Genomic DNA, 288,358 nt, shown 5'->3' on the forward strand with positions numbered 1-288,358 from the left:
ATTCTACCACCATTCTGCACTTGCTCAGTCTGTAGTTGAACAGCTCCTGACTACTGTCCAGGCTGCCTGTGTACGGCTTCATGAGCCATGGCATTAAGGGGTAGGCTGGGTCCCCAAGGATACATATAGGCATTTCAACATCCCCAACAGTTATTTTCTGGTCTGGGAATAAAGTCCCTTCCTGCAGCTTTTGAAACAGACCAGAGTTCCTGAAGATGCGAGCGTCATGTACCTTTCCCGGCCATCCCACGTTGATGTTGGTGAAACGTCCCTTGTGATCCACCAGAGCTTGCAGCACTATCGAAAAGTACCCCTTGCGGTTTATGTACTCGGCGGCTTGGTGCTCCGGTGCCAAGATAGGGATATGGGTTCCATCTATGGCCCCACCACAGTTAGGGAATCCCATTGCAGCAAAGCCATCCACTATGACCTACACATTTCCCAGGGTCACTACCCTTGATATCAGCAGATCTTTGATTGCGTGGGCTACTTGCATCACAGCAGCCCCCACAGTAGATTTGCCCACTCCAAATTGATTCCCAACTGACCGGTCGCTGTCTGGCGTTGCAAGCTTCCACAGGGCTATCGCCACTCGCTTCTCAACTGTGAGGGCTGCTCTCATCTTGGTATTCATGTGCCTCAGGGCAGGGGAAAGCAAGTCACAAAGTTCCATGAAAGTGCCCTTACACATGCGAAAGTTTCGCAGCCACTGGGAATCGTCGCAGACCTGCAACACTATGCGGTCCCACCAGTCTGTGCTTGTTTCCCGAGCCCAGAATTGGCATTCCACAGCATGAACCTGCCCCATTAGCACCATGATTCATGCATTGGCAGGGCCCATGCTTTCAGAGAAATCTGTGTCCATGCCCTGATCACTCACGTGACCGCGCTGACGTCGCCTCCTCGCCCGGTATCGCTTTGCCAGGTTCTGGTGCTGCATATACTGCTGGATAATGCGTGTGGTGTTTAATGTGCTCCTAATTGCCCAAGTGAGCTGAGCGGCCTCCATGCTTGCCTTGGTATGGCGTCCGCACAGATAAAAGGTGCGGAATGATTGTCTGCCGTTGCTCTGATGGAGGGAGGGGCGACTGACGACACGGCTTACAGGGTTGGCTTCAGGGAGCTAAAATCAACAAAGGGGGTGTCTTTACATCAAGGAGTATTTCAGGCAGGACTTCACGGAGGGTTCCAATAAGAAATGGTGCACCTAAGTTATTGTTCTTATTGGAACAAGGAGGTTAGCCTGGCCTCTGATTGATACATGGCTCGATTTACCTTGCTGCACCTTCTCTGTGAGTGACTGCAGTGTGACCTAGAGGAATGAGTCCCCTAGACAGGGGATGAATACAAAACAAATGAATACAAAACAAATCTGGTCTATTTCTTGTTTTGATCCACTCCATCTATCTTTTACATCTTTGGCTGGCAGCAGACGGTGCAGAAGGACTGCATGCCATCCACATCTCATGGCTGCTCGGCTGAAGATGGTACAGTACGACTGGTAGCCATCCTCATCTCTTGCCTGCCCGGCAGAAGATGGTACAGTACGACTGCTAGCAATCCGTATCGCCTGCCTGCTCACCATAAGACGGTTCAATAGGACTGACTGCAGGACTAAGGAGAATGACCTGGTCAAGTCACTCCAAATTTAGTCCCTGCGCCCATGTCTGCCCAGGTGCTCCCAGCCGACGTGGCCAGGAGCACCTCGGACACGACGAGGACGGCTACCAGTCATACTGCACCATCTGTTGCCAGAAGGCAATGGGTTGCTGCTACTGTGTAGCAAAGCCGTACCACGTCTGCCAGCACCCAGGAGACATACGGTGACGGTTACCTGAGCAGGCTCCATGCTTGCCGTGGTATGGCGTCTGCACAGGTAACTCAGGAAAAAAGGCGCGAAACGATTGTCTGCCCTTGCTTTCACGGAGGGAGGGAGGGAACGGGGGCCTGACGATATGTTACTCAGAACCACCTGCGACAATGTTTTAGCCCCATCAGGCATTGGGATCTCAACCCAGAATTCCAATGGGCAGCGGAGACTGCGGGAACTGTGGGATAGCTATCCACAGTGCAATGCTCCGGAAGTCGACTCTAGCCTCGGTACTGTGGAAGCACTCCGCCGAGTTAATGCACTTAATGCACTTAGAGCATTTTCTGTGGGGACACACACACTCGAATATATAAAACCGATTTCTAAAAAACCGACTTCTATAAATTCGACCTTATTCCGTAGTGTAGACATACCCTAAGGCAGGGGCAGAGGCTAAATTCTGCTTAAGGGAGATGAAAGCAGCATTTGCTTCAAGTGGCCATGGCATGGGGTTAGGTACAGAGGATCGAGTGAGTTCTTGGAGTGGTTTAGCCAGAGAAGCATATTGGGGAATCCATTGCCTACAGAACCCTGTCATGCCTAAGAATTTTCTGACCTGGCGTGGAGAGCAAGGCTGGGGAAAGCTAAGGATGGCTTGTACCCGGGCTGGAGAGAGTGTACGGGAGCCCTGGGAGGGAAGGAAGCCTAGGTATGTGACAGAGGTTTGGCAGAGCTGCAATTTTGTGCGAGAAGCCTTATGACCCTTGTTCGCTAAAGCTGTGAGAAGTGTTAGTGAATCAGTTTCTGAGGCAGACAGAGAGGGGGAGCACAGGAGTAAGTTGTCCACATATTGGATCAGTGTGGATCCTGATGGGAAAACCAGATCAGCGAGATCCCTGGCTAGGGCTTGAGAAAAATAGGATGGACTCTCTGTATACCCCTGGGGAAGGGTAGTCCATGTATATTGCTGACCCTTGTAGGAGAAGGCAAAGAGATACTGGGATTCAGAGTGAACTGGGACAGAGAAGAAAGCGGAGCACAAATCTACAACAGTAAAGTGGGTTGCATTTGGAGGAATAGACGCTAGTATTGTAGCAGGGTTAGGAACCACTGGAAAAGAAGGTATGACAATACGGTTAATAGCTCGAAGGTCTTGAACAAATCGCCACGATTTGCCATCAGCCTTTTGAACTGGGAGGATAGGGGTGTTACAGGGGCTGGAACAAGGGACAATAATTCCTTGTTCTTTTAATGCAGATATAACTGGAGCAATCCCAGCCTCTGCCTCAGGATTCAAAGGATACTGAGACAGGCGAGGCAGAAGTTTGGAATTGTCTACAGTAATCCAAACTGGGTCAGTATTTAATCGGCCCACTTCAGATGGGTGCGATGGCCATAGGGAGGAAGGAACCTGAGAGATTAGGTGCTCTCGGGACGGAGTTAAGGGACAGCAAGGGACCGGAGTGGAGAGGGAAGTTTCAGACAGCAGGGAGGCTACAGAATCACATAAGGAAGACTGAGGGATTTGCAGATAGACACCATCTGGGGAGCAGTAAATAGAACAGCCAAGTTTGCATAGCAAGTCCCGTCCCAGAAGGTTTGCAGGGGTGGAATCAGAGAGGAGGAATGCATGCTCCTCAGAGAGGGGACCGACCTGAACAGACAAAGGTTTTGAGAGGGGAAAAGAGGTAGGGATCCCTGTAATGCCAACAGCAGACACAGATTTTCCAGATCAGGGAACCCCAGGCAAGTCAGTGGTGCGGATTGTAGAAAGAGAAGCTCCAGTATCAACAAGGAAAGGGAGAGAGAGATCATTTACAGTCAGGACACATTCTCCAGTAGGGGACAGAGGTAACAAGGGAGCTAAAACTTTGTGAGGTTCCCCAGCATCCCGTCATTGTTGGGGTGAAAAATAGGGTTGGGGATCAGCTGGAGGAACCAGCGGGGGGTTCACTTGATTTCCCATACAATTATTAGGTCGTCTTGGACACTCTTTTTTCCAGTGTCCAGGCTGTTTACAGTAGTTACAAACCCCAGTTAATCCAGCCCCCCGCCCCCTTCTGCAACCCTGTCCTTGTCCCCGGTGTGGTCTGCTTAGTCCAGAATAATGCTGTATCTGCAGAGCCATTAACTTTTGGGAGGACTGTTCCTCCTTTCCTTTTAAAGTGCGATGGCAATGCTCTGCTACTGCCAGCAATTTGTCCATGGTTTCAGTCTCCCATCCCACACTTATTCATTTTAACATGCTGCCTGTGGCAGGGAGAAGACCATCAACAAATGCATGTGCCAAGGCCCCCTGCCCATTTACATCAGGCTCTTGTATTCCTGAATGTTGTAGGAAAATATCAGTTAGCCAGGACCTATAGTCGCCTGGGCTTTCTCCTTGCCCTTGCTTACAGCAACGTATTGCTGTCCAGTTTGTTTTAGGAGACCACACTTTGGGAATGGCTTGATGCAGGCGCTTCCAAAGAGCCATACACCGGTCTCTGTATGCCGAATCTGGGCCAGTACTTTTTATGGTTGAGTGGCGTGCCTCAGCTGGCCAGTCTGCGGCAGCCAACCATTTTTCATTATAACTGGCAGGAGCTAACAATTTACACAGTTGGAGGAGATCTGTCTCAGAGGGTTCATAGGTTTCACAGATTAACAGAAACTCCTCAGCAAATTTGACAGAGTTTTCCTGTGGTTTGGGAAAACTTTTAACTATAGATAAAAGTTCCGTACGAGCCCAGGGCTTATAATCCCATATGGACTCACTTTCTCCCATCTTAAGGACTCGTAAGGGTGCCACAACAGTTTGATCAGAGTCTCTCATTAACCTCCCATCAGGTTCTCTTTTCCAAGAGATGTCAAGAGAATCTTTGCAGACTGCTTTAGATTTCTTCTTCATAATATTTTGCAGAGCTGCGAGGCCAATGAGGGTATCTTCTTCACTTTCATTATCTGTAGTCACTGAAGATTTTTTCTTTTCTGATTTCTTACTTGCGCAGGAGTATGGTGGGGGTCGGGTTTGATCCGGATCATTGCACAGGACTGGGCAAAGGGGAGCGCTCGGACTAGTGGCGGGAGAGACTGCATCCAATTGAACTGTTAGTTTTTTGATAGAATTTTTAAGAGAGGTGAGTTTTGACTCAGTCCATCTACGATTTGCCTCTTCCCACCACTGCATGAAGCAGTCTACTTCTCCTCTCTCCAATTTGGTTTTTGGGAGGACGAGTTTGCTTTTCAAAGCGTCCACTCGATCCTTGTCCCAAGAACCTAACAGTGGCCACTGTAATTTGGGATTCTCTCGAGCTAATTTGGAGCATTTTTCAAGAAACCTACAAGAGTCCGGACCCCTCCTAAAATACATAAAATAAGCTGGAGTTCCCTTAGGGAACTGTTCTACCTTAGACTTCTGATTACCCATCCAGGAGGACTTCACACAGCACTCACACAAGAAGGAAATTCGGGCTCAGCAGAGCGGTACCCGGTGCAACACACAGAAAGGAGCCCACAGGCTACTGCCTCAACTGCCCTTGCTTTCACACCAGGGGTTATACCCAAGGCGTGGTGCAGCTGCAGCTGTGCAGATTCCACTTATTCAGACCGTGGGGACTGGGACCCCTTGGTCAGCCAGTCTCCGGACAGAGATGGCTCCCAGATTCACACACACACCACGGGGAAGACAGATAGACACAAAGACAAGACAGTCCTCAAACCGGTTAAAGCACAAAAATAATAATTACCTGAGACGTCTGATTCCAGAAGCTGGATCCAAAGACCCCTACCCGAACAGAGTGGGAACCAACAAGTTCAATGGCATAGACTGCGCTGCTGCTGTGTACCTTTCCGTCTTGTGGAGGATCGCTTGGACTAAGTGTCCAGGCGCCGGTGCCACGATCGTCCTGCAAGGCAGTCAGGGATCACACAGCCTCAGTGAAGCCGCTTGCCATCTCAGTGGAACCTCCAAATTGTCAAAGTTTGACTCAGACTCACAATTTATCAGACCACTCTGTTTTATTAGCAAAGCTGCTCTGCTAATACATTTAGAAGTGAGCCCCCCGAGTGGGGCTTGTGTCTCTTAATTTATACCGTTTTTTGGAGAACAAGTTACAGGGAAGTTACAGACAAAAGAAGAAAAAGATTTTAGTCACCACCCTTCGAGATCCCTGAGACCAGTCACGTATCTTCAATTACCTGCCACCCTTAACAATCTCCTTTAACAGCTTCCAGTTAACTTAACTAATTGCCCTTCACACCTTCCATTCTGATGCCTGCTTCTTAGACGTGCTGGCTCTATCTTAATTGCTTCTCCATTCAAAAGCTAACTATCCCTACGTGTGCTCCCTCAGATACTTTGTAACATGTTTTGGCATGCCCTCTCATATACAATGTATCCAGCATGTCCCCTTATACAACATTATACTTATAAAATGTTATACTTCCACAATGCTTTGGTCACCATTCCAGAGGACATGCTTCCATGCTGATGATGCTCATTAAAAAAATTATGCATTAATTAAATTTGTGACTGAACTCCTTGGGGGAGAATTGTATGTCTCCTGGTCTAAAATATATTCTGCCATATATTTCATGTTATAGCAGTCTTGGATGATGACCCAGCACATGTTCATTTTAAGAACACTGTCACAGCAGATTTGACAAAATGCAAAGAAGGTACCAATGTGAGATTTCTAAGGATAGATACAGCACTTGACACAAGGTTAAGAATCTGAAGTGCCTTCCAAAATCTGAGGGACGAGGTGTGGAGAATGCTTTCAGATGTCTTAAAAGAGCAACTCTCTGATGCGGAAACTACAGAACCCGAACCATTAAAAAAGAAAATCAACCTTCTGCTGGTGGCATCTGACTCAGATGATGAAAATGAACATGCATCGGTCTGCTCTGCTTTGGATTGTTATTGAGCAGAACCCATCATCAGCATGGATGCATGTCCTCTGGAATGGTGGTTGAAGCATGAAGGGACATATGAACCTTTAGCACATCTGGCATGTAAATATCTTGCGATGCTGGCTACAACAGTGCCATGCGAATGCCTGTTCTCACTTTCAGGTGACACTGTAAACAAGAAGCAGGCAGCATTATCTCCCGCAAATTGTAACCAAACTTGTTTGTCTGAGTGATTGGCTGAAGTAGAACTGAATGGACTTGTAGGTTCTAAAGTTTTACATTGTTTTATTTTTGAATGCAGTTATTTTTTGTACATAATTCTACATTTGTAAGTTCAACTTTCATTATAAAGAGATTGCACTACAATACTTGTATTAGGTGAATTGAAATATTCTATTTCTTTTGTTTTTTACAGTGCAAATATTTGTAATAAAAATAAATACAAAGTGAGCACTGTACACTTTGTATATTGTGTGGTAATTGAAATCAATATATTTGAAAATGTAGAAAACATCCAAAAATATTTAAATAAATGGTGTTCTATTATTAAGAGTGCAATTAATCATGATTAATTTTTTTAATCGCGTGATTAATTGCGATTAATTTTTTTAAATCATTTGACAGCCCTAGCTTTCTCACATCCAAAGTTTGGCTTTGTCTGGGCCAAAGCATCAGGAGTCACCACCTTCTTAAGGCTTTGTTGGAGGGGATGTCAGAGAACTCAGATTAGTCATTGATGCTAAGTCCAAATTGTTACCCATTTGGATCAGCTGGATCAATTCAGAGGAGTTTCTTCAGAGCCCCCTTTTTCTCCCCATCCTCCAACCACAGTTAGATGAGCTCTTCGTGCTGTGAAAAATCACTGTTCTGGATTAAGTTGGTGCTGTCATTGGAGCCATGGGGTCCACATTTCCTGCCAGAATTGAGTAAAGCAGGTTTCTTGCCATTCTTCTGCAACTTCATCTCAAAAGGATCCTTGTTTGGGCACAGGGACTCCTTTGGAGTTTTAAATGTGAGCCCGGGGAGCTCTAGAGTTTAACTTTTTCCCCAGATACAGGTATTGTGCACCTTGGAGCTTTTGGCCCTGTGGTTCTTTGTCTCCTGCATCACTAGTCTTTTTGAAGAATAGGGACACGTCCAAGGTCTTCTACTCCAAAAAAAGAGGGTTTGTGAGAGGAAGAAGGTGCTGAGCAGCCGTTGGTGAGGGCAAAGTCCCAAGCAGGTGTTGTGGGAGGAGCTGTGTAGCCCCCAAAGGTGGCCTGCTGGGCAAGGACATGTGAGGAGGGACAGGGCTTTTCCAAGGGCTGTTGCTGGAGCCAAAGGCTTTAGGAAAGAGAAGAGAACAAGGGGTGTTGTTGCCCGATGGGGCCCCTGGTGTGGTATAAGCTGACCATAGCTGGTCTCTTGGAGCTCATTGCAGTGCAAGGCTCTGCCCTGTTCCTTGTTAGTATAGTGGCGAGCAATGTTCCCTCTAATTTTTTCCATCCATGTGTAGCACCAATATTCAGGTATGTGCGGATGTGTGCCACCAGGACAAACAAAAAACCTAGATATAATATATATTTTTAAACAGCTCATAGGTATGGAAGAAGAAGAAAGAATATTAAAACAAGGGATAATTAACAAGGTGCCTGGCTTAAGATGTTTATTTAATATCAAATCAAATAAAAAGAAAATTAACACTGCCCTTGGAGTACATGTATTTTATCATCCTTTCTAACAACTCAAGCTAGTAAACACACCAAAATGTGGCCTACTGAAAACAACTATATAAATAAAACAAAAGTTCATTAAGCATTAAGCAAAAGTATAAAAAATATGCATCGGAGGCCCAATTTAATAACCTACTCCTAGGCCACTAACTCTTCTGGGAAAGCTGCTCTCACAAAATGAAACAACTGCCAAAGACTAGCATGCTGTGGACTTTTGCAGTTCCCAGAACTATCCCTCTTGCATGCATGTTATCTGCACACATAGCTCAGCTTTAAGATGCTAAACAAATCTATGAGTCAACTAGCAATAGTCATGCTCTCACCACAAATATTATCACAATCTTTTCTGATCCTGGAAAGGAGAATAAAAGGCATTCACTCAGGCTTATACAATTTCTCTGGGACATCAACTCTTAATTTGATTAATACTGGACACACATAGAACAGTAAAAATAAGTAAAAGTGACACAGACAGCAAAGTTTCAGAGTAACAGCCGTGTTAGTCTGTATTCGCAAAAAGAAAAGGAGTACTTGTGGCACCTTAGAGACTAACCAATTTATTTGAACAGAAGCTTTCATGAGCTACAGCTCACTTCATCGGATGCATCTGATGCCACAAGTGCCACGAGTACTCCTTTTCTTTTTACAGACAGCAAACAAAACCACAAACAAACAGATGACAACACTGAAAATATGAAGGGAAGTAAAACATCAAATGGTTGGTTATGGGTATTTTAAATGAGTGTTTAGGAGGACCCACACTGTGCAAGTGCAACAGAGCCTTTTAGAAATAGGCAAAGTTTTTCTGGTTTCACATTGTGTGTGTCACCAACTCAAAAACTCAGAGTTGAAGCCCTGGAGCACATTAGCACATGGCTTCGGAGTTTGCAGACAAATCCCTGCTTCAAAGAGCTTGCAAATAAGGTCTTCATTCTACAAAACACCTAGCACCACACTTAGTGCCTGCTACTTATGAGTCATGAGGAGTATTTTGAAGAGCCAGAACTAAACGATGAAGTGAGCTGTAGCTCACGAAAGCTTATGCTCAAATAAATTGGTTAGTCTCTAAGGTGCCATAAGTACTCCTTTTCTTTTAACAGACCTATACTAGATAGCAAAGATCTGGCCGTAATGGTTTCCAATACCTCTCCCCAAACAAATTCTAAAACTTAATGGAAATTACTTGTCTGGAATCCAACTCTAACTGAAAGGGCAAACAAATAAACAACATCCATGGTAAAGTTCTCCCAGTTTTAACAATTTACTATGTATTAATTAGTAACACAGGATATTTTTAAAAAAATCATTAAGATCACAGTTTTCAGATATCTACAACACCACAAAAGAATTATGCTGTTAAAAGAATCCTTTTCTTTCTTACCATAAGCCATTAACACCTATGTAAACTTTGTTTGAAATGTAACCATGCAAATGTCATGAGCTAGGCCTATCCACATGCTTTTGCTCCAGTATTCATTCACTAAAGCCCCAATCCTGCAAACACCTATGCATGGGAGTCCTCCCCATGCATAACTGTTTGCAGGATCAGTGTCTAAAGGCTATGTCTACACTGGCAATTGAAGGACAAAACTTGTGTGTCTCAGACAAGTGCCAGTCCGAACAGTGCGTTGTTGGCAGAAGCACTCTCCTGCCAACAACATGAATGCCACTCATTTTGGGGGGTAGAAGTATTTTGTTGGCAGGAGAGCCAACAAACAGCAAAAACAGTGAGGAATCCGGCGGCACTTTAAAGACTAACAGATTTATTTGGGCATAAGCTTTCATTGTTTTTTTACCCATGAAAGTTTATCCCCAAATAAAGCTGTTAGTCTTTAAAGTGCCACCGGACTCCGCATTGTTTTTGTGGATACAGACTAACACGGCTACCCCTTTAATACTTGGCAAACAGCAGCTACACTGCACAACTTTTAGTGGAAGGGCTATGGCAACACAGTCATGTCGCTAAAAGCTGTGTAGTGTAGCCATAGAGAGTAGTAAATAGCATAGGGGGAGTAAATAGCATGAAAGCAGCTTCTTAAAGCCACACCAATCAAAATAAAATCACAGATCTATTTCTTTTAACCAGGGATTGCTGTACTTTACCCATAAGATCACTACAACAGAAAGATCAAAGTGTTTTTTTCAGTTTGTTCACTGTGTGGACTTGACAGCAGTTTAGAGCCTGATCCTGCACTTATTAAGACCTCACTGCAACCTAATCTGCACTCTTTAAAAATACTCATATAACCTCCTCAGAACTCTAGGAAGAGTACAGATTATTAACACTTATCTACAAAAGCAGTCAAAATGCTTTAAAATAAAAAAAACACCAAGTCAGATCCTGCATTAAGATCTGCTAATACAGAATCCCTCCGCCCTCTTTCTCTCTTGCTCTGGATCTGTCTCCCTCCAATCAAACTAAATCTTAACCCAGTCTTTCTAACATCTCCTGGAAGATGTCCGCCAGCTGTCAACTGAAACTCAACATGGCCAAAAGGAAGCTCTCCAACTTTCCCTGCTGATACTCGATGAAAAATATTTTGGTCTAGAACTGCAGATGATTCAGTTTTGTGTTTGCTCTTTAATTCTAACAGTGGAAAATAGCAGGGGTGCCATATTATTCCTTCCCCATCGTATTATTCCTGGCATATTTCAGATCTTGTAATAATATCAACAGTCAGTTGGTAATTAATACCAGCTTTGTCCTCACCCCAGCCTCATAGTTACCTCAACAACAACAAAAGGGAAGATGTTTTGGACTGCCCTTGCTATCCTGCATTAATCAGACAAGCACCCCACCTTCCATGTAGCCACATCCCCTCATACCCCAAAATGCCTGAAATCTTGGCACCCCACCCCCTGTGCAGCCTGCTCCCTCCCCCCTGCCCCTACACCTCCCCATGTAGCCTGCTCCTCCCAGCCCAGCCTGGGAGAGAGTCCCGTCTCTCCACAGCAGTGCAGCCCAGCTGGGAGTCAGGATGCCCCAAACTCCACACCCACCTCACCCCACTGACCCTCACCCACCCCCTATTCCCCCCACATTCCCCTATTTCCCCCATCACCTCACCTTCCTCCATGTTCTCTCCAGGGTCCAGGAGGCACCTAATCAGTGGATTAATCACCAATTAGGTGCGCAGCCCTTCATTCCTTCCTGCATGGCCACTGTGCTAAAGAGGAACAAGGCAGAGCCTCGCACTGCGCATGTAGCTCCAAGAGACCAGCTACAGTCAGCTTACACCATACCATGGGCCCCACCGTACAGGTCTTGAAGCTGGGCCACGTGGCGGAAGGCAATGTAGAGGTTTTCGCTAGGGCAAGTAGGCAGGGGTGGCCTTGCAGGCTAATTGTCTCTCTGGAGGTGAAAATCAGCACTGCAGGGCGTGAATGGAAGTCGCGGGGACAGTGACTGCTTCTGGACCTTGGTGCCCAGGGAGAATTCCTGTTACTCTTCCCCGTTACTCTTTTCCTGATGGATTTACCTGATTGACTTTCCTTTACCAAGCGGAAACTAGGCACCAGCTGCTGGCTCTCTTTGCAAGTGGATGCAATCAAGTTGAGCCATTAGGCACGTGTCAGGCAATCCCCCACAAAAAAGCAATGCCGTGACTTGGAGTCGAGCCCAGGTTGCTGCAGCCACGGGTCAGAGTATTAACCACTATACGATCACGGCCAGCAGTAGGGTGACCCAACAGCAGGGTGGAAAATGCTCAGCTCTGTGCTCTTGGGGCAGCCACAGGTATTTCTCTAGTCTCTCCATTACTGTCACAGTTAAAATCGTCACAAAAGGAAAAAAAGACAGGAGGCCAGCCTGCTGCCTGGCCGCTTTTCTCTCTTCCTCACCCCTTGATCAGCTGCCACCCCGTTTCGCTGGACGATTGTCCTCATGCCCTTGGCCAGAGTATTTCCCTTTGTGACTCTGAAACGTATCCCCACGTGCAGGTCTTGAAGCTGGGCCCAGTGGCAGAAGGCAACATAAAGGCTTTTGCTAGGGTAAGCAGGCAGAGGTGGCCTTGCGGCTAATTGTCTCTCTAGAGGTGGAAATCAGCACTGCAGGGTGTGAACAGAAGTCGCCATAGATGGAGGGGGTGAGGAACAGGCTGCCCAGGCCAGGCATTTCTTTCTCCCACAGTCAAAAGGCACCACCCTCCCTGTCGGGGAATCGAACCCTGGTTTCCCACTCAACTGGTGGGGATACTGCAGCTCTCAAGTGATTTCAGCTCTCAGTGGGGGAACCTTGCTACTAGTACAGGGAGGTCTCTCTTCCACAGACACACTGGCCCCCAGCAGATCTAAGTACTTAGACCTGATTATCAGTAATTTCAGCTCTAGTGATCACTTAACCAACCAAAAGGCTCTCTATGGAACCTAATCATCTCTATCTCTAAACAGGAGAGAGGGGCAGGTCAAATAAGTGCCTGTGATTCTTATGCACAGCCAAGAAGGGAAACACCTGTACCCCACCCACTCTCTTCTCTCTCTTCAAGCATATGGCATCCAAACCTCCTGCTTAGGGAGTGCACTTGAGGATGACCAGTGCTTTATTTGTAACGACAAAGAGGTGCCAGGGCTCAAGAAAGTGTGTTTCTTTTGTAACTAAATGTTATAAGCCCAGAGGTCCCAGAGCTATGAACTGCCAAGCCTAGAGGTGCCAAGCCTCAGCCCCGGCAAGCCCTAGCACAAATTAAGCACTGAGCGAGACCCCCCCCTCCTTCAGGCAGGCTCAGTACAGTTCTGCTGCCCTTTATTCATACAAAGGGATGGTAACATTTCATGACCCCCACATTTAATTAAGATGTTTAACAAAAAAAGTGAACGGTACAGAGTTTAAGCGTAGACGTTTCTGGTTATCAGGGAACAACATACAGATTACCAAGGGGTGCGAAGTTCGGTTTAAGACTGGATGGCGTATACTAACATGATTTGTAACCCAATACCAGCCAAAATTGTTCACTTGGGCAGCATAGCTCTGTCTGCTGGATACCTAGGGAGAGTAGGTATGTTCATGTAAATAGTCTGGTCCTGAGCCCTTCCACCCACTTCTGGGTCACAGGGGAGAGCTCATCCAGACCTTGCTTACAAAGAATAATTTGAAATTATTAGGTAGGTAAATACAGCCAAAACGAATGCCCTGATCTAGTGATAAACAACAGCTGTATGAGGAAGCTAGTCTTTGCTCATACTTTTCAAACCCATTATGCTTTCTCAGGTACAAGTATTTTCTCATATACTTAGGGCCCTACCAAATTCACAGCCATGAAATCTGGTCTCCGCCTGTGAAATCTAGTGTTTGGTGTGCTTTTACCTTATACTATACAGATTTCATGGGGGAGACCAGCGTTTCTCAAATTGTGGGTCCTGACTCAAAAGGGTGTTGTGGGTGTGGGTGTGCGCGCACAAGGTTATTTTAGGAGGTCACGGTATTGCCATCTTTACTTCTGTGCTGCTTTCAGGGCTGGGCAAGGGCAGAGTGGCTGCTGTTGCCCAGGCTCACAGCTCTGAAGGCAGCCCCCCGGTCAGCAGCAGTGTGGAAGTAAAGGTGGCAATACCCTACTATACCACCCTTACTTCTGCACTGCTGCTGGCGGTGGCTCTGCCTTCAGAGCTGGGCTCCCTGCCCGCAGCCGCCGCTCTCCAGCAGCCCAGCTCCAAGGCAGCACCGCCGCCATCAGCACCGCAGAAGCAAGGGTAGCAGTACCACAACTCCAGTACAACAGCCTTGTGAGCGCCCCCACCCCCACCAACTCCTTGCTGGGTCAGGACCTACAATTATAACACTGTGACATTTCAGATTTAAATAGCTGAAGTCATGAAATTTACAATTTTTAAAATCCTGTGACCATGAAATAGACCAAAATGGACTGTGAATTTGGTAGGGCCCTTCATATACTTTTAAAGTGTGTATTAATGTTTTAATTTCAATTCAAATTTCCAACCAACTAATTTGGCAACAGGTAACTAGGGGGTGTTGGGGAAGTTTGGGGGGGTATACACCTCCCCAGTGGGGGGAAATCCCTGTCTGTATGGGAAGTGTTTCCAGTTCACCTACATGAGAAATGCCATGTAGTCTTGACAATTCTGTAGTAGCAGGTAAATTGTCATTCAGTTCACCCAACATTTATCAGCTTCAGGCAGTCATCTAATTCATTTCAGTTGAGGATCACATACAAAGCCCTCAAAGTATTAGTGGTGACAGCCAGGATAAAAGTTAAGAGGGCTACAGCTCATGCTCCCAGAAAGACGAGCAGCTGGGGTCAGGGAGATATGCCTGCTGCCTGGTAATCAGGTACAGCATGAAGCTAGATTTATTCTTTCTTCTACCACAGCAGAAGACTTAGCCCAAAGCCCCACATAAACTACAGTAATCTGGACCTACGTGCAGTGGACAAGTTTTGTGGAATCTGTAGCACCTAAGAAAGTCTGCAGCAGCTCAATTTAAAATACTGAGGTTTATAATTAAACATGAAATTGAATATACTCAGAAAAGACGCCCATGTTTTACACTGTCCCATTTTCCAATATGGGGCATATTTTTGTACTGACAATTGCTAACTGCAGTGCAAAAGCCAGCAAGAGGGAGGTAGCTGAAGCTACTGACACCTAGGAGGCAGTTTGGGATTGTTGGATAAGCACATTTACTGAACGTTTCTAAAATGATGAACAGTGAAGCAGAAAGCTATGCTGATATTTAAATTGTCACCTTTTGGTTTCAGCATTAGTGCCCCATTGAGATGAATGAGGCAGTTCACACCTCTTAGCACTATTGTTTCAGGCTGCTGGCAGACTCAGGAACACTACCAACTCAGTTTACAATCAGGTTGTGTTTTTATATTTATCTGTAGAAACATTAAGTCAAGATTCAAAAAAAAACAAACAAACAAAAAAACTAGATTCTGTAGTAAAATTCTACAATGATTTTCATGAAATACACACAATCCTGCCTACAGTCTAATTTTAATTGACCTAAGGGGCAAGAGTGTTACTACTTCCCCCAGGAGACTGTTCTACTTTCTAATCCTATGGGGAAAGAGAAAATCTCTAATTTCTATGATTCTGGTGATGGAACCCTCCCTTTCTCACCACACTAGAGTTGAGATATTACCAAATAATGGACAGAGACAGTTTTCAGAAATAACGTTTTTGGCTTAGTGTTACAATCAGTTTACAGCTCATAATGAAATAATGTTAGAAATATTCTATATTCATATATTTCTAGCAAAATATACTTTTAAAAACCGTAAGGCACCTTTAAGACTTTGTAAATCAACACAATGCTCATGATAAAATTCCACAAGAGGGCTGGATTAAAACCCCTTAATCCTTTAGTGTTCAGTACAAGATCACCAATGCTCTCGTCAGAAAAACAAAGAAATCAAGACGTTTCCAAGATGGAGTTATTCCTGTATTAGAGTGCACCCTGAAGAAGTCTATTTGAAGTATCTTGGAACTATTCAAGCAGAAGAAAAAAAAAATCTCCCTGGTGTGTATAAAATGCATTAAAAACAGTTCTTTGAACTGGGTAACAAAGATGCATTGTGGGGATTAAGTTTCATTACTCAGTGGATTAAATCCCTTCCATTCATTACTGCCAACAGGAGAAAGGAACAAAAACAGGCCAATTCCTCCCCATACAATTCAATCAAAGATTTTAAAAGCAGACAGTGAGCAGGACAGAAGTCCATGAGAAATTGCACTTGGCCACTGCAGAACTCATTAAGATATTTGTTACTGACTTCTGAAAGTCTAGCCTCTTACTGAACAGAGATACACATAAAAGAATTGGCCACTGTATAAACTGCTTCACATCAAGTAGATTTTTTTTTTTTTTTTTTTTTAAAAACGTGATCCCACTGTTCACATTAACCACCTGCACTCAAACTCACCATCAGCTCTCTTTGGCAAAGAGATGGAAAAACCTATCAATTTCATTAACTCTTTAAAAGATATATGTATTTCTCAATTAAATATTTAGCTACAGAATTATATCTAATCTCTGCAGTTTTCCTTTAAATACAGTTTAAGGTAACTGAATACACTATCTGAACAATGTAAAGGATTGCATGAACAAGACTGAATGCAAAACTAATAAATATACAACCACCTTCAATACCAACTTGTCTCCCACACAACATGCTCAAAGTGGCTTGCCTTCCACTTCCTCCTACCAGCTTCTCTTTTCATACTGGGATGGAGGGAAAGAATAGTGCTCTGCAATGTTCCTTACTCTGTATTTCAGCTGAAGGAAAGTAGTAAGTTTTTTCAAGGCACAAGTTGCCGAAACCATGTAATAAACTTCTCACACAGAGATTTTGCTTAACGCCTAATGTAGGCAATGACAGCCTTAGTGCGTGGCCTCCAATATGTGAAGTTATATTGTAAAAAGTGAAAAGAAGCTATCCTCAATAAGAGGACACAACAGAAAGATCAAGTGAGAGGCACTATGGAATTTACACAAGTTTAGGAGCACATTTGCTCCACTGGGGCCAGATGAGTTTAAAGTACAGGGGAGGGCAATGATTTGGTTCTTTAGACAGGGGCATATGGCTGTAGATCTGTATAGGTGGCAAGGCTCAGTGAGATGCTTTGCATGTATTCCCAATCAACATGGTGACACCGAAGCACCAGTTGCAAAGAGGCGATAAAGATGAGTCAGAAGGAGAGACTAACAGCAGCCTTGTATAAAAAGGGAGATAAACACCAAACTGGCTCAGTACTGGGGCTGTAATAAACTAACATCTACAATAGATGTAGACCTTAAGTCTGGAGCAGAGGAAGACAGTAGCCAGATCTTCGAAAAATCCATCCCCAACAAAAAGAAATTTCATTTTTTTTTTGGGGGGGGGGGGGGGGAGTATCTAAATATGTAAGCGAAAATCAAGGGAGAGCGCAGAGTGTTGAAGCATGATACGAGAAAGATTTGCTGATAAATTCAGCATTGGAGTCCATACACCCAGAATAGCACAGTTACACTCTTGCTGATTTACCATAATGTAATACCCCAGAACAAGAACAGTCTTCTTTGCTTCATACAGCGCTAAAGCCAATCATAGTAGTGAAGTGTCATGCTATCAAAAACCCCTTTAGACAGGCTTCCCAGACATGGCAGGTCTGCTCTCCCTGACCCCCTTTACACAGATCTCCATGGTAGTTTAGTGATAACTCTAGCCCCACAACATCCCCATGTAGGCAAGGCATTGAGTTAAATCTTCTAAGCAGCATCACACCAAGCAATTCTAGATTTGCTCAGATGTGCTGCCACTTACATGACTTGAGGACTGTTTCTAATGAGCCCCTCAGGAAAGAGCCTCTGGCTCTGCATTTCCACTATTGCTTTAGTGACATGTTTCTCTTCTAGTCCACCACTCCCTTTTATCCAAGAAGAACTTTCTGCATCCTGTGTGCAGCAACAATGGCTTCATCCTCTGAGTCAGACTCGCTTTGGGAAGTGGAGCTCTGAGAGGCGGAGCTGCAGGGGGAAGAGCATTCTGGGGAGCACAGATAGTGCATCAGCGGCAGGCGGTACTTCCCACAGAAGTCAACAAATTTGATTTGTCGGACACAGCTGTCGAAGTAGACACCTGGAAGGGGAAGGAAAGCAAGGCAGTTTTTAAAACGACTCCTCAATGGTTTGTTGTGAAACCTGCATGCTCCACAGAAATGAACAAGCCAGCCATGATTTCTAATGCACCTGCCTCATCTTAGGGATTAATTCAAACAGCAAAGGTTATGGAAATAAGAATTTTTAGTGGGGAGGAACATATCTATGTGCTGAAGTGGAAACTGAAAGCATCAGTTTATGTGCGGTTTCTGGCAACACATTTATCAGATTTTTTCAGAGAAAGTAGCAGTTTGCCAGGTATCTGCATCTCATGCATTTTATACCGTGGCCCCACTGCCTAATTTTGCCAACTATTTTCTCACCCTAGGATAGTGTTTGCAAAGTAGCTGCTAAAGTGGCTGGAAGCGGAGCACCAAAAGTCAGGACATCTGTGTTCTATTCCCAGCTCTGCCACTGATTCCCTTGAGTTGCAAGGCCACACAGTGACTTAAATTCTTAGTTTTCCCACCTGTAAAATGGAGATAATACTTCGCAGTTACCTCCCAGGGGTTTGAGAGAATTCATGTTTCTAAAGCACTTGAGATACCCAGGTGAAGAACAAGGAGTATCTGTGGCACCTTAGAGACTAACCAATGTATTTGAGCAGAAGCTTTTGTGGGCTAGGCCCAAGCTTTAGCCCACAAAAGCTTATGCTCAAATACATTGGTTAGTTTCTAAGGTGCCACAAGTACTCCTTGTACTTTTTGCTGATACAAACTAACACGGCTACCACTCTGAAACCAGGTGAAAGAGTTACAGAAGGGCAAAGTACTATTTGAAGAGAGAAACAATGGCTAATTCATTCCACAGAAAAGGAATTTTCTCTAAGAATTCAGAGGTAACGTCATGCTGGGGACTGTCAAACATGTCTTTAAATGTTAAATCCATTTACCCGCTCTATTTTCCAGTCTACCAGGCCCCTTCTAACAGTTATCAAAGGTGTGTGTATATATAAATAAAAGCTCTCTCCCTCATAACCCCATTTCTCTTCTGCTTGAGTGAAGTTACCATGCTGAATTTGGATGCTATTTTCCATGAGAACAGAACAGAATGATGCCACAGTTGTGTTCTCCTCCTACTGCAGGGAGATTGTTCTTATTCTGACGCAGTCCTATTCAGAAATGTTTCTAGAGGTGTGTGTGGGGTTTTTTGTTTTTTTTTTAAATTGTAGTTGCCTTTGAGTTAACTATGCCTCTGCAGCATTTCTAGTAGCAAACTGCAGATCACGATAAAGTGAAACCACTCAATCTATTTTCATTCTCTAAGCTGTGTGAAATGCAAGGAAAAAGTCCTCTCCCACTCAACGCAACCCAATCTCTGGCCTCTCCATCCACTCCCTGTTTTGAAGCTGTCATATTAAGTAGTACGAAGTGGACAGAATCAGGACCGAAGAAGTGGTAGTTAAGGAACAGACTAAGAAATAGACTATTTGCATTAGAATAAATCCATTGCAAAAAAAAGCACTGCTTGGAACTCCCCAGTCTTGTACAATGCCTGTAAAATCCCTTGCATACAGGTTACATGTGACAGTTGTGCTCAACACTATGGGATAGGTGCTTCACGAATCCCAGAACACGTTGGTACAGCTGCATCGTTCTAAAAGTGCATTTTGCGTACCAGCTGAAACAGTTCTATCAAAAACTGTGCTCCTGTGCAGAGGCTGCAAACCAGTACTAAGATTTTAAGCAATCAATGACCCTGCAGGGACTTTCTTGCTTAGGGTAGAGACAGCCCAAGTTAAGATGCAGTGACACAGTCCCTTGAGGAAGAGGATAAGACAAAACCTGGGGCTACTGAAATGCTCACAGGAGGAACTGACTGGTATGACAACACATGCAATTAAGCTACTAAAAGGAGAGCTAGGTTAGAAAGAAATAGAAGAGCTGGCAGGTGAGAACAGGGAGCAGAGAGCAGCTAACTTACCTCCGCACTTAGGATTGGGGCAGTTGCTGGCCAGGCTCAAATATCTGACAAGGTTCCCTGGGAGATCACTGGGAGCATAGGGAATGTTGCGGGTTTTCATGGTGCGTCCAGCTAGTTCCAGGAGACTTGGGGGATTATAAGTCAGATCACGGACAAAGCGAACAACCAGTGGGTTCCCTCGCAAACTCAGCTCTTCCAGGTGAACCAGGTTGAGGATCTCCCGGGGGAGGTACGTCAGCAGGTTGTTGTGAAGGCTAAGGGAACGTAGGGAATGCAACCTGAAAAAATCAAGAGGAAGACAGTCAAGAGGAACAAGCATTACAAAGCACCACCCATTTACTGCCTTTCTCACTAGCTTGTTTCCTTTGGCTTTTTCCTTTAAGCACAAAGCCATGCTAACAGAGTTGCTTGTCTAGCACACAGACTAGCCTATGCAGAACTTGGCTCAGCTCCTCAATGCAGGTTAAAGAAATAAGCAGGGTCTTAAATGTGTCTGCCAACCCACCCTAAAAAAACTGTATGGAACTAAATAGTGCTACACAAAAAGAATGCTTTTTAGAGGGATGTTTCCTTGCACCAAGGGTATGTATCCAAAAGGCTCTGAATAGGTCACCTGTTCTCACTCACGTATTAAAGATGAGCACACTAGCAGTCAGCCAACTCTGACAAACCCCATGCTCGCATTGTCTGCACCTGCATCACCGCATGCTTAGATCCTGTCAGAGCTCAAGAGCTAAGCAAGGTCAGACCAGGTGAGTGTGACTGGGAGACCCAACATATTGATTTGTTTTGTATGTAGAGCTCTCCCTTCCCTCAGCACCAAACCAATATTTCTCATACTACATAAGGACACCATGCTGCTGGAAGAGTCATCTTTCAAATTAAACAAAACTAAGGTTCTGAACACTTGATGTCAGAGATCCCATGTCAAGAGTAGTAATGCTAAACCCTGCTATCCTGATCAAATTCCAACTTGGAAAACCCCATGCTTCTATCACCTTAGCTTGGAGTTTCAATTGCACAGGGTATTCTTTACTTTCTGTCTTGAACTATTGTGTAGATTTTTTCTGTTTTGTAGTAGATAAAACAATCTTACATTCAGAAGTGTGTAGTAAACCTTAGTGAATGTTTAAAACATTCTGATATCCTTGAATGAGATGCTCTAGAAGAGTATCATGCAAATAAGATTGGGAAAAGATTTTGGGTACAAGGCAAAGGAGACTGAGCACAATAGGATGAAAAATGTATAGCGTGGCATTTATTTTTACTATTGGCATTTCAGCTTTCACATTTCCTATGTCTGTGCTTAGATGCTATGGTGATGGCTCCCATAACAAATCCTAAAATGGACATTCACTTTCACAATATTTAGAATTTACAAGTCCTCCTTGCATTGCCTAGTGCTGAGAATCTCCCCCTGCAGACTTAACCTGTGATTAAGAACTAAAGAGCAACCAGATCTTCCCAGGTACTCTCATCCACGCTTGCAGAATAAAGAGGTTTGAGCATTGGCTGGTGGCTGAAGACAGCAAATTAGTTGGATATACTCACTGTGCCAGCTGAGGAGGAATACTCTGGATCTTGTTGTCAGACAGCACTAGGTAACTTAGAGAAGGCAGGTTTGCTAATTCAGGTGGGATTGCAGTAATGAAATTCCCTCCAAGGTACAAAAACTCTAAACTGAAAGAGAAGACTGCATTACTTCATTAATCTTATTTCTGCAGTTTCACTTTGTGCTGGATCTAATTCAATTTATGAGAGATTTACAGCTTGCATTGCATATAAAACAATTTTCGTAAGACATACCATATGAAGAGAAAGTTGACATATTATCAACGACCATAATAAAATGATAGTGGACCAGCTCTGCTATAGTTAATGTTGAGTGTCACTTTCAGCTTAGTAGTTGACTCTCTAAGTGCTCCAAAATCCACATGGCAGCTTAGATGGTATTGAAATCTGCTGTGTGGGTAGCTACATCTCAAATATAATCCGCTATTTACAAAAAATCACATGGATCTTCTAATTTTTTTCCATGTACACCTTGGGCTCAAATTATTGCTCTAACTCTCCCTATACTGATCTCAGCTACAGCATGGGATTCACCACTCTTTTAGGGATACACTACTGAAAAAGTTATTAAGAACGTAAGAATGGCCATACTGGGTCAGACCAAAGATCCATCTAGCCCAGTATCCTTTCTTCCGACAGTGGCCAATGCCAGGTGCTGCAGAGGGAATGAACAGAACAGGTAATCATCAACTGATCCATCCCGTTGTCCATTCCCAGTTTCTGGCAAACAGAGGCTAGGGACACCATCCCTGCCCATCCTGGCTAATAGCCATTGATGGACCTATCCTCCATGAATTTATCTAATTAATTTTTTAACCCTGTTATAGTATTGGCCTTCACAACATCCTCTGGCAAAGAGTTCCACAGGTTAACTGTGTGTTGTGTGAAGAACTATTTTCCTTTGTTCGTTTTAAACTTGCTGCCTATTAATTTCATTTGGTAACCCCTAGTTCTTGTTATGAGAACTAGAGGTCTTAAGGGTTTATTAAGAGTAAAGTTTGTAACAACAGGTCAGCACAAGCTGAACTGATGAATCTAATGGAATGAAATCAAATGAGCATATGCAGCAAGACTATGGCTCTGTTGAAGCCAGAGGGTTTCCAGTCTGTTGTCACAGTAACTGGATAGCTCAAGGTGATATGCTGTGGTCACCGAACCTGATCTGAGCTTAAATAAGTAACTACATTTATGTGTATGGTGCGATATTCGGTTATAGCTGTGTTAGACTCTTCTTGGGGCATCAGAGTATGTACTTTATTTTACCACGGCAGGGCTTTTGCATTTAGAAAGGGAATAGAGAGATGCTCAGCTGAGCTCAATAATGATATATTTACTCAGAGAAATAAGGACTACTTCTGAGATACCACTTTCACAGCTAGATCTAAAGTGCTTTACAAAGGAAGTTAGTCTAATTATCCCCCTTTTAATGATGGGTTAACTAAAGCACAGAGAGGTGAAGTGATTTGCCTAAGGTCGTCCTAGACGCCAGTGGCTGAGCCAGGAACAGAATTTAGAGCTTCGAGACCCTAGCCAATGTTCTATCCACTAAGCCACACTGCTTCTCCACCTCAATGAACCAATATTCTAAGGGTTTGTCCACATGTGTTAGAATATGACCTGGAGAAATCATGATAACTGATGCCACATAAAATATTCAATGGAGACAGACCGATTTATGTTAAACGCAACAGTTCCTTTCTCCACTGAGTACTAATTCAAGTTTAACATCCTGTTACCACAATACCTCAGGGCCGTACTCTAATGTTTAGTTTCCCAGCGTAGAAGCGCTCCAACATTTGGATCTATCCTTTCTTTACAACTAATGATGTCTGTCCCCACTGCCCAAGTTTTATGCTAGCCAGCATCTTAACAGCTGGCAGTAGAGAGATCCGCCCAGAACTCTAAATTCAGATGAGATATCAAAATTTCCCTAAAACAAACTTTAACAAGAAGTTTGGTCTACAAGTGGAGTGAGGAAGTAAGAGTTTAATCAGACAATACACTTATGCTCACCACTTTCTAGGATTTGGCAATTCTACAAAGAACAACACAGCTGCTGCTGAGACGCAACAAATTTAAGATCAGTCTCCTGAAATTATTGGTAAAATGTTTGAAGAAAGGAATTCTAGTGGGTTGCCTCAACATCATATCTTTACCATGGCTCCAGTTGCAAGTCTACCCACACACTTAGCACCTGGCTTTTTTTTTTTTAAGTGGATATTGGGTATTAAATATGTTAAAGAGCACATACTTTGGCGCTCATTGCATCAAAGGGTACGCACACAGCTCTCTAACATCACAGAAGACTCTACAGCAGAGCTAAATGAATAACTGATTTTTCGGTTTGGCAGCCAAACTGAAAAATCCAAACGTTTTGCTTCATTTCAAACCAAACACTGAATTATTTTGCTTTTTTCCTTGCTAAAATGAGAAGCAAAACAAAAACCCTCTTTGGGTCAAACAAAGTGACATTTCATTTCTAAACACAATGTCAAAACAAAGTATTTCAGCATTTTTTCAAAAAAAAGTTTTTTTCAGCTGAAACCACTCTGATGTGAATTGGTGAATAATTTTGGTGATGCGTTACTATTTGCTGAAAAAAATTCACCCAGCTCTACTCAGCAGCCTGCTCTGTTGGACCCAACTACGTTCATTTGAGCCTTTCACACTCTCTCACTGCTTCAACAGTTGGAGGTTAATCAGGCATATGAAAGGCAACAATAACTGCTGCATGAAAACAGTGAAGTTAAGAAAATGGATGAAAACCAGTTTAGTTGAAGTGTTCTTGGTGTCCAATTGGTCAGAAACATAATGATTCCCCTTTCATTTGCACTGATGTAGATATGGAGTAACCCCACTGAAGAGGAATTAAACTACCTAAAGACGGATGCAACTGCAAGGATAGAACACTCAGGTTCCCAGCAGTAAAAATGAAGAGGCCAACTGTTATGTTTACTTAAGCAGTTAATTTCCACTGAGATCCTGTCATGTAATGACTTTGAGGCAAGTCTGAGTAGCATTACAAAGACTGAGCCCCACTCTTCTGACACCCATCTGTGAAGAAGCAGGTGCATATATCAGAACCACAGTAGCACTGCCTCACACTAAGTGTTACTATTCCAGGGCAGTTAGTCAGGAATAGCTATTCTGGAGTAACTGCGTATGTGGGTGCTCTTATTCCAGAACAACACTGCCTTATTTTGAATTAGCTTAAACCACTTCCAAAGCGGTTTAAGATAATTTGGCATAAGGCACGCTTATTGTGGAATAAGAGCAGCCACATATGTAGTTTTTTCAGAAATATTTAAAACACTCTAATTTCTTATCCTACCTTATTCCAAATGAATTTTCACGTGTATACAAGCCCAAAATATTACCTCTGCCTCCACTAGAATAGCAGCAAAGAGTCCTGTGGCACCTTATAGACTAACAGACGTATTGGAGCATAACGTTTGATAGTCTATAAGGTGCCACCGGACTCTTTCCCGCTTTTGCAGATCCAGACTAACATGGCTACCCCTCTGATACTCCACTAGAATAGAGGCACTGCTAAGTTATATTATACATGCAGGTTTGCAAATAATGGCTCCTCCAGGGCTCATCAAATGAGAAATATAAAGACCCATGAATCAGTAGCAGCAAAAGTGCGGGTTTCTTTTATTTTACTCCCATATAATGGGTTGTGGAAAGAAGTTAAACAGCAAAATTGGGCAATACATATCAGAAACAGCTGACACATTTTAAAGTGACCGGTGAGGAAAAGAATAGTGAAAAGAGGGCATAAACCCAAAGAAGCAGAAGGTCTGTAAAGCTAGTTTGTCTGTTTATTTCTCTTTCTCAGCACTACTTGCTTTTGTTGTTTTTGACAGAGGACTTAAAGTGGATTGGGAACGTTTTCATAACATAACTGAAGAAGTCAAGGTGCAGAAACTTAAAACTTAACTCTTTGGGCAAGCTGCCCACACTGTACCTTAGTGTACATGAGTGTGGGGTAAATACTAATCCATACCTGCGTGTCACACACTAACTGGCCAGTATTGACCTTGCTGGCACTAAATAGCTGTTTACCTTCTTGGTATCTGTGTTATGACCTTATTAGTTCTTCAAAGACTCTGTGAGAACATACTTTATTTCTAATGTAAATAGTCAGAAATGCTTTGGGGGGGGTGCATACTATCATTCAGGTTCTCTTTACACACTGAAGTAGCAAGAGAGGGCACATGCCTGATTATTTTTCATTTACAGGTAACTTAACTTTACAGATAGCTTGGGAAGCTGAGGGTATATTTATTAGGCTTGGTCTACACTAGAAAAAGTGACCTTTTGCTGTATTGTGACCAATAGGCAGTTTTTCTAAGGCAAAAAAACACTCAGGTATCTGTTAATAGTGAAACTCTACAGCTACAGAACAGTATTTTCCCTTATTGGTATACAAACCAGCACTGGCATTTTGAACTGGAGCCTGATATTCTAGGCTTCTAGTGAGCTTCTGTGCTGGGCCCCACTGCATCACCACTAACAAAGCGTAAGCTACTCTTGACTGTTAACTAAAATCTGCAGCAACCCAAGCTCCATTGCACAGCCTAGGCACAACTGAGATCGTAGTCTGAAACTAGCGCAGGAGTCTGAATAGGTTGGGAACATGCACCTAGTCCCCTCAATGGCCAAATTATACAGCAGCTCACCAAATGAGAATTAGGGGTGAGTATACAGACGGCGAGAGACATGGGGGAGAATTTAGGCCTTGTCAACATAAGGAAGTTGTACCAATTTAACCTAAGGGCACGTCTTCACTAGCAACATTAAAGTGCTGCCCCGTGGCTGTATAGTCACAGCTCTCCCAGCGCTATAAAAAAAACCCCACCTCCTCAAGGGGAGTAGCTCCCAGCACTGGTGCACTGTCTACACTGGCCCTTTCAGCACCGAACCTTGCAGCACTCAGGAGGTGTGTTTTTTCACACCCCTGAGCGAGAAATTTGCAGCGTTGTAAAGTGCCAGTGTAGACAAGCCCTAGGTTAGTACAGAAATCAATTTAATTAAATCAGGGCAACTCCCTTGTGTGGTATTTTGGTTTTAAGAGTGCCTTACACTGATTTTGTATAAATAAATTCTTTAAGGCACTCTTAAAACCAAAATACCACACAAAAGAGTTGCACTGATTCAACTAAATCAGTTTCTGTACCAATTTAGACAGACAAGACCTACAGATGATCTGACAGTTCTCTCCCCACTCTCTCACACATACACTTTTCTCAGACATCCGGGTTCTTGTTTTTGCGTAAGAGGTCATTGCTCAGATGTACATAGGTTCAAAATCTGAAGCACATTGGAGACTCCAGTAAGAGGACACAGGGTTTCCACATGATTCACTATATTTACATCACATCTTCCTGAACCTTGCCCATGGACATCAGCAGCCTACCCAGCATAAGGTAAACAGCTCAAGCTTCTGGCAGAAGATCTAGATCCCTCAGAAAACCTTAGCCAAGAGCAGAGCTCAGAAATTCTTTCCCTTATACCAAGCTATGCTTAATGTCTGCTTCTCTTCTTTGAAGATTAGTGGATGTTGCAAAAAATAAACACTCACTTCCCTAATGCAGATGGATCACTTGAGGATTGCCTGTTCTGTTCATTTCCTCTGAAGCACCTGGCATTGGCCACTGTCGGAAGACAGGATACTGGGCTAGAGAGACCACTGACCTGACCCAGTATGGCCGTTCTTATGTTCTTTGGCTGCACATATGAAACTATTATTATAGCCTAAAGTCAGACAAGACGGGAGGAAAAGAGAAGAAAAAATATGCTACTTAAAGTTCTATATTAAAGTGAAAATGTGATTAGTGAGGGAGACATTGCATGTCAGATGGATATTCCCCCACCATTCTCCAACTCTATTTTCAATGAGATAACCTCTCTTCCCCAAATAAAAAACGTTATCATTACACAATCACTCACTACTTTCTCAGTCCGGGAAACAGCACAAGACTGGTTAAATCATCAGAGGTTGGATTAAAACTGGAAAAATAACCAACCTGAAGCATTAAGTGGAAACCCATAATGTTTAACATCCAAGACTAGACAACTGTAGCATGTAACCTTATACAGCACCAAAAAACACTCATGTGATTTTGTCTACCTAGTTAGAATATGCTATAGGAGAGAAAGAAGTGCATTTTTAAATTGAGTTAGCTACCTCAAGTTGTCTCCTAGATTCAGCATTTACCAGATAACAGAGATGTACAAATGTTAAATTGTTTGATGCAATTAGATTACATTAACAGTGTTTCAAATGGGGTGGGCTAGCTCAAGCGAGCCAATCATTTAAAACCACATATTTTCCCATAGCCTAGACATACTCTCAGGACACAACTTCACCAGAAAAAATAGGTGTTCTCTCAAGTTACCTAACAGGAGGTAAAATCCAAGTGAAGGCAGTAAGGGAATTTGTCGCTATCACATAAGGCAGAGACTCTGGGGGCACACGGGGTTTACCCTGACCCTGCTAACTCACGTGAAAACCACAAACGGCCTTGTCTTCACGATAGGTTTCAGAGGAGTAGACAGGTTAGTCTGTATCAGCGAAAACAACGAGGCGTCCTTGTGGCACCTCAGAGACTAGCAAATTTATTTGGGCATAAGCTTTCATGGACTATAATGCACTTCATCAGATGCATGGAGTGCAAATACAGTAGGCAGGTATAAACATACAGCACATGAAAAGATGGGAGTTGCCTTACCAAGTGGGGTGGGGGGAGGGGGTGTCAGTGCCAAGGAGGCCAATTCAATCAAGGTGAATGTGGCCTATTCCCAACGGTTGACAGGGCGGTATGGGACACCTTGCCCAGGCTGACCCGTTAAAGGGCAGCAGGGGAGTCTGAAGAAGGCGCTAAGGCAGGGCAGCTCACGCTTTTTAGAGGCAGCTTCTGGCCTAGCCGCGCCACGCCCGCAGGGGCAGCCGCTGGCAGGGGCAACGCACCGAGGGCGGCCCAGGGACAGGGACCGGGACCGGGACCGGGACCGGAGCCGGGCGGGCGGGAACCAGCGCTCCTGGGGTCTCCTCCCTGCGCTTGAGACTCCCGAGCCGAACCGGGGCCGGGGATCCTCGCTGCCCCTCGGGGGGCCTGTCTGGCGCCGACACCGCGGCCGGGGGCTCTCAGGGGGCCCCTCCTCGCCGGCGGCGCCCCCCAGCCCGGCTCTCACCTGCTGAGGGCCTGGATCTCGGGCGGGATGCTGTGCAGCCGGTTGCCGCCCAGGCTGAGGCTCTGCAGCCCCCGCAGCCCCAGCAGCGCGGCGGGCAGCTCGGCGAAGCGGTTGCCGCTGAGGTTGAGGACGCGCAGGGAGCGGGCGAGCGGGGCCTGCCCCAGCCCCTTGGGCAGCGCGCCGGGCCCGCCCAGCCGGTTGTTCTTGGCCAGCAGGGTGCGGAGCCGCGACAGCCCCAGCAGCTCGGCCCCCAGCGCCGCCAGCCCCGTGCCGCTCACGTCCAGCACCTCCAGCGCCGGGAACCAGCGCGCCAGCCCCGCGGGCAGCGGGCCCGTCAGCCGCCGCGCCAGCACCAGCCGCCGCGCCTCGCCGCTGCGCCGCGCCTCCAGCTCGGCCGCCACCGCGCCCGCCTCGCCCGCCCCGCGCCGCGGCAGCTCCAGCTCCAGCTCCAGCAGCCCCGCGCCGCCGCCCGCCGCAGCCCCGGCCGCCTCCTGCGGCTCCATCCCGCTAGGCCCGAGCCGCGCTGCCGGGCCCCGCAACCTGGATCGCCCCGCCCCCGCCTGTCGCTGGGCTCGCGGCACGTGGTGCGCCGTGCAGCGCGCGGGGCGGCCCTGCCCGGGGCGACGCGCCCCGCCCCCCCCCCCCTCGGGTGCAGCCGCGCTGCGGCCTCGTTCTGCGGGTCCCGGGGCGTCGCCTCCTGCGTCACCCCGCCCTTGGCCTGCTCGCCCCTTAGTGCGTCTGCAGGTGCCCGGGCTGTGAGACCCCCCCCCCCCCGCCGCCCCTCTGGAGGAGCCTCAGGCCCTGAGGGGGATGAAGAGGCTCCTGGGGGGGAGGGGCGGCAGGTTTGTAGAAATTTTGGTGGTGCCCAGAGCCCGCCCCTGCCCAAACGCCGCCCCCCACCTGCCCAAGGCTCTGGGAGGGAGTTTGGGGATGGGAGGGGGTGCAGGGGTGTGGGCTGTGGCTGCAGATGAGGGGTTTGGGGTATGGGAGGGGCTCAGGGCAAGAGTAGGGGTGTAGGGGGTGAGGGCTCTGTCTGGGGCTGGGGAGCTTGGGGGTTAGAGAGGCTCAGGGCTGGGGCAGAGGTTTGGGGTGCGGGGGGATGAGGGCTCGGGCTGGGACTGGGGATAAGGTGCTTGGGGTGTTGGAGGAGCTCAGGGCTAGGGTTGAGGGTGCGGTGGGGGGGCGAAAGCTCTAGCTGGGGGTGTGGGCTCTGGGGTGAGGCAGGACTGGGGATGAGTTTGGGGTGCAGGCAGGCTGCTCCGGGACAGAGGCCAGAGAGGAGGACTCCCCCCCATCCCTTTCCCTGCTGGCAGCAGCGAGCTCTCAGGGAGGAGCCCCCATTTCCTGCCCCCCCCCAGCAGCACACACACCCCCACCACTGTCACTGCATGTGGTCCTGGGGCCCCCTCTCAGGTCCAGGAATCTCCCTCACCTGCCCCGTGGTGGGTGCCGGGGGGTGCTGCGTGCGCCTCCTCCCCTGCTGTTGCCCCTGACTGTGGCTTCACTGAGGGTGAGGAATGGGGCTGCCTCCTTGCCCAGCATGGGGCAGGAGCAGTGACTACGGGCGGAGGGGCACCTTGTGCTGATGGAAGGTCCTGCCGGAAAAGGGAAGGGTGTGAGGTGGAAGGGCAGGCTCAAGTCAGTGTGCCCTGGCAGAGGAGATGGGGGGCACTAGGACCCTGCGGCAGCAGTTGCTGCAGGGAGGCAGCATGGAAGAGGCAGAGGCAGGGATGCTCTGCTTGCGCGGGTGGCCGGGGGCAGCAAGGGGGGGCCGGGGGAGCCGCGGGGGGGAGGTGGCAGGTGGGGTCGGGGGGACACCCAGCCCCAAGTGTTGGTGGAGCTGGGCCCCTGGGCTCTGAATATAGCTGGTGCTAAAGCACCACGTGGAGATAAAACTCGCTGCCCCTTGCATAAGGCCCTACTAAATTCATGGCCATGAAGAATGCGGACCATGTATAGGGTGCTACTTCTGGCTGGACAACGTGACATAATCTTTAATTGAATTGCTTTAATTCCTGGAGACTCGGCAACCCAAACTGCAATCTGATCTCCCTGTGAAATCTGGTTTTTGTGTATTTTTATCCTATGCTGTAAGATTTCATGGGGAGACCAGCATTTCTCAAACTGGGGGTCCTAAAGCAAAAGTGGGTTGTGTGTGCACATGGGGGGGGGGGGGGCACTGTATTGACACCTTTACTTCTGTGCTGCCTTTAAAGCTGGGCAGCTGAAGAGCACCGGATGCTGGCTGGGAGCCCAGCTCTGAAGGCAGCACTCCAGCCAGCAGTAGCAGCAGCAGCACAGACATCAAGGTGGCAATGCCATACCGTGACACCCTTATTTCTGCAGCGCTGCTCGCGGGAGCACTACCTTCAGAGCTGGGCTCTCAGCCAGCAGCTGCAGAGCTTCCTGCATCCAGGAGAGGTTCTTGGAGGTGGGTCTGACTTGGCCCTGAGAGTTGTCCCTGCAGGGGAAGAGGAAGTCCCAAGCTTCACCAGTCCAGCCAGGACCAGCAGCTGGAGCCTGGCATATGGTAGGAGCCCTTTGCCAGGGCACCCCTAGCCCTGCCCCTCCCCGGCTTCAGACGCTCAGGAGTTAAAGGGGCCTTGGGCTGGCTGTGTGTGTGTATGGGGTGGGGGCAACCATGGAACACACATCCCCAACCATGGTGTCCTGCGCAGTTGCACACCCATAAAGCCAGCCCTGCCCTCCCCAAAAAGTGAGGACCCATGCCACCCTGCTCTCCTCCTGCCCAGTTCTGAAGGCAGCATCTGCAACAGTGCAGAAGTACAGGTGGCAATACTGTGACCTCCCTACAATAGCCTTGCAACCCCCCACCCCAAGACCCCCTTTTGGGTTGCGACCTCCAGTGTTACAACACTGTGACATTTCAGATTTAAGTATCTGAAACCATGAAATTTATTATTTTTAAAATCCTATGACTGTGAAACTGGCAAAAATTGACCATGAATTTGGTAGGGCCTTAGTTATACATTATTAAAGCTAAGATTTTGTCATGGTTACTTTTAGTAAAAGTCATGGCCAGGTCATGGGGAATAAACAAAAATTCACAGAATCCATGACTTGTCTGTGACTTTTGCTGCTGTGGCTCCATGGTTTCCCCTGCCACTGTGGTGGCTGAGAGCCATGGGGTTCCCCCTCCATCCACGGCAGCTGGGAGCTGCAGGGTGACCAGATTTCCCAAAGAGAAAACAGGACAACCCAGCCGTTTGCCCGAGGTGTCCCCTTCCCCGGTGCGAGGCTGTTGCCAGTTGCTCGAACCCTGTGGAGGGCCCCCTCAGGAGTCTGTTACCTGTCACTGGAAACTTACAGGGGGCCCCCTGTTGCTGGAACCCTCCCAGGGCCCGGCTGGCTGCCAGCTCCAAAGTCCTGCAGACCCTGGGGTTGAAGCAGAGAATGTCACAGTGGTCTCTGGAAGTCACGGATTTGGATTCCATGACTTCCATGACCTCGGTGACATAAACATAGCCTTATGTATTATGCCTTGTGCAGGGTTCCCTGGGGCTGGGGGTGCAGCTGGGCTGGGCTGTCTGTAGCTGGCAATAGGGGGCCCCTGCCAAGCTGTGAGTCTTGCACCGCTTTTTATTTTTCCACTAATTTTTAGACCCTTTCTGTGGGTGATTCTCTGCCCCCCTCCCCCTGCAGTTTTTGTCACTAGCACCTTGCATGTGCATCACCACCCCACACTTTTTGTTGGGAAGACCCAGATTTACGGGACTGTAGATAAGCTCAGACTCCGGCCTGAGGCTTTACCTGGCTTTCTAGACCCATGGTGGCATGAGTCTGCTCCTGAGTCAGTCCGTGCACAGCAGTGCGTGTGGAGTTTATTGAAAGGGATTGCACGTGTCACGGAGAGGGGGGCTGTGCTGGCACCACTGATTGCACTCTGACTTCAGGCATCTTCATCTCGGATGACCATTTATGGCAACTGAGTTACTCCAGGGAGGAATTTAGCCCATAAAAGACTGTTATGTTAGGCAGAGCCCCATTGAAGCTGATGGGCATAGCCACTGCCCATCATTCTTGAAAAATGTAAGAAATAATCAAGCTCCTTTTTGTAGCCAGTAGTAGCTGTAAGAGTCGGAGCCACCACCCAAAACACAGGCACATGGCAAGCCTTGAGTAGAAACTGAACCATGCAGCCCATGTGGTTTCCCTGGAGACCGATGTAGAAAATGGGGCATTGGGTGGTGGAGCTGTGTATGCGTGGAAGAAGCTGCAGAAACCAGAGAGAAGGAATAAAGAAGGCTCAGACACAACCAAAGAAACCTTGATAGCATGGCTCTGAAAAAAAAAGCTAAAAGAGAGAACTTTTGGGTAGAGCTTTTGGTTAGAGTGCTGAGTGGAAAGGAGCTTGGGACTGTGAGCAAAGAAACTGTCTCCTGTTGTTTAATTCCTTCTGTGTTCAGGGAAAAAAGATTTTGTACATTCTTTTAAAGTAAATAGGATTGTATAACCACCACCCCTCCCCCGCGGACTATCATCAGTTTCGCCTCCTAACGGAAGGACTCCTTTGGACTCTGAAAATTGGCTAATCGCTGATGTAAAAATGTGATAATATCTTACCCATGTTAATTAATAACAGAACTGGAGGGAATTTTTGGAACTACAGTTCTTTTTATAGACAATGGTGGTTTTTTAAACCAATTTTTTGTTCAGAATTGTTGATATCAATATTTTGCATTACGTTTCATTTTTTCATTTACATTTTTTGTAAAATTATTTTAAAATTGTTTTAACCATTAAAAACATAATGAAAAAAGTCCATTTTGAATTCTTAAAAAAAAAGAACTTCAAAGTTTTTCTTGCAATCTTTTTCATTTTTCAGCTAGCTCTAGTTATTAATATCACTTTAGATTACTGAAGCTGGAATAACAGTAAAAGTCTAATTTACTTTTCCCCATGTAGTCAGGATTCCCCCCCCCCCCCCGTTTTATTATGCTTTTGATTGTGAACTAGGACGCTGATCCTGCAGTTTACTCCATTAGCACATTGGGGCCAAATTCAGTGCTGAGGCTAAATGAGTAAGTGAGTCTAAACTGATGAAGTGCACACCTTCTGGGTCCTTCAGCATGTGTGTTATACTGATGTAGGCTTCCTTAAGCTCATTAACTGACGTGTAATTTACACTCTTCCCCTTTTAAATCACCTCTGATTTAGACCCACTGACTGAGGGAAACACAAAGCTGGTGTAAAGGAACTGTAAGGCCTGCACTGGAGAATGCACTGAATGTAGAGAGCCTCCTTGGCAGGTGCCAGTGGTCCTTCAAGAGGTATAAGTAGTGAGTCAGAGGCAGGAGGAAGTATGGCCAAGGTTTTCCTACATGCCAATTGTTCCCCAGTGCCACAAAGATCATAAAGGTCGTTGCAGCCAGGGTGCAAGTCCAATCTCTGGGGTTGAATCATTTCCTGGTAACCCCAAGATTGGGGTCCCCAACTCTCGGTCTTTGCATCGGTGTCTGCATAGGCACAGGGATGAATTCCCCCTAATTTAGGTGAGGTCTACACTAAAAAGTACAGTAACTCCTCGCTTAACATTGTCATTATGTTCCTGAAAAATGCAACTTTAAGTGAAACAATGTTAAGCGAATCCAATTTCCCCATAAGAATTACTGTAAATGGGGGGAGGGGTTAGGTTCCAGGGAAATATTTGTCACGAGACAAAAGACTACACACACACACACACAATATAAGTTTTAAACAATTTAATACTGGTACACAGTGATGATGATTGTGAAGCTTGGTTGAGGTGGTGAAGTCAGAGGGTGGGATATTTCCCAGGGGATGCCTTACTGCTAAATGATGAACTAGCACTCAGCTGAGCCCTCAAGAGTTAACATGTTGTTAATGTAGCCTCACACTCTACAAGGCAGCATGAATGGAGGGAGGGGAGACAGCATGGCAGACAGAGACATACACCATGTGTGAGAGCGAGAGATGCACATTGCCCCTTTAACTACGCTGCCCCAGTCTAAGTACACTGCCTTTTTAAGTAGATCAGCAAATTGAGACAGAAGCTGCTGTCAAGAAGCTCCCTCCATCCTGAGCCCTGTTGTGTTCACCCCCACCCCCACTCTGTGGAAATGGTGTAAGCAGGCTGCAGAAGCAGGATGAAGGGGGACACCCTGACATTAGCCCCCCTCTTTCCCCTCCCCCCCCAGCAAGCAGGAGGCTCGGGGAAGAGCTCCAAGCAGTGATTTCTCCGGGAATTGAAATTGGGGGGGGGGGTATCAGGGCCAATGAGGGGTGAGACTGTGAGGGTGAAGGTGGGCTGTATGGCACCATAGTAAAAACTGAAAAATGTTTCATGACCATTTTATTAGATTTAACTCATGTTTTAAAATCATCACACAAATTAAAGATAGCTACTCAAGTCTTTTATGAAGCACTACATCTACATCCTTCTTTATTTCTTGTTATAATTTTGCACAACTCTGTTAATGAACTTCTTGAATGCAATGCGTTCATCTTTGGTGGCTTCTTATGTGTCCAGTACTTCCATTCCTTCAATTGATATGCTCATTAGTTCATTCACATGATCAAGCAGAAGGCGATTTCTTTCAGAACACGAAATTCTATTCAATGAAGCAAAAGAATGCTCAACTGTAGCTGTTGTGACGGAGTAGCAAGAGATGAATTCCTCCTTCTTTCAGCCCAGGAAACATAGCATAAAGATCGAGTCGAGCCACTAGTGATGATAAAAAAGAAGTTGAAGTCAAATCTTCATTCATTCATCATATGATATTCCACTCTGTGTTCAAATTCTCTATTCTGTCCTGAGCACATGGTAGCCCCATTGCTGGTAGTGCCTCACTCCACTCAGCTGTTGGTGTTTTATAGGACAGGCATCTGTAAAAGCTATATAGAGATTGAGTAGAATCTAGAAGTCTCTGTTGTAGATTTTTAAGAATTAAGTCTGTGTACTTTTTCAGTTGTCTTAAACACTTCTTGTCTTCTTCACTTAAGGATTCAATATAAATGCCTTCATTAGTCAACTTCTGGACTGAAGTCTTTGCTTCTTCCAGTACTTTTTCAATGGATAGCTCTCTGATTGATCCAAATGTAGCTTCTATTGCTGGACAAAGATCTACTACTGTTGTAGCAGATGCCTGGATGCAATTGTTTAATGACCCAAGTGGTTTCAACAGTAGACTTAGAGAGAGAGAGAATGGCAATAGTCTTCTCTGAACGTAGTAGCAAAAGTAATCCACCAGCCTCACTACTTAGATCCATCCCATCTTGGTACATACTTTCCAAATCCAGTAATAATGGCTGGCGTAATTTTAAGACAACAGCCAAGGATTGCTCATGAGAAAGCCAGAGCGTTTTCCCAAGTTGGACTAATTTGAACTTCAGTCCCAGTGTATCTTCTATATTTTCCAAGATATTCAGTCTTTTTGGACTCTTGCTGAAAAAAGACATTAAATTTATAGCTTTTTTAATGTCTTTTGAAGATTCTGCAGCTCGTATTAGCCCTAGTTGGAGTAGATGGCCTCTGCAGTGTGTATAGGAGAGATTAGGGTTACACTTTTCTCTGAGCAAAGCTTGTACTCCACCATGTCTTCCAGAGAAGTTTGCAGCTCCATCAAATGCACAAGCAGCCATCTGTTTGGGGTCCAATTGACAAGCATTTAACTCTAAGATATGGGTTGTCACAGATACAGCCGATGCGTCTTCTATAACTTGAATATCTAGAAATGCATCTACTGGCCTACCACTGACATCAAAATAACGTACACAGTGACTTAATACTTGATGCCCATTTGCATCAGTGCATTCATCAGCCATGTATGCAAATTTTTTGAATGTGGTGAGAGAGTTCTTCACTTTTTCAACTGTTGAGTCTTTCACTGTTGCACCGCATGCTTCTAGCCAGTCAGTTGACTTCCTTGCAGAAAGATAGTGAGCCTTTGCTGGTCTTGTTCAGAACCAGTGTTCAACTTCAGGATGAACAAGTGACAATGCACTTAACATTGGCCTCCAGTTTGTAGTGTGTGGTATCTCTTGTTTAAATAGAAAGTAGGATGCCACAGCCATGTTTGTTCGCATGAACTGTGTTGTGTCTCCAGCATTCTTAACGGCCTCATTAAGTACTTCTAAAATGGGCTTTGAAAGTGGGCTTATAAGGCTTTCTGCACATTGATGCACTCCAGAGGCCTGGTGTTTTGCAGCCTTTTCATGTAGTTTGTCAGCATTGGCTTTTCTGATTGGTTTGACAAACCAAGCTCCTCCACTTTTACCAATTATAGCATTGGGAAGCTTTCCTTCTTCGCAAGCTTTCTTGCAAGAGGTGCACCAATAGCCATCTTTTGTAACTTCAGTAAATGGGAACACTTTAACCGACAGACATTGGGAACTGCCTTTAGGTTTTGGAGACACTGTTTCTTCAGCAGGTAGCTGTATTTGTGCTTCGGGCTGGTCAGATGTAGCTACACCACTTGACCCTTCAGATGACATGTTGATATATTCTTGATTCTTGATGTGTTCTCCGCCTTGGTTAGTTTTTGAGGCCTTTGAGTGGAAAAATTGTTCTATTGTTTTTTGTCTTTTCATTTTCACTTTGACCTGCAACATATAAAAGAGATATAAATAAAGTAAATGTTCTGGTAGGATAATGCAAATTTAAAATAAGGATAATGCAAGTTACACCAAAACACATAACAGGTCTAGATTTCTAAAAAAATATAATTTAAAAAAAATGTATTTAATTTAAATTACTTTTGAAAAGTAAGCCATCATGGGATAAGAGGGAAGTCCTCTCATGGATCAGTAACTGGTTAAAAGATGGGAAACAAAGGGTAGGAATAAATCATCAGTTTTCAGAATGGAGAGAGATAAATAGTGGTATCCCTGAGGGGTCGGTACTGGGACCATTACTGTTCAACATATTCATAAATGATCTGGAAAAATGGGTAAACAGTGAGGTGGCAAAATTTGCAGATGGTACAAAACTGTTCAAGATAGTTAAGTCCCAGGCAGACTGCGAAAAGTTACAAAGGGATCTCACAAAACTGGGTGACTAGGCAACAAAATGGCAGATGAAATTCAATGTTGATAAATGCAAAGTAATGCACATTGGAAAACATAATCCCAGCTATACATATACAATGATGGGGTCTAATTTAGCTGTTACCACTCAAGAAAGAGATCTTGGAGTCATTGTGGATAGTTTCCTGAAAACATCCACTCAGTGTGCAGCGGCAGTCAAAAAAGAGAACAGAATGTTGGGAATCATTAAGAAAGGGATAGAATAATAAGACAGAAAATATCATATTGCCTCTATATAAATCCATGGTACGTGCACACCTTGAATACTGTGTGCAGATCTGGTCACCCCATCCCAAAAAAGCTATATTGGAATTGGAAAAGGTACAGAGATGGGCAACTAAAATGATTAGGGGTATGAAACAGGAGGAGAGATTAAAATGACTGGGAATTTTCAGCTTAAAAAAGAGACAACTAAGGGGGGATATGATAGAGGTCTATAAAATCTTGACTGGTGTGAAGAAAGTGAATAAGGAAATGTTATTTAATCCTTCACATAACACAAGAATGAGCAGTCACCCAATGAAATTAATAGGCAGCAGGTTTAAGAAAACTAGATACATTCTTGGAGAATAGGTCCCTCAGTGGCTATTAGCCAGGATGGGGAGGGATGCAACACCATGCTCTGAGTGTCCCTAGCCTGTTTGCCAGAAGCTGGAAATGGGCAACAGGGGATGGATCACTTGATGAATACCTGTTCAGATCATTCCCTCTGAAGCACCTGGCCTTGACCACTGTCAGAAGACAGGATACTGGGCTATATGGACCATTGGTCTGACCCAGTATGACCATTCTTATGTAAAAATTAATTATAATAATAAAAATGTTTAGTACAGAAACTCCCCAACATAATGACCTCTCAAGATAGCATGATATGAGATGATAACCTTGGCAAATAACGCATTTTAAAAATCTTGGCCTACTAGGAAACATATTTATATAAGTTTCCATTCCCAGTCACAAATCTAGCATTCTGGAGCAAAGTCACTAAAATATAGTCCAACAAACAAATGTTTATTTAATGTGCCCCTCACTTTTCCCTCCACCACACCCCACTCACCGATGTTGTCCTTGGTCAATTGAGACTCGGAGTTCAGAGGTGCTTTCACATGAGTTCAGCTCCCAGGTGGGGGGCAAGAAGGCACCTCGCTCGTACCTCCAGCTGCTCACTGTTCGCTCTGTCCACTGTTGTTCGTTGTGCCACCCTTCACTCCATCACTCTGTTGCCAATGGCCCTGCTCCATCACCTTCTGCTGCCATGTGCCACTGTGACCTCTGCGAGTTGGTCTCTTGAGCTCTCAGTGATTTCAGCTGAGATCTCAGTGGGGGAACCTTGCTGCTAGTGCAGGCTGGGCCATCTCTTCCACAGAAACACTGTCCCCACACCAGGACTAAGCACTTAGACCTGATTATCAGTGATTTCAGCTGTAGTTGTCACTTAACAAAAGAAAAGACTATCTATGGACTCTAATCAGCTCTGTCTTTAAACAGTGGAGAGAGACAGGTCCCCATCCTCTCTCTTGATGCCCTCAATCAGCACAGGATAAGTACAGTTCTACTGCCCTTTACTCATACAATAAGAATAACAACATTTCATTCCCCCCTGCATTCAAGTGATTTGTAACCCAACCCCAGCCAAAATCTATCACTTGGGCAACACAGCTCTATTTGCTGGATACCTAGGTAGACTAGGTGTGAATGTAAATACAATCTGGTCCTGAAGCCTTTCCCCCCAGCCCCAGCTCATCACTAGCTGTCAGGGAGAGCTCATTTAGACTTTGCTTACAAATCATCATTTGAAATTATTAGGTTGGCCAACATCACCGAAATGAATGCACTGACACTGTCATAAAAAACAACAGCTCTATAAGGAAGCTAGTCTATGTTCATACTTTTCAAATCTATTATACTTTTTCAGATACACGTATTTTATCAGACACTGTATATACTTTTAAAGTTTGTATTAATGTTTCAATTTCAATTCAAATTTCCAAACAGTCACTAAATTGGCATGTAACTAGTTCACAAAACTTGCGGGGGGGCGGGTGTTGGGGAAATTCAGAGGAGGTGTAGGGAAATCACTGGCTCCAAGGCAGAGGGCAGGAGCAGCACATGGCAGTGGGGGGAGGGACTGCGGAACTGCGGGCAATTGATAGCCTGCTGGGTGGCTGCCGCACAGGGAACTTAGGGGAGCGGAGAGCTGATGGGGGGGCTGCCCGTCCACTCTGGTTCCAAGCCCCCACCAGCTCGCTGCAACGGGCTGCTCTTCCTGCAAGCAGTGGACAAAGCAGGCGGCGGCTGCCAAACGACGTTATAAAGGAGCATTGCGCAACTTTAAATGAGCCTAGAATCATAGACTATCAGGGTTGGAAGGGACCTCAGGAGGTCATCTAGTCCAAGCCCCTGCTCAAAGCAGGACCAATCCCCAACTAAATCAAAAAGCATGTTCTCTAATTGATCAGCAATGAAATAAGTTAACTGGGATGACTTTAAGTGAGGAGTTACTGTAGTGTGAAAAATTCACACCCCTGTGCGACATAGTTAAGCCGACCTACCCCTGATGTAGATGGTGCTATGTTGATAGAAGAATTCTAGCTAGCTACTGCTAGTGCAGAGGTGGGCAAACTACAGCCTGCGGGCCACTTCCAGCCCATAAGACTGTCCTGCCCAGCCTTTGAGCTCCTGGCCGAGGAAGCTAGCCCCTGTTCCCTCCCTTGCTGGCCCCCCTCCCCTGCAGCTACGCCACCGTGCAGGCAGTGCAGCTGGCTTTGTCCAGGTGGCGGGGCTGTGAGCTCTTGTTGCTCTGAGTGGCATGGTAAGGGCGGGCGTTGGATAAGGGGCAGGGGGTCCCGGGGTACAGTCAGGGGACAGGGAACAGGAGGAGGTTGGATGGGGTGGAGGTTCTGGGGGGGGTCAAGGAACGGGGAACAGGGGGGGTTGGATAGGGCATGGGAGTCCCAGGGGGCCTGTCAGGGGGAAGGGGTGTGGCTAGGGGTCGGGGGGACAGTCAGGGGACAGGGAGCAGGAGGGGTGGATAGGTGTGGGAGTCCCGGGGGGCTTGTCAAGGGGCGGGGGTGTGGATAGGTGTCTGGGGACAGGGAGCAGGGAGGTTGGATAGAGGGTGGGGTCCCAGGAGGGGGTGGTCAGGTGACAAGAAGCAGTGGGGGTTGGATGGGTCAGGAGTTCTGAGGGGGCAGGGGCCAGGCTGTTTGGGGAGGCACAGCCTTCCCTACTCAGCCCTCCATACAGTTTTGCACGCCGATGTGGCCCTTGGGCCAAAAAGTTTGCCCACCCCTGTGCTAGCACCTCTCAGGGAAGTGGAGTAACTATAGGGATGGGAGAACCCTCCCACTGCTATAGCACGTGTCTACCCAGAAGTGCTCCAGCGGTGTAGCTGCAGCTGTGCTGATGTAGTGGTTTAAGTGTAAACATAGACACAGCCTTAGTGCAACATTGAGGAGCCTAGAAAAAAGTACAAGATGCTGAGAGTCCCTTAGATGAGTGGCTCTCAATCTTTCCAGACTAATGTACCTTTTTCAGGCGTCTGATTTGTTGTGCAAACCCCCAAGTTACACCCCACTTAAAAACTACTTGCTTATAAAATCAGACATAAAAATACCAAAGTGTCACAGCACACTATTACTGAAAATTTTCTCACTTTCTCATTTTTACCATATAACTATAAAAATAAATAAATTGTCATATAAATATTGTGCAGTAAAAGCTGTGTTATCCGGTCCTGTACCAACTGGAAAGCTCTATAAACCGGCATTTCTAATCTTCATAGAAAGTCTGGTTGGTGCGGGGCTGGCAGGCTCCCTACTTGACTCCGTGTGGCTCCCCAGAAGCAGCGACCTGTCCTGGCTGCTCCTAGGCCCCGTCCCGAACACTGGCTTCCCAGCTCCCATTGGTCAGGAACCGCAGCCAGTGGGAGCTACAGGGGAGGTGCCTGTGGTTGGAGGCAGCGCGCAGAGTCGCCTAGCTGCGCCTCCACCTAGGAGCAGGCAGGACAGGACAGAGCTGCCCCCCAGATCTGGCACCCTGCACCCTCTCCTGTGCCCCAACCCCTAGCCCTGCACCCCCTGCCACACCCAAACTCCCTTCCAGAGCCCACACCCGCATCCCATCCTGTGCCTCAGCGCTGTGCCCCCTCCTGCACCAAACTCCCTCCCTCTTAGTTAAGTGGCATTTTTCATTTACCAGCACCTTCCATTCCACCAACATGCTGGATAAAAAAGCTTTTACTGTACTTACTTTTCAGTGTATAGTATATAGAGCAGTGTAAACAAGTCATTGTTTGAAATTTTAGTTTGTACTGGCTTCACTAGTGTTTTTTATGTAACTTGTTGTAAAACTAGGCAAATATCTAGATGAACTGATATACCCCCTGGAAGACCTCTGTGTACAGCTCCCATTGGAACTTCCCTAATCTGATGCTTGCTTGAGGAAGAGCAGCCAGCCTTAGACTGAAATGTTCCAAAGGAACATTGTTGTTTGGCAGGTAAGCGCTTGATGCAGTCTGAGCCCACAATGACTGGGCATTACTTTAGCAGGGCATTTGAGCTCCTTGATTTCAATTTGTGGCCCGTTGGACACAGGTTAAAAGATGTGTAATCAGTTATCACTTATCTGCATAAGCAGCAAAGTGTTTTCACAATGGGTAAATTGACATTCTTGAGCACTTTTCCTGAGAAATCAACCTTTAGCCCTAACAGAGACTGAGCTTAGTAACAAATTAGATGGGACTGTGCTCTTTTATGCATCTTTACGATGCATAGAGCCACAATGAAAGGGTTTTTCATACAGTTTTTTCTAAGTGTTTTTTACCAGAGAAATCTCAGAAATATCAAATTTAATTGCACTGCAGGTCTCACTGGTGGTCTCCCAATATTTAGCACAAGCTTTTAAAAGGCCCTTCCCCAATCAATTGGTAAACTTTCACTCTCTTGATTCTTGTGATGTCATAACAGCTAGCCAAAGACTCAAAAATAATAGCAAAAAAAATTTTAAGTACATCAGAAGCAGGAAGCCTGTGAAACAACTAGTGGGGCTACTGGACAATCGAGATGCTAAAGGAGCACTCAAGGATAATAAGGCCATTGCGGAGAAACTAAATGAATTCTTTGCATTGGTCTTCATGGCTGAGGATGTGAGGGAGATTCCCAAACCTGAGCCATTCTTTTTAGGTGACAAATCTGAGGAACTGTCCCAGATTGAGGTGTCAATAGAGGAGATTTTGGAACGAATTGATAAACTAAACAGTAATAAGTCACCAGGACCAGATGGTATTCACCCAAGAGTTCTGAAGGAACTCAAATGTGAAATTGCAGAACTACTAACTGTCATCTGTAACCTATCATTTAGATCGGCTTCTGTACCAGATGACTGGAGGTTAGCTAATGTGGCGCCAATTTTTTAAAAAGGGCACCAGAGGTGATCCTGGCAATTACAAGCCGGTAAGCCTGACTTCAGTACCCAGCAAACTGGTTTAAACTATAGTAAAGAAAAAAATTGTCAGACACATAGATGACCATAAATTGTTGGGGAAGAGTCAACATGGCTTTTGTAAAGGGAAATTATGCCTCACCAATCTACTAGAATTCTTTGAGGGGGTCAACAAGCATGTGGACAAGGTGACCCAGTGGATACAGTGTACTTAGATTTTCAGAAAGTCTTTGACAAGATCCCTCATCAAAGGCTCTTAAGCAAAGTAAGCAGTCACGGGATAAGATGGAAGGTCCCCATATGGATTGGTAACTGGTTAAAAGATAGGAAACAAAGGGTAAGAATAAATGGTCAGTTTTCAGAATGGAGAGAGGTAAATAGTGGTGTCCCCCATGGGTCTACTGGGACCAGTCCTAGTGAACGTATTCATAAATGATCTGGAAAAAGGGATAAAGAGTGAGGTGGCAAAATTTGCAAATGATACAAAACTACTCAAGATAGTTAAGTCCCAGGCAGACTGCGAAGAGTTACAAAGGGATCTCTCAAAACTGTGTGACTCGGCAACAAAATGGCAGATGAAATTCAATGTTGATAAATGCAAAGTAATGCACATTGGAAAACATAATCCCAGCTATACACATAAAATGATGGGATCTAATTTAGCTGTTACCTCTCAAGAAAGAGATCTTGGTGTCATTGTGGATAGTTTCCTGAAAACATCCACTCAATGTGCAGCGGCAGTCAAAAAAGCGAACAGAATGTTGAGAATCATTAAGAAAGGGATAGATAATAAGACAGAAAATATCATATTGCTGCTATATAAATCCATGGTACGCCCACATCTTAAATACTGCATACAGATGTAATCGCCCCACCTCAAAAAAGATACATTGGAATTGGAAAAGATTCAGAAAAGGGCAACAAAAATTATTAGGGGTATGGAACAGCTGCCATATGAGGAGAGATTAATAAGACTGGGACTTTTCAGCTGGAAAAGAGACGACTAAGGGGGGATAACTTAGAGGTCTATAAAATCATGACTGACGTGGAGAAAGTAAATAAAAGATGGTTACTTACCTCTCGTAACTGTTGTTCTTCGAGATGTGTTGTTCATGTCCATTACAATTAGGTGTGTGCATGCTGCGTGCACGAGCGTCGGAAACTTTTTCCCTTAGCAGCTCCTGTCGGGATGGCGGGGAGCCCCCTAGAGTGGCGCCCTTATGGCGGTGTATATAGTACCCTGCCGGCCCAACCCCCCCTTTGGTTCCTTCTTGCCGTTGACTCCAACAGAGGGGAAGGGGGTGAGTATTGTAATGGACGTGAACAACACATCTCAAAGAACAACAGTTACGAGAGGTAAGTAACCGTCTTTTCTTCTTCGAGTGATTGTTCATGTCCATTCTAATTAGGTGACTTCCAAGCTTACCATCAGAGGTAGATAGGAGTCATGGAACAATTGATTGGAGGACAGCTCTGCCAACCGCCATATCTTCTCTGGCCTGTTGGTTGACAGCAACGTGTGCACTGATGACCAAGTATCTGCCTTACAGATCTCCTGGATGGGGACTTGTACCAGAAAGGTAGTCAAAGACGCTTGTGCTCTGGTCGAATGGGCCGTGATGGCTGGCACCTTGGCCAGCTCATAGCACGTGCAAATGCAGTCCGTGATCCAGGACAAAATGCGTTGCCTGGAAACTGGAAGGCCCCTCATTCTATTGGCTATGGCCACGAACAATTGGGTCCATTTGCAGAAAGGCCTTGTGCGCTCTATGTAGAATGCTAAGGCTCTTCGAACATCCAGCGTGTGAAGGCCACAGTGATGCGGGCTCATTTGGGGCTTTGGAAAGAACTCCGTCAGGCAAATGTCCTGTCCCATGTGGAATTGGGAGACCACCTTGGGGAGGAATTTAGGGTGCGGTCGGAGCTGTACCTTGTCCTTATGAAACACCATGTAAGGGGGTTCAGAGGTGAGAGCCCTCAGCTCAGACACCCTCCTTGCCAATGTAATGGCCACCAGGAACGTGACCTTCCATGAAAGGTAGAGGAGGGAACAAGTGGCCAGGGGCTCGAATGGTGGGCTCATGAGTTTGGAGAGGACCAGGTTCAGATTCCAAGTTGGGACTGGTGGACAAGAATACCGATACACCCTCTCTAGTCCTTTAAGGAAGCGCAACACCATGGGATTTGAGAACACCGAGAGCCCAGATTCCCCCAGATGGAAAGCTGAGATAGCCGCCAGGTGCACTCTGATGGACGAAAGAGACGGCCTTGTTGCTTGAGGTATAGGAGGTAGTCCAGAATAATCGGGATAGAAGTCTGAAGCGGTTGAAGATATTTGGGTTCACACCAGCAGGAAAACTTTGCCAGGTAAGTTGCCCTGGTGGAAGGTTTCCTACTACCAAGGAGAATCTGTCTCACTGGCTGAGAGCACTAGCTCTCCATGGAATTTAGCCATGGAGCTTCCAAGCCATGAGGTGCAGAGACTGTAGGTTCAGGTGGAGAAGGTGCCTGTGGTCCTGTGTGATCAGATCTGGGTAGAGGGGTAGGGCTATCGGGGCATCTATGGACAGCCCTAGGAGGGTCATGTACCAATGCTGCCACGGCCAAGACTGGTCCCTGAAAAGGGATGGGGAAGGGGAGTGGGAGGGAGGGAAGGAGGAGAACTGGAGGGAGTATTCCACCTGTACTGTGCGTAGGACCCAGCAGTCCGATGTTATACGGGACCACGCATGGTAGAAGTGGGATAGCTGGTTTAAAAACTGGGGGGATGGATCCTGGAACTGAGTTGGTAGGCTGTCCTTGAGCGTGCCTTCAAAAGCCTTGCTTGTTCCCTGGCTGGGGTTTATTCCGGCCTTGGTTAGGCGTGTTATTTGGCGGTCTATGCCTATTATTCCTGCCCCGTCTGTGATATGGGTCGTGCCTTGGGCAAGGTTGGTACTGCCTCTGCTGCAGAGGCTGGGGCTTGAAGGGCTTCCTCTGGGTTGCTGGTGTATGCATCCCGAGCGCCTTCACCATGGCCCTAGAGTGCTTAAGGCTGTGTAGCCTGGAGTTTGTTTGCTTGGAAAAAAGGCCCGAGCCCTCGAAGGGGAGGTCTTGGAGGGTGTTTTGGACCTCGGGAGGGAGGCCTGACACCTGCAGTCACACTGAGCGTCGCATGACCACTCCTGAGGCTATGGTTCTGGCCACAGAGTTGGCCAAATTGAGGGAGGCTTGCAGCGATGTTTTGGCTACCGCCTTCCCTTCCTTGATTAACATGGCAAACTCCAAGTGGGAGTCCTGCGGCAGGCGATCCTTAAACTTGGACATAGCGGTCCAAGAGTTGAAATTGTGTCTTTTAAGGATCGCCTGCTGGTTGGCTATGCATAGTTGAAGGCCCCCCGATGAGTAAACCTTTCAGCTGAAGAGGTCTAGGCATTTGGCCTCCTTGACCTTGAAGCCGAGGCTTGCTGACCCTGGTGTTCCTTCTCATTAACTGCTGAAACAACCAGGAAGCAGGGCGTTGGGTGGCAGAACAAGAACTCGTAGCCCTTGGATGGGGCGAAGTATTTTCTTTCCACCCCCCTGGCCATTGGTGTGATGGAAGCCAGGGTTTGCCAGATAGTATTGTAATTGCTCTGAATGGTCTTTATCAGAGGGAGTGCGACTCTGGAGGGACCTTCAGGAGCTAGGATGTCCACCATCAGGTCCTCCTGTTCGACAGTTTCCTGTTGAGGGCGATCTTGCGGAGAAGCACCTGGTGAGCCCTATGGTCAATCGGTGGTGGTCCTGAAACTGATGTACCATCCACTGCTTCATCTGGGAAAGAGGAGGACGTGAGCTGCTGTCGGTTGCTCTCATCCTGACCATCCTGTAAATCCCCATAGGCCTGGGCTCGCGTCGGGGCCCGACGAGGCTGCCACCTCCTGAGATGTTGTCTGTCTCGGTAACGGCACGGGCACTGGACCTGCCACCGTCGGCCACTCTTGGGCATCCGAGGGCGGGCTAGAGAGCGTTGCCTCTCTCGCCATCGAGGAATGCCTATGTGGCGACCTGGAGTGGTGTCGCGTGGAGTGTCCAGATCTAGACGCTCTGGAAAGAGTGCCCTGTTTTGATAGTAGGCCCATGGGGTCCAAAAAGGCCACTGTCCCAGAGGTGGCCACTGTGTCTGCCAAGCTGTGTGGGACTCTCTGCTAGCTATGTTGTGGTGTCTACTGTAGCTGGAGCTACCAGAGTCGGCTTCGGAGCCGGAGGACGCCGATGGAGAGGACCAAGGTGGTGCCGATCCTTGAGCGGCCGTAGGGTGCGGGTTGGGGACTGGTGCAGAGATGATAAGGACTGCGAATGGTACTGGGTGTCCTGAGTCCGGGACTGGTGCCTTTCGTGCGGTGCCGGGGAGGTGGTTGGTGCCGCGCTCCAATGCTGGGTGACCGATGGCATCGTGGAACGGTGTCTAGACGCCAGCGAGCGCGCCGTGAGTATGTCTGCCTCTGGCACCGTAACCTCGTGTTAGGTCGCAGGTGCTGGGGAGTGGCGCTGTGCCGAGCTTGAATGGGAAGGGGAATGGTGCCGTGAGCAGTGCCGGATCAGTGACCTCGAGCGGCGCACCATTGCTGGTTTTTTTTTGGACGGCACCCGCCAGGGCGGTGCCAGAGGCTTCTCCCTGCATGGGAGGGGATTTGGCGCCGACAGCTTGATGAGGTCCTTGGCTGCCTCAAATGTGTCGGGCGTGGAGGGGGGGGTTCCAGGACCACCTCCAGACACTCATTGGCACTGAAGTCGCTGGGTACCGGACTCAACAGGGCTTGTGGCGCCTGAGTTGATGGTGCCGGCTCCTGGCGGGGGCCTGAATCTTGTCTTTGCGTGCCAGGAGCTTCTCTATGCCTCTTGGTTGCTCTTTGGGGAGAGCGCCCTCTTTCCCCCTTCTTATGATACTTAGCCGGTGCCGGAGTGGTCGAGTGGTGCCGAGGTTGGTTGGCCTGCCTCAGTGCTGGTGGTTTACGGTGCCTGGGCAGTGCCGGATCGTGCACCGATGCCAGGACACTTCTCACCGAGGAACCCGGGCCCGCTGCCGGGTGGTCTGGGGCCGCCGGTTGCAGCGCGGCCTCCATGAGCAGCTGCTTAAGACGAAAGTCTCTTTCTTTCTTAGTGCATGGTTTAAAGGCCTTGCAGATCTTGCAGTGCTCAGCCTGATGTGCCTCTTCCAGACACCGGAGACAGGAGTCGTGAGGGTCGCTGTTAGGCATAGACTTGCGGCAAGTGGTGCAAACTTTGAAACCCTGGGCTTGCAGCATACCCTGCAGCCCAAGGCTGGTGCTGGAACTAGTTCCCAGACACCTGAAACTACAAACTGTATTTAACTACTTGATAACTATCGAAGAACTACTCTAACTAGAAAACTGAATAGGCTAAGGGATTGCTTGTGAGCGAGAGAGCACGTTCTAATGCTGTCATGGACTGTAAGAAGGAACTGAAGGGGAGTTGGGCTGGCAGGGTACTATATACACCACCATAAAGGCGCCACTCTCGGGGGCTCCCCTGCCATCCTGACGGGAGCTGCTAAGGCGAAAAGTTTCCGACGTCCGTGCAAGCGACGCACGCACACCTAATTGGAATGGACGTGAACAATCACTCGAAGAAGAAGGAAGTGTTATTTACTCCTTCTCATAACACAAGAACTAGGGGCCACCAAATGAAATTAATAGGTAGCAGGTTTAAAACAAACAAAAGGAAGTATTTTTTCACACAACGCACAGTCAACCCATGGAACTCCTTGCCAGAGGATGTTGTGAAGGCCAAGACTATAACAGGGTTCAAAAAAGAACTTATCTAGGTTCATGGAGGATAGGTCCATAAATGCCTATTGGCCAAGATACAAGATCCTCTGCTTGGGATAACCCTAAACCTCTGAGTGCTCTGACTACAAGAAGACGGGTGGATCACTCCATAATTGCCCTGTTCTGTTCATTCTCCTGCAGCTCTGGCAGAGGCCATTATCAGGGACAGGAGGCTGGGCAAGATGGACCATGGTCTGACCCAGTATGATCTGATTTCTGTTCCTGGCTCTGACACTGACTTAGGCCTTGTCTACACTACACAGGTTCTGTTAAAACATCTGTTCGGGCAGAACCCCCTAGTATAGATGAAGGCTTGGTCTACGCTTAAAATTTATCCCAGCATAGCTCTGTTGGTAAGGGGTGTGAAAAAAATCACACACACATCCAGGTGACATGCCTATGCCCACAAAACCCCAGTGTAGATGCGTACACTCATTCAGGGAGGTGGTATTTCTGTGTCAGCAGAAAAACCCCTTCTGTCTGTGTACACTGCGTCTACACTAGGGGGCTCTGCTGGCTTACGTGCTGTAGGGTAGACATAGAAGTGGCATACGCTGAAAGAAGGAGGAGTTCTGTCAGTAGCATAGCACCACTTCCCTGAATGGCATTAGCTATGTTGCCAGAAGCCATCTTCTCTTGGGCATAGCTACGTGTACGCCAAGGATTTTGTCAGCATAGCTATGTTGGCTTGTGGTTGTTTTTTTCACACCCCTGACTAGCTTTGCTATACTGACAAAAAATTGTATATAGACTTGGCGTGAGGCTCCAATCCTGCAAATGCTTAGCCATGGTCTGCACTTAAAATTTAGCTTGACCAAGCTATGTCTCAAGTAATGGTCTCAAGTTGCAGCGGGGAAGGTTTAGGTTGGATATTAGGAAAAACTTTTTCACTGGAGGGTGGTGAAGCACTGGAATGGGTTACCTAGGGAGGTGGTGGAATCTCCTTCCTTTGAGGTTTTTTTAAGGTCAGGCTTGACAGAGCCCTGGCTGGGATGATTTAGTTGGTGTTGGTCCTGCTTTGAGCAGGGGGTTGGGACTAGATGACCTCCTGAGGTCCCTTCCAACCCTGATATTCTATGATTCTATGTCACTCAGGTGTGAAAACTTCACACCCCCTGAGCACCACAACGAAGCTGACCTAACCCCTGGTGTAGATGCAGCTAGGTCAACAGAAGAATCGGTCCATCAACCTAGCTACTGGGGAAGTAGATTAACTACAGTGACCAAAACCCCACTTCCATCTCTGTAGGAAGCATCTATACCAGGGTGCTACAGTGGCACAGTTGCAGCGCCGTAGCTGTGTCCCTGTAGCACCTGTAGGGTAGAAATGGGCTTAATTAAATGGGCCTATCAGTAAAGTAGGGTGACCAGATGTCTGGATTTTGGACAGTCCCAATATTCGGGGCTTTATCTTATATAGGCGCCTATTACCCCCCCCATCCCAGTTTTTCACATTTGCTGTCTGGTCACACTACAGTAAAGTTATGTCTGTTTATGAGTGTTTGCAGACTCGTGGCTCTGAACAAGTCACTTCACTTCTTTGTGTTTTTGTTTTCCCCACCCATAAATGAAAAAAACAAATAATTAATTACCTACCTCACTCTGCAGTTGGGAGGCTTAATAAATGAATGTATGCAGGGTGCTTTGAAGTCCTCAGCTGAAATATGCTATAGAAGTATGAAGGATTGTAGCTGTAGTGTGTTGTGAGGGTTGTTGCATTCTAATATCCTATATTTGGTTGTGCAGAACTTCCCAAAGGTCTGAGGTAGCAGGTTGAAATTTTCTAAGCCTGCTCAAAGGGAACTTTTTTTCCCCCTGTCAAATTTGAGGTAAAATGGTTCAACCATTTAAGACAAGAAAGAGTGGAGGAAAAAAATATTAGGAGCAGAACAGTGACATTTGGCTGGGATAAGAGCCCTCATTAAGGGGAAACCCCCTTTGAGCATCTGGTGAAAAAAATCACACTTTCTACATGCAGCTTCCATATAGATCCATTTTTAGCACTTCTACCAGTGTGTGGAGAGAAGACAGCTGCACTACACTATGCCCATGTGCACTGGCTCTTTCACTGGCAGAAGGTGCCCAGGAACTTTGTGGGGGATCAGGTACAAAGTATTTCCTCTTCTGCAGAGCTCAGGAATTTTGCAGAAAAGTAACAAAGAATCCCTTTTCCTGTGGACCTCAGAAAACACACAGGACGGAGTATTCTCTGTAGCTGCGGAACTCCATACAAAAGGGGAATCTCAATGGGAACTGGAGGTTGGGAGGTGAAAGAAGGAGCCAATGATTGGGAGAAAGGCTGAGGGAAGGAGGAGGAACCAGTGGTGGAGGTATAAAAGGCGTAAAGGACACAGGGGTACTTGTGTCGCTGAGTGCACACCTTGTGCAGGGCAGAGTATTCTAATGCCATCTAGCCAAATTGTTTCAGGTAATGGAATTTATTTTTTCCTTAAAATCCCAGGAAATTCCACTGGGGAAAAAAATGGTTACCTTCTGGTAACTTGACAGGTTTCAGAGGAACAGCCGTGTTAGTCTGTATTCTGTATTCTGATGAAGTGAGCTGTGGCTCACGAAAGCTCATGCTCAAATAAATTGGTTAGTCTCTAAGGTGCCACAAGTACTCCTTTTCTTCTGGTAACTGTTGTTCTTTGAGACGTGTTTTCAATGTCCATTCCAATCAGGTGTGTGCTCGCCACTTGCATACCAGCTGGAAGATTTTCCCCTTAGCAACGTCCATAGGGTCGGCCTGGGCACCTCCTGGAGTCGTGCCTTCATGGAACCAATATAGGACCCTGTCGACCTGCCATCCCGGCAGTTCTTTCTTGCCAGCTGCTCTGACAGAGGGGTCAGAGGGTGGGTATTGGAATGGACATGAACAACACATCTTGAAGAACAACAGTTACGAGAAGGTGAGAAACTGTTTTTTCTTCTTCGAGTGCTTGTTCATGTTCATTGCAATCAGGTGACTCCCAAGCCTAAATTCAGGAGGTGGGGTCGGAGTCATCCACTGATTGGAGCACGGCTCGTCCGAAGGCTGCGTCGTCTCTGGCCTGCTGAGTGATCGCATAGTGCTTGATGAAAGTGTGTATAGAGGACCACGTTGCTGCCCTGCAGATTTCCTGTGTGGGGACCTGCGCCAGGAATGCTGCTGAGGAGGCCTGAGCCCTGGTGGAGTGCTCAGTGATTGGCGGAGCCGGCACATTTGCCAAGTTGTACCACTCCCGAATGCATGATGTGATCCATGATGAGATACGTTGTGATGAGACAGGGAGGCCTTTTATTGTGTCGGCCACGGCCACGAATAACTGGACAGACTTTCGGAACGGCTTCGTTCTCTTGGTATAGAAGGCTAGCGCCCCACGGAATCCAATGAGTGAAGCCTCTGCTCCCTGCCGCTGGAGTGCGGCTTAGGGTAGAATACTGGGAGGAAGATGTCCTGGTTGATGTGAAACTGGCAGACAACCTTTGGGAGAAAGGTCGGGTGAGGTCTGAGCTGAACCTTGTCCTTATGGAATACCGTGTAAGGGGGCTCTGATATAAGGGTCCTGAGCTCCGACTCTCTCCTAGCTGAGGTTATCACCACCAGAAATGCCACCTTGTATGAGAGATAAAGCAGGGAGCACGTCGATGGTGGTTCAAATGGTGGTCCCGTAAGTCTGGAAAGGACTAGATTGAGGTCCCAAGCTGGGATAGGCTTTCGTACTTGCACGGATAGTCTGTTGAGACCTTTAAGGAAATCGCTGACCACTGGATTTGCGAAGACTGAGTAGCCCTCTGTGCCCAGATGGAAGGTGGAGATGGCAGCCAAGTGAACCCTTATTGACGACATGGACAGTGCTTGTTGCTTAAGATGGAGGAGGTAGTCCAGTATAAATGGCACCAAGGCGCGCGTCAGAGACTGACGGTGCTGCTCCAACCAGAAGGAGAACCTCTTCCACTTGGCAAGGTCCGTCGCCCTTGTGGAGGGCTTTCTATTGCTCAGGAGAACTTGTCTGACTTGATCAGAGCAGGACAGCTTGGTGTTCAGCCATGGAGCTTCCATGCTGTAAGGTGGAACAACTCTAGGTTCAGGTGCCGGAGGCAGCCGTGATCTTGCGTGATTAGGTCTGGGACGAGTGGTAGGGTGACCGGAGTTGCCATGGACATTTCCAGGAGCGATGTGAACCAGTGCTGGTGTGGCCAGGCTGAAGCTATCAATACACCCCCCCACCCTCCCCAATTCCCTGGTGGTTGATGCAGCCAAATCAGCGAGAGCGCCAGGGCTACCAGGACCCCTCCCCTAAGAATAGGAAGGCAAAAAAACTTGACCTTTTTGGCAGGAAGGTTTATTCCACTGGGGGACTACAGCTCTGTATTGCAAACCAACAGGCCATCGTGAACAGATACACACACAACACCTGCGCTGCAGTGGCCAAGTTTGCGGAGCTCCTGCTGCAGGACTCTCGCGCAGAGTTCTCGGCATTGGTGGTGGAGGAGGGAAAGCTGGTTTCCCGAGTGTCCCTACAGGCAGCACTGGATGCAGCAGATGCAGCCTCACATTCCTGGTTGCAGGTCTCTGATCTGCCCCACAAGGTCCAGCAAACAATCCCGGACTTCCCCATTGAGGTCTTGGCCCTCTTTTCCAATAAGACGGATAAGAGACTCCATAGTCTGAAAAACTCAAGGGTCACCCTCAGATCTTTGGGGCTCCATTTGCCACCCGCTCAACGTAGGCATTTCTGGCCACAGCCTCTCTCCAGGTTCTACCAACCTCAGAACCGCCAGGACGCTCCTCCTAGGAGGAATAGGTGCGGTAGAAGGAGGAGGCAGCACCCCTCCTCAGGCCAGGGCTTGGGCCAGCCCAAGCCACCGCCCAGCCCCAGACCAGCCTTTTGAGGGTGTGGTCGAGGACGGTGCATCAGTACTGAAACTGGATCCAACCTCTCTTACTTTTTCGTCCCAACTGTCCTCCTTTTACTGTGCATGGTCCCATATCACCTTGGACTGCTGGGTGCTCCACATGGTAGAGAGGGGATATTCCATCCAATTCTGTGCCCTCCCACTCTTCCACCCACCTTCCCCGTCCCTCTTCAGGGACCCCTCTCACAAGCAACTTCTTACATGGGAAGTGCACTAGCTCCTCTCGGTAGGGGCAGTGGGAGAGGTTCCTCAGGAGCAAAGGAGCAAGGGCTTCTACTCCCAGTATTTCCTAATACTGAAAGCCAAGGGTGGCCTCAGGCCCATCCTGGACCTGCAGGAACTCAACAAGTTCGTCAAAAAACTCAGGTTCCGCATTTGGCCTCCATTATCCCCTCATCAGATCCAGGGGACTGGTATGCTGCCCTCGACTTGAAGGACATGTATTTTCACATAGCAATAATTCCTCCTCATAGAAATACTTCAGGTATGTGGTTAACAACAGCCACTATCAGTTTACTGTCCTCCCATTTGGCCTGTTAGCGGCACCTCGGGTGTTTACCAAGTGCATGGCAGTCGTGGCGGCATTCCTGCGCAAGCTGGAATGCTTGCACCTTGACGACTGGCTAATAAAAAAGGCCACTCCAGATCTCAAGTGGAGGCGCAGGTCGCCTTCATAAGAAGGACATTAGACAAACTGGGTCTCCTTATAAATGAGGCCAAATCGACAGTGTCCCCTGTGCAGAGGATTGAGTTTATAGGGGCAGTGCTAGACTCGACTCAAGCCAGGGCATACCTCCCAGAAGCCAGGTTTCGGTCACTGGGCGACATCATACGGGGCCTCGGGCAGTTCCCCACCACTACAGCAAGGAATTGCTTGAAGCTCCTAGGGCACATGGCTGCTTGTACCTACGTAGTACAGCATGCCAGACTCAGGCTTCGCCCACGGCTAGTGTCAGTATATCGACTAGTTCGGGACGCTTTGGACAGGATCATAACCCTGCCTTGCCTGATACTAGACTCCCTCCTGTGGGGGCTTGACCCACAGGTAGTATGTGCAGGGATCCCCTTCACCAGCCCCAAGCCATCCCTCTCATTAGTGACAAATGCGTCAGATCTGGTATGGGGGGTACATTTGGGAACCTCAGGTCACAAGGCCTCTGGCCTTGGCGGACCTCACTCTGAATATCAGTGTCAGAGAGCTGAGAGCGGTGCACCTGGCTGCCAGATTTTCAGAGCCCATTTTTCAGGCAGATGTGTATCAGTCCTCATGGACAACACCACGGCAATGTTTTATATCAACAAATGGGGGGGGTGCACGCGCCTCTCCCTTGTGCCAGGAAGCCCTCATGCTGTGGGACTTCTGTGTAGCGCACTTGATACACCTGCAGGTATCAGACCTCCCTGGGATACAGAATGAGCTGGCGGACTGTTACAGCAGGTCTTTTCACGGCCACGAGTGGTCCCTCTGGCCAGACATAGTGAGCTCAATCTTCCAACACTGGGGCTTTCCCCAAGTAGACCTGTTCGCCATGCACCGCAATAGGAAGTGTCAACTATTCTGTTCCTTCCTGAGTCACAGCCCCACGAGCCCAGGCTCCATCGCGGATGCCTTCCTACTTCCATGGGGAGGCTGTCTCCTATACACGTTCCTGCCAGTTCCTCTCGTTCACAGGGTGCTCCTCAAGATCCACAGGGACCGAGCCCTAGTGATATTGATAGCTTTGGCCTGGCCACACCAGCACTGGTTCACATCGCTCCAGGAATGTCCATGGCAACTCCAGTCACCCTACCAGTCGTCCCGGACCTAATCACGCAGGATCACGGCCACCTCCAGCACCCGAACCTCGAGTTGCTCCACCTCACAGCATGGAACCTGATTGGAATAGACATGAACAAGCACTCGAAGAAGAAACTATGTTAAGAGACTATTAATGTTGCACAGTTAAGCATTCAAATGTCAGGAAATGCCAAAGTTATGATTGCTTATACAACCTTAACTCTGCCCCTTTGCTCAAATTGTAGTCTTTAGATGATTACCTGCTATTTGTCATGTAAGACCATATAATATCATTTAGCTTTTTCTAGCTTGCAAAGTACACAGCAAATGAGACAGGCACTCCAAGCATCTGTTCTTACGAACTGTTGCATACACAGGATAATATACCGTGGCTAAAGATGCTACATGTATGTATTTAAGATTGTGGAAAAAAAGATATGATGTTATATTATCTAAGCACTAGAATGTGAGCATATAATTAAAGGCTATTTTGTAATAGCTTGCACAAAAGCTGGCAGAGTTAAGGTTGTTTGTTCAGCCTTAACGTTGGTATTTTTTAACTTTTGAGTGCTTAACTGTGTATCCTTAATAGTCTATCAAATTTGGGGGGGAAAGCTGAAAGGTTATTAAATGGAATTATTATTAAAAATGATCCAAACAGGATCCCAGGAATTACATACCTCAAGCCTCACCTCCATATGAGGGGAACAGCTGTAAAGAGTAGTTAAACATTTTGGTAAGTATAGTTTGATAGAGGCAAACCAGCCTGGCATCTGTGATTATTGCACCCCTTAAGCCCATTAAAGGGTATTTTTGCTTTTTTAAAATGTTAATAAGATAGATAAAAGTGACCAACTAGACATAATTTACCTGAGGTTTCATGAAGCTTTTGATAAGGTTCCTCAAAAGTGGGTATTAAGGGACCTGCATAACTGCTGGGTAAGGAACAACAACTTCTGTACATGACACTTGGTTAGGTGACAGTAAAGAAAGGCATGTATTGAGTTGCTCCATGGAGTGGAAGGGGGGTGAATATGTTATCTATCGTACATTTTTGAATCATTTGGAGGGGGGGACTGGCCATTGAGCTGGTGATGTTTGTTATTCGCACAATGTAGCTTCACCTGGTAAAAATTACAGTGGATCATGTGAAATTCCAGAGGGACTTAAACACACTGGGAGAGCCGGCAGGATGATGGTAAGTGACACCAATAGGGAAAAGTGACAGTGAAGCACAGTGGCATAAGTCAAGGGATGGGTTCACCTCATTTTCTGACAGGACACATGGGCCCTGGTGATAGATACGCAGCGAGCAGGCACTGGCTGTGGCATAAGGGGCTGCAACTTGCCCTCCACCGGGCGGCAGTACAGACAAAAATCGGCATGGTTGGCCTGGAAGGAGGCGTGGCCATGGCAGCTGGAGGAAATAGAGAGTCCGTGCACATTGAGACTTTTCCCCACTGAGTACACAAATGGCTCCAGCGTGGCTGAGTTTTGGAGCAATAGCTTTGGGATGATGGGCTGGAAAGTGGCTTTGCCACATGATTTTCCCTCTCATGTGCCTGCTGTGGATTCTTTCGAATACTCCCTGCAGCTTACAGCACTACAAGGATGAGGTGCCGACTTCAGAACTGCCTTTGCAAGCAGCAGGCACCAATGATGCCTGTAGTTTCACAATAGTACCTTGGTGCACAAGACACAGAATGGATGCAAACCCCTACAGGTCAGAGCCTGCTTCAGGAGCTATGAAACCTGTGACTACGGGGGCCCCTGCTGTGCGGGACAGCTGCAAGTGTGAGATGGGGTGGTGGGGCTGGTACGTGCACTCTGCTAGCTATATAAAGCTCTGTCTCAGGTCCGGGAGAACTACTCCGACGTGGAGAAGGGGGGAGAGAATAATACGCATTTTACAAACATCAATTCATTGATCCCGCCAACCCGCATGTAGGGTACTTTGATCATCCCCAGCACAGAACGATGCAGTGACTTGCTCAAGGTCACGTAGCCGTGCTGTGTGTGGTACTGAACGCTCGATAGTGGCATGGAGTCTTTTGTACTGTCCTCCAAACACAACAGTGAATCAATGTCAGTGCTAGGAGTAAAAATCCTGCGCCGTTTGGCCATGGGTTTGTTCTGCCCGACCAACCCACCCACAGCGCATGGAGAAGGGAGGCCCTTGGATCCTTACTAAATACGGATCTTGTGGTCACATCCCAGCTGGGCCCCCTCATGCTTGGTACTGTACAGACACATCATGGTGAGAAATTTGCTGGCCTCCTTTTTTGACTCCATTGCATGAGTAACTGAACGAGCAGATTGGGAAGGGGGCATGGAGCAGACTGGGAGGCAGCAGTAGCAACTAATGACTAGAGCAAGTGACTGGGACTCAGGACTTCTAGGTTCTATTCCCTTCTCTACCCCCGACTCTCTGCATGACTGTGGGCAAATCCCTTCCTCAGCTTCCCCATTTATAACATGGGGTAATGATAGTGACTCACCTTGTAAAGTGCTTTGAGCCTTGTTGGAAAGCAGTTACAGTCTGCAAGTGCAAATAATGAACACTCTTATTTTTATTGCTGAGAAAGGAAGAGCGATTGTGAGGACTGTCAAGGGAGCTCAGAAACCCTAAAGCGGATTGTACTGTGGTCTTATTTAAAATAAAAAAAAGGAACAAATGAAACATTATGATTTTGTTTTGTTTATTTGGCAGTTATATCCAACTCCCTCCCCACAAAAAAATACAAAACCAAGTAACATAAGTGCACAAATGAAACCTACAGAATACTGATAAATTTCACACACATACACAAGGGAGAGAGAGAGAAAGAAGGGGTTATTTTGTATTGGCCTTTGTAAAAAATGCCTTTCCCGCCCCTTGCAGACTCTACAGCGAATATCCTAGAGAACTGGCATTTTCCTGACTCACTGGCCAGATCACACCCTAGGAATTCGAGATAGAAAAGTCTGTTGTGTGATACGGTTTTTTACCACTCAGCCTGGGTAGGGCTGTTCCTTTTATAACATACTGGGGCCACACCCTTCGACTTGCGAGATGTTCATGCACCATTTGGGTACAACAGCCCTTGAAACCAGCAATGTTTTCAACACGTTACATCTTAAATGATATTTTTCTTCTTAGGGAACACAAAGGAAATGAAAAGGTTCTGTAGGAGGCAGCCCTGTCTCTACAGAGAGCAATTAACTATGGCCCAGTTGTCCTGCTTTAATCTGTGTGGCAGTGAAATCTCACATGCCCAGACTTTGCCTCACCAAGGGTCACTTTTGTGGCTTGTCAGGGGGTACCACATATTTTGCATAAACTGGAGCAGATTGTGGCTACTGTTTTATTAGGGTCATGCTGTTGAGACTACAGATCACAGCATGCAATGTTCCACGTTGACCTGAGCAGCCTGACTGCATTGCATGCTGGGACCTGTAGTCTCCACAGCCTACACACCTACAGTACATTGGAGGATTCTCACAGGTCATGTTGCGTAAAACTCTGCAAACTGCATAACGCCTTCAGCCACAGTTTGATGCCCCCCCCCACTGCACATACTTGGCTCCTCAGCTGACCCTTCCTCCTTTGGGATCTTACTGGTTGGGAAATAAGCTGTTCTTCCCACTGATGAAAATGTTTGCTTTTTAAGGCATGTTGTTGCATTTTCCCTAAGGCACTTTAATGGGGTAAGTGGTCTCAGCTGGAAGGTGGTAGGAAAGGAGGTGGGAGGTATGAGCTACTTTCACTATTTCAGACTAAGGCAAAGAATTAAAACAGTGTGCCAGTGACTCCAGACCCAATGTGCTCTATACATCCATTTGTAGAGCAGGTGGGAAGAGTAGGGGGCATGTCCATCGGGTACTCCCATCTCACCAACCAATTCCTTTGATACCACTAATGAGGGAGAGGGAACAAAAATAATTTCACTCTGAATTCCCAGAGTAGCATTTCCCCCCCCTCAAACTGGGTGTCATCCCCCCCCTGCGTTCTAGGGACTAATTCACTTCTCACCTACTCCAGTGTAAATCTGATGTAATGCCATTGACATTGCTCCTGATTTACACCAACATGAGTCAGAATCAGCTCACTGTCTTAGTTACTTCAAAGCCTCGAAGCACTGTGGGCAGATTCTGATCTCCTGCTGGTGTAAATCTGGAGTAACTGCACTGAAGTCAATGGAGATACCTTAGAGTTACACAGGTATAACTGAGATCAGCGTCTGGCCCTGTCTCTCTGAAGTCCATGGTATGAAGAGACAGTGGCAATATCAAGACCAAGACAACAGTACAAGAGACTAGCCGATAACTGTACCACAGTTCAAGCTTTCTTCTTTCCCTACACTAACTGACTCTTCCCCTTCTCTGCCTGGAAAGCGCTTTGAATAAAGGGAAGGCTACAGCTCAACTTTGCTCATCTTGCCTCAAGCAGAACTAACTCTAACTGAGGCCAATGGGAGGTTTGCTTGAGTAATCACTAGGGAGTGCCAGGCATGAGGTGATTGTTCAGCTTATTCAAAGGGAGAAGACTGAAGCCAGAATCATCTTGACTCAGCCTAAGTGTAATGACTGGGAATGTGCACCAAAGCATAACTGGAACAGGGAAATGGGTGTGTATGTGTGTGTATATGAAGTAAAGTTGAATATAACAGGAGAACCCATTGGGCTTGAGGGGACGGGGTCACTGACACAATACCATTCCCTCAAAGAGTATCACAGTTGTAACTAGGCCCAATGTTCAGAGAAGAAAAAAAGTGGCCAAAAGAAAATGATCCAGAAAGGGAAGCTACAATGGTCAGAGATGGACTGATCTCAGCACACAGGCCTGGCAGGCTGCCAGAGGGGGATGTGCGCAGGTCCCTGATCTTAACCCAATTCAGGTGGAACCTCAGAATACAGGCCAGAGACAATCTGGCTGATTTACCCTTGAATTTGACAGAGGGAGAGAGATGATCACTCACATTGCAGGCTGCAGCTGATAGATGTATTAAAAGGGCTAGCTAGATAGCAAACTAAATATTGGACAGTCCCTCTGTCCTTTGTTTAGTGTATTAGCCTGTACTCCCTTCCAGGCATTCATGTGATTTAGGGAGACCTCGTGCAGTAAAACCTGGCAGCACAGGATGGGATAGTCTGCAAACTAGAGAGCCAGAGAAAGACCCACAGGGTCTGTCTGCGTCCAGCAGCCTCAATGAAGAAACCCCTTTATATTCACTATACCCTGTCCACTGTGAGGGACACTGCAGCACCAAGCTGAGAAGTGCCCTGAAGCTTTGGGCTTAGAAGCTGTTCTGATTGTACATACTGGATACAGGCAAATGCAAACCGTGCACAGGAATCGCAGCACTTTCAAAAGCAACCAGCAAAACCAATGGTTTTGCTTTCTTGAAAGATCTAAAGCTACTGCCTAAAAATACAAAAGCTCAGTTGCTACCCTAGAAAATAAAGTTGTAAAAAAAAAAAAAAAAGGATGTGTGATAAGAGAAAATACGGTAATGTAGCACCTTTGTGAGAGGACTGGAGAGATAGGGGGCTAGGAGGACAACAAAGGGAATAGTGTGACTTTGGAGCCCACAAGGCGTTGGAGGAGCTGCTAGGGATTGGCTGGCTGCAGGCAGGGAGGAGCATGCTGGGCAGCTCACTAGGAACTCCAGGAGTCAAGTAAAGTCAATTAGCCCAAGGGGAGATGCCTGAGGTGAGGCCCATGGAAGCTGGAAGGGGAAGGATGGTGCCAGGTGGACAGGGAGGATGGGGAAAGGACAGAAAGGAGAACAGGAGAGGAGGAGGTTGGGAGAAGGCAGAAAGGTACACGGAAGACAAGAAGATGGTGGTGACCTGAGGCCACATCCCTGGCTGATTGTTCCCCACAGGATGCATGCTCAGCCACAGAACTTTCCCTTACATGTTCCTGCTGCCAAGGTGGGTGCACACTAAACCCTAGAAATTGGAAGATTCCCAGGAGGTTAACGCCCCCCCCCCCAGCACTTACCTCCCCCTTCCCCAGGTTTTCCTTTTGGCACAGAATTCCCTGCTCATTGCCTAAAGACGTCCTCTGTGAGGGGTATTCTGGAGGCTGCTGTAATTCCCTCCTGTCCTCACCAGCCTCCAGCAGTGACTCCCCCGACCAGGTGGACTGTGCTCCCCTCCCCTGCTTCCTTTTTTAATAACAAAACAAAAACCTCATCGCTAAACAACGTAAATATCCGTGACTGGGCAACTGTAGCAGACACTTGTGCATACTGAGCTCGGCGCTGAAGGACAGGGCAGTGGATCTGGCCTGTCCCTTGGGCTCCTCCAGTGAGGAGGCCCCTTATATCTCTTTGGTGCTCATTCGCTTGGTCTTCTCAGCCGTCTCCTGCAGAGAGAGAGAGCATTAGATTGAGGCCCTGCGGTTCCACATTAATGCTGGTGAGAGGTGCCAGCAGACTGAAGGCTTCTGTTTCTCCATAGGACAGTACAACATGGGCAGCAGCAGGCTCACCCCTCAAACTACCTCCATCAAATGTGCCTCACCCCTGCCGTGGAGGGACCATCCCAAAGGGAGATAGGGAGTTCCCCTTACCATGAGCCAGTGCACTCCCCGTCTTTGCTAGGAAATATCTGAGATCCAGAGGAAGAAGGTCTCTAGCAAGGAGAAATTTCCAACACAGATTCTGGACAAAGAGATTCCATCCTAACCTGATGCTTTTGCAGTTCTTGAACGTATCTGGCCAGCTCCTCCTCAGTCAGCTCCTCCTCAGGTTGCTGCCCCCCTACAGGCACCTTCTGGTTCTTCCCTGCAAACACAAGTGAAGTTTAGAGCCATCCCAGGTGTTAGGACAGCTCTCAGATGGTGATACAGAGGTGGGAGGCCAGGAGAGAGCCAGGGTGGGTTCAGCCTGTGTCATGCTACAACAGATCTCAGGCTCACTGGGGCTTGCTTTGTCTGGAGAAGTGAGAGCTGATGAGCTCTGACCCCTTCTTCTTTGCTGTCAGGAAAGAGGGAGGAGTCTGTCCCATCCTGGGGTACATGAGGTGTGCATCCATACAACTCCCCCAAGAGTAAAAGATAAATACATCAGAAATGAACTAGGCTCTACCCTTCCTGCTTATTATTGAAAAAGAAAGCCAGTGGCTAGTTCTGACGCCTTCTCTGGCTAAACAAATCTTGGGCAGATAGAAATACACACGACACACTCCATGTAATTGGCACATCTGCTTATTCAGGACCTCTCTCAGGGAATGTAGCGAAGCCCAATGATATTTAATTTCACTTAATGGACATGCTTTCTGCTCATTTATTGGTATTCAGATCTGCCTGACTCTCATGCCCCTTTGGTCTGCTTACTCCTCTGACAGCAGCCTTTGGTCCCACCACAGCTATGACACAGGCAGAAAGGGTGAGAATTGTTAGCCCATTGCAAGCTACTTGTTTTCTCCCTCCACTTCAACGACCCATGCTAGGTGGCCATGCTGGGTGTCTTGCAGCCACCTCTGATGCTAGCACTGGGCAGGCAGCAGGTACATAACACAATGGGATCCACAACTCCCTAAGCAACAGCATCAGGACTAAAACAGCATCTTCTCTGAATCAGGAATTCTTGTTACTAGGGGCAAAAGGAAACTGCTCATTGGGGTGAATCAATTCAGAGGCCTCTACTGTGTAGCACTGAATTAATTTTTGAAGTAATTCTGTTAACACTTGTTACTGTTTTACTATCTCCACATCTGTTCATGGTGCTGGCATCTCTCTCAGTGGGAGCTACCATGCTACCGACAGTCTTAAGAGGTAATGTGTTCTTAAGAAACAGAGGTGCTGTTTCCATGCAAAGGCCCTTCAGAAGCAGCAGGGAGGCCAGAAGAATGCAGAGCAGCGCTGTGAGGGAGAGCCCAGCTGTTTATCAAGAGAATAAAGCATTTCCCAAAGTCTTACACAGGGGGACCAACTGGCTTCCAATGTGCAACGAACTCTGTGAGATGAGTTGATCCTCCTGACGTAAGGCGTCCAATTAAGAAACCCACTGGGGCTTCCCCATCTGTAGCTCTGCTCTCAGAGCTTGAAACTGATGTGAGGAGACACCACAAGGGACAAGAGATGGATGATCAGTCAAGTTTCATTATAAAGGATACTTCTCTTCACACAAATAATAATTCTTTTTCCTTCTGTAAGAGCTTTTATTTGAAGGCTCTCAAGGCACTTCTCTAACAGTCATAAATTAAGTCTCCTAACCTCTCTCTGGAGTAGGACAGCATCATAATCCCTATTTTACAGAAGCTGGGGAGACTGAGGCACATAGAGGGCAAGTGACTTGCCCAAGGTCTTACAGTGATTGCGAGGAAGAGCTGGGAATAGAAGTCACAGGCCCAGAAACCCAGTGCCTTGCATAAACCAGAAGACAAAACTTCCTCTGTAACTTCCTACTTGCCCCAGCCCTTTGCAGGTTGTACCTACCCTCACAGGTCATGGCAGTGCACACCCAGTTCCCACAGGCACAGACACAGCGGTTGCACTCCACTTGGGTCTCAGCTCCATCTTCATAGGTTTCATCTTCAAGGGCACATTCTAGAAGGAGCAAGAACAAGGGGAATTGGCTTTGATGTACAGGGCAGATACAGGCAATTGGATTCTGGGAGTTCTTTGTTTCCCCCAAAGCACTTGTGAGTTAGTACAGTGACTGCAGGGGCCGTCACAGCCTCTATTCATCACTCCCACCTGCCCTGGGACATGAAGCCCCATCTTCTGTCGAAGAGCACCATGGACAGCATTTTCAGGGAGTGCTTGTGGGATGTCTGACTTTCCACTGGAAGGGGCAAGAGGGAGTTCAGTTTACTGTTCTACCAGCAGTATCACCATGGCCTGCACTGTATCAGCACCACTGAGAATAAGCCTTGGTGTAGGACTTGAAGTCTTTAAACCACGATTTGAGGACTTCAATAGCTCAGACATAAGTTAGGGGTTTGTTACAGGAGTTGGTGGCAGGGCTGGCTCTAGGCACCAGCAAAACAAACAGGTGCTTGGGGTGGCACATTTCTAGGGGCGGCATTCCGGCGCCGGCCATCCCGCCCCTAGAAATGTGCCCCCGCTCGCTTCCGCTCTGCCTGCTCCCGAGCACGCCGCCGCCGCTCTGCTTCTCCCCCCTCCCTCCCAGGCTTGCCGCGCGTGAAACAGCTCGGGTGGAGCAGAGGCGAGCTGGGGCGGGGAGCAGTTCCTATTCCCCTTCCCCCCGTTACTTCCTGCGCTCCCCCCACCCTCGCTCACCTCCGCTCCCTCTGCTCCCCTGAACGTGCTGCCTCTCCCTCGCCTGAGAGGGAGGGGGGAGAAGCGGAGCGGCGGCGTGTTCAGGGGAGCAGGCAGAGCGGAAGTGACCTAGGGCGGGGGGTTGTGCGTGTGTGTGGGGAGCCGCACGAAGCAATGGGGGGGGAATCCGGCAAGCCTGGGGGAGGAGGCAGGCCCGGGGATTTGGGGAAGTGGTTGGGGGAGAGAGCATGAAAAAAAAGCGGGGGGAGGGCCAAAAATTTTTTTGCTTGGGGTGGCAAAAATCCTAGAGCCTGCCCTGGGTGGTTCCGTGACCTGCATTGTGCAGGAGGTCAGACTAGATGATCATAATGGTCCCTTCTGACCTTAAAGTCTATGATTCTATGAACCCAGACCCTCCTGGCCTACTGGTGAGCATACTCCCTAGTGAGACAATTAGATCAGCTGCTACATTATGTTTAATCCTTAGAACGCTGAGCCGTTTCCATGTAAGTTGCAAATCTACATTGGGTTCAGATGGCTTGTGAGCTACAGGAAGTTGATCAGGGAGGGCATCTGGCAATTGAAAGCCAGAGCAAGGCAAGGCTTCTCTCTGGACTGAGACCTGCCCAGTGCCCTGCCTCCTCAATTGTACAGACACGCACTTCTCCTCACATGACCCATCTCCCCACTGCTGAACCCCTTACTTGATCACCCAAACATACATTCCCCACTGACATGCCTTTCTGAAACCCACGTCCCATACACCCTAATACAAGGGGAAGCTGCAGGGCAGGACTGAGGGGCATTGGCAGAGCTGTGTGGGGAGCCCAGGGCTGGAATAGCAGGAGGGGCTGCAGGGCAGGAGTGAGGTGTATTGGACGTGCTGTAGAGTGCCTGCCTTCTCTGTCTGGCTCTAAGCCCTTCTATTCTTTCCCTGCTTTCTGGAGCCCCAGTTTGTTCCCTGGTGCAGGGGAGAAGATCATACTTTTCTCTGGTGGGTTGAAGGACGGGTTGAGGCACTTGAGGAACTCATTGAAGCTGAGTTTCCAGTCGGCATTCTCATCAGACAGCTCAATGAGGGCGTCCACACAGAGTCCCCTGAAAGGAAACAGATACAATGGGCATGGGGCTCAGGGTACTGCCTCTGCTATGGCCCCTGCTCTTCCCGGTGCAGGGATCTGGACAAGGAAGCGCAGGGCAGTAAGTGCTGGGACTCGGGGCCAGGCCAGCAAAATGACTGTTGTAACAGACTCTACCACATATAGAAAGGAGAAACAGGCTCCGATTGCTACTTTGCTGGGGAAGGCAGGGAATGGGGGATTATTCTGAACAAGTTAGTAGCAGAAGCAAATCTCCAGCTCAGCCTTATCAATGCTATTTTATTGTTAGTTTCACTGCAGAACGAAGGCATTGCTGTGAACTTCTGCCTCCCCTCCTCCCGCCCATCAGCACCCCAGGTAGAGATGGGCCCGGAATGGACTTTTCATTTTGCTGGCAACTCTGAAAAAACAAAAAAATGTTTCCTTTTGAGTCAAACCAAAAACACATGTTTTTCTCAATTTATGGTGAATTGAAAAGTTGAAAAAATTTCAAGTCAGGTTAAATGCTTAATCCTGACATGATTTTTGTTTTATTTCAGGCAGTTTGGAAAGCAAGGAGGACTGGATTTGCAAGACACTGAGGTTGAAGCCAGTAGGAGAACACTTCAATCTCCCTGGACATTCAATAATAGATTTAAAAGTAGCCATCCTTCAACAAAAAAAACTTCAAAAACAGACTTCAAAGAGAAACTGCAGAGTTACAATTCATTTGCGAACTTAACACCATCACCATCAATTTGGGGTTGAATAGGGACTGGGAGTGGCTGGCTCACTACAGAAGCAATTTTCCCTCTCTTGGTATTGACACCTCCTCATCAGTTATTGGGAGTGGACCACATCCACCCTGACTGAATTGGCCTTGTCAACACTGGTTCTCCACTTGTGAGGTAACTCCCTTCTCTTCATGTGCCAGTATATTTATGCCTGTATCTCTAATTTTCACTCCATGCATCTGATGAAGTGGGTTTTTTAGCCACAAAAGCTTATGCACAAATAAATCTGTTAGACTTTAAGGTGCCACCAGACTCGTCGTTGTTTTTGTGGATACAGACTAACATGGCTACCCCTCTGATACTTGAGGTTGGTGTGAATTCTCTTGCCATTTTGAGTGTTACTTCCCAATGGTTGTTTGACTAATGATTGGCAGCTAGCTCTCCCTTCACGTCTGCTGCCCCTCCCGCTTGCCTCCCTGCCCCAGGTTACCTGAGTAGCTTGTTGGTCTCTTGGTCCACATAGGTGGTGATGTTAATAGCAGTTTCATTCTGTTCCACAAACTTCAGGAACTCATTGGAGTCCAGGCGAGAATCCCCACCATCGAAGCTCTATAGGGGTGAGAAGATGGACACAAGAGGGCTGAGGCATTGTCCTATTCCCATTCCTTTCCCTTTTCCACACACACTTGCAAATGGAGCTAGGTGAATGACCGATTCTTTGGCTCAGTGGCAATGCCAATAAATTGGAAAAACAAAGTTTGGTGTGGGCTGAACTGAATCAGAAATGGTTTGGAATTTCCGGTGAATTGACAAAGCCCTTTCGGGTCTGCTCTACAGCCGGGATTCACACCTGGGTCTTCCACATCCCAAGTGAGTGCCCTTCTCACTGGGCTAAAGGTTATAGGGTGGGGGGAAGAAGGGGATGGAAAGGGAGAGAAGGAAAGAAAGCGGAAGTGCCAGCAGCTGCAGCACCATCTCTTCCTCTTCCTCTGGCCATTTTGTCAATGGCTGAAACTATTTGGGTAAAATTTCTGAATAGTTTTGGTCACCCCAAACTACAATTTTCATCAAATAAACTAGAAGTCCAAAAACTTTCACCCAGCTCTATTTGCGAATACTTAGCACTGTGTAGCACTTTGCATCTTCAAATCCCAACTTTTTTGTGGGGCAGATATCATTCCCCCGTATTCTGCAGAAAAGGAAACCGAGGCTTGTAGATAGGAAGTGACTTATCTATACCACCCAGAGAGTTGGTGTTAGAGCTGGGATGAGAATGCAGGAGTCCTGATTCCCACTCCTCTGCACTGGCCGCTGGTCCACACTGATTCTCATTCACCTCTGGCTGCTTGCTTTATAGCCGCAGCATGATCACATCATTTCCTCCCTTTGTTCCAGGTGGCCCTTAGCTTCCATACATTTTCTGGCATGAAATGGACCAATTATGTTTTAGCGGTGCTGGGTTGGTGCAAACTTTCAGACAGGTGTAAAACCAGGGTCTTGACTGTCATGTGCTAATGGCAAAGAATCACAGGAAAAGTCACTTTCTGCTAACTCTGAACAAGAGACTTCATTAGAATAAGGAAACGAGGATTATCCCTCAAGCTGCTCTGTCTCCCTCTGCTTCACTGCAGAGCTTCTGCCTAGAACAATCCTCGGCCCCCATGTGCCTGTCTTCCAGCTATTGATTTAAAGAAAAAGAACCGATATTTTCACAGTAGCCACATTTGGCCATGAAGATCCCATGTCACTTAAGAGTGGAGTGTTTAGCCACAGTGTCCTAGCTAAATTCCAAGGAGAGTACTTACACTCTACCTTCATAAATTCCTTCTGCAGTTTCAGGATTCCTTTTCACTCCCTATCCTAACCTGGTGCATAGTGTTGCAGTGTACTTTTCAGCAGCTGCTGTGTCCCTTCCCAACTCAGGCGGTTGCAATGCAGAGGTGGGAGAAAAGAATCCTGTTTACTGAATGCTATAAGGGGTGCTGGAGAAATTTTGCTGTGTGGCTGGGTCAAGACACTTCCACTCCTTGTGTCTTAGTTCCCTCTGGTGTCCTGAGGCTCCATTCATCAGTGCCTGTAGATTGCTTTGAGACCCCCAGATGAAAAGTGGTAGGGCAGGGAAAATTATTATCCTCTCTGCAGCCAGTGCATAATGGTCCTGCTAATGTGTCTCCAGCTCCATGGGCTCTGAACATCACATGTCCCCCAACATTGTTTACAAGGAGGGCCACAGTTTCCACAGAATCAGGTTCAGTGAAGTCTGCTTTGTCCAGCACTGCATGTCCCCCTGCTGCCCTGAGGTCCCTGTATGGGATCAAGAGGCCTAATAGCACTTGACACAAATCCCTTTGCAGGTCTAGCCCTTGGTGGCTCATGTCCCATACTTGAGTCACACTAATGAATCTCACAAGACAGGGTCTCATAAGGGAAATGGCTGAGCCCCCTAACTGCTGACCACTACTGAAAGAGAAGAGGAAACGAGTTGCCTCCGACACTCCCTGCTACTGAATTCAGCAAAAATGAGTTGCAGTATCCACAGTGGACGAAGAGGTGGTGCTGCAGGGCAGGACTGAGGTGCACTGGCCGAGCAGTGTGGGGAACCTAGGACTGTGATAGCAGGGGGTGGGGAGGAAGAACAACTGCAGAGCAGCAGTAAGGGGCATTGGTAGAGCTGTGTGGGGAGCCCAGGACGGGATAGCAGGGGTTGGGGAGGAAGAACAACTGCAGAGCAGCAGTGAGGGGCATTGGCAGAGTTGTGTGGGGAGCCCAGGACTGGGATATCCTGGGGGGTGGGGGGGCTGCAGGGCAGGAGTGAGGGGCATTGGCAGAGCTGTGTGGGGAGCCCAGGACTGGGATAGCCTGGGGGGTGGGGGGGCTGCAGGGCAGGAGTAAGGGGCATTGGCAGAACTGTGTGGGGACCCAGGACTGGGATAGCCTGGGGGACTGCAGGGCAGGAGTGAGGGCCAATACTGGGTGAGGTTCCATGGCTACAGCAGAATTCCTACAGGTCAGGGCTGAGATGTATTTGTCAAGCTATGTAGGAATATTTGCACAATCTCCGCCACCATTTATTATGCCTCACTCACATCAGCCCTGTTAGTCCCCAGTTCTCACACGGACTAAATTTCATCCCAAAATATTGTAAAGCCCCTGGGGAATGGGTGTTACCTGGTGGATGCCATTAAATGCCCAGGATAAACTGGGGGCAAGGGGTGTTAGCTTTTGCTTTCCTGCTGAGAAAGGCTATGGCTTTGTCACGGGAGCATTCCCCAGCCTGAGGCTGGAATCAGCGGACAAAGGAAAGAGGAAACTGTGAGATGCTCAATCAAGTGAGCAGGAGCTGGTTTGCCTCTGTGCTGCAGACACAGGTTTTCATTGGGCTCATAGCAGGGGGAGTGCTCCTCAGAGTGCTGACATCAGCGGAGTGAGCACATGGCTGGCTCTGGATAATACATCACAGCCTGTGGCACAGGGCGGCCCTTTGAGGAGGGAGCTGGGGGCGGTGTGTTTGTGGGGGGGAGGGATTGCGTAGCTCTACCCTGCAGGTCACCCCATCATTTGGGGCGACGGCAGGTGCCCAAGGGTGAGCCTGAGGCAGTGAATCACTGGAGGGCTTCCATAAAAGGCACCAGTGTTAATGGCTATAAAGGCTGAGAGCTTGGGGCAGGGAGGGAGCAAAGAGGCTGGCTTCTCGGGTCCCACCAGGGGGTCCCATCGCCATGGCAAATTTCAGAGCTAACTCCTGCCAGGTGCCATTAATCTCTCACTGTCAACACCTCCTTATTTAAACCATCTGGTCCCCAGCTCCCCGCAGGCTCTGGGCCACGGCAGGATGGGGAGGGGGGGATGTGCTGAGGGTGGCAGAAGCAAGCAGGGAGTGTGGGATCTGCCAGTTACACAAGGGGAGGGAAGGAGGGAGGGACGGGAGTTTACTGACTCCAAGGAAGGCACTGAATGAAAAGGCTGCGAAGTGTAAGAGGCTATTCTCTCTCTTCCTGGCTGGGGATTTGAGCCGAGTCTCTTGCCGCATCAGGGGCTTTATCCTTTGAGATTGGGCTCCCAAGGAAAAGCCCCCACATGCCTCCCACCCCAATCTGAATTGGGGCAAAGGGCTAGGACCACCCCCAACCTCTTCCCTGTGCCTCACTTCCACTTGCCCCTCCCTGCTGCGTTTCTTGTCTCTGAAGGCTCAGCACTTACATCTTCCTCTCCCTTTTCCTCAGTTTTTCCTCTGCAGTTCCCCACCCCCACCTACCTGAAGAGGGGGGGCAGCTGCCTGTGTGTGGGTGGGCAGGGGGGGAGGGAAAGGGGGAGGCGGGAGGTGCTGCTGCAGGCAGCTCCGGGCCTGTACTTGGTCACTCTTTGTATTACATAAGAACCGCCCCAGACACTCTGGCCTTACTCACACTGCAGGGGCTTCACTTACTATAGCCACCTGGCATGTCACTGAAAAGTGCCAGCAGCACTGCATAACAGCGTAGGGCAGGAAATAAGGGCTCATCTCTAGGGCTGCCCCAGCCCTCTTTACCTTGAAATACTTGTCCAGGACTTCGCTGTAGTTACTGCCCTTGGAGAACCAGCCATCTGGAATGATCTCAGCCTCAAGCCATTGGATAATGCGACGCCGGAGCTCGTCCCTGTCAGACTGGTAGCAGACAACTGCTCAGGAAGAAGTGAAAGAAAGGGTGAGCGAAGAAGAAATGCAACTGAGAGTACATAAAGAAACAATTGAAAAACCAACACCAGGTTACAAGTGACAGAGTTTCCCTTTATCACAGAAGGGGTGTGAACCGAGATCAGCAATCTCCAAACCCAGCTGGAGGTGCTGAGTGGTGAGCAATGTTTGGGATGAGGGTGACACCCAGTGGAAAGGCAGGAGAATGGTAACGACTTAATCCCCTCAATCCCCTTTGCTTTGGTGATTTCCTCTCCCTCTTGTCATGCGGCAGGTGGAAGATGACAAAGATCGATCCAGAGCCGACTCCTCTCTGGTCATACACAATGTTATCCTCCAGGGGGCTGACAGAACACCCAGCCTGAGGAGGGAAGGAGGCTGACCATCCTGGTCCCCCCAATCTCTTGTGCCATGGGGAGAGCAAATGTATTTAGAACTGGCAAAGGGCACCAGATTGGCAGCCATGGAGAGAATAAAGATCTCCATCCACAGTCTTGGGATAGCCTGGGCTGAGCAAACTTCCCTTACTACACCCTCTGCTAGTGTCCCCCAGCACTGAACTTGAGAAGCCCATCTCTCAGGGGGAGGGGATTTCAGTCTCCAAGCCTCTCCACTATGTCTGTCATGGCTATGACACCATTGCATACAAAAAGGAAGAGAGTAAGTGCTCATCAGAGATCGAACTGAGTTTGTTTGCTAAGCCACTACTCTCCCATGGTGGCTGCAGTCGTATGTGCCAGAATCTGATCTTTTATTTAAGAAAACCAAAAATTTAGGGCCAGGCCCTCAACTTGTGTAAATTGTCACATATCCATTAAAGTCAATGGAGCTATGACAGTTTACCCTAGCTGAGGATCTGGCCCTAAGGAGCTAGTCCTTATGGCTGAAAAGAAAACCTCCCATAACCAGACAGACAGGGAAAGAGTAGCTGGGGGTTCTGTAAGGTCAGCTATGAATTCTTTGGTCGTTATGATGTGATTGTCACGGCCCGAGAAGGTCCTTTGCCTTAGGTTTGCATTCAGGAATTGATTTGTCTTATAAGGATTATTATTATTTATTATTTGTATTATGACAGCTCCTAGAGGCCTTCACTGACATCAAGACCCCATTGTACTAAGCACTGTACATACACATAGTAAAAGATAGTCCATGCTTTGAAGAGCTTACAGTATAGACAGACAAAACAAAGAAAGAATGGGAGGGGAAACGGGGGGTGCAGGGAGATTAAGGCCTGCCTAAAATCACACAGCAGGTTGGTGGAAGAGAACCCAGGTCTCCTGACTCAGTCCAGTGCCCTATTCACAAAACAGTGCTGCCCTGTTTCAATGGCATAATAACCTAGCCATCCTTGAAGCATACTTTGGAAAGCGTCTGCATAAAAATGGGACATGGGACTACATGTTTTACTGTGTATCTGACTCTACATCAAATGTGCTCAGGGAACAGGATGGCTGCTTTATCTATCAGCACTACCAACTCAGCCTGGTTTCTGAGAGTCAAGCTGGGTTCTTTTCATCTTGTGCATCATCACCAGTAACCCTGACCATCAAAGTGCAGTTGAGCAGTCTGCCTCCGTACCCCTCACACTAAAGATTCTGCAATGGGAACTTTGTCAACAATTCTGCTGATGCTAACAATTCTGCACAAGCCTCAGGAGCATCTGACTCCCTTTACCAAAGCTGTATGAGCTCTGTATGCAGTGCTGTTGTAGCCGTGTTGGTCTCAGGATATTAAAGTGACAAGGTGGGTGAGGTAATAGCTTTTAATGGACGAACTGCTGTTGGTATGACAAAAGCTTTTGAGCTTACACAAAGCTCTTCTTCACTCAGGCCTGGCCTACACTACAGTTAGGTTGACGTAAGGCAGCTCCCACAATGTACCTCTCCCACTACACAGACTTAATAACTCCACCTCCACCAGAAACGTAGTGCTTAGTTCGATGTAGTTAGGTCGATGCAGTGTCAGTGTAGACACCGCGTTGCTTACATCGATTGTTGCTACCTTTCAGAAGCCATCCCACAATGCCCCACGCTGACAGTTAAATCGGTGCAAGCATTCCTGGTGAGGCCGCGCACTGCTGCCACAAGAAGTGTAGTGTGGACGTGTAAAACCAATTCAGTTACCGCAGTGGCTGTACGTCAACATAATTTAGGTTGACTTAATTTTGTAGTGTAGACTTGCCCTCAGATCTGGGAAATGTACTCAGAGTCATAGATAAATACAAGGTGAAACAGTGTTTAGCACAGTTCTCAAACTGTGGGTCGGGACCCCAAAGTGGGTCGCAACCCAGGCTGGCATTAGACTTGCTGGGGCCCAGGGCCAGGGCCAAAGCCCAAGCCCTACCACTCGGGGCCAAAGTGCGAGTCCCACTGTCTGTGGCTGAAGCCCTTCAGCTTTGCTCCCCAGTCCCGAGGCGGCAGGGCTTGGGTGGGCTCGGACTTCGGTCCCCCGTCCTGGGGTCGTGTAGTAATTTTTGTTATCCGAAGGGGGTTGTGGTGTAATGAAGTTTGAGAACCCCAACTTTAGCATAAGTAGTTAACACATATTTCAAAGGACCATTCAAGGTGAAGTGGCCAGTTAACACCTCTCCAGTTGTAAGGGGGAAAGGCTGGGGGTGGTGGTAAAGCGTCACCATTAGCTTTTTTGAAATGTGTGTTAACTACTTATGCTAAACAATTGGTTCCACCTTGTATGTAGTTGTGACACCGTGGGTATGTCTACACAGCAAAGAAAAACCCGCAGCTGGCCCATGCTAGTGGACTCAGGCTTGCAGGGCTTGGGCTAAGGGACTGTTTCATTTGCTGTGTGGATTTCTGGGCTTGGGCTGGAGTCCAGGCTCTAGGACCAAGTGGGATGGGAGGGTCCCAGAGTTCGGGCTCCAGCCACAGCCCAGAAGTCTACACTGCAATGAAACAGCCCCGCAGCCCGAGCCCAAGCCTGAGTTGGCTGGCATGTACCAGCCATGGGTCTTTCTTTGCTGTGTAGACATACCCTGTGAGTACCTTTCTCAGATCTGAAGGAGAGCTGTGTGTAAGCTCAAAAGCTCGTCTCTCTCACCAGCAGAAGTTATCCCATTAAAAGGTATTATCCTCACCAACACAGAGCTCTGCATGGCTAACAGGAGTAAAAATCAGTCAGATCACATTTCAGTCAGTAGATTCAGCAGCTTGGACTGTGCTACATCCAGGTAGCCCATCTGGGGAGTAAGGAGGGACCAGTTTTACTTAGTCATTTTTCTAACCTATCTTCGATCTGAAAATAAACAGCAATCTATTATTATTATTCACAATTATGTATGTTTATCGATCCTCAAAGTGCTTTACCACCATTAGTATTATCACCCCCATTTTACAAACAGAGAAGCTGAGGCACAGGAAAGTGAAGTGTCTTGATCAAGGCCACATAGGGAATCAGCATTAGAGCTAGGAATAGACATGAAAACTCCTGGTTCCCAGTCCTATGCTCCGCCCACTATGTTGCACCTCTCAATCTCCCTGTCCCTTAGCCAGGCACAGGCTCTGTAATGTGAAAGTCTGCAGGTAAATTCTGTCCCCACTCTGGGAACAGATGTGTTTTTCTATTCATTCCACCTTAAAGCTGTGCAGTTCCCTGTCAAACTGCCCATTCTTCCACCATGCAAATACGCTGGGAGGAATTCAGAGCTCTCAGGTGTGGCGGGGGAGGAGATGGTTTCTTACCTGGGCTTGCGACTGGATTCTCAGACTTCTTCTCTGTCAGTGGAAACATGGGAACGGATGTTAATGAGCAGGAAAAAAAAGGTTTCACTATTTCATTTACGTCCTGACATGGTGTATCAGAGTGACATGAGACTCTCCCTCACGTGAAACAAATGGTGAGCGGGGAGGGATTCAGCTCTGTGAGTTTGCGGCCTCTGAAGGCCCCTGTTACTTCCTAGCAATAGGGCACCTTTGGTGATGGTGGGGCTTATCTCAGCAGGAAGGATATCAGGTAGTTCTGGATTGCGCTCCCTAGCACATTCCCTCATATTCCTCTTTGGAGTTGCTCCTTTAAAAGACCAGTGTTACCATAGAAAGTGTGAGTCCTTTGAAAGGTCAGGACTCCTCTTGTCCCTCGTTGGTGCAGGTGGTGTCAGAACATGGGCACAGATTTCTTGTAGCTCAGGGCACCCACATGGTGTGACACAGAGGACCATGTGGACAACTGGCTAGGAGCCCAAGAGCAACACTCAAGTAAGCAAAATCCTAAGCTATATCTACACTACAGCAGGATCGATGCTCCAGGGATTGATACATTAGGGGTCGATTTAACGGGTCCAGTGAAGACCCACCAAAGCGACTGCAGATGGCTCTCCAGTCGACCCCAGAACTCCACCCTGAACGAGAAGAGTAAGATAAGTCGATGGGAGAGTGTCTCCCATCAACCCAGCACGGTGAAGACACCTCAGTAAGTTGACCTAAGCTACATCGACTCCAGCTATGTTATTCAGGAAGCTGGAGTTGTGTAACTTAGGCTGACTTACTGCGGTAGTGTAGACATAAAGTGAGTTCTGTCTCCTGGAGTCAGTGAGCTTTTGGAACTGTCCAATTCTCCACATCATTTAGTGGACCCGGACGTTCCTTAACAGGTGGATGGAAAGGGCATGTTGATTGTGTTGGTTGTTGGAAGGAAGAGGCAGCTAGAAGCCATGTTATGGGGGCCCCTTAATCTCATTTGTGGTCTCTGTCAGGGAACAGAAGGCACAAGGTTGTTTTCTCCTCCATTGCACCTCCTCCCAGGGTCTTGTTTGAGTGACAGTAGGTCCAAAGCCCTCAGGGCTGGCTTTACCTTTACAGTGGCCATCATAGTCCACCTGGATTTTGGAGCCAGTAAGGCAGGCATCACGATGCAACTCGCAGTGGTTCAGGTACGTCTTGCCATTGCTGCCACACACAGGCCTCTTATGAGGTTTGCATTGCTGAAAAAGAGCCAGAAAGAGAAGAGCTTTACCCACCGCCACGGATCCCAGGATGGCTGGAGGGAGGCAGTGTGTAAGCCCCAGCATCAGCCCAGCTCATGGGCACTGTGCACATCTCCCTCAGCGCAAGTAGGGACTGAGAGATACTAACTACCCAGAACCTATAAGATCTTGTGCAGGAGCCGAGTGGTCTGTAAAATGGGGACCCCCTCACCCGGAAACATCGGTTTCCCCAGCCCCCCGCACTACCACCATTCAGGTGACTTAATGAAAGCAGATTTACTGAAGAACACAGAAGTTAATCACTAGTATCTATACTATGTTTGTCTCTGCTTCTGGGTGTGTGAGTTTGTGTGTGTGCACAAACCTGTGTGTCTCTAAGTGACTTTGTGTGTATGTGTGTGTGTGTGTGTGTGTGTGTATGTGTAAGTCTTTCTTTGGGTGGATCTGTCTGCATGGGCTGCAGACACCATCTCAAGGTTTCTGCTGGGGAACTGAAGGTAGGCTCGCAGCTGAGAACCTGGGGCTTTGTCTGGAAGGGACACAGTAGATTATCCAAAGAGAAGGAATTTGGCGTTGACAACGTTTGGGCTGGGGGTTTCCTTTTTGTGTTTCTTTTAGCTTGGGTAAAGGTAATCAACCCAGTCAGTTTGCTTACAGCTCCTTTCACTTTCCAGTTCCCAGGATGGCAGCATCCGGGTTGCGAACACTGAGGCGGGGGGACAGGAGGGGTTCTTTAAAAAACAGTGTTCCATTGGTGTAAGAACGTATGGCTTTTTGTAAGGGGAAGAGAACAGCAAAATGGGCAGGTTCCGTGTCCCTAAAACTGTCCCTTCTCTCAAGGTCCATCTCAGTATATCTGTAGAGATTTTTTTATTTTAAAAAAGTGCTTAGTGCTGGTTTCTGTAACTCATGCAGACTGGTTATGCTGACAGCTGGCTTGCTGAGAGCATGTGCACCTGCCCACACCAGTCCAACTGTGTGCTGACACCCTGGCACACCTTCCCCACAGGAGGAGTGCTCCAGCCAGCTCTCCCCTGCATAGTTTGACACTCTGGGCTGTGAGGTAAGTGGCGAGGGTATAGGCAGCTCAGCCACACTGGCACTTCCTGGCATGGGTTGGCATCTGTGCTGCAATGCACTAGACGAGAGCACCAGGTTGTGGCAGGGCACTGGGGGCTCATGAGGGGAGAAAAAGGAGCCAGTTCTGGGTGCGCCGGGGGAGTGTATCAGAGAGGATGACAGAGGTAGAGATAGTGTGAGTGACTGGGGAGGAGGAATTGGCAGGGGAGGGCTGGGAAGGAAAGGGGCTGGAGACTGAAGGGCTCCTCTTGGTTTGGGGCTGCTCAAGAGCAACTCCCATTGAAACTCTATTGGCTAAGTGCCCTAGTGTATTTTATCTGGATCCCTTCGACCTCAAGAAGTCCCCTCTCCCCATCTCCTCTCTACCTCCGGTCATCTGGAAGCTGCTCTATGTCCTACCTCGATGCAGAGGCAGGTGGGCTCCCCCTTCTCCGTCACTGCGCACTCCCGCCCGGCTCCACAGAAAACGTTGGCACAGATTTTGGATTTGCTCTTTGGCTCTTCCTTCAGGATACAAAGTGAGAGACAGAGACAGTGTTACTGAAAACAGTCCCACCTTCAGCTCACAGTGGGTCATAGCTTTTTGCAAAGTTCATGCACATTTTAGACTGAACCAAATTGCACAAACTAGCATCTCATAGATGGACGAATGAGAAGGAAATGACCAATCTTTCTGTGCAGCTCAGCCAGCCAGCGACTGAGAGCTTGTGAGAACCTGACACTGCTCCAGAGGGTGCAAATTCCAAGAACGGAGGATCTGCTCAGAGTGATGCAAGGGGATATAATGAGGAATGGGGTGAATCTGAGCAGAAGATCTAGTCTGAATACCAGGAATAAATTCCTGGCAGTGAGACTTATTAGGCTGTGAAATCATCTCCCAAGGGAAGGGGTGGAAGCTTTCTTGTGTGGGAGCCTTAAAAGTAAGTTGGACAACGCCCTGGCGAGAATACACTCTAGAGTTCAATCCTGAACAGTAACAGAGAAATCACCACGGATAAGACCAATGGCTTACTTGTCCCAGTGTCTCTCTGCAACACTACACCAGCACATGTAGCCCAGGATCCTGCCTCCACTAGTAGCTCAGTGTCAGGGTGCGTCACAGGAAGAAATTCCATAATGGATAACTATGCAATAACTTTCCCATGGGGGAAATGTCTTCCTAGCCCCAGACAGTTATTAGTTGTCCTATGACCTGAAGCATGAGGTTTATTTGTCTAATACATTTTTATCTTATCCAATGTCACTGCAAATATTCTTGTTACTATTACAAGTGTCCAGTCCTTTTCTGTATACTATTAAGCTCTTGAACTCAATGACAACTAAAGGCAATGGTTGCCACTGGTTTGTGATGCACTCTATAAAAGTGTATTTGCTTTTATCAGTTTTTAGTTTGCTGCCTTTTAATTTCATTGCAGGACCCCTTGTTCTTGTACTATGAGAGAGGAAGATGGATGGTTCCTTGGTTAGGACACTAGCTTGGAACTTGGGTGTCCCAGGTTCAGCTCCCTTTCTACCAGACTTCCTGAATGACCTTGGGCAAGTCACTGAATTTCTCTGTGCATCAGTTCTCCATTTGTAAAATGGGATCATAGATGCCAAGGCCAGAAGGGACTGCTGTGATCACCTAGACTGACCTCCTGTAGAACACAGGCCATAGAAGTTCCCCAAAATAATTCCTAGAGCAGATGTTTTAGAAAAACATCCAATCCTGACTTAAAAATAGTCAGTGATGGAGAATCCACCACAACACTTGGTAAGTTGTTCCAATGGTTAATTACTGTCACTGTTAAAAGTCTATGCCTTTATCCAGTCTAAATTCATCTAGTTTCAGCTTCTGTGCATTGGATCATGGTATACCTTTGTCTGCTCAACTGAAAAGCCCATTATTAAATATTTGTTCCCTGCGTAGATACCTATAGACTGAGATCAAGTCACCCATTAATCTTCCCTTTGTTAAGCTAAATAGACTGAGCGCTTTGAGTCTGTCACTATAAGTAAGGATATGATTGTGTCACAGAGGTCTCAGATTCTGTGACTTTAACAGACCTCTGTGATTTCTTCAGCTTCAGCGGCATGCCTTGAGCAGCAGTAGGACTGGCTCAGCAATCAGCAGTCAGCCTCCAGTGCAGGAGCAGCAACAGGGCTGGAGCAGTGGCTGGCAGTCAGCCTCGGTGGGGCTCCCACTGTTAGTCCTCTCTGGCCCTTCCAGGCATTTTTAGTAAAAGTCACAGACTGGTCATGGGCTTCCATGAATTTTCCATGAAATTTTGCCCGTGACCTGTCCGTGACTGTCATTAAAAATACTTGTAACAAAATCTTAACCTTAACTATAAGGCATGTTTTCTAATCCTTTACTCATTTTTGTGGCTCTTCTCTGAACTCTCTCCAATCCTTCTTGAATTGTGGGCACCAGAACAGTACACAGTCTTCTAGTGTCAAATACAGAGGTAAAATAATCTTTCTATTCCTACTCTAGATTCCCCTGTTTATGCATTCCAGGATTGCATTAGCTTTTTTGTCCACACTGGGAGCTCATGTTCAGATCCCCTACATCCCCAAATCCTCCCTCCCCATTTTGTCAGGGATGGTTTTAGTAAAAGTCAGGGACAGGTCACGGGCAAGAAACAAAAAATCACGGAAGCCTATGACCTGTCCCTGATTTTTACTAAAAATATCCATGACAAAATCGTAGCCTTAGTTACCAGGCACTGTGATGGGGTGCATGGGCACCAGGTTTGTATAATTTTTCATGGTGCCCAGAACGGGTCCAAGCAGAGCCTTCCCGTCCATAGGATGGACCAGGGCAACCGCCCCGGGCCCTGTGCTTCAGGAGGATGTGGGGTCCAGGGCAGCCTAGGGGATTAGTGGGGGGCCTGGAGCCAGCAGCAGCGAGCGACCCAGCCCCAGCCCGCCCTGTCCTGCCCCACCTCTTCCCACCCCTGCTCCACCCCCATTCCACCCCTTCCCCCAAGCGATGCTGGAAGCTGGAGGGGCGGAGTGGAGTGGGGTGGGCTGGGTCAGTCGCCACTGCCGGCACCAAACCACCCTGCTAACCCCCCAGGCCACCCTGGAACCCGTGTCCCCCTGAAGTGCCGGGCCTGGGGTGGTTGCCCCGGTCCATCCTATGGACGGGACGGCTCTAAAAATATAAACCCAAACATTGGTGGAGCCAGGCCCACGTTCCTGAATACTGGTCCACCTCACACAAGGCCTGAATGGGTTAACATGGGCCAGAAGGGACCAATTCACCCCATATGCTACACCTGGAGGGGAACCAGGGTTGGATAGGGTTTAATGGCAGATAAAGCCCAGCAGGAGGAGGAGCTGGGATAGGATTATAACCCAGGAACTGAAAGCAGGAAAGATGGGCTGCAGGAATGAGGTCTGCAGTCACTTCCTAAAGCAGCGGTCCCCAATCTTTTGAGGGTCACCCCCCCTTACCCCTGTCTGTGCCCCTCCATCCCCCAGGAGTGGGGCCACAGCTGAGGGGGTGGACGCAGACCGGGTAAGGGGTCTGAGGCTGGGACCGCAGCTGAGGGAGGGTCTGGGAGCAGGGCCATAGCCAGGGGCCAAGGCTGAGGTGGAAGCGGAGCCGCAGCCAGGCTGTGGTGAGGGCTGGCAGCCAGGCCCATGGCCAGGTGTGACTCTGCTCCCAGACTTGTCCCCAGCCTCGGTCCCAGGCCGGAATGGAGCCATGGCCAGTGGCTGAGGCTGCTGCAGGGCTGGGAGCAGAGCTGCGCTGAGGCTGGGGATGGAGACGGGAGCTGGGGGTGGGGATGGGCTGGATGGCGCTCCCTCCCCACCCCCGTGGAGGCTGGCCTGCTGGATGGTCCTCCATGCCCTGGGTCCTCCATGCCCTGGGTCCTGCCCTCAAGTAGGTAATTTGACAAGAGGCTGAGTGGGGCGAAGTAGCCGTGGGAAGTGGAGGAAGCCCTGGTGGTGAAGTCTAGACATGGACAAGGAGATAGAGAGGTGAGATAGGAAGGAGCCTAGGGAACCAGCAACAGGATCTGATCGTGAGTAGAGACCTAGGTTGCTAGTCACAGGGTCCCTGGACTGGAGCCCGCAGTGGTGGGTGGGCCTGGGATCCCCAACCTGCCACTGGGAAAGTGACACTGGACCTAGACTTGAACTGGAAGACTGCCTAAAATAGCTTGTCCAGTGTGAGTCTGATACCCCAGAAGGAGAGGACTATATCATGACCTGGCTGGAGAGCTGAGTCATGAAGAGGGAACACCCTGAGACATGGAGAAAGAGAGAGGCCACAGTGCGAGCAACTGACAGCAGGGGGTGCTAGATGAGGTGACAGCTAATTCCTAGACCTAGCCTCAAGGAGGCGCACTTGCAGTGAGTGGACCCCTTCACAGACACTTAGTACTATAGTAATAGGGGCCATTCAAGTACCTTAAAAATAAATCAATTGGACATTCCCATTTACTCTATCTAGTCCATTCTTTATTTTATTTCTCTAAATCACATCCTGTCTGTTATTCTCCTTATTAAACTATGTAGTTCTAATCTTGTTAGCCTCTTATCTGAAAGTCTTTCCATGCCTCTAATTGTTTTGGAGATGAGCTGACCACAACTGAACACACTATTCCAGATGAGACTGTTCTACTGATGTGTATATAGTGGCCTTCTAATATGTTCAGTACTATTTTCTATCCCATTGCTTATACACGCTAACATTTTGTTGTTGTGTTTTTAAACCACAGCTGCACAAATAGCTGATGTTCTTATTGAGCTGACAACAATATTTTTAATAGGACTGTTGATTAATCACAGTTAACTCATGCGATTAACTCAAAAAAAATGAATCGTGATTAATCGCACTATTAAACAATTGAAATTTATTAAATATTTGTGGATGTTTTTCAACATTTTCAAATATATTGATTTAAATTACAACACAGAATACAGAGTGTAAGGTGCTCACTTTATATTATTTTTTTATTACAAATATTTGCACTGTAAAAATGATAAAACAAAAGAAATGGTATTTTTCAATTCACCTAATACAAGTACTGCAGTGCAATCTCTTTATTGTGAAAGTGCAACTTATAAATGTAGATTTTTTTTATTACATAACTGCACTCAAAAAACAAAACAATGTAAAACTTTAGAGCCTACAAGTCCATTCAGTTCTACATCTTGTTCAGCCAATCGCTCAGACAAACGAGTTTGTTTACATATGCAGGAGATAATGCTGCCCTCTCCTTGTTTACAATGTCACCTGAAAATGAGAACAGGCGTTTGCATGGAACTGTTGTAGCCGCTGTTGCAAGATATTTGCATTCCAGATGTGCTAAAGATTCATATGTCCCTTTATGCTTCAACCGCCATTCCAGGGGACATGCGTCCATGCTGCTGATGCTCGTTAAAAATATAATGCGCTAATTAAATTTGTGACTGAACTCCTTGGGGGAGAATTGTATGTCTCCTGCTCTGTTTTACCTGCATTCTGCCATATATTTCATGTGATAGCAGTCTCGGATGATGACCCAGCACACGTCGTTCATTGTAAGAACACTTTCACTGAAGATTTGACAAAATGCAAACAAGATACCAATGTGACATTTCTGAAAATAGCTATAGCACTCGACTCAATATTTAAGAATCTGAAGTGCTGTCCAAAATCTGAGAGGGACAATGTGTGGAGCATGCTTTCAGAAGTCTTAAAAGAGCAACACTCTGATGCGGAAAATGCAGAATCCGAACCATCAAAAAAGAAAATCAACCTTCGGCTGGTGGCCTCTGACTCAGATGATGAAAATGAACACGCGTCAGTCCGCACTGCTTTGGATGGTTATCGAGCAGAATCTGTCATAGCATGGACGCATGTCCTTTGGAATGGTGTTAGGAGAGCAAAATGGAGCTACCCAAGCTGGAATTTAGATAGGGTATCTACTCTTTGAAAATATGCTGTAGGATCCTTAATAATCTATCTTAGGTTTTTATATATAGTGCCAAGCACTGCAGCATACTAAGGAGCACACAAGACCAGATTCCAGAACAAAAAGAAATAGAGTTGTGCTGTATGTTATTTTGAAATTAAATCCACCAGATTTGCAATTCAAGTGTCTAGCAACAGGTGGCAGTATCCTCCCTCTCCCTAGCTGCTTCTCCAGTGTGCTGCGGCGTGTGTGCTCTGTATGTGCCTCCTCTGAAATTCAAACCAGTCTCCTGTTCTCATTAAGCTGCGGTTTAGAACCGGAGATGAAGCTATAGGTGCCTGAAGGGGGCACAGCCAAGCTAGCTGGAATTCTCAGACTTCCTCAAACCACCCCGCTGTGGGCTGGCAATATCCCACCCTTGGCAGCAACACCTTCCTTGTACCCCAGAAGAAGGGCTGCTGCTCGCCAGGCGTGGGACAGAAATGTTGGCAGGATGACACAGCAGGAAATGATCTTTTAAGGCAACTTGTCCAAGGACAACCTGCCTCTCAAATGGAGCTGCCAGAATAGAAAATCCAGTTGCTCTGATTTTAATTTTCAATCAAAGTGAGGTATTTTGTGTATGTTTTGAATTAACCCGTATTGTTCATAGCTAGGGACTAGACTCCATGACCCAAAAGGTCCTTTCCAGTCCTGTGTCCATACACCCCTAGTTCGTGGCAGGCTGAAGAGCAGCATTTAAATCCCTACTGCACTGACTGAGGGGCCCCTCAGGCGTGACACTGAAAATGAAAACAGAATGGTTTCTTTGTAGAAATTACTGAATGACTGAAAAAAATCCGATTTGCCTGCCCAGCTATGACTATGATGTATTCTTCCTCCAGCTTCCACTCAGCCAGTTGCACCCCCGACTACATTTTGGGCTATCATCTGCATGGATCCCCTAAGTGGAGTCTGAGGAGCAACTCAGGGGAACGTAAATAATGGGTTAGTGGTTACAGCTTAGACATGGGAATTAGGACTTCTGGGTTCTACTCTGGCTCTGCCTCAGACTTCCTGATGACACTGGGTAAGTACTTTCCCAGTGATATAAATTCTCATAATTTATCTTGAGTCTGGTGGTATTTGGTGTTTGTCTTAAAGCCCCAACTCCTGGAGTCATGTGAATAAGTGAGAATCCCAGCTTTCATTCAGTAGTACAAAGTTAGCCCTCATGGTTGCAGAGAAAAGCTTGAAAACATGACCAGTCAAGGCACAAACACCAGAAGGCAAATAAAAAGAACGCAGAGTATATTTTTGGAATGTTATGATAGTTAAACTAATCTCATATTTGTAGGCCTGACTGGTGATTTCTGAACACTTGGGATTGGTGAGACTGCATCCTCTCTGTGCATCAGTTTCCTCATCTATCACAGTGGGTTTATGAGGGTTAACTAATTAATGTCTAGAAAGTGCTTGGATAGAGAGAAAGCAAAGGGCAGTGGGTTATTAACTGCTGTGTGGTGACATTTACAAGGAAACCCATAAGAAGCCAGTTTTCCTTTTCAGACTCAGGTCAGACAGGCACCTCAGTCACTGCAGCCAAGACACCTAGTTACAGCTCAGCAGCAGTCAGTAAATTACCACATTTCATCTGCCTGGAGGAAGCAGGGAGGAGCCCAGCATGGGGACTGAAATCCTTCTAGATTCTCATTCTCCATGGAGTACAGACCCCAGTGTTTCTGGGAAGCGGGACCCAGGACTATCTGTCTCTTCCTGTGTGCTGCAGTGGCAATAAACTCACTAGCTATTTTTTCAGAGATCATGGGGAAGGCTGCTTGCTACTACCATCAGTGTATACGGAGTGGAAGGGACAAAACCCAAAGCAGCCATGTCCTGGTCAGCTTCACACACAGCCAAGATTATCCAAGACTATCGACACTGGGCCAGGAAACCTACCTATCTAGCTGGTTTCAAGGAAGGCTGGGCAGTGTGGATGGGAACCAGCTCTATTTAAAGAGCATTTAGCAAGCACTCTTGCAAGGGGGTGGGGTCTAAGAATGGTTCAGTCAGGAGGGCAGTGCTGTGCTGTGCACAGGGCCTGGTACTGCAGAGGAAGGCCTGCAGCGAGACACATAAAATGCCTCCTTCCTCAGCAGCCGCTTCCCAAGCTGCAGAAAGTGAGTGGGCAGGGAAGTGACATCTACCAGGTACCTGTAGGCAAATGGTGCTTAACAGTCACGTGCTGCTACAAGGAATCACCATGGCAACAGACAATGCCGGGCTTCAAGGTGGATTTCTAAACTTAGGCAGCTGGGTTTATATTTTTGGCTTCTCTTCTTCAGCACAAACTAAGCGATGAAAGTGTCTGAAGCGCACAGGATTTCCATGGGAGCATTTCATGGCCTCTCTCCCAAGTACGGAGGGAGGGGCACCATACCTGCATGCGCGCGCTAGCAAAAGCGTGTCTCTCGGTGTAGGAATGGCATGGAAGGGTGCACATGTGTGTGTACATGAGTGTGTCCGTGACTGTAGGTGCATGTGGATGTGAGCCTAAGTCTGCAGGAGGAGCTATAGTTGTATATTAAAGACAGGTTGCAGAGCAGCAGCCGTGTTAGTCTGTATTCGCAAAAAGAAAAGGAGGACTTGTGGCACCTTAGAGACTAACCCATTTATTTGAGCATGAGCTTTCGTGGGCTACAGCTCACTTCATCGGATGCAAGAAAGGTGCCACAAGTACTCCTTTTCTTTTTATATTAAAGACAGGCAACTATCTCAAGATACGGGCAGTATTAGCCTAACATGTTCTTCCGGGAAGCCTGTATGCACTGCACCTTTCCTTGCTTTGCCTGGTGCTCACACCTGTGCTAGGAGCTGGGCCACATTAGCCACTGTCATTTTACAAACTTCCAAATTAGATGTGGGGACTTTCCCACAATGAATGTGACATCTGGGGAAGGCAGAAACGCGAGCAGTTCTACCACAAAAACGGATGTATGGAGGGGAGAATGGTGGGTACAAGCAGTACAGTGCAGGTGACCCTATGTCCACTCTGCCCCCCTGCAAACCTGTCCTGTGGTAAGGCAGGTATTCCCAATGGCACACATGCTATGAGAAATTGGCAAGGAAACCAACACATTACATTGGGGGGCCTTAATAACAAGCTAGAAAACAAACCACTCAGATAATTTGGTGTAGATATATACACTGTAAAATCTTCTCTGTTCTCCTTACCCCCTTACCTACTCCTGGCTACAATGGGAAGGGAATTCACGCTATTCAATTGGGATTCAATCCTGCAGCAATTGACATCAACGGGTAGCTTTGGGCTTTCTTTCTTTTTCTCCTCTCTGCCAAAATTAGTTTCGGAATTTAGTAAAATTCCCAGACCCCCTTATACAAGGCTCTGTACTGCTCACTGTAATAACAAGACTGCATTTCTGTCCTGCTCAAAATCCAAGGAGGTCACTGTGCTTTACAGATGTTAATGAATCAAGCCTTCCTGGGAAGCAGTTCAAGATTATGCCCATTTTATACAGGTGAAAAATGAGGCACAGACGCTCCTGCATACACTAGACCAGGGATCAGCAACCTTTGGCACGTGGCCTGCCAGGGAAATCCACTGGCTGGCTGGGACGGTTTGTTTACCTGCAGCTTCTGCAGGTTTGGCCGATCGCAGCTCCCACTGGCCGCGGTTCGCTGTCCCAGGCCAGTGGGAGCTGTGATCAGCCAAACCTGCAGACAAAAGTAAGTTGCAACAAAATGTTGGTTGGAACACCCTGCATTTACAAAGTTTATGCAGCCCCTTGAGTCCACAGGTGGTTGCATCAGTCGGTTGCAACACCTGGGACAAAGTTGTAGTTTAGGTGTAATCAGTGCAATTTACAACAGTCTCTCTCCAGACAGACAGGAGAAAATAAACATTGCAGCTATGTTGGTTCAGCCAGTCCTCCTCCCACTTCTCACAAAGCAGTGCTCTGCATTTGGAAAGTACTCAAAAGACTCTTCTCCTGCTAGGGGTGATGAGCACCGTGAGCTGCATCAGGAGTCCCAGAATGCACTGGCACATCCACATTTGTAAGCTGTGCTGTGAAGTTGCTCAACCATCTCAAGGACATGTGAGGGAACTAAACATTTCTTCCAAGGGATGCCTCTGTAACAGTTTCCTCTCACTGCAAACAGATCCTTAGAGGTGGAATCACTGGATCAAAGACACACAGATCCAGAAAAAGAATCCAGATCTCCTGACTCTCAGTCATGGGCCTTACCCATTGTGGAGCTTGTGAAGGCCCAGTTGAAAAGAGACCGTGGTGGCTCCGGTCAGCACCTCTGACTGGGTTGTTAAAAGTCCAGTAGGTGGCGCAGCGGGGGGCTAAGGCAGGCTCACAATCTGTGGCTCCCGGAAGCGGTCACCAGGTCCCTGCGGCCCCTCGGCAGCCAGGGAGGCGCCGCGTGTTGCCCCTGCCCCTAGTGCTGCCACTGGCCTAGTGCTGCCCTGGCTCCCATTGGCCAGGAACCACGACAAACGGAAGCTGTGGAGGCGGCGTCTGTGGGTGCGAGGAGAGCACACACGGCACAAAGCCGCCTGGCTGCACCTCTGCCTAGGGGTGGTAGGGACCTGGCTGATGCTTCTTGGGACCTACAGTAAGCGCCGTTGGGACCCAGCACCCCAACTCCCTGCCCCAGCCAGGAGTCCCCTCCCACACCCAAACTCCCTCCCAGAGTCCGCGACCCCACACCAACACCCTGCCCCAGCCCTGATCCCCCTCCTGCAACCCAAACCCTCATCCCCGGTCCCACCCCAGAGCCCACCCCCCCAGCCAGAACCCTCACTCTCTTGCACCACAACCACCTGCCCCAGCCTGGAGCACCCTCCTGTACCCCCCACCCAACAGCCTGCACCCCCAGATGGAGTCCTCACCTCCCCCCACACCCCAACCCCCTGCCCGGAGCCATCTCCCACACCCTGAACCCCTCATTTCTGGTCCCACCCAGAGCCCACACCCCCAGCCCAGAGCCCATACCCTACTGCACCCCAACCCCCTGTCCCAGCCTGGAGCCTGATCCCGCACCCCAAACCCTTCATCCCTGGCCCCACCGCAGAGCCGGCACCCGCAGCCAGAGCCCTCACCCCCTCCTGCACCCAAAACCCCTGCCCCAGCCTGGTGAAAGTGAGTGAGGGTAGGGAGAGTAAAGCGATGTAGGGAGGGGGGATAGCATGAGTGGGAGCGGGGCCTCGGAGAAGGGACAGGGCAGGGATGGGGCCTCGGAGAAGAGGCGGAGTGGGGGGTGTTCGGTTTTGTGCGATTAGAAAGTTGGCAGCCCTACTTAATCTGCCTCTAACACCACCTCCATCGTCAAAACATTTCGTTTCATTCTTCACTGATCAGCAAAGTTCCAACAGAAGTGGATGGGTGCTTGGCAATGCAGAGGGGCTGCTAACAGCCAGTATGCCATGGTGCCAGGAATGGAAGCCCTTCTTTGGGAAAGCCCCAACTGCAGAGAAGCCTGTGCCCCAAATCCATCAATCCAACTGCAACAATGCATGTGAGCCACCTTAATCACTTCCTGCAGCTCCTGTTCTCAGCTAACACCAGGGGATTGTTTCAGTTGTTATAAATGAAACACACAATAAAATGCAGCTCCTGGAAGATTTTTAATGCTTAAAATATGAATATTTAATTGAGGCTAGGTTTTGCTAATGGAAGACAAAGGGAGGCATTTCTAACTATGCTGGAAATCAAGGCATGTTCCCAGCCTAAAAGTAGAGGCAGACGGGCCAGGAAAGAACTGGCCTGAAATTCTTAGGACTCAAAGGAGAATATTTCTTGTTTCTGCCCCTCCATTTTTGGCCTTTAGTTCTTTGTTCCATCAGGGAGTAGAAGTGCTGTAATACTGCAAAAAAGGCTGCCCTGGTAGTACAGGTGAGTCGCATCATATGCGCATTTAACTTATGCGAATTCAACTATATGCGCTCGGCAAGAAAAAAGGAAAAATAACAAGATACCTGTAAATAGTGCAGGCGATTCCGCCCACCATTCCACTCAATGAGCGTATGCCCCGGAGTGAGCGTGAGATGGGAGATGTGAATCTGCTATTCCCTCAGTCGATCTCAGTTCCTGTGCGCCTCTCATAGTGGGAGTGTCTCGCCGCACTGACTGTGATTCTAGTGTTTAAAGATACGTATTTTTCGTACAACATGGCCCCTAAACGCAAGCCAACTACTTCATCTGGTGCTCAACCGAAGAAACAGCAATCTGTTCCACTGCTGGAGGAAAAACTGACTGTGTTGGACTTATTGAGAGATGGTATGTTTGTCTCCAACTTGGCGTGTAAATATGACTGCAACGAATCTAGATTCCGTGCCATCAAGATTCGAGAGAGAGAAATTCGTCAAGCCATGGCATCAAGTGCTCCAATAACTGCTAAGCTGACGAGCCATGTGCGTGATAAGACTTTAAAGAAGACTGAAAAGGCATTAAACTTATGGCTGGAAGACATGAACCGTAAACATGTGCCTATGGATAGCAACACGTTGTGAGAAAAGGCCCTTAGTCTCTACGCGCTGTTCAAACCTCCCGGAGGGACAGCCTTCTGATGAGAAGGAATTCAAAGCCAGCCAAGGTTGGCTTAACAGTTTTAGGAACCACTTCAACCTCAAAAACGTGCAGACTACTGGTGAAGCTGCATCTGCCAATGAAGGGGCAGAAAAATCCTACCCCAAACAATTAAAGAAAATCATAGAAGAAAAGGGCTCTCTTCTGGAACAAGTTTTTAATGCTGGCAAGATTGGGCTCTTGGGGAAAAAAATGCTCAACCGCACTTACATTTCGAAATCAGAAAGACAAGCCCCTGGCTTCAAAGCAGCGAAAGACCGTGTTGCTTTGTGGCTCTGCGGCTGGGTATTTAATAAAGCCGGGCTTACTCTACAGGGCTGCACAGCCCCGTGCCCTAAAAGGCAAGAACAAAAATCTCCTGCCTGTGTTCTGGGAATCAAATAAAAAGGCTTGGGTGACGGCAGCATTATTTCTGGATTGGTTCCACAAGTGTTTCATTCCGGAGGTCAAGCGGTACCTTGAAGAGAAAGGACTTTACTCTAAAGTGTTGTTGATTGTAGACAATGCTCCTGGCCACCCTGCGGCACTCCAGTTTGCGCATATTGACATTGAAGTAGTCTTTCTCCCCACCCAATGCCACCTCCATCCTCCAACCTCTCGACCAAGGCATGATTCGCTGTTTCAAGGCCACGTACACAAGGCTTATGTTCTCATGGATACATAGCGCTATGGATGCTGATCCCAATCTTAATGTGATGGAGCATTGGAAGTCCTTCAACGTTGCTGATTGCATCACTTATATTAAACAGGCAATGGATGCAATCAAGCCTGAAACAGTCAATGCATGTTGCCAAAACCTATGGAAAGAATGTGTGAATGATTTTAAGAGTTTCCTGACCGTTAACAAAGACGTGAAACACATTGTTCAGGTGTCCAGGCAAGTGGGTGGTGATGGCTTTGTCAACATCCTTGAGGAAGAAATTGAAGAATTAATTGAGAGCCACAGAGAAACACTGACTAATGAAGAGTTAGAGGAACTGATAAAATCATCTACAGAAGACGAAGATGATGACGACGAACAGGAAGAGCCAGCAAGTTGGAATCTTCATAAATTTGCTGAAGTGTTCCAAGCAGCGAAACACTTGAATGATTTAATTTCTGAATACGATCCCTCTATGGAATGAAGCCTCAAAATCACATGTAGTATTATGGATGATTTGAGACGATATCAAGAAATGTTTGATCAGCTCAAGAGACAACAGCGACAGTTGCCGATCACCATGTTTTTCAAGGAAAAACAACCAGCAGCAGACGAGCCTACGCAAATCAACTTCTCGAGCTGAACCAGACCAACCACTTTGTCTACGACTCGCTCTCCATCACCTCCGTCTCCTGGATCGACATCAAGCCCTGACGACACCCTGTAATTACCCCCTGTAATTAAAAATAGAGTACTGTAAAATTATATTTTGCATATGTACTCTATTATATACTGTACATTACTGTATACATTATACATATTACTGTACAGGGTTGTATACACAAAACCACGTACAGTATACTGTACTTTATTGGCGATTTAAGGGATTTTCAAGGGTAATTTTGACTATACATGATTTTCGCCTTATGCGCGGACTTTAGAACCTAACCCCCGCATAAGATGCGACTCCACTGTATTTCTAGTAGGAGATAAGACATAGGCCATGTCCACACTGCAGAAATGTATCCTGTTAGAAAACATGTTAACTAACATGTAATGCTCACAGCAATGCAAAGAGGCCACAGTGCTCCCTGGGAGAATTCCCCCAGAGCAGGAGCAGAGTAGGGCTGATCCACATAGCTCTATGTTGCATTCCTGTGCAGCCCCCATTGAACATGTAATCTGGCCCAGTCCGTGTGACTCACTCTGTAACAGCTGCTCTCTTGAAATGAAACTGATCTCCAAAATGGAGGGCCTCACAGCAGAGAGAATCCTTAGACATGTCACAGGTGCATTACAAGACACAGTAATTCTGACAAGCATACACCCACACCTAGTCTTGTTGCATGTGCTCCCAGTGAGGAGTGAGGAGGAGCTGGTCTTGTTACAGCTCCCACTGGCATCCATAAAGATATGGCATCCATTTCCAACTGCAGAGGTGAACGGAGCCCAGGCCCCAACCCTCTAGTGAAGAGGAGAGAATCTTTTGCCAGGCAGACCTTCTCCTTTATAGTGAAATTCTGCTTCTAGAGAATTATTTTTGTAGAGAAGGACATGTCACTATCAGAGGCTCCATGGTAACAAGATTCTGGCTTTTCTTTTAAGCTAGCAGGAATATCTGATCAATGCCTCATGAGCTTTGGGAACTCCTATTTTAAATCTAAAATCCCAAAGGAACATTCTGTGATGCCCTGAAGATGGGACAAGGACACAAGAGATTCTTGAGCAGGAGGCCATTCCTAGGCGAAAAAAAACTGATCTGGAAAGTGACTGATAGGAGGAAGAGAATGATTCTGTCTGCACCACTCTCCCTCCTACCCCTGGCTCTGGTCATCTCTCTCCTGGGAACCTCTTTGAACCATAGTAACTGCAGTTTAATGGCCAAAACCACAGTGCCTTTTTCCTTTCCTCCAGCTGGCACTGCAGCATCTATAGAGCAGGGAGCTGGACTGCACTGTGCCACTCCATGCAACAAAACTGCCAGCCAACTCTCACTGCAAGAACTTCCTTGTCAGTGCTGGTTAGGGACAAGGCATCGGACAGCAAGAGCAAAAACTGATTTGCAGGCACCAAGCTGAGCTTGCAGTCTCAGCTGTTGAGGTAGCAGATTTGATCCCAAAGGAAGGTGTGACGTTGCACCCCATAATGCTTTATGGGAATATGCTTATGAATGTACATATGACATAACTGAAATATGTTTTATGCTACATATGCTATGTAACATATCTCTGTAAAGGTTATGATCTACTGAATATATTCATCCTATTTGTATGCATGTATCATTTTTGCATTCAAAGTTATGAATATTGGCTATGTACTTGTTTAATTTTAAGTAGCCGCAGTGAAGCAGTTGGTCAGCTTCCTGAGAAAAGACTAGTCTCACTAAGTGCCCAGTCAAGAAACACTTAAGCCAACAATGAACTTGGAGATGCCAATCCACATCTGAGCTTTCCCAGGAATGTGGCCTGGCTGGTAAGGAACTCAGTCATGCATGGACATGTGACTTGCCCATGTGACTCCATCTTGGAGCTGAATTCTGGATAGGAGAGAGGAGGGAGACCACCCTCAAAAGAAAGTCTATTTAAGCCCCTGGAAACCCTTCCACTTTGTCTTCAGCTGGCTCAAGAGATAGCCTCTCCACCCCCAAAGGTTACCTGAAAGAGACTGTACAGTAACCACAGGAGTGAGTGAGTGATTGCTGGACCCAGACTACAAGGAGGCTAGTCTTTAAAAGAAGCTTACTGGAACATCTCTGAGGGTGAGATTTCATCTATAATCACTTTCTTACTGTATTAGGCATAGACTTGCCCGTTTTATTTTATTTTGTTGGTAATTCACTTTGTTCTGTCTGTTACTACTTGGAACCACTTAAATCCTACTTTTTGTATTTAATAAAATCACTTTTTACTTATTAATTAACCCAGAGTATGTATTAATAACTTGGGGGGGGGGGAACAGCTGTGCATCTCTCTCTATCAGTGTTATAGAGGGTGAACAATTTATGAGTTTATTCTGTATAAGCTTTATACAGGATAAAACGGATTTATTTGGGTTTGAACCCCATTGGGAGCTGAGCATCTAAGTGTTAGAAACAGAAACACTTCTTAAGCTGGTTTCAGAGTAGCAGCCGTGTTAGTCTGTATTCACAAAAAGAAAAGGAGGACTTGTGGCACCTTAGAGACTAACCAATTTATTTGAGCATAAGCTTTCGTGAGTTTATGCTCAAATATATTGGTTAGTCTCTAAGGTGCCACAAGTACTTCTTGAGCGGTTTTCAGTTAAGCCTGCAGCTGCCGGGGGACATGGTTCAGACCCAGGTCTGTGTTTGTAGCAGACTAGCATGTCTGGCTCAACCAGGCAGGGTTCTGAAGTCCCAAGCTGCCAGAGGGAAAATGGGGCTTAGAGGTAGTCCCAGCACATCAGTTGGCAGTCCCAAGGGGGCTTCTGTGATCCAACCTGTCACAGAAGGGAAGAGCTATGAGACAGCAAGATACCACTGCTGCAGAGTCACTCTGCTGGCCATAATCATGTGCTTGAATACTGTGGGGAGGGACACATAGCATGTTTTATTTTGTATTGCACTTAATCAAAAACATCCGGCACTTCAATCTGAAGATCTGAAAGCACTTTACAGGCATTAATGAATTTAGCCTCACAGTCCCTGTTTTTATTAAGCCATTATACCCCTGTTACAGATAGGGAAACAGAGGCACAGAGGTGACATGACTTGCCCAATGTCACACAGTGACTAGGCAGAGCTGGGAACAGAACAAAAATATTCAGTGCCCTGAACCAGCGACAAGACCAGATGGTGGATGGGCTGTGTAAGCCCCTTTCATATCCAAAGGACAATAATCTGACATGTTTCCCTATTCTTAGTGGGTGGCAATTCTAGTTCCCAGATCAATTGAGGAAGGTCCCATGTTGTCATGCCTGGGGTTATGGAATCTATGATTTTCACGTCCTTTTTGTTTGCTTTTTAAAAAAATACCCATGATTTATGACACTTGGGAATTTTGCACATGGGTGGGTGCCTGAGCTGGCAAGAGCTTAAATGACAATCTTAATTGCTGCCAGACCGAGCCCTTGGCTGTATATAAGAGAGGTAGGAACTCTCCCCTTAGGGCTAGTTCATTCACGGACACGGTAGTCCACAAGGCTGTAATTTCTCTGGGTTTGGTGGGAAAGGACAGGGAGCTGAAGCAGCAGTGGCTCCCTCCTGCCTGCCTTGTCCCCACCCTTCTTTGAAATGTTCCTTCTGCCGGTGGGCCACCAAAAAAACATTCTGGCAACTCTTTGCCACCCAGGCAGTCTCCTTCCACTAGGACTACTTGTGAGAGTCCACTCGTGCCCCCAATTGTCTGGGGCACAGCAGAGGGGTCGGGTCAGGGCAGGACGGAGAATCCAGAACACTATCTCCATCTTACAAGGTGGAAACTAAAGTACAAAGATGTGAAATAACTTGCCTAAGGTCACACAGTGAGTCAATGATAGCCTAAAGAATAGCCCCCAGACTAGCTTTAAGGGACCCAAGGAACTCTCTTAGCTGCTCCCATCTTCCCCCTCTGATATTTCCTTCAGAAGGAAAGAAAACATATGGGAAATAACACCAAGAGTTGGGGGTATTTAGTCTTAACTCTTCTACAACTTCAGTCTCCGATGGGTGGCACTCACTTTAAGGGTTGTGGGTGCCCAGGCTGGAGGCTGGGGTGTGTGAACAGCCAATGGGAAGGTTCTGAAAAGGGATGGAGTAAGAGGAATCTGCTAAAGTGTGGGAGTCTGGGGGAGAGTGTAGCTCTGCTATGGACACACAGCATCTGTTGGGACACTGGTGAGGGGGCTGCCCAAGATCAAGGATCTGGGGAAGGACAGGGCTCTGCTGAGAGGTGGGGCTTGCCAAGAAGGGGAGTGCAGGGGAAAAGGTCTGCAGATATATGGGGTTTCAGGCAGGAATGCCAGTGCTGTAAAGCTTTGCCATATAATCTCCCTCAGCAAGGGGGCCAGCTTTTGAGGGGTGGGCAGTTGTGTAATGACAGGAGCGAAGGAGGCTCTCTTGGCTTTTACAATGTGATATTTTTCTACTGAAGTCCTGATGACTGGGGAGCAAATGAAAGTGTGTGGGTTTGGGAGAGAGAGGGAGGGGAGTTAAAACCTAGCTATAAGAGCTCAGTGAAGTGACGAATCATCACAAGAAGAGCAGAAGGGACTTCCCAAGGATACAATGCTTCAGAGAGGGACACTTTCCTCTTCTCACAAGGGTCTAGAAACAGCGAACTAGTGGCAAGCTGATCCCCCAATTTAAAAGGGCAGTTGATTCCCCTGCATAACCACAGAACAGCATAGTTGGGCCATTTGGGGACCAGCACAAGAGGAACTGTGAACCCTGAGTTACTACTGGCTATTTTCCTTCAGTTAATGCTGCCAAACTGACAGCCTTGGAAACAGACCATTGTTAGCCAGGAGGGGGCCCTTCTAGCAGTGAGTGTCCCATTTGATCCTTGGCCTCTTTGCTGACACTGACAACAGGGGAGCTGTGATAGGGTGAAGATCTGGCAGGGAAGAGGAGCTGAAAATTGGTGACAGTGTAAAGTAGGGCTGTCAATTAATCACAGTTAACTCACGTGATTAACTCAAAAATTAATCATGATTAATTGCAGTTTTAATCGCACTGTTAAATTTCAATTGGTAGTCTGTTGTTTATTAAATATTTTGGATGTTTTTCTATATTTGCAAATATATTGATTTCTATTACAACACAGAATGCTAAGTGTACAGTGCTCACTTTATACTATTTTTTATTATAAATATTTGCACTGTAAAAATGGTAAAAGAAAAAGTATTTTTCAGTTCACCTCATACAAGTACTGCAGTTCAATCTCTTCATGGTGAAAGTGCAACTTACGAATGTAGATTTTTTTTTGTTACATAACTGCACTCAAAAACAAAACAACGTAAAACTTTAGCACCTAAAAGTCCACTCAGTCCTACTTCTTGTTCAGCCAATTGCTATTTACGGGAGATAATGCTGCCCGCTTCTTATTTAAGATGTCACCTGAAAGTAAGAACTGGCTTTCACATGGCACTGCTGTAGCTGGCATTGCAAGGTATTTACGTGCCACATATGCTAAACATTCGTATGCCCCTTCGTGCTTTGGACACCATTCCAGAGGACACGCTTGCATGCTGATGACACTCGTTGAAAAAAATAACGCGTTAATTAAATTTGACTGAACTTCTTGGGGGAGAATTCTATGTCTCCTGCTCTGTGCTTTACCCGCATTCTGCCATATATTTCATGTTATAGCAGTCTCAGTTGATGACACGTCATTCGTTTTAAGAACACTTTTGCTGCAGATTTAACAAAACGCAAAGAAGGTACCAGTGTGAGATTTCTAGAGATAGTTACAGCGCTTGACCCAAGATTTAAGAATCTGAAGTACCTTCCAAAATCTGAGAGGGATGAGGTGTGGAGCATGCTTTCAGAAGTTTTAAAAGGGCAACACTCCGATGCAGAAACTACAGAACCCGACCCACCAAAAAAGAAAATCAACCTTCTGCTGGTGGCATCTGACTCAGATGATGAAAATGAACATGCATCGGTCCACTCTGTTTTAGATTGTTATTGAGCAGAACCTGTCATCAGCATGGACACATGTCCTCTGGAATGGTTGTCGAAGCATGAAGGAACATATAAATCTTTTGAGCATCTGGAACATAAATATCTTGTAATGCTGGCTACAACCATGCCATGCGAACGCCTGTTCTCACTTTCAGGTGACATTGTCAATAAGAAGCTGGCAGCATTATTTCCTGCAAATGTAAACAAACTTGTTTGTCTGAGCGATTGGCTGAACAAGAAGTAGGACTGAGTGGACTTGCAGCCTCTACAATTTTACATTGTTTTATTTTTGAGTGCAGTTATATTTTGTACAAAATTCTACATTTGTAAGTTAAACTTTCATGATAAAGAGATTGCACTACAGTACATGTATGAGGTGAATTGAAAAATACTATTTCTTCTGTTTTTTACAGTGCGAATATTTGTAATAAAAATAAGTATAAATTGAGCACTGTACACTTTGTATTCTGTGTTGTAACTGAAATCAATATATTTGAAAATGTAGAAAACATCCAAAAATATTTAAATAAATGGTATTCTATTATTAACAGCGTGATTAATTGTGATTAATTTGTTTAATCGTGCAATTAATTGTGATTAATTTTTTTAATCGCTTGACAGCTCTAGTATAAAGCACTGTATAGAATTTAGAACTACCGTCAGCCTCAGCTCAGATGAGGCCCAGGTCTGGGATAGTAGGAAGGGGCTGCAGGTCAGGAGCAAGGGGCATTGGCAGAACTGAGTGGGGAGCCCAGGACTGGAAATGGCAGAGCTGAATGAGTTAATACTCATAATCCTCTAGAAATCCTTTCAGTGACTGACTGTAAGCTCTTCTCATTCTTGCAATGCAAAGTGCCCAGACCTCCCAGTGATCTGTACTTCAGAGTTAGTGCACACACAGTGGGCTACAGGGGCCTGCACGGAGTCTGTGGTGACTGCGGGGGAGGGGGATGTCCAATGGAAGAAGGCAGATGGAATGAAATGTGCTCCTGCACTCTGTAACTATGGCAACTGCTGGTCAGAGGAAAAGGTTCTAGTCTTCCCAGGAAATGCCTACGGATATGGGAGTGGGGTGGGGTCACGAACCACACATTGGCACCCAGGATCCCCTTTGCCTTGGACTCTGATCTCTGCAGCCACAGACTGCACCAGATAGGACTCTCTCAAGCTTAACATTGGGCTAAATCCTGAGGGCCTGACTCAGGCAAACTGCTCTGTCTATACAACAGGGGAAATCCGATCTAAGCTATGCAATTTCAGTTATGTGAATAGCGTAACTCAAATCGACGTAGCTTAGACCTACTCACCCCAGGGTCCACACTACGCAACGGGAGACACTCTCCAATCGACCCCCCCTACTCTTCTCGATCCGGGGGAGTACAGAAGTCGACAAAAGAGCCATCTGCGGTCGATTTAGTGGGTATTCATTAGACCCACTAAATTGACCACCAATGCACAAGCACTCCCCAAAGGACACACTTTTGTGTGAGGACTGAGCAGCAACAGAGAAAGGAACAGAGGATTTAGCCTCATGGGAACAGAGCTTGCATGAGAACTTCAGGACCCAGCTCTTAAGACCTGCAGAATGAAGCTAATTTTAAAAAATAAAGCCTATTGGAGGGTAGGGGATTTTAAACAATGAGCTCAAGGGAAACCTGAAGAGCTGGATTCTGCCCTGATTTACCCTGGTGTATCTCTATTGCTTTCCCAGGAGTTACTCCTGATTTATATCAGAAAATGTAAGCGGGAGCAGAAACATGCCCAAAGGATGCCAGCTACATTGTTCTCAGTGTTAATTAGAAAGACGGATTGTTTGGGGGGTTTCTTTTGCAGTAAACCCCAGGATTCCTGATTCCCAGTCGCCTGCTCTCTCCTCTCAGTCACAATCCCTCACAGGACTGGGAATAGCCTCTAGTTCCCTGCTCTAAAGTACGTAGAACCATCCTATGTGGATTATGTGCCACTGAGAACATGAAGCATGGGACTGGGTAGGCCTGGGGGCTCAAGAGCAGGAGTTTTGTGATTGTTTAAGGAATAAACCTAGGGTATACTGACCTCTAATAACTCCCAAAACATCACCACTTTGTGTTTAAAGTGGAGATATTCTTTCCCCATTCCTTCTGCCCCTGCAAGAATCTGGGCCTTTCCACCATAGTGGGTGTGTAACTAATAATAACTCATCTAGGACTCCAGCATCTCCCTCTCTCATCACGGGCTTTGGAATGTCTATTAGCCACTTAAAATAATTTTGATGCACATTTCCATGGTTCTCTTTAAAAAACAAACTCAATTGTGCTGCAGTGGGAGCGGCTCTCCTCTGACTCACTCCAGTTAAGTCAGGAGTTCTCAAACTGGGGGTCACGGGCTGTCAACCTCCACTCCAAACCCCTCTTGCATCCAGCATTTATCATGGTGTTAAATATATTAAAAAGTATGTTTAATCTATTAGGGGGGTTGCACTCAGAGTCTTGCTGTGTGAAAGGGGTCACCAGTAAAAAAGTTTGAGACCCACTGAGTTAAGTGTACAAGCGCTGTTATAACCAGGCAACTCTGTCAAAATTCTGTCTGGGCTGCAAGGCCCCCCATCTTCTGCTCCATCACAACCCCCTCCCAAACATTCATTCCCTCCCCCTCCCCTTCTCCCATGCCCAGTTTCCTTAGAAGTCTGTGCTAGTAGCTTTGAGAAAAAAAGGGAGAAATTGTTTTGTTTGGCATTGTCCTGCAACAATTCACACTCCCATTTATTTCGGATGACATTAAGTTTGTATGTTAAGAGACAGTATGTCTAGAAGTTAGATCAGGAGAAAGAGTCAGGACTCCTGGGTTCTATTCCCAGCTTTTTCATTCTCTGTTGTGCGACCTTCAGTGATCCACTCAGACCAGAATTTTCTATCTTGCCTAAAATTTGACTCTTAAATCCATATATGAGCACCTTTATAGGTGGCTTGAATTGCAAAGATGCAGGGTGGGAAGGGAGCGATAGCTCAGTGGTTTGAGCCTTGGCCTGCTAAACCCAGGGTTGTGAGTTCAATCCTTGAGGGAGCCATTTAGGGATTTGGGGCAAAAATTGGGGATTGAATCTGCTTTGAGCAGGGGGGTAGGCTAGATGACCTCCTGAGGTCCCTTCCAATCCTGATATTGTATGATACCCAGCAGTTCCCACTGAAGTCAGTCAACCAGAGAAATAGGCTCAGCACCTCCATGGCCCATTCAAACCTCGACATCTCTGCTGAGACTGACAAGCCAGGGAACCAGCTAGTGCTAGCTGCAATGTTTATTGTTGCGATGTGGATACTTGCCCAAGAAGAGATCACCAACCTCTCTTTTTTCATACTGGCCACAGAATGGCCATCAGACACTAACGATTTTTACTCTATTAACTGGCACTGGATTTGAGGCAGTGTCCTACAGAAAAAAGGCTTGGAGTCCCATTACCAATGCCCCAAGCCACCTAACTTCTCCTGGAGCTCATGATCCCCTCATTCTATGCAAGGAGATCACCTGACAAATGTTTCAGTAAGGCCCAAACGCACAAAGTATTCACAAATGTTTCTTAAACTTTTCCTGCCCTGTTTTACTTTCTGCCCCAGGGCCTGGCCAGACGCTGTTTCAAAGATAAAAGGCCTCATGCAGATTCCATCCTCCTTACACATTCTTTGCTCACATACTTTCCCTGAAGCAGCTGCAAATGCACAGCTGGAGGAGGAAAAGAAACCAGGCAGCCCAATCAGACTTCAGCATCTCCGAGAGGTTGACCAATCAGAGTATGCCAGAAACTACAAGGCTGGAGTTGAAAGTTCTGCTTTAAAACTGCAGCGACCCCCTGGGACCTGCTGGCTGAACTAATGGAGCAGAAAACATTGCTCTCTACTTTGTCTGAGGACTGGAATGGCCTTAAAGAGACTGTGTACAGAAATGTACAAGGCATGGTGCTCGTTGCAAGCAATCTTACCTAACAGTCAGTTACATTTCTATTTCTTTTGTCCCCAAGGTTCCCAAAGCACTTCACAGACTATGTATGTATGTATCATTTGCCTACTAATGAAATGCAGCCTTTGGGATGAATTGTGGTAGGTGTCTGCCCAACCACCTCCACTAACCCAGCATTGTAAATATTGGCACTCCCAAAAGTCCTTGAAGCTTTTCCTTTTGCATATGAAAATTATGGATGAGCCCCAAACAGAGATTTGAGACCTTGAATTACACTAGAACTTTGAGAATGAACACCCCTGAACACTAGGGAAGCTCAAATTCAATTACTAGTCCATACTTCAAATCCTGGGCCCAGCTTTGTAATAGGCCAAATCAGAACCCTGAATCCGAACACTTCCAGGAAATTCAGATCCAGATCTCATTCTGGTTCCAAATTTTGTAGTTCAAGCCCATCTCTACAGACAAAGGGGAATTTCTGAAGCATTCTGCAGGATTTCACAGCAATGTGCCCACCCTTCCCTGGTTCCCAGTTCACTTCCAAGGGGCTGTCCATAAATTCCATAATGCATTGGGGCAGGGGGGGGGGGGGACGACACGGGACGGGACTTAATTTTGCATGCTTGTTTCATTGTTACAAAGTGTTAGAAGGAGTTAGTGGAGCTTGAAAAAAATCACCAAAAAATGTCTTATGTAATTTATGGACAGTCTCCAATGCCATTTTAAGGTCTTGGTCTTAACTTTCAAAGTCATCAATGGAATGGACCTCCATGACCACCTCTACATCAGAGACCTTCCATGACCTCTGAAACAGCTCTGCTCCTCTGGCAGAATGCAGTTAACACAGTTTAGGATCAAGTTCAGGAGAGTCAGAGATTGTTCTTGAGGAACGCCCCTGTCTGTGGAACAAGTTTCTGGCAGAGATAAAAGTGAACCAAAACCTGGCTGACTTCAGATCATGGTGCCGAACCTATTCGTTTACAACAGCCTTCCCCCCCACAAATGAAGACAGGAGATTACTAACACGCTAGAAAAAACAGCATGCAGAGCAGTCCAGGGGTGAGGACACTCTGCATCAACTGGACCCAGGGGGTGATACCCAGGCCCCACTGAAATGAAAGAGGAAGTCAGACTAAATGACCACAATGTTCCCTTCTGGTCTTAAAGTCTATGAGTCTAAAGGCAAAACTCTCATTTACTTCAGTAGGGACAAGACTTCACCCAGGAACCGCAGGGGCCGGGAATAGCAGGGACATGCCTTCTTATTGCTTCACACCTGTAAGCTTCTCTCACTTGGAGGTATGATTACTTAGGCCATGGCTACATTACCACTTATGTTGGCAAAACTTTATGTCAGTCAAGGGTGTGAAAATACCACCCCCAAACAACATAAGCTTCGCGGGCATAAGTGGTAGTGTGCACAACGCAATGTTGGCAAGAGAGCTTCTCCTGCCGACATAGCTACCGCCACTCGTTAGAGGTGGTTTAATTATGCTGATGGGAGAGCTCTCTCCCGTTACCACAAAGTGGCTACTCAAGAAATCTTACAGCGGTACAGCTGTGCTGCTGTAAGGTCTCTAGTGTAGACATAGCCTTAGAAACTGCCAAGGGAATACAGAGTTTCCTGGCCACTCCATCCCAGCTGCTGATTTCATAGTCTGACCTCCTGCATAACACAGGCCATAGAACATCCCCGAAATAATTCCTCATGCAGATCTTTTAGAAAAACATCCAATCTTGATTTACAAATGGTCAGTGATGGAGAACCCACCACAACCCTTGGTAAACTGTTCCAATGGTTAAATACTCTTGCTGTTAAAAATTTGTGCCTTATTTCCAGCCTGAATTTTTTTCTGTGCAAGGGGTCAGTCTCTCCCGGGAGAAGCACGGTTCCCATTTTGTGTGATGTGCTGTAAAGTAACACTATATTTTGTGTGTAAAACAATAGTGATAAAGCCAAGTTCTCCCTTAAGGTCCACGAGTGGAACTCCACTGAAGTCAGCTGGGCAGAGGGGAGCATTTGGCTCATTGTGTATTCTCTTTGTGAAGCTTCACGCACTAAAATCTGTGTTTCTATACAGGCTGTACACCACACGCTCAGGTCACTATAACAGCCTCCCAGCACAGGGAAGCTTTTTCAGATCCGGTCATGCAGTGGCTCTTTCTGGACCACTCCTTAAGATCAAGATTCCTTCCCCCCGCTTATGCAACTCCACAGTTTCCCTGTGCCAGCTACAGCACTTGGTTAGAGTAATGTTAGGGTGTGTTAAGGAGTCAAAGGGCCAGATTCTGTGGTATACCTATGAGGGGTGCAGTACAAAAATCATAGTGCAGTGGGGAGTGGAGTCATTTTATGCCACCTTTGTACGTCCCAAATTCTGGGCTGGTCCAGTGGCTGTCCCATCCCCTGGCACAAATCAGAACAGCTCTAGACACTGCTGTAACTCAGTGGTTCTCAATCAGGGGTATGTGTACCCCAGGGGGGTACACAGAGGTCTTCCAGGGGGTACATCAACTCATCTAGGTATTTGCCTAGTTTTACAACAGGCTACATAAAAAGCACTAGCGAAGTGAGTACAAACTAAAATTTCATACAGACAAAATGAAAAAGGAAGCAATTTTTCCGTAATAGTGCACTGAGACACAGTTGTATTTTTAGGTCTGATTTTATAAGCAAGTCGTTTTTAAGTGAGGTGAAACTTGGGGTACACAAGACAAATCAGACTCCCAAGAGGGGTAGAGTAGTCTGGAAAGGCTGAGAATCACTTCTGCTTACAGCGGCCTTGTCCAGGCTGCCTGTGAGCTGCTTTACAGCCTGATATTCCTGGAATACAGAGCACTCTGGCCACTCCTTTTCCTGCCTTCAGGACTCTCCTGTGCTGGAGGCTTTGAAGAAGAGCAGAGCTGCATAAAACAGCTTACACTACCCCTGTTGCAGTCCCTTTATGCCACTGGACTAGTATTACGGGGCCCCAGTTGGGCCCCAAATGAAAATAAACTCCTTTTTGTGATGTGTGTTGTGCTGGGTTACATCCAGTTTGGAGAGTTTGGTTTACTCTGATGTTTTTCTTGCCCTGCTGTTTTTGGCATGGCAGTTAGATACATTATTCTGCAATTACTGGCTGTTTTCAAGGTGGAGCATTAAGATTGATTGGGTGATCTGGTCTTTGTATATATTTGAATATTTGGGAGTTTATGGCTTGAATTTTGGTCTTGCTGGTAAAAAATGGAACCTTAACTTTTATTTCCTGCACTTCCTAATGCTTGTGATTTTGAGAAAACTGCAGTGTTCTCTCAAGGGTATTTTGGATTAAGTGACAGGTTCTTTCAACCTGAATTCCAGTTTAATCAACTTTTTTATGCCTAGAAATTTCCCTGTGGGGTTTGCAAACTGACTAATATGTATAGATTATGGCAATATTGATAAATGCAAAGTTCAGTATTGATAAATGCAAACTAATGCACATTTGAAAACATAATCCCAACTATAAATACAAAATAATGGGGTCTTAATTAGTTGCTACCACTCAAGAAAGAGATCTTGAAGTCATTGTGGATAGTTCTTTGAAAATATCCACACAATGTGCAGCGGCAGTCAAAAAAGCGAACAGAATGTTCAGATCTGTTAGGAAAGGGATAGATAGTAAGACACTAAATATCATAATGCCACTATACAAAGCCATAGTACACCTACACCTTGAATACTTCATGCAGTTCTGTTCACCCCAGCTCAAAAAAGATATATTAGAAATGGAAAAGGTACAGAGAAGGGCAATAAAAGTGATTAAGGGTATGGAATTGCTTCCATACAAGGAGAAATTAAGAAGACTGGGACAATTCAGCTTGGAAAGGAGATGACTAAGAAGGGATATGATAGATGTCTATAAAATCATGAATGATGTAGAGAAAGCAAATAAGGAAGTGTTATTTATCCCTTTACATAATGCAAGAACCAGGGGTCACCTAATGAAATTAATAGGCAGCAGGTTTAAAACAAACATAAGGAAGTAATTCTTCACACAACACACAGTCAATCTGTGGAACTCATTGCCAGAGGATGTTGTGAAGGCCAAACCTATAACTGGATTAAAAAAAGAATTAGATAAGATTGTCAGGGATGCAACACCATGCTCTGGGTATCCCTAGGCCTTTGGCTACCAGATGCTGAGACTGGACAACAGGAGATGGATCACTCGATAATTACCCTGTTCTGTGCATTCCCTCTGAAGCATCTGGCATTGGTCAGAGTTGGAGAACAGGATACTGGGTTAGATTGACCATTGATCTGACCCAATATGGCTGTTCTTATGTTTCAGGATCATCTTTGTTTTGCTTTTTACCTGGTAACACCTTTAAATATAGAAATAATTGTTATCCAAAACCCCTCCATATCAGTCAAAGGCATGGCTATTGGTAAGGGACCATAATATAAATCAGGTTTGAAGTTTTCAGATTAAGCCATTTTAGACCTACAACAAGCAACATCAACAAAAAAAGTTTAACCAAAATTTCAAAAGTGAAGAATAAATCAACCATATCCCCCAAATTTCTGATTTGGCCCAAATTTTCCAAGAGAAAACCTCTACCCTGAAACAAGAAGCAGCATGTAAAATTTCAGGGGGATTGGTTTGGTTTTGAGGACATTATTATGGGAGTGATTAGAAACAGGGCTTATATTGGGAAGCAAGCTTCAGCCATAAACTGTGAAGGTCTAGCAGTCCACCACAATACATTACCCTTCTTTTTGCAAGTGGGTATGCACTGTTAGTCACCCCACGATCTCAGCCAGTACCCAAAGAAGAAAAGCAGCATTTACCAACATTGTTCCCCCCTCCCTAATGACCAGAGCTACACAGCCTGCAATTAAAATCACCATTCTGCATGCGGTAATTGCTGTTGCGGCCTGGGATTTCTTCACATATTTAAGCTCACAGGCACAGACCAATGGAATGTGTTCAAGACTCCAGAACCACTCCTTAGAAAGAGAGGGAAGGGAGGGAGGGGTACAAGCTGCCACAGACCAATTCACATCTGGCTTTCACACTTTGCTTTCCTAGCCCTAACTCCCACAGAAAGGAACCGTTTTTTACTTGCGGTTTCTCACAAACCCTCTTCATATGAAATCAGTATAGACATATAGTCATTCTTCTCTACATTCCCACAACAGCCGTGGTGACCTCAACCCTAACATCTTCCCAGGTAATACTGAGAAAATTGGTCAAGTGAAAATGGATCCAAGTCCTGCCCCTCCCCACAAAATGCTGCTATCTAGAGGGGCATTATAGTCCTGGGATTGGGAGTCAGAAGATTTGGGTTCCATTCCCAGCTCTGTCACTGACTTGCTGTGTGACCTTGGGCAAATCACTTGCTTTTGTTGGCATCCTTAGCAGAGAGGGTGAATGGACCATGGGATCTGAATTTCCCGCTCCCCAGTTGAGATGACCCCTCCAGACCAGGAGTTGAGGAATGTTTTGGGAACAGCGTTGGGGAAGCTTGCATTACTGATGCCTGTTCTGTGTCTGTTCTTTGGGGAAATAATGGCCGCCCTGGAGACTAACGTCCAATCTGGCACTAAATTCACTAAGTTTAAAAAAAAAAAACAAAAAAACAAAAACCAGCAGCAGCAACCAGAAAACCTCCATCAATCCAACCTGCTAATAAATCCATTTCATCATAGATTCATTTTCTTTTCATCCCATTTTTCTTGCTAGGGAAAAATTTAAAACTAATCACTTTCCTTCCCTAGCCATCACTGCTGGCTGCTGGATAACACACAGAAACAGAAACTTTTGACAACATAATGGCTTTGTTTTTAAAATAAATTATATGGATTTCCCAGGGCAAATCCTATAATATTAAATCTCTGAGCTAGGCAACGTTGTCCTTGACACAGTGAGCGTTTGAGTATTTTGCATGAACAGACAGAAGGACAAGATGAACTCTAACAGGAGATGTGCTCCTACACATAGATCTGCAGTATTTAGAAATACACAGAAAATGGTGAAGGACATGGAAAAAGGTAGTTGTCACAATGGATTGAGTTATGCATCCTTTACCCTTTAGGTCACAGTTTTCAAATGTGGCCCAGGTCACTGGAAACCAGAAGTCATATCCATCTGAGGGCTGATTCATGGCATTGAACTCATTGGCACCATCTGACCCCCTTGGCTGGCAACCATAGAAGAGAAGCCAAAATTTGAATGGGCTGTGGAGACTGAATCTCCCTTTGAGCCGTAAAAGTGGTGCCTCCAGAGGGATACGGACTGGAGTGGTGCAGGGGAAGGTTGTACTGCAGTGTCCAGCACTTTCTAGCTGTACACCTTTCCTGAGAAAGCTACACACTTTTACCATGAAATACAGGCCAGAAAACCAAGCCTGGACAATAAGCAGAAGTAAGAGGAATGGAATGCAAACACATCCATACACTTACAATCTCATCATGTCTTAATGTAACAAAGAATATATATTCAGAGTATATTTTTAAATAAGTATTTAAGTATTTTTCTGCAATTATTTTGTTAACATTTTCCAATAATCATCATGTTTGCCAAAAGAGAGAGTTAATTCTGATAAAGCTCACAAAAGAGAAAACCATAAAGTCAAATCCAAATCATTCTTTTCTTAGTATTCAACATTTATGACAGGTTTCAGAGTAGCAGCCATGTTAGTCTGTATCCACAAAAAGAAAAGGAGTACTTGTGGCACCTTAGAGACTAACAAATTATGAGACATCCTCATGGCTTCAGGAGATGAGTCCAGTTCTAAGGCAGGCAGGGTGGTGAAGTGGAAAGTGGGACTGGGAGCTGGAGGGGCAGGGGAGACTGGCACCAGCTGGGCAAGAACACTAGGACAGGGAGCCAAAGGTGGGGGCTGGAATCAGGGATCACGGGAGAGACTGGAATTGAATGGGGAGCTGGGAGTGGCAGGAGAGAATAGAGCTGGCCAGGCCAGGAACTTGTGGTAGGGAGAGGAACAGAGGCCGTAGGGGACTGGGAGCTACTTAGGGGTGGGAGACTGGATAAGGAGCAGGAGGGGTGCAGGAAGACTGGATCTCTGACAGGGAACTAGGAGGGAAAGATGGGATTGGCCAGTCAGGGAGATTGGGATTGGGATGAGGAGTCAAGGTTGGAGGGGGATGGAAGAGACTGGACAGAGACAATGGAAGGCTGGAGGGGACAGGGCGGAAGAGATAAGGCTTGTAGCCCTAGCTCACTCCCCTCCACAGTCTGGAATGGAATCCAAGATTCCTGAGTCTCCTCATTCCTCTGCTGTCAGCAAATAGCTGTGCAACCCACCAGCAGAGTATCCCATCTCCCTCTGGTGCTGGTCCACATAGAGGAGGACAACTTATTACTGCTATCAGTAACTCTCTGACAGCTCAAGTAGCAGAAATCTGTGCTGTGGATCTAAAGGTCCGAACCCTGCTGATGATTCTTGTGGATGTCAATATGATGTCATGTGAATTTATGTTTTTCAGTGTGCTTTTAAAAAAGCCTAGACTAAACCAGACTTTCCACAGGTGGTCACTAACTGCGTGTTCTTCATTTTCTGGATGCTCAACTCATGACTCTGGGGTCTGATTTGCAGATGTGCTGAGTGCTCACAGCAATTAAGTCAATGGGAGTTGTGCTTTGAACATGTAAAGTACTATAGAATGCTAAATACTCAGATATCTAAAGCCTGATTTTTCAAATTGGGCACCCCAGATTAGGTGAGGACACTTTTGACCTTAAATTTCTTTGTATCTGTTTCCTATTTGTAAAATGGGGATAATGCAACCCCGCACCGCTCAGGAATGTGGTGAAGATAAACTAATTAATGTTCACGAAGCATTCAAATACTCATAAAAAGCAATGAGTGCTATAGAAAAATCCACGAAGAAATAAATAATTCTGTCTTCAGAGCAGGGTTTGAATAGTGTACACTAAGGGAGGCCTGGGGCCGCACCTTGAACAATGAGGAAAAAGCAAATTAGTTTCTCATGCAGTAAGCCCCATCTATCCTGTGTACTGAACGAAGAGGGGATGTCTTAGGAATTTTTACAGCATCCCTGGCTCAGCAATTCTCTCTGCCAAAGTAACTGTGATGCTACTCTCCCCCCCTCTGCTATTGTTCTCTATGTATTTTTTTGAAAGAAAATGTTATTCCAGGGTTAGAAAAGGGGAGACTGGGAGTCAGGACTGTAGGGTTCTGTTGATATCTCTAGAAGAGAAGTGCGGTTTCGTAGTCGGAGCAGAGACTAAGAATCAGGAATCCTGGGTTCTCATTCCAGCTTTCTACCAAACCTACTTTGTGACCTTGGAAAGGCCACTTCACTTATTTGTCCCTCGTGTTCCTCTATGCTAAAAAGGGTTTAAGGCTGACTTACCTCATAGAGGTTGGGATGAGGCTTAATTAGTTAGTTTGCAAAGTACTTTGAGACACTGAGGTGGAAGGTGCTCTGGAAGGCAAAGTATAATCACAACTGTTTGCCTCTGTTATTGTGTAATTTAAAGCATTTTGGGATGGCATGTCTATGAAGAATGCTATACAAACTACTGTATTGCAGCATCCCTGAGTCTCTTCTCTGGGATCTTTGCCCTCCTGATGGTCCATTCACCTCTGCCTTTGTAAGATGACAGTATCCCCTGGTCCACAGTTCTGCACTGCTGTCTCTACGGCTCAGGGTCCATCTGGGCAGTCAGGCTTTGTCAGTTGGAAGCAATTCACTCCTGTGCCCCAGCTACATAAACAGCAACCACCAAACAAGCCATGCCTCAGCTGTGTACAACTCCCAGAAGAAATGCATTTTTCATGAAAAAGCAGCTGCAGCTCATGTCTGTCCTGGAACTCTGGAGTATGTCATTGTGCCACAAGCGGCCTCCTAGGCAGGGTGGGGGAGATGGAGAAAGATGGTGACAAATCCTTGGCTCACATGGGCATTTACAACATTTACTCAGCAGTTCACATTGTCCAAGCGGTCAGAGTGAACGGGTGGCCATACCGGCCACTGCCTCTGGCTTACAGGGGATTGAAATCATAGGACTTTCAATGGCACTTCGAACAGAGTTGGCTCCTGCAAAGACAACAGCTCTTGAATTACTGAGCTTGACCTCTACCCAGCTTCACTTACACTACAGGAGATATTACTTCCATGTTCTGTTTTTTCAAATTGTTTATTCCAGGTCAATTTACCTTCCCTAGTGACAGGGAGGAAAAAGGTGGCAGTGGGGGCTTTTCAATTTCCTAATGTAGGCAGCAATGAATGGGAGCTGTCTTAGGCTCCTTTAAACAAAGATTATAACCAGTTAGGGCCATGGTTTGTGGCCACAACATAGTTAACATAGCTACCATGTACCATTCTTCCCCACACCTGATGTAGCCTTGCTTATTGGCTGAATAGCCTTCCATTCCCCTTAAGTAGCCATGTCACAGATTGGAGGATTGACAGTGTGGCAGTCCTTTGCCCTCTCACTTCTAGCCCCCCTGTATACATTCTTGCAAGACCCCCACAAATCATGTCTCTCCTTACTCAGTGGAGCCATACTGGTTCTGCTGCTAAGTCAGGATTTGCCCTTAAATAACCTGATTTTCAGAGATGCTGAGCACCTATAATTCCCACTGACGTCAATAGGAGATGTGGGTATCAATCATCTCTGCAAATCAGGCCATCTGTGGCAACCTAAAATTGGATAATTCCCCCTAAATTTCAGAGCACTCAGTTCCATAAAGCCTAAGCAGGTTATAGTAATGGCTTAGTTAATATTTCTGTTCCAATCCCCTGTTTGTGGAGTTTTATAACTGCCATGGAAACATTTGCTCTAGGCTGAAACTTAGCATTTACATAGTTCATGCTGAGATCAATCGAAGAGTTAAGAAAAAAGTCTGGACATATTTTAAGTTAACAAGCGTAAAATATTTGGCAAGTTCTTAGTGTTTAATGTAGTGTAAACTTTGATATTTGACAGAGAAGAGAAAACATCCCAATAAATGACCAAGACAAATAACTATGAAAAGAGTCCGCTCTATTTTTGCAATATGGCATCAATGCTGTGACACATGGCAGCAGTATGCCAAGGCCCCACGTGCCTATGGCATACCTTCTACAGTACTGTGGGATGAGACCTAAAACTAAGGCCCTGACCACTTGTGGCCATTAACAAAATATCTGGCTTTTTTGTGCGGTGTTAGCATGATCTGGTCACATTCCACCTCTGATAATTACATCTACCTTCCTAAATCTCTCCTGCAGTTTCAGCTAAATCAGGATACTCTACTCCCTGTGCTAAACTGTGTGCAGTGTTACTACACACTGTTAAAAGCTGCTGTGTTCCTTCACAGAAGTAGCTACATTTCAGTGGCAGGTGAAGGAATTCCTGTGAGAAGATAAGATCCAATTTTGCATCCACTGAAGCCAATGGGAGTTTTGCTATAGTGTTCGACAGGAGAATTGGACTCTGACAGGCATGGATCTGCTATGTAATAATCTAAGCATATTGATATGTACCCTAGTTACTGAGATAGACTGTACAACATATATAGAGGGGGTGGGGGGCAGAACATTTATTACAGACTTTTATCTCTTTAACTCAATGAGGGCTGTTGGCAGAACAAATAGGAGGATCACACAATGGATACCCAGATAAGAACATCTTGGCATACACTTGAAATACACTGGGCTGATAAAAAGCACTAAGCAGCTTTTAAAAGACATTCTCTCAACACTGGCAAGAGAACTGGCTTATGAGTTAAGGGAACAGATTATATCACCCAGACCCTCGCTGTCTTGGGAGTTCTATAGCAAGCTTAGACCTACCAGGAATGCCCCGTGGAAGATGGACAGACACCTGGTAAGCTAGACATGCACGCAGTCTGTTTATTGTTGTAAGATCTGTTTTCTCTTGAATGCTTTTGTTCTAAATAAATAATACTTTGCTTTAAGTAGGCTGTTTGGTCACTGGGTATCACTGTCATTGTCCCTGAGGGAACTGAACCGCTGAGGTAATCACAATTGAACACATGGAGTAAAGCCTAGGGGGCCTGGGCTGAAAGTGGGAGAACTGCATGATTCCACACTAAGAGAGGTGACAGCTCAATGCCTGAGGGGATCCACCTGAAGAGACCAGGAAGGGTCAGAGGCTGTTAGCCCAATAACTGTGACAAGGGTCCCCTGTTTGTAAAGCACTTTGGGATCTTAGAATGAAAAGCGCTTTGTAGTTATAAGTTTTAATTATAAACTGAGGGCCCAACTTTTGCCCTTGGTTGTGAATGAGCATCTTCCATGGACTCCAGTGCAAGTGCACAAACCGAAGAGGAGAATTTGGCCACAAGGCCTGTATTTTCAAAAGTGCCCTCTAATTTCTGGCACTCGGCTTCAGACACTCTGTGATCAACTGAACAGATAAACAGTGTTTTTTAAAATCTAGCTCAGTACATCCTCTACTCCATCATGTCAAGCTTTCTTGGCCGAGGGAGAGTTTTTAGTGTACTCAGGCAGTTTTAAAGAATCTGAGCCAGGAAACTCAGGAGGTACAAGAGGATTCCCCCCCCCCCCCCACACAAACATTTAAAAAAACAAACACGGAAATTCACACACACAAAGCATCTATTAAAATATATTTCTGGAGCTGGCTGTGAATCAGAGCTAGGATATTAGGTGGTAACCCTTTGAATACTGAGGATTTGACACTGCTTAAGCACATACTTCACAGCAATCATTTTCATACTCTGTGCTACATACACATGGTTGTACACATGGGAGTAATACAGATTGCTACACATGTATGTAAGTTTGCAGGGAAATAGATCTGGTACACTTAATGTGATTTGAGAAATAGTATAATTACAGTACTTACAGATGGAACCACAATGCATACCCCTAATGGGGCGGAGCGGTGGTTGTGTGGACAGCTGTAGCTGTAGCTTTTGCCTGACTTTCGAATGGGCAGTAACATAGCCTTTTTTGCTAGCAATATCCTTGTTTGCTTGTTTTTCACAAGAAAACAAAGACAAAGACAATCACTTATAAAGGATGTAAGTTTTATCATTCTGGGGTGATTTGATTTCAAACCTTCCAAACCTAGCTACCCTTGAGCAGGCTTCTCAAGTCCAGCTCACTCAAATCAGAGTCTCCAGAATCTAGCTTAACTTAATTTTGGCCTCTTGAGCCCAGTCATCCTTAACTCTGGGTGATTTAAAATAATTTGAGCTATTTCTTTAATAAATAATAATAATAAAAAGAGAGAAAAGAAGCTCCTTACTGCAAATCCTATATCTTTTACAGTAGAAAAGCACAGAGAATCTGTTTGGATACGCTGAAAACTTTCATTTTGGTATGTTGGCTATGATATTAATTTAGCACACAATCTGCCTAACCCTTGGTCATCAAACATTTCTTATTCATGCAAGTAGTCCCTTTGACGCTATGGGATTGCTACATAAGTAAAGGCTACTCTCAGCAGTAAGCGTTTGCAGGATAAGATGAGTGCTCAGTCGAGCACAAATCCACCAAGCTTTAAATGCCTAACATGCTCTGACAAACCAAAGTATCAGTGCAGTTCTGCCACAGAACGCAGGCTCTTTCAATGCACAGAAGTGTAAGCAGTTAGTTGGACCCCTCTCTGCTCTCCTAATCCCTCAGCAAATGTACTAAGCAACACTCCAAGAAACAAACACTAATCTCCTACACACTTCAGTGCTGGAATTTTCTATATTTCTCTGCCTTTTTCCTAGTCTTCTATCCCCACTTGAGCCAACTCATTGTCATTTTCTTGAAACACTACAGTGCAGAAGGATCAGGCTACACTAACACTGGGAAGGCAGCCAGCAGCATATGGGGTGCCCGACAATCTATTGCTCAACACCATGAATAATGACGACTGGCATATGGAGAGTCCCTCTCCTCCAGAAATCCCAAAGTTCTCAACAAATCAAATACACAAGGATCATTTCACCCACCACTGATATGCAACCATCTCTGGGGCGGAAAGTTCTCCCATTCTGCCCAAAACTATACAAAAGTTTAGGGCAGGAAGTGAGGAGGAATTTAGGGAGACTGCATGGAATTAACTGAGCTGTAACGTGACAAGGACTGCATTAGCACTGCAAAAAATGTCTGAAGATCTTGATGTTATATTTCATCTAAAAGACAGAGGTATAAAACCGTTCAAGTGAGACAAAAGGAAAACCCAGCAATAAAACAAAATTAAGGTGGAGCTATAGTTTCACTGAGGCTATGTAACTGAAAGGAAATGTCTTTCTATTTTCTGTGTACCACTCCTTTAAATGTAGAGAAGTGTCACTGTATGCCGAAGTGGCAGCTGTGATGTCATTTTGTGTTGCAGTTCCAAAGCAGAATAGCACAGAGACAGTGTGCTCACTCTCTCTGGGATAGCGTAATGCAGCGGTTCTCAGCCTGTGTGCCGGGACCCCAAAGTGGGTCATGATCCACTTTGAATGGGGTCACCAGGGCTGGCTTAGACTTTATGGGGCCCGGAGCTGAAGCCCGAGCCCCACTGCCCAGGGCCAAAGCCCTTGAGCTTCAGCTTTGGCCCCCGCTGCCCAGAGCGGTGGGGCTCGGGCTTGGGAGGCTCAGGCTTCGATCCCCTATCTTGGGGTTGTGAAATAATTTTTGTTGTCAGAAGGAGGTCGCGGTACAATGAAGTTTGAGAACCCCAGGTGTAATGGAATGTTAAACTGCACTATACAGTTCAGCCACTAGGTGGCAGTGTGTGTAAAACACCTGTTTTAAATGACCCTCAGCCGCATTATGCCTGAGAGAGCATTAAAGGATCTTACAATGAACACATCTGATGTGTATAAGCAAGCTCTGTGTAACCAGTCTATTTCTGCTACATGACATGGTGTCAGGAGTAAACAAGAAAAAAAAATAGAAAGAACAAAGCAACAAAGTTTGCAGACAGAAGGAACAGCAACAAACATGGCAGGATCTCATCAACAGGCCGCTCTTCAATGCCCCAGAGAACTTCAGTATTCAGAATGGACAGATTGGACACAATATTTTGGAAGATTTCACATTGCTACCAAGCTTCACAAAGAAGCTGGAGATATACAGGTATCGTTTTTAATGTATGCTATGGGGAAACAGGCAGAGTATATCTTTAACTCCTTTGTCTTTATTGAAGATAGTCACAAAGATGACTATGAAAAGATTCTGGCTATGTTTAATGCATATGTTATACCTCAGAGAAATGTGGATTATGAAAGAACACGTTTTCACCAGAGAATTCAAGAACCAGGGGAAAATGCTGAATATTTTATAAGAGCCCTGCATATATTGACTGAAAACTGATTTTGGGAATACAAAATATGAAAACATCACAGACAGGGGCTAGTTATTGATAAAAGATAAAAACCTTTCATAACAGTTATGATTGAAGAGAGATTTAACCCCAACCACAGCTGTACAGATAGCAAAACAGTCGGAATTAATCAAACAACAAAACAAAAGGCAGGAGCAATTGAAAAACCTGAAACCAGCTTAGAAGCTATAAACAGACAGACACATGAGTGTTTCAGAGTAGCAGCCGTGTCATCATCATAAAACCCCTGAGGAAAGGAGAGAGAACTCCCAGGCTAAGCCTGGACAAATTTATGTTGATACAACGACATCACTCAGAGGTGTGGAAAATCCACACCTCTGAGCAATGCATTTATACTGACATAACTTCCACTATAGACAGCTCTATGTCGATGGGAGGTCTTCTCCTGTCAACATAGCTACAGGCTTTCAGGGAGGTGGAGTACCTACACCAATGGGAGAAGCTCTCCCATCGGTGTAAGCAGTGTCTTCACTAAGCGTTACAGCAGCATAGCTCTGTAAGTGTAGACAAGGTTCTAGACTATTCTCAGTGGTAGAAGAGGACAGGACAAGGAGTAATGGTCTCAAGTTGCAGTGGGGGAGGTTTAGGTTGGATATTAGGAAAAACTTTTTCACTAGGAGGGTGGTGAAACACTGGAATGCGTTGCCTAGGGAGGTGGTGGAATCTCCTTCCTTAGAAGTTTTTAAGGTCAGGCTTGACAAAGCCCTGGCTGGGATGATTTAATTGGGGATTGGTCCTGCTTTTGAGCAGGGGGTTGGACTAGATGACCTCCTGAGGTCCCTTCCAACCCTGATATTCTATGATTCTATGATAAGCCCTAAGAAGGACAAATGCCAGCCTATATGCCCAAGGTGTGGAAAAAGTAATATCCCAAGAGATGATGCATGTCTAGCCAGAGGCACACAGTGTAATACAGGCATAAAATGCAGACATTTTGCAGTTGTTTGCTGCACCAAAGCAGTCATGGAGTTGGCTCATATTACAATCGAGAGCCATTGTTTTTGGAATCTATCACTTATGAAGACAGAGTCTGCCTGGAGAGTGAAATTGAATATTCATGGCAAGACTACTGACTTTAAAACTGACCCAGGAGCTGATGTCACAGTCATCTCAGAAGAGACTTGCAGTCACCTTGAACCACTACCTGAGCTGAAATCACCTGACACAGCTGTGACTAGCTGGAGGTATTCTGAACTGCATGGGCAGTTCACCACAGAAATAACTTACAAAGACAAAAGCTATGCATTCATATGCATAGCTGTGATCAAAGGATCACAGACCAACAGCGTTCCCTGCTGCAACGTTGCAGCCATGATGGGCTTAATGAGAAAGGTGGAAGAACTTGATGGAGAATTTGATGACATTGGACTTTTGAAATGAGATCCAGTACAAATCAACTTAAGAGACAATGCTGAACCATACAATGTAAAAACACCCCTACCAGAAAGACCTTGGAATAGACTAGCTGCAGATGTATGTGAATTCAGAAGACATCATTAGCTGGTCGTAGTGGACTATTTTTACAGGTATATAGAAATAATGAACTTGAAAAACATAACATATCGCAGTGTTATTGAGAAACTGAAGTGAACTTTTGATCACTTCAGTATTCCAGAACATCTAGTGACTGACAACGGACCACAATTCACTGCAGCAGAATTTAAGTCATTCCAAACAAAATATGATTTTGGTCATATTATTAGCAACCCACATTACCCACAAGTGAATGGAGAGGCTGAGAGAGATGTAGCCAAGAAAATCCTACATCCATTCCTTGCACTTTTGAGTTACAGATCAACAACAAGAGTGGCTATTGGATATAGTCCAACACAACTCCTGATGGGAAGACAACTCAGAACTACTGTTCCAACTACGGAAAAGAACTTATTTCCATTGTGGCCAGACATGAAGAGAGTAGCTAAATCAGACAAAAAAGATACCAGAGTCAGTCGTTGCAACTAATGGACAGCCAGATGACCAAGTGTTACGTATTCGGGTCACGTAATTAGAAAACCAGTACAATTCAGAGACACTTAACAGATTGATATGTACTGAACTTCAAATCAGCATGACAGTGTAAGTACTGTAAATGGTAGGAAAGTAAAACTTAAAGGGAGAGATGTAATGGAATGCTAAACTGTATTGGGTGACACTGTGTGTAAAATACCTTACTTAAAGGTACCTGGCAGAGCATTAAAGGATGTTGATAAATACATCTGGTGTTATAAACAAGCTCTGTGTAATCATGGGTGGCAAGTGAAGCTTCCCCTCGGAGAGGCTAGCTCCCAATCCCGCCTCTTCTGCCCACACTCAACCTCTGCTCTGCTCCAAGCCTCGCTCAGCCCCCTCCCCACTCACCATGTGCATCCCTCCTCTCCTTCCTCCTCACTCTGCCCCCCCACCGCTCAGTGTGTGTCCCTCTTCTCCTCCCCTGCCCTCCCCGCTCACATCCCTCCTCTCCTCCCCGCCTGGATGCATTTGTCTTCCTCTCCTCCCCCCGTCTCCCTGCTCGAGTGGCAATGGGGGGGGGCCTGAGCAGGGGAAAGGAGAGGAGGGACGCACATGGTGAGAGGGCCAAGCGGGAAGGAGAGGAGTAACTGTCGAGCGGCGGCGGCGGGGACCTCTGGAGAGCTGGGTGAAGTGCTGGAGAGGAGCAGCCAGGCAGCGGCGGGTGGAGAACGCTGAGCTTTCATATGCGTCATACAGGTTTCCTGGCAGCTGAGCAGGCGCTATCTGCTGCTCAGCTTCCCGGGTTCATTAGTAATCTCCCTGGGAGTCCAAGGGACCCACGAAGCTGAGTAGCAGATACCGCCTCCTCAGCCTCCTGGGAACCTGCATGGTGCATAATAAATAAGCAAAAACTTCTGCCAGAAACCCATTCCCAGTAGGAAGGGGCCACCAAAGCACAGGCATCTGGTGGCAGGGTCAGCGGCAGCTGGCCAGGGGAGACCTGGCCTATTATACCTGCCGCCCACGTGTGTAACAAGTCCATATCTGGAATAGGAGCATGGCAGCTAGAGACATAGGGCCTGACTTTTGTTTTATGCCATTTCTTTACACTTGAATAAAGTATTACCCCATCAGAATTTGATTTTAGATACATATATGGTCCCTATTACCATAATATCTGAGCACCACACAAGCTGTAATGTATTTATCCTCACAACACCCCTGTAGGATAGGGAAGTGCTATTATCCCATTTTACAGATGGAGAACTGAGGCACAAAGAGGTTAAGTGACTTGTCATACAGGAAGCCTGTAATGGATCAGGGAATAAATCCTAGGCCTCACAAGTCCCAGGCTACAGCCCAAACTACTGGACCATCCTTCCTCTCACACGTGCATCACTGATAACATTGTACACTCATTTTTCACAGGTATAACTGATGAGACAAAGTGCAAAGCACTGGAGAATCAGGCCCTTTATTTTTGTTCTTCCTTTGTTTGTGGTTTTCCTGAATATGGAATAAGTCACCTAGACTGGGAAATACACAAGGTGGAGTTTGTGTGTGGGATGAATAAATTTGCTGCAGGCAGTGCAGTGCAGAGGGATTGGCCCCACCTCTAGGCTTATTTATGCATCTGGATTCTTTGCACATCATGGTAAGAGGAAGGAAACAGAAAAAGGTTAAAGGGGAAGGAAGGAAATCCCTGGCTTCCCTGCTGTTTCATTCTTCAGAAAGGACCTTCTCATGGCCCCTTCCAAGCCCTGCACTAGGGGGTTCTCAAAATGTTGCACTGTGCTGATCGAATTGCTCCGAGGGTGAGTGAATGTTCTTTGGATCAATGCCAGGACGTGCTGCTGCAAAGCCTGAGACTATTCTGGATACGCTTCTCATCTCCCCTAATTAAACTCAGCATCTGCTTGCCGGGCTTAGGGAGGGAGGACGCTCGCAGGGCAGCTAAAGCTGCTGAAACCCTTATAGCCCTTTCCCAAGAGCCTGGTGGTGTCGTTCTGGTGACATCCTATGCTAATGGAATGGGGATCAGGATGAGCACTGTTGGAAAGGGTCTGGGAAAAGCCCACCTGGTTGCACTCTCACTAGTTCAGGCAGCTTAGTGAGAATTCAAGGATTGTTGTAGCCCTGCCCTTGTGTAGCCAGGGCAGCTGCACCCTCCACAGTGTGGGGGGTGATGGGGAGTGCAAGCCAGTGACAAACAGCGTGACGGCAAATCCCAAGGTGATGCAAACCACTGCTGCCCTGTGACCTCATCAGGAAATGAGGAGCATAGGCTAGTGATGTGCTGTGGGGCAGCAACCCCCTGAGTCACAACTGAGGCTTAATCCCAGGACTTCGATTTTTAACTGGCCTGCCTGGTTTCTGTACTGCCTTGCCGGTGAACAGATTTAACATGCTGGCTTTCTTTTTCCCCCACTGGGACAGATCAGAGGTCTCCACAGTACAGATCCCAATAGTCCAGATTGCAGTGCCATGGTAGGATAAGAGAAGAAAAATGATAGACCAACATAAAAATACACAGGTTGTGTTATTTTTTGTGTCAAATGATTCTCTAAAACATTTTAGGAATAATTAGCTAGAGTCGACGCGGGGCGGGGGGGGGGGGGGGGGGGCTGGTTTTTCTGAGTCTTGGAAGTGACAACTCTCAGGGCTTTCCCTCGGGGGCACAGCTACATGTCATCCCTTACAGAGAGGGCTGAGCATCCATCACCAGATTATTACATCTCTTTGAGCTGGGCTAAGCCACTAGGTTCAATGTGCCCCCTCCAATCTCCAGGTTTTTCAATTATTACCTCAGCCGTCCCCTGCTGAGAAAATGAGGCCTGCCAGCTTCCCTCAGAGGTTCTTGTAAACTCAGTGGAGGCCAAGCTCGCTCTATTTTTACCTGGGTGTGTGTGGGAAGATTATTCTCTCATTTTACCAGTAGCAGAGCTACTACTAATCCCCCCTCAGTATCACAGGCAAACCCGAGATCAATCCCAGCTTCTCTGGGAGAACCATGCCTATCCTGCAGTTTCACTGTATGGGGGGAAAAGGGAAGGGCGTTCAGATGGCTGGACTGAGCGGTTTGCATGGAAGGAATGCAGAGCTCAGCAGAAACTGTCTAGACTTTAACTAACCTCACCCCAAGGAGTCTGGGAAGCGTTGAGACACACAGAGGGTGGAGGAGTAGCAGGGGCCAGCAAAAGAATCTCAATCTATGTTCAGCACTCGCCAATAGGTCATTTCTATAGGTAAATGGGCTCATTTCTAAAACACAGTTTCCTGTATGCTGGGGTTCAGCTGCCAGAGGACAAAGAGGGAGGGTCACTTTTGTGGAGTCAGACTGTTCACTGTGACAAGAACTGGGGCTCTTATTTTCTTATAAGCACCATTTATTAGAAGAACAACAGTACAGACAACATCCAAACTCTATTCTGAAGGAAAATAGCAGCTGATAAAGACCGCAATTAATTGGATCTGACAGAGAGAAAGCACCTTCCCTCCATGGATCTCAAAGCACCACACAAACATTAGGTAATTTAGTCGTGCAACCTGTGCTGTGAGGTAGGAAAGTGATACTATCCCCAGCGTACAGAAGCAGAAACCAAGGCACAGAGCAGTTAAGTGATCTGCCCAGGGTCATACAGACAGTCAGTGACAGAGCTTGGATCAGCGCTCTCGGTGCTGGGTCCTAGTTCTGTTTGGCCATAAGTCAGAGAAGAATCTTTGGTCCCACGGTTTGGAAATGGCTGTCACAGTAACACAGCACTTCAGACCCTGCCAAGATCCACAAAGGTACTTCGGTGCCTAAGTCCCTGTTTTAGGCTCCACTGCAATCCACAAAACTCCCACTTGGCTGCTGTTGAACCCTGTAGCACCCAAATTCACTTGGTGCCTAAGTTTTCGCAGTAAAAGCCGCCTAGGTGCATGCATATTGCTGCCCCACTAGGCATCCGGGGGCCTACCTCTTGCATAAATCCACAAACCAGGGGAAGATCAAGCATTTATCTGCCTACCTCACGGGCAGGGCCCGACCCGGTAGATGTGCTCAGAGGCCACCTACCAGCAGACTGGGAAACTTTCAAAAGCTGGCTAGAGGAGGTGGTGGTGGTGGTCTACCACTCACCTAATAAGCTTTATCCAAGTGGTTAGAGCACTCACCTGGGATGTGGGGGACCCAGGTTCAATTCTCCCCTCTGCCTGAGGAGAGAAAGGATTTGAACAAGGGAGTTGCTTCCCCCCTGCTCCGAGGAGTGTGCTCTAAACAGCAAGCAATGGGCTAGTCTGGGGGGGATTCCCTCAGGCTGTCCTGCTGAAGCTGTTTCTCTGTGGATAGGTTTCAGAGGAACAGCCGTGTTAGTCTGTATTCGCAAAAAGAAAAGGAGTACTTGTGGCACCTTAGAGACTAACCAATTTATTTGAGCATGAGCTTTCGTGAGCTACAGCTCACTTCATCAGATGTATACCGTGGAAACTGCACCAGACTTTATATACACACAGAGAATATGAAACAATACCTCCTCCCACCCCACTGTCCTGCTGGTAATAGCTTATCTAAAGTGATCAACAGGTGGGCCATTTCCAGCACAAAGCCAGGTTTTCTCACCCTCCACCCCCCCACACAAATTCACTCTCCTGCTGGTGCTAGCCCATCCAAAGTGACAACTCTTTACATAATCAAGTCGGGCTATTTCCTGCATAGATCCAGGTTTTCTCACATCCCCCCCCACCCCCATACACACACAAACTCACTCTCCTGCTGGTAATAGCTCATCTAAACTGACCACTCTCCAAGTTTAAATCCAAGTTAAACCAGAACATCTGGGGGGGGGGGGGTAGGAAAAAACAAGAGGAAACAGGCTACCTTGCATAATGACTTAGCCACTCCCAGTCTCTATTTAAGCCTAAATTAATAGTATCCAATTTGCAAATGAATTCCAATTCAGCAGTTTCTCACTGGAGTCTGGAATTGAAGTTTTTTTGTTTTAAGATAGCGACCTTCATGTCTGTGATTGCGTGACCAGAGAGATTGAAGTGTCCTCCGACTGGTTTATGAATGTTATAATTCTTGACATCTGATTTGTGTCCATTTATTCTTTTACGTAGAGACTGTCCACTTTGACCAATGTACATGGCAGAGGGGCATTGCTGGCACATGATGGCATATATCACATTGGTGGATGTGCAGGTGAACGAGCCTCTGATAGTGTGGCTGATGTTATTAGGCCCTGTGATGGTGTCTCCTGAATAGATATGTGGGCACAATTGGCAACGGGCTTTGTTGCAAGGATAAGTTCCTGGGTTAGTGGTTCTGTTGTGTGGTATGTGGTTGTTGGTGAGTATTTGCTTCAGGTTGCGGGGCTGTCTGTAGGCAAGGACTGGCCTGTCTCCCAAGACTTGTGAGAGTGTTGGGTCATCCTTTAGGATAGGTTGTAGATCCTTAATAATGCGTTGGAGGGGTTTTAGTTGGGGGCTGAAGGTGACCGCTAGTGGCGTTCTGTTATAATACTTAAACAGTCATTGGAGAAGGGGAACTGAACCCTGGGTCTCCAACCTCTCACATGGGTGCCCTAACCACTGGACTGGAGAGTCATTCTCTCTCTCTCTGGTCCAATGACTCTAAATATTTAATCCACAGTTGAACAGCTTCAACAAGAGAGACGGAGGGAGCCTAACACCAAACTAACTCATTGTTCCATGGTTAGAGCACCCTTTGAGAGGGGCCAGACCCCCCTGTTCAAATCCTCTCTCCCCCTCAGGCAGAGGGGCAAATTGAACCTGGATCCCAGGTAGCGCTCTAACCACTGGGCTAAAAGTTACCAGCATGACTACTTCCTTCTTCTCCAACTGTTTTGTGTGGAGCGAGGCAGGTGACTCACTCATTCTCACAAGAAACAATTTGGACACCTAAGTCGCCTGGCTCCAGGAGAGGGGTTCCTGATTGTGGATTGCTAGCAGAGCTAGGTTCCTCCCTGCAGTTTGGACAAAGGGGTTGAACTCCATGAAAAGGGCAGGGCTAAGGACACACCCTTGTCATCGGCATCTCTCATTGGGTAGTTTAGGTGTCTCCCTGCTTAGTGTGCTGGCTTTTGTAGATCGCATTCGAAGCTAAGGCGCCTATCTCTCCCCATGCATTGTATAGGAGCCTAGGTGTCTAATGCAGGCTTTATGGATCACAGTGTTGTTCCTGTGATTTTCTAGGTGCCTAAAAGTTAGGCACCATGATGCTCAGCATGGCATTCATAAGTCTCTCTGAGAAACCAGGCCTTCGCCCTTCCTGCCAGATAAGCATTAGGCGCTCACATCCTGGGTCTTGAGCTCACATCCTGAGCACATATTGAAAATGTTGCTTCATAACCAGAAATGAGAGGCTTCCCAGTTCAAAAAATTCATGCCACCACTAGTAAGAAAAACATAAAAATGGCATCGCCTTATGTTACTTGTGATCTGCCCCTTGACTCATAGCGCTGTCCTGTTAACCTAGCCTTGCAGAAAGATGCTGCCAACCAAACAAAAGCAGCAACAATGGGGGGGAATGTACGGTCATGCCTCCCTATTCCCCTCAGGGAGCCCGACAGGGTCCATTTAAATGCTAACATGCACGGGCAATTTCTCCTTTCTACCTTTGCTTTCTTTAAAAGGAAAAACAAGGTAATTGAATGCCAAACCCTAAAATGATACAGTATTAAAGTTATAGACTTAAACACAAAGTCAGGGAAGGCAAAAACAAAGGTTGTCCTAGTGACGTTAGTACCTGTATCATATATATACACACATGATAATAGTGCCCAGAGGCCTCCGTCTAGACAGGGTCCCATTGTGCTAGGCACTGCACAAACACATCTGAAGATAAGATCTGCGCGCTGAAGAAATTATTCATTTACTCACATTGCAAATATTGTATATTGTTCTGCTAGGTGTCCCCAAGTGGCCCGGTCATACATAGCCTTCCAAGTTCTTTGTCTCAGCACACAAGCAAGTTTTCAGTCTTAGAAGAAATGCTTGTATGGTTGTTAGTTTGGTTATATAAGAATCCTCTGAGAGCATTGGGGAGCAGCACAAGAACTTGCTCTCTACTATAATCTTGCTAATTAGAGTCAATCTGGGAGCCAGCGCAGCTTGGTAGGAACCTGTCATTGGTGTTCCACTGAGATTTCTGTGAGAGGAGACTGTCTGCATGCTGTTTGTGACCACCTCTATTCCAGGAGGACTGGTGCATGTGTATAAATAAAACAAGTTACACTTAGAATATACCCAGACTCCATGGTCCTGGGAAGCCAACCTGTATGGCCCCAAAACTCTGCTACCAGTCAGCAGAGGGGCAACATGGTGTAACAAATGGGATACTAAGGTCAGAAGGGCAACAATATATTTAGATGTTCATCTTGGGCTAGACTGTGCTTTAACTGCTTGTGTGAATAAGGGCTCACTAAAGTTAGTAAAGGTAGCTTTTAACAGCTTTAAGGACCCTTACAAACAATTACAGATCTGTTTAACTTTAAGCATGTGACTATTCCTATTGTCTTTAATGGGAAAACACGTGTGCTTAAAGTCACACATACTGTGCTATGATTTGCAGATCCTAATTAATACAAAAATAGTATATATGTGCAAGATGGGTGAGTTCACATTATTAGGAAAATGTCAGCATTTGTATTTCTTGAGTTTTGAGTGTTTATGTATATGGGCTCAGTATTACATTAACAGAGGATTTTTGCATTTAATTATATTAAATTTAGCAGATTACTTCTGGAATCTCATAGAGCATAGATAGTAGCAGTGTACAAATATAAAAGTACTACTTTCACAGTCACTTTTCTGCACAGCATTACTTCTGTTTTTAGAGGTAGGATTATATATTTATTTACATAAAACAGTAATAACAACACTTTGTATTTTGCTAGTGTTTTTATCTGAATTTCTCAAAGCATTTTACAATCACTAATTTATTAATCCTCAAAATCTACTGTGCAGTAGGCAAGTATGAGTATTCTCCTTTCTTACGCATGGAAATATTTTCAAAGTACTAATCATCTGGCTGGGATAATTTACTTGGGGATTGGTCCTGCTTTGAGCAGGGGGTTGGACTAGCTGACCTCCTGAGGTCTTGTCCAACCCTAATCTTCTATGATCTGCAGCGCCTTTAAAAAAATCAGACCATTTTTACTTGGGTGCCTAAGCATGACTTTTCATGCCTTCTTTTAGGCCTCCAAGTTGAAAAATTTGGATGTAAGTGACTTGCATAAGGTCATACAGTGAATCAGTAGCAGAGCCAGGCATGGAACAGAGTCTCTGAAAAGTAGCTGTTTGCTCTAATCATTAGTCTATAGCCTCTACTTTCCTATACACAAAGATTTTGCTATAAAAATACAAACACACTTTTTAAAATCAGAAGACAGCAGCTGAAATATTTAAAAAATGTTACCGTGTTGTTTTAACAACATCTTCACTGCTGGGGGAGAGGGGGAGGAAAAAAGTGGAGGAAGGAAAGTAATTTCCGTTGGTTGCCATAGCAACTAATGGGAATTGCTAACCCATCTTCTTCTCCTGTCAACCTTAGATAGACCTGTCAAGGAAAGTGAGCAATTCTGCATAGAGCTGCTGCCTAACTACAACATTAAATTAATGGAGAATCTACATTATCATAATGTCAAGTGCCATCCCTACAGCATGTCTCCATTTGTTATCTCTGTGCTACTAACAAAAGCCATGAATAAGTGATAAGCCATGAGAGCTGCTTCCTGCTCCCCTCAGAGAGGAAGCAAGCTTTGAAAACGCACCTCCCCCCCATACACTACCTCAGCTCTGCCTCCATGGATGTCTGTCTCTATCTCTGGGTCAGTCAACAGCATTCAAGTATACCCCATCCCATCCACAAATGAGGGGCGTCCCCATTTTAGAACTCGATTTCATTGTTACTCCCCATGTGCATCTGTTCATTTGTCAATAATTTAGCCCACAGTGGGGCTGGGAAAATGTTATTAATATAACAACAGATAATATAAAACAAGTAATAATAGTCCTTTGCATGTCTACTGCACCTTCCATCCAAGGGTCTCAAAGAGCTTCACTAACGGTAATGCATTTGTGACTCTGGCAAGTCCTGGCTAGAGGCTTCAGCAGAGGGGTCCCATACAACGTAATACTGTGGACGGAATGTAAACCTGTCCTGATAAAAATCATGATGACCCCAGCTAATTTACCTCTCCAAGGACTCTATGCTGGTGTCTCATACACTCCTAGGCTGTTAGAGCATCTGAGATTTTTCAGTCAATGGCAAAACATTAGATAACAGAGCTGGGGGGGAGGAACCCACTTTACTTCATTGCCATGCAGGCATCTGGTTGACAGGGGTCGGTCCTGGGGCCGGTTTTGTTCAATATCTTCATAAATGATCTGGAGGATGGTGTGGATTGCACTCTCAGCAAATTTGCGGATGATACTAAACTGGGAGGAGTGGTAGATACGCTGGAGGGGAGGGATAGGATACAGAAGGACCTAGACAAATTGGAGGATTGGGCCAAAAGAAATCTGATGAGGTTCAATAAGGATAAGTGCAGGGTCCTGCACTTAGGACGGAAGAACCCAATGCACCGCTACAGACTAGGGACCGAATGGCTAGGCAGCAGTTCTGCGGAAAAGGACCTAGGGGTGACAGTGGACGAGAAGCTGGATATGAGTCAGCAGTGTGCCCTTGTTGCCAAGAAGGCCAATGGCATTTTGGGATGTATAAGTAGGGGCATAGCGAGCAGATCGAGGGACGTGATCGTTCCCCTCTATTCGACATTGGTGAGGCCTCATCTGGAGTACTGTGTCCAGTTTTGGGCCCCACACTACAAGAAGGATGTGGATAAATTGGAGAGAGTCCAGCGAAGGGCAACAAAAATGATTAGGGGTCTGGAACACATGACTTATGAGGAGAGGCTGAGGAAGCTGGGATTGTTTAGCCTGCAGAAGAGAAGAATGAGGGGGGATTTGATAGCTGCTTTCAACTACCTGAAAGGGGGTTCCAAAGAGGATGGCTCTAGACTGTTCTCAATGGTAGCAGATGACAGAACGAGGAGTAATGGTCTCAAGTTGCAGTGGGGGAGGTTTAGATTGGATATTAGGAAAAACTTTTTCACTAAGAGGGTGGTGAAACACCGGAATACATTACCTAGGGAGGTGGTAGAATCTCCTTCCTTAGAGGTTTTTAAGGTCAGGCTTGACAAAGCCCTGGCTGGGATGATTTAACTGGGAATTGGTCCTGCTTCGAGCAGGGGGTTGGACTAGATGACCTTCAGGGGTCCCTTCCAACCCTGATATTCTATGATTCTATGTCATCCCCCACTGCCCCATGATTAACTGCACCTCCAATCACTTTCCTCCACAGTGTTTGGAGAGACCATTATATGCACTTGGACAGTTTTGTTCAGTTCTGGGCACCACATTACCAAAAAGATATGGCCAAATTGGAGACACTTGAAAGAGTGACCATTCTTTGGCAGGGATTGTGCTATGAGGACATTAAAGAGCTAAACATGTACAGGTTGGAGCAGTGGAGGCAACATAGGTCTGTAATATCTGAAGGGTGGAGATAAGAGAGAGGGAGGGAGGGGAATTACGGTATGTATTCATGAACCTAGGGCTACAACAAAGACTAATGGGATGAAATAAGGAAAGGGATTATTTATTTACCTTATTTATTTATTTGAGAAGAAGAAAAAAACTTTGGAGAGATATTAGGTTGTGGCATTGTCTCTGCAAAGAATAGGAAGGAGGCAGCATAATATGGGACACAGAAAGCTAGACTGGACAAGACACTAATGACCAGGATTTGCAAAAGTGACTACTGATTCTTGGCACCAACTTGAGACACTGTGAAAGGGTCAGTTTTTCAGCAGGTGGGTGCTTGGCAAATTCTGAATCTCAGGCCCCTTTAAAGAGTCTCAGGTTGGGCAGTAGCCACATTTGAAAAGTGTGGCTTAATAAGTGCACTGTAGGGAACAATGCTGTATGAGAGAGAGTGTGCTTATCCTGTCTACACACACTTCTTGAGTGACTGAAAACATTAGGCCATCCTGCCTCTAAAGCATGAGGCCATGTTTATTATACTCCAAACAGGCCCCCTTGGCTAATCAGAGCCAGCCCTGCACCACCAGATTGTCAGGCTGCCCTATAATTAACTTGGCTGCTCTGTAGGTAACAGGACTGAGAAAACACAACAAACCCAGCCATCTGCACACCCTTATTAGAGTCCTGACTCTTCAACATAGTGACCACAGAGACCTGCACAAGGATTCTTTCAAGAGCACAATACAGACAGTGCGAGTGAGTCGGGGACGTGTAACAGCATGACGAGGAGTACGATACCTCTTCTCTGCCCCCAGCTGGAGGTGCCCCCACCCTGACACACCTGTCCAAAGAACTGTGTCACCTGGGAAAGAAGGGCAGTGAACTTAGGTCTCCAAGCACTTCCATCAGGCATTAGCAATCCAGACTCCTTAGGTGACATAAAAAAGTTTGCCCGCTTCTCCTAAGAGGTGGTGCTGGGGCAGCAGAGAAGCTCACTGGGCCTAACTCAGAAAACCCAGCCCCAAGTCATGGCCTGACAATCTGACTGCACCTTCAATTACAATGTGTGACAAACTTTCTCTGTTGTGGAGTGTGACAGGGTGCTGGGCAGAGGGTTGCATATTCAGCCCTCTGTCACCCCTATTCCTCATTAGGGGACCAAACTAGAGCGGCTGGAGGTAACCTGACCCTAATTGGGGAGGCAGAGACAGCTGCTAATTACCCTGGGGCTGCATCAAAGCCTCAGGGGAAGGAAGCCCGGGGAGAGCAGGAGGAAAGGGAAAAGACAGGGAATGGAAGCAGAGAGGTAGCTCTCCCCTCCCTGCAGATAGTGAAGGGTTACTTGTACATGGTGAAACAGTGGTGGGAACAAGCCTGAAATAATGTGCACCAGTGGTTACTAAACCCAGGGTCTCAGAGTGACTTTATGAACCTAGCAGAGGCAGAAGCCAAGGGGGCCCTGCCACACTCTGCTACATGGAGTTAAAAGTCCAGGTGGCCATTTTTGAGATGAATGTCTATTAACTGTTACTGGACTAGCAAGGGGCTGGCAGCAAGACCACACACACACACACACACACGCTCCTGGTGAGCTGGGACACTCACAGTGGTAGCGGCCCACAGTGTTGTTTTTACAAGGTAACAATAATCAGATCTCTTCCCAGGCGAAGCTGGTTTTATCTGGGTGGATATAGTGCTGTAGCTGACAACCCTGAACACTGAAGTCCCTTCTTTGGCCACAGAATAGGTGCAGCCTGGGCAGTGTCAGAGCAAGCTTCTGACGTGACATGACTTAGCCCCACCTGGAGCCTCACCTGCAGGGGCGAAAGGGAAATGGAGTCTCTGTGGCAATTCAGTGCTTGGCCTCTCTGCTGAGACGGCCCCCATGAGTACCCTATATGGAAGGTTATTTTATTATGCCTCCTACCACCACCTCTAGGGATAGGAACGAGCTCACCAGCTCACATCAGATGCAGCAACCAAACAGCCATCAGAGGAGAGTAACTTGCAGTTTCTCTCCTACAGTGTCAGGCCTGTAAAACTTAGGTTGGTGAGGCTGCAGCACTCACGTGACAAATCCACCGCCCGGGTGCCATAGTTAAGCCAACCTAACCCCTGGTGTTGACACAGCCAGGGTGACGGAAGAATGCTTCTGTCAACCTACCTACTGTCGCTCGAGGAAGTGATGTTCCTACAGCGATGGGAACACCCCTTCCATCACCGTAGGCTATGTTTACAGAGTTATGCCAGCATAGCTACACCGACCTAGCTATACAACCGGAGTCCCCGCAATGTAGACAAGGCCTACGTCCTCCAGGAAGTGTAGTAATGCACTTACAAGGGTTCCTGTACACTCTCATGCAGTCTTTGGGTTTCCTGGGACATACTTCCTGCTGGGTCAGAAACAAAGCAGTCCAGGGCAGGGCAGTCACAAGCTACAGTATATAGGGTAGTAGGAAGTTTGTTACCTCATTCCTGTACATAGTCCCTGTTCATAATAAAAGGTTTTATCTTGACACTGGTCTGCCCGTCAGTAAGATATTACAGTTTCTGCTGTTACAGGCCAAATTCAGACCAGTGACCTAAGATGAATGGTCCAGTTTCACTACTAAGCTGTCCAGATTCCTGGATTCAATGAACTGTTCTCCAACATGGGTCTACCCCCTTTGGAACTGGATTACAATCCTTTCAAATCATCCATTCCCACTGTCCCTGCAGGATGTTCCTTCTCCCAAGCACAGACAACACTCCAGAGGTGGCCAACATGACCCCTGAGCTTTGAAGGCTGGAAACCAGTTCTTCATATACAGCGCCCTTTCCTCAACCACAAAGGAAAAGAGCAGCCAAAGACAAGGCAGAAAAAGAAAGCCCAAAGGTAGCTTGGCACAGCTGTGAAGAGTTACATCATGCAGCAGGAAAGCAGTTGGCTTCGGGCTACAATTACCTGTGCTCAAATGGCAGGGGTCCCAGTGGCACAGAAAGGCCTCTAGGAATTGCTTTCCAGACCGATTAGTCATCTAGTAAACAGCCCCAGACTGTACACCTGGAGCAACACCCAAACTGTGCACCACCAAGGGCCATGCTGGCAATGTGCCAGCAACTTGAGGGCTCTGCCTCATTTGTATCTGTCCTGATGTACGCGTAGAAACTCCTCGTTTTTCACCTGAAGTCTTAGGAGCTGATCAGCTTTATCCTTGTGCAGAAGTTACAAGGAGGAACGAGCCAAGGGCTGTATTACAGGATCCTGAGAGCCAGATTTGGCCCTGAGGTTGCAGTTTGTTGGACCACTGCTATAGATGGATATTTATTGTCCCATACTGTGTCCTGAGGATGGACAGATTTCTTAGACCGGCACATATCTCTCCAGGCTTCAGTCTCGCATCAAGCTACTCTACCTCCCACTCCAACTGACATTCTGAATCTCCACGGACTTTCCTACTTGGCAGGACAGGCACCTGAGAAGACTTAACTATGAAATCAACAGTGAATGGAGCTTTGTGATGAAGGCTTATGGTTTTGAGTTCTCACCAATATTTACTAGTGAAGGCCAGTTAAAGAAATACTCACACAAATTTACAGGCAATCTGCAGGGAGTGAGTGTGACTACTGGCTACATCATCAAGAATTTTGGCTTCTAGTCTTAGCTCTGTCACAGATTCTGTGTGACCTAGAGTGTAAAATTACGAAGAAACCACCTTTGGCTGCAGATAATCTTTCCAGCCATCAGCATATCTTGAAAGCCAATTTCTGGGGAAAATCATCAAGAACAAGATAACTCCAGCAGTATCTAGAGTCCAAATGTCTCTGACCTATTTAGTTGGGGTTCTGGTCTGGGAGCTGTGCAGACACTGCACTGGTGATGGTGACTGATGATCTCCTGTCAATGGATGAAAATTAGGTGCCCATGCTTCAAAGTTCATGGACTCCCTGGCCACACCTCAGTCCCTCCTCTGGCCTGCTCCAAATCCTGCCCTAGCCTAGCTTGGGACAGCTATGGTAGAGCACGAGGCGTGCACAGTCACCCTGCATTCCTACTCTGAAACCCGCCCCTTTCTCTTGTCATGTTACCTAGTCTTTCAAATCCTCTGTCTGCACTGATCGCCCTCTATCTATTAGAATTGCAGGAGCACCTACCTAGAGATCCAGGTCAGGGATCAAGGCCTCACTGGGTTAGGTACTGTATACACACATAACCAAAAGATAATCTCCACGCCAGAGAGCTTACAGTTTTAGGGTGGTATTACTCGGAGTAATGGGAAGAAATAAGCAAAGGAAAATTTAGGCTGACCAGCAGGAAAAGCCTGCTACCTATGAGAACATTAGACAGTATAATAGTGTTTCAAGGGAATGGTTGGAGTCATACCATTTGGGACAAAAGTGGACTGGGTACAGCCCCGGAGCACACACTATGGGGAACCACCCTGTGCTACTCAGCAGGAGATGGACTGGATGGGACCTAACAGATCTTTTCCATCTGTAACTCCTATCTCTTGGCTGTCTGGTTGCATTCTGGGTGTGTTTCAGGGAGCAAGGTAGGAGTAGTTTACTCCCCAGTGATATGAAAGCCATTAAGCCAGCTCCTGCTTTCAAACCAGCCTTTAGTTTGCTTCACCACCACATTCGCTCAGATGCTTGAGAGTGGGATTGAGGGATCCAGATACAGCTGAGCTAAGGAGACATGAGATCCCCTTCCCTGCAAATCCACCTGACCCCTTACCCTTTCCTAGCCAGCTCGTCACAAAGGAGCCTTCAGCGTGAGTCCTAGCCCAGTGAGTCCCAATATCTTTGCTGTGACTGACTGGTCACAAAGGCTATTCTTTAATTTAACTGTACAGTAACTAACAGTAATCAGCAACAACATTCTTGGCCTCCAAGTATTTACTGCTGGAGTTAGGGAACTAAGGAGTGGAATAGGAAATCATACTTCACAGGGCTCAGGGGATTGGGAATAGGCTCTGCAGACATTGACCTCTAAGTAGCTGGTTTGAGTTGCAGACCAAGCAAATAATAATCAATTATTACTATCTGATGTCTGCTCAGTAGCCTGGTCTCAGCCCAATTCAGAGTTGTTAGGAGCTCATACTGCTATCAGTGCCAGCACAAATGACAATGATTATCTTATATGTCTTCTATGGTGCCCATCACCATGCGTTCGAAGCACCTTGGAATCTGAACTGGCAGTTCCAGCAGAGAGATCAAGGACTGAATGGGTCACAGGCTGGAACTCCCCTCTGACCACTAAAGAAGGTCAGGATTGAGGCACACTGATGGAGTGACAGGTGGGAAAAGCTTGCACCGCCACAGCCCATACTGTGTTTTGTCTGTGCTTAAACACAGGACATAAGCCTCTAGGCCTGGTAATCCAGCACCTTATTCATTATCTACATAAAAAGATTCCAGGATTGTTGGTCTGTGTGTCACTGTTACGTCTGCTCAATCAGTGTGAAGTGATGGAAACAGCCACACGCATGGCTGAGCACTCTCTCTGTTCAGAATATCACCAGGTTCAATTGTCACTGGGATTTGCGGTCCGTTACCATGGGATTTGCGGTCCGTTACCATCCAATTTTTAAGTTCTCAACCATTTTGGCCCTTTTTTTTTTTTAAACACATGACTTTATGACTTACACCCCTGTGACAGTCAGGGTTTTCAGTTGCTAGTTATTTATACTATGGTAGTAGCGCCTAGGAACTGCAATCAAGGATCAGGGTCCCACTGTGCTGGGCTATGTACAGATATGTACAAAGAGGACAGTTCCAGCTCCAGAGAACTCATAACTGATAGGACACACAGGATGACATAGAATACATAAGAACCCATATCCACAGCTCAGAGCACCCACAAACTCTGCAAAAGTTTAGATCTAGATACAACTCTGCTGTTCAGACCCGTCTCTAAAATAAACCAGAGTATTAACAGTTTTAGTCTTTTCTTTTGATAACACTAAAGACACCAGCCTGAGGGATAAACCTTTACAAAGAATGTTCACTTTATTCTTAGATCAGCTCAGACTCTGGAATATGGCAGAAACGTCTATAACAGAGGCCCCTGTGGAGACAGACACAATCTGGCTGAACGAGGCACTTCTGGGAATCTCATCTGGCTCATGGGATGGGATGTGAAAACAAAGTCTGGTTAACAGGAGTCACATTACTTTGGAAGGATGCATCTGGCAGAGTTTTGTCACAAACTTTCATCTGTTCAAAGAAAAATGTTCCTCAACATGTAACACCACACAAGAAAGATCAAAGGTGCCCCAGTCCCTCCTGATGGGGAAGCAGCTGCTCCAATAACAGCAGCTGGAGCCCAAGCAGTAGGCAACACTAAGAGTTTCAATCACTCCCCTTGTCTTGTGTGGGGAGGGGATCTGCACACTACGCTGCCTCTCACCAGCAGCTCCCTGTTAATTACAAGCAAAGAATTTGTGCTCTGGCAGATGAAGGCCCTCACTGCATGCTGGTGAATTTGCACAGCCCAGACTTGTCAGTAAACAGCAGCTTTGTTTGCAGAGAGATGCCACAGAGTCACATACACTCATGCATTACACACCTTACATTTGTCATATTCTGAAGCTTGCAATATCAACCCTTCCATGAATTTAGGCTGCTGAATTCATGCTTGGTAACATCCCTGCATGTAGGTAGTATGGTGTAGGGGTTAGAGCATGGCACTGGGTTCTTGGGACAGAGCTCCGAGGTTCTAGTGCTGACTCACCTGCCGATTTAGACCTCAGTCCTGCAAGGTGCTCAGCTCTCTGGCCTAATACAGCACAGCACTTAAAGTTAAGCACATGCTTAAGTGTTTTGCTGGATTGGGCCAAAGGATTCAACACCCTGCAGGCCTGAGCACTTGCTGTGTGGCACTTGCTAAGTCACTTCTCTCTTTCTGTATAATGCATTTATAATGTGCTCATCACCATGGACATGTAGGTCCAACTACCTGCCAAGTAGAAATGCAAAGGTAGGATTCCAAGGCAGTGGATGGTGTCAGAGCACAAATATCAGACAGGACAAAATTCAGATAAATGTTGAGTCTGATATTGCTTCCCGGGAAGTCAATGGCAACATTCCAATTAGCTTGAAGCCATGTCTATACCAGTAGACAAAGGCATGCTGTAGTTCTGACACACATTAGCTGGTGAAGGTAAACTACTAGGGTTGACCCCTGCCAGCTAACACATGTTCAAATACAAATTGTCCTGTCTACAATAGGGTTTTAACATGTCATAGTTATACTGTATGTTAAAACCTGGTAAAACTTTCCGATATATACAAGTCCTCTGACCCCGTAAAGACAACCAAACAGAGTGTCTGGATTTATTTCTTGTTAACTGGGTATTTACATACTATTCCTTCAGCACCCAGGGATGAGATGTGCATCATATAGGAGACTCAGAGGCTTAAGGATTAACTTTTAATACACTCATTTTCTTTCCCATGGGAGAGGATATGGAGAAGGAAAAAGATATTTTGAGTCTCTCTCTCTCTCCTCTCTTTTATCCCATCCAGTCACCTCACTATAAACTCTGCTTCCCAGAACCATCCCCTGTACCCAGAAAAGGGACTGCTTGGGTTCATAGCTGGCCTATCTTCATGGCAGCCCCTGTGACACTAGCATACAAATCTTGCACTGAGGTCCTGATCCCTCCAACTGAATCATCCAACACGACCAGGGGCAGGAGGGGGATTCCAGATGCTGACCCCAGAAGAGAAAGATAAACAGAACTACATGAGCTTGATAGCTGGATTCCATCTGGGTGGTAGGGCTCAGGATCTATTGCTCTTGTGATTGTTACTGAGCTTGGCCAAGAAAATCTCCCACGGTTTGGCAAGTCTACAATTTTCCAGTCTTCACAAAAGAATCCCAGGAACCTTTTTCGAAGCAATTTCTTCTCACGGAAGATTACTAATGGGCCTAACAATAGCACTGGGATAAAAATCTAGACAGGTAGGGAGACCTATACTCCAGTGGAGCTTAGTAGCAATTTTGCCTACATAGGGACTACAGGTTTTAATGCCCAGTGTTAATTTATGAACACACTGAATGGCACTGAACACAGAATCCACCAAAAGCAGACAACAGCTAGAGAAGTGATCATCTCTGAAATCTAAAAGAGGCACACAATATGTTTCTATGATGTGTACTTAACTGCAGAACAAAACATACTTATATTTATACAATATTATTGCATGTCACAGACATAATAATAATACATAGCACTTAGATAAGGGGTTTTAACTTCATAGTGTTTTCTAAACACTAACTAGTTAGTCTTCAAACACAACCAGCTCTTCATAAGACAGGTAGGCCAAGATTTCCCATAGTGTGTGCCAGTCATATATAGGTATCTAAAGGGTTTGATTTTCAAAAGAGCTAAGCACTCACCAGCTTCCATAGACTGAAGTGGAAATGCAAGGTGCCTGGCACTTTTGAAAATCAAACCATCTATTCAGATACCTAAATCCCACTGAACAGCCTAACTTTAAACCTGGTTTTGAAAATTTTGGCCATTAAGTTTTAATTATCCCAATTTTATATATGGGAAGATTAAGGCACAGAGATATTACGGTGCCTAAATTTGGGCATCAAAAAAATTAAGGCACCTACAAATCCTTTCACATTAGCAAGCCTCTGAGTGTGACCCCCCCCTTATAAATTAAAAATGTTTTAATATATTTAACACCATTATAAATGTTGGTGGCAAAGCGGGGTTTGGAGAAGAGGCTGACAGCTCATGACCCCCCACATAATAACTTTGCGACTCTCTGAGGGTTTCTGATCCCCCAGTTTGAGAACCCCTGGGCTACCCAGAATACTAGTAGCACAGCTGGCATCAGGGTCCAAATTCATCCCTGATCCAAATCCACTAGCTCCTACTCTTGTGCACAGACCACTATCGTGGTTATTATTTAACATTTATGTTGCAGTTGTACCAATGCACACCGTCTTACAAAGAGATTTTGACTTATACATTGACCAGAATTAATTACAGTTTGTTTACTATTATTTAGGCCTTGTCCACACTTGTTTACCCTTGTGGCGGCGTGTAGGGTACACGTAGCTATACGTCATAGTGACGTAGGCAGGCTGAGTCCACATTCACTGCAGTGTGTACCTACACGTGGAAGGCTCCGGCCTGGGGAGGCAGTGGGGAAAGGCTCCGACAGCGGGACACTACACTGCTAAAAAAGGCAGTGTAGACTTGGGAAGCACTGCTTGGGTGTTTAGACTCTAGAGAACCATGTAGAATATATACCCTGGGGGTCATGCATGTATGGCACTCTATGCTACTCACCTAAGCAGTGCCTCACCATCTACCCTGCTATTTATACCCATGCTATCTGGGCATGTATTATCTGTACTCTACACGCCACTCTAAGGCTATGTCTACACTATAGCTGGGATTGATGCTCTCAGACAGATCCACCGTCGGTCAATTTAGCGGGTCTAGTGAAGACCCGCCAAATCAACAGCAGATCGCTCTCCAGTCGACACCTTACTCTTCTCGTCGGGGGTAGAGTACGGGCAGTCGACGGAAGAGTTTCTCCCGACAACCCCCCGCGGTGTAGACCCTGCGGTAACTCGACCTAAGGTACGTAGCTAGAGTTGCGTAGCGTAGGTCAACTTACCACGGTAGTGTAGACATAGCCTTAGTGTTGACCTACCCTGTGGCTACATCTTCACTGGGAGCTAGGGGCGTGATTCCCAGCTCACAGAGACATACTTGTGCCAGCTCTCATCAAGTTAGTGCATTAAAAACAATAGCGTAGCTGCAGTAGCACGGGCAGCCGCAGTAGCAGCGTGCGTTAGCTTCCCCGACTATGTACCTGCAGGATCCGGGGAGGTTTGTACTCAAGGCAAATAGTCTATGCCGCTGATTGCCACAACTCGTGCTGCCACAGCTACACTACTCTTTTCAGCACACTAACTTGATGAGAGCTATTGCAAGTATGGTTACATGAGCAGGGAATCACACCCCCGGCTCCAAGTGTAGACGTGCCTAAGAAGATGAACAAAACTGCTTCCTGTTTGAATTCCAGCTTCTTGATGTATGGAAATAGTGACTGTGTAAGTATGTCCGGCACTGAGAGAAGGCTAGTATTACTGTATTATTATGCACATACACATGTGAAATGTTAATACATGCTATAGCTCAAATCCACTCCCTCTCAGTTTTCATGGACGCTGCACTAAGGCTGGTTTGGCAGTGTTAGCTGTGACCCCATCACCTTTCCATATCGCCTCCATTCCTGGCATGCCACAGTACTCTGAATTTTTCATCTCCTCAGCAAGATGCTGATATGTGGGGGAGTTTACTGGAGAGCTTTAGTTTCTGGGTTTTTAAAAATCTTTTGTATTATTCTAAATCCTGTCTCTGCCATAACCATGGTAGAGAGGACAATGGATGGGAGGCAAAAAAATCAGCTGTTTTGTTGGAAATCAGATGTGTTTATACATTTTTAGGCAGAGCCAAATTGTGATGCTTCAGGGTGCGGCTAGCCATCTGTAACAAATGTGAAGGGGGATAAAATGCAAGTGGAAAGAAAATTCCCCCCCAGGGATCTCTTTTCTTCATAAACACACATTCCGTTTCTCTCCCTAGTGCAGCTTGAGTTCATTTTCTTTAAATCACTTCCACATTTTCCTGCTGTAATTATAAAATAGTTGGTTTCAGACCTCACTTTCACAAAGGCTGTAGCACTGGGAATTCAGATACCGCTTATTTTCTATCACCAGACTTTTGGGTTTATGAGTTTGGAGTTTATGGCTTTTAATTCCTGAAGAAGGTCAATGCAGTAAAAAAGGAAATGTTCAGAAAAAGTACAGTCTCACTTTAAAACTTGAAAGCATGAAAATGCAGTAATATAAACACAAGCTGATCACACGACAGGACTTAGGTTTTGGCAGAGATCTAATTAGATTTCAGATCTAATATACCTCATGGGAACAAAATTCTGTTAAGCTTTTTAAAATATGAAAACGCACTAACAGTAAACCAGACAGATGTAACTTTAGCTCCCAAAGGAATACATAACAAGGATTTCCATTCACACTTATATGCTGAAACTTTCACCCCAAGGAAAAAAAATTACTTTTCCCAACTGTGGGTGTATTTTTCACCAAATGAAACTGCTTGAAAAGCTTTGGAGGGAGAAACTGTTAATTGTTTAAATTGCTCGAAGGAAAGTGTAAATCATCCAGGGCGCTTTTCTGAACCCCCCAGATCCATTACTTCCTCCAAATACCCATCCCCGCCATCTATTCTTTCCCCAAATCCCCCTGCGCTGGATGCTTTGTCTCCCCTGGTAAAGGCAAACATTTGCTTTCACGCGCATCCGCTGCCTAGATTTCTGCTCCCAACTTTGCAGCGGATCAAAACAGCTCACAAGTCGGTGGACCACGAACACGAGCCACCTCCAACTACCCCTGGGCTCTCGTCTGTGTTTGCAGCTACACTTAACAACATGTCGTGTTCGTGCGCGAGCTGGCAATCTAGTCCTCGTAAAAAGCGCCCAGGGGAGCCCGGCGCCCCGCACATACCTCAGCGTGCAGCCGGGCGACGGCCACAAGGGCAAAAAGCGAGAGACTTTTCCAAATCTGCAAAAGAGAGAGAGAGAGATGCGTGTGAGGGGGGAAGGGGGGGCTGGGAAAGAAAGAGGCGCCCCAGAAAACTTCCCCAGGATCCCCTCTTCTGAGGTCCCCTTCCCCACCCCTCCTACCACCAGCCTCTCCCTCCCCAGCCGCCGCCCCGCTCACCATGTTGCTCGTGGCTCGGGCAGAGGGGCGCGAGTGGGGCGGGCTGGGCGAGAAGCGGAGAAGGGACCTTTGCTGCTTTTTCCTTCTTCTTCTTCTGGAAATTTGATCAGGGCGCTGGGAGGGAAGCGCTCTGCTCCCCGCATCTGCCTCCAGCTCCGCCCCTCCCGGCCAGCCCCCCCCCCCCGGGCAGCCCCCCCCCCCCGGGCCCTCTTCACCCGCTCCTCCCCCCGCCCCGCCCCGCCGTCCCCCCCCATGTGCGTCCCGGCGGCTGCTAACCCGGGGCCCGCGGCGCGTGTGTGAGCCGCTGCTGACTCCTCCCGCTCCGGCTCCGGCTCCGGCTCCCTCGGTGGGAGGCACACAGCGCTGCTATGGGGCTAGGAGCCGTGGGACTGAGGGAGGCTTTCCATGCATCCCTACAACGTGCAGGCACAGGCCCTCCCGAGCCTGCCAGCCCCTCCTGGGGGGCTTCAGGCTGTGCCACGGAGTCAGCGTTGCCAACCCCCTCCAGGGTTGGCCCGGAGTCTCCAGGAATTAAAGATGAATCTTTAATTAAAGATGCTGTCATGGGATGAGACCTCCAGGAACATGTCCAACCACACCTGGCAACCCTACAAGGAGAGGAAGGTGCTCTCCGGTCCGGGGAGGGGTGGGGGGGGGGAGTTGCCGAGCAGCTGGAAGGGGGAAGAAAGCGGGGTGCAGGGGATGAGTCCTCGCCTGTGTCTCCCCCAGCAATGAAGCGAGGCTGCTCCAATCTGGGTGGGTGGGAGCTGCACAAAGGGAGAGGGGTGTAGCAATGACATAGCTAGGAGTTGAATTTGGGGGGGTGGGGGAGACCCAACTTCTGGTAGATGGGCAGTCACGCTAGCTGGCCCCACTGTGTGAGGCGCCCCAGGGGCACGGAGGCTCCTGCTGGCCCCCTGGTGGGCAGAGGGGCAGTCACACCCGCCCTGCAAGTAAGAGGCCCTGTGGGGCCAGGCCCAGAGATGCCGGACGTCTTGCGGTGGGGGCTCCAAGTAGGGTTGCCAACCCTCCAGGGTTTATCCTGGAGTCTCCAGGAATGTTAGTAAGAATTATGTCATGTGATGAAACCTCCAGGAATATGATCAGTGCCCTCCCACCTCCCAGCCCGGCGCCACATGCTCGCGGGCTTTCCGACCTGCAGCAAAACAGCTTCACAGATTCCACTGCTGCAAACGGCTACAATGCCCCACCCCAGGCAAAGGCCACGACTGGCCTGCTGGCACTGCTCACACCTGGGCTCAGGTCTCCACGTGACAGCAGCAGCCAGGCTCAGGTAGCAGCACACGCCTTAGCTGCATGTGTTGAGGAGGGACTGGATTCAGCATGGCTGCTCAGGGCCTCTCCAGGAAGGAAGTGGTGCTGGTGGCTCTCAGGCCCCATGGCTGGCGTGGCTCAGCCCACACATCACACATAGCGGGACCAGGGCTGCTCTGGTACAGGTGCCTCGAGCTTCTGGGGCACAAACCCGGCATCAGCCCCTGGCTGCCCTCAAGCCCCCTTCTGCCTTATGCTGTGTGCCCACAGGAACCAATGGGAGCTGGGTTCTTCCAGTGGAGGTGGTGACTCCTCCAGGGAGGAATCAGTAGTTTCGATGGCGGCAGTGGTGCAGACTCACAGGCTTAGCTTTGGTGGTAATTGGGGGAAGAATGTGGACTACCCAGACCCACCTGTGCCTACACCCTTGGGGTGCAGTAAGTGCCAGCCATGGCCTCCTTCTCTCCGATTCCTTTATGTTTTGGCTTAACAGAGATAACACAGTGGAAAGATGGTGTCTGTGATATGGGCCTTGAGTGTCTGGAGGTGTAGGGGTGTGTATGAAAAATGCAAAGACCCTCAACACTCTACTGTGGCTCTCAATAATGTTTCAGGAATAAATAATGGTACTATTATGTTTTTCTATACACAAAGACCAGCCATATATATTCAGTCTAAATGACATTTGCTTTAGATTAAGAGAACAAACAAAAAAGAACAAAAGTAAACTCACTGAGAGTACAGTGTGCACCTCTCTGTCACAGTCTGCATAGAATGTACAGAAAATGGCTGATGGCCTCCACAGACAGCATAGTCCTTAAAAATTTAAAACTGCTGCACACAGAAAACAAACTCATAACAGTCACATAACTGACTACAGCACGCTGATATACTTTTCACTTCTATAACTGAAAATTCAAAACTTAACATTTAACAATGCAAACCATGGGTGAGGGGCACATAACAGCTAAATACTGTACTCAAGAACATAATCAGTCAGGAATCCTTGTGGTTTATGTATTGTATATATAACAAAGAGTTTGGATCAGAAGCACTAGAGAGAGGAAAGCTATTGCCTCTACAGAAATAAAATTAAATACATCAGTATTTCCAATCACTGTTGCTATTAATCCAAACTCCTTCTTACAGCTATAGTATCTGAGTCACAAAGGACCACAAATTATGTATATATTTCCCCAAGCACTAACATTGTTAAAAGCCAGTTGATATTGCTCAAGGCCAGGGCATATGTTACCAAGACAACTATAAAAGAGTCAGGAAATCACGAGTTAAGTCCTCACCCAAACCCTTGTAGCCTATAACCATGATATCACCTTCTCCACGTTACCTCAGTCAGATCCACCACACATATGCCTCTGCCTTCTACCCCCATACAAAACGTGCACCCATTAACCATGGCTGTGTGCAGTGGTTAGAAATGGGTGATTTCTAATTGTCTGGAGCATTGGGGTGCTGTTGTGCAGAAGCTGATGGTTAGTGTGTATGGGGCACATTTTTGGCTGATGGTTAATTGGATGATTGGTAATTAAAGGAATTCTTTGTTTTTTAAGTGGAAATAGTTTGTCATGTTGGGAAGTTACTGTTTATAACATTTGAAATAGTAAAAAGAAAAGGAGGACTTGTGGCACTTTAGAGACGAACCAATTTATTTGAGCATGAGCTTTCGTGAGCTACAGCTACAGCTGTAGCTCACGAAAGCTCATGCTCAAATAAATTGGTTGGTCTCTAAGGTGCCACAAGTCCTCCTTTTCTGTTTGCAAAGACAGACTAACACGGCTGTTACTCTGAAATTTGAAACAGTGTTGTTTAGATGATGTAATGAGGAAATATGGTGTTGTGGATTGTTTTTTCCATAGCTGATGTTTATGGTTGTAGTTAGGGGGCACATTTTGTGCGCAAGTGGAGGTATTTGTGTTATCCTGAATTAGCAAATGAACTTTTTAGGGGTTGGATTATAACCCTACAAGCCATCCTGAGGAAGGGACAGCATATAGCTATGCTTCCCCAGGACAGGAACCAGACTGGAACTCTGAGACATGTAAATGAGGCTCTCTGTGTCTCATGGAGTATGCCTTCACTCCAGAGTGTTCCAGGATTGGGTACCCAGGTCTCGGCACCTGTGTTAGCATAGCATGGGTGTGATCATCCACCCTGTTACATCACACTTGAATGATACCTGTGTAGCCACATCCACACTGGTGCTGCAATAGCCCAGGTGAGGCACTAGGACCTGTAGGGGCATATTCTATGGGTCTTAATATTGCACTAAACTGTGCTGCTCTATGGATTGTTTCACAGTGTACTATGAGAGAACTTGACTGTCCTTCCTAGGCAGCAAGGTGGAAGTGTTCTTAGCCTGACAACTCAGTAAAGTGCAGCACTTCCGGCTTCCCACACTCTAGATTCCTGTCTGCAGCTTTCGTTCCAACTGGTGCTAAGGCATGGAGCCAGCTCAGAACAATGGCCTCTTCTAGGTGTTGGCACTAATGCAACTCTCATTTTGGCAACAGCAGGAAAATGAAGGGCATGAAAGATGGAGGAGGGTATTTTGGAGGTGGTTTGCCTCCCTGAGAAGGCAATGGCAGGCCCTGTTGAGATCACACAGGCTGCATGCAGATATAGTGTAGTGGGGACAGCTTATGCAGGTTTTAATAGCTATGGATTCCCCCTTTGCTGGCCGGCAGTTCTGGAACAGGATCACAAAGCCAAAGTGGTGGAATTACATCATCATGTAGACCTGGGATGACCAGCAGCGGCTCCAGAACTGCCACATGAGAAAGCAGACCTTCATGGAACTGTGTGAGGAGCTTTCCCCAATCCCGCAGAGCCAGAATATGCAAATGAGGGAGGCGGTACTAATACAGAAGCAGGTTGCTATAGCCATCTACAAACTGGCACTGGCTACCCCAGATCGCTACCGGTCCATGGCTAGTAAGTGTGATGTTGACAAGGCAACTGTCACTGCTGTGGTGATGGAGGTTTGCAAGACAATTAGTGATGTGATTTACCCTACAGGTGGTGAAGATTGCTAGTAGCTGGCTTTGACTTAATGGATTTCTGAACTGTGCGGGGGCCACTGATGGCACACGTGTGCCCCCTGTCTGCCCTTGCCCCCTCAAGCTGCACATGGTACGTCAACCAGAAAGGCTACAACTCCCTCATTATGCAGGCCTTGGTCGACCACTGAGGGAAGTTCATAAACACCAATGCCCGATGCACGGGGAGGATGCATGACTCTAGGGTACTCTGGAGAGCTGGCATCTTCAAAATTGGACAAGAAGGGACTTTATTTCCTCACAGTAATATGAATATCCATGGGATGTGTGTGTGCCCACAGTCATTTTAGGGTACCCAGGCTGTTCTCTACTATCCTGGCTCATGACACCTTACCCCGTTTAAGAGTACACAGCAGAAGGTGCCTTAATTCCACCCTGAACAGTTGCAGGCCGGGGATGGAGTCTGCATTTGGCCGACTGAATGTGAGATGGTGCTGCTTGTTCCCCTCTTTGGATGCCAGTGTGTCCAATGCCATTCATGTTATGTGGGCCTGTCATTCACTGCCGAACATGTGTGAGGAGAAGAGGGAAAGCTTGTGCCAGGAAAGAGTCAAATACAGTGCTGGTTTACATGCCCAGTACAGGCAACCAGCAAGCATCCCTCTGATAGCTAGGGCTGAAAAAAGTTAATGTACTCAATGCTTTTTTTGCCTGCCTTCATGAACAAGATCAGCTCCCAGACTACTGCACTGGGCAGCACAGCATGGGGAGGAGGTGACCAGCCCTCTGTGGAGAAAGAAGTCGTTCGGGACTATTTAGAAAAGCTGGACGAGCACAAGTCCATGGGGCCGGATGTGCTGCATCCGAGAGTGCTAAAGGAGTTGGCGGATGTGATTGCAGAGCCATTGGGCATTATCTCTGAAAACTCATGGTGATCTGGGGAGGTCCCAGATGACTGGAAAAAGGCTAATGTAGTGCCCATCTTTCCCATAACAATGATGGCAGTTGCATCTTACCCAGCTATTGTGGTGCTGCTTCCTTTGCTGCTTCCTCTCCTGGCTAGTCCTCTGCCTCCATCCCAAAAAGTTCCTGGGACTCTGGGCTGAGTTCATAATGGCTGGGCCCCAAAGCAGTAAATATCTGTCCCATCTCCTCTAGTTCATCTGTCCCATGGATCTATCCCATCTCCTCTGGATTATCTTCCCTCAGGGTCTCTTCTGGCTCCTCTCATTCACGAGCCCCTAGTCCAGTAATATCACCAACTGCTTTCAAAAGCCTGTCCAGCACAGCATGGAGCTCCAGAGCAGCACAAAGTACCTGGTCAAACTCCTTGTGGTAGGGGCAGGTTGATAGTTGTTGGACTGTCCATTAGAGTCTTTGGCCTTGTGGTATATGCTCTTTAGGTTTTTGATTCTTTCCCTGCAGTGACTTGCTATCCCTGAATCCCCTCCTCTGCCAGCTTAGACGTGATGATTTCTGGTGTATCTCCCCAAATGAGGCTTCTTACTCACCTCACCCGAGAGGTTCACCAGAGCCTTCATGTCAGCTTCTGGTGAGCTGGCATGCTGGGAGGATGATTTCCCAAATGGCATCTCTGTTCAAGTACTGTGTAGAACTGTAGCAAGATGCATGAAATGTAGGGTTTAAACACTGATACATAAACTGGGAGGTGACTGCTGGTGCAGAAGGAAGTAGGTAGAAGGGCAGGAAAATAGGGCCCCAAGGGAATTGTGGGAAGTCATTGGATGACGATCAGGCCCTGAGTTAAATATAGCCTGCATCCACTCTGCAAAATGGGTGTTAGAGTTTAATTGGAATCTGGGTGTTAATGTATATCCCCAGCAACTCTGGGTTTAAAGCATTTCCAAACCCAGGGCAGAGGGTTTTGTGTGACTGGTAGGGGACTTAGGGGTAAAACCAGATCAGAGCCTGGGTTAACTCTGCAATGAAGACATACCATGGAGTCTAGACTATTTACACCCCCCTTTTATAGTGTATTTCTTTCTGTCACTGATATCACTTCCCTGAAGTTAGGTCATCTTTCAATATGTGGTTCTCTGCTTTCCGTAGTTAAATATTGTAATGTAACAATTTTTTCCTTTTTCAGTTTAATTTTTTGCTTAATTTCCAGCCTCTTTTAACCCCCCCCCCCACACACACACACTGTGTCTTCTCCAGATCCTTCTCCTTCCCCAGCTATAGCAGCTGTACTGATCTTGATGTCCCCATGAAGGGGAAAGGAGCCCAGGAGAGCTGGCTGTATTTCAAGGAATCCCTGTTGAGGTTACAGGGACAAACCATCCCAATGTGTCAAAAGAATAGTAAATATGGCAGGCGACCAGCTTGGCTTAACGGTGAAATCCTAGCGGATCTTAAACATAAAAAAGAAGCTTACAAGAAGTGGAAGGTTGGACATATGACCAGGGAAGAGTATAAAAATATTGCTCGGGCATGTAGGAATGAAATCAGGAGGGCCAAATCACACCTGGAGTTGCAGCTAGCGAGGGATGTTAAGAGTAACAAGAAGGGTTTCTTCAGGTATGTTGGCAACAAGAAGAAAGCCAAGGAAAGTGTGGGCCCCTTAATGAATGAGGGAGGCAACCTAGTGACAGAGGATGTGGAAAAAGCTAATGTACTCAATGCTTTTTTTGCCTCTGTCTTCACTAACAAGGTCAGCTCCCAGACTGCTGCGCTGGGCATCACAACATGGGGAATAGATGGCCAGCCCTCTGTGGAGAAAGAGGTGGTTAGGGACTATTTAGAAAAGCTGGACGTGCACAAGTCCATGGGGCCAGACGAGTTGCATCCGAGAGCGCTAAAGGAATTGGCGGCTGTGATTGTAGAGCCATTGGCCATTATCTTTGAAAGCTCGTGGCGAACGGGGGAAGTCCTGGATGACTGGAAAAAGGCTAATGTAGTGCCAATCTTTAAAAAAGGGAAGAAGGAGGATCCTGGGAACTACAGGCCAGTCAGCCTCACCTCAGTCCCTGGAAAAATCATGGAGCAGGTCCTCAAAGAATCAATCCTGAAGCACTTACATGAGAGGAAAGTGATCAGGAACAGCCAGCATGGATTCACCAAGGGAAGGTCATGCCTGACTAATCTAATCGCCTTCTATGATGAGATTACTGGTTCTGTGGATGAAGGGAAAGCAGTGGATGTATTGTTTCTTGACTTTAGCAAAGCTTTTGACACGGTCTCCCACAGTACTCTTGTCAGCAAGTTAAAGAAGTATGGGCTGGATGAATGCACTATAAGGTGGGTAGAAAGTTGGCTAGATTGTCGGGCTCAACGGGTAGTGATCAATGGCTCCATGTCTAGTTGGCAGCCGGTGTCAAGTGGAGTGCCCCAGGGGTCGGTCCTGGGGCCGGTTTTGTTCAATATCTTCATAAATGATCTGGAGGATGGTGTGGATTGCACTCTCAGCAAATTTGCGGATGATACTAAACTGGGAGGAGTGGTAGATACGCTGGAGGGCAGGGATAGGATACAGAGGGACCTAGACAAATTGGAGGATTGGTCCAAAAGAAATCTGATGAGGTTCAACGAGGATAAGTGCAGGGTCCTGCACTTAGGACGGAAGAACCCAATGCACAGCTACAGACTAGGGACCGAATGGCTAGGCAGCAGTTCTGCGGAAAAGGACCTAGGGGTGACAGTGGACGAGAAGCTGGATATGAGTCAGCAGTGTGCCCTTGTTGCCAAGAAGGCCATTGGCATTTTGGGATGTATAAATAGGGGCATAGCGAGCAGATCGGGGGACGTGGTCGTCCCCCTCTATTCGACATTGGTGAGGCCTCATCTGGAGTACTGTGTCCAGTTTTGGGCCCCACGCTACAAGAAGGATGTGGATAAATTGGAAAGAGCCTAGCGAAGGGCAACAAAAATGATTAGGGGACTGGAACACATGACTTATGAGGAGAGGCTGAGGGAGCTGGGATTGTTTAGTCTGCAGAAGAGAAGAATGAGGGGGGATTTGATAGCTGCTTTCAACTACCTGAGAGGTGGTTCCAGAGAGGATGGTTCTAGACTATTCTCAGTGGTAGAAGAGGACAGGACAAGGAGTAATGGTCTCAAGTTGCAGTGGGGGAGGTTTAGGTTGGATATTAGGAAAAACTTTTTCACTAGGAGGGTGGTGAAACACTGGAATGCGTTACCTAGTGAGGTGGTAGAATCTCCTTCCTTAGAAGTTTTTAAGGTCAGGCTTGACAAAGCCCTGCCTGGGATGATTTAATTGGGGATTGGTCCTGCTTTGAGCCGGCGGTTGGACTAGATGACCTCTTGAGGTCCCTTCCAACCCTGATATTCTATGATTCTAATGCTGTATTTCAGGGCATGCGCAATCTATTCTTTTCAACAAGATTGAGTGATTGTTTTTCTGTGCACAGCAGATGTCTTCATTTTAACAGGTTTTATTGGGGGCATTGTCTGCCCTTTTATTATCAGTCTGGCACTGCAAGTAATGTGGTCCATGTAAAATGCATTCATTAGTGGTTGATATATTTGATTGACTCACTGATACTTTCAAAACTCCCACTAGGCACCTTGCTGTATCTTTAGGCACCTAATGCCTCTAAAAATCTGGCACTTTATCTCCAGCCTCTCTCCTGAGCTGACTGTTCTTAGAGTTTATTCTTTTAGCCTCTGAAAGACTCCCAGCCTTTTATATGCCTTAGCTGGAGCCAGGGGTGGCAGGTTTGTAGAAATTTTGGTGGTGCCCAGAATGCCCAGAGCCTGCCCCCTCCCCCCCCGAACTCTGCCCCGCACCTGCCTAAGGCTCTGCGAGGGAGTTTGGGTCGGGGGAGAAGGTCTGACCTGCAGGCCCTGGGCTGGGGCAGGAGATTGGGGTGTAGGACGGTTGAGCTCTGGGATGGACTCTGGGGCAGAGGCACCAACATTTTTCTGCGCCGGTGGGTGCTCGCGCACTGCCCCCACCCCAAAGTCCCCGCCCTAACTCTGCCCCTCCCCGCCCCTATTGGACCCCTCCCCGAATCCCCACCCCAGCCCCGCCTCCTCCCTCAAGCATGCCGTGTTCCCCCTCCTCCCCCCTCCCTCCCAGGCTTGCTGAACGAAACAGCTGTTTCACAGCACCAGCGCTGGGAGTGACGGGGGAGAAGCAGGATGCAACGGCACGCTCGGGGCAGAGAGGGAGCGAAGGCGGAGGTGAGCTAGGGCGGAGGGGAGGGGAGGGGCGGGGAGCTGCCGGTGGGTGCAGAGCACCCACCAATTTTTCCCGTGGATGCTCCAGCCCCAGAGCACCCACGGAGTCGGTGCCTATGGTCTGGGGTGCAGGCTCTGGGATGGAATTTGGGTGCTGGGTGCAGGCTGGGGCAGGGGGTGAGGGGTGCAGGCTCTGGGAGGGAGTTTGGGGGCAGGAGAGGGTGTGTAGGAAGGGGGTGGGGATGCAGGCTCTGGGATGGAGTTTGGGTGCTGGATGCATCCTCCAGGCTAGGGCAGGGGGTGGGTGTGCACGAGGGGATCGGGGTGCAGGCTCTGGGACAGTGTTTGAGTGCAGGCTGGGGGTGGGGGTGCAGGCTCTGGGAGGGAGTTTGGGGATGAGAGGCGGTGCGGAGGGAGGGGGTGTAGGCTCTGGAACAGAGTTTGGGTGTAGGCTCTGGGCTGGGGCAAGGGGTGGAGGTGTAGGAGGGAGTTTGGGTGCAGGAGGGGTGTGTGGGAAGGGGGTGGGGGTACAGGCTGTGGGACGGAGTTTGGGTGCTGGGTGCAGGCTCTGGGCTGGTGCAGGAGGGGGTGAGGGGTGCAGGCTCTGGGAGGGAGTTTGGGGATTGGAGGGGGGTGGGGTGGGGGCGCAGGCTCTGGGAGGGGGCGGGGGTGCAGGAGGGAGTGAGGGGTGCAGGCTCTGGGAGGGAGTTTGGGGGCTGGAGAGGGGTGGGGTGGGAAAGGGGTGGGGGTGCAGGCTCTGGAAGGGGGCAGGGGTGTGTGGCGCTCACGGGGAGGGGACTGCCATCACACGTGGCTTCCTTCCTCCCCTGCTGCCCCTCACCATAGCCTCACTGGGGGTAGGGGATGGGGCTGCCCCTTGCCCAGCGTTGGGCAGGAGTGGTGGCTGCGGGGCGGGGATCACAGGGTCAAACACTCACTGAAGCCCCAGCAGCTGCTCAGGTGAGTGAGGTCCACTCCAGACGTCTCCCGCAGGAAGCCCCCTCGAGGTCTCCTCCTGGTGGGTGCCGGGGGAGGGGAGCATGTGTGTGCCTCCCCCTCCTCCTCCTGAGGTGCAGCAGCCGCCAGCTGCTTCCGCCCGCCGCCAGCGCTGCTCTTGTGCTGTGCTATAGCCTGAGGCAGCAGCAGCAGCAGCCAGCGCCAGCAGGTAGGGGTGCTCAGGGGGGATGCTCTGGGGGGGGGGGGGGGGGATGCTCCAGGCAGGGCCAGGGGAGAGACCCAGCTCCAAACATTGGTGGAGCAGGGCCCCCAGCCCTGAATATTCCTGGATCCCGGGCACCACGGGCCCATACACCTCCCAGCCCCTGGCTAGAGCTAATGAGATCTACCTGCTTTGGTTGCTACAGCAAGTCAGCAGCAAACCACTCAACTGTTCCAGATTTTGTGGAACATTCCGTGTTTCAGGGGTGGGTGTGTATTCATTTGTTCCCCTTTCTCACACTCAGTAGGTTATCAAAAAGCTTTCTACGCTGGCAGTGAGAAGCTCTAAGCTCACTTCTTCTACACATTGCTGTTTATATTTTTGTGTGCTTCATAGCACTTTTTATTAAACATGACTTTATACCCATGCCTTAGGTAGACGATCAAGATCATTTCCCACACCCGCTCATTTTACAAATAAGTTAGTTGAGAGGTTGCATAAGGTCACTTCTAGTAGATTAGATTCCAAGATTCTATTAGGACAGGCCCAAGTTTGACCCCCCTCAGCCTCTCAGAGTAAGTCTGCTAAAATAATGTACTTAGCTCGCCTGTATGTAAGGACTGTTTTAACCACTAGACCACATTCCCCTTCCAGGGGCAGGAGTAGATCGCAGAAATCCTTATTCCCAACACTGTGTTGCTGACTAGCAAATAATTGTATAACACATGGACAAATTGTAGTTCTCATATATGGTAAAAATTCCTCCTTTGGCACAAGCAGAAGGGGTCTGTGGTGAGGGGTTCAAACCCTGCTGTGAATCCATACAGCCATCCTTATGATTGCATATCATAAAATTTCTGGTTTGTCCAGTGTTCTTTTAAAACAACTGATTTATTTAATTCATACAACAAGAAAACATCTTTTAAAACAGATTTTAAATCTACTATAATCTGTCAGTTGTGGTGTGATCTGCAACAAAATACAAATGTTCCACATATCCGCCATGTATCACACTGCCAGCTGCTGTTGTCACATTTGCCATTTGAAAGGTATGGTCAGCAGAATAGTCGGGCATCTCCCATCAGGATGCTAAAGTCTGACCTCCTGTTTTGATATGTAAGCAGTGTCAGGATGAGCTCCACCCTGACATCTGGTGGTGAGGTGTGGCAAGTTGTGGAAAAGAACTTCAGGGGCCAATCTCATTTGCATAGGCACACCCACCCCGCCTAGAATGAGGCCATAGCTGCCCAAATGGTCACTTTGGCTGCTGTGAGATCCCCAGTGTCTCTGTTATTGGGGCAGGAAGAATAAATTGTTATTATCCTGATTATGGGAACTGTGCTTGGAACTGTACTTGGCCTTTTGTTATGCTGGAGGGACTCACCATCAACTAAGTAGTACTCACTAGGCAAGGGTCATGGGTTCCAAAACTCTGTGAATAGAGAGAGGCTGGGGATAAGTATTAATACTTGGTGGTATGGGCCCCTTGGTGAGGGCCTTACATGCTAATTGCACTTCCTCCTCTCCACTGTGGAATATCAGAGCTAATTTTGATTTCATTAGAAGTCTAGTTACAGGCTGCTGAGCTCACTTTGGGCTAATGGTGCACCAGCACTGAGGCTCCCCTACTACAAGCTGAATTCACCAAAGAGCTGAACTGACTAAGAGCTGAAATCACTGAGCGTTGTGTTAAGTAGTGGGGGAGCCTGAAGATATATTGTGGAGCAGTTTGCGGGATGGCTGGAGTGCCTTGTGGACAGGCTGGTGGAGCAGTTCATAGGACAGTGGGAGCTGCTGGTGGGATGCGGAGCAGTTTGTGGGACGGTGGGAGCTGTGTGTGGGCTGCGGAGCTGAGCGAAGCAGTTTGTGGGGTGGCTGGCGGAGTGGAGCGAAGGCCTATGGAGCTGTGGGACGGTCAGCTTCAGATCACGTAAGGTGCCTCTTACCTCCGCCCCCATCTCCACCCAGGTTGGGAGGTAAAGCTCTGCAGATAAACTTTTGAACTCTGGGGATGCCCTGACCAAGGACAGAGACTTTTGGGTCATTGGACTTTTGGGACTTTGGGTGATTTGGGGTTGCTGGACTCAAGAACAAAAGGGAAAGGGCATGCCCCAATTTGCTTGGGGTGGGTTTTTTGCTCATGGGTTGTGTTATGAATCCTGTTGGTGGTGTTTCCCCAACATAATGCCACATTGTTTCTCTCTGTTATTAAAAGGCTTTTTGCTACACTCAGACTATGTGCTAGCGAGAGGGGAAGTATTGCCTCTTGGAGGCGCCCAGCGGGGGTGGTATATATTTGTCCCAGGTCACTGGGTGGGGGCTCGAGCTAGTTTGCATTGTGTTTTTGGAATGGATCCCCTAGATATTGAACCCTGCCCTTGTTGCTGCCAACTCTGACGGGCAGAAGAGTTACAGGTACAAGGGGAAAAAATAACCCCCTTAACCAGACAAAGGTTTTTGCTAATGGCTCTGCTATTGGTGCTTGTGGCTCTTAGATGCTGTGTCAGAGAGCTAGTTGGGTGAAGTGTGGGCTTGTACATTTGTCCTTTTATAGAATGCAAGAGCCTGGTGAACACAGTAACAAAAGAAAAATGGCTCTGCCGGCAACTAACATAAGATTGTGCATTGAGCAAAGCTGCTTTGCCAAAGACTTCAGCCACCCAAGGTCTAGTGTAGTCCATCTCTGAAAGGAAAAGCCAAAGCTGTTGTGATTATGCTATGTGATGCTGTTCTCACTCGCCATGAGTTGCCACCTCCGAAATGGTCTAATTTTCTTCCACTCCCACTGGAGCTGAGAAAATGATTTGAATCTCCCTCCCCAATAATCTGGCCACCTTTCCCCCCCGTGGCATCACTTCTCTTTTTGTGCCACTTCAATGCAGCTTGCAGCCACAGCTGAAGTGCTATTTAAGGGTATGTCTACACTGCAACATAAGCACAGGTTTGAACTCAGGTTCAAGCCTAAACCCCCTTCTCATCTACATGCAAACTGCACTAACCCAGGACTTGGATTTAATGTCCCAGCATCCTGCGGGTGTGGAGGGGCTGAGCCTTTGTCATGCGAGGACCCCAGGGCTCAAGCCCTATTGCTTTGCAGTGTAGATGCAGTCCCACTGGACTTATGCTCTGGGACTCTGCCAGAAGTATTCCACAGGCCAATTTTATTTGTCCTCAGGACAGTCAGGTTTGGGAGACAGTCAGGTTTTCCCACACTGCCCCACAAAAAAAGGGCTAGAGCAGCTACATTTTGGAAGAGCGCTAGGAAGCCTGGGATATGGCTGGTTTGACTCCAGCTTGCAAAATGCAGGGTAGACACTGGAGCCCCAGGTTGAGATCCAGGGGTCAACAACTCCTAACCTGGGGTTACAAATGAGTAGAGATGTTTGAGCTCTAGGTGAACAAACCCCATGTCTGCTAACTCAAATTCTACTAACCCTGGGCTTACATTGCAGCACAGACATACCCTGAATGCTCCGGGGAGGAGGTGCTCAGCCAGTGTTGCTGCTGCAAAGAAACCCTCCTGAGGTTATTGCTTCAACGACATGTTGAGACTCATGCTAGTGGCAGGGCTCAAGTAACCTTTTGTGGGCCCCAGCGCCTGGACCATAGCCCCACCCCCTGCTCTGCCCTGAGGCCCCATCCCGACTTCACCTGTGCTCTGCCCCCCCAAGGGGCAGGAGGCAAAGAGAAGCAAGCAGCAGGTGGGAGAACGGGGCGGGGAGGGGGCAGAAAGGAGTGAGCAGTGGTCAGGGCCTTGGGGGAAAGAGGCTGCATGGAGGGCTGGGGGTGGGACCTTGGAGTGGAGCACAGGTGGAGAGGAGGGGTGGGGCCATGGTCTAATGGTGATAGTTTGGCCAAGGGAAGTTAACTTCCTCAAATTGACTGCATGAAGGAACTGTGTATAATGATGAAAAACAAACCAAAAAAGAAACTACACAAAGATCAAACATTTGTAACAAGTCACAGCTACTGTTACACCTACCAGTACTGTCAGAGTGAGCTTCTGTGACTGTTACTCAAGGCTCCCCACTGTCTGTTGTTTAACTGTGCACCTATGATAACTGTCCCCAGCCCTCCCATGGATTATCAGCAGAACCCAAAACCATTAGCACTGAAAAACCCCAGGGCTCCTCTACATGAGCTAAAAGCCATTAGCAAGCTTTAAGCCTCTGTGTGGGCCAGCCACTAGCTGGAGACATGTTCAGACACACCTAGACAGTACTCTAGCCCTCAGTGCTGCTTAGGGTGTTTGTTGGGACATCAGGCTTTGAGGCAACTCAAAGCCTTTTGCAGGCTACAATGAGGTCGGCTAAATGAAAGCGGGTTTAGCCATCGACTGGTCTAAACCGATTCAGTCTAGGACTGTGTGTATTAGCACATTAACAGTTATATAATGTTCAAGTAACTGGCCACTGCTAATCAGGCAAATGTGTGAGTGAACTCAGCTCACCCAAGAGATAAGTATATGTCATTGTTTAGCAGTTCTAGGAGAGCATAATGTTTACTTCCAACACCATGTAGCTCAGTGAGAGCCAAAGGTTTATATGTCTCCCTTTTTTTCCATAGAGTGGGACAGCTGCAAACTTAAGATCCCTGAAGGAATGTCTTTGGTGCTGTCAGAAAGGTTATTTAGGGTCTCATCCTGTGGGATGCTGACCCCCCTCAATTCCCACTAAAGTGACTGGGAACTGTAGGCGCTTAGCACATCTGGAAATCAGGCCACTTATTTAGGGGGCTAAGAATGGATGAAGAGTCGAACTTTAGACAGCCCCATTTGAAAATGGTGGCCTTTGTTTACTAAAGCCAGACTGCTCAATTAGACTGGATGGTCACAGATATTTTTGAGCATTTAAACCCAAGAGCAGAGCAAGTATTTGTAAAAGAAAAACCGGTCACAGCTTCCAACTGTGGAGGAAAATGAAGAGGCTGCAGCCAGCATCTTGGATTGGAGACACTGGTGACAGGATGTAATACAGATGAGGAGCTGCAATTCCAAACTTTGGACAAGTTGCCATCAGCGAACAGGCATTGCAGGAAACGGAGTTCTAATATGATGCTCACAGTGCAGGGTCAGCACAATGCTCCAGGAAGCACTAATGGGCTATGTATGATGACTGGATGGGGGAGATGAGAGGTAACGTTTCTGACAGCCAACCAGATTGGAACAGAGGAGGGAAGAAAAACAGGAGTAAAAGGCAATAATGAAAGCGCCCTCACAAGAGGAGAACTGGAAAGGAGGGCAGACAGGTTACGGAGGTAACTTTGGGATGGGGCCTAACAGTTGCTGGAAGGCTGAGGTAGGGCAACTATTTGCAGTAGAAGTGCAGCGCTCCCGTTTCTAGATCCAACAGTAGGACTTCATCTGAACCCACAGGTTCTAGCCCCATAGTGCAGAAAGTGAACACAGGGTTCATTGAACTTGAGTCTCTGCCTTTACTGAAATGTCTGGAGATGGGGTATACGGACCACACACTGACCAAGAAGGGGTTAATGAGAGCCTGTAAGCCTAGTCAGCCCCACGCCATTACACATGTGTAAAGTGTCAAGCCTGGGGGGAGGAGATAAAAGAGGAAAACCCAGGTCAATGGTGACTGATTGGGAGAGAGCGACCTTGTGAGAGAGCCCTGTGAAGGAAGGCCTCGCTGGGGCCAGAGTCTAATCAGAGACTGCTTGAAGCTGCCTGGAAGGATCAGCTGGGGCAGGGCCTAACTAGAGACTCCTAAGGGTCAGAGCCTCCTTGGGACAGGTAGGCCTGGTGCAGCCGTTCTGTTGTTTCTCATAACTAGTCCGGATCCTCTTTGTTTTGGGATTAGCAGAAGAGTCAGTTGGGGAAGAGACTGTGAGGAAGTCCTAGCTGCCAGCCACAGTAGGAAGCAGCCCAAGGATCCAGCAGAGGGTCTAAACAAACTTCTCTTCTGCTTCATACAGGGTCCCTGGGCTGGAACTCAGTGTAGAGGGCAGATCTGGGTTCCCCTACTGGCCCAGTTAGGACTGGGGTGTGAAGACCCTAAAGCAAGTGGCTGGCAGGCCCAAAAGCCTGAGGCTGGACCAAACCCTGCTGTGGTGCTGCCAGGCCAGTGGTGTGTTGGACTCAAGTTTCCCTGGAAGAGGCTGGACTAAAAGGATATGTCTACACAGCAAAGAAAACCCCAGGGCTGGCTCAGGGCAGCTGATTCAGTCTCGTGGGGCTCCAGCTGTGGGGCTGTTTCATTGCAGTGTGGATTTCTGGGCTGTGGCTGAAGCCTGAACTCTGGGACCCTCCCACCCCGCAGGATCCTGGAACCTGGACTCCAGCCCAGGCCTGGAAGTCTACACTGCAATTAAACAGCCCCTTAGCCCGAGTCAGCTGCCTCAGGTGTCTACTTGCTGTGTAGATATACCCAAAGTGACTAGGCTGGAGGGCCAAGACACAGGAAGAGGCAGTCCACTGTGGGGCCAGAGCATCAGTCAGCAGAGGGTGCCAAATAGGAGAGCCACTACACCATGCCCAGCTATGAGGGGATGCGCCTTCAATGAGTACACTGTTCCATGGTCTGTACCATGATTTCCTGCTACAGCAACAGCTGCTGGTCCTTTAGCTAGTAGTAACAGGCCCCTTTAGTGCCCAGAAAATTTAGGACATAATTGCTGCTGTGAATAAACTGTCTCCCCACTGACGAGACCCAGATGTCTGATGTCTTGCACCTTGCACAAGCTCATACCTAACTTTAGTTGGTCAGATCCATGGTCATATGTTGCTGTACAAGATGAACCATCTGCCTTGATAACAGCCCCAAGTCTAGGTTTTAACTATTGTTGGCATTCACCATTGTCCTCTACTCCCAGAAGGTGAGAAGCCATCATTAGTTTGGACTGTCAGCCAGGGGACACAGGCTGTCCAGAATACTGACAAGCACAAGCAAATGTCATGAAAGCTTATTACCCTCAAAGTGTTTGCATAAACCTACATTTAAATTTCATTTTGCTTTAACTTTATACTCTTTTCCTTTGTGCTATGTTTAAAAAAGAAGTATTGGTTATTAAAATTCATGCTTTCAAATATTTAACTAATGTTTAATTGCTACCAAATGGACAGCATCTCCAAGGAACGTTGGGATCTACCTCAACTACTGGTGTATCACTCAGTAATGCAAACCTAAAGAATACCACACATGGTTTGATGTTCCACTAAGGGATATTGATATGTATGCCAATGTGATACTTATAACACAGAGACTCCAGTGTGTGGCCACTATGACTCAGACTAGTACAATGAGACACAGAAGCTAGTTGCTCCTGTCTCCTGCCTGGCAAAGCTTACTAGTGACAACCAGCAGTAAAGGTAACTTCTAATATGGATGGACCTGTGTAGTAACTAATTACAAGAAATTTACCTCGCTTGTAATGTCACTAATTTCTGTTTTACTCCTCATTTAGGTAGCATTATGGGTCAGACTATAATAATGCTTAAATCCACGTTTTCAAAATAAATTCAAAATAATTTATCACACGAGGATAGAAGTTGCATTTAAAGCTTTGCTTATGTTACAAAAAATATTTAGTTTTAATTGTACTAATTACATACAGCCTCGTACACATTTTGCTAAAAGAGTATAAGTTCCAAACAAAAGTTCTTATCTCTGCGTCATATATTAATTTAGCAAAGGTGTCGCCCTGATATAACAATAGAGTGACAAGTGGGGACCTGTTACCTAAAACATATGTTAGATTAGCATATAACACATTATACCAGCAACATTTGGCATGCGGCCCATCAGGGAAATCCGTTGGCAAGCCAGGACGGTTTGTTTACTTGCAGCGTTCGGCTGATTGCAGCTCCCCCTGGCTGATCCAGGCCAATGGGGACTGCAGGAAGCAGCATGGGCCAAGGTATGTGCTGGCCGCTGCTTTCTGCAGCCCCCATTGCCTGGAGTGGCAAACTGCGGACAGTGGGAGCGAAAATCAGCTGAACGCTGCAGGTAAAGAAACCGCCCCAGCCCGTCAGCAGATTTCCCTGACGGGCCGCGTGCCGAAGGTTGCCGATCTCTGCATTATACAAATGTCTGGCAGTTATAAGAGCGGAACTGGCCTACGTTCTTCTTAGAGTTCTGTTCACTCATGCTAAACTACACCCCACAATACCCTGCAATAGTACAGCTCAGCTTTTGGCATAAACAGATACATTTTTTTCTGTCTTCGTACAAGTGAGGGTGGTACCGTCACAGACAACACTTGCAGTGCTAGTATCCAAAACAAAGATAAGGAAAGGAACAGAGCAACAAGTCAAGGAACTGGGATGCACGGATGGGTTGTGCTTCAGAGATGTGTAAAGAGTTTTATAACTTGTAAAATATCTTATAACTAGTCCTAACTGAACTGTGAAACTTTGGGAGCTCACCTTCTGCATAAGGTGAACGTAACACTGCTGAACAAGATGGCTTCCTGAAGACTAGTACCATATAGAACCTTTTCCCTGTACGATATTATTATTGGCTTATTGCAATAAACCTGACTGATATTGTTTATTTGGTCTCTGGAATATATTTCATAATGAACCAAAGTGTGGTTGAGCAATCAACTAGACCATTTATTAACAGCTGGAAGTGACAAACTTAAAATAGCATATACGTACCTTTAACCCCTTTATGCCACAGGCTGTGGCTACCCAGCCCTAACAACAGCACTAACCCATGGCAAACCTGGCTCTGCTGCCACAAAGAAAATTGTGTATGTTCATTTAACCAAATGAATGAAAATTGTAGTTCTATTGTTTTTTCCTAAATGAGGCAACATTTAGTCTATGGAATGTAAGCCAGCACTCAAATACTTCAGATGTTTCCCATTAACAAGACTGCCTCTTGTCCTCCAATCCATTTTCCAGAGGCTTCTGTGACCACAGGCTGAGAAAAGGAGCCAGTGGTCTGGTTAGAGAGACCATTTTCCAGGCTGCTCGCAAGGCTTGTATTGCAGAATGTAGGCAAGACCACCCAAACTGCTGAGTTCTTCTTCCAGGGTAACAGTTGGAAAAGTTACTCGAGGGAAGCTGGCACTCACATGAATATATTGTAAGTTCTTTCAAACTGCATATCAGCTCTGCTTAGTGGTATAATTATACTGCACAAAATACACTAGGGTGATAGGGGACAATTGTGACTGATAATTAGCACTGATGTATCTATCACAACAGAGCCCTTGTCCGCTCTCATCAGACTTATTTATAATTGGTGAGATCAAATGACTCCTTGGTGTTTTAGGACCAGATTGCCCTCTCTTGTGGAAAACCTGCAGGAGAGGGCCTGAGGAGGGGAAGGCAACTCTGTAAGATTCCCCTCTGAGTTTTCCTTGAAACATGCTGTCTGCTGAAGGGATTTTCTCAGGGTGCAATGGATTTTGGAGCTCCCCCTCCCACGCCTCTTCCTTACAGACTTTGGGCTAGAAACAGAAAACAACTACAGAGCAGCTGTCTCTGCTCCCTTCCCTTTCCACTGGCAGCATGGTTACAAAGGAAGCCACACAGCCATTGGCTGCTCCCCGGCCCAACTCCACAGCAGCAGCTGTATTACCTCCCACCCAGTTTCCACATGGAAATTTATGCACATGAGAAAGTTGCACCAATTTAAGTAAAGGGGTGATTTTAAATCGGTTTAGTTAAAGCAGTGCAAGCCCCTGTGAGGACATTTCAGTTTAAACCAGGTCAGTTTAGCCTAAACTGATTAGGAATCAGTTTATGTAAAAACAAACTAAGGCCACATCTACTCTACAGAGTTAAGTCGACTTAAGTTACATTGATGATAATAACCCACTGTAATTACAGCGCTCGTGCATGTTCACACAATGCTCCTTGTGTCAATGGGGTGTGTGCACAGTTCATGCTCTAGCAGAGAGAGCAGTGCATGGTGGGTAGCTATCCCACTGTGCTACTCGCCACCTTCTCCTGCTACGAGTTCTGGGAATGGATCGCAGTGCATTGTGTGGGTGGAATCACCATCCCATAACGCAGTTTTCTCCATCCATCATTCCAAGGGCTTCTGACTGTGTTTCGTGCCATTTTTCAACTGCCTCTGTAAACTTTGCGCCTGCCATCTCTGTCTCAGAGCATGCTCAACAGTCTGTGATAAGCATTGTGAACACAAGGTGGCTGATCAAGGAGCAGCTGCACATGGTGGACCTTCACTATTGGGCTCAGGAAACAAGCACCGAGTGGTGGGATCCGATTATGATACAGGTATGGGATGACAAGCAGTTGCTGCAGAACTTTCGTATGCACAAAGCCACTTTCCTTGTACTCTATGTGCAGCTTGCCCCCGCCCTGCAGCACAAAGACACCAAAATGAGAGCTGCCCTAAGGCTGGAGAAGCGAGTGGCGATCGCTGTGTGGAAGCTGGAAACTCCAGCCTGTTACTGGTCAGCTGCAAATCAGTTTGGAGTTGGGAAGGCCACTGTGATGATGCAAGTGTGCAGGGCCATCTTCTGCTAAGAAGGATGGTGCCTCTGGGCAACATGTGGGAAATAGAAAAGGAGTACTTGTGGCACCTTAGAGACTAACCAATTTATTTGAGCATAAGCTTTCGTGAACTACTTTCCACAGTATGCATCCGATGAAGTGGCCTGTAGCTCACGAAAGCTTATGCTCAAATAAATTGGTTAGTCTCTAAGGTGCCACAAGTACTCCTTTTCTTTTTGCGAATACAGACTAACACGGCTGCTACTCTGAAACGTGGGAAATAGTGGATGGTTTTGCAGCAATGGGATTCCCTAACTGCAACAGGGCGATAGATGGCATGCATATCCCAATTTTGGCCCTAGATCGTCTTGTGACGGAGTACATCAACAGAAAGGGCTTCTTCCCTGTGGTACTGCAGGTGCTGGTGGATCGCTGATGTTGTTTCACTGACATCAGTGTGGGGTGGTTAGGGAAGGTGCATGACGTAGGCATCTTCAGGAACACTGGCCTGTATAGAAAGCTGCATTCAGGGACTTCCTTTCCAGACCAAAAGATGCCAGTGGGGGACTTTGAAATGCTCACAGTGATCCTGGGAGACCCAGCCTACCCTTTACTCCTGTGGCTCATGAAGCCGTACACTGGAAACCTTGACAGCAGCAAGGAGCGCTTCTACAACAGGCTCAGCAGGTGCAGAACGACCATAGAATGTGTGTGTGGCAGATTAAAGGATCCTTCCTGGTCTCCCAGTGCAGCAATCCATGAGTTCTCTGGGTGTCTGGGGTCATCTGCTGGCAAGGTCTGAGGAGACTCAGTCCCTTCCCAGGTCTCCGCTGGCCATCTAAAAATGTCCACCTGGGGTTTGGCATGCCTGGCCTCTGTGAACTGGGGCTCCTGCAACTCTGTGGAGGGAGCTCACAATACAGTCAGTCCTCCTAGGCAGTCCGGCCCAACTGAGCTGGGCTGCTTCCCTTTATACCCTGTCTCCAGGCTAAGCATGCCCAGCAGGGACAGAGGGGTGGTGGCTTCCTCAGCTGGCAATGCACAGTTAACCCCTGTGGGGCCAGTGCAGGGTAGACACACCCCATCACACTGCCTCACAAGGAATTTGTGATTCCTTAATTCATGTTTGCAAAGCACTCTGGGACCCTTGGATGAAAAGGAAAAAGATAGGGCAGGCATCCACAATTTAAACTCATATCTTGACTATACCCACTTAAGCCTGTATTTTTAATCTTGAAACTAATGATCAGTGAACTGTATGCATTAACGAATCTCCATGCATATTAAATATTGAAAGTAAAAACATACTCAGGGGATTTATTTGTATGTCTGGAGTTAAGGCTATGTTTAGGTGCAGTCTGCTTCAAATATGCAATTCAATAAGAAGGAAATAAAAACAATTCATAGCTTCCTTTTTTAATCTGATTCTCTTGGGCAGGATCACTTTGAGGACGGACGTTTGCATGGAGGTCTGATCAAGTGCCTATTGACATCATTAGAGCGGTGACCCAGGTAGCATCATTCTATTCTCCTCATCTGCTAATTAGTCTGCAGTTCCCCCAAAATTCAAGTGTCCAGTGGCTGTGGATTTCATGAGCTTCAAAAGCCTGTCCTGGGCACCTGCAAGAGGCTGTAACTTTCGAGCTTTACCCAAAAAAAATCACAATGTTAAACCTTCCATGCTGGCAACTGAGTTATATTTTCAAGGCCCTACAGGTGTGTCCACACTGCAAAGAAACACCCATGGCAATGAGTTTCAGAGCTCAGGTCTACAAACTCAGGCTTGAGGGGCCTGAGCTGCAGCGCTAGAATTCTAGCCATTCCCACACAGGCTGGAGCCTGGGCTGTGAAACCTGGCAAGAGGGGTGGTTCTCAAAATCCAAACTCCAGCCTGAGTGGGAATGTCTATATTGTTATTTTTAGTGCCGTAGCATGAACCCGAGTTTGTAGATCTGCGCTCTGGGACTTGCTGCTGTGTTCATCTGGGTTTTTTTGTTTGGTTGGTTTTTTGCAGTGTAGACATACCCTTTGTGGCAAAAAGCACTTGAAACGCTTTTTCAGGGAAAGAGCAGATCAGCTTTTCCACTTGCAGATCTATACAGTGTAGGTCAAGGATGCAGGATTTTCAGGCCCTAAAGGTCAGTTCAAGGGCTCATGAAATGTGGTCTATTTTGTCAATTTCGGTAAACAAAACCAATTATGTTCCCTTAAGACAGTCAGTGGAAAGCTTACTGGCTCACATCATAAAAGGAAGTATGCTTTGTTTATTTACAACTGATCCTAAAATTGCACATTAAGGCCCTAACACTGTAAGTGTTCTGCAGTCTAAACAGCCTCAAAGTAACCAAAAATGTTTCCTCCAAACACATAAATAACTGCATTAATTTTATTATTTAAATTCCTCCACTGTGTTTTGTCTCGTTAATAGCGGATTAAGATGTAGCCCACCACACCCAAACACCTAAGTCCTCATTGATTGTTTTCTTCATGCAATGAGCATGGTATGAAGAAAACAGGGTTACAGATCCCAGTCCTTTTTCATGCACTGGTATGTTGAAGACACAGGAAGAACTGACTGTTTATCTAAAGAATAATGTTATAGTGCTTCACCTGGCTCATTTGCTTTCCTCTCCAGGGATATATCTGGTTCATCCATCCCCTGCAAATAAGACATTGCAACAGTAAATAAAATTAAACACATTTTAGCTGCATTGTTCAAAGTCAGAGTGAAGATCAGGTGGTTTCTGCAAAGTAACAGTGACCTTTCCCTCGCTGTTAAGAATGCCAATTGATTGAAGTCTTTTTTGAATGGATGAGATACTCCACTAAGGAGGCAATGGATCAGTTGTCAGTTCAAACAAGTTTAAACAGTGATATAGGAAGCCCAGGGAGAGAGTTTAGACCGTGACAAAGAAAAAGCAAGAGCAGAGGACAAACAAAAGAAGAAACCGTGATGTTTGAGTAATACCATGCCAGACTTAAGGCACATAAACTAACAATTCATATATAGTGGAATATATCAAAGACTGTTCTGGATGGGTAACGACAATAAAAGTCGAGGGAAGTGAAGGATGAAAATGGCTTTATCTGTCCACAAGCAGGCATGTGATATTGAGTGAACCAAGAGCATAGTTAACAGATGAGTGCCTGTGTGTTGCAGATTAGACATGATCTACCCAAAGTGCTGCTTTATTCTTTGCAATTTTCTTTTTTAAAAATTGATTTTAACCACTAGGCCATATAAAAACAAACCAAGGCCCTGATCCTCTCCCCCTCACTCATGTTGGGTAGTATCTACATGAGTGGTCCCGTTAATCCCCATTGAACTCATTCAGGACTACTCATGTGAGTAAAGATGGAAAAATCAGAATGTTAAGGGAGTATAACTGATGTGGAGACCTCTGCCTGAATTTGCAGAGTCTGAAACAACAGCTGAGGTGGAACCTGCCTCATTCATTTCACTGGGTGCCAGTAATGATGCTTGAAGTGGAAATGTTAACTATTTCACTGCTTATCACAGCATGTCAAGAAGAAGAGGAAGTGTCATATCAGGAAGAGCTACGCACCAGCATTTCTCAAAATAGGGGGGCAAGAAGAGCCTGCTGGGGAGCATGGAAAGTGCATACATTATGATGGGCAGGCCTTTAACACACATGGTGGGGTTGTGTGGGAGGGAAGGGGGTCACATTTGTTTTCACTTTTCTCAAGCTTTCATAAATCTCAAACACTGGACTAAGCAACTAACAAGAAAGCAGAGGGCACACACTGTAATCACAAGCGTTACAAGTTGGCTTGGTAACAGTTTGTGATTTAGTCCACGATATGGAAACACACAATCCCCCGACAGCGTGGAAGATGAGTGTGTAGATTAAAAGAAGACAAATATCAGCCCATGAAGAAGACAAAGAAAGGGAAAGGAAAGCTGGAATAGTAATATCTGATCTGGAGTGCCTGTGGAAAACATAGTATGTGATCGTGTATCATAATACATATGCACAAGGGGGCTGAATAGAAGTTGCACAGGCAACCTTAATTCTGGCATTTCATAGCTTTTGAGTGCTTGACTTTGTTCTTTCAACAATGTTCTTTCAACACAGTATTGTAATTTTCTCCTGGAGTAATTTTCCACATACGTCATCAGGAGGGTTGGAACCTTTAGCTCCACCACACAGACCTCTGCCACTTGAGCTAACTAAGGAAGGGATAGCAATAGTAGGTTGTCATCCTCTATGTGGAATAGCGCAAGATGAGACACTGTCTGCCAGTGGGTTTCACAAATATCTGCTGGCAGCAGAGGAATGATGAGACTCAGGAATCTTTATTTCCATTCCAGGCTTGGGAGAGGATTGTGCTTTGGTGACCACAGATGTTTTGCCTCTTCCTCACAAACTTGACCTTTTCTGCCCTGTCCCCTCCAAACTATCCCTGTCCCAGTCTTGTCTCCTCCCCACTGCTGGCTCCTCATCCCATCCCATTAGCCTTCTCTGTCTAGGTCCAGTTTCTACTCCTCAGGCGTCTCATCTTAGTCCCCTTGCTCAGCCAGTCCTAGGCTGCCCCTCCAGGCTCCCTGTCCAAGTCCCAGTTTCCCTCTCCAATCCTAGTCTCCAGACCCAACCAGTCCCAGTTCTTCCCATCCTCGACTCCTTGTCCCTATTCTTTCTGCCCAGCCAGTCCCAGTACCCCCACTCCGGGCTACTTGTCTGAGTTAACTCTCCCTTCCCCCGGACCCTCATCCCCTCCTTACTCGTGTTTCCCCCCTCCTCCCCCTTTATTGGCTCCTAGTTCAAATCTCCTTCCATGGGCTCCTCATCCAATCTCAGTCCCCCCCCCCCCCCCCTTCTCTGGCTCTTTGTCCAGCCAGCAACAGTTCTTCTGCATTACAGCTCCTTGTTGGATGTATTTTTCCACCCACCACCCCATTCCCCAACCCACTGGTTCCCAGTCCCAGTCTCCTTGCCTAGTCTCTCCCCTCACCACTTTTCCAGTCACAGTGTTTTTTTTACCCACCTCCAGTCCCAGCATCACCTAACTCTGTGCCCAGATCTACTTCTTTCCATTCCCCCCTCCCCAGGTCTGGCTCTTGTCCCCTTCAAATCAGACAGCTTCCTCCTCCATGCTGCCTGGGAGCAAACATGGGGGTTATTAAGAGCAGAGGAGAGCCAGGCTACTTGCTCTCAGAGCCAGTGCCCAACCTCACTGTGACCAGGAGCAGCTTGCACACAGCCATTATAGGGAAAATCCTGCTTTGCCCCAGTTGCCTGTGACTTGAACACACTCTGTGGGGATGGTGCATGAGCAATCCAGGTACACGTAGGAGCCATGAGGGGTTGGAACATGCTCAGTGAAGACAAAATCTTCTTAGAGTTCAGCAGCTAAAATCTCTGAAGTCTCTACTGAGCACGTGTGAACTGAGATAGATTCATACACTCATAGAATATCAGGGTTGGAAAGGACCCGAGGAGGTCATCTAGTCCAACCCCCTGCTCAAAGCAGGACCAATCCCCAACTAAATCATCCCAGACAGGGTTTTGTCAAGCCTGACCTTAAAAACCCCAAAGGAAGGAGATTCCACCACCTCCCTAGGTAACGCATTCCAGTACTTCACCACCCTCCTAATGAAAAAGTTTGTCCTAATATCCAATCTAAACCTCCCGCACTGCAACTTGAGACCATTGCTCCTTGTTCTGTCATCTGCTACCACTGAGAACAGTCTAGATCCATCCTCTTTGGAACCCTCTTTCAAGTAGTTGAAAGCAGCTATCAAATCCCCCCTCATTCTTCTCTTCTGCAGACTAAACAATCCCAGTTCCCTCAGCCTCTCCTCCTAAGTCATGTGTTCCAGTCCCCAAATCATTTTTGTTGCCCTCTACTGGACGCTTTTCAATTTTTCCACAATCATAGAAGATAAGGGTTGGAAGAGACCTCAGGAGGTCATCTCGTCCAACCCCCTGCTCAAAGCAGGACCAACCCCAACTACATCATCCCAGCCAGGGCTTTGTCAAACTGGGCCTTAAAAACCTCTAAGGAAGGAGATTCCACCACCTTCCTAAATAACCCTTTCCAGTGCTTCACCACCCTCCTAGTGAAACAGTTTTTTCTAATATCCAAGTTATAAGATACAGGCTTAAAACTTGGCAAATAACACATCCCTGATACAAAAGCCATCTCACTGCCAATTTTCCAGCTCATATTCCAAATCACGAGGACACTCGAGTTTCTCAATAAAAAAAGTTGCCAGCTTTCTTTTAAAATGGCAAAACGGAGGATTGTTCCCTAATTCACAGGACACTGATAACTTCCACTGAGTCAATACACACAGCTGTATGTTCTCTGTTTGCTTTTCTTGTTCACATAAAAGTCCTTTTTTTGTGACGGAAGGAAGAAAGAAGAAAATTAGATCATTCTTTTTATTTTCAAACTGTTTCTAGTTCTAATCCTTACTATGTAATTGACCCACCCTACAGGATTCCTTAACTGTAATTGATGTCAGACCATAGGGGAGTGGGAGGGGTGAAAGGGGACATGTTCTCACATGTAGAATATTTATTACGTTTGCTAATGCACTGGACGCTGAGGGCAGGTCTACACTAACTTACGATGCTCAGGAGTGTGAACCTCTCCCTCCCCTGAGCGACGCAAGTTTCGCACTGTCCACACTGGTACTATGTCGACAGGAGATGCTTTCATCTCTAGTGAAAAAGGTCCACAGTAATTATCTTGCATACACAGCAGTGTATTTGAGAAGGAGTTACACAAGCAGTAAAGGGTTACATTAAGCACATAATTCCTGTGTTAGACATTAAGAACTATACATTCCTCTTACCGAGCCTCTCTTTCACAAACATACACAAACAGGCCCTGTGCTAGCCTCACACAGTTCCTGCTTGGCAAACAGGGAAGGCAGCTCCCATCTTTTCATGTGCTAGAATATATATTCTGCTTGCTGTGTTTTTCACTCAGTGCATCTGGTGAGGTGGGTTTTAGCCCACGAAAGCTTATGCCCAAATAAATTTGTTAGTCTCTAAGGTGCCACAAGAACTCCTCATTGTTTTTGCTGATACAGACTAACATGGCTACCGCTAAAACACGCTATCTGCTAAAACACTGCAGCACTCACACTGCACGCTTTTGGATCCCAGATAGAATATCACTGGCCACGCCAGCGACTCCCATTCACAGGGTCTGTGGACCTAGTTAACTTTCTGAGCAAATAGACAATAAACAGTACTACAGTACTATTAGGATCTTGTCTCTAGAAGCTTTACTTTTAGGGGATTCCTTTTTAAGGGATTTACCTTTAAGGGTCCCTTTGTGGTGCCAAAACTGTTAACAAAATAACAGGTGAGCAAGATAACTTAAATATCCTTGCTCTTAGTTCATCTCCTTAATTCAACATCTATCATCTCTAGGTAAATTTCCCACCTCAGACCATCAGATCAGATATGCCAAACCCATGAAAAAAATGCAGAAATTGGGCTTGCTTTTGCCTTAATTGGCTTGAGAGTTGCTTGTTGGCTAGTTTTTGCTTGTTGCTTGTTTGGTTTGTAGCTTGCTGGCTTTTTTTTTTTTTTTTTTTTTTGATCGGCTCCCAGCAAGCAGGAGCAAGGTGGGGAGAGAGTCAGGGGTGCACACGGGGCCCACCATAGTCCCAGACTGCACGCAAGGGGGATATATTCATATAGAGTTTTGGGGTTCTTAGGGATTGGCTTGTTTTGAAATGGGATTAGCTTGATTTTTGGTTTATTGTGAAAGTCGGGGTGCTTATTTACCACGTTTGTGAAAGTTGGCAACTGTGCCTCAGATCCCTGCTTTAAGCAATAATCCTGTCACAGCAGTAAGATCAAAACAGGAAACATTTATTAACAACGGTACTTATATTACAACTTCATACACAGTACACTCTATGCTATATTTCATGCTCAAGTTAACTTCACAAGGCCTGAAGTCTGGACCCAAATTACCCCACCAAGGGCCACAAACCTTAACAATAACAAGGATTTCTTCCAACTTATTTCTGCGCGGGATACCAGGAACAATAGCCACACAACAGGAACCAGGACTGGAACCAAACCCTCAGGAATTAGGAACACAGGAACCACGGACAGGAGCCACCAGCCAAGAAGTTGCCATCAGGACCAAAGATCTTCTGGAACAGGTAAGTCTTCGTCTGTGTCTTGATCTGATGAGTGTCGATGGTGCACAGGCACTGGCTGTCACTATGACGGACAGCACAGAGCAAAGTGCTGAGACCTTATATGCACTTTCTGTTATCAGGCAGATTACACACTCAGGTCACATGATGTTTCCCCCTCTTGGGTTGCCTGGCAGACTACAACTCTCACTGAGCATTTTCAAAAGCTTTTCACCAACTAAACATTAGCACCAAAAAGGGCGCCAACCATGGTAACAAGAAGGAAGCCCAAGATGGAGGATAAACTGACTGCAGCCTAAACAAAATTGCTAAACCAGGCTACACCTATCCCATGGATGAGCCAGGAAGCACATGTTCTAAGGACATACAGGCATGTGTTTGAGGACTGTAAGTATGGATGGAAGAGCATGGGGGCTAAGGGGTGGAGACTGGAGCCTAAACTTGTCAGACTTAGGGCTGGATTTCCAATTAGGCACAGTAGGTATGTGCCTTGGGGTGCCTAAAAATTAAATGTGGGTTAAAAGTTAAAACGTACAGCTAGCTTGCAGGTGGCTGGGCTCCTGGCACAAGTTGGTGGCCACCCAGCATGTGGGGCTGGAGCAGGGTGAGCATCTGAATCAGCCTGCCTGGGGGCGTTGTAAGCCGCAGCTAGGTGGGGTGGCAGCTGAAGGTACTTGGAGCATCCTTGCCCCTTCCCAATCTCTGCCATCTCCCTGCCTCTGCCCCATGCTGGGAAGGAAGAGGGAGGAGCATGGCCGGTACCCCATTAACTTGCTTGGGCAGAGCCAGAGCGCGGCTGCCACGCCAGGCTGCAGGAGGAATGGAAGACACCCAGGGACAGCTCGTGTGGGGAGAGGTACAGTCCCCACTTTGCACCTCATCTATGGCGGGTGGGCTGCGCCTCACCTCTGGGTGGGAGTGCCGTGCACAGTGAAGGGTCTTGTGCCTTCCCGGGGAGGCTGTGTTTATATTTCTTTTCATTTCATTTTTTTACAGAAAACATGAAGGTCAGCTGTAGGCAGAGGTGGCACTGAAGATGCTGTGCATAAGGTGTAAATCCGGCCCTGGTCAGACCCGCACTGTAGACATACCCTGAGAGCAAAGTCAATGTGTTTAAGAAATTTGTTTGCTAAGCCTGTGTTCTCTGCTTTCCTGCCACATTGTCCTCAAAGGGCTTAAACTAGAAGCCCAGGTGCCAGCAGCCTAGGTGGAACTCTAGGGGATCATGAGTAAGCATGGGGGACTTGGGAGGTCTGAGACACTAGTTTTGGCATGTAGGGTGGCTGGACAACAGCAACTCATGTCCCAAGGAAGGGTGTCAGACAAGAAATCTGAGCCTGAGAACACCTAGAGTCCCAGAGCTAGAAACAGTGACTAGACTCTACATGGACACCCTTGGCCTGGATGCATGTGGGACCCAGCAGTTGGGTCCACTCGCAACAAGCTGGTGATCTTACACAATGGGGTAGTCAGCCAGTGGTGAATTCTCCATCCCTTGCTGTCTTCAGATCAAGACTGAATGCCTTTCTGGGCGATGCTTTAGTCAAGCACAGGTTACAGGGCTCAATACAGAGATAGCTGGGCTTAAGGAGAAGTCTAGGAAGATATGAAACATTAGTCAATAGAGATAGTCAAGATGTCCTGGCCTCCTGGTTCCCAGTGCTGTGCATGTTCCAGTTGTCCAAAAAAATTGTTCTGAATATATATTTGAGGGGAATGGGGTAGATGGGCAAAGACAGGACCAGCTCTAGGCACCAGCAAAGCAAGCACGTGCTTGGGGTGGCACAATCCCAGGGGTGGCATTCCAGTCATCCTTTTTTTTTTTTTTTTTGTTGCTTGGGCAGTTGCGTTCTTGGAGCTTGGGGTGGCAAAAAACCAAGAGCTGAAGAGCCCACCATGTATCCCATCAGCAAGTCTTACTGTGTTTCATTTGGAGTTAAGCTCCATGGGAAGTGCTAGAGCGAGCCACAAGGGCAGCACATGCATAATACTATTGAAGTGTAAAGATGTAGTGGCATGCTGCCAAGACATGGATCGTGTGGTGTGGTCAGGGTGAAAGCTGGAGGCATGTAGGTAGGAATAGCGGTCAGTAGGTTTTCGGTATAGGGTGGTGTTTACATCTTCATCATCTGGACCCATGGAAAAGAAGCCCTTGAGGAATTCCACCATGATTTCAACAATTTCCATCCCACCATCAACCTCAGCCTGGACCAGTCCACACAAGAGATCCACTTCCTGGACACTACAGTGCTAATAAACGATGGTCACATAAACACCACCCTATACCAGAAACTTACTGACTGCTATTCCTACCTACATGCCTCCAGCTTTCACCCTGACCACACCACATGATCCATTGTCTACAGCCAAGCTCTGCAATACAACCGCATTTGCTCTAACCCCTCAGACAGAGACAAACACCTACAAGATCTCTATCAAGCATTCTTACAACTACAATACCCACCTGCAGAAGTGAAGAAACAGATTGATAGAGCCAGAAGAGGTCCCAGAAGTCACCTACTACAGGACAGGCCTAACAAAGAAAATAATAGAACGCCACTAGCTGTCACCTTCAGCCCCCAACTAAAACCCCTCCAACGCATTATCAAGGATCTACAACCTATCCTGAAGGATGACCCATCACTCTCACAAATCTTGGGAGACAGGCCAGTCCTTGCCTACAGACAGCCCTCCAACCTGAAGTGGATACTCACCAGCAACCACATATCACACAATAGAACCACTAACCCAGGAACCTATCCTTGCAACAAAGCCCGTTGCCAACTGTGCCCACATATCTATTCAGGGACACCATCACAGGGCCTAATAACATCAGCCACACTATCAGAGGCTCGTTCACCTGCACATCTACCAATGTGATATATGCCATCATGTGCCAGCAATGCCCCTCTGCCATGTACATTGGTCAAACTGGACAGTCTCTACGTAAAAGAATAAATGGACACAAATCAGATGTCAAGAATTATAACATTCATAAATCAGTCGGAGAACACTTCAATCTCTCTGGTCACGCGATTACAGACATGAAAGTTGCGATATTACAACAGAAAAACTTCAAATCCAGACTCCAGCGAGAGACTGCTGAATTGGAATTCATTTGCAAATTGGATACAATTAACTTAGGCTTGAATAGAGACTGGGAGTGGCTAAGTCATTATGCAAGGTAACTCATTTCCCCTTGTTTTTTCCTCCCCCCCCCGCTCCCCTTCCTCAGACGTTCTTGTTAAACCCTGGATTTGTGCTGGAAATGGCCCACCTTGATTATCATACACATTGTAAGGAGAGTGATCACTTTAGATAAGCTATTACCAACAGGAGAGTGGGTTTGTGTGTGGGGGGGCGAAAACCTGGATTTGTGCTGGAAATGGCCCACCTTGATTATCATACACATTGTAAGGAGAGTGATCACTTTAGATAAGCTATTACCAGCAGGAGAGTGGGATGGGGGGAGAGAAAACCTTTTTTAGTGATAATCACCCATTTTTTCATGGTTTGTGTGTATAAAAAAGTCTTCTGTATTTTCCACAGTATGCCTCCGATGAAGTGAGCTGTAGCTCACGAAAGCTTATGCTCAAATAAATTGATTAGTCTCTAAGGTGCCACAAGTACTCCTTTTCTTTTTGCAAATACAGACTAACACGGCTGTTACTCTGAAACCTGTACTCTGCAAGGCAGAGATGGGAAGTAGAGATTTTTGACATTGTGTAGTTCAGCCCAATCTGAACAGATTTTTATGAGACCAGCAAAAAGGTTCCCCCGCTGTCAAATTTCAGTCTTGTTGCAAATCAGGAAGTCTCAGAGGTTTGGGGGTTGTTTTTTTAAACAACAAAGAAAGTCATAAGAATTTTTAAATAAAAGAATGTGTTAGGCAGTGACCGACTAGGTTGCCAACTCCCCTGTAAAAATAGAGGAGTTTGAAACTATCACCGTCAACTGAGTTGTGTTCATACGCCACCAAAAAAGGATCATATGGGAGGAGCGCGCAACAGTCAATACATTCTGTCAGTAATCCACAGTCCAAAGAGAATTGGTTTTAACGCCAGCTCATCAAAATACAGGGGTTCGTAAAGGGCCCAGCACACTGAGTTTCACTTCAGCCCAGATTTCAGAAGTAAACAGTCCAAGTCTGCAGGCTGCTGCCCGCCCTCAGACTCTCAGTGTGGCTTTCAGCTCAGGCTTCAGTCCCTCCTGATAGCCTCACAAAGAGACCTACCCACTCTCACTCCATCCACCCACATGCTTTCCATTCAACATCTGATCCCTTTTGTCTCTGTCCCCTCCTGACTGCCTCTGGAGCAATGAAAGACAGCTGTGGTCTTTCCCTAGAAAGATGTGTTAACTGTTTCCCTGCTAGCCCAGACTTGGGTCTGTGCACCTCATCATGCTACGAAAACATCACTGGTATATCTGACCACTAGGACCTTAACTGCTGAACTTGATCATTAGACATGTAAACGAGAAGGGAGACAATCATTAGAATGAATTTGCACTATGGAAGCTACAGAAAAACAGTAAATGTAGCAAGATATCTATGAAAGAAAGACACAGGAAATACATCAATTAATCAAAAATACAAAGGGAACATAATCTATTAGTTGAATATCCCTTATGATCTCAGGTGATTTCTCACAAAATCTTGCTTTGTGATTGGTTACTATGAGTCAGCATTTCAGTTGGAAAAATGGGATTAATTGCACAGGCAACATTCATTCTGGCATTACCTAACTTCTGAATGCTAGTCTTTTGCAGACTTAATGTTCTGTTAATACTGGTTTTTGTCTCTTTTCCTAGGTTATTAAAATATGCAAATTATCTCATGCAACTGTAACAACCCGCCACATCACTCATCAGCAGGTTTGAACAGGACCTTCCTCACTACAACACAGATTTCTAACACTTCCTCTGAGGGGCTAATCCCATTACCTGGCTACAGCAGTAGACTGTTATCCTCTGTGGACCAGCTACTAGTGGGAGATACACAGTACATAAAACAGTGGGTTATATCCACAGAAATTACCCCCTTTTCGGACATCATTCCTAAGCATAAAGATTTGACAGGTTCTTTCTAAGAGCTGGTGTCACAGATCCACATAGGGACTCAGGTGCCTAAGCCCAGTTTTAGGCACCACTGTAATCCACGAAAACTCAGTTTGGCTGCTGCCTAACCTGTAGGCATCTAAACTCACTGGGTGCCTAAGTTTTTCCAGTACAGGTTCCCTGGGTACCTACGTTTCTGCCCTTGGGCATGCGCACTGCTGCCTCACTCTAGGCGTCTGCAAGCCTATCTCATTGTGCGAGCTGCAAACCAGGGGAAGATAGGTGGAGGAAAACCTATCTTGTCTGCAAGACACTATCTGGTGGCTGTGCTCTGAGCAAGCCTATCAGATTGGGTCCCATTCAAAATCCAGCTGGGGGAGGTGTTTCCTTTATAACAATTAGCCCAGTGGTTAGCATGCTCACCAAGGATGTAGAAGACCCACATTAAATTCCTCTCTTTGCCTGATGGGGAGAGAGGATGTGAACAGGGTTCTCCCACCTCTCAGGAGAGTGCTTTTGCCACTGAACTATGGGATATTCTGGTGTGGAACTCCTGCAAACTCTCCTTTTGAAGCTGTCCCACTTTTTATAACTATTTAAATAGTCACTGGGGCACAGAGTAAGAGAATGAACCTATAGCCTGGTGTTTAGGGCACCCACCTCGGAGCTGGGAGACATTGGGTATGTCTACACTGCAGCTCGGAGCATGCCTCCCAGCCTGGGTGAATGGACTTGTGCACCTGAGTTCAGATCCACTTGACCCCCTAGGTCTGAGCTCAGGGGGCTAGCTTGAACCTCTGCCTGTGCCACAACATCCATACCGCTATGTTTAGTGAGCTAACATGAGTCTGTCTACCTGGGCTGGAAGGCATGATCCCAGCTGCAGCGTAGATATACCCAATGTTTCGCACCTCCCAGCTGGGTGCCCTCAGTCCAGTCTCCCCTGCTCCAGTAACTCTATTTACACAAAGTGGAACAGCTTCAACAGGACAGATTGAGGGACAGCCACATCAAGTTTGGCAGTTAGAAGGAATTGAAAATGGGATTATAATAGGGAGTGCCCAGCAACTTCAATGTAGGGGTTGTCAGCTCCACCTATAGTGATGTTTATTAAGGAAGTTACTATTCCTGCTGAGTCGGTGTTGTTTGATGCATGAATACCCCCAAGTTATTATGATGGAGAGGCAGAAAAACTATAGCTAATGTTGTGTCAGAGAATTGTGTTTAACAGGTTCTCCGGCCCCTTCCCTTCGCTGCTCCCAGCCCTCCCAGCTCCCCAGTCCTCCACAGATACAGGCGCCCACCTCAATCTCAGGAAGTTATTCTACCTCAGTGTTGCAGACACTCTGGTCTGTCTTGGATTCTCTCAAGGCAAGGCCATGGCTGCCTGGAAACCCCTCTGGTCACAGTCCTACTCGAGCCCACGGAGCAGAGTTTTGGCTATTCTGTCTAGTAGCTTCTTCAAGCATCAATTAAGGAATCCCCCAACTCTCTCTAACAGTAATTTATTTTGCTTGATTCTTATACTCTTTTTCCTCAAAGGAGTCACATGTCTCAAAAGCATGCCCAGGGGGCGTGTGGTTATTAATTTTATCTGATTAGTATTTTAGAAGGGGATGGGATGGGGGGTACCAAACAAAGATCACTATCCAAACGCAAGTGGTAATCAATTTTAAAAGTAATGTAAAGCGTATGGAACAAATATTAGGAAATGTCCTAAGTCCTAAAGAATTGAATATAGGTGACAAGGTGTTGTACAGGTTCTTTTCAGAGAAGAACCATGTTTTGAGCCCACAGTGGTTGGGACCTGTAGTTATAACTAATAAAGCAAGTCCCACTGTGTATCAAGTGGAAATTAAAGGAAAGAAAAAGAGTGCTGAAATGGTTCCATTTGAGCCAGTTAAAGACCTGGAAAGGCTTTGTAACTTAAGTGTAGTGAACAGTATGGTATTTGTTCTTTTCTTTCCTTTTTCTTTTAGGAATGACTACAGAATGTATACCTGGATATGTTCTTGGGTATTGTTATATATGTCAGACTCTGTAGTTGTTAGAAATGGAGACCATCTCACTTGTATGGCTAATGAAAGTTATGTATCAGACTGGATGCCTCTCCGGTTTAAAGGAAAGGTATGGGTGTACTCGTATGAACAATTCACAGCCTGTTATACAGTGTGGGAGGAAAAAGCCACTGGGGAAAGTGTCCTTTCCTTTACAGAGAAGGCAGGGGAACAAAATGTAACCATGTTGAGGGTAATGGAGAGGTATTCCCCTTTATCCAAAAATCTGATGTTAAATGTATTTGTTTCCTCAATGACAATTTTATGAATAATTGTACTAATGTGGCAATGACTGCAAACTCCTCTAAATGTTGATACGTTGAGCTCCAGGTTGGTCAATGGATTCGGGTAGAAGCCAGAAATATCAGTGTAGTAATGGGCCTGCAGTATTACTTGGAATCTATTGAAATTAATTTGGTCACCCCCACTAAGAGCTATAAAAGTGAGTTGCAATGTGTAATGCATAATGAAACTTGTTTAGATAAATATCAAGGGTTAAACCAGTTTTGTGACAGAAAAAATGTAACATTTCATGTAAAGTGTACTGGAAATGTTAAAATCACTGTTAATGTTAATGACACTGGTAACTGGACAGTTACAAGTCCATATGGGACTACAGTGATCAAAGAAATTGTAGTGGTTCCTGAACCACAGAAAAGTGTTATTGGGCCTGTAATGGTAAAAAGGGATGTGAAAAAGTTGTTTATGGTAAATCCCATGTATGCCTTGAAAAAGGTTATTATGCCTCTGCAGTTAGCTTTGTCATGAGTGCAGCCCAAATGTGCACCTTATCACATTACATGTTGGGTAGTATGCTTGGCTAGATAGTGTACTTCCAGTGCAGCCCAAATATCAGAAGAGGAATTCAGTAGCTATCATTCTAGGACGGATGGGCACAGGATCGAGCACCCTAAACACCATAGATAAAGAGCAAGTTCTAGCAAGTAAAATTGGGGCGATAGGTCAAGATGTAGCCTCATTGCATCCCTTAATTACCTCTTTCAATCAGCTTCGCATTATGGAATACAAGATAGCAAATGTATTACGTGGCTGGTTACAGGTGCAACGAACAGGTAGACCACCTTCATATCATTCATGCTCTTAATGTGTTGCAGTCAAATGTGTCCATGGCCCTTTCATGTATCCAGGCACAGTACTGGGTCCTAGGAGTAGCTAAAAACGTTATTAGAGAAGGTTTAAATGTAGTCCTTCCTGTAGAGATAAGAAAAGCTCTCTGGGAAAATTCCACTGCTCCCTTTGAGCAAAGACATCAGGATTGGTGGAGGCTGGTAAATTTTTCATTTTCAATTATCAACCCACCATTACTGCCTTTGTGTTAACCATAGTGAAGGCACAGGACGAGTGGGTCTATCCCTTAATTCCATTGGGGCTAAATGTGAATCAGTCTATTTTAATCCCCCAGACTTGAATAAATGGGTACACAAAAAAGATGGCATATATAGTAATGTCAACCTAAATTCTTGTGTTGAGGAGAATGGGATAAGCTATACACGTGGTTCTGGAGTCATTGAAATGTCGCATCTGTGTTTGAACCCTTCTGAAAGTAAATGCCATTACAGTTTAAAACCCAGTAATGTAAACCATTCTGTCATTGTTTTTGCAGATACCAAATGTGTTTGCTTGTGCAGTTGGTGTACTGAATTCTTGGTATACCATTTCTACAAGGTATCACGTGATCTCCATGTAAATTTGTGTTTATGCAATAAAGGGGTGTGATGGAGATTTTAGCTGAGATATCTGTGCAGACTGTAAATGTACATTAGGCTTTGTATGACTCTGTAAAGCCAGTTCATTTGAGTATTAATATTTCCTTGCTCAACCAAATAATGCACCATCCTGACCTCAAGAAGCATCCTTAACAGTTGAAAAAGGATGGTTTAGAAGTGATGTTAACAATCCATCACTCCACTAAACAAATTGAAAAGATTCTTAAACTGGTATCTAAGGAATCCGCCTTTAGTCATTGGTGGGAAGAGTTGTTTGATTGGTCTGTGCACAAATCCAAGGTTTGGAATATCTTGTTACACCCAGTTGTAGTGGTTCCACTCATTCAATTTGTGATAATTGTATCACAATTTTACTAGTGTTCTGTGTAATAAGGTAAATTAAAAGTGTTAAGAAAACCAATTATAGGTTAATGCCCAGTACATCCTAACAACTAGTGTTTAAAATGATGTGGTGGCTCAAGAACTTGTAACCTCTTGGCCACCAAGGAGGGGATCTGTAGCCTGGTTTAGCCATTTTGTTTAGGCTGCAGTCAATTCATCCTCCATCTTGGGCTTTCTTGTTGTTGCCATGGTTGGCGCCCTTTTTGGTGCTAATGTTTAATTGGCTAAAAGCTTTTGAAAAATGCTCAGTGAGAGTTGTAGTCTGCCAGGCAACCCAAGAGGGGGAAACATCATGTGACCTGAGTGTGTAATCTGCCTGGTAATAGAAAGTGCATATACGGATTCAGCACATGTTGCTCTGTGTTGTCCGTCATAGTGCCAGCCAGTGCCTGTGCACCATTGCCGCTCGTTGGATCAAGACACAGAAGAAGACTTACCTGTTCCAGAAGATCTTCGCTGGCTGCTGTCAGTTGTTCCTGATTCCTGAGGGTTCAGTTCCAGTCCTGATTCCTATTGTCTGGATGCTGTTCCTGGTATCCTGTGCAGAAATAAGGTGGAAGAAATCCTTTATTATTGTTAAGTGTTGCGACCCCTGGTGAGGTAATCTGGGTCCAGACTTCAGGCCTTGTGAAGTTAATCTGAGCATAGACTATATCATAGAGTGTACCATGTATGATGTTGTAATATAAGTACTGTTGTTAATAAATGTTTCCTGTTTTGATCTTACTGCTGTGATAGGATCATTGCTTAAAGCAGGGATCTGAAGGTCTGAGGTGGGTCTGTTTAGGGTGGGAGAGCTGGGAAATTTACCTACAGATGATAGATGCTGAATTAAGGGGGCGAACTAAGAGCAAGGATATATACCTTATTTTCTTCACCTGTTATTTCAGTAACATCGGTATAGCCTCATGTCCTGCTGTTGCGAATGTCTCTGCTTTCCCACTTGCAGTGAAGATTTAGCTAAAGCACATGTAGCTGGGCTTGTGTCTGGATAGTCCTGCAATGCTCTCCCACAATTCCCAGGGCCTGTGTGTTCTATCCCTTCCAACTTCCCACTTGCCTCCCATGCACTGGAAGCAACCTCCTGGTTCAAATACAGCTACTTGGCGTTTAACCCTTTTTTGCTTGTGGTCTGCTCAACTTTCAGCATAGCTATGTCTAACTGGTTGAAGCAGAGGAAAGATGCACACCAGCCAATGTGCTGCTAGTTGGCCAGAGGATGGAAACAAGGTTCTGGGCAATCTGTGGGGTGAAGTGTGCAAGGCCCATGACATTTAGCAGAATCAGCAGAAACCTGCATTTCCATGACAATCTCCAAGAGCTGCAGTGTTGGAGATCAACAAAACTGTTGGGTGGTGCAGAGAGAGGATTAAACACCTCAGTTCCACCTACCCCAGGGCAAAGAACGGGAATGATAAGTCTGGGAACTTCCCAGCTACCTGCCCTACTATGAGGAATTCAACCAGGTGCTGGCGACTGCCCCCAGCATAGAGCCCACAGTCAGGAGTGACCATCTCCTGAGCTGGGACAGTATGTTTTTTCAGAGCAGAGGCAGAGAGGACTGGGACACCACCGGAGGAGAACCCAGTGGCAAAGGGGCTGGAGGTTCAGGAGTGGACCTCAGGCCATGTGGGCAGATTGGCTGGGGACCCACATTCAGAAGACCTGTTTAAGGATGGGGCTGGTGAGGATGTGGCAATGCAGCAGGCAGCAGGATCCAGATCCTGATAAGTGGCATCTGCTATATTTAGTTTTTGGAATCGCAGCATTAATGGGAGGATTTGCTGAGCTCTGACCAATGCAATTATTGTTTGGAAAGAAATTACATGCAGGAGGCTGTATTTCGCTTCTGTTAAGGGCTGAAGCCAAGCCACTTCCCGGCCCCATGCCACTTGGGGTCCAAGATTATGGCAATTCTGATGGTGTATGTGCGCTTTGAACATGAGGGTGATTTGAAGGAAGAGTTTTTGTTTTCTGCTTCACTACCAACAAAAACAACTAGTTCTGAGGTGTTCAAGACTGTGAGCGACTACATCGTTAACAAATGTGGGTTGGATTTCAAGTTTTGTGTAGGCATATGTTCTGATGGTGCTGCTGCAATGACAGGACGGCATTCTGGAGTGGTTACCCAGATTAAGGCGCTTGCAGCCGAGTGCAAGTCAATGCACTGCTTCCTTCACTGAGAAAGTCTTGCAACAAAAAAAATGTCAACAGAACTAAACAGTGTGCTCAGTGAGGTCATAAAAATTGTGAACTGTGTAAAGGCGAAAGCTTTAAATTCAAGACTATTCGCTGCATTATGTGATGATATGGGAGCTGATCATAAATGGCTCCTATTGCATGCCGATGTACGTTGGTTATCGAGGGGAAAAGTCCTGTCAAGAGTATTTGAGCTCCGAAACGAGCTTGCCGAGTTTCTTCAGGACAAAAAAACCAAATTGGTCACAACTGTTCCGAGATGCGGATTGGATAGCCAAGCTGACTTATTTGGCAGATATCTTTGCCATCTTTAATGATCTCAACACCTCCATGCAGGGAAGGATGGCTTTGTGTCTTACAATGATAGACAAGATCGACGGACAAAAACAAAAGCTAGAAGCATGGAAGAGTCGAGTGTCAAGAGATTGTTATGACATGTTTCACAAATTAGCGCCAATCATCGCCGATGCAGGCGAAGACATTAATGTTACATCTCTACGAAAGGTCACCAGTGAACACCTGACGAATTTGGCAGAACGTTTTGAATTTTACTTTCCAGCAGAAGAAGATCCACAGAAAGGGACTGGATGGATCCGAAATCCGTTTATTCCATTGAAAGATGACTTACCTGTCACTATGGAGGATAAATTGTTGGAGCTGGCTGCTGACGAAGGATTGAAGATGAGTTTCGAAACTACAACATCATTTGCTTCCTTTTGGATAAAAGTGAAAGCAGAATATCCTGAGCTTACTGAAATTGCTCTGAAAACTCTTCTCCCATTTCCTTCAACATACTTCTGCGAGACTGGCTTCTCAACCATGAGTGTCATTAAGACAAAGTACAGGAATAGTATGGATATTCATTCTCCATTGTGCGTGGCACTGTCCTCATTTGAACCACGACTGGATAAGCTGACAAAGAAGAAGCAGGCTCACCTTTCACATTAGTAAAGGTTAAGGTTTATGACACATTTTCAAAATTATTATGTCTTCAATTTAATGTTACCTATTCCTTTCAATCTTATTTTTTAAAATTTTTTTAACCTTTGGTTTATTCATTATAATTTTTGATTTTATTACTTATATATAATTATTTTAATAATATCTTTGTTAGGAGACTTTGCTGGTTTGATTTTTTAATTTTTTTTATTTGTATTGTAATGTATTATTTGTTTACAAAATAAACATAAAATAAAAATGTCTGCCAACTTTTATTATATTCATTATATCGTTTCCGATATAAATTAATATTACTACGAATGTTCAAATAATATTTTCTTGGATCGTAAATGAATAATAGTCATTTTATACTATCTGCACAGATGCACAGCCTTTCAGTCAGTCTTCAATATATTTAAATGGGAACATCTCCACGAGTGCGCTACACTTTGTATGCTCACTCCCATTCCAATTAATACAGTGAAGAATGTTAGTTTTTCTGATCTGATGTGCTACGTGCCTATGCGAATACAATAATAATATGGCACAAATATAGTACTGGTCCCTGGCACATTGGAAAAAAATTGCTGGTCCACCACATTAGATAGTTTGAGAAGCACTGGTCTAGAGTGCCTCCTGGAACAGCTGCGTGACAGCTACAACTCCCTGGGCTACTTCCCCATGGCCTCCTCCCAACACCTTCTTTATCCTCACCACAGGATCTTCCTCCTGGTGCCTGATAATGCTTGTACTCCTCAGTCCTCCAGTAGTACGCCTTCTCACTCTCAGCTCCTAGTGCCTCTTGCTCCCAGCTCCTCGCATGCACGCCACAAACTGAAGTGAGGTCCTTTTTAAACTCAGGTGCCCTGATTAGCCAGCCTGCCCTAATTGATTCTAGCAGCTTCTTAATTGGCTCCAGGTGTCCTAATTAGCCTGCTTGCCTGAATTTATTCCAGCAAGTTCCTTCTTGTTCTGGAACTGCCCCGTTACCTTACTCAGGGAAAATGGACCTGCTTAATCTGGGACTAATATATCTGCCTTCTAACACTCTCCTGTAGCCATCTGGCCTGACCCTGTCACAAGGGGCAAAAGAAGGTTCTGACACCTCAAGACATCAAGTGTCTCATTGGGAAGGTGGTGTGTTCACAAAGTCTTGAATGGCTGGGACAGAGTGTCTCCACAAAGCAGCACGTCTTGCTCACATGTTCCTTATATGAAGGAGAAGTACCCACATAACTCTGCTTCCATGAAAAGGCCCCTTCAGCCTGGGATTCCTGGCCACCACAAGTCTCAGAGCCTTTGAACACTGGTGTTGTCTAGATACCATTGACTTCAATGGAGCTGTGATATTTACATCTGGTGTAGGCTCTGAGCAGCACTCACACTTTGTCTCTCCCCTTCCACAGGCAATATTCTTGGCACAGCCACCCAGAACCTGCATCAGCTTTCTAGATGCCCTTCACCTGTGAGGAGCAGAATGTGGCCATGCTCATTCCCAATATCTCTGTCCTGTGCTTTCTGATTAAGACGAAGCAGCTGACTGAGGAGACCAAATCCAAGGCCTTTGGATTGTTAATCACAGGTGAGGGTCCTGCCACTTCCAGTCTCCCCATCCATAGGCCCAGATTAACCAATATGCACTTCCACAAAGCTCCTTTCCTTAGGGGGGCTCCTGACCCCACCAGGAAAAAAAAACCCACACCCAAAACCAAAACTTACCTCTGCAAACTCAAATCACCAATACGCACACATCGTGTTTACTTGCATTTTAATAAAAATCATAACCTAGGACCTTCTGCTATATTCATTTTGTCACAAAGCTTTCAAGCCCCTTAAGCTTTGTCTCTTGGAAGCTGCTATGGTTTGTTTAATCTTAATGTACATGACTCCATATAGCGCGCGCACACACACGCACGCACAAATACATGCACACTATAGTTAAGTTGATTGATTAATTTTATGTAAGAAAAGGCTAGTTGGAAATACACGAGCAGCTCCTCTAAATGAAAATTAATTTAAAAAAGGAACTGCAGGATAAAGAGTTACTTTCGCAAAGTACCAAAACAGAACAATTTTGTAAATCAAGTGGTAACTCACATGGATGCTGCAGTTGAGGGAATGCCACGTTCAGCCCGTGCTGCTGTAGAAGGCCCAGTACGGTCTGAAGCAAAACCAGTTGAAAGCCCCCTTGCCCCTCCAGCTACAGATATCCGAGACTGTGATGGATATTAGTAAGCTCATCATATAAGATATTGTTTCACAATCACCTTTATCATCTTTATTGTTACATCTATCTGAATGGCAGGTAATTGATTATAATGTCTAAAAGTACAGGATTGATCGGGGCCCTTCCCTTTGCCAAAGTCACAGTGCAGATTTCAAAACATCTGAATGGCAGTACAAACACATGCGTGGTTATTTTCAAAGTTATTTTCACTCAGAAGTCAGTCGACAGAGAAACAGTCACTTTTCTGGGAATGGTTGCTGTACTCAACTTCAACTGGTGCTGTGTTCTGTTTCAGGGGCAAGCTTTTTCAGACAAACACGACGTGTGTGGTGGATTTAGTGATGAGATTACTGTTTGAATTAAAAAGTATAAGAGTAGCACTGATCACTTTTGTTAATGTGTGATAAGTTAATCAGTGTATTGATAGGTTTCAGAGTAACAGCCGTGTTAGTCTGTATTTGCAAAAAGAAAAGGAGTACTTGTGGCACCTCGGATACTAACCAATTTATTTGAGCATAAGCTTTCATGAGCTACAGCTCACTTCATCGGATGCATACTGTGGAAAGTGTAGATCTTTTTATATACACACAAAGCATGAAACAATACCTCCTCCCACCCCAGTCTCCTGCTGGTAATAGCTTATCTAAAGTGATCACTCTCCTTACAATGTGTATGATAATCAAGTTGGGCCATTTCCAGCACAAATCCAGGTTTTCTCACCCCCCCACACACACATAAACCCACTCTCCATCAGATATCAAGAATTATAACATTCAAAAACCAGTTGGAGAACACTTCAATCTCTCTGGACATGCGATTACAGACATGAAAGTTGCGATATTACGACAGAAAAACTTCAAATCCAGACTCCAGCGAGAGACTGCTGAATTGGAATTCATTTGCAAATTGGATACAATTAACTTAGGCTTGAATAGAGACTGGGAGTGGCTAAGTCATTATGCAAGGTAACCTATTTCCCCTTGTTTTTTCCTACCCCCCCCCCCAGACATTCTTGTTAAACCCTGGATTTGTGCTGGAAATGGCCCACCTTGATTATCATACACATTGTAAGGAGAGTGATCACTTTAGATAAGCTATTATCAGCAGGAGAGTGGGCTGGGAGGAGGTATTTTTTCATGTTTTGTGTGTATAAAAAGATCTTCTACACTTTCCACAGTATGCATCCGATGAAGTGAGCTGTAGCTCACGAAAGCTTATGCTCAAATAAATTGGTTAGTCTCTAAGGTGCCACAAGTATTCCTTTTCTTTTAGTGTATTGATACTGAGCTATCAAGTTAATCAGTTTCAAAACGAGACACAGTACTGGTGAGAGGTGCTAAAGTGAATTGTGAAGGTAATCATATTTCTTGCTGAAAGAAGGTTCTTGCGTTGTGAGGACGATGGAAAAAATGGATCAGTTCATAATGGAAATATTTGGGGAGTTTTATAGCTAATTTTCAAATCTGATAACTTCCTCACAAATCATGTTCAGAAGTTCAGTATTGCTGCGCATGGAAAACCATCATATATTTCCTCCACTATCTGCAATGAGTTTTTGCAACTGAGGGGGAAGAAAGTTCTATCAGCAATACAGCCAAGTATTACTGTTCAGTTGACAGTATTCCCACTGTTTCTCATGTTCATCAGCTGGCATGCGCTGTTCATTTTGTTAACAAAAGCAGAAATCGCATCCAATGTTTTCTGAAATTTGTGCCCATTTACTGTCATTCCGGTGAAAGTCTTGCGGAGAATGTGCTGTGTACTCTAAATAAGCTATGACAATGCTGTCAACAGGTCAAGAAAGTATGCCGGGTTTCAGACACAGATTAGGCCAATTAATGTTCCTTGTGCTACACATTCTCTGAACCTCTGGACACTGTAGTTACTAACGTGCTACCTGCAAGCCGTACCTTTTTTTTTAGCTTCCTCCAGCAACTCCATGCCTCATTGCTGGGTAATCCTTACAGAGAGGCTTAAAGGAAATGAAAATAATTGTCTTTTGTTTCTGATATCTGTCTAGCACCTGTTGGACCTGCCCCCTGAATCCACAAAAGCCCGATGCCACAATTGTTTAAATATACGAGAAGCTCTGGATAAAATCAGCAAAGACATTGCTGAATATGGGGCTACACAAACAGAAGCTCAGTTCTTTGAGACAAGATGGACTGTCTTGAAACTGCATTTATGCAGTGCTATGGAATCATATCCTCTAGCAATTTCAGTCAATAAGTTCCACACTTTAAAAAGCAAAGCCTGGTTCTGCTGTTCAACTCCTGCAGTCACTGGCTGATTTTTGGTTTTGGTTTTATTGCACCTGAGGGATCAGATTGATGACATGGAAGCACCTGCAAAGTCAAAGACACCGATTGTATCTCAAACCTACTACAGTGAAACTCATCAAGTCCCAAAACATAAACAGCAGGCATGTGAATCCAATACACCAAATGTGGAGCTGCGATGGGCAGAAACGTTTAGAGTAGAAACTTTTAATTTCATATGTGATCATTTGCAAATGTCCCTGCAAAATTACCTGGAAGCTTATATTTGTTTATATAAATGATTTGGGCTTCCTAACCAATTTCAACACGGTACCCCACTCTGAGATTCATTCTGCATTTGGGTTGCAAAATATCCTTGAGATCTTGAAGCAACTTGAGTTTGAACAGTTTTGTTCTTTCACAACAAATAAAAATTGTAAATTGCCTTTTAAAACAGCAGAAGGATCTTCACCTGGAATCAACTCTTCCAGACCTAGACATCGCTCTTTGCATTTACCTCCCATTACTGTTTACAAATACTGAAGCATAACTGTCGTTCTCCAGAATGAGCAGAATTAAGAGCTATGACCGCTCAACGATGGGGCAGTCCACAATGAAAGCCCTTGCCTTAATGTCCAGAGAGTATCTTGACACGAAGCCTGGACTTCAGTGACATAATTGAATTGATCACTGGACTGGAAGTTGGTGGTTGCCTAGGAACCAGTTAGCGTGACCTGATTACATTCAGTGTGGGCAGAGGATAGTCCCAATCGCTGATGCATATATTTGGTGTTCCAAAAGGGCTAATTTCCCAAAGATGAAGAAAATTATGAGTGAAATTGATTGGGTCCTGCAGCCTGATGGCATGAATCTGAGCAGCCTCTTGAACAGCTGTGTCTTCTGTCCTCCTCCTTCAATCTCCAGTCATGGTCAAGGAACCATGCCACCATTCTCTCCTTCAGTAGGGCTGTCCCCCTCTGAGCCTTCTACTCCTCCATCCTTCTCTGGTACTGCGGCTGATCTACCTTGGCCACAATGTCCTGTAGCATTTAGTCCCTGAGCTTGTTCCTTCTCATACAATGGGGAGCACACACTTCCCAAAAGTCCTGGGTGGATTCCTCAGTCCATCTGAGGTGGAAGGGCCTAAGGCAATGAAAGAGCATACTGAGGAAAGAAAAGGAAGGAAGAAAGAAAGACCCCCCCCTTTTACATTCAGCATCATGGTAAGGGTATAGGTTGATATTTATCATCTTGGGGTTTTTTAATTCATTCTTTATTCACTGGCCTGCTAAGAAGCTCTGGCCAGTCACATTGCCAGCCCAAACACATTACAGTAAGAATTACATTTTAAAAATTGTTACTAGTTTGGTTTTCATGTTATTGCAGTCAGGACAAGCTTTAGAAGACAAATCTTCTAGAGATGCCGGACTGGAAGGAGGGACTCCTGTTTCAGGCCAGCTGAGGAATACCATCTCTATGAAAAGGAACTTTTTCAGTATCTGGTGACTGAACAGCATATCAGTGAATGGAAGGGGCTAGTGAACTAGAAGAGGCTGTTATAAGTCAACTCTGCCCTGGAATCTGACCCACCATCTAGAATTTTTATTGCTTGAAAACTTTTCAAGCATCACCAGCCAGGAATAGGTGAAAATTTGGGCAAATATTCATAAGATGCTGAACTAGGATGCAAACTCTTAGCAGCTGTGGAACCAACCCCGCTCCCTCCCTTCCCACACCCTGGACAGCACAGACATCCTGGACAGCATGCCACAACCCGACAGAGGCACAGGAAACCAACTGTAGCTGCCCACAAGGAGCTCTGTTTGCCCACCCCAGCCATTGGGATTTATAAACCTGACAGCTTGGGAAATGCAAGCAGCAATGAAACTCAAAAAGTGTTCTGGCATGACACAGTTACAAACAGAGCATTATATGCAGACATGTGCACTCGTGCTTGCTAAGACTCTGACCCTAATCCCTTTTTTGAAGAAGCAGCATGCATTTAAAAGAAAGTAATTGCTAGCTGTCTGTTTGAATCCTCCCCCGGTCCCTCTGTACATTCATCAAGCTGCAAAGAAAAGTACTTTGCTAATTTAATCTGTCCTATGAGCTGATCTTCCATATAGTGAGCCAGATTGTGAATTCATTGAGCTATAGTGTCATCTGAAAGTTGCACCTGAACCACTTTCTTTGCTGCCAGCTTACCCAGCATTTCCATGCAGACATCTTTAAAACAGGCTATCACTAGCGTTTCACCGATTGTGTATGGCTTTTTAGCCTTAGCAACGCGAAGCGCTACTTTATAAGAAGCTCGCAAAGCACAAGTATTTATGTGTGACACTTCAGAGATCTGTTTCTGACAGCCTTTTAAATCAACATGCTTTCTTTCAAAAAACTCTTTCGGCTTTGAACTAATTTAATTATGTTTTGTATTCAAATGCCTCTTGAGCTTTGACGGCTTCATTGCGTCATTAGCCAACACATCGTCACAAATAACGCACTGCGGTTTTGGCACTCCACCATCATTCATGGCTACAAAACCGAACTGAATGTATGAGGAGTAATATTTCTGAGTAAAGCTAGTACAAATTCTTTTTGCTGACAATACTTCGCATTCATTTACATTGCCATCATCTGATTCAGAATTACTTGCGTGTTCAGCAACCGGATGTCTCTGCTTGACAAATATATTGATTGGGCCTCACTTCTCCATCTGTAAATTAGGCATAAAAATAATGAAGATAAATTCCATTACCCTGGATATATACTTAATTTATGATATTAGGATGAAAGCCGAATAAATGCAGTGGGAATGCTTTTATTGAGAAATATGTGCGGGAGAACATTGATTAATAGGGTAAGTAATGTTAGGATAAGAAGATGATATACATTTTAAAATTAAATTGCAAACAGGATAATAATTGGAAAGTTAAGATGGTTTGAACATATGGAAAGAATGGATAATGAACATCAAAAATAAGATTTACCTGTCTGAAAGATATGAAGTGAGAAAGCAAGGAATTTCTAGAACTTCCTGGCAGAAACACATAGATTTGATTCTAGAAGAGGGGAAGGCTGTAAGTAAGAACAATGAGAGCATGTATGAAACAATATATGGATATGGAGGAAGCAAGGACTGTCTATTTGGCTATAGGTGTGTGGTGCTCAATCATCTCCATCTACCTCGTAAGGGATACAGCAGAATAGGATAGAAAATCATTATTAAAATTTTATAATATTATTAGTACTTACATTCTCAGATCAGTGGGTTCGGACGGGGTCCCAAATGACAAATGTGCAGAGATCCATATGATGCTCTTTATTCAACTTCTCGACGGTAACTGCCGTGGGGCAGGGTCTTTATATGCGAAGGAGTGGGATAAGTGTGCGCTCGCGCATCTCATGCAAAACATGCTGTAGCACTATGGCATAATTATCAATATTATAATATGTGCTTCTGAAAACATAATATTATTTAATATTGTTGACTTTATTGACTGATAATTATTCTTGGTGGAATTCCAGTGTGATTTTTAAATTATACTATTATTTCTTTCTATCTTTCCGGAAACTTGCCGCGGACCGGCAGCCAACGGCTCGCGGACCGGCAGCAGTCCGTGGACCACCACTTTGAGTAGCACTGCTCTAGACAGCTGCAGTCCACAGGGCCCTGGGCTGGAACCCAGAGTAGAGGGCAGGCCCAGGTTCCCCCCAAACCTCCCAACTCCTGATCAGACACAGGAGGAGTTGACCTGGACTGTGGGTTCCACCAGAGAGGAAGGTCTCTAGGCTGTTTCCTGACCCACATGGTGGATCAGCAGAGACTGCGGGGATTGTTCTCCTTCCTTTTTCCCAGGCTGGCCAGTGATGAGGTTAGCTGAGTGAACGGCAGGTTTGAGCCACTAGCAAAAGTGGCCAAACTCAGGGCTGCCGTGAATCTCTGAGGCAAGCAAATCTGCCAGTAAGCGCAGGACCCATCAAGGCAGAGGAGGAATTTTGTCACACCCTTCAACTACCAAGTGCTCTTCCGGGACCTCCACAGCAGTCTGGATGATGCTGACCACTCTTCCTGGCTGGAATCCACTACAGTCCCCTGTGTCTGCCCACTTGGCTGCAGCATGTCTCTGTAGCCTTGTCCCTACTTTCAGTCCCCATTGGAAGAGTGGAACTGAAAATTATGCTCTGAGTGGAGACACCAATGAAGTGTGTTTGCATAGTGCACAGGACATGTTTGAAATGGCCCAGAAACGATACCGTAGGTATTTATATGGTCACCATTACCATAGTAGCTGAGTGCCTCACAATCTTTAATATAATTTACCCTCACAATACCCCTGGGAGGCAGGGAAGTGCTGTTATCTCCACTGTAAAGACGGGGTGTGTAGATTACATGGTAGCTGTCTGTAATTTTATTTACAAATACAGGCAGTCCTCAGACTTACGACACAATTGGTTCCTGAAAAACGCGTCTTAAGTCGAAACATCGTAACTTGATTTTCCCATAGGAACAATGCTGAATCAAGCACCATAAAGTCGAAACCAACATCATAAAGTGGAAACAGGATGTCAATTTACAAATGTCGCAAGTGCCATTTGTCATAACACAAATGTTGTAAAGTCGAGGAGTGCCTGTAGTACATGTATTCTGTCTGTTTGCATGATGATTACTGTGTTTGCTATATGATCACAAGGGGTTCATTCCAGCAGGAGCTGATGGCATTTATGCAGGACCCTAGCTTCAGATAGGTCAATTTAAAAGTATTTAAAGGTACAGTGCAGGTGTCCTTTGTTCTGAAGTTTTACCTGCAATCCTGCTGGGTCTGACTTTGACTGGAAGGGCACAGGTGGAATCCAAGTGGGAAACTAGAACAAAGAAATTTGTGGTGAGTAAAAGCATGGCCCCTGAAGTTAAGAAGGGAGAGAGGAAGAAACAGTTGGGGAGGAGAGGAGACTGAATCCCAGACTCCAGAGGTGGGGGTCTCTGGAATCAGCAAGGCCTAAGCATTTAAGTGAGACATATACGCGTGTAGACCTTTCATATTAAAACCTCTCATTATACTTTGTTCCTACCATTAAGATTAAACAATACTTTGTTTTAAAAAGGCGTGGGGTCGTTTTGTTTACCACTGGTCACAGCTGCTGAAGGGAAGTGTTGCTGGTGGCCAAACTCAGTCAGATCTGCTAAATAACCATGGTTGGTACACTGGGTACTGCAATCCTGGGCCCAGCCAAAGAGAATGGGAGAATGGCGGGATTCCACTTTATGAGAGGTGAAAGCAAGAGGCCCAAACACCTGGGGGGATGTGCTCAGAGACCAGAAATCGGGCAGAGGAGCAGGTAACACAGAACTAAGAAATGGAGCTGAGACAGTGAGACTAAGCAATTTGCCCAAGGTCACTCAGGAAATCAATGACAGAGCAGGGAGTGAATACTGGTTTCCCAAGTTCTAGGAGAGAGGTGCCCTAATCATTTGTGAATCATTCTTTCTCTCACGAGTAGATGCCAGCTATATAGTACCTGAAGTACCTCAGTGAAAGTGGATGGGTCAGAAATGTACAAAGTAGAATTGAGGGAAAGAGTGAAAACCCCACCTTTTGTGCCTTTCCTCCAAAGCCAATCAACAAGTATAGAATTTGGAGAGCTCCCCTTCCCTCCGTACAGATGAGGCAACTCTAGGTCACGTCCTTTTCAACGCCTTCAGGCTGGTTGGTGGAGGGGAGAAGAGACGCACAGAAGCATAGAATATCAGGGACCTCAGGAGGCCATCGAGTCCAACCCCCTGCTCAAAGCAGGACCAATCATCAACAACATCATCCCAGCCAGGGCTTTGTCAAGCCTGACCTTAAAAACCTCTAAGGATGGAGACTCCACCACCTCCCTAGGTAACCCATTCCGGTGCTTCACCACCCTCCTAGTGAAATAGTGTTTCCTAATATCCAACCTAGACCTCCCCCATTGCAACTTGAGACCATTACTCCTTGTTCTGTCATCTGCTACCACTGAGAATAGTCTAGATCCATCCTCTTTGGAACCCCATTTCAGGTAGTTGAAAGCAGCTATCAAATCCCCCCTCATTCTTCTCTTCTGCAGACTAAATAATCCCAGTTCCCTCAGCCTCTCCTCATAAATCATGTGCTCCAGACCCCTAATCATTTTTGCTGCCCTCCGCTGGACTCTTTCCCAATTTTTCCACACCCTTCTTGTAGTGTGGGGCCCAAAACTGGACACAGTGCTCCAGATGAGGCCTCACCAATGTCAAATAGAGGGGAACGATCATGTCCCTCTATCTGCTGGCAATGCCCCTACATATACATCCCAAAATGCCGTTAGCCTTCTTGGCAACAAGGGCACACTGTTGACTCATATCCAGCTTCTCGTCCACTGTAACCCCTAGGTCCTTTTCTGCAGAACTGCTGCCTAGCCATTCGGCCCCTAGTCTGTAGCGGTGCATGGGATTCTTCCGTCCTAAGTGCAGGACTCTGCACTTGTCCTTGTTGAACCTCATCAGATTTCTTTTGGCCCAATCCTCCAATTTGTCTAAGTCCCTCTGTATCCTATCCCTACCCTCCAGCGTATCTACTACTCCTGCCAGTTTAGTGTCATCTGCAAACTTGCTGAGGGTGTAATCCACGCCACCCTCCAGATCATTAATAAAGATATTGAACAAAACTAGCCCCAGGACTGACCCTTAGGGCACTCTGCTTGATACCGGCTGCCAACTAGACATGGAGCCATTGATCACTACCCATTGAACCCAACAATCTAGCCAGCTTTCTATCCACCTTATAGTCCATTCATCCAGCTCATACTTTTTTAACTTGCTGGCAAGAATACTGTGGGAGACCGTGTCAAAAGCTTTTCTAAAGTCAAGGAATAACACATCCACTGCTTTTCCCTCACCCATAGAGCCAGTTATCTCATCATAGAAGGCAATTAGGTTAGTCAGGCATGTCTTGCCCTTGGTGAATCCATGCTGACTGTTCCCGATCACTTTCCTCTCCTCTACAGCATGTGAGAATGAAACTTCCAGAAGAAAATAGCTAGAGCCCTGTGAAATTCCACTCGTTGTCACCTGCCCCACCCCTAGCCAAACCTGAGTGACGCTGTGACCTTTGTGTATGGGCTTGAAACACCAGTCGTGAAGCTTGGCCTGTCCACCTGCAATTGGCATTTTGTTTTATCTGTTGAATTGTTTTATCTTGTGTTATTTTGCTTTTACGAAAAACTCAGGGCTCTAAAAATAGCCCTAAAAGATCAATGCTTTCTCCCTCGTATAGTGCCCCGTGTGGAGTCCAACCCCATAGGCTATTAGGCAGTCTGACACCCACCGGCAGATTCTCTAGTTCCCTAAGGGGTAATCCCTTCTCTAAACAGATTTCCCCCCTGCTTGGTGTTTCCAGCCTGTGACGTCAATATTGACTTTTTGGTTGAACTAAACAGTTGGTATTTTTGCCAGAAGGTCATAAAACATACACCTGGCTCCCCCAGACTAGGAGCCCACTGAACAACCACCAAGTGCCCGATTGTGGCAAGGGGGAGAGGGCACAAGGAGCTTTCCACACACCTCCCACACCACAGAGGGGACTGCCACAATCCCAGTCTTTGTGTTCCTTGAGTGGCAGTCATTGGACTCTCCAAATTCAGCACCAGTCTGTGGATTGGAAGTAGAACTGGAGAGAGCATATAGCTAAACCCTGTAAATGGGTTTAGCGCTTGCAGTCCCACTAGGTATGTCTACACTGCAATCAGACACTTGCGGTTGGCCCGTGCCAGCTGATTTGGGCTCATGGGGCTCAGGATAAAGGACTGTTTAATTGCAGTGTAGATGTGCAGGCTTAGGCTGCAGCCTGGGCTCTGGGACCCTATCACCTCACAGGGTTCTAGAGACCGGGCTCCAGCCCAAGCCTGAATGTCTACACCACAATTAAACAGCCCCTTAGCCCGAGCCCCCATGAGCCTGAGTCAGCTGGCACAGACCAGCCATGGGTGTCTAATAGCTGTGTAGACATACCCACTGAGTCCTCCAGAAAGCCTTAGGGAAGTCCCAGGCTGTAAAGACCACTGGCAAGTTCCCCCTCTCCTCACTCCAATACAGGCTGTTTCTTAAAAACCACAACACAGACCAACATATACTTTCTGTTGTGCTTTCTGAAGTGAGTGTTTGACTGGATCAGGCTCACTTTACTAATAATCAAGCAAAGTAATGGTGATGAGCCGCATGTCTCTGACTGGTTTTAGTGCCTTACCAACTGCAGCAGGCCTTCTGCCTTGCACACATAGGTGCTGGAACTAGGGTGCTGGGGGTCCTGCAGCACCCCCGGGCTTGAAGTGGCTTTGATCATACTCAAACTTTACAGTTTGGATCAATGGCTCTCAGCGCCCCCCACTATACAAATTGTTCCAGCACCCCTGCTTGCAATTAGATGCTTAGACATTTTTTCCTGCAAGCAGCGCTATCAATGGACCAGCAAGTGATGCAGATTAGAAGTAATTAAGTTAAAAAGCTCAAACAGGAGGGGAGAAAAATGTCCTTTTGATCTGCAAACATAAAGCCCAGGGTCAGCAACAAAGAATGTGGGGCCTGAACCATAACATAGACACTAAATAACAGTGACTCAGCTCTCCCTTCCCTCTGTAAATCTGGAGTAAATCCACTGAAGTCACACCAGTATAAAACTGATGTAAAGTGAGAGCGGAATCAAGCCCTAGCTATTTAAATCTTACTTCATGTTAGAAAGGCTGCTTAAGAAGAACTCCTCCCTGAAGTCAGAGAAAAGTCATTGTATTGTTTGGCAGAAGTCCAACGTGATTTCATTTTCTGCGGAGGATTAAGATGCATTAACAGTCTGAGCAGCAGCAGTTTTCTTGCCAAAAAGGTCTTTTTCCTGGCTCACGTTAAATACTAGGACTTGCAGGTCAGGAACTAACACCCATCAAGGATTCCATGAATTTTCAATCAAGTGCAACATTGTAATTCTGCCTGGTGCAAACACTGAGTTAATTGAAATGTGCAGTCTAGGTTTTGCACATTTCATGTTATCCATATGGAAGGTACAAACCCTGTGTCTAACAAAGGCAAACTAAAAATAGCCTGTGACTAAATGCCAGAAAGTCCGTTTTAACCACATCTAAAGGCTGCAGAGAGGGCAGCTCCTGATTGTCTAAGACTCCATCCACGCTACAAGTACAACCCTGGTTTGATAGCCAATCTGTGACACACCCCACAGCTGACCTGGTTGCAACAAACGTGGTTAACTTGTACCCACACAGTAGCTTTTTCCTAACATGACCAGGAGTTACCAGGTTTGTGCGTCCACCCCGACTACGCTGCCCATTCACGTTTGTAGCCACTTCCTAGTGGGAACACCTGCACAGCTTTCCCATAGTGCTTCGCCGGGGACAGAGTCCAGAGAACATGCACATAGTGTGGAACGAGCAGTGCCTGGGGCAATGTACGGTGGGATATGCTACCTTATCAGAGCTATCTCTAACTACTTACAAAGTCAGTTCAGAATAGTCCAGAGTAGACAGAACCACAGTAATTTTTCCTAAATATTTCAAAGGACAACGCAAAGGGAAGGGAGAAAAATATATCACCTTCCTTTAAAGTTATATTTAACCCCCCAAAAAACAAGAAAGGTTTGATATGAAATTAAAGTTTTATTATTGGAAGCCATCAGTACTGGAACAAACATCTCAGCCACGAGAGCAGTTTTCAAGCACAGCTTTTTTCCTTCTACACTTGCAGGGAGCTGAGATTTGTACATCTGCAATAAGCAGACAAGTGGGTGTGATTTTAGGCTATGCTAAACTCAGGTTCTCATTGCCATTCTGTTCTGCTTTTACTCTGCTGAGGGATTACATAGATTATCCAACTTTATTTACTAAGAAATGATCTCATATAGCAATGTACAGCTAGTTACGTCATTGCGACAAAGGAATATGTATCATGCAAATGCATGGAGACAACACTCATTTTTTCAGGGCTGGGTATTACTGTTTTGTGCTCACAGAGTTTCACTTGAGTTATAACTGGCTGAGGGCCCTTAATACTGCAGGGCCTCACCATTCAATCACATGATAGTTGACATTATTCTGTCTTTCAGGTCATATTTCTACATTCATGTGGTCATATCCTGCTCCCAGATACACCATGAAATTAATGAAAGTTGCACTCATGCAGAAGTAGATACCTGAGGCATATGCTACCTTTCTGTCTCAGCTGTGCTGATTTAAGGAGCTGTTTTTCTCTTCTTACAGTAAGTGCAAGGAGGTAAGATTTTATCTGCTGCCAGCAAAGAAGGAACTGGAATGAGAGAATCACCAGAAATTGCTAATGCCTGCCCTCCCCCTGAGCTGTTATCTATTGTTTTGCCAATGTAACTGGAGTTCAGATGAATTGCTCAATGTCAACAGCGTCATCCCAGTGAGAAAGCCACAAGACCTCCCCTTTGTGCCTGTTGGTCTCCAGATGACTGATTGAAAACAGTCACTTTAGTCATTTGTAAGTCATGGGCCAATTCTGTTCTCATTTAAACCTGTGTAAATCTGGGGCAACTCTATCAAATTCAGTATCATTATTGTGGAGTATTACCAAGGATGCTGAATAGTATTTGGGCCAGGAACTTTCCAATGGTTTCTGGCATGACCAAATTTATTCAGTAGGAGAGACTTTTCTGATGAACAACCAGACAGATAAGGATCATAATGATCAATGCACAGACAGCTCCCACTTCCACAGCTGCAGAGGTCCCCTGGCAATGGAACTGTCCACTGTCTGAGGGAGTGGGGCTGGATATGGGGAAGCTATTCAGGAGTTGTACGTCCCCTGATAATGCAGGGGTGAACGTTACGTAGAAGTCTTCAGGTGCCCAGACAAAGTATATAGGGAATTTGGTGATGGGGCAGTTGCAGGCCATGGAGGGACAGAGGATGCTCTGGTGCATGGATCCTCCACTGCAGAGATATATTTGGACCTTAGAAACTTTTCCGGACATTGGTCTGAATTAGCTTCTGTGGAGTGGGTTTAGGGATGTTCTACCCCCCAGGTCAAGCAGGAATTCTCTTCCAATGAGCTTCTTTGAGCTGGAATTCCAATGCCTGGCTTCTGCTATTTGGGCTTAGTGCGGCGTCCCTGGAGTTGCTCCTTCATGCACAGGAGCTAGAGAGACACTGAATAAGTTTAGGTACCAGAGATGATCACAGTCTGGTGGGAATGACTTATGCATTCAAATGAGAAAATCATCTGCTGTCCGACAATTGGGATGGGAGTGGTTGGGCCTAGTGATTAGAGCAGGAGTCAATAGCTAGGAATAGGAGCCAAGGGTCAGAACCAAAGTCAGAGGCCAGATGCCAGAGCCAAGGGACATAGCTGAAGTCAGGAATCGGAGTTGAGGGTCAGAGCTGGTTTACCTGGAGTGAAGCAAGGCAAGGCTAGGTCTGAAGCAGGAACAGGGCAGGAGCAAGGCTGGGAACAAACAGGCCCAGGAGCTAACACAACCATGGGCAAATGCTTTGAGCAGCTGCTGAACTGCTGCTGGCCTCTTCCCACCCATCAGGCAGTGTAGTCAAGCAGGCAGCCTGCTACAGTCCAGCTGTGCTTGTTAGGGTGCCTGGAACCTGGCTCTGTCGCAGGGGCCGATTCCTAAAGGTCTCCCGCTTCCTCCCTCACTGAGGGCAAATCTTGGGGCCTGGTTTCTTGGGGGTACTTCTGATGGAACTCTCATAACAGGTCTGGGGCATGGATGTTCTCTACTCATTCCCAAGACTGATCATCTGAACTGCAGTCTTCCCAGTCCAACAGGCACGGGAGCCTTCCCCTAAGTTGCAGAGGGTTGAGGATTTGGTTGACCAAGTACTCCTCCTGTCCACAAATCCCAGCTATGGGTGGAGGGTTGGAGTGGTTTGGATATGGGTTCTCCATGTAGGGCTCTGAAAATGAGATGTGAAAGATGGGGTGGATCTTCAAGGGTTCGGGCAGCTGTAACCAGAAGGCAACTGGGTTCACCATCCTATAATCTTAAAGGGGCCCAAGTGTTGGAGTCTAGTTTGTCAGACTGATGAATCAATCTAAGGGTGTGGGCAGAAAGCCACACTTTGTCCCCTATGGCCTGATCAGGGGCAGCCTCATGGACTTGGTCCACATGGTGTTTATAGACTTCTTTGGCAGAATGCACATGTTCCTTGAGCTCCTGGTGCACTCTGTGTAGGTGGGAGGCTAAATCCACAGTGCTCGGGGAACTTATAGGTAAGTCTGGGTGTTACCTCCAAGAGAGCAGTCTGGTGGGTGACCAATCTGGATGAAATGAGTGACCTGTCTACGGACTCCACTCACTTGGGGAAGCCTTTCAACTGGGTCAGGATCTTGTGTGCTCAGGCAAACTGCAGATCAATGAAATTGCGTGAGGCACCCAAGTCCACCTGCGCCTCTAGGTTGCTGTTGGGCAACACAGGGTTCCGGAGCCAGAGAGGGAGATGGTGATGTGTTGGACACTGACTGGCCACTGCTGGGGAGAGGGGAAGGACACCAACCCAGCCCAGGGCCTGTTATCAGAGCTGCAGCTGGCGGGAGCTGGGAGCACGAATTTTTTTTCATGGTAGCATTCGGTCAGACGGTCATCCACCTTAACGCATAAGTCGACTAACGCCTCCAGGCTGGATGGGGATTCCACCTGTGCCAGTTCATCTTTAATATCATTGTTTAGGCTCAGCCAGAATGCTGGGGAGCCTCATTCCACTCAGTGTCTGTTATAACGTGTCACAGCTCCACTGTATATATAGCAACTGGCCAGTGTCCCTGCTTCGACACCTGAACCATGGCTTCAGCCACATGCTCACGACTTGGATCATAGCTCAAATGAAGTTCTCAAATCCCAGAAGCAGGCTTGATTTTTCCAGGAGCAGAAATGCCCAAGCCAGGGTCTCCCCAGTAAGCAGGCTCATAATTAGTCCCACTCTAGCTTGGTCAGTGGGGTACAACTGCAGAGGTAGCAGAAATAGGAGCCAACACTGATTTAGGAACCCATGATGTTTGTCGTGATTGCCATTTGTCAGGCAAGGGAAGCTGAGGGATGGGAGGGAGGGCTTGCAGGGAGTGGAGGTCGGAACTGAAGATGGCACAGTTTGAGCTTGCAGGGCTGCATTTTGCACCTGCAGGGTGGCAACCTTGGCCCACAAGGTCTGTAGGGCTCCCACTATCTCTGTCAAAGACATATTGGCCTTTGTATCATCCATGCTCACTGTATCAGTTCTAGTGCCCTCATTGTTTGTATTTTTAGAGCTGCTCAAAATGTCAGAGACCAGGATGTGATTGGTCAGATTAGTGGTGGGATCCAGAGTCAGGCCTACTAGCTGGAGCAGCAATTGGTAGCCAGCAATAGGAGCCCAGGGTCAGAGGCCAGAGCCAGAGCCAAGAGCCAAAATTGAAGTCAGGAATCAGAGCCGAAGGTCAGAGCCTGTTTACATGGACTGAGGCAAGGCAAAGGGCTAGGCTCGATCTGAGGCAGGAACAGGCCTGGAAGCAAGGCTGGAAACCAGCAGGAGCTTTAACACAGCCATGAGCAAATACTTTGAGCTGCTGCCAAAATGCTGCTGTTGCTGGGCTTTATAGCTGGTCTGCTGACTCTCTCCACCAATCAGGTGGTGTAGCCAACCAGGCAGCCTCCTACAGACCAGTTGTCTTTGTTAGATTGCCCTGAGACTGGCTCTGCTGCAAGCCCTGATACTTGACACCTGCCCTCTATGGAGAAGATACTTGCGTGGGCTCCTTTGGCTCGATTACACTTCCAGAGCACAAGAGGTACACGATTATATCTTGTTAAAAGGCACCAGTTGTAATCGATCTCTCTCCCTTAATGGATCTTTTCCCCCCTTGGAGACTAAAAGGCTCCAGGGATTTCTCTGTAGAAGAGCGAGCATGAGTCAGATGTCATCGGATGAATCATCTAGGGGAGGTTTCAAGAAGCAATGAGTGAATGTGCACCAATGACCCAACTGCAACACAGGAGCAAGTATCATAGCCAAAACATGGCTAAGCCTACAGACGTCCCACAACCCCGAAGACATATGGTATGTGAGAAGGAGAGACAGGAGAGTTAGGGTCTCTCAATCCAGGCTATGTACTGAAAATCCTACAAGGGAAAACTGGACTCATAGAAGAAGTCTTAAGCTATGACTTGTAAAGACAGTAAAGAAAAACTTTCCAAGTATCTGACGAGGTACTGGGCAGAATGTGCATCTCATGTGACACTAAGCTTTATGGAGCACACTCAGCCTGATTTAGATGAGGCATCTGGATTTACTGCAGAAGACACTATATCTGATCCTCACGGCACAGAGCAGCTTGAGGCTACTGAGATCTGCTGTAGATGGTGCAGATCTGCTACAACCCACAGAGCTGTACCAAGGTGGTGAGAGGAAAGTGATCAGGAACAGCCAGCATGGATTCACCAAGGGAAGGTCATGCCTGACTAATCTAATCGCCTTTTATGATGAGATTACTGGTTCTGTGGATGAAGGGAAAGCAGTGGATGTATTGTTTCTTGACTTTAGCAAAGCTTTTGACACGGTCTCCCACAGTATTCTTGTCAGCAAGTTAAGGAAGTATGGGCTGGAAGAATGCACTATAAGGTGGGTAGAAAGCTGGCTAGATTGTCGGGCTCAACGGGTAGTTATCAATGGTTCCATGTCTAGTTGGCAGCCGGTATCAAGTGGAGTGCCCCAAGGGTCGGTCCTGGGGCCGGTTTTGTTCAATATCTTCATAAATGATCTGGAGGATGGTGTGGATTGCACTCTCAGCAAATTTGCGGATGATACTAAACTGGGAGGAGTGGTAGATACGCTGGAGGGGAGGGATAGGATACAGAAGGACCTAGACAAATTGGAGGATTGGGCCAAAAGAAATCTGATGAGGTTCAATAAGGATAAGTGCAGGGTCCTGCACTTAGGACGGAAGAACCCAATGCACAGCTACAGACTAGGGACCGAATGGCTAGGCAGCAGTTCTGCGGAAAAGGACCTAGGGGTGACAGTGGACGAGAAGCTGGATATGAGTCAGCAGTGTGCCCTTGTTGCCAAGAAGGCCAATGGCATTTTGGGATGTATAAGTAGGAGCATAGCGAGCAGATCGAGGGACGTGATCGTTCCCCTCTATTCGACATTGGTGAGGCCTCATCTGGAGTACTGTGTCCAGTTTTGGGCCCCACACTTCAAGAAGGATGTGGATAAATTGGAGAGAGTCCAGCGAAGGGCAACAAAAATGATTAGGGGTCTGGAACACATGACTTATGAGGAGAGGCTGAGGGAGCTGGGATTGTTTAGCCTGCAGAAGAGAAGAATGAGGGGGGATTTGATAGCTGCTTTCAACTACCTGAAAGGGGGTTCCAAAGAGGATGGCTCTAGACTGTTCTCAATGGTAGCAGATGACAGAACGAGGAGTAATGGTCTCAAGTTGCAGTGGGGGAGGTTTAGATTGGATATTAGGAAAAACTTTTTCACTAAGAGGGTGGTGAAACACTGGAATGCGTTACCTAGGGAGGTGGTAGAATCTCCTTCCTTAGAGGTTTTTAAGGTCAGGCTTGACAAAGCCCTGGCTGGGATGATTTAACTGGGATTTGGTCCTGCTTCGAGCAGGGGGTTGGACTAGATGACCTTCTGGGGTCCCTTCCAACCCTTATATTCTATGATTCTATGATCTGTTTCGAGGTGGATGTTTCTTATAGCAGAGGTAGAGCTGAGACCACCAAACTGCCATCGGTGAAGCAAGAGGCAGATACCAGTTGTAGGTGGCAGAGAGCCTTTGAGGCAGCAGAGCTCATGAAAGCCAGAAGTAAAGCAATTTTACCCATTATGATTATTTATATTTTGCCAGTGCCAAAACTCAAAAATTGGGGGCACATATTGTGCTGGGCACTGTACAGAGAAGATCCTCTGTGCTCAAGAGCTAGGTGTCACACAAGTGGACAAAACACACACACGGGTATGGCTGGGTTGGGAGGATGAGGTAACAGGATGAATAGAGTTGAGCATAAAAGCAAAAGTCACAGCACCCCCGTTGTCCAACCAGGGCCTGAAGCTAGTGATTTGTAGGCATCATGGCAGAGTTAGGTTTAATTTAAGGCCATAGTCCATCAGGAGGTGCCAGGCTTCTCTGAGGACGTAAGGCCACCTCACCCTGATGCAGGTGGCACAGAGCCCTGTGAAGTAGCTGAATCCTGATACAGACTAATGAGCTCCTGAGCCCCCTTTAGGCAAGGCCAGCTGGGTGAGGCTGCTGAACTCATGCCAGATGCTAGGAAGCCCGGGATGGGGTAGGTCTAGATGTCATTAAGGCACAGCATTTCCACCTCTCTCCCCCATTTCCTGGTACCAGCACCCAGGCTGCCTCAAGGGGCACCATGACATGATGGACCTCTTCTCTGTGCCGGTCCTTAGTGGGGATTTCCCCTTCAATGGTGCTGACTCCTTGCTCAGAGTCTCTAGAATGGGGTAGAGAGAGGCAGAGCTATGGTGGGAGAGTCAGGAAACCCCAGGGCAAGCAGGGAAGGAGTAAAGAACAGCAGCTGGAGGGGAGATACAGCTGGTGACAGCATCAAGGCCCAAGGCTGGCATCTCCTATTGGGTTTGCTGCCTTGAAGGAGGGTGCCAGACACACACCTTCAGAGGGATAATAATCCTTTGATCCTGAGCAGACAGCTGGGGGAGCATGCCAGCTGGATTCACCACAGAGAGCTCAGCCAAGGGGAGGTGGAACTGGATCAAACCTCAAAAGGCAACTCTGCAATCAATGAACCCCCAAACCAAAAACCAGTAGCAGGAGAACAGGAGAGCCAGCAAATTGTCAGGAAAGGGAAAGGGATGGAGAGTGACAGAGGCACCCACTTCTGCATGCAGCCCAAAATCACTGCCTTCTGTTGTTTTATTAAATTGACAGAAATAGAGACAGATAAATTAATTAGGTGAAACCCTCAGGAAAGAATCAAGTTGCATCAGCTTTTAGCTGATCTGTGGGATCAGATGCAGCTGCCAGCAGCAAAAAAGGAGCTGATGTTAATGCGCACTAGAGGCTGTAATGTGCCCTCCAGCGGAGTGAAACATCCGTCAGGTGTCAAAGTAAAGAATTCCTGAAAGAATTTCCTTAAACACCGAACAAGGAACTTAGAATAAAGAAAACAGCACTGTCCCTAACACAGCTATGTCTGCCTCACTGTGGCACTTCTGCTTAGAGCCTGTCCCAGACCTCTCCTGCCTTGGCATCCTCCACAGATTTAAAGTTCTGATTTCTGTGCTGAGGCTGGCAGGCTACCGATGTGCCTTCTTATATCACACGGAGCCTCCGAAGATATCTGGGTGGCCAATATGGTTCCTCATTTCCTCGGGTATATTCTGAAAAAGGTTTAAATCTCATCACATGCATACCCAATCTTTGGCATCTCGGGAGCACCTTTGTCTAGGTTTACTGTTTATTAAGGATACGAGTGCTCTGAGGCCTGGCACTAGCTGAAATTATCAAGACCTTTACATATTTTGTGAACCTGTTACATGCCATAAACTTGCCATATATTATTTCTCTGTTAGGAGGAACCTAGTCTCAGTTTCTGAAAGCTGTCTGGATCAGTATGCTACGATAAACTTCCAGTTGTCGCCAGGTACCAGGAACTGCACCCTACTGACCCCACAGCTACTGGTGTCTTCTGAAATAGCCACAGACTTGGAAACATGTAAAATACCAGTAGTGAGGTTGTGATCAATATGGTAGAGAGCTGTGACTTTAATAAAAGGTGGGGTCAGGCCCAGAGGCTGTTTTAAACAGTTCATAAAGAGTTTGGCCTTCTGAGGGCAGGTTATGTTTGAATTTGCTCCAAAATCGTGTCATACCCAGAAATTGTATCAGTTCTAATATGTTTTCAGGTGGTGGCATTTCAACTGTAGCTCTGAGGTTCTCACACTAACCTCCCTCAATCTTTACAATCACAAGCCCTAAAAACGATAACAATACATTTTCTCTCTTCAATTTTAGCACAGTAGCCAGACTTCCTGTAACTTTATGTTCTTCCTCAAACTACTTGTGTGCTAAAATGTCATCCACAGAAACTCACCTCCGTCTAAGCCATGCAGAAGCTCACTTGTTATGCTTTGGATGAGTTCTGGGTGCTTGTAATGCTGAATGGGAAGCAATAAAAAAAAACAACTTCCAAACACCGTGATCAAAGTTGTCAGCTTGGAACTATCAGAATAGGTGGAACTTGCAAGAATCCACTAGCTGCCGCAAGCTGACTAACTGGTCACCTAGGGCTACGCCTACACTTGGAGCTAGGGATGTGGTTCCCAGCTCACCTAGACATACTTGCACTAGCTGTCATTGAACTAGTGAGCTAAAAGTAGTAGTGTGGCTGCAGTAGCCTGGGCAGCGGCAGCACAGCCTCGTTGGCCCACGTACGTACCCATGGGATCCAGGCAGGTTTGAACCCAGGGTGGCCAGCCCATGCACCACTTGCTGCTGCTGGTGCTACTATGGATACACTATTTTTAGCATACTTGCTTAATGAGAGCTAGCACAAGTATGTCGTCTCCAGCTGGGAATCACACCCCCAGCTCCAAATGTAGACATTCCCTTAGTTTCACTGAAGCACCTATAAGTGCCGGTGTATCTGGTAATTAAATGTTGTTTTATAGCTTCTTACAGCAACACTCATTGAATCAGAATAGATAGTCCTATGCCTTTGCCAGCAACAGTACACCTGGTGAATATTCTCTTTTTCCAGATGTGAAAGGACATCAGCGTCACAATGCTCTGCTAAACCAAAGCACTGGCACAACCTACACTGGACCCACGGTTAAAATGATTGTCCAAATTCTGCGTGCCCTTGAATTAGTGTAGGGACTCCATCTGAGTTCAACGGGAGCTCATCCAAAGGTAAAATGTGGCCCTTAAAAGGAGCTCAGGCTAGGGAAAAGAGAACAACAATGAAGATAAATATATTGCAAGAAAAAAATTAAGAGACAAGAAAGCTAATTTTCCTGGAATCTAGACATATAGTTCTCAGTTTGCATGTGGGCCAGGAATGCTGAACATGCAGAAGACATCATAAATATCACTGCACAATGATCACATAAAGTCTACAGGAAGCCTGATGTTCATTTCAGTGATTGTTTTATGTGCTACAGCATAACAATTTGTTAGGCAATTTCCAAGTTTTAGTTGAAAAATCACATCTATTTCTCTGAGTTGTTTCTGCTTTTAGGCAAAAAAATCAAGTTTTGTACTATGCAAAACAAAGGGAATCTATAAGACTGAAAGCAGGATGGCACCTTTAAAATAATAGGAAATTGTACTAGGAAAAGATTTTGCTTCAAATTTTATCTACTCATCAAAAACTGGAGAAACTGTACAGGAAAAATGGATTAAGAAAAAAGCCATTAATTTGTGATGTTAATCAACTGTAGTTCTCAGGAAAGTGTGAAGGCTGATATGGAACATAGGTATGGTGTTGGCAGACACTATGCAGGCTTCACTCACTAGGCTCTGTTAATGCACTTCATTCCTGACCTTTCTAGTCCTTGGGCCCCTCCTGAACAGAAAGAGGCAACTTATGCCAAATTGTGTAATAGAGACATTGTGCTAATATCTGTAGGGACCACCCAACTCATGTCACTGGTGATCTCATCCAGATTTGGCTGTCAGGCTTCGGAGTTGGAAAGCTTAGCATGGGAAGCCAATGTTTTAACACCCAGCCTCCCAGCCCAGCCCTGTCCAGATGCAGCTAGGACCAGGCATTTGCATTCAGATATTCCCTTCTTTTTTTTAAAAAGTATTTTTTAAAAACTTTTTTAAAAGCCCTAAAAAAAATTGGTCCATTTCTTTATTTTCATGTAGAAAGGAACAAACATGTCTGTGCTGAGGTGACCATTTGGCCAGATGATCTCATTTACCCCTCTCCATTCTCTCTTTCTTTTTAGCTGTTACAGTCTGGTGAAGGAAAAAAATAATACCTTCCTTTTCTGTTACAGACGGCAGCAGTATCCCTGTCCCCTTCATTCTCTCTCCTTTCTACCTCTTTTTCTGGGTCTTTCCCTTCTTCCTCCTTTCCTTACTTGTCTCACTCACACCATTCTCTTTGGAGCATGCTATGAGGTGATGAGCTAAACCATTGGATTGACTAATATCACTGACAAAGTTCACTTTGACTTGTTCAGAGCACAATTGAGTACACAATGGTACACAGGTGCCAACAGCCCTAGGGGGGCTGACACAACCCATCCACTGTAGCGCAGGCCATCTATCAATGTATTTATATAGGATCTCATTGCCATAATAAGTGAGAGCCTCACAGCATTAATGGATCTATCCTTCTAGCACCCCAGGAGGCAGGTTAGTATTATCATCTCCATTTTGCTGGTGGATATCTGAGGCAGAGAGATTGAGTGATTTGCCAAAGATCATGTAAGGAGTTTACAGAAGAGCTGTGCCTTCAGCCCAGATCTCCCAAATATCACCCTACTTCTGCAGAGAGACAGTGGCAGCAGGAAGCAGTCATAATACTGCTGTCTACACCTCCATCACTTATTTGGACAAGATTACAAAATAATGACATTTTAAAAAGCCTCCCTTATACTGCCATCCAGAATAAATGATAAGGGCCAAATGCTGCTCTTGGATGCACAAGAATAACTCCCACTGATGTCAATGAATGAAACCTCTGTGCACACATCCACAGTCAGAATTTGGCCCTAAAAGTGTAATTGCAGTTCCTCCTTGACTAGCTCCCATGCAATACTGAGATGTGGAAGGAGGTATTCTGAAGGTTCTGAACCAATCCCGAACATCTCAGAAGTGATGCTGCTGCACACCAGAGAAACCATAGGGCACTTTATTTTTCTGAGATACTGGTTTAATTTCTGAAGATCTAGAATTGGCTGCAGCCCTAATCAATTGTCATGGTCTAAGGGGGCACCGTCAATTTGGAGTCCAGCCAATTTTCAAATAATGAAATAAGACTGATTGAAGATGGTGTGCTTGCCTCTGAGTCCCCCTGACCAATTTCTGTGGGTTTGCAATCACATTCTCCTATTTCTTATGATGCTTCTCTCTGCCCTGGGGCTATATGAAAAACCAACATATACAACAAGCAGACAAAAAAACCCACCCAACAACAACAAAAAATAGAGACCAGTGTTTTCGCTCTAATCTTTCAATGACAGGAATCTCAGGTGTTACTCATAGAGCACATGCAAATGTCTAGGCAGAAGTGTGATTTTTTTTTTTAAATTGAGGTTGTCCCATATGGGGACACTGGAAAATTATAACATGTTAGAACACATGGTAACTACCATGGTGTTAAATACAACTTATCACTCAGTGTAGACAAGGACATGGCACTTAGTATCTTGTCATCTGGGCCTGGTTAAGCCAGACATGATGTTAATATCAGAGTCTCTGTCTCCACTGAGGGTTTAACCCTGTTAACACATGTTCTAACACAATGTGAACAGTAGACTATCCCTAAGTGACAACTGTGGTACTTTGAAAAGGGCTGCATGTGAATGAAGCTGTTAAAAATATGCTTGCAATTCTCCTGTTGAAACATTATGCTTGCTTGTCTAAGTAAAAAACTTCAGTTTCATGTACAAATGACCCTTCTTTCAGAATACTGCAAGCTTACACTAAATAAAAGAGGTGTAGTCTTCTATGAAATCATCTGTTCTACATCAGCTGCATGATTATGCAGACTTTCCATGTTGTTCTGCTAGTGCATCATAGATATGACTCTATTGGGACCAATGAACTGATGACAATATTTTACAAGCTGAATCTACATAGGACAGCTGTGCATTTAGGACTGTGAAATAGGCTCTAAAATCCATCATGCAATATATAAATAATCAATGTAATTATTAGACTTAGTTACAGGAATGGATAGAAACACCTTTTGGCTTCAATTCTACCCCTGTGTTTTCTCATTTGGATACTTGTATATAGTACAGTAAGTTGGGTCCCTTAAAGATGACCTGCAAAGTGGGGGACATGGATTTGTACCTTTTTTATATATTAAGGAAACCTGAAAGCTTTTTCCAAACAATGATTTTTTTCTGTTTATTTTTACATTAGAAATTTATGTCTTTTCTACCCTGTTTTTCCTAGAAGACTGCAAAGGAGGTGGAAGTCTCACTCACAAAAGGTGCACCTCCTTGTGGCTGGGTCTGGGAATTAGCTCTCACCCTATCTAGTGCATCCTGCCACTGGTTGCTTGCCCTATGACTCCTCTCTCTCTCAGTGACTTAGGGTGCTTCCTCTTCATGACTCAACTCTCCAGCCAGGTCACTATATAGTCTCCCCATTCTGGGGTAACAAAGGCCAACTGGACAAGCTGTCCAGATGCTCTCTGAGATGGTCCTCTGCCACTTTCCCAGTGCTGCTGATAAGGGAACCCAGGCCCTCCCGCTACACTGCATTTCAGCCCAGGGACCCTATAACCAGTAGCCAAGGTCTTCAAAGTCCTACACCTTTCTGCTGTTTCCCAGGACTTCTTCCTACTCAGCCCTTTCTCAGACTTTTCCCCCCTGTAACTTCTCTGGGTGGATCCTCCTTCCATGGCTAGGATCCTAGGGTTTATCCCCCTGCCCAGGTTTCCGCCTTTCCACCTCTCTAATCCCAAAGAGTGACTGCAGAGTCCCTCCCTACAGCTCTCTTCTGCGCTCAACTTCCTGGTTTTATACTAACCAGCCTTCTCCTGCCCAGCTGGACTTCATGATCAGTTAAGCCTGGCTCTCCCTTCAGGTACTGCCAGATACCATAATTTGCCTCTCAGGCCGACATTAACCCCTTCAGAGCTTGTGTGGGGTATACACCCAATCACAAAGACTCAATGGACAACTGGCAGTATTATGGCATCTGATATACCATACAAGTGAATCATGATTTTAATTGAGAGGAGAAGTAATTTCTCTTCAGATTGTATACAACTATTTTTGACTGTTATCACCTATTTAGTTCAAATGCCTGACATATGCTTATGGGAAAAGATATCTTTGTTAAAGATTCAACACCCATCCTTTCAATTAAGGGCCGAGAAAGCTCGCAGTTCATATCTGAAACTTCTAATGAGCTCTCCAGCAAAGGCAGGGAAAACGAGGTTTGACATTCCTGATATTCCTAAAATAAAATCAAGCAGAAAACCTCCCTACAAAAACAAAACTAATTTTGGCCCTCTTTATACATCATAAAGAATGCACAATCCCTTCCCTCCCCCCAATATCCAGGTCACCTTTAAAAACAAATAGCAATTTATTATTCTATTATCTGAAACTAATTTTCTCTAGTCTCTTTGGGTTTAGCAGAGTGAGTGAGCTGCCATGCATGGAATGAGTGAAATAATTTTTCAGTTAGCATACTATTACGCTAAACTCTCCAGGAAATTCATTTTGGGTGTGACTAGGCACAACCTCCCCTCAGCCTTGATAATTTATTATTTTAAAGAAAGCTCTAAACACAGCTAAATTCTCTTGAGTGTCTCTCAACAGGAACATTCTGATAATCACTTAACTATAATTTCCAGTGTAGTAAGCTCCACTGCAGTAAGTCATTATAACTGTTCGATACACCAACACTTTCAGATATCTGCTAATGTACCCTGTGTGCCATGAGATTTGTGCTAGTGATATATGTGCTCCAAGCATTATGCTCTAGACTAGAGCTGGTTAAAATTATTCCAACTGAACAGTTTCCCATAGGAAAAGACTGATTTAAATGAAACTACATAACATGACATAATATAATAGTCAAAATGTTCCAGCTATATTATATTATATTAAAATTGAAAGTCTAGGCAATAAAGTCAAAATGAAGTGTTTCAGCCTTAACAAAATGTTACAATAAGGTTGAAACAATGTGTAGTTTAGATTTTTCCTAACAAAATTTTGGAATTGCATTCCATGAAAAATTTCAAAAATTTGTATTTTTTATTTCCATTTGGAATGACTTTTTAAAGTATTTCAGAATTACCCATGGAACTGGAATTCCAGGTTCCAAATAGCACTATTCTGGACTCCAGTCTTTGGTGGATTCTCATTAAACATTCACCCACATCTATTAAATAGAGGATACTTTACTGGGACTGGCAGGAAAGAAAGCATGCAGCTACTCTTGGAACCTGTCCTACAGGCTCGTTACAAAGGAAAGTAGAGAATTTCCAAATTCCATCCTAGTGTCTAGTCCAGACCTAACAAGCAGGATCCATTTCACTCAATCAGCAGCCAATCATAAACGGAGGCTTTGAACTCCACATCCACAGTGTGCCTTTAAGTGAGTTAGGTTATGTCTACACTTAAAACACTACAGCTGCAGGGCTATAGTGTTTCAGTGCAAGGATAAGGCAACTTTGTCTGTAGCCATATTGCAAGGCCTAAAGCCTTCATCTGTAGCCAGGTTAAAAGAGCAGTGGCCATTAATTGAAAAGCAGGAAGTCACATCCTCACATTCCATCTAAATTACATGAAAACAATGTAATAGCAGGCTGTTGAGAAGACCCCATCCTAATGGCACCCACTATCACCAGAGAAAGAAACAGATCTTAAGATGGTTAAAGAAAACTTAGTTTGATAGCCTTATCAATAGCTGTGGTTGTGAAATCCTCATTTCTTTAATGTTTTGTCATTATGGGCCCCACTTCCATATTGTTTGTCTGTATGGACTCTGTCTGGTTCTTTAATTGTTTCTGTCTGTTACATAATTAATTTTGCTAGGTGTAAATTAATTAAGGTGGTGGGGTATGACTGGTTAATAAAATAATTGGTTAAGGTATAGCTAAGCAGGGCTCGAGTTTCACTATATAAACTGGCTCCAAAAGAAAGCTCTTTGGAAATCAGCTCTAGGACACAGCCCCAAGAATGGCTCTGGCAGACCCTAGTACTCTACCTATGACACTGTGCAGAAACTGGAGTCCCCAGATGGACCTGATTCTGACTAGCCATCAAGAAAAGTTCATCTGTCTTATAGGGAGTGGTGAGCACTGTTTGTGTAGTATGTGCATTCTGTTTTTGGTGATTGTTAATAAATAGAGGATAAGGATATTACTGTATAAGGCTCTTTCACTGGTAAAAGACCCTGTAAACCTGCAAAAGCTTAAGTTCTAAGCCCACAGGGAAAGGGTGCTTGCCCGGAGCCCATGGAGGAGTAGAGCCTGGAGCCCACGGAGGAGTAAAGTTAGGTGCCTTTTGCCTGGATCCCTAGGACCAGGGAAAGAGTGGGGGTGTCTAAATTAAGAGGGTTATGCCTTGAGCCACAGGAACTGGGTAAAGGTGGGTGCCCTAGAGTGTGAGTAATTGAGAATTTTGTGTGGGTAACATCAGTGTACAGCGATGGGAGGAGTTTTCCCATTGTTGTCGTTAATCCACCTTCCTGAGAGAGATGGTAGCTAGGTCAATGGAAAAATTCTTCCATTAACGTAGAACTGTCTACACTGGGAGTTAGGTTGTCTTAGCTATGTTGCTCAGGGTATGGATTTTTCACACACAAGCAACACAGCTGGGTCAACCTTACTTTTTAGTATAAACCAAGCTAAAGTCAGGGACAGGATGGGGAGCAATTCCTCTGCTATTAGCAGAGGAGGGGGAGCTGTACTTCCCATACTTCCCATTACTTTAACAATGGCCAAAAGCAAGGTTATGTCTACACTGAAACACACTACAGTAGTGCAACTGCACTGCTGTAGAACTTCAGTGTAGACACTACCTATGCTGAAGGGAGGGGTTTTCCCATCACCATAGTTAATCCACATCCCTGAGAGGCGGGAGATGGAAGAATTCTTCCGTCGACCTAGCATTGTCTACACCGGGGTTAGATTGGTATAACAACATCTCTCAGAGGGGTAGATTTTTCACATCCCTCAGAGATGTAGCTATGCCAATGTAAGTTTTCAGTGTAGACCAGCACCAAGTTAAAGGGGTTTTTAAATGTTAGAGAGGATCATTTGTCTACTCATCTCACATAGGGCTTGTCTACACTGGGAATTTACATTGGCATAGCTATACCACGTGGGGTGAAAAATCCACATCTTAAATGACATAGTTAAGCTGGCCTAACCCGCAAGTAGACAGTGCTAGGTTGATGGAAGAATTCTTCCATCGACTCGCTACCGCTTCCAGGGGAAGTGAATTATCTAAGGCAGGGGTCTCAAACTCAATTTACCTTAGGGCCAGTGCCAGTCCTCAAAGCCTCCCAGTGGGCCAATAATGTCACTCATGCTGCCCATAACCTTCCCCCTAAAACTCGGTCCTCTCACCTGCCTAAGGCTCTGGGAGGGAGTTTGGGTGGGGGAAAAGGTCTGGGGTAGGGGATTGGGGTGCAGGCTCTGGGGCAGAGTTTGGGTGCAGAAGGGGTGAGAGGTTGGGCTCTGGGAGGGAGTTTGGGTGGGTGAGGGAGTCTGGGGTGCAGGCTGTGGGATGGAGTTTAGGTGTTTGGTGCAGGCTCTGGGCTGGGGCAGGCGGTGGGGGTACAGGAGGAGGGGGAGGGGTGCAGGCTCTGGGAGGGAGTTTGGGGGCTGGGTGTGTGTGTGGGGAGGAGGTGCAGGCTCTGGGAGGGAGTTTGGGGGTGTGAGAGGGTGTGTGGGAAGGGGGTGGGGGTGCAGGCTCTGGGAGGGGGTTGGGAGTGCGGTGCTTACCTGGGTCTCTAAGGCAGGGCGGGGGAGGCCGGGGGCCTCTGTGTGCTGCTGCCCGCAGGCACTGCCCCCGTAGCTTCCCATTGGCCTCAGGGGCAACGCACGCAGGTACAGCCCCGCCCCGCCCTGGGGCTGCAGGGAAGGGTCGGCAGACACATGGAGTGAGCAGGCAGAAGCCACTCACTCCTTACACATTGTAAGGAGAGTGATCACTTTAGATAAGCTATTACCAGCAGGAGAGTGGGGTGGGAGGAGGTATTGTTTCATGGTCTCTGTGTATATAATGTCTTCTGCAGTTTCCACAGTATGCATCCGATGAAGTGAGCTGTAGCTCACGAAAGCTTATGCTCAAATAAATTGGTTAGTCTCTAAGGTGCCACAAGTACTCCTTTTCTTTTAGTATATACAAACACCAACTAAAGCCATATTTTAAGTTTATATGTAAATTTAGAACAATCAGGAGATAATACTGCAAAATATTCCCAATCCCAAACCTTGACATATCAGTTTTGGAGCCTTAACACAGATATCGAAACACAAGTTTGATACTTTGTACACTATCTTTAGTAGCAATAAATAAAATCTGCTTACTTTCTCTAACAGGCACGCTCTGTTACTGCTATTATCTACTCTATTTTAGTCAATTGTTTTTCACACCACCAAAAACATATTTATTTAATTTTAACATATGCGATTAAGGTTTTTTCTCTTTTATTAAGAATGGGAATTAATTTTTCTAATTATTTTGACATTCGTGTTTACCGATCACAATCATGCATAGGACTTGCTAACATTTGACTCCATCATTACTATTAGACTTGGAACCACATTTATTTTTGTACGAATTTTAAGTTATTTTACAGATATAATTAAAAATACAATTTGCAAATAAGTGACCTTCATCTGCACAGTGTCTAAAGTTATGTGTTTAGCTAACTTTTTTAAACTGGCACTGCTAAGGTGAGTACAATCTAAATTTACATTCTAGAAGGATATTATTATTTGATTGTACCACTTTAAATAATAAATGACAAAGCACAATATGGTAATAAAAGTAATAATGATAATTACTCCAGCCAGGACAGGTTAGGCATTTTAGAACTCACTACTCAAAGAATTAAATTTAAGCATAAGAGAGAAATAAAATTATGAAATGCATAGACTAGTCAAAAAACTAAAATAACAGCACTTTGAAAGAATAAAATTACAGAGGATATATGTGCATTGCGCATTTCAACAGGAAGCACCAAGAAGTAGTTTAATTAGTTGAGTGAGTGTGTAAGGGAGACTCTGTGTGTGCGTTGGGGGGGAAGTGTGAGGGAGACTGTGGGGTGGGGGGGGAAATGTGTGTGGGAGACTGCAGGTATGTGCCTGAGCTATCTCTTTAAGCCATGCACTCAGGAGCCTGAATGCTTGTTTGGTGCAGCTGCAGCTCCCACTCCTGACCCAGAGGCAGCCGCACAGACAGGCTCCCCATCCTCCCACCCCAGCTCAGCAGAGACCAGGTACACTGATGGGGGCAGAAGGACACTCCAGCACAGCAGATCAGGAGTTAGGCTTCTGGTCCTGAGCAGCAGGGCCAGTGGTGGCCCCATGGCTAGGGGAGCAGAGCAGCTCGGCTGCAGATGGCAGTGGGGAGAGGAGGGGCAGCATATTCCCTCCTGCTGCAAACTTCACACAAATGTGTTACGAAACTTGAGGGGGGGCAGGTGCCCCCCCACCTTCCCTAAATGGCTTCCCTGTACAGTACAGCACTGCAGCTGTGCTGGTGTAGTGTGTCAAGTGTAGACAAGCCCATACATAAAATGGTGAGGACTAGTCAGATGGTAGAAAAGTAGATGGACTTCTCACTTGGAACAGTCATCTGCAAATGTGGACACTCTAAAATTGCCAGTATCAGTGTTATCGTTTTTGTCCCTGAGTAATAGGGACATGCACTTCATTAATAACATCACACTCTTTTTGCCTTCCTATGGCTGTAGGTCACATGCTCTGGACTTACTTCAGCTCACTGGTTCCTGCTCCATCACTGTGTGTCATGAGGCAGAGCATATGAACCAGTGTGGTCCGTACCTTCTCTCTCATGCAGATAAAGGGGCAGAAGGGGAGGATACAGCAGCCAAGGCCTGCTGCTTTCAGGTGTGAGGAAATCTGCCAAATGCTTCTTTTTGTGGCAGGGCCAGTGAGGCTGTGGAGTCGCCAGGGCTTTCTGGAGGCTGATGGTCTGTGGAAACCATGAAGCCATTTCCTACAACCCTTAGGCCATCTGTGCACCTTCTGAACCCTGGCTGTATCTCAGACAGCACTGCCAGAAAGGTGTAAAAGCTGCAGAGACACAAATTGCTGAGGCCTGGAGCAGCAGTAACATCAGCTCCATATACTTTGGCTCTTTTCCTCAGTGGCCAAGTCGAACACCCCAATGTGACACATAGCAACTCCACTGTGTAAATATCATGACGAGCTTCATTAATGCTTGGGGACACTAGTCTGCACTGGCATTCTGCAGCACCTGACAGCAAGATGGGGCTTCAACCATGCCAACTCCCATGCTTCCATACAGTAAAACAACTATATGCACCCAGTCGTGAATGACTTGTAATTAAAATAAATGACAACAACAAGAAAGAACAAGTTCCTGTGAAAGAGCACAGTGTGTGTGTCTCCACTGTACCAGGCTGCAGTAACAGGGAGAACAAAATAGCTGGTATCTTGACATAGAGGAGGAGTTCTTAGAAGTATACAGGTACAATATACAGAAAACAAAAGACATCACAGTTCCAGCTTATCTAATAAACCCCTTGAGCTCGCCACTCTAACAGTGAACCTCTTCACCGGGATGCTTTTTGCACATGCCTTATTAATCCTTCACTCTGGCTGCTAAAAGCTTCTTACTATGCAGTCTAAAAGGCTTGTTGTAAAGCCCTGGGAAATAGGTTCTATAATGCAAGGCTTGGTTGCTAACAGACATGCCCACAAATCTAAGAGCTGCAATATCTCTGTTCAGACTTAGGACGTGCACTAAATTAGCTACCATTTGCATTATACAAAATCTGATGTTCTGGATGAAAGGCAACGTCTCTGGGAAAAACAAAGAAACCTGCTCAGGACTGTAGCAAGGCAACAGAACATTTACTGATACCTGGAGCTGTTGGGGAGTCCACCAAATCAAGGTACTGTTTTACTTTCAATAGCAGTGAAAGCCTATTTAAGGGTCTCATGCTCCATACTGTGGTGATGAGCATAATAGATAGATAGATGTTTCCCTACATGGGAATGAACCACATAGAGGACTGCAGTCTATACAAGGTTTAACTTATAGCATTTCTCATTCTTCCATCAGAGGGCAGGGTTTGCTCCCCTGCAGAAGTGGCACGGGGTTAATACTGAGAATACCCCTACATTTGAGTGGATCTTGGAGCTTCTGCCAGAGGCAAACACTTCCAAATGGGTCTCTTTCCCCTGCACTACCACTTACCTTCCCATGTTCCTTGAAGGCATAGTCCCATTGGCAGCACCCAAAAGCCCCTCATTAGGGGGAAGGGGTCACGGACATGGAGGGGGATGCCACAGAAGTTAATATAGAGTCTCTCTTGTGACGCTTTGCCCTGACGCATCCCACCTGCAGAGCTGGAACACCACAGAGACCCCACAGTGGGACTTCTATGGGATTAGAATGAAGGAGCTGCATGCCTTAGAGGCGACTCTCCCTGCCCCAACCCAGATCCATTGGCTTAGTGTCCCCTATGCACACACAAGTGGGGAAGAACATTTGGCTCTATGACATAATGGCAACATCCCGGCAAAAAAAGTTGTCTTGAGATGGCTATTTTCACAGTCCTGTTCAGGGAGCGTTTTCAGAGTGGATTGCAGGAGCTACACAACCAAATCCACTATTTGTTCATGTGAACTCTGCTGTGTAAATCTTGGCAAATCACCACCACCACAGACACTAGCCCAGGAGTGCGCAAACTTTTTGGCCCGAGGGCCATATCTGGGGATGGAAATTGTACAACAGGCCATGAATGCTCACAAAATTGGGAGTTGGGGTGCAGGCTCGGGGGTGGGTCCAGAAATGAGGAGTTCAGCATGTGGGAGGGGGTCCAGGCTGGGGCAGGGGTGCGGATGCGGGGGGTGAGGGCTCCAGATGGTGGTGCGGGGCCTGGGGTGCAGGAGGGTGGGACTGAGGGTTCGGAGGGTGGGAGGGGGATCAGGGCCAGAGTGCTGGAAGGGGTCAGGGATGCAGGCTCCAGGCGGCGCTTACCTCAAGCAGCACCCTGAAGCAGCAGCATGTCCCCTCTCTGGCTCCTACATGGAGGCGTGGCCAGGGAGCTCTGCACGCTGCCCTGTCTGTAGATGCCGCCCCTGCAGCTCCCATTGGTCGTGGCTGCCGGCCAATGGGAGCTGCGGAGGCGGCACTTGGAGTGGGGGCAGCGTGCAGAGCCCCCTTGCTGCCCTACGTGTAGGAGATGGAGGGGGGACACTCTGGTGCTTCCAGGAGCCCCATGGTGCCACAGCATGCACAGAGTGGGACAAGCCCCCGACCCCGCTCCCCGGCAGGAGCTCAAGGGCTGGATTAAAACACCTGAAGGGCCAGATGTGCCCCTGGGCCATAGTTTGCCCACCCTTGCACTAGCCTGACTCACAGTGTTCAAAGCATGGGGGAATTAAGTGGGGTCTCTCTTTGCATGGCTTGATGTCTTGAAAGCTGATATCATTTGGGAAACTGAAAGGAAGTCTCTTTAGGAACAGCTCTGCCAGTGCATCACAGATCTTGTTTCCAATTTGCTCTTTCTCACCGTGCAGGGTGTTTGCATGGCAACAAGATCCTTGCTTCAGGATTACTGCTGTTTATTAGCACTATAGGGGAGGCTGCACACTTGGCAGATATATTAAAAACAAGTTCCCTGCCCAGAGAAGTTCACAGTCTAAATGCATTTTCTACTCACCCTTCCATTTTGCACTTTGCTTCCTTAACCTGCAGACCTTGGAGGATCTCCGTAGGGTTCAGGGTTCATGAACCTGGAAGCAGCTGTGAAGGACACGCAGCCAGGCTCCTCTTTATTTCTCCTCTTCTCTGAAATTCACGGAAGAAGTGGGTGCAAGTTAATATAATCTGGAGCTGCACTAACTTGTGCTGCTTTGCTCTTTGCACTGTGGAATTCCCGCCCCTCCTTTGTGGGTGGAAGTAGGGCTCAGGGTCCTCTTTCTGAAAGCATAGTTCCTGGGCTTAGGAATATGGAGGTCCTTGCTGGTTTGCCCACCCAGCCCCCTCTAGTTTCAGAGCCTGAACCCCAGAGAGTTCATGTAGGGGAGCTGGTACACATAAGGCAGCATGGGACTCTGAATAAAGTTCCTCTCTCTGAGCTACTGCTGCTTATTTTCCACCTGACGTCACAATCCTTTGTGACATCACCAGTTCCCCCTCCCCGACACTGTCTGTCCTCCCCCACCCACCATTATTAAATACTATACATAGCAAAAAGTGGCAGATTGATACCCCTAGATTCTGAAGTCCTGCGCCAACAGCATCAGGGAAAGCTTCCCCACCCAACAGCCCCTCCAATGTACCTCTCCCCTGCCTAGCACAAACCTCCTCAAGGGGAATTCAGTCTCCGTAGCCCATTCGGTCGTCGGCCTTCCTGCTGAACCTGCCAGAAAGAGAGCAACTGTATTTTTTTTTTATGTAAAAATAACAAAAAGACACCCATCCAAGGTTCTAGCTACCCTAATGTACATTTACAATACAATTTAATTACAGGCAGCATTAAAATATCCAATGCTGTACTTTGGTTTACTATTTGGGACATGCACACCTGTCACACTAAGCACTGGACTGAGGGCCACCTACTCCGTTCACACAAATGCCACCCAACAGCCAATGGATGGCTGGAGCTTTAATTTACAACTACAGCTGGTCACATTTTATGTGCAAAATATATCTTCTAAACAACATAGGCCTTTTGTCCCTTGTTCATGGACTCTGCCAAATTCCTCATGTGTGAACTTTTCAGGCTGTGAGGTGTTCACTATTCCGAGACCAGTCGTACGTCATGAAAAGTGCATGGTGTTGTTTCTGCTCTCTGATTAAATCACTGAAACTTTTTTGAGCAAAAAGAATAATAAATAACCAATATGGAATAGTGACTAATGAAGACTCTTTCTATTAATGAATGATAAATTAAGAATCCTTCTATACTGACTACTGATAAATACTCTTGATCAACAACTATTTAGGTGAATATATGAGTATTTGTGTGAAGATTAGCTATTTCCCATTCCCCTGGACAAAAAGCCATAATTAAAAGACACAAACGTGATCAAACTAAACAGATATTTAGAATGCTGAAGAACGCTTGAAAACACATTATTTTTTGCAGTATCCTATGTGCTATAGTTATGACTGATCTGAATTGGATTCACACAGGTGATATAAGAGGTAAAAAGCTGCATAGTACTTTACCAATTCCCTGAGCCAGCCATCAGGGCTTGTTTCTGTGGAAAAGATTATAAGACAATCAGCCGAGATTTACAGCTATAGGTTGCAACTCAGAACTTCCAAACAAAAAATATTGTGATTCCCAGCAAATGCTCATAGTGCTAAAAAAACACCAGAGGAAATAAAGAAACAGAAAGGGTCTGCTTATATAAGCAGAAATGTCTTGAAATAGAAGGTTTTTGAAAGTTTACCAAAGGCACTGGCAAGTCTTTAATGGGCATCTTAAACATCTGCTTTTTCTCTCTTTTTCTGACAAATTGGATCTGCATACACATCAACTTTCCGCAAACGTATGGAGCTATCAGGCAACCACCAGTGGAAATTCAAAAAGATAATGGGAATTATTAAAAGTGAAATAAAGTTCAAAACAAACAAGGGGTCTTCTGCCAGGAATTTGGTAGAATTCTCCCTGCAGGGCAGGTGAAATCTGAAGGCTCTGAAGCTGAGGTTGGTTACACTGGTCAGCATCCTCTCTCTCTGTTCAGCTGTGCATGTTGCAGCTTACAATGGAGATTCCCTTTTGGAAAATCCCTTCCAGAATTTAAGAAGGAACAATAATCTTGCTGCAGAATGTTTGAACACACTGACAGACTCCTGTAGCAGGGGCGTCGATTCTCTATTGCATTCCATAGGATATTTTGAACATTCTTTGAAAGAACCCCATTCTCCAATTCTACTAGCTATTTGAGAAATTTTTATTAATCCCTATTTAATTCCATTAGAACTCTACTGACTTCATCCCTGTTAAATTTCTCAGAACCTTGCCCTAAATGATGTTCCAAACCCAAGAAAATGAGGACTGCAGCATCATTCTACACTCCACTGCGGGATAGAGCATGCAAAAATGAGTTAGGTAAGTAGACTGGACTGAACAGTTCAAGGATCTGAATGTGGAGGAGGCCTGGAATTACTTTAAATCAAAGTTGCAGAAATTATCTGAAGCCTGCATCCCAAGCAAGGGAGGGGGGGAAATTTCATATGGAAAAATTCATGCAGACCAAGCTGGATGAGCAAGCATCTCAAATAGGTGATTCAGAGAAAGCAGAAAGCCTGCAAGGCATGGAAGAGGGCATGGATCAGGAAGGAAAGCCTCCTCTTGGAGGTCAGAAAGTGTAGAGATAAAGTGAGAACTGCCAAAAGGCAAGCAGAGTTGGACCTTGCAAAGGAAATTAAAATCAACAGTAAAAGGTTCTACAGCCATATAAATAAAAAGTAAATAAGGAGCGTGGAAGTGGGACTGTTAAGCACTGAGGATGGGTGAAAATTAAAGATAATGTAGGCATGGCCCAACACCTAAACAAATACTTTGCCTCAGTTTTTAATGAGGCTAATGAAGAGCTTAGAGGTAGTAGCAGGGTGGCTAATGGTAATGAGGATATAGTGGAAGAAATGACCACATCCAAGGAGGAAGTCAAACTCAAACAGCTTAATGGGACTAAATTGGGGGGAAGGCCCAGATAAACTTAATCCAAGAATATTAAAGGAACTGGCACATGAAATTCTAAGACCAATAGAAAGGATTTGTAAAGAATCTGTAAACTCAGAGGTCATATCCTATGACTGGAGAATTGGTAATATAGTTCCTATTTTTAAGAAAGGGGGGGGAAGTGACTTAGGAAATTACAGGCCTGTTAGTTTGACCTAATTCTATGTAAGGTCTTGGAACAAATTTTGAAAGAGAAAGTAGTTAAGGACATAGAGGTAAATGGTAATTGGGATAAAATACAACACGGTTTTACAAAAGGTAGATTGTGCCAGACCAACCTGATCTCCTTCTTTGAGAAAATAACTGATTTTGTAGACAAAGGAAACACAATAGATGTAATCTATCTGGATTTCAGTAAGGCATTTGATAGTTCTGCATGGGAAATTGTTAGTTATATTGGAGAAGATAGGGATTAATATGAAAATTGCAAGGTGCATAAGGAACTGGTTAAAGGGGAGACTATAAAGGGACATACTGAAAGGTGAACTGTCAGGCTGGAGAGAGGTTACTAATGGAGTTCCCCAGGGATCAGTCTTGGGACCAATCTTATTTAACATTTTTATTAATGACTTTGGCACAAAACGCGGGAGTGTGCTAATGAAATTTGTGGATGACCGAAAGTTGGGAGGCATTGCCAATATAGAGGACTGGAATATCACAGAAGAAGATCTGGACAACCTTGAAAACTGGAGTAATACAAATGGGAAGAAATATAATAGTGGAAAGTGCAAGGTCATGCACTTAGGGACTAACAACAAGAATTTTTGCTATAAGCTGGACACTTATCAGTTGGAAGTGACAGCAGAGGAGAAAGACCTGGATGCATTGGTTGATCACAGGATCACTATGAGCCACCAATGTGTTGCATCCATGAAAAAAAAGGCTAATGCAGTCCTAGGATGTATCAGACAAGGTATTTCTAGTAGAGACAGGGAAGTGTTAATACCATTATACAAGGCACTGGTGAGACCTCATCTGGAATACTGTGTGTAATTCTAGTCTCCCATGTTTAAGAAAGATGAATTAAAGCTGGAACAGGTGCAGAGAAGGGCTACTAGGATGATCAGAGGAATGACAAACCTACCTTATGAGAGGAGACTCAAAGAGTTTGGCTTGTTTAGCCTAACCAAGCTAAGGCTGAGGGGAGATCTGATTGCTCTCTATAAATACACATCAGAGGGATAAATACCAGGAAGGGAGTGGAGTTATTTGAGTTAAGCGCCAATGTTGATACAAGAACACATGGATATAAACTGGCCATCAATAAGTTTAGGCTTGAAATGAGATGAAGGTTTCTGACCATCAGGGGAGTGAAGTTCTGGAACAGACTTCCAAAGGGAGCAGTGGGGGCAAAAAACCTAACTGGCTCCAAGATGGAGCTTGATAAGTTTATGGAGCAGACGGTATGATGAGACTGCCTACAGTGGCATGTGGCTGATCTGTGACTGCTAGCAGCAAATACCTCCAACAGCTGGCAATGGAACACTAAATGGGGAGGGCTCTGCAGCATTGGGCACAGCTCACCTGCAGGTTCAAACGAGCGTTAATGGTCAATTGTCTGTAATTTGAAGTCTTTAAATCATGATCTGAGGACTTCTGTAACGCAGCCAGAGGTTATGGGTCTGTTACAGAAGGGGGTGGGTGAGGTTCTGTGGCCTGTGATGTGCAGGGGGTCAAGCCATATGATCATGATGGTTCTTAAAGTCTGAGTCTATAACTTTTTTCTTGAAAAGTTTTCAGTTTTAAAACACATTTATGCAAACTGAAACATGTTGAGGTTTTGTTTTCCCCATCTCTCTCTTTCGCCTCCTTTTCTATTCATCCCACTATTCTCAGGGACTAAATGGAAAAAGAGGAGGAAAAAGGCGGCCGGGGGTGGGGTGGGGGGGAGACCCAAACCAAACTTTTTTTCTTGAAAAAACAGAACATTCCTAAAAAATGAAATTTTTCATTTTTTTAAAAAGGCATTTTTTGGTCAAAAACTGTTTTGACCAGCTCTAATTATATATTGTTGTTATTACTATCATCACAGGGTGCCCTCAACTGGCTCCAATCGTGTCCATTTTCTTGTTTCTGATCTTCTTTTTAGAGGATGTTGCCTGGATTCAGAGAACTCTCTCTCGAGCCAAGATTGACGAGTCAGAGCAGAAGGATACAGCTGCGCTATCATCCCCCAGTGGCTGAGTTTTACCCAGTGTCCCAGCTGACATTCTAGCTGTGCAGCAAGTTGTCCACCTGGCTTCAAGCAACTTGGATCCATGTCTGTCTTTGCTGGTAACGTATGGGCCCTTTTTTATTAATCAGAGAACAAACTGCCAAAAGCCCTTAAACAAGTTATAGTCAGGCCTCTGCAGAGGAAACCAATACTGATCACTAATATCCTGGCCAAGTACTACCTACCCCCTAACTTTCCCTTTCCTCAAATGATAATGCAGCAGGTAGTGACAGGCCAACTCCAACAAGATCTGATAAGCTCAGGCGTCTTGGAACCCATGCAGCTGGGCTTCAGGCTGGACCATAGCACAGAAAAGACACTGATCATAGGGACTGACACTCCGCTCTGAGCAATGGGCAGAGGCCAGATGTCCTTGCTGACAACTGCTTTCAGTGACCTTCAATCCTATTCATCATGAAATGTTGACAAGACTGTAAGACCAGCTAGGGATTCTCATCACTTTTTTTCAAAATTATCACAAGCAAATACTGCTGCACGAGGGGATCTCCCTCTGAGGGGGTCTCAGCTGTGGGCTCCTTCAGGCCTCAACCCTGTTCAGTATCGAAGTGAAGTTGCTGGGAGACAGTGAGACCATATAAGCTGCAGTACGAGCTGTAAGCCAAAAATAATCTGTTCTATGGCTCTTTTACATTGAATCCAGACATAGCTCTTGGCAAGGCTCATCTAATGGTTGGCAGAGACTAAGATCTGGATGAAAGCCAGGTGGCTGTAGCTCGAACTAGACAAGATCGAGGCAACACTGTCTGAAACAGGATGTGGTCTGACGAAATCTATAAGCCATCAACTGGGGATATCTGCCCAACCATTGTCAAAGTGGTCTTCAGTCCTGGGATCCTACTAGAGCCATCACTACTTCCAGATTCCCAAAAATACCTTTTCTATCTACAGCTGCCACACAACTATAAAAACCATGTCTGAAAACTGAGAAATAAGTCCACTCAGAACTTCATAGAACAGTGCACTATTTTCACAACGTATCTAATTAAACGAATGTGGGAACCTAAGATCAAAGGCTCAACCTTAAGTGAAGTGGGTCTGATCTCTGGGATGAGGACAAATGGTTATGGAGCTGATTCAGCACCCTTCTGCAGGAGATAGCTCTGCCTCTCTCTAGATGAGGGGAACTTCACTATGAGCTAGACTGCTGGGCTAGCTGACCGTGGAGAAGCACTGCATCCCTGACAGAGAGACTGTTGAGGAGACTAGGGAGCACCCAGCAGTGTGTGAACTTTTACTATTTGACTATAAGGATGTCATGGAGCTAGTCCCCCTCCATCCCCACCCAGAGGGACCTGAGGCTGTGACAGAATGCTGCAAAAGGTCCACAAGGGGGTGCTACTCCAGGTGAGCCATTACAGACAATTTGGACTATAGGGGCCATGTCCCAAATTGAAGAGATATAGGTAGGAAGTAGCCCAGGGCAGTGGACTTTGACTCTTTGCCAGGGGGACATTCCCAGTGTTGCTTCACACAGGGTCCTGGGCTGGGACCCAGTAAAGAGGGAGGGCTGGGTCTCCCTCTTAAGGAATGAGGCCCAGATGTGAGTGGAGGAGAGAAGATTTCAGTCTAAGGTCAGAGAAGGCCTGGTCAGGGAAGCAAGGGACCAGGACATCAGGTGTGCTAGTTGCTATGCTGTCTGGCCCTCTGAGCACCCTATCACAAGCTGCTTTGGGGCTGGGCAATGCAAAGGGTCTGATGGCCAAATGAGAATCTTGCCCGGAGTCTGTTGGGACCTCCAAAAGTGCCAATATAAAATATTTCACCCATTTCTGAGTTGAAATTTTTTGGAACATTTTGCTCAGCCAAAAATTGCAATATTTCAACTTTTCATCCTAAGTTGGAACAAAAACAAATGTTGAAATACCAGAATTTCCTGCGGGACAGAAATTCCAGTTTTCACTCAGCTTTAATCGCAGGTCTGCAAAGTGATGGAGGCATGTATGGCTGTGTTCTCTAGCCTTATTAGTCCATTCGATGCAATCTCAGCCTTGGGAATAACCAGAAAATAAAGTCCTATAGGATCCCTGAGGAAATGCAGGAGATGGTACTAAAGGTTCAGGAAATGTTGAAACTAGGAGGGAGGGATGTAGCATTCATGCAAGGTTCATGCACTTGGCAACATTCAGGGCACACCCGGAGTGTTGTGTAGGAGCAGTGCACACACGGCTCCTCTCAAGGGCATGAACCTTGGAATCTCGCCCAGATGACATGAACCGTGGGAAGCCTCCCAGGACTGGGCTCAAGGCCCAAGTGCAAGGAATGCGGTAGATAGAAATTGGTAAATAAGAATGTTAAACAAAGCCAGTGTATTCCTTTTATCTGTTGGAGAATGTAATGCGCGGGGGGAGAGAAAGAATAAAGGAGAGGGTGGAAAGCTGATGAGCAGCCCGTTGGCAGACCAGCCTGCTTGCTTGCTTAAAGCTTTGTGCTGTCTTGTATTTGGACCGCAACAGAGGGAAGAATCAAGTAGCATCAAGTGAAGCTCAGTAGTCCTGGTTCCTAAGCTGCATGGGAGCACTCGATTCTCTGTCGATTTGTGGAGAGAAAACTCAGTCTCCTAATTCAATATGTATCCAATAGCCCAACAAGATGAGGTCCTCATCTGGTTAGGAAAAGCTGTAATAAAGATATCTCACCACCCTACATTTAAGAAAGGGTCACCGGTAGATTGCACTAACACCTGATTCTCTGGGGAAAGTAGCTTTTGTCATTCTCCTTGGGCTATTCCAGTTTGTCAGCATGCCTCCGGGGTGACATGGAGCTCCAGCCACCTTTCAATGACTGAGGGACCATATCCTCTGTCACCATCAGCAAGATGTAGCTGTATACCTGGACAATGTGGCTGCTTTTCACACCAATTGGCAGCCACAGCCAAGTGAAGTTGTACAGAAACCTCTGGAAGGCCAGGCCCCTGAAGGAGGCTAAGCTCACAGCAGTACATTTGCGAAGGAAAAAGTACCTAGGGCATGTGACTGGAAACTGATGGGTTTAACCCACCCCACCCCAAAATAGTGAAGGCCTTCCCGAAAGTTTGTTCCCTAAGACTAAGAGGTTGGTATGGTCCCTTCTGGGAAATGGTAAGGTATTACAGCCCAGCAGTTTTCAGACTGTGGTCTACAGAGGATTGGCAGGTAACATGGTGCTGGAGCCTCCAGCTGCTTTGGTTCTGTAAGCCTGTAAAGCAAATGAAAAGGAGGAAAAGGAGCCAACATAAATGCTTCCCCTAAGGGCTGCTCTACATAGGAGGAGGAGAGGAAACAGGGACCAGAGCCTCTGAAGAAGAGGAGCCAGCAGGAAAGGAATGTTCCAGAGTGCAGGGGGAAAGGGAAATAGGCAACATGTTCAGGGCAGAGGGAGAAGAGAAAGAAGCATCATGTGACAGGGAGAGGAGAACCATGCAGCCTGGAAATATGTTCAAGGGAGAAAGGAACCAGTCAGCAGAGCAGCATGTGCAGAGGAGTGGGTGAGACGAGGCAACAGAGAAGCATATGGGGTGGGAGGCGGGGCAGGGGAGAGAGGAAAACAGAACACATGGGAGGGGAGATGAAATGAAGAGCAAAAGGGAGAGAGAGTGTGATACACTTTTTTGAAAAAGAAGGACAAAACAATGATTACACTAAAAACAATTATGAACACATAAGTCATTTCCCAATGAAGGCAATCACTGCATTACCCACAGGCATGTTAAGTGATCACAGAGGGGAGCCCAGGCCAGACCAGACAATGGTAAAATGAGAGGTTAGGTCGGGACAAGCCATTGTGGATGGTGAGGTGTCCATGCAGCAATCTCTCTGTTAACATGTTCTCCGTACTATATAAAATCTTGATGTTCCAATTTGTACTGCATTTTCCAAGGCTGGCAGCCCCCTTTGGCCAGTCATCTAAAACATTCTACTCAAAGCAAGTCTGTTGGAGACTGAAATGTAACAAGGCTGCCACCATGATAAGGGACTTTTTCTTTGGTTAATATTCACTTTTTGAACAAAGCACAAAAATAATTAAACTTATCGTTCCCCAGACAAATCAATCAATCATTGGCAAAGGCCCCTTTTGGGCAGCAAAATTATTGTAGTTTCAGAAGTTCGCAAAAGTGTCTGAGCCATTTATTGCCATGGATAGTTAGATGGTCATTTCAAAAAGACAAACTGGTGGGTTTAAAAAGAAATATTTTAACTGCTATATGTCAAATCCCTAAATCAGCTGTTTAAGTGTGAAGCACAAACAGAACATTAATTATTGTATTGCAAGCCACATAGGAGTGACATTGCATGGGTTATAATAAATGCTCTATTCATAATAATGATATGCTGAGTAATGCATCTGAAATTGAATCACTTTCATTTTATGTTTAGAGGTCAGAAATTGGAATTTTTAGTGGTGTTGGTTTTAAATCACTTTGAAATGCACAGTGTAGCCATAGAATCTTCTCCAATTTCTAGTGTTCTGCAGCAGCAACCTTGTTTGCCTTTCACTCTAGCAAAAGACATTTTGCATTGGCACTACTAGCTACTTTCCCACTGTGACTGCCGAACTGCCATACTGTATCTACATATCCCTGGTAACATATTTCATTAATGTTGGTTGTTTGCTTCACAGTATGTTCCCAAAGATGTGCTTTCAATTTTCAGCCCTACAGTGACACCATAAAGTCAGCTTCGTTCCTACTTAACTTTATAGTGTAACTGCATCTCCCTTCAAAGTTGATCTTGTACAAAATATTATACGGTTTCTTTTCCCAGAAAAAGGAACAATCTTTCCACACAGAGAATCAATCTGTGGCCTCTTAAAATTCTGCTGTCGTTTCTAAAATGTTGCTCCTGTATTTTTTAAAAATGAATTTCACGCGGTTGAAAGGATTCAGATTGGGTGCCCCTCACAACGTAAAACCCTCCTACCCTCAGAACAGATGTAACACAAACAATGGCTGTGCAAGCTTCCCTCACACCAGCATTCGTGGTGGTTGTGTAAGCTTTCCACACACACAGGGCCCGGCAAGGTATCTCAGTCCTGAGCTGGAAGAGCTAGATGTACTGGTGAATTCAGTCTCTGTGTCCTCTCTGCTAAGGCTCCCAACAAGGGGTCAGTTAAAGTCAAGACATGCTTGTGATGTGATTTTGTTTGTGACAGAGACCTCAATAAAAAACAACCAACTAACTTCAAATAAGACAGCAAAGAGAATTTCTGATCGGTTTGGGTGAAATCCTGGCTCCATTTAAGTCCATGGCAAAATTACCTATTGACTTCAATAAAGCCAAGATTTCACTCTGTCACTCTAGAATGAAGTTCAATGAGTTATCTAGAAGTAAAAGAGAGGGTCTAGAACATTAAATAGCATTTGGCCTCAATCTATTAGGGCACCAGTGCTATAAACATACAAGGAAGGTAAAGAGAAGAGCCATGAGAATGATTATAAGACTGGAAAACATGCCATGAGACTCATGGAGCTCAATCTATTTAGCTTAACAAAGAGAAGCTTAAGGGGTGACCTGAACACAGTCTATAAATACCTAAGTACCTACATGGGGAACACAAATTTGGTAAGAGTCTAGTAGGCAAAGATATATACAAGCCAGTGGCTGGAAGTTGAAGCTGGAAAAATTCAAACTAGAAATAAGGTGCAAACTTTTAACAATGAGAGTAAATTAACCATTGGAATAATTTACCAAGAGTTGTGGTGGATTCTCCATCACTGGCAATTTTTAAATCAAGATTGGATGTTCTTCTACCAGATATGTTCAAGTTCAGTTATTAATTCAGGAAGTCCCATGGCCTGTCATATAGGAGGTCAGACTAGATGATCACAATGGTCCCTTCTGGCCTCATAATCTATGAATCTTTGGCTCTTTGAAAGTGAAAATTCTTCACGGTTTATGTAGACTGAGCTGTTCACCCAATGAGAACACAGCATATTGAGCTTCTCTTGTAAGATGTGTAGGCAGCAGCCGGAGGCACTAGAGAGATTCCTCTGGCTGCAGTACCAAGTGTGCATTCTGTGGATCTGATTTTTCTCTCACTTAGACCAATGGAAATCAGACTTCTCTGGTGTTCCAATCTTCACAAAAAGCAATAGAGCTCTGCCCATTGCTGCCTAGAACATTCTCTAAATTTTTTGAATTGATTCGATAAGGTGCTCAAAAGTTATTGCATTACATGACAAACAGAAATGCCTGTGAATTCAGCGTAGGGCCTCACCTTGCTTGATCAATGATTCACCATCACATGAAACATACATAGGAAAGTTTAGTTTGTATGGGCTCTGTACAAACTACTCTTAGTTGAAAGAAATAGCACGCTGAGCTCTTAAGCATGGAGCAATTCTCCATATTTTTGGAGTTTAATGTACCCACCCTACACACACTCATATCAGATATTATTTGAAAGCTTATTTTATGTATGTTTAGATGAGGTATGACATGGAGCTGTCAACTGGTGCCATAAGCCTGTAGGCAAGGTTAAACAATCAGACCCACAATGAGAGAATCATTTTTTGCATAGTTCCAGAAAAACTGCAATATGACTACGACTACATAAACAGGGGAATCTTGAGGACTAGTTAAGTTATTCTAGCTCTTTATTTGGCAATGGTGTGACTGCTGCTGGAATACTGTGTCCTGTTCTGGTGTCCAAAATTCAAGAAGGGTGTTGTTAAACTGGGGATAGTTCAGAGAAGAGCCACAAGAATGATTAAAGGATTAGAAAACATGCCTGATAGTGATAAACTCAAGAAGCTCCATCTACTTAGTTTAACAAAGAGAAGGTTAAGTGGTAACTTGTCTATAAGTACCTACATGGGGTACAAATATTTGATAATGGGCTCTTCAGTCTACCAGAGAAAGATATAACAAAATCCCATGGCTGGAAGTTGAAGCTAAATAAATTCAGACAGGAAAAAAGGAATAAATTTTTAACAGTGATGGTAATTAACCTTTGGAACAATTTACCAAGGGTAGTGGTAGATTCTCCATCACTAACAATTTTAAAATGAAGACTGGATTTTTTTTCTAAGAGATCTGCTCTGGGAATTATTTTAAGGAAGTTCTGTGGCCTGTGCTATACAGGAGGTCAGACTAGGTGATCTCACAATGGCCCCTTCCAGCCTTAGAATCTACGAATTTTTGACCTGTCTCTAGCCTTCTTTTTTTGGGGAAGGTTATTTAGACGGTGTTGGCAAAACAATGCCAACACCACCTAGGTCCAGTCTGATAACTAAAGCCACTAAAACAGCACTCAGCAACAACTGTGGTGGACGTGAGAACTGGCTTTACTGACACAAAAAGTTTTGGACACAGTACCACTTGCCTGTCTCTGATGAGAAAATGATGTGGTAGTCACCAGCAGGATAGGCATACAACCCTATGATTTGGTTTAAGGTTTCATTCAACCGATATTATATCTAATCCAGGGGTTCTCAAACTTCACTGCACTGTGACACTCTTCTGACAACAAAACTTACTACATGATCCCGGGGGGAGGGGGGGGGGGAGGAGAGAAGGGTGGCCAAAGCCTGAGCGTGCCAAAGCCCTGTGTGTGTGTGTGTGTGTGTGTGTTGGGGGGGGCAAAGTCAAAGCCCAAGCCCCACCACCCTGGGGGTGGGACGGGGAATCTGAAGCCCAAGGACTTCAGCCCCAGGCACAGGGCCTGTAACTTGAGCCCCACCCCCAGGGTGATAGCCCTCAGGCTTCGGCCCTGGGTGGTGGGACTCGGGCTTTGGCTTCAGCCCTGGGCCTCAGCAACTCTAAGCTAGCCCTGGCAGAGCCGCCCAGATTTTCCCAGAATGCACTACAGGCAGGAAGCATGGTAGAAATGGATGCACAAACTTGGTTAACTCATGGCTGTGTTGTGGGTAAAAGTCATCTGTGTTTGTGGTAAAGAGGTCAGATGAGTGTCAGAAGCTAGTAACAAAACCACCGTTATATACTCACAGTGTAGATGCTGACCTAGGAGATGCAGACCTTTGCTTTTTGCATTTTTTAGCAACAAAGATCGAAACAGAGCAAGGAATAGATCAGCTCCTTTTTAAACCTTTAGTTTCAAGAGCAGTGTGCAGCAGCCAGCCTGCAACATAAGCAATGTCTGGATTCTAGAAAGTCAGAGACACAACAAATGAGGGTAAGTGCAGGATTGGGGAGGAGAAAACAAAGCCTGTAACTCATTTCAGATTGATGATGTTACTACAAAGTTCTCCACTAGCTGGAGCTGTTGTAGTCTGCATTAGAAAAACCATCATTGATTTTTCTGTTTTAACCTGCAGTGTCAGTTTTGCTCTACTTTGTGCATGTTTTGAACATTTATGCTTGAAATCTTGATCTTTTACTGAATGATGCTATTCTATAATTGGAAGTCTGCTTGGAATAAAACAAAGGAGTCTCAAAGAAGCACCTTAGGAAGAATTAATATAATGGGCTGCAGTGCAGGGACTCATCTTCAGTGTCAGGGAATGTTTCTCTGGTATAATTTGATTCTTCCCTTCCCCTGTGAAACAAGTGGCATCTCTTTAAAAAGTCTCTCTCTAGGGAACAGTCTCCTTCGGGACACAGGAGGTTTTGTGATTAAGGTGATCTGCAAAGGACTGGACCATAGAGACTGTTTTTAGATTTTAGAGTAGCAACCATGTTAGTCTGTATTCGCAAAAAGAAAAAGGAGTACTTGTGGCACCTTAGAGACTAAACAATTTATTGGAGCATAAGCTTTCGTGAGCTACAGCTCACTTCATTGGATGCATAAAAGTGGAAAATGCAGTGAGGATGTCTTTATACACACAGACCATGAAAAAATGGGTGTTTATCACTTCAAAAGGTTTTCTCTCCCCACACCCCACTCTCCTGCTGGTAATAGCTTATCTAAAGTGATCATTCTCCTTACAATGTGTATGATAATCAAGGTGGGCCATTTCCAGCACAAATCCAGGGTTTAACAAGAATGTCTGAGGAAGGGGGGGGAGGTGGGGGGATAGGAAGAAACAAGGGGAAATAAGGTTACCTTGCATAATTACTTAGCCACTTCCAGTCTCTATTCAAGCCTAAGTTAATTGTATCCAATTTGCAAATGAATTCCAATTCAGCAGTCTCTCGCTGGAGTCTGGATTTGAAGTTTTTCTGTCGTAATATCGCAACTTTCATGTCTGTAATCGCATGACCAGAGAGATTGAAGTGTTCTCCAACTGGTTTTTGAATGTTATAATTCTCGACATCTGATTTGTGTCCATTTATTCTTTTACGTAGAGACTGTCCAGTTTGACCAATGTACATGGCAGAGGGGCATTGCTTGCACATGATGTCATATCACATTGGTAGATGTGCAGGTGAACGAGCCTCTGATAGTGTGGCTGATGTTATTAGGCCCTGTGATAGTGTCCCCTGAATAGATATGCGGGCACAGTTGGCAACGGGCTTTGTTGCAAGGATAGGTTCCTGGGTTAGTGGTTCTGTTGTGTGGTATGTAGTTGCTGGTGAGTATTTGCTTCAGGTTGGAGGGCTGTCTGTAGGCAAGGACTGGCCTGTCTCCCAAGATCTGTGAGAGTGATGGGTCATCCTTCAGGATAGGTTGTAGATCCTTGATGATGCGTTGGAGAGGTTTTAGTTGGGGGCTGAAGGTGATGGCTAGTGGCGTTCTGTTATTTTCTTTGTTAGGCCTGTCCTGTAGTAGGTGACTTCTGGGAACTCTTCTGGGTCTATCAATCTGTTTCTTCACTTCCGCAGGTGGGTATTGTAGTTGTAAGAATGCTTGATAGAGATCTTGTAGGTGTTTGTCTCTGTCTGAGGGGTTGGAGCAAATGTGGTTGTATTGTAGAGCTTGGCTGTAGACAACGGACCGTGTGGTGTGGTCTGGGTGAAAGCTGGAGGCATGTAGGTAGGAATAGCGGTCAGTAGGTTTCCGGTATAGGGTGGGGTTTATGTGACCATCGCTTATTAGCACCGTAGTGTCCAGGAAGTGGATCTCTTGTGTGGACTGATCCAGGCTGAGGTTGATGGTGGGATGGAAATTGTTGAAATCATGGTGGAATTCCTCAAGGGCTTCTTTTCCATGGGTCCAGATGATGAAGATGTCATCAATATAGCGCAAGTAGAGTAGGGGTATTAAGGGACGAGAGCTGAGGAAGCGTTATTTTTATGGCTGAATTAGAACGTTGGCATACTGTGGGGCCATGCGGGTACCCATAGCAGTGCCGCTGATTTGAAGGTATACATTGGTCTCCAAATGTGAAATAGTTGTGGGTGAGGACAAAGTCACAAAGTTCAGCCACCAGGTTAACCGTGACATTATCGGGGATAGTGTTCCTGACTGCTTGTAGTCCATATTTGTATGGAATGTTGGTGTAGAGGTCTTCTACATCCATAGTGGCCAGGATGGTATTTTCAGGAAGATCACCGATGGATTGTAGTTTCCTTAGGAAGTCAGTGGTGTCTCGAAGATAGCTGGGAGTGCTGGTAGCGTAGGGCCTGAGGAGGGAGTTTACATAGCCAGGCAACCCTGCTGTCAGGGTGCCAATGCCTGAGATGATGGGGTGCCCAGGATTTCCAGCTATTACCAGCAGGAGAGTGGGGTCGGGGGAGAGAAAACCTGGATTTGTGCTGGAAATGGCCCACCTTGATTATCATACACATTGTAAGGAGAGTGATCACTTTAGATAAGCTATTACCAGCAGGAGAGTGGGGTGTGGGGAGAGAAAACCTTTTGAAGTGATAAACACCCATTTTTTCATGGTCTTTGTGTATAAAAACATCCTCACTGCATTTTCCACTTTTATGCATCTGATGAAGTGAGCTGTAGCTCACGAAAGCTTATGCTCAAATAAATTGGCTAGTCTCTAAGGTGCCACAAGTACTCCTTTTCTTTTTTAGATTTTGGAATACATCATATGACATTGTTAATAAGATTGTATCTCTTCCCCTTTTGTTTTTCTCACAGTGGAATATCATCAGAGCTGTTTGCATGTCAAACATTCATACCCATAGCAGGATGTCCTGAAAATGGAGAGAAGGCATAGCGTGAACTAGGCCACCTAACATTACGTTGGGAGCTGGGACTTTAGTCAAGACTCTTAGTCAGGTGTCTTAATCACAAGACCATCTTTCCTAAGGTTCACCGGAATAGAGCCCCACCACTACTGACCTTAGAAGCCACATAGCCTAGTAACCTGCTCCTGCTCAGGAGGTCTTCTATCTGTGAAGCTATATCAGAGCAGAAATCCTGCTCTCACCATTCAGTCATCTCCAACACGCTCACCCTTCTCTCTCCAGCTCCAACACTGCCTTTCTTATCTCCTGGAATTCTGGGTGCCTCCATTTTCTGACCCCAGGTGCCCAGCCACTCAGAAGTGATGTAGGATGGGGAACAGCAGGCTTTAAAGGTCAATGAGAAGCAGACCCTGCACTGATTACAGTGCACAGACTGTAAAGTGTTTTGGGATCCAATGAGATGAAATGCATTATATAAATGTAAGACGGTATTGATTTTCTTATTATTGCAAGTGCTTTGTGAAAGATTTTAATGTTAAATCATATAGCATGAGCCAGATTCTGCTCTCTGTTACAGCAGTATAAAGGGATAAGTATCTCCATTAAAGTCTTTAGAGTTTCTCTGGGTTTACCTGTGTATAAATGAGATTAGAATCTGCCCCAGACATCACTGAATTTAGTGGAGTTACACCACTGGAAACAGGTTGCAGAGTAACACCCGTGTTAGTCTGTATTCGCAAAAAGAACAGGAGGACTTGTGGCACCTTAGAGACTAACCAATTTATTTGAGCATAAGCTTTCGTGAGCTACAGCTCACTTCATCGGATGCATACTGTGGAAACTGCAGAAGACATTATATACACAGAGACCATGAAACAATACCTCCTCCCACCCCACTCTCCTGCTGGTAATAGCTTATCTAAAGTGATCACTCTCCTTACAATGTGTACGATAATCAAGTTGGGCCATTTCCAGCACAAATCCAGGTTTTCTCACCCTCCGCCCCCCCACATGAGATCATAGCCCTATATCCATAGGCCAAAACCTCAGCTAGTATAAATTGACATTATTACCTTTTATCCCTAATGAAAGAAATATATGGATGTTTACAACTGTGTTTAATTCAAATAGGGGAAAGCCAATCTGCATTCAGTTTTTGCAACTCTATCAAACAAAAGCTCTTAAGAATGACTCTATCTGAAGCCAAAACCCCTAAGATGAAAAGATTTTCCCTTTCATTTATCAGAGGATGCTGATTTGTGAACATGTCAATATGGTTTATTGGAGATGTGACTCACGATGAGGTAATTCTGAAGGTTATCTGGCAGAATATCTAAGCAGCCTAGCCAGGGGATTAACCTTGGAGAAGGAATCAAAGAGAATTTAAAATTGCAAATCAATGTCAATGGAATTTAGCAACTTGCAGTGTGTCTGCTATATATTCTTTTTGTATGAAAGTTTGAATATTTTTATTCAATGCCTGTAAATGCATTGCTGTGAAAAATACCACTACAGCTGAGTTCAGACCACATGGCTATGCATACAACATACAGAGCAATAGTCAAACCAGTGTGTCTCACCTCTGCCCTGGCAGGGACATCTCCTGAACTGAGGGCATAGTGGGTACATGCAAGGGTAGTTTAATCTGAAGTTTTTTGACGTGTGTCAAAACTGAGGGTTTCGCGTTCTAGGGGATATCCCATGGTCATTTGCTTCACTACTGAGCACGGTGCATCCTGCAATTGTTTTCTCTGTGAATTGTAGAAAGCCAGGTGGGTTCAAGTTTTTTAAATATCTCCCATGTTTCCACTGTCTCAACCCCATACCTCCTCTGTGGGCGGGCTAGCAGCATTTTCAAATTGCTCTCAGCCAACATGAACCCAACAATGCTCCACGCAGCATGGGTGGCGGGTATCATAGGCAGAGGGAGGCTGTGCCTCCCCAAACAGTCTAGCGTGGCCCCGCCCCCAGGTCAGTGCTCTGCCCTGGCTGGACCAGGCTGGCTGGGGCTGGTTGGCATGTCTCCTGCAGGGACTCAGGGTGACTGGTGCTGGGGCCGCGCTGCCCGGAGCACCTGGGCTGGGGCCTCCCCACACAGCCACCTGGCACTGGGGCCGGGGGCCGCGGTGGGTGTGCTCTGGGCTCCTGTGCGCGAGGGCCTTGGGTACAAGGGGAAGGGTGGGGCCTTGGGCCCAAAGGGAGGGGCTGGGGGCTAGCCTCCCCGAACGGCTGGGTCACCGGCCGCCTATGTCCGCACTGCTGTGGTGACCAGCGTGAACACATGGAGACTGCTTGAGTCTCAAAACAGCTTGAGGGTATAACAGCACTCAAAACTAAACTAATCCAGAATTTGGACTTTGTCCGTTACACCACTGAGCAGATGATGCTGGAGCACTAAACTATTCTACAGCAGCTGCAGCAGCTCCTCTGGCAGCAGAACATTCTGAAGTTGTGGCAGCAGGATGAGGAGAAAGAAGATAGTGCTGGACTGCTTAAATTAGAGGATCTGTTCCCGGATGAGCTACACAATATTCAGTGCTGTTTACGGGTCTGGGAAACCAGAGTGGATTGGTGGAAGAGAATTGCTCTGTAGACATGGGATGACCAAACAGTGGAAAGAGAACTTCAGGATGGGGAAAGCCATCTTTTTTGAGATCTGTGCAAAACTGACTATGGGGCTGCAGCAGCAGTGTACCAATATGTGGTGCCCCATATCCATGGAGAAATAGGTTGTCATTGCCTGGTGGAAGCTAGCCAATCCAGAATGCTACAGGTTTGTAGCCAAACCATTCAGCATGGAGAGATCTCATGCTGTTGATAAGGTGTTGCCCAACTGGGTCATAAAGCTGGGGAATGCTTAGATTACTGATGGCTTTGCACACATGAAGAAAAGGAGTACTTGTGGCACCTTAGAGACTAACCAATTTATTTGAGCATGAGCTTTCGTGAGCTACAGCTCACTTCATCGGATGCATACCGTGGAAACTGTAGCAGACTTTATATACACACAGAGAATATGAAACAATACCTCCTCCCACCCCACTGTCCTGCTGGTAATAGCTTATCTAAAGTGATCATCAAGTTGGGCCATTTCCAGCACAAATCCAGGTTTTCTCACCCTCCACCCCCCCACACACAAATTCACTCTCCTGCTGGTAATAGCCCATCCAAAGTCACAACTCTCTACACAATGTGCATGATAATCAAGTTGGGCCATTTCCTGCACAAATCCAGGTTCTCTCACCCCCTCACCCCCCTCCAAAAAACACACACACAAACTCACTATCCTGCTGGTAATAGCTCATCCAAAATGACCACTCTCCCTCATAACTGGTGCATCCAGTTATTCTGGGGAGGAGCGAAGACGCAGTGTGCTCAGGGGAGGGGGCAGAACTGGGTGGGAAGAGGCGGAGTGGGGCCTTGGGGGAAGGGGTGGAGCGGGGACGGGGCCTTGGGCAGATCTGGGGGTTGAGCACCCCACAGCACTTTGGAAAGTCGGTGCCTGTGTGCATGTGTTTTTCTTCTTGACAGGGAAGGTGATGATAGTTACAGAGGTAGTGACCCAAGGAATGGAAGAGACAATGAAGATGGCTGGATGTCAAAGCTGCGGCATGTACATTATCCTGGAGTGGTTACCTAAAAAGTGGCAAGAGGAGGCTGAAGGGAAAACTCAAGCTGGACTGGAGAATTGTGAGGGGAGATTGCTGGATGAGGAAAGTAACCAGCGAAGCATGTGACTACTAGCACCAGGCAGAGGAAAAGACTGGCTACTGAAGGAGAAAGAGCTCAGGAACAAGTTTGCTGAGTTGGAAAATGAAAAAGGGGCCCAGCAGGCACTACCTGAAGGTGGGAGAGCAAGAATGAAGAGAAGAGCGGACAGTGCTACAAGAAGAGGGAAAGAGTCAATGGAGATAGCCTGATTTCGGGGACCCAGGAGGATAGAGGATGACTCACAGAAGATTGCAAGTGTGAACAAAAGACAAGAGGACTTCCAGCCAGAAAGAACAGAAGGGGGAAGACTGGGGAATTGTACCAACACAGGAAGAGGCAGGTCTACTTGATTGGTGACTCCCTGTCAGGAGAACAGACAGGTCTGTTACCAGAGCTGATCCAGACAACAGAAGGGTATATTGTCTGCCAGGGTTAAGATATAGGGATGTGGACCTGAGGGTGTAGAGGATCCTAATGGGAGCTAGAAAGAATCCACTGATTGTCCTCCACATGGGAATAAATGATACAGCTAGATTCTCACTGGAATGTATCATGGGACACTATGCCAGGCAGGGGAAGATGCTTAAAGAAATGGAAGCTCAGGTGATCTTCAGTGGGATTCTACCTGTCCCTACAGGAGAAGAGCAAAGGCAAGACAAGATTGTGAAGGTCAACAAATGGCTCAGGTAGGGGTGCTATAAGGAGAGCTTTGGGATGTTTGACCACTGGGAGCTCATCAAAAATGGACAGGTCACATGACTTCTGCTGTATTGCCTCCTTTTGTCACTCACTGCAGTGTGTTTTCTCCTGTGCTACTTGCCCTTTATTCAGCATTGCTTGGTGTCAGTTGTGACTCCTCATGGACATCAGCTTTGCCATGTCCACAGAAAGGTCTTTATTATGGGTGCTGGCCAGAGAGAGCTTCCTGAACTGACACTTCCCAGATGGTGAGGAGATCCAGGGTTTCAGCCTGGCTCCAAAAAGCTGCATGAGGCATGCTGTGGGACTTCTGCAGTGCTATCATGGTCATATCATCAGAATGATACACTGGGATCCAGGAGCAAATGGGCAAAATCTAGCATTGTGCAAGCTTTTAAAGGGGGGTAGGGATGTGTCAAACTGCAAAGAACTGTGGGATAGCTGTTAGAAGCATGCAAAAGTGGTGCACAGCAGTTGCACCCACACAAACAATAGACCAAACTACTTTGATTTGAAGCAAACCTAGTTCACTTTGCAAGAGTACTCCAGAGTTTGCAATAAATGTGGAGTGAGTGAACAGCGATGGATTGTGATGTGTATATGCAAGCGTTTTCAAACAGGATTAACTTGATTTGATCTGGTTTAAAACTCTTGTGTGGACAAGCCCATAGTTTCTTCAGTCCTTGGCCTCTGCTCAGACTATCAACCAGGGAACCAATTAACTTCAGATTGGAGGTGGACACCTGCCTCTGAAGATTGAGAATTTGTTTACTATCAGCCGACAAATGACTATCATCAGATGGGAATGGGATTCAATCTCTACCAGCCTGTGTTGGATCTGGCAGATGATATAAAAGCAAAAGGCTTCCATTCCCCAATGCCCTTTGCCATCCAGCCTCCCTGTTTTGTTACTGTATGTTTCTAAACTCCCATTGAATCTCAGTATGATTATGTTTCCAGTAGCATTCAGCGTGCTAGGTGTTTTCTGAAAACATAGAAGGATTATTCCATGTAATGAAGACCTCACACTCTAAAGACCAGCAAGTAAATAGGCAGACAGCAGAGAGGGTGGGGAGGGGTGGCAACAAGTGTGTGTGTTTGTGAGAGAAAGTAAAAAATATCCTAAATTACTCTCCAAGTTTTCCTTTAATATAATTGAAGTAAATGTATTATAATACAATTATATATAATTGAAGGAAATGGTACTGTTGGCCCAAGAGCAGATGGGTATAAACTGGCCATGAATAAATTTAGCCTGGAAATTAGAAGGTTTCTAAACCCCAGAGGAGAGAGTTCTGGAACAGCCTGCCAATAGCAGAAGTGGGGCAAACAACCTAACTAGTTTTAACACAGAGCTTGATACATTTATTAACAGGATTATATATTGGGACTGTCTGTGATAGCAGGAAACTGCACTCAGTGACCTATGAGGTCCCTGACAGGCCTATATTCTTAAGACAGATCTACGAACTGCATTAGCAGCTGTTTCATGCCTATTATTTGGAGTTTCTTAAATTATGACAATACCAATAAACTACTGTCTCTATTGTTTGATAGTAAGAGGAAGGATGGATTTATCGATAAGGCACAGAATTATCTGAGTTCTATTCTGAGCTCTGCCACTGATTTCTAGTGTGATCTTGGGTAATTCATTTCACTTCTCCATGCCTCTGTTTCCCTATCTGTAAGACAGAAAATCATAGGGTTAGAAGGGACCACAGGGGTCACCTAGTCCAGTGGTTCTCAACTCAGAGGTCTTCCAGAGGGCACATCAGCTCATCTAGATATTTGCCTAGTTTTACAACAGGATACATAAAAAGCACTAGCGAAGTCAGTACAGTATAAACTAAAATGTCATATAATGACTTTTTTATCCTGCTTTCTATATACTATATACTGAAATGTAAGTACAATATTTATATTCCAATCAATTTATTTTATAATTATATGGTAAAAATGAGAAAGTCAGCAATTTTTCAGTAATAGTGTGCTGTGACACTTTTGTATTTGTGTGTCTGATTTTGTAATTTAAGTGAGGTGAAACTTGGGGGTATGCAAGACAAATCAGACTCTTGAAAGGGGTACAGTAGTCTGGAAAGTTTGAGAAACACTGATCTAGTCTAACCCCTTGCCAAGATGCAGCATTTGTTGTGTCTAAACCATCCAAGATGGATGGCTATCCAGCCTCCTTTTGACAACCTATAGTGAAGAAGCTTCCACAATCTCCCGAGGCAGTCTGTTCCATTGTCCTACTGTTCTTACAGTTGGGAATTTTTTCCTGAGATTTAATCTAAATCTTCTTTGGTGTAGTTAGAACCCATTGCCTCTTGTCTTGCCCTCTGTGGCAAAATTTTCTCCATCCTTTTATGACAGACTTTCAAGTGTCTGAAGATTGGTATCTTATCGTCCCTTAATCTCCTCTTTTCCAAACTAAACATACCATGTCCCCTCAACCTTTGCTCATATGGCTTGCTTTTCATCCCTTTGATCATTTTTGTTATTGGCCTCTAGATCCTTTCCAGTTTCTCTATGTAATTTCTATACCTTGGTGACCAAAATTGGACACAGGTCTCAGCTGGAGTACTAACTAGCACCAAGAAGAATGGTACTATCAGCTCCCATGACTTGCATGCTATTCCTCTGTTAATGCAACCGAAAATTACTTTTGCTTTTTTTGCAACACCTTCACTGTATGCTTTCCTGGCCTCTGCCACTGAATGCCTCCATGCAGTCAGCTGTGCCCTATCAGTGCGGGAGGACTGCATGAGCTCAGAAAACATGTCATCGTGAGTGCATTTTTTTGCCTTCTAATCTGTGATAACCTCAGGAACAGAGTTGATAGTGGGAGCATAGAAACATTTGCACCTGCAGGGGGGATAAAGAGGGAGAGTAAAATTTAAAAAGAGATACATTTCAGAGACCAAAAGGGAGACTCTTTCACAGTGAATCAAGCAATTCATAGCAGACAGCACACGTGCTTTAGGTACAAGGTCGCATTTTGCCTTTTATATTGAGTGCCTGCCAGTATGGTGACACATCACACACGGCTGGGCAACAAAATTTGGTTTCCAGGCAGTCATGTAAGCCAAAGGGTACGTGGGGTTGGCTTCTTCTGCCTTCATAACATGTGGGAATGGTTTCAAACTGCAGCACCCTTCTTTCCCATAGCAAGCAATGCTGGTTGGGTTTGCCATTTAAAAGAAGGGGCTGTGGTTTTGGAGTGGATGTGCTACGCATCCCTCCTCCCACCGCATGGCTATTTTCTGGGGTGATCCCTTTTAGCCAAACGCAAAGAGCCCAGCATGAACCAGGTCCTTTTACTGGTCCCTTACAAAAATTCCTGTATTTCAACCAGGTGACCATGAATGATATCACTCTCCTGAGGCTGACACAGAAAGGTAAAGACCAAATGTTGCATGAATGCGACCAAAACCCAGGACCATTCGCTGCCATGCTTTGTGCTGCAATGATTCCAGACTACTTGCTACTGGCTTGGTGTGATAAAGTGTCCTACCATGGAGGATGAAATAAGGCAGTCCCCCAAAACCTTCTGCAAAGGCTTTCAGAGTGTGTCCAGCAGAGCTTCATGGAGATGTCCCTGGAGGATTCCCGCTCCATCCCCAGACACGTTTTCAGACTTTTCCAGTAGCTGTACTGGCCGCAAATATATCCCAATTCTTCAGGGCAAATCAAACATTAAACACAATTGCTTTAACCCCTGTAGAGTAGTTACAAATGTGCACTCACCAGAGGTGCCTTCTCCGCCTTCAGGGTCCAGGAACAATACGCCTTGGGAGGGTATTGGCTCCAGGTGATGAAAAGGTCCTGGATGCTGGGGAGAACGGGGTCTCCGCTTGCCTGCTGCACATTCTCCTCCTCCTCCTCCACAAAACCCTGTTGCGGGAGACTCCCCCCTTGCAGGTGTCCACAGACAGTGGTGGGGTACTGGTAGGGTACTCCCCTATAATGGCATGCAGCTGATCATAGAAGCAGCATGTATGGGACTCTGACCTGGAATGACCGTTTGCCTGCTTTGTCCTGTAGTAGGCTTGCCTGAGCTCCTTAACTTTCACACAGTACTGCTGTGTGTCCCTGGTGTAGCCTCTCTCCACCATGCCCTGTGCGATTTTGGCATATATATATATAAGCATTTCTTCTTTTTGATCGGAGTCCTGCTTGAATAGATTCTTCTCCCCACACAGCAATCAGATCCAGTGCTTCCCGTTTGGTCCATGCTGGAGCTCGTTTGCGATTCTGAGACTGCATGATCACCTGTGCTTCTGAGCTCGCCATGCTGACCAAACAGGAAATTTGTCTTTTCCTGTGTACCTGGCTCGTGCATCAGAGTTCAAAGTACTGTCCAGAGTGGTCACACTGGAGCACTCTGGGATACCTCCCGGAGGTCAATACTGTCAAATTGCCCAATGCTGCATCTGCTCTACCCCAAATTCGACCCAAGAAGGTCGATTTTAGTGCTACTCTCCTCGTCGGGGAGTAGTACGGCAGTTGATTTTAAGAGCCCTTTAGCTTGACGGAACGGGGTTGGTTGTGTAGCTGCATTGCTTATAAAATTGACCTAACGCAGCTAAATCCAACTTAATCTCATAGTGTAGACCAGCCCTTTGTTGAATTTCATTTTGTTGTCCATATCTGAAAATTTGATCAGTATACTCTTTATTCCTACATCCAGGTCATTAATAAAGATGTTAAACCCAGAACAGATCCCTGTGGAACCCCACTTGAGACTTCCCTCCAATCTGACATCATTCCATTAATAGTTATTCTTTGTTTGTGGTTCTTTAACCAATTCTGTGTCCACTTAATGGTAGTTCTGTTGAGCCCACATTTCTCTAACTTACTTATCAGAATGTCATATGGGACTGTGTCAAAAGCCTGGCTAAAGAAGCCTAAGCCCTCTTGCCAACATCACCTGCATACCCATGCATTTACTTCCACCATTCAATGGTCCCTGCCTAGGTCTTTTCCTTCAACAGGGAGGATGAACAAGTATAGCACTTGTGCCCCAAACTCTTTTATCCTTCTGTGATGGGTCTGGCACCGCAGTGGCCCTTTGTGGCAGGGGTGGGTGGGGTTTCGGTACCATGCCACTCTCAAGTTCTCACGCCCACCCCCTTAAGGGCATCCTGATGTGGCCTAATGGCCGGTCTCCCCGCACTCATCCCTTGGTCAGGGTAGTAGGCCCTAATGGCCCAAGTCCACATAATATGCCCCGAGTATCCGAGCAGCATGGCCCAACAGCCAGAGACCATGTAGCTTGCCCTGGGTCGCAGGGCACTGTGGCCCAAAGGCCAGGGTCCATATAACTTGCCCCATGTGTCAGGGGGGTTAGTAGGGGGACCCGAGCCTGCCCTCTTCACAGGATCCCACTAGTGATGGGGTTTCCCTTGCCCCAGCTCAGCGGGAATCCACCTGCAACACGCCGAGCATCCTTGCGGCTCCAACGCCGTTTGTCTCTAGAGTTTCCCTGGGGCATTTCTTACCAGAACCACTGGGTCCTCCAATTCACGGGGTCCTCCAGTCTGCCCTCCTCCTGTGACATCCTCTGTCTGCGCTTCAGGGTGCATCCCGGCTTGACTGGCCACTGGATCCGGGAGTACAGGCAGTCTCTCCTCAGAAGCCGGCAGCATACCTCCTTCACCTCCAGTGGTCAGCTCCTACTGAGCAGTTCTGCAGGCTTTTATACCTGTTCTCCAGTTGGAGCATGCCCAGCAGAGCTTTCGGGGTGTGGCTTCCTCTGCAAGAAAGGCAGGATTGACCCCTGTGGTACCAGTGCAGGGGCACTCTGCCCCATCCCACCTTCTTCCCAGAGCCACGTAGTCTGCAGTGATCTGCTCAAGGTCATTCTCAGAAGTATCATTGGTGCCCACATGGATAAGTAGGAAGGGGTAGCCATCTGAGGGCTTGAGGAGTCTCGGAAGACTCTCAGTCACAGCTTGAATTCTAGCTTCAGGCAAGCAGCACACTTCTCGGGATTCCTGGTCCAGAGGGCAGATTAATGACTCTGTCCCCGTTAAAACACTTGTCTACCTCAAACAGGGGCTTGTGGCTAAATTCACCAGTGTTTGAAGTGCTTTGAGTTCCTCAGACCAAAGTTGCTAGTGAAAGGCAAAGTATTATTTGATGTCAGTACAGGATAATTTGACATCCAAACACTAATCTCCAAGTAGTACAAAATAGTGGTTCCCATCTACTATTACACCTGGGGGAATTCTGTGCCAAAATATTTAAAATTCTGCACTCAATATTTTAAAATTCTGCAAAATTCTGCATATTTTATTTGTAAAATTAACAAAATATAATCACAGCTCCTGCTGTCAGCCCTGTGCTGATAGTGGGAGTGCCAGGCATGGGCAGAAGTGCCGGGCAGAAATCACAAATTCTGCGGGAAAAAATAATTCTGCAGAAAACATTAATTCTGCATTGCACAGTAGCGCAGAATTCCCGCAGGAGTATAGTATCCACATCCCTCTGTGAAGGACATTTGCTTATGACAGGCACCCCCTGGTGGTCAAGCAAGGGCATAACAGGCTCTTTCCTGGCACCGTTGACAGTTGCTCCAAATCCACAATGGTCTGCCCCTCTCACAACTCAGCTCTGCAGCCACATCATGTATTTCTGTCCACCCTTTTGGGATATAAAAAGAGTCCAGCAACAGGGTAGCCCTACTGGTTATGCGAACAGTCTCCAGGCCTCCCCTGGGTCAACTCTGACAGAGTTACTGGCATAGCGCATAGGGGAGAAGCAGTAAATATGATATAACTTTATTTCAGTAAGGCTTCTGACAGTCCCACGACACTCTCATAAGCAAATGAGGGAAATTCGGTCTAGATGAAATTACTATAAGAGGGGTGCAAAACTGGTTGAAAGACAGTACTCAAAGAGTAGTTTTCAATGGTTCACTGTCAAACTGGGAGGGCATATTTACTGGGGCTCCACAGGGGTCAGTCCTAGGTCCAGTACTTGTCAATATTTTCATTAATGACTTGGTAATAAAGTGGAGAGTATGCTTATAAAATATGCAGATGATATGAAGCTGGGAGGGGTTGCAAGCACTTTGGAGGATAAAATTAGAATTCTGAACGATGTTGACAAATTAGAGAATTGGTCTGAAATCAATAAGATTAAAATCAAGAAAGACAAGTGCAAAATACTGCACTCTAGGAAGAAAAAATCAAATGCACTACTACAAAATGGGAGCAAGTTCGCTAGATGGTAGTACTGCTGAAAAGGATCTGGGGGATCAAAATTGAATATGAGCCAACAATATGAGGCAGTTGCAAAAAAGGCTAATATCATTCTTGGCTGTATTAACAAGAGTGTTGTATGTTAAGACATAGGAGTTAATTGTCCTACTCTGGTCAGCACTAATGAGGCCTCAGCTGGAGGATTGTATCCAATTCTGGGCGCCAAATTTTAGTAAAGATGTGGACAAACTGAAGAGAGTCCAGCAGACAGCAACAAAACTGATGAAAGATTAAGAAAACCTGACCGATAAGGAAAAGTTAAAAAAAACTGGGCATGTTTAGTCTTGAGAAAAGAAGACTGAGGGGGAATCTGATAAAAGTCTTCAAATATGTTTAGGGCTGTTACAAACAGGATGGTGATCAATTGTTCTCCATGTCCATTGAAGGCAGAAGTAGTAGTAATGGGTTTAATCTGCAGGAAGGGAGATTTACATTAGATATTAGGAGAAATTTTCCAGTTGTAAAGATAATTAAGAGCTGGAACAGGCTTTCAAGGAAGGCTGTGGAATCCCCATCATGGGAGGTTTTTAAGAACAGGTTAGACAAACACCTGTCAGGGATGGTCTAGGTTTACTTGGTCCTGTCTCAGCACAAGGAACTAGACCTGATGACCTCTCAAAGTCATCTAGTCCAGCCCTACATTTCTATGATTCTGTGCTACATATTACCAGAATACAGTATATTCTCACTACACTGTGATATACAACATGTAGCATCTTCAAGCAAATGGTTGGATGGAGCTAGATCTGATACTACTACAAAGCCTCCTAAACTATCAAGACAGTTGGGGGATTCAGCAGGTGGTGCTGTGTTACTGCAGATCACTAACTTAAGGGGTGCAGTGGCTCTGGAGATGCTGTCTACATCTTGTGGATGAAAAGTAAAACTGATTATAAAGATCTTTTGACATTTTTGACAAGAGTTGGGATCTTAACTTCGGTGTTTATCCTGGCCGAATTCTATCTCTGGTATTTAACAGTACAAGAAAATATTACAGTATTCTGATATAAGGCTCCAAAACACTGAAGCTGACAATGATACTACAGTATTTGGACGCATGGCATACCACAGCATTTTTTTAAATGGCATATGCTATCTGCTTAAATCCCCCTTGTAGCTTCAATTAGATACAGTGTTTTCCTTAACTTCCTGGTCATAAACACTTGTGTGCTGTTGCTACCATCTGTTAAGTAGCTGCAGTGTGTTGCCCCAGAGGTTTCAGTGATGGGTGAAGTGATTCTGTGTGCACTATAGTGTAATTTATAATCAAATTAAAATTTCAAAATGCTTTGAGATCCTTCAGAATGAATATAGCTGCAGTCTCTGTGGGTTGTTGCTTATTCACGACAATATTATAAGGATGTCTGGTAATGAATTCCAGAGGGTGGGGGTGTCTCATAATGCTATTTGTGAACACTTTAGTGCATCATCATGGTGTGTCAACGCATCAGTGATACTATTTACCACTATTACAACTATTAACTAACCTCACAAACCCTCTTGTAATAACCCATATTTCACAGATAGGGAACCTGAACCATAAAGCAACTTGCCACAGGTACCCGTCTTGCAACCCTTACTTAGGTGAAGTCCCACTGAAATAATTCTCCCGTTAATGTTATGTGCTCCAGCTTACTCTCATGGGAAGATGCCAAGAATAGAAGCTGGTGTGCTGCCTCTTGGTCCTGAGCACAACAACCTGCATGAGACCAGGGTGTGATGCACAGGAGCAGGGCTGTCCCTACCAATTATGGTGCCCTACGCAGCCTGAGCACCTGCTCTCCCCCCCCCCCCCCGGAGGTCTGGGCTGTGCTCAAGGCCTGTGGGGCTGGGGAGGCAGGAGCTGTGGGGGGCCACTTTGGGGGGCCCCACAGGCCCAGAGCGGCCTGGGGGGATTAGCGGGGGGGAGGGGAAGGGCTAGCGCCAGTAGCAGAATGACTCGGCCCCAGCCTGCTCTGCTCCCCACGCCCCAGCCATGGGGCTTGAGGGAGGGGGCCCACCCCACCCGCACTCACCAGCAGTGGGAATGGAGCTACCCGGCCCCAGCCCGCTCTGCTTCCCCCACCCTGGTCCAGCCGCATTGTTTACGGGAGGGGGAAGGACTGCCCCCTGGGAGCTGGCGGAGTGGAGCGGGCTGGGGCTGGGTTGCTCCACTTCCTGCCGCTGCAGTGCGAGGTCGCTGGGGGAAGAGGTGGAATGGAGGTGGGCCGGGGGTGAGGCAGGGGGGAGGAGTAAGAGGCGGGGCAGAGGAAGTTGTCCTGGGCCCCACATCCCCATAGGGATGGCCCTGTCCCTTGCTGTGGGCGCAGCCCGCAGGGGGGCAAGCGGGGGGATAGGGCTGGCCGCTGGTGCTGCCACATATGCAGCACGCAGCTGCCTAGGGCACCATGAAGTTTGAGGCAATTTGGTGCCCCACATGTCATGGTGCCCTATGCAGCGGTGTAGTCTGCCTATGCCTAGGGACAGCCCTGCACACGATGGAAGGGACAGGAATGATCATTATTTCCTGGCTCAAGTCACCTGCTCTGCATCAGAGTTCGTCACGGGCCGGGGTTGCCAACTCTCGCAAGTTTATCCCGGACCTGAGTGTGACGCGGCTATGGAATATTTCTCTTTAAGCCAGGTTTCAGAGTAGCAGCCGTGTTAGTCTGTATCCGCAAAAAGAGGAGGAGGACTTGGGGCACCTTAGAGACTAACCAATTTATTTGAGCATGAGCTTTCGTGAGCTACAGCTCACTTCATCGGATGCAAGATGCAGCCGCTGGAAACAGACAATTGCATGGGACTCTCACGCTTTTTTTTTTTAAAAAGAGGAAGCTCCCAGCCCCCGTGAACGCAGAGCAAGAGCCGGGGCCCAGGGCGGAGATTTCTCCTAAGGACCCGGGAACCAGAGGGCAAAGAAACAGTGACACCCGCCTCTCACCTACCCCCTTTCACCAGCAGCGCTCGAAGCGCCTCCCGGCCTGTCGGGTGAGGGGCTCACAGGCCTTGGGGCGCTGGGCCCGCGGCCTCGTGACTGGCCCCGGTCACACACGGGCGGGGTCTGGCGAAGCACGAGCGGCTCCCAGCTCTCCCAACCCCCGGCTGCTCCCGCTCCGGCCGCCGGCCGAGGGGGAGGGCGGGGACCGTCCCGGACGCTGGGGCGTTTGCTGCCGCGCTCCCCACCCCGGCCCAGCGCGAGGCCAGGCGTCGCTTAGTAACCATAGCAACGAGCCGCGCCGCGCGCCCTCCCCCGCCCGGCGCGGCCAGTACTTCCGGGGTACAGGTCACTTCCGCTCTTGCGCGGTGTGGGCGGCTCTCAAAAAAAATGGCGGCGCCCTCTTCCTCCTCGACCTCTGGCTATCGGCCGGCCCCGCTGGCCTCGCTGCCCCGGGAGCTTGACCCGGCCGAGTACAACGAGTCCCTGGAGAAGCGCCGGGCCGAGGCGGAGCGTCTGGCGCTCCGCGCCCGCCTCAAGCGCCAGTACCAGCTGCAGCTCAACGACCCGCACCGCGTGGAGCTGATCGTGAGTCCGGCCGCGCCGCGCCCCGGCCACGGGTCCCAGCGCGGGGAGGAGGGTCCCACTGCCCTGAGCCCCGGGGCTCTTCTCTGCGCGGCTCGGGGCCGCCCGCGGGGGCGCGCCGGGACGGGACCCGCCGTGGGGCTGCAGCCCGGCCTCTGCCTGCGACCGCCCTGCCGCATTAATCCTCCTACCCCGGCGGCGGGGCTGGCCGGCAGCGCGTCCTGGGCCTCCCCCAGAGCGGCTCCGGCTTGAGCTCTGTCGGCGTCCGCGGGAGAGCAAGTGCCACATCCTGGGGCCCTGGCCCAGAGCAGCCCGCGGCGCCCACCTGCCCTGCGTGCGTGTAACGTGGGGAGCTTCCTTCCGAAACCGTGCCCTTGAAGTGGGGCCGTGGTTCCCACCGCTCCCCCTGGTGCCTTGTGCCCTGATCTGTGTGGCCTGCCCATGCTCTGCGGGCCCTCTGCCTTTGCGCCTTTGGTGGCTGCTAGCAGGGCTGCTGTGTGCTGACTAGCAAGTCCTACCACAGTCCCCACTTGAATAGATTGGAGAGATGGTCTAAGCCCAGTCACTTTTACTAAAGGTGTCAGGTTGCACCAGTTTAGCAAAAGAAGTGCTAGACTAATGTAAAGCTTCACATCCACTTAGCTAAATCAGCACAACATCACAACTTTAGTTGAACCGGTGCAAAGCTGTGTGTAGAGCAAGCCTCAGGCTCTATCACCTGTGCAATTAAAAGCAAGCTAGGTGCAATCATGTCAACCCCATTGTAGCTTTCATCAATTCCTATTTTAGACTTTGATAATGGATTGACAGTTCAGGAGACTATGTCCAGCAAAGCTATCAACCCATTTCTGCAGCAATTTATCCTGGAGGAGCTGTCCATGGCCGCTTCTTTAGATGAGATTACTAAGGCCATTGAGCAGCTGTCCACAGGCATCCAGGCCCTGACAGCATTCCACTGGAAGCATAAACATGTGGAGGTACCCACCTGATCAGGAAACTCACTTTTCAAGACTATATGGGAACAGGGTACCTTGCCCCAGGAATATAAGGATGCTTTCACGGTCCATCTAGACAAAAGAAAGGGATGTATATCTGGCTATGACGATCTTTGTGGCATTTCACTGCTGTTTATAGCAGGGAAGATCCTTGCACAGGTTGTCCTCAACAGGCTCATCTGTCACCTACTGAACTTAGTGTATCCAGAGTCGCAGTGTGGCTTTCATGCTGGCGTTGGCAGCATGGACATGATTTTTGCAGCCTGAAAAATGCAAGAGATGGTTCAGGAACAGAACTATGATCTTTGGCATGGTGAATCGCAAGGGCACATGGAAACTCCTTCATAAATTTGGTTGCCCAGAGAAGACAATTGCTGTCCTCTGTTCATTTCATGATGTCCGGGTGATGGAGTGTTGGAATTCATCAGAAGTCTTCCATGCCACCTATGGCACCAAACAATGGCCCAGGTCTTCTCTACTATTGTCTTTTCAGCCACACCTGTGTTTGACAGAAGTGTACATATCTGGTTCAGGTTGGATGGGGGTCTAGCCAATCTACAGTGACTCGGGGCTTGCACCAAGGTAATCAAACAGCTATTAAGAGAGCTCCTGTTTGTTGATGACTGTCCCCTCATTGCACACATGCTGATGGCCATTCAATTTATTGTGGACCTCTTTGCCTATGCCTCAGAATGCTTCAGTTTCACCATCAGCCTGAAAAAGATGGAGATTATGTACCAGCTAGCATCATGAGCGCCGTGATCCCCTCATCACAATTGACAACATGCCACTCAGTTAGCTCAGGAAATTCTGATGCATGAGTAGCACACTTTCCAGCAACACCATGTTGGACAATGAGATCACTCAGCTCCTGGCAAAGGTCAGCCTGGCATTTTGCAGGCTCCTTAGGGAGCATGGAGTCTGCCTCAGAACCAAGGTAAAAATCTACCCCACTGTTGTACTCACCTAAGTCCTTTATGGCTACAAGACGTGGATACTCTACCAACACCACATCAAACAGCTGGAAAGCTTCCACCTTGGCTGCCTAAGATCCACCTGCAACATCAAGTGGCAGGACTGAATCCACAATACTGAAGTCCTTGAAAGGTGACAAATCCCTGGCATCAAGATCATGTTCATCAGGGTTCAACTTCATTGGGTCAGACATGTGTCTGCATGGAGGTTTCCCGTATACCGAAAGCAGTGCTCTACAGCCAGCTGAGAATAGGAGCCCATTCTAAGGGTCAGCTTATCCTCAGATATAAAGACACCTTGAAGGCCAATCTCAAAGTATGCAAGATAGACATTAAAACCTGGGAACTTGTTGCGCTGGACAGGCCCAGATGGAGAGGTCTGTGCCATAAGCCTATGTTCGCTTCTGAGGAGTGGTGTGTGAGCTCTCTGCTGGAGAAGAGAGCACATCGTAAGGACAATGCCTCTAACTCTTCCCCCTCCCCCCCCCGACAATAATTACACTTGTAAGACATGCAACTACGTTTGCAAATTCAGGATTAGACTTGGTTCCCACTGAGAAGCCATAAAAATAAATTCAGAACTCAAGTCAGCACTAGCTGAACACTTATCCGTCAAAGCAATGGGAGAATCCATCCCTTTTAGGCACAGAAAAGGGCTGTCTCAAATTCACTCATTTTCACTCATGTCCCTGCCCCATCTCTTGTGAACTCAAGGATACCTGGAGATTGCCTTTTAAGCCTCATTCATGTTTTTATTTTTAGAGGCAAAATGGTCAAGAAGCTAAGATGTAGAACAGGGAATAGTCAGACCTGTGTTCTCTTCCTGGCAAATCACTGATCCTTTGTGTGACCTTGGCCATGTCAGTCCACCGCTTTGTGTTTGTAGTTAAGTGGCCAAAACAAATGTAGAGGGAATGAATGTCCAGTGCTATAGAGCTGGTGTCTGAGCAGAGGCTAGAACGTTAGTTATTGACTCCCTGTTCTGTCCTCTAGGTGATTTGTCTCCTTCAATAAGAGTGGGGGTTAAAATGATAAACTGTGTTTCATTGGCTATATATCCTAAACCACAAAAATACACAGCTGTTACCTAGCTCTTCAGCTTCAAGATGGCTGTATAAATGTGAACTAATGAATCCTCAGAGCCCCTGCCTCTTTATGAATGAGCTTTAACAAAAAATTAATTTTAAAATAGTTCTCTGGTTTCTATATAAACCACCCCTGCAATGTTGAGAATTGAAACCCCAAAGCTTTGAGAACCCAAAAGTGGAACTAACAAGTTTTAGCTTCACCCTCCGATGCTGAGAGTAATGAAACAGGTAAATGCATTTATAGTGAAAAGTCAGTTGGACTTTAATTTTTCTCTGTTTTAACTAGAATTCTCATTTCCCAGAGAAGGCTGGCTTAGGGTTGGCAAGCCAGTCAGTTGACTGCCTATTATTTGATCACTGTCAAATATTGTCAGATATTCCAACAAGAATGACCTGATGTAGGTGGTGGTCTACCTTTTTGGTTACATCATGGTGCCATTTGTTAGCAAGCCTACTTAAATGTGTTCATTCCTCTCTTTACTACATACTAATGACACCTGTTGTGGGGGTCGGAGGTAAACTGAAAGTTGAGCATCTTGAATTGCTAGAATCTTCTAGAACAAACATGCATACAGTGTGTATCTTTGTGGATACCAGGCCACTACTGTACGTGGCAGTTTACAGAGCGCATTGAACAAGTTAAGCAGGGTCCCTGCCCCAAAGAGCCAGCACTCTAAAGTGATTAGACAAACATTCGGAAATTAAATCAAGACGGGAGTGGGGGAAGGAAAGGAGGGCTCACAGTCATTAAAACTTCTCCTGCAACAGATGTACAGCCAGTAAGCCTCTCCCTTAATAAACAAAAGTATCACCGCTATGGGTCAATAAATAATGCGGCTAATATGAAAACTGCTTTGGCTTTGTTGATAAATATGTATCCACGCCTTCTGTGTTATGGATGTGCTGCTGCCTGTACAATGCAGCTTTTCACTGGTGATACTAAAGATCTGACAATTTCATCCGCACAGAATAAGCCTTGTCATACTCAGTGGGTATCTTCTATTAAATGTCTCAAAGATCTTCATGTATGCAAGAGGGCTCTTCAATCAGCTACTGTTGAAGAAGGGGTAATTGGCTTTCAACCCCAAGTAATCCATACTGAGTTTCTTGATGACTATCTTTTGGATGCCAAACTCAAAACTATTTCACTGTTTGAACTGTAGCTCAGTCCTTACAGAATACAGAAAATGATATTGCTAAACTGTGTGATGCAAAGAACAGTTTCTGACTGTTAAAAAAAACTTATTTGTAAGTGGACTGGTTCAGAAGTGTCACGACAGCTGAAAAGAAGAAAATAGACTAAATAATACCACAGAAAAATCAAGTCATCACTCACATGCATAATGCTGCCTACCTTCTTGATCCACGCTTCCAGGGCCAAGAGCTTTCTGATGATGAATTTTGATTCAGCTTGTGATGTTGTGGCTGTGCAAATTGTAAAGGCTATATAAACAGACAAACAAGGTAGCAAATTTATAAAGCAAGAAGCAGCCTGTTCAGTTGTAAAACAATGTAGAGTGCAATTCCAGAAGTTGAATCAAAACAGCTTGCTCCTTCCTCAGAGTGGAGAGAGTTGTCCTCCATGCACTCTTAATTACAGTGGCAGAAATGTTTCGTACTTCTGTGTATGACTGCATGTCCAGAAAGAAATTGGTTGGTTTGAAAATCATCCATTTAACAGCCAGAAATAGACTGAAGACTTACACTGCTGGGAAGCTGGTAACCATGTATCACAATTTAATATTAGAAGAGAAAATGGCAGAAGAAGAAGCAGTTGAAGCTGACAAAGAAAAAAGATAGAGCAAGATGCTTGAAGAGTTGGCCTGCTGCCTGGCTTGCATAAGGGCAATTAAAAGTGCCTTTCTTCCTTTTATAGGTGCTGGGTTTTTTTTCCTGTTTTAATTTAATTTCTTTTGTCACTATTCAGTCTAGAATAACGTTGTTCACATTTAAATGCTAATTTACTATTGCTAAAAAGGTTCAGAAATTAATTTCATTTGGCATTTTTCTGAGTTAAAATAACTGTTTAAGTAAATTATATGTTGTAATTAGGCATAAGTAATGGTAATCCTATTGGCGACAGTGAAGTCTGACTCCTTTTAGTTACTGTTCTAATAAACTAGTGTGTTTAAAATATTTGACCATTTTTAACATTGTTTGACTGGCCAACTGACTACTTGTTTTTGAATCGGTCAAATGTCCAACCCTAAGCTTGCTAATGTTCATAGTTCTGCAACTTAACATTGTTCACTGTGCATTGCCTTCAATTTAGGAGGATCCTGCCATGCTCCGTTGGACCTATGCTCGATCGTACAACATTTACCCCAATTTCCGGCCCACTCCCAAGACTTCCCTGTTGGGTGCGTTGTTTGGGTTAGGACCCATTTTCTTCTGGTGGTATGTCCTCAAAGCTGACAGAGTAAGTTTGTTGACAAGGCATGTACAACTTTAATAAAAACAAAGCTATAATGTATGTGCATACATGGGGGAGTAGCTGAGTAGAACACCTGTTCCTGAGGGTGGAAAACTAGTGCAGGGAGGACTACCCCGAAGCACTAGGTACTGATTGCATCTTCTAAGAGTGCTGTCTTATGCCCACAGATGTGGGCGGTTTTTGTTTGGCCAAGGGGCTTGTTTTTCTTCTGTTGTAAGAGGGCTCGTAATATCATTTATGTAAGCAAACTGCAAGAGAGGCTTTTAAGAATAATTAGCAGCTAATTGAGTTTTTAGAACACATGTATTTTATCTGTCAACTCGTAGATGACCGAGCTGGCAAGGACCTTCTGGACGGTTCGTTCGTTCGTTTCCTCTATCCCGTGAAATAATTTAGGGAAGGTCTCTCTGTTAATCTGATATATTTATTTATTTATTTTTAGGAGCTGCTACCTTAATCCCTCTCTTGCCTCCGAAAATTGGCACTGTAAAATTCTGACCAGTGTTAGAATACTTCCAATATGTTCAGATTTTGGGGAAAGTGACATCTAATGTTTAACCAAAGCTGCCACTGATGTGAAAAGCTGTTGTGTATCTTAAAAAAGGAAATAAAACCCTGATTGTCCTGTCAAATCACTGATTGGGAAGAAGTGCAAATTTAAATTACCCATAATTTTTTTTTTAAAGGGACAGTATCTTGTAGGTGGAGTCCAAAATACAGAATTTAAGTTTTTACAGTGAGGAATCCGGTGGCACCTTAAAGACTAACAGATTTATTTGGGCATCTGAAGAAGTGGGGTTTTTTACCCACAAAAGCTTATGCCCAAATAAATCTGTTAGTCTTTAAGGTGCCACTGGACTCCTTGTTGTTTTTGCGGATACAGGCTAATACGGCTACCCCTCTAATACTAAGTTTGTACAGAACCTGCTGGTGGATTGTTATGCAACTTCAAACACTTTTTGGTTGAATATGAACATCCCCTGCAGTGTCTTGCAATCCAAATGCTTCAGCATTTGCCAGGCACAGGAAACTGTAATATGAAATTGGCTGAATATAATTGAAGCCTGCACACACTGACGGGATATTTAAAGCTTTCAACTTTATCACAAAATAGTTCTGTGGGTTACCTTGCCAGCTCCTTTATGGAGGGAGGCAGCAAATTACCCCCTTTCTCCAAAGTACTAAGGGTGTAAACACCAAGATGGGAGGTGATTGGTTCTGGTTCCTTAGATTGTCCCTACCCCAAAAAGTTGAAAGTCTCTCTGTTCTGTTTGTACTGCACCTAGCACAATGGGGTCCTGGTTGCTAACACAATATAAATAATAAGGTGGTGCAAGGTGATATAATGAGGGTGAAAAGTGGACAAAGAAAAATGTAGGAAGAACATAAAGTAATTTTTTTTTGTTTCCTGACAGTGAAATATATTAAACTGTTGGTTATTCACCCAAGTGAAGGGGTGGAAGCCCCATCAAGTTAAGATGTTTTAAATTAGTCAGGACAAAGCCCTGGAGAGAATACTTTATAGGGAACAGTCCTCACTGGCTAATGGAAGTGGGATAGATGTGCCTTAATAGAGGTTTATTCCATCTCTGTCCATCACTTTGTTTATGAGGAGATGAGCCACACAGCTGCTTCTGCGTTTGGATGTATTGCATTCCTGGCTGATGTGCACAGGGGAATGACAGGATATTTTGTCCTCACAGCTGTTTCTAGAGTGCTGTTTAATTGGTGCTGTCTCTAGTTTCTGTGCTTAAGAACTAGTGAGCCCTTTCTCCTTGCAGATCAGTCTGTGCCATGGAGCATATCTCTTCTTTTTTTTTTCCTTCTCAATACAGGATCGTAAAGAGAAACTTATCCAGGAAGGCAAGTACCAGCGACCATTCGCTCTCAGCTCCTAAGTCCCTTGGAACTGGATGTTGCCGTGCTGCAGTTGGGCTATTCATAGAAAGCGCTGTGTATTGTACGTTGATGAAAAGACTAATCCTCTATCACAATAAACTTTATATTATTAGTCATAGGGTCATGACTTACTGCAGAATCTTCTTGTCTAACACTAAAATCCATCAAATTACAGACAGAATGTACAAGAGTTTTAAAAATACATTACTTCGTTCCCTTGGATGCATGCTCAGTGTTTCCATTTAATCCGTGAGACCCACACGCCTCTATCTTAAGAGTAGCCTCAGGATGAATTTTAAAATGTATAGCTAAATTAATTAAAGCATCAAGTAAGTCCAAGAAATTATCTGAGTGGCTGTCTCGTTGTGTTTTTAGAATTTGTCTTGGACTCAGTTTAGTTATGTAGCTGTATTCACTGTAATCAAATAATGGGCAACTTCTAACTTCATATTTTGAACAATTCATTAGATGGGCTGAGCAGGTTAGAAAACTGCCTGGCTGCTTTCTCTCAGAGCAGCCAGCCTCACATTAAACCAACTCAGATTAATTTTCCATTATTTTCCCCAGTAAAACAGAAGCCTGTACTCTGGTAAATTTCTCAATGATTTCATGGGATCTCTTCTTGCATAAGGATTGCTGGGTCCAACTTGGCGTGAGCTCAGAACTTTCACATTTTGACCAACCACACTTTCTCATTCACAGGAACCACTAAAGTAGTGAGACAAGAAATAAGATGCAGGTTCTGTTCCCATTTGCCATTGACTCACTGTCATTTCACCTTTGCTCATCTTTACAGAAGGTAAAGAGGACGCCTTGCGAGGGTTTTGTGAACAAATATGTGCAAAGTCTTTTTAAAATCTATGGATAACGGTGCTGTGTCAAAAACAGCTTAGTTACAGGGCATGCTGAGGAAAAGTGGGTTTTTGTGCCTTTTTGCTTCCTTACATTGTGGACATAAAAGGCCTGAAAATAGTGTCTTTTCAGCTTATTCTTTATATTAGAAATACAGGTGTAGTTGGCCCTGGATGACTTGAGAACTAATAGGACTCTGAAATCACAAATACTGAGTGAGTGAAAATTGAGAGGAATTGACTTTTTATAACTTAGATTTTTTGTTTGGCCTCTAGATGCTATCACCCCAGTCTAAACAATAGAAAACACCTATTTGATTTAAACACTTGAGAGAGGCCCTACAGCAAGACCAGACTTGATGCCCTTGATATTACTAAGGTAAAAGACAAGCAAGAACACACTTGTGCTGCTTCTTCCTGCAGCAGAAAGGAGCAAGTCCCTTGCAGTCTCCTTTGCCAGAAGTGGCTGAACATGCTTTTACTTCTCTCCCTTTCCTGCTCATGTTACACAGCATTCATGCATCAAAACCCTGCTCTTCTGAGATTTGTAGTATTTCCCATTTTGACAGAGGTGAAATCTGTGCTCTTCTTCCTCATTGATTAGCGGGCACTGGAGCTGTTCAGCAGCTATGCAGAGCTGTCGCCTGTCTCCAGTCTGCTCCTTAGTTTATTCTCTCTGACCCAGCTCCCTCCTATGTTCTCCAGCTAGGTTAAATAAAGCAAATGCAGATCATTCCCTTTCCAAAACTGTTTCTACAACAGACTCCCCCTTCCACATGACATAAAAAAATATAGCCGAGGGTCAGTGAAAGGAAAGGTATGAATGCATGAAGAAAATGGTATTTAGGGAAAGAAAGATTTGCCCACAGTGCTTGTCTGAGCATGCTAAATGATCCACCACCTGCTGCCACAAACTGATATGATCTCTCAGGACCCATTTCCTCAGCTAATTGGGCCTTCAGTTGCCACATGTAAATTCTCCCTTGCAGCTGTATTTGTTTCAGGCCAGCTGTACAAATTGCTCAGTAGGGGTTACAGAAGAATATGATGCCTCTGGTCACTTGAGGAGGGAGCATTTCCAATTGGTTTGCTAATACACGTGCCTTAGCCCCTCTCTGCATAGCTCAGAGGGAATGAGGTTACTCCCCATTAACTGGAGTTTGGTGCTTGGAGCTAGACTGGCCTGTTGTTTCTTTCTCATTTTCAGAGTTCTCCAAGCTGCCTTTTCAGTTCCTTGTGAGGAGCACATTGTGCTGCCAGAGCTTGAGTTGTTGCCAGGCTGCAGTTGAGGTGGAGATATTAGAAAAGATATTTCCGATCAGAAATTTGGGGAGGAGAGTGAGCAAGTGTAAAAACACCTTGTTGCATGCCTAATGTGCCCATAACTTCCAGTGTCAGCGATAGAGATGTGCCTATAGCAGGGGAGTTTCAAGCAGGTAAATAGTCTGTGGCTCTCATGGGTTAGCCCCGCAATGAGAGAACAAAAACTTCCCATTCAGTCCCTAGAGCATTTTGGTTTAGGGTGTGTCTATGCTTGAAAGTTGACGCTGATTAAGGGAGGGTATGAATTTAAAGTACAGTAGCGATTCCTGAACAATGCCATGTGTGGACACTCATTCCAGAACAAGAGTGCCTTGTTCCTGGCTTAACCCACTTTCAAAATTAATCTGGAACAAATCCATCTGTAGACAAGTCCTTCGTTTCACCCTGGGCTAGTTCAGTGAATTGAATCCTTCTGGCAAATTGATTGTTGATTGTTGGTAAACGGCCTTTTCTGAGTTTTCTATTTTAGCACACGTGCTGCATGGGGGATATTATGTAATAATACTCTGCACGTACAAAACATATTCTAACCAAACATCTTGCACAGGGTCAAGCTCATTGTTGGCAGTGACTAAACAAACAAAAGCCGTAGGTGTCCTGATGCCAAATCCTGTGCTCTACGCACTAGACCATTTACATTTCTCTCTCCCTCTTCTGGCAAATAAGTTGTGATATGTGTATGCCCCTCTTCTCAAAGTAAGGCGTGTAAATTATTGCTGTCAAGGGGGCTTGTTAAACTGTTTCAATCCCAGATATGTGCCCTGGGTTCTCCTCTTGCTCTAGTGGACTTAACAAATCAGGCTTTGTCTACATAGGAAAATTGTACTGATTTAACTGAATTGGTTTAGAAACAGATTTAGTTAAATGGGTGCAACATCTTGTGGGGGCACTTGTTTGGTCTGCATGTTCTCCAGTAATTGGTAAAGAATCAAGCTAAGCTGCTATAAGGTCCTTCCCACAAAGCAATGGGGAGTCAAGGTTGTAATAACCAATTCACTGCATGTTAAAAGCCTTATCCAATGAAGGGGGGAGGGGCTTGAATTTGGGGTGTCCCATATTCTGGGTGAGTACCCTAACCACTAGGCTAAGGGAACTTGTCTTTTTTCCTTCCCCCCTCCCCTCCACCTGTTTTGGGTGGAGTTCGGCAGCCTCTGAGCATGCCTACCTGGTCACACCCCGCACACAATTTAGGTGGCCAAACACTTATCCCTCCTCTAATTCATGAATTGCTCTGAAGCTTAGGCAAGAGAGATGCCTAGAGGGAGGCAGCAGAACACGGGCCCAGTGGCAGATACATATGTGCCTAGGGAACTTTGCCTGCAAAAACTCAGACACTGAGTGAGTTTAGGCACCTACAGGATTCAGCAGCAGCCAAGGAGTTTTGTGCACCACAGTGGTGCCTAGAACTGAGGTTTATGTGCCTAGGTTGCTCTGTGGATCCCATCCTGAGTGCTGACAAACCCAGACAAAAGTTGCTGGGAAAGGATAATGCGTTAGTAGGTGCTGAAGGTTGGGCCATGTGTCATTGGAAGGGTAACCTTCCCTTGATTGGCAGTAGGTCTGCTGGATTTAAGACTGGACCTGGCTGGTTCCTCTAACTCCTATTCTTCATTCTTACCCTCTCGCTGAAAGATCATTCCTTGAGTATTGTTTAATAAATTGTTGCTCCTGAGCATCCCCCCTGTGAAGAACGTGTCATATTTTCATAAGTGTCCTGAGAGAGGAAGTCTACCACTCTCTCACTTCGGTACAAGGCACAGATTTCACCCCACCACACCCGCTGGGGGAGTCCCAAGGCATGGGCATTGCAGCTCTGACACTTTAACTGGATACTTGAAAGCTCGGAACTGGGGGGGCGGTTCAAGGCTAGATACGCAGGTTTGCAAGAGTAATTCATTTAATCAATCACTGTTGGAATGGCTGCAGTGCAATGGCGCTCGCTGCACTGACAGATGCTTGCTCCTTTGCCAGCCCTTGCCCCTGTAGGTATCATTGATTGTTTCCCATCAGAGTGACAGGTCTGAGCACGCACAAGCAGTTCACTTTTGTTTACTTGCAGCTAGGATTAAAATGGCTTTTCAGCAGTTCCCAGCACTTGTAGTAGGTCTTATCTAGACAGTTGGAGGTCTTGAGGCCCCACGTGGTAACAGCCATGCTGAAGGAGGACTCGAACATGAAGGCCTGTTGGGAACCACAGCAAGTACATTAGGGCAGGAAGGAGAGGAGAGAATACATGCATAGTGATCATGCTTTATTAGGTATACACAGAAAACACACCAAAGGTCCAGCGTTGGTCAGACTCTAGCTCTTAGCTTCTCAGTTTGGAGAGGTTCCCAGCTGAGGCCAGCCTAGCATGACTCCTATCTGCTCAGTCAAGGGGAGAAAGCTTCCAACTAAGACCACTAAAAGTGTCCATAATGCCCATGGAGATGTACCATGGCAACGCTGGTGTTTGGCAGGTCCCAAAAGGAATTTTGGAACCTGGGAACATCCTGGAAAATCAAGACCATCCAAGAAATCTGGGACAGGGCCTGCTGGAGGACCATTTTCTAGAGCAAGTCATTGTTAGGCCTTGGCTGGTCTGAGGAACTGGGGGTGGAGGGGAGTGTGCTTTTGTTCCAGAAGGCCAGAATTTCCCAAAAAGCTCAGCTCCCCCTTTAAGCACCAAATTAAGTGGCCAGATTGTCAAAAGAGCTCAGCATGTTGTGTCACAATGGGGGAGCTGAGCACCTGTGAAAATCCAGTTCCAATTTTGGGTGTTCAGCTCTTCAAATCTCTCCCTGGGCACACATCCAAGCCGGAGAGCAAGGGTCTGAGCTGCGTTTCCGAGACCCATGTTGGTAGCAGGTTGTGCTGCTGCTAGAGCGTTTACCTGGCCAGGCAGTCATTTTACATGCTCTGCAGGGCTCTTACCATGGTCCCTTCCGCAACTCTCTCGGGCGCTAGCCTGGCTTTGCTTGCCTTCTCAAAACACTCAGCGTCTGGCCCATGGGGTGTCATCATGCTGTGCAGGCTGCCCCCTCCTGGCTGGAACCCTTCTTCCTTCGCTTCATAGCGCCCTTGGATCAGCCCCATGAACTCGCTCATACAGTTCCCTAGAGGAGTGGAGACACAGTTGATGTTACAACGCAACACCGTTTGCAGTCATCGCGGTGTGGCGGTCATCCCCTTGAAGATCACGAACTAAGTAGGGCTGGACCAGCTCAGTATTTGGATGAGTGACCTCCAGACAAATGCAGGAGTGATGCAAGATGTAGTGTCGGTGATGCAGTATGTGGTGCACTTAGGGGTGCTCTACATGCAGGTTTTGTACCCCTACATTTCTATGGATTCAGAAACCGATATAGTCAAAGCAGTACAACCTGCTCAGCTGGATGCAGGTAGGTAAGGAGTTCATACTGTATACCAATATAAGCACCTTTAAACCAGTATTACTGCGGCCACACTAGGGGGTTGCACTGCTTTAATTATATTGGTACTGAAACTGTGCAGAGAAGCCTATAATACTACTTCGTGTTTATAGGCACTGTTTATAGGCCGCAAAGCACTTTATAAAGGAGGGTCAGTATTAGTATCACTCTTTTGGAGATGGGGAAACTGAGACAGAGATCTGAAGTAACTTGTCTTAGGCCACACAGTAGGCCGGTGACAGAGGCAGGAACAGAATCCAGACTTGCTGATGCCCACTCCAGTGCCTTATGGATTAGATCATAGTGCTACTCATTTTTGTACAAGCTCTGAGCCACTTGTGTACCCTAACATCTTGTGACATTGTTTCATTCTTTTATAATCACTCTATTTTCTTGGTCATAAAAGTCCAATCTCTCTCTAATGGTTATGGGCCAAATTTTGCCACCAGTACTCATGATGAGCACTAGTCCCACTGAAAGCAACGCAGTAAGCTCTTCTGGAATAAGGGTTGCTGAATTTGGCTCTTGAATTCTCATTAAGGTATGTTCTCGTCTCTCTAAAGTATGTATTTTAGTCCCAGTTCAGCAGACAACTACCACTTGTCATACCCACTCACCTCGAATGGGTTTACTCAGTATAGTTAGTTAGTGAGCTTGGCTACACATTTTTGTAAGCTCAAGCCATATGGTGGTAGCTGTATTCTTCACATTTCCATTTGCATCAGCAGCGCATCCTTTCTTCAGTGCAATTCGGGGATGAAGCATTCAATTACAAAACTACTTTAGCAAAAATATAGGTAGCCTATATCTGCAAGCACATGTTCACTACTACTCATCCTTAATCTGCAGTATCGTGTGTATGAATGGTTTACTGAGAAATTTTTCATATAAATGGCTCATGAACTGCATTTAGGAGGGTATTACACAGAAGTGTAAGATGTTACATAGGTGTAGCTAAGGCTGTAAAATATATTATATCATAGGAAGGCTGGCCTAGCAGTTAGGACACGGGTTTGGGACTTGAAATGACCCAGATTCAATTCTTGGCTCATCCACAGACTTCCTGTGTGACCATAAGCAAGTCACTTACTCCACCCTGTGCCTCAGTTCCCTATCTGTAAAATGGGGAAAACAGCACTTCCCTCTCTGAGTGGGGTGCTGGGAAGACACATACATTCCTGATTCTCAGACATTTGGATATTACAGGGATGAGGGTCATATAAATACCTTCAAAGACAGAGAAATTGTGTATGCCCATGTAATAAAAGCCTCTGTATGCATTCATACATAGGAGAAAGTTAAGGTTGTGTGGGAAATCATAACTTTGCCACTTCATGATCTGAGTACCGAACTGTGCAGCCTTCATGTTCTCTGAATGCAGGTTTTTGACAGGACACAAGAACTGACAACAACAGTTCTACAGGTAAAAGACTAGATCCCATGTAAAATGTATGAGAAAGAACTGCTTAAACTCATTATCCCTCTACAGTGGTGCTGAGCACCACAGATTTCAATGGGATTTGAAGATGCTCAGCATTTTGCAAGACTGGGCGCTTCCTAAGCCAATGTAATATGTTCAGACAGCCAGGTTAGACACTATCATTCCACAGGTGAAAAACAATCCTATAAATATGAACTTAGTGTTTCTCAAACACACTCTGAGTGACCTGGCATAATTGGCGTCCAGCTGTTTTCCCTTTCTTTCATTATTTGAAACGAGAGCAGGGCCAACCAACAAGGAGCAGACAGTGATGGTGGCAAAGGGTTATTTTTCTTCCATGATGTAGTCACCTGCCACTAAGAACAGGACTGAGAAGGACATTGGTTCCAAATCTCTGCCTGTAAGCGCCACAGATATTGCTGGGGTAACAACTGCACCACTTTCCAACTAGATACACATGAAGTGGTGAAGAAGGATGGCCTTATGGTTATGGCACTGGAGAGGAGCTCAGAAGATCTAGAGTCCAGTGCCCGTTCTGACACAGACTTCCAGTGTGATCTTGAGGAAGTCACTTAACCACTCAGTGCCTCAATTTCCCATCTATAAAATGGGAATAATACTTGCTTTCTCCCATCCTTTGTCTCTCTTCTCTGGTGCGATGGTAAGCATTGGCGGGCAGGGACTATTTATAGAGTACGTCTACACTGCAAATTAACATGCAATTATAGCTTGGGTAGGTACACCCATGCTTGCTTTAATTTAGGTAGTGCAGCCAAAAATAGCTGGGAAGATATGGAGGCACAGATTCCGGTTTAGGCCAGCAACCTGAATACATATCCATGGTCCCCCATGGGGTTGTACTAAGGCAGCTAGCTTGCACTGAAGCCTGGGTCACCATGTCTTTACTACTAACTACTACTGTTACCTGCTCTACCTAGATGAAAGCTGGTGTGGGTCTTCCTTCCCATGCTACACTCACATCTTCGCTTGCAATGCAGACATACCCTTACTAAGCATTTGCACAGTGCCACTACAATGGGGACCCAACCTTGGTGGGGCCTCTAGGTGCTTCTCTAATACAAATAAATGTACGTGTGTAACCACAAGCCATATCGCCTCCTGTACAGTTGTCCTCAGTTGCTGTAAATGGGGACAGCTTTCCTTTGGTTCCTGCCCCAAGAAAGACTGGCTGGCTGCAAGTGGCCCATGTTAGCTGAGTGAGAGGATGCAGGCAAAGCCATCTTTCTCCTTGTGGCTCCTGTGGAGAACAGGAAGCATGGTTTGTTTGACCCCCACCCCCGACCCACTTCTCAAGGGTAACTGAGTAAGGGCAGACATACTGTGGTAATAAGGTGGCCGGAAGGTGTTGTTAGCCACCCCCCATCGGGGTGGGAAGATGACAAAGTCAGCAAGTGCCACTCCAGGTCGGGTTGACTTGGCTGTCAAGACAGTGAAAATAGATGGGTCCTACAAAAAACAAAACAAAACAGGATGGCAAATCAGAAAACATGGCTAGGTTCATAGACCTGTCAGTTCAGCTGCATCCTGTGAGCCACACCTGCCAATTCAGCCTCTCACCCTCTGAAACATTTTCACCATCTGCATTTTAGAAGAGGTTTGGAGGGTGAGTGGGATTTCTTGGCTGGTGTGAGGCCACCCATGCACCAGATCCCATTCTGGGCATAGGAGGAAGGAGATGCCTCCTTATTTGGCTGGCCTAGAAGAGCTCTAATTCTTGTCTCTCCCATGACAAGCACTCTGCCACCCCTGACCTTCCACCATCTTGTCTGGGTCCTGCTGATTCCCTCATATGACTGCAGCACTGACTGCAGAGAGGAAGAGGGGCTGTCCTGAGCCCAGAATGCTGCAGCACTTCTTCATCCCGCAGGGAATGCTGGCTTCAGAGGAGACCATACAACTCTGCTCCTCTCCTTTCCCCCGAGTGACCCTACTATCGCAAAACACAACATTCCCAATAAGTTCCCAGAATGTATGGGGGACAACTTTTTGTTTCAGAAGTGGAGGAAGTAACCCCGGGAACAGCCATTTTAGATTTGATTCTGACCAACAGGGAGACATTGGTTGTGAATCTGAAGGTGGAAGGCAATTTGGGTGAAAGCGTTCATGAAATGATAGATCAGAAATGATAAGGAAAGACAGGTAAGGTCCCATGGGCAGAAAATCTCAGGGAAAGAGGAATTAGGAAGTTTCTCAACGAGACAATATTAAAGACACAACTGCAATCTATCCTGATGTGAAGGAATGATAGGAAGAATAATAAAGAGACCAATATGACTCCATCAGGAACTCTTTAATGATCTGAAAATCAAAACGAAATCCTACAAAAAGTGGGAACATGGATGAATTGCTAAGGATGAAAACAAAAGAATAGCACAGACATGTTGGGGACAACATCAGAAAGGTGAAGGGCCAAAATGGGTTACATTTAGCAAGAGACATAAAAGGCAATAAGAAGAAGTTCTTTGAGTACATTAGGAGCAAGAGAAAGACGAAGGAAAGTGTAGGGGGAAAGAGAGCTTATAACTGATGACATCAAGAAGCCCAAAGTGTTTAATGCCTGTTTTGCTTCAGTCTTCACTAAAAAGGTTAATAGTGATCAGATACTCAATACAATATTAACAACCAGAAGGAAGAAATGTAAGCCAAAATAGGGAAAGGACAGGTTAAAAAAATATTTAGATACATTAGATGTATTCAAGTTGGCAAGATCTGATTAAATTCATCTGAGGGTTACTTAAAGAATTGTCAAAAAGAAAAGGAGTACTTGTGGCGCCTTCGAGACTAACAAATTTATTTGAGCATAAGCTTTTGTGAACCACTTCATTATAGTGACTGAACAGTTTACACTTGATAACTGGTTTGGAAATCTGAGCGTACGTCCACACTACCCGCTGGATCAGTTCCTAGCAGTGATTGGATGCCTGTGGGACTATATTATCCCAGTGTCCCATATTACCTACTTCCATCTCCTTCCTCTGGCTGTTCAAATTAAAAGGTCAGAATCCTGCCTGGGACATCTTCATACCCACACCCATTGAAGCAGATTTCCGATGACACAAATGATGTCTGGAACTATGCTCATCCTATTATAGCTGTTACTCTGTCTTCCCCACCCTGGCCTGCTTGTTTGTCTCATCCACCTGTTATGTCTTGTCTTTTTGAGCACAAGCTCTTTGGCACTGGGACTGGCATTTTTTATATGTTTGTATAGGGCCTAGCACAATGGAGTTCAACCTGATTGTAGACTCCAAGTACTCCGACAACAGAAATGTTAAATAATAATAGTAATTAATAATAACTATATAATTTACCAAAAGACAGCTGTGGTCCAAACGCAGAAGGGACACACAGTGCTGTCAGTGACATGCCTGCTGTAAGTCTGTCAGAAATCAGGACTAAGTGGTAATCTAGACTAAGTCTGATCAATTTAGCAGGTGTGGAAAAGGACTGTAACTTATATTCCCCCCTTTACGTATTCAAGGTATAACAGGAAAAGCAACAACCAGGAGGGTGTAAGATTCCCTGACGTAAGGCCTGAGTTCCCAGCCTGTTTCACCAGCTTCACCCAGTGTTTCAATGTAAAACAAGTGTAGTGGATTGGAGAATTGGACCCACTCTGTGTGGGAACTGTCTTGCCTTGCACAGCCCTGTTCAGTGCTTTCCCAGATGTTCTCAAAGAGACTGAACGTCACAGGTGCTTGAGATGCCAATGTGGTGCAAGCTACACGGACTTTCCACTGACATCCATTTTCTAATTCACCAGTTACCTGCTGTGCAACTTACACTGACATTTACACCACTGCAGGATTTGGTCCCCAACTCCAAGGATTTACAGACATTTGGCCTGAATTAGACTTTGGCCTTGTGGTGTGGCAAGCAGAAGACTAGACGAAGAGGAGGGGTAGTGTGTGGCAGGAGACTGGGCAACAGGAGTGTCCCAGGTTCTATTTCCATCTCTGCCACTGATACATTGTGTGGCACTGGAGAAGTTAGGTCAACATTTTCAAATGTAGGTACCCCAGTGATGCTCCTAAATCTATATTTAGGCTCCTAATAAGAGACCTAGTTTTTCAGTGGTGTTGAGCACCCACAGCTCCCAATGGTTTTAGATTTCATAGGCGCCAATTTCATTGCTCCACCTCATACATGCCTATATTGACAGCCTTAGAACTTACCGCATGGTCAAAAGCAACAGAATTGATGACCATAAAGTTATCCAGATTGTATTTGTACGGTGTGTAGTTCCCATGCCAGGCCACCACATTGAATGGGGAGAAATCCTATCAAATCAAGAAGAACAAAGGCAGCAGAAGATTATCCCCAGCACTCTCCAACATGCTGCTAACATACAGGGCACTGCTCTGTTATTCAAAATGCATTTAGTGTTAGTAAATGGTGCTCTGTTGACAGCCTGGAGGCCGAAGCCCCCTGTGTATCCATAGAACAGGTACTGCCTGGGCAGTGGCAGGGCACATTCCTCCTCGCCATACCCTGCCAATGGGCCTCAGCTCTGCCCCATTTCTAGTGATGAGAGGGGAGTTCGGTGTCCAAGGCCCATTTACTCCTTGGCTTCACTGCTGACGTCACCCATAAGGAAATAGTTGTAATGGTAATTTTTTGTGACAGGAACACCTGCCCAATAGAAATTAGACCAATGCCCCCCCCCCCCCCCCAGAAATACACTCCTGTCTTTTCACATAGGCCACTGAATAGCACTTGGAAGCAGTGAGGTAAAAATCATCACCTAGAGGCAAAGAATCACTAACTTTTTACTAACTTCAGAGTCAAACAATTCTTTAAGAAACATTTACTATGGACGGAGAGCATTTTAGCTGGAGGGAGAAATGTGCCAACAAACAACGGGCTCAATCCTGCTTTCATTTAACTCAATGGGAGTTTGGCCGCTGACTTCAGTGGGAGAAGTATTGGTCCCCAAAGTTATTTTCCATGTTGGTAAATAGTACATCCTATAATGTGCACTTATAACTAATAGAGCTTCAGTGTGATCCAGTCTTTGTGAAAAGGATTCTGATTTCCTTACCTGTTGGGCTGAAAACAACTTGCCCTGGTACTTGCTGATCACTGTGTAGCCACCTGCTACTTGGCAATCTTCATACCAGGCAACTGGCACTAAGAAATCTCGTGGGTTAGCCAGACCATTGGCCCCTCGGGTAGAAAAAAAAAAAGCAGCAAGATTCTGAGTGATGTCTTTACAAAGTGGGGACTGTTGTCCTTCCCTGGTTATACCGGTGTACTTTTGGAGTTTGAATGACTTTAGAGGCACTTCACTGTACTCCATAAAGAGGCTTATTGTTCTCAACAAAACTATTTACCTGTAATCCTTACTCTCAGACAGGGGTCACTGGTACACGCTCTGGCACTTAAGTCCATGTTCCCATCATGGGAGTCAGACAACTCTCACAGCTCTGATTACTACACTGTTACCCACCCTCAATAGTCGGGGAGTGTTACCTTGGGGTGGCAGAAGAGGATTAGACATCAGGGACTTTCTATTCTTGGCTCTGTCACTGACTGGTTGTATAACCTTGGGGAAAGATCTCTAGAAAGCCATCAGGCACCAGCACATTTCTGGACGTGTGGAAAATAATAATAAAATGAGGCTAATGATACTTATTCACTTTTAGGTGTTTTGTAAGAGTTGGTTAATGTCTGTAGAACATTTTCAAGTGTAAAGCACCACATGAGTGCTAAGCATTCTTCTTCTTCTCATGATTATTATTGTTTTTTATTACAAAGAACTTTGACTTCCTTGGATAAACGTGCCAGGCATTACTACCTGCTGCTGAGGTTTAACAGTCAGTACTTTCCTCCAGCTGTCAGTTTTCAAGTGAAAAGTGAAGTTAAACAAGAATAAAATATAAATGATCTCTGGGGCGAAGTGGGGTGGCTGGTAGGGAGAGGATCTCCTATAATTGCTACCTCCTGAAAAGAAGGATTGCAGGCAAGTACAGTCATTTTCTTTTCTTCAAAAAGTGAACGTTAGAATAGATTTCTCCCTTCTTGGAGACTCAAGAATTCCAAAAGTGTCTCTGAAAAAAGCTAACTAATGAAAAAACTTGTTACAAATACATAGGCAAAATAGTATAAATAATCATATGAAACAGGCATTGACTGTAACGACATGAAATCGCTGTATCCTGGCTGGAGTGCTACAGCTAAGGGTGCCGAAAAATCACTCTTATAATCTCATTCCACAGGTCCACAGAACTCCAGAGCAAGCAGTGAGCAAGGTGAAGGATCTGCAGAGCACACATCACACAGGAGAGGGCATTTTGGTGGGGGGAAAGATCCCTTTCTCTACTCCTGGGGGATCAGAGAATTAATGGCCTTCCAAGTTTTTTGTTGGGAATGGGGGCTACTCTGTGAAATGATAGTGTCCATTTGTCAGGGAGCAACTGAAGAGCATCTCCAGGATTCCTATTGAGCGTCTCATACTGAGGCTTCCAATTCATTCTTAGCAGAGAGGTCTCTGAAATTTTAAGCCTTCCTATGTCGTAAAAGGGAGTTTGCTACAAGAAGAGGATGGACCTGGCCTTCTGTATCCCATGTGAATGGAAAGCCTGAGGAGAAAGGAGGAATGGATTTTGGCTCTCAGTCCCTTGCTCTTGTAGCACTCTGGCCCCACAGAACCCATTGTAAACTTGATGATGAATCTTTACCGATGGGTCCCAGGTCAGGTAGCTCGAAATGCGCGCCATACACCTCCAGGACGTAGCCCCTGGTTTCTCCAAACACCTCCACACTGAAACGCATCCCTTGCTAGGAAGGAAAAAATAAAAGTAGATACCAAGAGCAGCTCAAGATGGTTGTTACAGCCCACAAAAGATTCATGCAGAGGTGGCCAATGTGCGGCTTGTGGGCCAAATGCAGCCAACTGACTTCTACAGGGTGCCCCCCAGGGCTGCCCTCAAGTTGAACATGGTGGCATGGCTTGCTGAGCCTACATATCCCAGCATGCCATGCTCAAACTGGATTCAAGCAGCCCATGCCACACTGTATGCTTTTCTATTAAAAATTAGGGTGGCTGTGACTGGTGCACTGTACACAAATTAGGTCAGCCCAGGGGTTCGTGGCAAGTTCCTAATGCAGCCTCTGCTGAGCAAAGTTTAAGGCCCCCTGGGTTAGTCCAGCTCTCTGGGGTTCGACTGAGGTCGAGCAAAACTCACTGTTTCAATGTCAGCAGCATGCTTTCGGAGGTTCCCTCCAAAAATAAGCCAGCAGGAGGTGGAATCCTGCCTAGTCCTCACCTGAATGACACAGATCTCATTGGGCTCCACCAGCAATTTGCCAAACTCGGTGGTGATGAGCAGCTTCCCTTGCTGTGGCACTGTGGGAAGGAAACATAAGCAGCAGACACTGAGGAACCCGAGGGTTTTCCTGTCACCAAAAGTCACGGTTTATAAGCTTCAATCTGCAAATTCATTCTTCCCCCCAGTATGCTACCAGCCTCCTAGGAAGGCTCTTGCTTCTCTTAGCTGCAGATGCTCTCTGTCCTTCCTGACCCCACCATCACCCTCACACTGTGGCCTAGGGAGAAATGTTGTGTGTAAGCAGCAAACAGAAGCAGACCAGTGTTACAGGCGAACAAATCGCTCAGGCAGAAAAAAACACAGAAACACGTTCTTTTGTTGTTCAAAGAAGCAACTGCTGATGAATGATGCCAGACTGACCACTCTGTATCCTCAGAGCAGGCCACAGTAGTGCAACTGTGCTTCTCACTGCTCTCCAGCCAACCTTTCATCTTGAGAGGTAAGATACAAATTCAGCCTTCTTGAGCCATTCAGTACTTGGTCTCAGGTTAAACTAGCAAGAAGTCCAGTTAATGACAGCTGTGATTGATTTGTATATCCACTAAGAACTGGCCTGAGTTCCTCAGATTCATTTCACCTAAGGGCCAGTGAAGAGCCATTAGATGGGAGCAGTGTTCAGTTACTAGGGCCCAGCTCCTCAAAAATATTTAGGAACCTAACTCCCACTGAAACCAAAGGAAGCAAGGTGCCTAAACATCTTTGAGGATCTGGGCCTAGCAGCCGAGGATGGATTTAAACTAGAGACCTAGATGCAAAAGGCTCTGTATGCCAATCCCCAGAGCCAGCCAGTCAGTTCCTCTTCCCTTGCACCTATGCCACTAGGAGAATAAATTAATTATTGAGTGGCAGTGAGTCCAAACTTCTGAACTCTGAGAATACAAAGAAAGGGGGAGAGGTTACTATTGCACTATACCTCAGGGCAGTGGTTCGGGGGATTACTCAACACATTCTTTCATGTGAGGAGCCTCTCCCCTTCACCAAAGATGCAAACTGTGTCTCCAAGAGCTACAGGATCCTGCTTTCCATGTGGTTACCCCTTCACTTCTTTGATACACAGCAGAGGCCAAGTATGGTTAACTCTCCACTCGACTAGAGCGGGGGCTAATGGTCTTTAGTTAACATTTGCATTCGTTCTCTTGAATGTACTGGCCCAGGAGGGCCCGCACCATAACCGGAAGGCCTGTGAAGTCATGCAGTATGCCCTACTCGGGCCCTCTCCCTTTCACCTCATGGTGGGGAGAGAGCAGAGGAACCGCAGTTTGGTATTTTGGGGTTTTTGCTGATGAATGAGTTCAGTCACCAAGTCGTTTCTATTCATCAATCAAGAAAGATACAAACAAATATCAGGGTCACATGCATTTATTTTTGGTGAAATAAAATATTTAAATGTGCATGCATTTCAAGTTCCAATGCCACACTTATTGTTGCAAGTTTGGACACCCCAGCCTGGTGGAACTCAGGAACACAGATCCCCTGTCAAAGACTCACTAGTCTTGGACTGAAGCAAAGCTGTGAGCGGTCTATCAATCCCAGGGTTTATAGTTTCCAGAAAACCTCAAGGACTTTTGTGACATGCCTAATAGGATTCCCACAATAGCATTACAGATGCAGAGCACTAGGAACCGGACACTGACTAGCTAGCCAAGGAATCAGGGTCCTGTTAAAAAAAGAGACTTACAATCCTGGACTGAGAGAGAGAAGCCGAATGTGGTAGGCAACTTAACCGTTACCAAACCACCTAATTTTGGATGGTCCAGGAGTGATGTTTCTCACCGACCACCAGTCCAAACCTTCCCAGCAGGAAGAACGAACCAGGTGTTGGGAGAAACAGAGAGGAGGGCAGATGGCAACAGAGATTAGCAATGATGGGGGGAAACAGAAGTCGCATCAGTAACTCACCAATCAGGAAGTCTCCATCTGAATTGTAAAAGCACCTAAAGAAAAAGGAGCACAGGCGCACACATACTACAGGCTGTAATAGGAGGGTCTCTTGAGCAGGTAGAGTGTCAGTGATGCCAACAGAGGCAACCTTGGGAGCCCCATTCACAGGGTTGGTGGAGCCTCAGCACATAGAGGCACGCAGGAGGCAGGATGATCTAATGCACAAAGCGCAGGACTAGGAACTCCTGAGGACTAGTCCTGCCTCTGCTAACGTCCTTCCTCCGTGACCTTGGGCAAATCACTTCCCCACTCTGAGCCTCCATTTCCCCATCTGTAAAATGGAGATTATGATGCTGACTCACCTGACAGAATTGTTGTGAGAAACTGTTAACGTCTGTCAGGTGTGATACTATGTATTATTGACCTCCAAGGGTGAGCTTGGTCTGTGGGATAAGGATCTATGAACCCTGCAGAAAAGCCCCTCTTATCTCTGCAGCCCCAACCCTTCACCATTCCCACCTCCCTGCTGATCAATGTGCATCCCATCTCTTTGTACGATGTTTACCCAAGGGAGTGCAATCTGTTAGGGTTTTCTATACCACCCATCACCATAGTATCTAAGTACTTTTGTGGAGTGCACGTGAATTTAGGGGATATCTAGGCATTGTTATTTGCAAAATAGTTGCTATGTGGTCTGTGCTCTCAGAGAGCATTTGCAATGAATTACAGATGCTATCGGGATGGTTGCAAACTAACACTAAGGCTGCGTCTACACTACAAACCTTACAGCCGCACCACTACAGCTGTGCCGTTGTAAGGTCTCACGTGTAGCCGCTCTTTGCTGGTGGGCGAGAGCTCTGCCGTCGGCATAGTTAAACCACCCCCAATGAGCAGCGGTAGCTATGTCAGCAGGAGACTGTCTCCCGCCAACATTACGCTGTCCACACCAGCACTTTTGTCGGTGAAACTTATGTTGGTCAGGGGTGTGGTTTTTTTCACTCCCTTGACTGACAAAAGTTTTGCCAACAAAAATGCTAGTGTAGACAAAGTCTCACACTTGCAAACTACCAGCCCTGGAAAACCTGGACCTCAAATCTAATAGTCACTGACCTATTAATCATAGAGGTGTTACAGGTGAAGATGTGGATGGCAATCCCATTCCGTGACTTGGGCTCCCCAGCTCCACACAATGTGTGCAAACCCTAGGAGACAAACACACTGAGTTAGAAAGAGCAGCCGGTAGCTGGATGGAGACAAGATCCCTCCATCCCCTTCGATGGGGCTGTGCCCCCTGGCTGGACTCCCTCCTTCCTCGCAGATCCCACCTCTGCTGGCTGGGCTCCCTGTCTCTCCATGACTGTTGTTTGCCGTTGTTTAAAATGACCCTGATCCTTGGAGACCTCTCAAAGCTGAATATGCAGCAGAGCAGCAGGCCAGTGGCTAACAGCGCACAAAGCTTCTCTAAAGCCCAGTAAAGGGGGGGCTTCGAAAACCATGGCAGAAGGCACAGACCCAGCTCAATAGTCACTGGTAGGGAGTGGGGAAAAGCCTCTCCCTGAGGAGATGAGCTACCCCGGGTGTCTGTCCTCCTCACAGCATTTGCCAGGGAGCTCGTAAGGGGAATGGGGCTGGGCTCAGCTGGAGTGAACTCCTCTGATTATCCCAAGGGAGCAGCGAATCTCTCACTCAGTAGTTCAGGCGTCAGACCCAGCTTGGGAGGGTAGGGAATTCTGGCTTTGAGTGGCCTGGTTGATTTCAGTTAGGGAGCTACGGCTGCAAAAAGCCCTTCCGACTTTTCAGTACCAAAACACTATATGCGAGGCTTGACTGCTCTTTACCCAGACTCTGTTTATTGCCAGTGTACAGTCTCGTAGTAAGAGCAGGACTCCTGGGTTCTATTCCTAGCCCTGCCTTTGACTCACTGTGTGATCTTGGGCAAGTCAGTAGGCCGCTCTGTGCCTCAGTTTCCCCCTCTGTAAACTGCACATTATTGCTATCTGCTCTACTAAACCCTATAAAGAAGGAAAATGGCCTGGGAGGCTCCAGCTGCTTGACTTACGCTCACAAAGTCCAGCTTTTTTTCAGAGGCTCTGGGGATCTCAAAAGGCTTCCATCTCAGCTGGAATCAAGCAAACACAAAGTGAGGAAGGAAATGCCAGCCATTATAATATGAACAATGCTAGCTAAAAAGAACAGAGAGGCCTCCATGCCCTCACCCTGCCCTCTGCTGGGTATTTTCGGGGTTTTCTTCTTCGCAGGAGATTTTAAAAATATTATTTTGCAAACCAGTTTTCTGACCTGGGAGCTGCCAAGCTTGAAATTCCTATTTAGAAACTGTCCTTCTCTGTGTTACTAACACCACCTGACATGCAAATAATTTCAGATTAACTGACTCGTCACCACTGATGCTGTTTGTGTCATTTTGTGCTCTGCTCAGCTTGCAACCATTCACTTGTTGCATGACCCTTCGGCTACTCATGTCTGTTCTCTGTGCCTCAGTTTCCCCACCTGTTAGACGGGGGGCTGCGGGCTCAGATAACTGCTGTTGGTAAAGTTGTGGAGTTGCTCACATAAAAGGTGCTTGAGAAGTATATATTATTTGGAATGGCAGTCAATTTCGCTTGCTGTTTCTGCGGCACGAGCCAAGGCTTCTAACACTGCGGAGACAGGTTTCAATTAAATAAAACCTCTACAACAACCATAAAGCTTTGGGCCCCAATTGTGATCTCAGTGACACTGAAGATATAGCTACACTTGAGCTGGGAAGTGTGATTCCCAGCCAGCATAACTGTACCTGAGCCAGCTCTGCTCAAGCTAGCACAGTAAAAATAGCAGTGTAGCTGGGGTATCATGGGTGGTGGCTCAGGGTAGCCACCCCACTACATGCCCGCTGAGACTCCTGGGCATGTACTCCAAGTTTACTCCAATGTAAGTGTCTGGGTTTTAATGGAGTTATTCCTGATTAACACTGGTGGATCTGAGGGAAGAGTCAGGCTCTCTGCTGACAGTTCTTTTTAAATCATGTAAATCATTTTGTAACAGTTAAAAATAAACCATAATCTAATTTTTGAGCCTAAATGACTTGTCAGAGTCTCCTTGAAGATTAACCTTAAGAGGAAAAGAAAGTGGCGGTGTGCTGGGCCACGCCAGATGCACCTCTGAGTGAAACAGTGCAGGAGTTCATCACTTATTAATCAGCTGCACACCAGGCTTGGCACTGCTATTGGCAGATAATTGCTCTGTTCTCTGAAGCCATCTGCTTACAAAGAAGTCCTGCAGTTCAAGCCCTGGCATGGGCAGCCAGGTCGGGTCAGCCGGGTAGCTCTTGCTCCTGGCAGAGTCTCCAACTGAACACAGGGAAGTAAGTGTTGTATGTCTTTGTGCTACAGGATATTAATTTTTTTAAAAGGTAATCAAATGGATCAAGAAAGTATAAATGAAAAAGATTTGAGTGAAATAATTATGAATTGCCTTTCTCTTGTACTAAATAAGTCTGATACTTTTTAAGTGGCAGGGGCAGTTTAAAGAGAGTGTGGATAGACTGATATACAGGGGAGAAAGGATGGTCTAGTGTTTAAAACACAGAGCTCAAAGTTAGAAGGTCCAGGTTCACAGGCTGCCTGTCTGACCTTAAGCAACCCACTACCTAGCTCTGTGCCTTTGTTCCCCCATCCATGAAATGAGGATGATAATTATCTGCTTTACAAAAGGGATAGGGCTTATCTCATTAATACTTTGAGATCCAGTGACAGAAGGGGTTGGATAAGAGCAAAGGGTTATTTATTATTAATAATAGTCATAATAACAATAGATACGATACACAAGCAAGGCAGAGTGAGCTAACAGACCAAACTGGCAAGGGATCAACACACAATGCAACAGCTGACTGAGGTTGGGAGCTATGAGTGATACAGTAGCCCAGGCCATTGGATACAATGCTCTTCCTTGGGAGCATCTGGATGAACCTTCTGCATGTTTGTTGCCATGCAGCAACATCCCAAGGGGCTCTCCACACAAAAAGACTTTGGCTGCTCAAAAAAGGGGGCCTCTGGGGGAGGAGATATTTAGATGTCAGAGAGGGAGAGATTTCTGAAGGAGCTACCAGTTTAGGTCAGGGTGTTAAACATATGGTCTGCAGACCAGATGTGGCCCTCGTGATGTATTCCTATGACCAGCATGAAACAATTAGGTTATGGACACTCTAAGCTTTCATTTTTTAAAATATAGAAGTGGCTAGGCCTCATTGCTTCAGCACTAACCTCCTAAATGTGAACCTAGTGTAAATGCAAAGTGATGACATGTCTGCCTGAGTCTGCAGACAGCCTGGAGCAATGATTCAGAGGTGTGAACTTCCCTGTCCCCTATTCATCTCATTGGGAGTGACAATTCTAAAGGGCAATGATGATACTTCAGTGGCAACAGTGTGACAATTTCAAGTGTCCACTGCTGATCAGTTTAAGCTCTTGATGGCTGGGAACTGACAGTCACTGCAGGCAAGGGAATGCAGACGGAAGAACAGAGAAGAGACACAAAACAGAGGAGAGGGGGAGAAAGAGAGATGGGAAAGGGAAAGAACAAAGGGCAGAAATATAGGTGGCTTAAAGGAGAGCAGATTTTCTCACTGAGTGATACTGAATGTGACAAGTTACTGAGTAAATAATAATGTTTAGCTCCCACCTAAAGGCTGTATTCTCCCCTTGATATCGGTGCAAACCTCCACTGAAATTAGTGGGAGGTCCATCTTGGAACGAGGGGAGTAGAACATCCTGAAATTATAGCCCAGCCTATGGACCATAATGAAACACAGAATTCAGCTCCCTCCTCCAAAGGAGTTTGACACCCTGTGCTAGATGTTAGGCTACCGCCTGGCTTTGAGTTGTATTCAAACAACTGGGTGATTCTTTGTTATGTCTGGGTTTTATTGTGCTGGGTCCTGATCCAAAGCTCATGAAAGTCAAGGGAAAACCTTCCATTGACTTCAATGGACTTTGGATCAGGTCCTTAGATGACTCACTGTGGGCTCCTTATAAATGGATAAATATATAAATAAAAGATTCCACAGAAAACTGAAGTGAACTGTGCAAGCCCTGGGGCCAAACCTAAGATCAATTGTACTGGCAGGCTGTGAGCACCCAGACAAACAACACGCTGGCCTTGTGGTGTCTATGACCAATAGATTCTGGCAACTAACTCACTGATCATGGCTATATTCCCAGCTCAGATATCGGAGCCTGAGAAAGCAAAGGAATGGTGGCACCTATTGGTCTCTGATTCCCAGTACCCAAAGGCCCTTGGTACAGTTAGCTGGAGTGCTTCCAGAGGTGCTTAGGTACTAAAGTGATGGGTAAGAACATAAGCCATACTGGGTCAGACCAAAGGTCCATCCAGCCCAGTATCCTGTCTACTGACTGTGGCCAATGCCAGGTGCCCCAGAGGGAGTGAACCTAACAGGTAATGATCTAGTGATCTCTCTCCTGCCATCCATCTCCACCCTCTGACAAACAGAGGCTGGGGACACCATTCCTTACCCATCCTGGCTAATAGCCATTAATGGACTTAACCTCCATGAATTTATCCAGTTCTCTTTTAAACCCTGTTATAGTCCTAGCCTTCACAACCTCCTCAGGCAAGGAGTTCCACAGGTTGACTGTACGCTGTGTGAAGAAGAACTTCCTCTTATTTGTTTAAAACCTGCTGCCCATTCATTTCATTTTGTGCCCCCTAGTTCTTATATTATGGGAACAAGTAAATAACTTTTCCTTATTCACTTTCTCCACACCACTCTGATGTTATATACTTCTATCACAGGGGTGTGCAAACTATGGTTCGTGGGTCGGATCCGGCCCCTCAGGGCTTTGGATCCGGCCTGCGGAATTGCCCCATGTGGTGCCGCAGGCCCCGCGCTGCTCTCAGAAGCGGCCGGCACCCTGTCCCTGGGGCCCCGGGATGGGCGGGGGCAGAGGGCTCCAGGCGTTGCCCTTGCCTCCAGGCACCGCCTCCCACAGCTCCTATTGGCTGGGAATGGGGAACCACGGCCAATGGGAGCTTCGGGGAAAGTACCTGGAGGCATGGCAAGGGCAGCGCACGGAGCCCTGTGCCACCCCCGTCCCCCAGGGGCCACGCAGGGTTGTGGTGCTGGCCACTTCCCAGACTGGAGCGGCATGGGGCCAGAGCAGGCATGCAGGGAGCCTGTCCTGGCCCCAATGTGCGCCGCTGCCACCCCAGAGCACCCCACTTTAGGTAAGCGGCACCGGGCGGGAGCCTGCACCCTGAACCCCTCCTGCACCCCACCCCCCAACTCTCTGCCCTAAGCCCCTTGCCTGCACCTTGCACCCCTCCTGCATCCCAACTCCCTGCTCTGAGCCCCCTGCTGCGTCCTGCACCCCCATGCATCTGAACCCCCTGCCCTGAGCCCCCTGCCGCACCCCACGCCCCTCCTGCACCCCAACTCCCTGCCCTGAGCCCCGTCACACCCTGCCCCCCTCCTGCCCCCCAACGTCCTGCCCTGGGCTCCCTCCCCCAGTCCGCACCCCTCCTGAACCCCTGCCGAGCCCCCTCCTGCACTCTGCACCCCTCCTGCACCCCAACCCCCTTCCCTGAGCCCTCTCATGCACCCCACACCCCTCCTCTGCCCCAATCCCTTGCCCTGAGCCTGTTCCTGCACACCATACCCTCTCCCACACCCCACACTCCCTCCCGCACACCAACTCCCTGCCCCGGCCTTGCAAACAATTTCCCCACCGAGATATGGCCCTCGGCCCAAAAAGTTTGCCCACCCCTGCTCTATCATATCCCCCCTTAGTCTCCTCTTTTCCAAGCTGAAAAGTCCTAGCCTCTTTAATCTCTCCTTATATGGGACCCGTTCCTAACCCCTAATCATTTTAGTTGCCCTTTTCTGAACCTTTTCTAATGCCAGTATATCTTTTTTGAGATGAGGGGACCACATCTGTAGGCAGTATTCAGGATGTGGGCATACCATAGATTTATATAAGGGAAATAAGATATTCTCTGTCTTATTCTCTATCCCTTTTTATATGAGTCCTAACATCCAGTTTGCTTTTTTGACTGCAGCTGCACACTGCTTGGACGTCTTTAGAGAACTATCAATGATGACTCCAAGATCTTTCTCCCAATTAGTTGTACCTAAATTAGCCCCCATCATATTGTATGTATAGTTGGGGTTATTTTTTCCAATGTGCATTACTTTACATTTATCCACATGAAATCTCATTTGCCATTTTGTTGCCCAGTCACTTAGTTTTGTGAGATTTTTTTTGAAGTTCTTCACAGTCTGCTTTGATCTTAAACTATCTTGAGCAGTTTAGTATCATCTGCAAACTTTGCCACCTCACTGTTTACCCCTTTCTTCAGACCATTTATGAATAAGTGGAATAGGATTGGTCCTAGGACTGACCCTTGGGGAACACCACTAGTTACCCCTCTCCATTCTGAAAATTTACCATTTATTCCTACCCTTTGTTCCCGGTCTTTTAACCGGTTCTCAATCCATGAAAAGATTTTCCCTCTTATCCCATGACAACTTAATTTACGTAAGAGCCTTTGGTGAGGGACCTTGTCAAAGACTTTCTGGAAATCTAAGTACACTATATCCACTGGATCCCCCTTGTCCCACATGTCTGTTGACCCCCTCAAAGAACTCTAATAGATTAGTAAGACATGATCTCCCTTTACAGAAACCATGTTGACTTTTGCGCAACAATTTATGTTCTTCTAGGTGTCTGACCATTTTATTCTTTACTATTGTTTGAACTAATTTGCCCGGTACTGATATTAGACTTACCGGTCTGTAATTGCCAGGGTCACCTCTAGAGCCCTTCTTAAATATTGGCGTTACATTAGCTATCTTCCAGTCATTAAGTACAGAAGCTGATTTAAAGGACAAGTTACAAACCATAGTTAATAGTTCCGCAATTTCACATTTGAGTTATTTCAGAACTCTTGGGTAAATGCCATCTGGTTCCGGTGACTTGTTACTGTTAAGTTTCTCAATTAATTCCAAAACCTCCTCTAGTGACACTTCAATCTGTGACAATTCCTCAGATTTGTCACTTACAAAAGACGGCTCAGGTTTGGGAATTTCCCTAACATCCTCAGCCGTGAAGACTGAAGCAAAGAATTCATTTAGTTTCTATCGTCTTTAAGTGCTCCTTTTGCATCTCGATCGTCCAGGGGGCCCACTGATTGTTTAGCAAGCTTCCTGCTTCTGACGTACTTAAAAAACATTTTGTTATTACCTTTTGAGTTTTTGGCTAGCTGTTCTTCAAACTCCTTTTTGGCTTTTCTTATTACATTTTTACATTTAATTTGGCAGTGTTTATGCTCCTTTCTATTTACCTCACTAGGATTTGACTTCCACTTTTTAAAAGATGCCTATTTATCTCTCACTGCTTCTTTTACATGGTTGTTAAGCCACGGTGGCTCTTGTTTAGTTCTTTTACTGTGTTTTTTAATTTGGGGTATACATTTAAGTTGAGCCTCTATTATGGTGTTTTTGAAAAGTGTCCATGCAGCTTGCAGGGATTTCACTCAAGTCACTGTACCTTTAAATTTCTGTTTAATTTCACTATGGGTGCTATAGAAAACACCATAGTGATAGCAAGACATTCTCCTTGTCAGAGAAACTGAATCTCCTCTCGTTCTCCTATGATGTCGTTGAAAAATGGTTCCTCCCTCTGAGCTCTAGGAAATTATCCTCCTAGATTTGATTATGGTGGCTTTAAGGGGATGGCAGTTTTGTCACTCTTCCTTCAGGGAACCGATGTAATGTAAATAAATAGCTCCAGATACTTCTGGGATGGGTACCATAGAGATACCTATAATAATAAATAATCATCAACTTAAGTTCTGTTTGTGAAAGGGGATCAGGGATGGATGAGGCTATAATAGAAACCATCAAAACATCAGCTAGGAAGGAGCGTCAGACAAAGACACACGAATATGATCCTGTCACAGTAACTGGAAAACATATTTCAGCACAACTGGGAGAATATTGAGATAAATAATGGGGCCACCGGATGGCTGGAAATTAGCTAATGATGATGCATCAAGGATAAAACCTGAGAGAAGCTAGAGCCAATAAATACAAGAACACAGAGAGGGAAGGATGGCATGAGGAATGAGGCAGATTAGCAAAACTAAATGCTGTGTGGCTGATGGGGAGAGGAAATCATGATTAAAGATGATGGCAAGGCCATAAAAGAGGAGGACAAATGCAATCCCTCTGCATGACTCTCTAGAACAAAACCTGATTTCCAAGGAGGGCTGAGGAGAAACACACGGAAAGGGAGTAACATCTCCAAAAACAAGCGGAGGGAATGCTTGTGGGGACTATCTGCTCCTCTGCCTGCTGGGTGGGAGTCAGACGACCTTTGGACTGGGAAAACTGAGAAGCAGTACTGGGTTTACAATGGCACCAGCAGCACCATGGGACCAGACCCACGTTCAAAAGGGGCCCCGGCCTGGCCCACTCCACTTGCACTGAGCCCTGAGCTGCTGGCTCCTCTCTGCCCCTTCCCCCACACACTGCTAGCTCTTCTCACTGGCCTGCTGGCTGAGGGCTCCTCTCCACCCCCATCACTGGCCAGCCGCTGACGGCCTGAAGAGCCCTCAGTCTCTGCTGCTCCGGGCCAGTGACCATCCCCTTTGGGCTCCCCAGGGGTGGGGCCCGCCTCTCTCTACTGCTCTGCAGAAGTGGTGGGCTGGGGAAGTCGGTGGCTGCCCTCCCCCACCCGCTCCTGCAATCAGGCAGGCAGGGTTGGGTGGGGCCCCGGGAGATGGAGCCACTCCTGAGCTTCAGCTGTCCTGCTCCCTAGTACTGTGCTGGGAGGGGGGATCCCTGCTCTGCACTGGGGAGTGGGTCTCTGGGGGGGCCTGCGGGGAGTAGGGCTGCCAACCCTCCAGGATTGGCCTGTAGTCTCCAGGAATTAAAGATTATGTCATGTGATTAAATCTCCAGGATCACATCCAACCAAAATTGGCAACCCTAGTGGGGAGTGAGGGGCTGTGATGGGCAAGGGCACTGGGCAGTGGTAGGTGTGTATGTTTTGGGTGCTAGGCAATGGGGGGGTCTGTTGGGTGGGCGCTGGGTGATGGGGGAAGTCTGTGTGTGTTGGGGTGCTAGGAAGTGGGGGTTCTGTGTGGGGTGCTGGGCAGTTGTAGTGGAGGAGTCAGTGGGGGGGCACTGGGCATAATAAGTCTGGGGGGTGCAGGCCATAGAGAATCGGGGGGACTGTGTGGCGCAGCATGGGCCTATCCTCGAGGGAAAGGGGCACGCTGGCAGCACAAGGCCTGGTGGGCCAGTGTGCATCTGGCAACTGCTGGTTTGTAAACAGTGCTCTTGGACGGGGCTGGGCAGAGCGGGGCTGCCCCTGCCATGCCATGCCCCATTGCCTCTGGCTGGCCCTTCACTCCAGGGACTGACCTCCCCGTGCCATGCTCCATTGGCCCCATGGGGGCCCACAAATATGTTTGGCACCGGACCCGCAAAAGGTTAATCCGGCCCTGCTGAGAAGGTGCAGCAGCAGAGGTGGCAAGCATGGGACTGTGGCTTGGGGAAAGCCTGGAGAGAGCACTGCCCAAATTCGGTGATTACAAGGGCTGTACTAATTACCAGCCAAGAGACCAAGGGTAGCACCCAATTTGCTAACATGTATGTGAAGAAGCACGCTCTAGTGGTTGAAGCACAGGGCTGGGAGTCAGGATTCTTGGGCCCTAGTCACAGGGACTCACTGTGTGACTGACTGGTCAAGTCACTTAACTGCTTGGTGCCTTAGCTTCCCTATCTATAAAATGGGGATACGAATATTTACTCTTCTGCCTGGGGTGTTGGGAGGATTGAGTACTGTTTGTAGAGCGCATGGAGATCTTTGGATGGAAGAGACTAAGGAAGAGCAGCTATCTGTTGTTATTAGTATTGTCAGAATCAAAATGTGTCTTTGGGATTTTAATAAGACACATTTGTCTTTATTTCAGTGCTGGATTCATGCTAATAAACATTTTAAAAGTGCAGTTCCCATTGTGCCTTAGGCATGGTGGGGCTGCAATGAACACAGTCATAGAGTTTCCATATACTGATGTTCCCTCTCTTCAGATCTGGTTACCTGGTTGGGGTCAGCTTCCGCTTCATCCCAGTTGTGTGTCAGGTGGCCCTGATCCATGGGTTTAAAGGGCTTGTGACAGACAGAGGGTAGAATTCTATACAGCCAGCTACAGAGAGAGAAAACATCAGTGAGACCAAGCCCAGACGCTCCAAATAGCTGTTTCTGTGCTCTTGACAAGCACCTATGAAATTTTCAATGAGATCAAGTGGACCTCTAGTGTGTTAATTCTCCAATCAATCCTCACAGTTATATAGATCCCAAAGTACTTTATGGGCCATAATTACACACAGACATATGAATATGGATAACCTCTCCCATGGAAATGCAGCCACATCTGGGGTTGAACTCAGCAGCTGTTTAACAGCACACAGCAACAGTACACAATAGTGGAGAGCAGGCATTAAAGAACATAGTATCTAACTAAAGGTGTCTCTTCACTGCCCAGTGAACGGGGACGACTAGCACCAGGGTTAGCCTAGCCTGGATGTGAGAAGCCACCCTGCAAAGCCCTATCCCTGTTACTGTGTCCTCACTGTTTCTCCTCTTGCTTGTGTGTGTCTGGGGGCATAGCCCATGGTTCTGTGTACTGAGATGCTCTGGAATTGTTTCCTAGTCCATTCTGTCAATTGCAGGAAATCTTGTCTATACCTCCTGGGGAACTGTGGGAGGTACTGGAGGACTATTAACACTTGAGTAATTTAGCCTAGGTCCTGGGTTGTAGCCAGAGTGAAAGCAAAGCATGGGTTCTAATCCTCCCCCACCCACTCCAGTTGGGTCAGCTAGCCTGGTCTTACAGTACCTACAAACCCAGGTCAGAGAGTTTCTGTGTGGATGGGAGGGAGGTTGGCCTACAACCCAGGTAAGAGCCCGTGTTGACTGTGCAGTGAAGACACATCCTGAAACTACAGGGGAGTTATAGGCAGGCGGAAGATAATTCCTAGAGTCGCATTTGGCCATGTTACTGGAAGTAACATCGTACTCCTGAAAATAGAGCCACGGGATGGTTAGTGAGCACAGGTAGTCAGGGCCTAGGTTTCTTGAAAGATGACACCACCTAGTACCACACTGGGTTACCTATCACTAAAGCTGTGATTTAGTCACGGAGGTCATGGATTCCGTGACTTCCGTGACCTCCGTGACTTCAGGCAGCCTTGGCTGGGAGCTGCAGGGTCCCCTGCCGCTACAGGTTGCAGGCAGACCACTTGCAGCTCCCAGCTACCGCGGGCAGTAGAAGGGACCCCCCACCACGAACTGTTCCTGCAGGTGGCAGGGGGGACTCCCACTGCTCCTGGCCGCCACTGGCAGCAGGGTGATCTCCACAGCTCCCACTGTCACGGGAGGCAGGGGGGAACCCCAATAGTCCCCGCCACTGCAGGCGACAGGGGGGACCCGCACAGCTCTCTGCCTCCGCAGGCGGCAGTGAGGTCCGGCAGGGCTCCCAGCTGCTGTGGGCGGCGGGGGGAACCCCTGCTGCTCCATGCCGCCCCGGGGGCCCTGAAGCTCTCTGCCTCCATGGGCAGCAGAAGGGACCCCCGGAGCTCCCGGTCTCTGTGGCGGCAGGGGGAACCCCTGGAGTTTGGAGCCCCCAGAGGAGGGGGACCCTGGAGTTCCCAACCCACCCACAGCTGTCCAGGCTCCTCATTTTATCATGGATGTTTTTAGTAAAAGCCAGGGACAGGTCACGGCTTCCGTGAATTTTTCATTATTGCCCAGGACTTTTACTAAAAATATCTGTGACAAAATCTTAGCCGTACCTATCACTTACTCTTTCATCAACAGCAGTTCCCGAATCCATGTGGGTTTTCTCCAGAGATCTCTATCCAAGCACTAGCCAGACATGTCCCTGCCTAGTTTATGAAACCTAATGAGATCCCAGCCCAAAGCTGCAGGCTTTGCTGAACAGGATGTAACTGATTTACTTTCCCCAGAGCCTTTGTCTTGTAGCAGAATCAACTTGTGCTCCAGAAACTGTTTGGGTCACCGGCCTTGGGCAATGCATCATTTGCCACTATGTGGAGCAGAAACAGCAACACCTCATATGGAAGGCAGCACATCTATAACCCACACACTTCCGGGTGTGGTGTTCTGTCCCATTTAGTGGCATTCAGACCACTTGGGAGAGAGTTAAATGAGCCTGCTCTACAGCCGTAGCTAACAGCCAGTTGGCTTTTAGCTCATGCGGTAGAGGCTCATGCACTGAGCTCCAGAGGTCCCAGGTTCAATGATGACCGGGGTCTGTTGATGTTAGACATCCAAAGCAGGGCAGGTGCAACATGCTCTGCGATCCAGCCTGTTCAGCTCAGCCCAGCATTCCCTGAAGAAGATATTTAACTAGTGCTGACACTTCCCCTTTAGAAACACAGTCTTGGCTGGGTAGCGATGAAAGGGTTAACACACACACCTGCTCCTCTGGGGTAACCGGGCTTTAGAGGGTAAATGCAGCATGGGAATTTCAGTGCAAACCCATTTAACCAAACTCCAGGAAACCAAAGTGTGATATTCTGTCTCCTGAGATTGTTTTGCCTTCTAATGTCTCTCTTCAAGCACAGCCCCTCTCAAGCTGGCAATCCTGAAAAACCACTTGGCCTGCTCTGTACTGCACTACGGGGTCAGGAGCTCAGAGCACGCCCATTCAGCTAGAGAGAGGCTCAAGAGCCACATCTGAGTTTGCATTTTGAACACTTCAGAGGGAGTCAGGCCTGGGCTTTGAGTTCCAGCCTAGCCCCGCTTTCTGCCACTGGCCTCCCTTCTTATGAAGCCCTGATATAACCCAAGGCCCTGAACCTTTGGATAAATGGATCTGCACTCTACTTCCTTTCTGTCCGCTATGCCAGTTCCTGAACCTCCCTTCCTCTCTACATCTGGTGCCTGAGCTAGCATGCACACAGAAAATGGGCTAAGCCAGGAGATGGGCTTTGAACCAGGCCGGTGGCCAGAGATATTCAGGAAGGCAACAAACAGGGATGCCACAGCCTCTCTCCCTTGTTAAGGTTGCTCACTGCCGTTTGGGTGGGGGAAGGAGCTCTTCCTTGGGAGATGGAAAATTTCCATCAAGGACATTTACTTGCAGAAACAATGAGTCATCCCCTTTTCCACGTACCCTGAGAGATGGCACCAGCCTTGAGAGCAGAGCACTGCTAGGCAGCTCAGATGATGCATCTGCCTTTCATTTGATGGAACAATGGAGGCGACAGAAAGCCTCTGTTGGAGCAGTGACATGATAAACCAATCTCTTGCAATCAGACAATGGCCTGAACTTCAGGACTTTTTCTTCAAAGCAGCAACTCACTGTTTCCAGCATCTGATGAGAATTCTTTGTGGTAAATTGCATGCTGGTGCCAGGTGCCAGTTTGACAGCCCACAGACCGACGCCTCTGCTTATCCACAGATCAAATACAGCCTGGTGGCGGCAGCGGGAGCTTCCCCCACACCAGCCACTGCCAGTAAGCCTCAACCCTGACCCACAGGGATGTTCTCTAGGATGAGAGGAAAATTCAAGTCCCATAGCCCATCTTCTGACACTGCCAACAAGGAGCCATTCTGAGGGTGTGTTTTTGTGATAGCCACTAGCAACTGGACTGAGACCCTCACCTCATATCCCAGAGCTCTCAGATCCTCCTTTCAGAGAAACTATCCCTCCCTCTTCACCCACAGATCCCATTCCATGAGACCTTCCTCTTCCTCACCAGCTCATCCTCATCAGCCTCCCCTGAGACCTTTTGTCCCTTTCTCCAGATCCTACTGAAACCTTCCCTCTTCCCTTCACTATTTGATCTGCACCCCACCCCACTCCCAGCATGGCCTTCCCATCCCCCATAAACAATCCACCTCCTACTTCACTCCACTGAGATTTTTCCTCTTCCTTCCAAACAGTTCCCCCCTCCCAGCATGGAGTGGAGTTGTTTACAAGCTCAGGAAACACTGAGTATGTACAGTCAGATCTCACCACCAGCCTTGCTGCCTGCATGCAGCAATACATCATGGCTGTCCCAGGGCAGTATCATGGTACCTTCTCTTATTGGTGGACCTGGGGCAGGTGAAGGCAGAGCCCGAGAGCTGTTCTGCATACAGACCGTATGGGCAGACCTGAGGGTTATTCTAAACCAAAAGAGAAAATGATGGAAACAGGTTAAAGACGACTGTACAAGTATTAGCATTAGTCTCATCAGCACAAAGAAAATTCCCAATTCCTCTAGGTGGTCTGGAGCCTGGTCCACTCACTCAGAATGGTACGGACTTTGTCAATGGCCTCACCCTCTGCTCACTGATAACAGGATTAACCAGTGAGGATATCTGCATGGTGCCTCCATCTCTCATGAGGTTAGAGATACAGTGGGTATCAGCCAGCCTCTGAGATCAATTTCCCTATACACTGGAGCTCTAAGGAATCAACAGAAGTGGCTAGAGTATACACCAAGTTCTAGAGCAACCACTAAGGAGCAACACTTATGGAGGCTGTCGAAGGAAAGGGGAATTATCAATAAAGCAACCAAAACATCAATCAGGTTATCAAGCACATTGTTTTATCATCAAGATGTTTGGAGGGGCTGATCAGGATCCCACAACTGGGATTTCCTGTCCCATGCTTTATGTTTACTTGGCTCTTGGTAAGAAAGCTGCACTGTCTGCAGAGTGCTGGTAAAGGCCCCTGGCCCATAGCCCTAAGGAAGCTGCAGCAAATGTATGTAAGTGTACAATCACTGCACAGTGAATGAATATTTTCCTCCATCACTGCCCTGATTCTCCTAACTATACTACCCCTCAACTAGGGAATGGGTCCATACAGTGGACATTAAAAATGGGATGGTGCCTCCAGATGCTAATGGAGTTAGCTCCCCCTGGTGGCTCCAGATG

The 288,358-nt window shown here is 46.3% G+C and overlaps 4 protein-coding genes and 3 long non-coding RNA genes across 14 annotated transcripts in view; 2 read left to right on the forward strand and 5 right to left on the reverse strand.

The window, feature by feature from the left end:
- Positions 1-15,214: 15,214 nt before the first annotated feature.
- On the reverse strand, positions 15,215-29,208 carry LRRC58 (leucine rich repeat containing 58). The gene is made up of 4 exons (XM_048818997.2): positions 28,706-29,208; positions 21,485-21,613; positions 19,934-20,211; positions 15,215-17,990 (listed from the first exon to the last, which is right to left on the reverse strand). The coding sequence occupies exons 1-4, from the start codon at positions 29,206-29,208 to the stop codon at positions 17,782-17,784; spliced, it is 1,119 nt and encodes a 372-aa protein (XP_048674954.2). The 3' UTR covers positions 15,215-17,781.
- Positions 29,209-58,384: 29,176 nt separating this feature from the next.
- On the reverse strand, positions 58,385-178,463 carry FSTL1 (follistatin like 1). Of its 2 annotated transcripts, none has more exons than XM_075119129.1 (11): positions 178,459-178,463; positions 139,464-139,520; positions 77,823-77,927; positions 76,211-76,340; positions 75,103-75,135; positions 71,258-71,388; positions 67,220-67,338; positions 65,902-66,014; positions 64,131-64,241; positions 62,378-62,475; positions 58,385-62,054 (listed from the first exon to the last, which is right to left on the reverse strand). In XM_075119129.1, exons 1-11 carry the CDS (start codon positions 178,459-178,461, stop codon positions 62,010-62,012), a joined length of 945 nt encoding a protein of 314 aa, XP_074975230.1. In that variant the 5' UTR covers positions 178,462-178,463; the 3' UTR covers positions 58,385-62,009. The 2 variants fall into 2 exon arrangements, with proteins under 2 accessions (XP_074975230.1, XP_048674966.1); XM_048819009.2 differs by lacking the exon at positions 178,459-178,463 and adding an exon at positions 139,680-139,855.
- On the reverse strand, positions 158,311-168,767 carry LOC125621765 (uncharacterized). The gene is made up of 3 exons (XR_007352579.2): positions 168,694-168,767; positions 163,324-163,372; positions 158,311-160,578 (listed from the first exon to the last, which is right to left on the reverse strand). It is a non-coding gene; the product is annotated as an uncharacterized LOC125621765 (long non-coding RNA).
- A 6,235-nt stretch (positions 178,464-184,698) lies between the features above and the next one.
- LOC142069010 (uncharacterized) lies at positions 184,699-248,477 on the reverse strand. 4 transcript variants are annotated; one of them, XR_012664819.1, is made up of 10 exons: positions 248,162-248,477; positions 243,471-243,724; positions 218,844-218,875; positions 217,974-218,031; positions 217,330-217,457; positions 190,536-190,595; positions 188,985-189,154; positions 188,720-188,807; positions 188,382-188,445; positions 184,699-186,875 (listed from the first exon to the last, which is right to left on the reverse strand). It is a non-coding gene; the product is annotated as an uncharacterized LOC142069010 (long non-coding RNA). The 4 variants fall into 4 exon arrangements; XR_012664818.1 differs by lacking the exon at positions 243,471-243,724 and having other exon boundaries at positions 248,162-248,473; XR_012664821.1 differs by lacking the exons at positions 188,720-188,807; positions 243,471-243,724 and having other exon boundaries at positions 248,162-248,474.
- LOC125621806 (uncharacterized) lies at positions 215,353-234,276 on the forward strand. The gene is made up of 4 exons (XR_007352584.2): positions 215,353-215,553; positions 219,637-219,732; positions 222,455-222,639; positions 233,510-234,276. It is a non-coding gene; the product is annotated as an uncharacterized LOC125621806 (long non-coding RNA).
- A 17-nt stretch (positions 248,478-248,494) lies between the features above and the next one.
- Positions 248,495-256,238, forward strand: NDUFB4 (NADH:ubiquinone oxidoreductase subunit B4). The gene is made up of 3 exons (XM_048819122.2): positions 248,495-248,739; positions 254,066-254,212; positions 256,063-256,238. The coding sequence occupies exons 1-3, from the start codon at positions 248,542-248,544 to the stop codon at positions 256,123-256,125; spliced, it is 408 nt and encodes a 135-aa protein (XP_048675079.2). The 5' UTR covers positions 248,495-248,541; the 3' UTR covers positions 256,126-256,238.
- A 3,941-nt stretch (positions 256,239-260,179) lies between these two features.
- The window catches only part of HGD (homogentisate 1,2-dioxygenase), a 43,278-nt gene continuing 15,099 nt past the window's right edge, over positions 260,180-288,358 (reverse strand). For 3 of the 4 annotated variants that reach the window (XM_048819032.2, XM_048819041.2, XM_048819052.2), the window contains 12 exons: positions 287,514-287,602; positions 283,505-283,610; positions 274,444-274,503; positions 273,495-273,586; positions 272,403-272,437; positions 270,441-270,520; positions 269,853-269,952; positions 268,214-268,338; positions 267,348-267,452; positions 264,492-264,618; positions 261,214-261,395; positions 260,180-260,481 (listed from right to left, as the gene is read on the reverse strand). In XM_048819032.2, the coding sequence (XP_048674989.1) occupies positions 260,350-260,481; positions 261,214-261,395; positions 264,492-264,618; positions 267,348-267,452; positions 268,214-268,338; positions 269,853-269,952; positions 270,441-270,520; positions 272,403-272,437; positions 273,495-273,586; positions 274,444-274,503; positions 283,505-283,610; positions 287,514-287,602 (1,233 nt within the window). In that variant the 3' untranslated portion in view covers positions 260,180-260,349. Of the gene's footprint in view, positions 260,482-261,213; positions 261,396-264,491; positions 264,619-267,347; positions 267,453-268,213; positions 268,339-269,852; positions 269,953-270,440; positions 270,521-272,402; positions 272,438-273,494; positions 273,587-274,443; positions 274,504-283,504; positions 283,611-286,604; positions 287,206-287,513; positions 287,603-288,358 lie in introns of those variants that run through there. The other variant, XM_048819061.2, reaches the window with a different exon arrangement.

This window comes from Caretta caretta, chromosome 1, assembly GCF_965140235.1.
Source record: "Caretta caretta isolate rCarCar2 chromosome 1, rCarCar1.hap1, whole genome shotgun sequence".
NCBI lineage: Eukaryota > Metazoa > Chordata > Testudines > Cheloniidae > Caretta > Caretta caretta.

What these genes read in the sequence shown, in the direction of transcription:
- NDUFB4 (XM_048819122.2), top strand. Translation starts at nt 248,542, where the DNA reads ATGGCGGCGCCCTCTTCCTCCTCGACCTCTGGCTATCGGCCGGCCCCG. An exon ending in CGCACCGCGTGGAGCTGATC is followed by an intron (nt 248,740 to 254,065) that starts GTGAGTCCGGCC and finishes CCTTCAATTTAG; the next exon opens with GAGGATCCTGCCATGCTCCG. An exon ending in ATGTCCTCAAAGCTGACAGA is followed by an intron (nt 254,213 to 256,062) that starts GTAAGTTTGTTG and finishes TTCTCAATACAG; the next exon opens with GATCGTAAAGAGAAACTTAT.
- LRRC58 (XM_048818997.2), bottom strand. Translation starts at nt 29,208, where the DNA reads ATGGAGCCGCAGGAGGCGGCCGGGGCTGCGGCGGGCGGCGGCGCGGGG. An exon ending in GAGATCCAGGCCCTCAGCAG is followed by an intron (nt 21,614 to 28,705) that starts GTGAGAGCCGGG and finishes CTTCTCTTTCAG; the next exon opens with TTTAGAGTTTTTGTACCTTG. An exon ending in CCCCAATCCTAAGTGCGGAG is followed by an intron (nt 17,991 to 19,933) that starts GTAAGTTAGCTG and finishes TTCCCCTTCCAG; the next exon opens with GTGTCTACTTCGACAGCTGT.
- FSTL1 (XM_075119129.1), bottom strand. An exon ending in TCGCCCGGCTGCACGCTGAG is followed by an intron (nt 77,928 to 139,463) that starts GTATGTGCGGGG and finishes TGTATCCTGAAG; the next exon opens with GAAGAGCCAAAGAGCAAATC. An exon ending in TCCTGGACAAGTATTTCAAG is followed by an intron (nt 67,339 to 71,257) that starts GTAAAGAGGGCT and finishes TCACCCCTATAG; the next exon opens with AGCTTCGATGGTGGGGATTC.